General features: G+C 55.8%; 4 protein-coding genes and 1 long non-coding RNA gene across 22 annotated transcripts in view; 2 read left to right on the top strand and 3 right to left on the bottom strand.

Annotated features, from left to right (window-relative positions):
• Positions 1-32,518: 32,518 nt before the first annotated feature.
• On the bottom strand, positions 32,519-64,265 carry ANKRD10 (ankyrin repeat domain 10). 8 transcript variants are annotated; one of them, XM_045081304.1, is made up of 8 exons: positions 63,884-64,265; positions 61,230-61,382; positions 57,106-57,197; positions 54,753-54,866; positions 45,666-45,901; positions 37,267-37,362; positions 35,222-35,278; positions 34,069-34,841 (listed from the first exon to the last, which is right to left on the bottom strand). In XM_045081304.1, exons 1-8 carry the CDS (start codon positions 64,091-64,093, stop codon positions 34,825-34,827), a joined length of 975 nt encoding a protein of 324 aa, XP_044937239.1. In that variant the 5' UTR covers positions 64,094-64,265; the 3' UTR covers positions 34,069-34,824. The 8 variants fall into 8 exon arrangements, with proteins under 8 accessions (XP_044937233.1, XP_044937235.1, XP_044937234.1 ...); XM_045081298.1 differs by lacking the exons at positions 34,069-34,841; positions 35,222-35,278 and adding an exon at positions 32,519-34,064 and having other exon boundaries at positions 37,120-37,362; positions 63,884-64,262; XM_045081300.1 differs by lacking the exons at positions 34,069-34,841; positions 35,222-35,278 and adding an exon at positions 32,519-34,064 and having other exon boundaries at positions 63,884-64,262.
• A 14,978-nt stretch (positions 64,266-79,243) lies between these two features.
• On the bottom strand, positions 79,244-96,488 carry SPACA7 (sperm acrosome associated 7). The gene is made up of 6 exons (XM_045081297.1): positions 96,401-96,488; positions 93,095-93,157; positions 92,180-92,278; positions 91,242-91,334; positions 81,803-81,883; positions 79,244-79,453 (listed from the first exon to the last, which is right to left on the bottom strand). Exons 1-6 carry the CDS (start codon positions 96,486-96,488, stop codon positions 79,380-79,382), a joined length of 498 nt encoding a protein of 165 aa, XP_044937232.1. The 3' UTR covers positions 79,244-79,379.
• A 27,700-nt stretch (positions 96,489-124,188) lies between these two features.
• On the bottom strand, positions 124,189-133,166 carry LOC101676468. Of its 2 annotated transcripts, none has more exons than XR_001178447.2 (3): positions 131,905-133,166; positions 126,968-127,136; positions 124,189-124,853 (listed from the first exon to the last, which is right to left on the bottom strand). It is a non-coding gene; the product is annotated as an uncharacterized LOC101676468 (long non-coding RNA). The 2 variants fall into 2 exon arrangements; XR_001178446.2 differs by lacking the exon at positions 131,905-133,166 and adding an exon at positions 128,048-128,727.
• Positions 133,167-133,352: 186 nt separating this feature from the next.
• ARHGEF7 (Rho guanine nucleotide exchange factor 7) lies at positions 133,353-255,768 on the top strand. Of its 10 annotated transcripts, none has more exons than XM_045081288.1 (22): positions 133,527-133,763; positions 160,205-160,291; positions 185,853-185,937; positions 189,602-189,732; positions 196,577-196,778; positions 207,219-207,307; positions 218,252-218,346; positions 218,552-218,647; positions 221,020-221,142; positions 226,615-226,753; positions 227,484-227,543; positions 228,211-228,357; positions 230,234-230,320; positions 232,554-232,632; positions 232,836-232,975; positions 235,580-235,804; positions 237,817-237,910; positions 242,227-242,316; positions 245,115-245,291; positions 252,924-253,023; positions 253,251-253,305; positions 254,585-255,768. In XM_045081288.1, the coding sequence occupies exons 1-22, from the start codon at positions 133,599-133,601 to the stop codon at positions 254,705-254,707; spliced, it is 2,589 nt and encodes an 862-aa protein (XP_044937223.1). In that variant the 5' UTR covers positions 133,527-133,598; the 3' UTR covers positions 254,708-255,768. The 10 variants fall into 10 exon arrangements, with proteins under 10 accessions (XP_044937226.1, XP_044937223.1, XP_044937225.1 ...); XM_045081294.1 differs by lacking the exon at positions 133,527-133,763 and adding an exon at positions 159,982-160,048; XM_045081290.1 differs by lacking the exon at positions 245,115-245,291 and having other exon boundaries at positions 133,529-133,763.
• Positions 255,769-260,998: 5,230 nt separating this feature from the next.
• The window catches only part of TEX29 (testis expressed 29), a 20,837-nt gene continuing 2,580 nt past the window's right edge, over positions 260,999-279,255 (top strand). Inside the window, exons 1-6 of the mRNA XM_004833891.3 lie at positions 260,999-261,163; positions 261,278-261,372; positions 264,852-264,962; positions 275,545-275,614; positions 276,286-276,449; positions 277,196-279,255. The exon at positions 277,196-279,255 is cut by the window's right edge and continues 2,580 nt beyond it. Coding sequence (XP_004833948.1) covers positions 261,315-261,372; positions 264,852-264,962; positions 275,545-275,614; positions 276,286-276,449; positions 277,196-277,230 — 438 coding nt within the window. The 5' untranslated portion in view covers positions 260,999-261,163; positions 261,278-261,314 and the 3' untranslated portion in view covers positions 277,231-279,255. The remainder of the gene's footprint in view (positions 261,164-261,277; positions 261,373-264,851; positions 264,963-275,544; positions 275,615-276,285; positions 276,450-277,195) is intronic.

The raw sequence follows: 279,255 nt of genomic DNA, 5'->3' as shown, positions 1-279,255 counted from the left end.
ACATACATTCTTAATAGTAAATGGCTTTTTATTAAATAAATTCCACTGGCAAAACTGTCCCCTCCAGGAGAGGACGCGGGAGGAGGTCAAAGTCTCTGCAGCCGCGGGCTTGTCCTTGTAGCATGAGTGACTAACAGCAGCGAACTCCCAGGGCCACACGTCCCGTGGGCCCCGGATGTTGCCAACACATCTACGCTGACTTAGAAATAAAAACGTAAGGGAATGTTTATACGGGCGCCTGGGTGGCTCAGCTGGTTAAGCGACTGCCTTCGGCTCAGCTCATGATCTTGGAGTCCCGGGATCAAGTCCCAAATCGGGCTCCCTGCTGGGCGGGCGTCTGCTTCTCCCTTTCCCACTCCCCCTGCTCATGCTCTCTCATGCTCTCTCACAAAGAAAAGAAAAGAATGTTTATGATTTGTGATGAGGTGGGAATGACCACGAAAACTTGTACTACACAGGATTATTGTGGTTAAATTGCAGTCAGGTAACTTAAAGGCTGTTGGATTTAAAGACGGATAATATGGTTTTCTTTTACGAAACAAACAACAACAACACAGCTGTTCAAGACTTCTGACCCATCGCTGGGAAAACCAGACTGTCAGAAGGATGCTTCCTAGCAGGTTTTTTTTTTTTTTTTTTTAGATTTTATTTATTTATTTGACAGAGAGAGGTCACAAGTAGGCAGAGAGAGAGGGAGAAGCAGGCTCCCCACTGAGCAGAGAGCCCGATGCGGGGCTCGATCCCAGGACCCTGGGATCATGACCTGAGCTGAAGGCAGAGGCCCAACTCACTGAGCCATCCGGGCACCCCTCTAGTAGATATTTTTAAAAGAACAATAAACACTCTTGATTTGTACCTTCATATAAAGGTGATTTTTAAAAAAGGAGTAAGAAAGTAACAGCTTTTGAAAGGAATGTGAGAGAACATTTGGAAAACAGATGGACTAAATTTTTTATTGTTGCCCAAAGTCATGCGTGTCATCTATTAAAACGCTCCTGTCTTCATACTTAAAAAAAAATAGAGACATCTTTATCTTATTTAACAATCTTCCCAACAATGGTGGGTTGTAATTCCATTTGCTAAACAATGTTAGCCTGTAGTGCCTGATGGTTAATTTGCATGAACAACTAGTTGACATCAGGGAAGATGGAAATTTACTAGCCGAGTTTCAACCAAAAAATGTTCACATAATTGGTAGATAAGATTGGAAAATGAATAAAATGATTGGGTAAGGTAATTATTCATTAATTTTTTGATTTGTGCTTCTTACAGAGTATTTTTTACAAGTTTGAGAGCCAGTGAAATCAAGTATCAAAATAAACAACTTAGAATCAGACCCACAGATGTTGTGTCAGAAAATGTTAGACTAAGAGTCTCAGAAATAGTCAAGTGCATTCAATTACATTGCTTCCACTAAGAGTCTTATTACGGAGAGTAGGGCCACTTTAGTGAGCAAGGAAAGGTTTTCTGGGGGCGCCTGGGTGGCTCATTTGGTGAAGCGTCTGCCTTCGGCTCAGGTCGTGATCTCGGGGTCCTGGGATCGAGCCCTGCATCAGGCTCTCTGCTCAGCGGGGAGCCGGTTTCTCCCTCTTCTCCCTCTGTCCCTCCGCCCCCCTCTCCAGTGCTCTATCTCTCTCAATAAATAAATAAAATCTTTAAAAAAAAGGTTTTTAGTAGGATAAATAAAAAACATAAAATTATTTTCGTGCATTTGTGTTTCTTTATTTTATTTCTTCAGTGTTCCAAGAGTCATTGTTATGCCCCACACCCAGTGCTCCTGCAGTCCGTGACCGCCAGGCTCGCCCAACCCGCCCCCCTCCCCTCCAAAACCCTCAGATTCTTTCCTAGAGTCCACAGTCTCTCATGGTTCTTTGTGTTTGATTCTCAGCTCACCCTTTCGGCATTTTAACTGTGTCTGTTCTACAGCCGAGTCACATGTTAGCGCGGTCGTGTCCAACGCAAGTTTATGTCTTGACGCGGGGAGGGCTTGTGACAAGTCTCGGTTACGCGCATGTGGGAGCGACAATGTTCGCAGGCGAGGGACGTGCTCCGAGGGAAAGTCCTCCAGGCTTCCTCTCCTCCCGCTCCCTCGCCGTGAAGTGACGTCGCCCCTGGTTTTAGCTCAGGAGACCGGGTGCTGAGAGGAGGCACGACGCACATGTGGGTCTTTTCTTTTTTTTTAAAGATTTTCTTATTTATTTGACAGACAGAGATCAGAAGCAGGCAGAGAGGCAGGTGGCGGGGGGCGGGGGGAAGCAGGCTCCCCGCTGAGCGGAGCCCAATGTGGGGCTCGATCCCAGGACCCCGAGACCACGACCTGAGCCGAAGGCAGACGCTTCACCCACTGAGCCACCCAGGAGCCCCTTTTGTGTTTGTTACATATGTGGGTCTTAAAAGCCATCGGGGACTTGCCGGAATCAGAAGCCGATCATGTGCCTGCCCGGCCACGGGACTCTGACTCCACTGGAATCTGTCCTCAGGGCTTCATGGACTGTTCTAGATCGGGCTCCCCCAGCGCGGAGGCTGGCGTCAGAAAGCCAGCGCTCACCCTCCGGGGGCGTCCGTGCTGCCTTCTCGTGCCGGGCGTGGACCGAGGTCTGCAGGGAGCACTTGGACGCAGGCGCCAGTAAGCACACGCGTGCAGGCGGCATCGGTGCCCGCCTTTCCCTGGAGGAGCGAAACCGCTCTCACGCGTGTAGGAGCGACACGGGTACGGCTTGCTCCCCGTGTGGGCTAACGTTACTCTTTATCGCTTGGAGCTGTAGAGGACCTTCCCGCGGGTCACACATCCCGCTGCCACAAGGCACACAGGGATCTGCCCTCCGTGTTAAGGAAGAAGCGATCCAGGCACGGACGGGCTGCTCTGCACAGGGTCACAGGAGTGGGAAGCCGCCCAGGCGGCACCCCCAGATCTCAGCCTCGGGACCTCCGCTCCATCTGTCGGAGCTCGCACCTCTCCCCATCCCTGCCGCACCAGAGCCCGCGGCCTCTACCAGGTGCCCGGCCATGGTCCAGACTCTCCCTTTGCGAGTCAAGTTTGTCTCCGGGAGCACTGTCTTAAGAGGCTGGTGTACTCGGAGGAGGAGGGTCTGCTACCCCTTGACTATGCCTAAGTATTATCCGTCCTATTAGATCGCTTCCCAGATGGCCGCACAAGAGAGATTTTGTGCCAGGGGGATGGGACACGAGCGCACGGTGCATGTTTCCATCTGCGCGGGCGGGGAGGGGTGCGGCCTGCAGGTGGGGGCTGCGTGGGGCACTGCAGCCTTCTGTAGGCTCGGGGGCTTCAAAAGCCATTGGGTAACAGGGGTCACATTTGGTGTTTACACCAGCCGAGTGAGGAAGGGGAACAGGTGATTCTGACCCCCCCTTCGCAGATGGATTGACTCAGGCTCAGAAGGGGGGATTCCAGCACTTTCTTAAAGTCACACGGTTGGACCCGGTTGGACACAGCTGGAGGTCTTGCATCCCAAACCCGGTCTGCTCTGACTTCCTCTGTTTACTGAAGCTTCATTCCAGTGGTTCTTAGCAGGGGCAGCTCTGGCCCCGAGGGGCTGCTTCAGATACCCGAGGGGACATTTTTGCTTGTGTCAGTGGATGCAGGCACCTCGGGTGTCCAGGCGCCGTGGACCAGGGATGGTCAGGGTCCCGTGAAGGGCAGGTATCCCACACAGGGGTAGCGCCTAGCTTTACGGTGGCCCACTGGGAGCTTTAAAAAATGCTTCTGTTACGTGTTCGTCATTATCTGAGCCTAGAGCGTACTGGTACCGTACAGGAGCCGACCGTAGCGAGGGGCAGTCCCAGACCCGTGCAGCCCTGGCCCGTGGCTCGCGGTCGGGTACCAGAACCTCCCTGGGACATGACGCCGGGCCCAAAGCGCCGGCGAAGCGGCCGGACGGCGGGTGTCCATTCCTCCCACATTCTACATTCTAGGTGGTTCCTGGAACCGCCTCTGCTCTGGAGCGGCTGCTTCTTTGCCTCCGGCCACACCCGAATGCACTGTTCAGAAAGCTTCCGTGGCGTCCTGGGAAGTTTTGAAATCAGATGTCCGTGGGCTTCCTTCCCAGGTCTTCCCCTTTCTGGGGCAAGTTCCTAAGTGCCTGGGCCTTGGTGTCTTTGTGTGTAAAGAGGAAGAGGAGGCCTGCCTCACCTGGTCGTCCAGAAGCGCGATGAGATCTCGCACGTGCGTGAAGCACACAGACGGACGCCGTTCTGTCCCCTCTGTTCCCTCTGCCCCTTCCTTCAGCGGAAGGAGTCCAGTCTGCTCACTGTAACGCCTCCTCGTTTAAACGGAGGAGCGCACTAGTAGCAAACATCTCTCGTTCCGCAGCTGTCCTTACTGAAACAAACAAACGGAAATACACGCGGGTCTACCGTTCTGAGCGTCGCAGGCGGTGTGGGCTGCTTCGAGATTCTGACATAAGCCTCTGTCCAGGCGCACACGCACCTGCCCGTGTGCTGTTCCAGGTAAGCCTGGAAGACAGGAAGACAGGGTGGCCGTGGCTCCGGAGGCCGGGGAAGCCCCATCCTGGGAAGGCTGCCCAGTGCTGCCGGGCTGTGGCTGTCCCAGGACGAGGCGGGGGGCTGAGGAGCCCTGGCACGGGGCCGGGGGACGGCCATAGGGCTGACCAGCCGAGGGCACGCGGCGAGGAGAGGCAGGCTGCTCTCATGCAGACGCGAGCATGCCTGCTGCCACTTTGATTGCCAGCATCGATCCTACTGACCTCTGCCACCGAGGTCTCTCCTGAGGCTCCTTCCAGGACAAACAGGTGCCCTGAGAGAGAGGACGCTGTGTGGTCAGGGTACACGGGCAGCTGTCACCTCCACGGGCAGTTCCGCCACTAAGGGCCCTCATTAAGTTAGGCACTGCAGGGTGACCAGATAGCACGATTTCCTTTGGGGATTTCCAGTTGTGTCTGCATCAGCCCACGACAAAAGAAAGTCACGCCAATGACAAGCCACACACTTGAGTTTTCCCATTTAAAGAATGACTTCCAGGCAGAGGTCGTGATGCTCTTTCCAAGGAATGGGTTGTACGATACGGTCCAAACCGCAGTAATTTTCCAAGCTAACATGGGATAGCAGCCGTGCCTCGTGGGCTGGGCTTGGCTCTGACAGGGAAACAAAAGAAAACATACCATAGAAATACAGCCGAGGCATAGCTCAGAAGGAGTACCAGATTCTCCTGCGGGAAGGAACCCCAAAGCATGGTTGAGAATCTATTGACTTTTTGAGTTCTTCCCAGGGAAGGAAACTGAGGATTGAGGTAAGCCTCCCCCCCAACACCCACAACGAGTCCGAGTTCTGTTTCTCTTTCACGTCAGTGTCCGCTATGGTCACCATGAGCCTTCCTGGTAGTTTGTAGCACAGACGGCGCAATGTCTCGGCAGGACACGGAGCTAAAGGAGTCCGCGGCGGGACCCACCAGGGACTGTGGCCACCATCCCTCTGGTGACACTCCCGTGCACAGTGTGTCTGAGAAAACAGCTGGGCAAGAGGCTCAGTCTCTCTGGTCCATGGCCATCTCTGGTCAGCCGCGCGGAGCGCCCTCTCCCAGCGCGTCCTGGAGGCTGAGAGAAGCCCTTGGGGGAGCCGAGGTCCGCCTGCGAGGCCGTGATGCAAACCCGTGACTTTGAGTCACAGCGACGGAATTGGGGGCGGCCAGCCCCCGCCGGCTCTGCCCTTCCCGAAGCTTCCACAGAGGTAGCAGGTCACGACGCTGTGGCCCCAGGAGGCGGATGTGGGACCGTGGAGAGGCCTGAAGCGTGCCGCGTGCGGGTGTCTCTGACACGTCAGCGCTCCTCTGCACTCTGTCACCCCTGCTCTCTGGCTGCAGCCTGGTGTGGACCACTGGCTGATGGCCACGGCCGGGGCCGCCGCCGAGCACTGACTTCCTCCCCACTCTTCGTCCTGGACGGCCGCCCTGCGACTGTTCCGTGAGAAAGTGACGCATGTGTCTGGTCTCTCGGTCTTTCTGTCGTAATGGCTTAGCGCTACCCTTACCAAGACAGGTCCTGGCGTTCCGTCTACTCCTTTACTGCTCGGCACGGTACCCTAGATGTCACGAGAGAGGACTGAGTACTCAGGGTGTGCAGAATCACCCTAAGAAGCAGGCTTCTCCGAGCGGGGAGCCCGACGTGGGGCTCGATCCCCGGATCAGACCTGAGCCAAAGGCAGCCACTTAATGACTGAGTCCCCCAGGTGCCCCTGGATCCCATTTTGAATACTAGCAGTGTTGAGGAGTTTTTAAAACACAAGGCAAGTAGATGATAAAGCCTGTAAGAAACACACATGTGAAAGTGATGTGAATTGTTTCTGGGAAGATGCACAAGAAACTGAAGGCTGGCCCTGGGAGGAAGGGGTGCCCGGATGCTGGAGTCTTTCCAGTCTCGTCCTTAAAGTCCAGAAAATGAATACAATATTATTACATAATTAAGTGGCATTTCGAACCGTGGGAAAGTGTGTAACTACCTGAAACACGGAGTTCCAGCCACCGACCCAGAGTCCCCGAATAAACACCGTACGAGCGCAAAATGTGAACACGAGTAACGGAGCCTTAGAAGGAACAGAAGACAGAAGGGAGGGTCACCAAATCTTCGGATTCGGAAAGACTGCTTTCCCTCCGACAAAATCTGGAGGCCAGAAAAGGAAAGTCGGACACACCGGACCAACCCCACTCCCCCGCCGACTGGTCGGCAACCACCATCACAAACAAAATCAAATGATACTCAGCAAATGAGGAAAGATGCTGGTAGCTCCCATAATAGAAAAATGGCTAATACACTTCGTCACATGAATTCCTAAAAATCAGTGTTTGAAAAGGCCAGGCATTTCATAGGAAGGTGGGGAAGTATACGAAGAGGGTGTAGGAAAAAACGTAGCTGGTTCTCCGGGGCTCAGACCCACCGCGAGAAGGTGCGAACCGGCACGACTGAGAGGCGAGTCCTTTATTTCTCAGGGCGGCGAGGATTACTACGAGGAAGGTTTTGCACTCGCGCTGTATTTGTAAAGGTGAGGAGGAGACCGGCGGTTTGTACGCCGCTGCAGGGAGCTCAAGTTGGAACCTCTGGGAGCAAACGTTCGCTGAGATTTAAAACGTATCCAGGGTCCAGCGAGATTTGAAATGCGTGAAGCCTTCCTCCCGCAGCAACGGCCCCCCGTGTGCGAAACCCTCCGGCCCAGCGTGCCGGGCACAGCCCTGCCCGTGAGAGCGCGATCACGGAACTAACTTCGTGTCTGCGGGGCGGGAAATACACGTGCGCGCCAGCGTCGGTGAGAGGAAATCGGGTTCCACGTGGGCCGAACGAAGCTGTCCCAGTATATACAGAAGGAACAGAAACGACCCGAGAAGTGCATCAGCGCCCTCCTTTGCAGACAGTGTCCTGCACACGTGGATGTGGGCACTGGGTGCTCGGGCCCTGTCCTTTTCATGGATCAGGCGCCACGTAGACCCTTGTGTTGTCAGGAAACTGTGCTTGTCTCTGGAAAGAAGAAAGGAGAGCCCGAGGGACGCAGGGGGTGTCAGGCTCACGTCACACAGTCAGAGGACGGGGCGCCTGGGAGGCTCCGTCGGTGAGCGTCTGCCTTCCGCTCAGGTCGGGATCCCAGCGTCCCGGGATCGAGTCCTTGCCCGGCGGGGAACCTGCTTCTCTCTCTCCCACTGCTTCTCTGTCTCGCAAATAAATAAATAAATAAATAAATAAGTAAACAAACAAAATCTTAAGAAAACAAAGAGTGACACAAACACAGAAGAGCAAAACAAAAGACTTGTGAAACCTTCATTTATTCTTTTCGCAGTGTTTACGAAGCTCCCCCGCGGCTTACCTCGAGCTGAGTGATCGTGTGGAGAGAAGACACACGAAGCTCGAAGCCAAACTAACTTTTCCCTGCGTGGAGACGTTTTCCTGCAAAGCCTGGAGCCCGGACCGGCCTGTGGCTCTGGGATGAGGTTCTGGAGCAGGGAAACGGGCGGCCCCCCGAGAAGCCAGACACGACGCCGGGCTCTGTCGCATGTTGGGAAGCTGATGTGTCTGAGATGGGGCGTATCTGTGCCCCTGCTGGGGGCCACAGGGCTGACACGCGTGGGTTTCCCACCTGGCGCCGGTCCACACGGCAGTCCGCGGGCCGGGCGCCCAGTGACCTTCTGTTGCCCAGTGTCTGCTTGGGCTCCGGCGTCGGCGAAAGAGAAGCTGCTCCTCCCAGCCTGGGAGGGACTGAAGGCTGGACATGGCGGTGGTTTGTTGGCCTCGGGTTTGTCTGGTACAAATGCAGGACGGCTGGGGGCGGGGGTCGTGCTGACGAACGGAATATTCTAGTTCAGAGAAAGGCTTTTGTGGCGTGCGTTAATTGCTAACTTGCAAAGAATGTAACAAAGCACACGATTCGGAAGTCACCTCGGGTCATCAGCAGGAACATGTGGGGTTTATGGGTTTGAGAGACGAAACACTGGCCCGGAGATGGGTCTCCTCCTCAGTCATACGCAGCTCGGAGGGGCCCTTTGCCTCTCTGGGCTCCCCCTGACGAGGGCCAGACCTCCTCGGCGGGAGGTGCGCGCCCCAGTGCCCAGCGCACCCCCTGGTGGGCCGCCGCCCCTCCAGCAGCCTCACAGCCCGGCGTGCGGCTCCCCGACCTGGACGTGGGCGGCCGGGCCGGGCTTTCCGAGCCGGCGGGGACAGGGAAGAGGTGTCCGCCCCTGCCCTGCCCCGGCGCCGGCCTGCTCCCCGGGAAGCTCGACATCCCATTTTTCAGTCGACAGTGTGCAATCCCGTCACTTTGTCTCACGGGAATTAACGCAGTGAAGTAAGGGCTGAGGAAGTGCCGGAGCCCGGAGCCCGCGGGTACCGAACACAGGACCTGCCGGGGGCTCTCTGCCCTCTCGCCGGGCACCCGCGCGCCGTGGGAACGGCAGGGGTGTTTCCTCAGCGCTTTGCCAAACCCTTCCCTTGATCCTCCGCGGAGGGCTGGTCTCCTCCCCGTCCCAGAGGAAAGGGATGCTCGACGTCGGATGTCGGGAAGCCCGGGCCCTGTCTGCGGCCCCGGGGAGTGTCCCGCCCCCTGTACCCGCCGAGGGGCTGCGTGCCTGGGAAGGCGTCCGGAAACGGGTCTTGCTCTTACAGGTCCGCTCTGACCTTGACACCGGCGGTCAAGGTCAAGCCTTTTCCGCCATGGCCTCTCACACTGGCTCCAGGGCTGGGGCCTTCAGCAAAACTCTGCAAAGCCCGGCTCTCTGACCAAAGCAGCCGTCGCCCCGGAGCACGGGCCCCGCATCCTGGGGCCTCCGGCTCATCCGGCTGCCCCGTCCAGAGTCAGCCCAGCGCCACCATGCACACGTGGGCCTGAGCACAGCCAGTCCCCAGCCTGTGGGTCCCCTCATGGGTGCTGGGTCTGCGGGTTCGAGCCCGGCTGGCTTATGGAGGCCAGAGTCCCCTCCCGTCAGCGTCTCTGTCGTAGGACATTGTGGTCCTGTCTGGCCCCTCTGGTCCATTCCTCCTCCTGCCGTCCTCCTCGCTCTGTTCTGGGAAGGACCGAGGTGCCCAACCAGCCAGGGCCATTTCCTTCCTCTGGTAGGGAGCCCCTCGGCTCTGAGCTCTGTTCTTTCCTCTGACTCCTGGAGGGCCGGACTCCCTTCGACAGTGCTCCTGCGGCCTGTCCTGCGGGCAAAGGGCAGCTAGAGGGAGCCGGCCAAGGGGAGTGTCCAGAATCTGAAACAAAATGGGGCCAGGGCCAAAGGGGAGGGCCCTTCCAGGTGGGGAGTAGGAGGGAGCAGACGGGGGGCCTGGGTGGGGGCGCGTCAGGCTGGGGGGCCGAGTCAGCTGGGAGCAGGGGCTCAGAGGCAGGAGGGGGGCTGAGACACACGGAGCCCCGAGGGAGAGCGGCGCCCACCTCCCAGTGAGCCCGACCCGGCTACTCCGCAGCGTTTCGTAGTGGCTGTTGCTTTACTTACACACGTTCTTGTCTCTACAACAAAGTATTTCCAGACGTTGGAAGGCCTTAGGGATCGACTGTCCATCAGTGTGAACCTGAGACTCGGAGACCTCGGGTGACTGCCCGGGGTCACCAGCTTGGCATCTCTGGGACTTGACAGCGGATCCCCCAGCTCCTGAGACCCGGGGGGCTCAGTCCCAATGCCCAGCTGCGCCCCCCACCCCTGCAGGAGGAATGACTTCGACGGGGCGGGACTCATCTCCTTCCGCTGCGTGCAAAGGGCCACAGCTCACGGCTCAAAAGAGCACACACTTCCCACAGATCCTGCGGGGGGGGGGGGGGAGCCTGGGCCTGGCTTTGTGGGGCGCTGGCCCCTCTGCCACTGGGTTCTCTTAGTTTCTCTCTCCCTCGTCCAGCCTCTGACCTCTGGGCATCAGAGACCTTCTGTTCTCCAGTCCCGTGGGAGCTTGCTGCCTCGACGTACTGGGCTCCCGTGTGGGGACGGCCTTGGTGTCCGAGGAGGGCCGGTGCTCACGGGGCAGCCTGCTATATGCGCACCAATTTTTACGTTACTCGACACCCCACCTCCTGCACCGGACTTCCGTCGGTTCTTCTTGGGAAGTCTTTAGGGTACACTGTAATTAAGCGGCCTTCCGAGAAAGTCAAAGGATGGACGGGCTGGTGGATGCATTGCCTTGGGGACCTTCTGTGCCCTTGTCGGTCAAAGGAGGGGGGGGGCTTTATTTCGGAGGGTCAGGTGTCCATTCCTGTGGCCACCAGAGCGTGAATGTGTCTGTTCTGATTTACCTAAGGGAGAGGGTTGCTCTAGGAAATGGCAAAAACAGTCCAGGCCCCTTTCTCAATCTGTCTACGCTCGCACTTGAAATGAGATTCTCAAGGGGGGGGGCATGACAGGAAAACAAGAAAAACGACCTGTGCGGGAGCGTTTCCACAGACAAGTTACACTGAAGAGCGTGACAGGCTCGCTCCCCGAGGGCAAAGCTTTGCGCAGGGACAGCCCAGACACAGCCACAAGGGCCCGCCCACCTCCTGTGCCCTGTTTCCCTGCGTACGTATCCAAAGATGGGATATGGGTCTGCAACAGAAGAACTGAGTCCGAACAAGCCAAAGACGGCTGTTCTGGCGAGTATAAAACAGGAACGCTAAGCATTAAGAGAACAATCTTGTTTTTTCTTTCATGTAATTATAAACAGTTTTGTTTTCTCTTAGCTGGGTCCAGAACAGGGACATGTCCCCGGTTCTCCGGAGGGCCACAGAGATGTGTGCGGGCGGGCTGGTCCCGTCCTCAAACACAGGGCCGTGCTGACTAGCACCAGGGCCGGCTCCCGCTGGGGCGGGGCTGCAGGGGGAGGTGATCCCCTCTGCTGGGTCTCCCGGCTCCCACCCTGGGGACAGCCTGGAAACCCCTCACTCTCCCAGGTTACTGGAGTTGGCTGCGGTTTTGTTTGGATTCTCACCTGGGATTATCAGTGGCCAGATTAATGAGGATTTCTGTGGTTTTAAGGACCGTACGTATTATTTCCTCGAAAACATGCCCTAGGAGCCCTCTGCCTCCAATTCCCGGCCGGGTGCGGAGGTTAGCAGGTGGCCAGGAAGGGGACGTGGATGGCACTGCTGCCCCCTCCTGGTGGATGCGCGCAGGGTGACAGCCGTGAAGGGCGCCTGGTTCCGGAGCACTGTTCCCCACCTACCAGGCAGCGCCTCAGACGTGGACTATGGGGCTTTTCGGGAGCACCTGACTCCTGCAGCGACTCCCTCCTGGACACACGAGTTCACAGCAGTGGCGGCACTGGTACCAGAGTCAGGCTGGTTCTGGGGTCTCTCTTCCCCTACTGCATCCCAGGTTTGAAATACTGAGGGAAAATGTGGCTTTACCCGACCTCATCGTCAGCTCAGGCGCAGTGCTCTGTCCCACATCGCGCACCCACTTTCATTAGAGCGTGTTCATTGATCCGCTGTAAGCCACGACCCCAAGTCCAGAGGCTGGTTTAGGATGACCTCCTACCACGATTGTGATTCAGGGGGTGCCAGCTAGCACGGGTTGAACAGTCGAACCCACCAACGGTCGTGGTCGGTGGTAGTATTTCCTCCAAGTCAAGACGGGGAAGCTGAGCCCGGTGCCAAGACACTCACCCACGGTCACCACGCTGAGGGACGCCCTCAGACCGAGCTGCCGGTCCAGGACCCCAGCCACACACGCTCCTTTGCAACAGCGTGTGACACAAGAGGGCGTCCAGGCTCCTCAAACCTCAGCCCCGAGAGGGAGCTCCGGTCCTCCGGGGGGCACCTCTCTCCCGCGTGCCCAGGCTGAGGTGGGTCACACTCAGAGGGAGGTCGGCTTTCCAAGTGGTCGGGTTTCCTAAAGGAGTTTTCGTGCCAACTGGGACGTGGCTCTGGTGGCTGATCCCTGTGACGGTCCCCCCAGCAGGTGGAGGCTCCGTCCTCCGGGGCAGAGGCCGGCGGGCCGGCTCAGCACCCACCAGAGGGTAACGGCTCCCGTAGCTGGCTTCCTGCCAGGTATCAGCGGACTGCCTCTTCCACTGTGTCCCTGGGGGAAAATGGGGGTCCCAAGGCCGGGGGTGAATGATGTGGGGTTTTGCGACTCATCGATTCAGAAGGGGTGACTCCCACTGCCAGGCCCGCTGGGCGCACGGCGGGGCCGGGCTGCTGGGCCTGCCCTCGTGCACACCTCACTGCCCTCGCGCACACCTCACTCTTCCAAGGGAGCGAAGCAAAGGCGTAACGTCTACGATCGTGCCCCCAAATTAAATCGTATTACACGGACCCTCTCGTCCTTCCTTTCTTTAGATTAAACCATGCTCCGCAAAGTCCTGGGACCCAATCTAGAGGGGCAAACGCACACCTGGGGAAACCATCTACAGGCCTGACGGGTTGGGGGTGAGGCTGGGGCGAGGGGCGGCCGCCGTCCCGGGACACATTTCCCTGGCTCCCCCCTTCCGTGCAGGGCATCAGCGGGGCGGGCGGCTCCGGGGATACAGTTAGCCTGCCAGGAGCAAGGCGAGGGCTCCTCGAGCTCCTCCCCGACGGTCAGCAGGTGCGCTGGGCAGAGCAGCAGGTGATGTGCCCCCGGGGTCCCTAGTGAGTTCCTGAAGCCTCAAGCGTGGCCTCACCAACTCTCCTCTCCCAGACCGAGGGGTCTGAGGACAGAGGACCCGCCAGTGCGGAGGCACACGGGTCCAGCGCGGTCCCCTCCCTGTAGGACACCTGGTCTGTGGGAGGACACGCGACGGCAGCTACCGAGGCAAGCCTCGTCCTCTGCGGCTCTGTCCCACGGCCCCCTCCTGCCGGAGAGCCTCCGGCTGTCGCTCCTCTCCGCTGGTGGATGGCGCGGACTGCTGACCCACTCCACGACAGGGAGCCAGGCTCAGGGGACGACACAGCAGCCCCTTCACGCAAGGGCTTGAGGTCAGAAGATGGTTTCTGTGCGCCGAGGGGCGTTCTTTGGGACCACAGGCTCCACGGGCCCAGGCGGCCTGCTGCCTCACACGTCCTGGTGCCCCCGCATGGGGACAGTGCGGACACACAGCAGGTGCTGGATGAGTAGCCGAGGGTCGGCATGCCCTGCGCTCCCCCTTCCCTACCGCAGCTTCCAAACCTCCTGCACGACAAGGGCTCCCGAGGGTGCCCCAGAGGGACTTCAGGGCCCCAGACCCTTGGATTCTCTTCTGGCAGTTTCCCGAGGAGAATTTCTCAGGTTGAGAGGGAGAAGGATCGGGTTTGATGGCCTGTGACTGATTGCGTCAGTGTCCTCATGCTTCCAGCCCATTCACCGATCCAACAGGGTCTCACTCAGCGCTTCCCTGACCTAAATCCAGTAGGAAACGCAGCCCGGCCGAGGACGAGAGCTTCGGACCGGAGAGCTGTCCGAGCTGCCGTCTCCTCCTGCCGGCCGCCGCACAGAGCCATCGCTGCTGGGCACGAGTTCCCCCGGCAGGATTTCTGTCCCGCCTGCCGTCCGCCGCACAGAGCCATCGCTGCTGGGCACGAGTTCCCCCGGCAGGATTTCTGTCCCGCCTGCCGTCCGCCGCACAGAGCCATCGCTGCTGGGCACGAGTTCCCCCGGCAGGATTTCTGTCCCGCCTGCCGGCCGCCCTTCACGTCCCGGAGTCCAGGGGCTGGTCTGCTGCTGAGATGCTGCGGGAACCTGTGCCCTGATTCCACAGAGACCTGACGGACAGGTGCCGGCCCAGCGTCTGCGGAGGAGGGACGGAGCCACATGTAGTGACAGCGCAGCACCCGTCCCGGGTCTGTGAGGAGCTGTGGGAACCCCGGCAGGTGGGGCGGAGTCCCTCCGAGCTCTAGTTTTCAAGTCCCTTCCATGGACCCAGCACCCCCCACCCCGGCGGAGGGGAGTCCCCTGACTGCGGGTGTCGGTCTCTGGCAGACGACGGGGCTGCCGAGCGGCTGGGCCCATTGCAGTCCGCAGATTCCGCACCTCCTGGGCCTCCTGCACTGGTGAATCTTCACGGCATTTAGACCAGGAACTGGCTGGATGGCTTCGACACAGAATCAGGTTGTTTTCGGGTACGACCATTTTTCTGGAATGTCCTCACAGAGGTCACAGACACACGAATCAGAGGGAGGGTTTTTCTTTTCACTTCTTCCGCATCTCCGTCTCCCAAGCCTGATGACCTCACCACCATAGTGGGTTGAATAGTGTCCCCCTCAAGGTCACGTGTGCCCAGAACTCGGGCCCGAGACCGAGGGACGGCTGTCCCCAGAAGAGAAGAGGACGCAGAGAGGAGACGGCCCTGGGACGGTGGAGGCAGAGATGGGGTGACTGTGTCTGCCAGCCAAGGACACCAAGGAGCCCCAGGACCACCAGGCGCTAGTGGGGCAGGAAGGAACCTGGAGGCGTCAGACAGAGCAGGACACTGCGACCCCGTGGTCTCGGCTTCTGGCTGTGGCGCCGAGAGCATGGATCCCGGTCGTCCGAGCCACCCGCTGGCTTTGCTATGTGCGGGGCACAGGGACACCCACAAGTACCTGTCAGCGGGTCGTAAAGGACCCGCTGCACCTGCTGCGCGCTCTGCTGCCCCGCGTCCCCTCCTCGGGCCGCCCCGCGGCTGGGTTAGCAGGATGGAGACCACCGGCTTCCACGCGTCCCTCGCCCGCTGGGACCATGTGGCAGTCGCCATGGCAGCCCTGCCGTCTGTACGCTGGACAGTCGTCTCTCTTTCAAAGACAGAGTGAATGAACCAAGGCTTTGAGGCCACAGACAACTTCCGGGCAGGGGCGCCCCGCCTGGGCGATTTGTCTCACTGTCGGCGAACCAGCCCATCCCGAGAGCTCACTCCGCATCTCCTGCTGGGAGCGGGGGCGGGAGGCACACGGGAACAGGCGGCTCAGAGCCCTGCTGGGCCCCCGCCATCCAGGGCTGCTGCAGGACGGGGGCTCCCAGACAGAGAGCCTTGCCGGCCCGTAGGCTGGACGCTGCTCTCTCCGTGACCCAGCAGCGCCTCTTAGCCCGAACGAGTCACCAGGTAGCTCACTGCCTGCTGAGCGGGACAGAGAGCTTCGGGGGTCCCAAAGGGCACCCTGCACACGCGTGGGGGGAGCACGCCGCGTCCCTCACTTCCAGTGGGACCCCGGCACCCCCACCTCACAGCCCCGCTAAGGCCCCTTTCCCAGCCTTCCTCACTGCGCAGCCCAGCCCGGCACGCAGCCGGACTCTGTCACCTGCCCGTGCCATCCCCACCCTCCCGGCCCCTGCCGTGGGAGCTCTGGGTCCCCTGCACCCGGAGACAAGGTGCTCCCGCTGTCCCGCTCTTACACAACCTCAGGTGCTGCCTCCAGGCTCCACGTGGTGCCTCCTGCGACCCTGTCCTCCTGCTCTGCAGCAGTGGCCGCTGTGCGCACCCAGCTTCTCTCTGGCTCACGGACCCGGGGAGAGCCTGGTGTCCCGGCCCTGCGCAGCGGGACCGCCGGAGCACCGGCCTCCCGGGCACCTGAGCCGCAGATGGGCCGCAGACGTCCAGGTGGTGGGGCTGAGCCACGGGGGACACAGCGAGGGGAGAGAGGCCGTGATCCAGAGGCCGTGAGGGCTGGCCTCCCCGAGGGGCTGTCCCCACCAGCGTGTGTGTGTTTGCTGTAGAAACCCACTGGAATTGGGCTCTGGGGCCCTCAGGGAGGAGTCCCCTGAGCACAAGGGACATCTCTTCCCGCCCCGGGGTCCGGGTGCGACAGAGGGCCGGGCCGGGGGAGCGGAGCAAGGAGCAGCGCGCCCCCATGAACCAGCAGGACGGCCCTGAGACCAGGAGGGGGAGGGCGGCTGGGGGAGGGAGGAAAGGCAGGCATGGCAAAGATGCTGGGTCTGGGGGACAGAAGAGAGGTTTCTGTCCGAGTGGGGGTCTGGACGCGGACGGTGTCCACTCTGATGGAGAAAGGGCCCCCCTCTGGCACTCTGGAGGGGGGCCCTGCAAGGTGCTGCTGCCGAGGGGACCTGAGACGGGTCTTGGCAGACGCGGCAGGTAAAGATGGGATCAGCAGGAAGGGCCCTAAGACTGGTCCTTGGGAGAGGGACAGGCCGTACGAGGACAGGGCCGCGGGACAACGCCCTGGTGAGACGTCGGACGACGTCGGTGAGATGCACCGACAAGACGAGGAACCCTAGGAGCACTGGTGGCCCCCAGAAGCCGGAGGAGGTGAGTGAGCCCTGGGCTGCATCTTGGTATACACGCGCCCCGGGAAGCCAGAGCAGCCCCTGCTGGGCACTGAGCCAAAGCGCAGGAACTGAGGCCTCCAGCGGGCAGGGGCGAGGCCCCCCAGGTCCTGTAGCCCCTGAGCCGGAGGGCACCGTTCCTCTGGCATCAACTTAGCGGCGGCCAACCATGAGCAACAGCTTCCCCGCCGTGCTGCCAGCTCGGCTCGGGGCCGCTGGGGGCTGGGGCAGGCCGGGCTCCTGGTAGGACGCTCGGACCCGATTCTTCCGGTGACTCCCACCCTGGGCCTGCGGCAGGCGCTGGCTTCGGTACGACGCTCTAACACCGGGATTTGGCCCCATGTTTCTCTGGCTTCAGTGTGATGGGAGCCCTGGTATGGGGGGTGGAGTCCCGTCCTCGGGGCGTCCATGTGGGAGGGGCACTGTGGAGCGCCCCATGAGCAGGGCCAGAGCACGGGGGTAGGGGGGTGGCTGCCTCCTCCTGTGCCTTGCGGGAGGGGAGTCAGCCGATAGCTGTGTGCCCGGCACCGAGGGCAGGCCCTCAGGCCAGCAAGGGAGTCTCACGCTGCCCAGGATGCCGTCAGGGGCCAGTGTTGGGGGGCAGGCGACAGCTCAACCTGGCAACATTCCCTCATGTGTCGTCCGTCCCCACGGACACCACCACGGCCCCTGGGGAGGAGCACAGACACATGCGTCTCCCACGGGCCCCACCAGGGGACACTTCAGTAGCTCTGATCTCAAACGCTCAGTGCTATTTCGCAAGGATGTGTTACCCACGAAAGAACTGTGGGCGGCGACTGGAAGCCGTCGGGCACCGGGTGCGTCACTTGGCCACACCGAGCTAGAGCAGACGCAGAGTGCTGTGCCGCCGGCCGTGCTGTCGCGCCTCCACAAGGTTCCTGAGCTGCTTCCCGAAGGATCCGAGAACCCAGATGAAGGGGAAAAGGCGAGACATCTATTTAAACCAGATCTGCAGCTCAGGTCCCAGAGCAGATGAATAGCTCCGGCGACTCGGGGTTTCGGGCCCGAGCACCCCACCCCCACCCCCCCACCACACTTTCACGAGCGGCGTCTCTGACGCACGTGTGGGGCATTTTGCCAGAAACATCGATAGCCTGAGATCCAACAGCAGCGGCTCAATCCCGTCAGTAGCCTCACGGTGAACAGGAACCTTGATGCGGAGAAACGGTTCCGAATTCCAGGTTCTCCGTGCCGCATCAAAAGCTCATTCGACGGTTTATAAAAAATAAAAAATTAAAAAAAAAAAATAAAAAATAAATATTGATACAGTGAAAAAAAAAAAAAAAAAAGACGAGGTAATTCCAGATACTGGGGGAGCTGCCTGGGCCGTTCTCGCTGTGGATCTCAGAGGCCTCCGGGCTGCGCGAGCGGGGGCCAGCCCGAGGACGCCGCTTCTCAGCCGTGTGCGTGCTACGGGTCTGTGCGCGTCTTCTGTGTTGCATGCGTAGGTCTTGTGTCTCATGTGTATGTCCTGTGTCTAAGGGTGGGTTGTGTGTCTGCGCGTGTGCTGTGTGTCTCCTGTAGGCCTCACATACTGTGTTGTGTATCCAGTATGTTGTGTTCTGTGTGTCTTGTGCACGCATGCTGTGTGTAGGTCTTGTGTGTTGTGTCTTCTGTGTGTATTTGTGAGTGCCGCGTGTCTGCATGTGGTGCACCTAGTGTGTCGTATGTCTGTGTGTGTCTTACATGTTGTGTTTATGTGTGCCGTGGGTGTGTGTGTGTTGTGTGTGTGCACACGCATCTCAGTCCGGCTGGGTTATAGGCACAGAGGCTGCCAGGGTAGGAAGGGCAGAAACATTTTTTTTTTTTAAGATTTATTTATTTATGTATTTGACAGGCAGAGATCACAAGTAGGCAGAGAGGCAGACAGAGAGAGAGGGAAGCAGGCTCCGCTGAGCAGGGAGCCCAAAGTAGGGCTCGATCCCAGGATCTTGGGATCATGACCTGAGCCAAAGGCAGAGGCTTTAACCCACTGAGCCACCCAGGTGCCCATAAACTTGGGTTTTAATCATCGTAAGAGCAGTGCTCCTTGTGGGCAACGGGGCCGCCCGTGGGTCGGATGGCAGAATGTTGCAGCAGTGCCCATGCGAGCACAAACACAGGCCATGCTAGAGCCCACGCCCGCCGTCCCCAGCCTCCCGCCACGGCCTCTTCCTGGTGGAGGAGTCTAGGGGGACAAGGAGGCTGAGCAGAGACCATGGACACCTATTTCCCACCACCAAGGGTCAACCTTCAGTGGCAAGTCACACGGGATAAACAGCTGCAGGGACTTGGTGTTCCAGGGAGTTCGAGTCCCACGACTCGACTTCCAGTGACAACTTTGGTTCCCACAAATGACAACAGGCTCTGTGTTAGCCCCTCATACTTCTGTCCACTCACCCATCCATCCGTCCTGCTTCACGGCAGAAGGGGACCTCTAGAGCCAGACGGGTTACCAAGTCGACAGCGAGTTCCACCTGGGGTCCCGTGTGTCACAGGGTCCTGCTGCTTGGCTACCGGGGCAGGTGCCTCTGAAGGACCAGCAGGGAGCCCGGCCCCTGTTCTCCAGGTGCCAGCCTGACTGCAAGCCTCTGGCTCCTCTGGGGGACCTGCCTTGAACTGGCCACGAGCAGAAAGAGGAGGTAAGCCGGCCTGCAGTCTGCCACGGGTGCCCGAGGGGACACGGCCCACGAGCACCTCCCCAGCCGCGCGGCCCGAGGTCTCTCAGCTCTTTCTTTACACCCAGTGTCAGCTCCTGCGCTGACGGCCGTAGGCAGTGCGCTTACAGGTATGTCTGATTGCCCTTGCTTTGTCTTGTTTCAAGATTTTATTTTTAAGGAATCTCTACACACCTTGTGGGGCTTGAACTCATAGACCTGAGACCAAGAGTCGTACGCTCCTGACTGAGCCCACCAGGTGCCCGGAGTTCCTTGTTTTTAAGGCCTTTGACGTGTGGGGTGACCCTTCTGTCCCCTTCCCCCTGCTAACCTCTCTCCCCTTGAGATGTCAGTGTGCCCTGCGCCCCGAACCCCCCGGACACGCAGCCGTACACACACACACGTGCACAGTATGTCACCACTCTGGCCACCGCCCAGCCGCTCCGGAGAGCGGGAGGTGACGGCAGCAGCCTCCTCTCACACCTCCCTCGCCCCCCACCTCTCGTCGCCGCACGCCTGCGTCGGTCCCCGGTGCGCTAACCCACTGCCGGGACGGCCCTGCGCTCCCAGGCCTTCCCCTCCCCCCTCTCCCCACAGTCTGGGCTCTGGGGAGCAGCCCGCCTTCCCCAAACCCCGGCCGTGGTGTCCCACCTGCTCCCCCTCCCAGGACCCCCCAGCACGTCTGCTCGTGTCGTCCCACCGGAGCCCCCGCCCGGCTGCTCTGCCTCTGCTGTCCTTCAAGTGACACTCGTCCCTCCTGTGCCCACACGCCGTCTCCCAGGGTGAGCGTGCCCGCGCCCATCACCCGCCAGCACTCGCAACTCGGCCCTGTCCCTGCCCGAGACCTCCCGGAGTCCCGGCGGAAACATGCGTGTCCTCCGCTGCCGCCCGGACATCGGCGCTGGCGACAGCACGCGAGCCCGCCGCGCAGCGAGGAAGGGCCGCCGACGGAGCCGCAGACGGAGCCGCAGACGGAGCCGCAGACGGAGCCCCTGCGAAGCCGCCGCCCTGGGCAGGAAACGGCACCACCCGAAGCACCCTGCCTTCCTCCCGTCCCTCAGCTCAGATCAAACAAAACGAAACGAAACGAAACACGATTATTGTCATGAGACAAAGACACACGAAAGAAAGAAAAGACGGGGCGGACGCAAACAGCCGGAAACCAGGCAAGCGGGTGTGAGGCTCCGGGGGGCTCACGGGACGCCGAGGGCGCCCTCCGTCCGTGCCGGTGGTTTGGGGACGTAGTGGCGGGACTGTCCCCAGGCCGGCCGGGGTTTCGGGGACGGTGGGCCACGGGGCTGCTCTTCCGCCAGCTTTGAACGCGCGGGGAGCGGGGGTTCCTGGACCCAGAGGAGAGGGTGCGTGGAAGGAGTGAAGGTGCGGCCTCCGGCCTCTGCCAGCCTCTGGCCCTCCGCTGGCTGGGACTGACCCCAGGCGCCCGTGGCTCTGCCTTCCAGAGACCGAGGTGCGGGGTCGCAGGTGGCTGCCCAGGCCTCGGCTGTGCAAAGGGGCGTGTTGTACAATGAAACAGAACAGTCGCTCACAGACATAAGCGGTCGAGGCACCAAACCCCACACCAGGCAAACCCGTCGGAGACACGAGGAGAGTGTGTTCGTTCGACCCCGTCCCGCTCCACCGCCGCGGAACCGACCAGTCAGGAAGGGAACGAACAGACGTTCAGAATTCAAGTAAGACTCAAGTGTGTGCGGGCGCGCGGGCGGGCCACGGGCTTTCCCTGTGACGACGGAAACCTCCCCCAAGTGTTTCATGTTCTTGACTCTCCCGGGTGCCAGGAGTTTTTCACAAGTTGTAAGAAGCAGAGGTTTTACAAATCACACTACCTGATCTAGAAAGTAATAGTAAGAGGGCAAAAACATTTCCTCACTTGGAAATTTGAAAAAAACTTTGAAAAATGATTCTCAGGGGCGCCTGGCGGGCTCAGACCGTTAAGTGTCTGCCTTCGGCTCAGGTCATGAATTCCAGGTCAAGGGATGGAGCCCGCGGTCGGGCTCGTGGAGCGACTGCTTGTGCTTCTTTTGCTGCTCCTCCCTGTGCTTCTGCTCTGTCTCTGTTTCTCTCTCTCTCAAATGAATAAATCGAATCTTAAAATTTTTTAAATGAAAAATGATTCTCAGATCAAAACACATGTAACTTGTGACTGGTGACGTAGAAGTCAAAAAAGTAAGCACGTTTTACCCTAAAACTTCTAAGAGGGAGTTAGAGTCATGGCCAGAGGAAAACTGACAGTTTTACCCATGATGACGTTCATCGTTGAGCAAGAAAGTCGACGCACAGGAGAGTGGCCCGAAGAGCCCGAAAGCCTCGGAGTTGTGTGACGAGGACGGCATCCCACCCCCGAGAGATGCAGCTGCCAAAGCCAGATGTGCTGCAAGTGATTGTAGGGAATTACCAGAGAACACGTGATCCCTCTCGCACAAACAGAGAAACAGAGGCAAACTGCCCGTCATTTCCTAAAGCCTCCCTACGACCCAGCACAGACCCCCACGTGCGGCGGGTCACAGACACTCCTCCTGGCTGAGGTGGACGCGGACACCGGCGAGAAGACGGACCCAGCAGCACAGCGGAAACATCCGCTTCAGCCAAGCGGCGTGGGCCGCGCTGCGATCGTCCTCCCTGGCAGATAAATGCCCATTTCTAGCCAAAAGGACAATAAGAAATTTTCAGTGAAATGTGAAAAAAGACACTAGAACAAAATTTAAAAACAAGGGACAGAAAGACAAAATGACGGGGTATGCATGCGGAAGAACTGGCCGTGTACAGAACCTTATAAAAATCAATAGGCCAATCCAGAGAACACTGGACAGAGCAAAGAAGTCACAGAAAAGTAACTTAAATGGCCAGTAAGCATATGAGAGATTGTAATCGAAATTTCTCTGCACTGAAACAGGCTTAAAGTTATGGTCACACCCTTGTTTAAATCAGGTTGAAAATATTTTGTCCTATAAAAAAAAATTGCAACTTTAGGAAACCGATCCTCAAAGCCCTGTACCTGGAGAGAGGTCGTGCCGCGGCCACCTGCCTCCGATCCTCGATACCTGACCTTTTCCGTACCGCTGCATCCGACAGGCACTGGCGACCTCCTTCAGTTCTACAACTTGTGCATCTTTATTCAGTGTGCACCCTGGGCAGCTGCACTGTCCCAGCTCCGTAAGGGTACACTCCCGACTTCGGCAGAGGCACCTTCTATCACCTCCCACGGATAAGTTTCAGAGGAAATGTTCCCTTCTCCCCGTACAGAAAGTCAAAGCAGGGCAGGAATGGGGCTGGAGACGTCCCACATGAGGGGATATGTGCCTGCAGCGAAGTATTTTTTCAAAGATTTTGTTTATTTATTTGAGAGAGAATGAGAGGGTCAGAGGGAGAAGCAGGCTCCCCACTGAGCAGGCAGCCCGATGCGGGACTCGATCCCAGGACTCCAGGATCGTGACCTGAGCTGAAGGCAGCTGCTTAACCCACTGAGCCACCCAGGCGCCCCGCCTTCAGCAAATTTGATGGTGTAGCTTCAACCGCATTTTGAATTCTTTTCCAGGTGTTTCTGCTCGTCCACAGGCTGCCTCTCTCAAGGTGAAACAAACGCCTCCCTTTCCGGTTCCAAGAACAGCCGCGAATATGTAATTAGGACTGTTCTGCTCTAAAACTCCGCGCACGGTCAGGGAGCCCACTTGGTCAAGGCTGGTTTCCAGGCCTGGTGTCCGAAGTGCTTCAGCAGAATGGCGAAGTGAGTGGCAGGCAGGGCGGCCACGGGCATCTGCGGTTGTCAGGGACCCACAGTGGCCCCACGGCTTTCTGGGCGGCCCCTTCTTCCTGACGGCGAGGACACCCCCACTGCTGGGTCAAGACCCAAGTCCTTGACTCTGTCCCTGGAAGCAAATTCTCTTGCTCCATCTGGCCGCAGATTTCCCATGAAACGCTACTTCTCCTGCCATCTTGTTCCCGTCCCCGCCGTCAGTTTTTGGCATCTCTTTAAAAGAGATTTCTTTTAAGACTCGGCTCTATACACGTTTCTCGTTAGACTGAGGAGCCTGTCACGTTTGGGGAGGAATGACAAACTCTCAGCTTGTCTTTAAACCTTCAACACTTGTGATCTGCCATCACCCGAGTCGCCTGATTCCAACGACAGACAGCACAGGTGCATGGTGGGCGGCTCTGGGTTCCTGGCACCTGAGAAAGGAAGACTCAGCTATCGGCCTCTTGAGGACCCGCAACCACAAAACTAGCCTTTGTTTAAAACGGCCTTTTGCAGGTGACTAAGGTCACCTCCGTGCCCTGTCCCCAGGCCCTCCCCCGCACAAACCGTAAGCCGGGGGGCGTGCCAGAGCGTACACGCTGTCTCCCTTGCGGAGAAGAGGCTGGTTGTGAGCGTCAAGAACCTGCAGACACAAGGTACGATCTGATGACTTTACTTGCAGGATTCTATCTTCAGGAGGCAGCACGGAATCTGGAGGAAACCACACATTCCAAGATAGAAATGTTTCATTATTTATGCAGAAAGATGGGGCTGTCCAGCCTCCTTCCCGGTCGCAGCGGTGGCCACGCCTACCCTCCTACTAGGGACCCGCGTCACACACCAAGGCAGTAAGACGGCCTCCCGACGCGCGGCAGTTCTACTGTGCGATGGTGCGAGCGCGATCCACATCCATGAGAGGCCGGTCTGGCTCTGAACGCAGCTCTTGGCCTGGGCTGGCAGGTTGTGGTCCGAGCCTCTCTGGTGATGCTGGGCGGGGGCTTGCACCCACACAGCCTGTGGTCACGACGACCAACAGCTCTGTTCTCCGCATACGAGTTTCCCGCACAGAGGTGTCCCACGCCTTACCTTCAGATCCGCTTGGTGCCGACTGCCGGCTGACGTGGGCTCTGAGCACACACGGTGTGGGGCCGGTTAGGTGTGTGGAAGGCATTTGTGGCTTTCGGATCTTCCCCATCAGGATGAGATGTCCACAAACCATTAAATCATCGCCCCTGCACTGCTGTGTTCACAAGCCTGTCAGTCCATTTACCCCTCGGATTGTCCTTGGCTTACGATGCAGTTACAGCCAATTTTTTTTTTTTTTTTTAGATTTTATTTATTTATTTGACAGACAGAGATCACAAGCAGGCAGAGAGGCAGACAGAGGGAGAGGGAGAAGCAGGCTCCCCGCTGAGCAGAGAGCCCGATGCGGGGCTCGATCCCAGGACCCTGGGATCATGACCTGAGCCGAAGGCAGAGGCTTTAACCCCGAGCCACCCAGGCACCCCCGAGCCAATGTTTTGTAACAACAAAAGTGCGGCGACCACTGTCGTTCGTGCATCTTGTATGCGCCTGTGAATGTTTCCGCAGAAATCTCCCCGACGGGCCGAGGTTCAAGGTTCTGAACGTGTCAGTTGGTAATGAAGGACACTCTGTCGTCAAAGCAATGACCGTGCAGCCCCGCGCCCCCCGGAGCGAGCCCTTCCCGCACCTATGAATACCGCGCAGTCGGACGTCTACACGGATCCAACGATCTTTCATATTGAACAAGCTCACGTGTGCGGCCGGGGGCAGGTAAAGAACACGGGCCCCCCACCCTCCCTACGTCCCAGGCACCCCATCACCGTCCCCGCTTCTTACTGCCACAGAAGAGTGGGTCTTTGATGGTCTTTATCTCTGTATCTTGATTTGTCAACGTCAGACGTGAGCTCCTGACGCGCGGGGACCAAGACCAGGACTTGCCTGTTCCCAGCGGTCTGCAGCCCCCCCACCCCCCCGCAGACGGCGTCTTCCCGTCTCCCAGCCACTGGCGGACACGCTGGTGCTCTCTTAGCCACCCTCCCCCGGACCCCGCTCAGCAGAGGGACTCCGGGCACCCTGCGTCGGGGATGGCAGGCAGGTGCCTGCGAGGGGAGGTGACGGAGGCCTGGACCCCATGACACTGAGGAGCAGTGGTGCCCGTCCTGGGCCACCGTCTCTCAGACCTGTTTTACAGGAGAGAGAAACAAACCTCTGTTTCAAGATTGATTTATTTGGGGAGCGGTGGGGCAGAGGGAGAGAGAGTCTGGCGCAGACGCCCCGCTGAGCACGGAGCACAGAGCCCGACACGGGGCTCGATCTCATGACCCTGGGATCACAACCCAGAGTCGGACACTGAGCTGACCGCGCCCCCCACCCCCGCGTCCCGGGCACCCTTGGATCTATTTTACATCGCTCTCATTTGGCGGGTTTGGGTACACCCAAATGCGACCCTACCTGACCTGGTGCCAACGTCACTCCAAGAGGCAGACTTGGTTTCTACACTGTTCTATGCTCTGTCTCTCCTTCCCAAGAGGGCACTGTCCCTCCACGTCCCGACAAGCACCCGCAGCCTCTCCCCATCTTGCCAACGGGCCACTCTCCTTACGACTCCGGCCCGTCGTCCGCGCTCCGATCACAAGCGGGGTCCGAAGACTCAAGCGCCACGTGCATCGCGACCACCTTCTGTTTCTAGCGATGTCCGGAGAGCGGGCACCCAGCACCGCCCCGCGGTGTCCTCTCCCACGGTGCCCCAGTCCCAGGCCCTGTCGTAAGACGGTCGGAGACTTGGGTCGCACAGCCGCACACCCATGTGTCGTACTGATGCAAACAACCATATGGCCCGCGGGAAGCGCTCCCCCGTCTCGCACACTGTTGCTGTGTTACGCATTTTTGGGGGCTGACGTGTCTGGCTGAAACGAGTGACCAACTCACCCCGCTCAATGGGGGCGCTCCCTGTTCTAGTCTTGCTGGCTTGGTTGGTAACAGGATTCTGGGTGAAACACGACTTCCCTTTCAAGCCTGTGGAGTAATTCATTCCTGGGAGCGTCTGTTATCTGCGGGAAGGTGTTCCCGGCTGCCGCACGCCTCACACTCCCCATCCTGAGGGTCAGCTCCAGGCCCACGGGGCCCACATCCTGCAAATGTTGGCAAGTTTTGCAGAACACGCTTAATTTTTTAGAAAAGTCTTGCATTTACAGTAAACTAACAACAGTACAGAGTTCCCATATAACACTTCTTTTTTAAGAAAAAGATTTTAGTATTTGACGGGGAGAGAGAGAGAGAGCACAAGCAGGGGGAGCAGCAGAGGCAGAGGGGGAAGCAGGCTCCCCGCTGAGCAGAGAGCCCGATGCGGGGCTCGATCCCAGGACCCCGAGATCATGACCTGAGCCAAAGTCAGTGGCTTAACAACTGAGTCCCCCAGTCAGCCCTCAATATGACACTTTTATTATTAACTTCTCTCATGGTCTGTTATGACTAAGCAAGCAGTGTATGAGCACAGCATAATGAAGGTCTGTACTTTATTCTGATTTCCCTAATTTTTAGCAAAATTCTTTTCCTGTCCCATGTTACGTTACTCGTGTCACCTCATGCTTCCCGCTGGGAGTTTCTCCGACTTTGGACCACGTTGACAGCCCCGTGTCCACCGACAGCCCAGGGAGGTCTCGATGCTTCTGTGTCACCCAAACCACAAAACTAATCTCTTAGCAAGCTTGACGCATGGAGGCAAATCTGGGTAAAACAGTGCTTGCTCCGGATGAGGACAGGCTCAAACCCGCCCGTGCTCGTCCGTCCCTACCACACGCTGCTCTGTCGGTCGCGCTGAGTGTGGCCGAGCACCGGCTGCTGGTGCCGAGCCCCCACCGCATAACCACCGTCTGCAGCCGCTGACACGGCCTGTCTTCCTCTTCCTGCGGCTCCCTCGTCCGCAGCCTCAGGAGTGACGGGTGCCCTCCCTGTCCCCGGCGGAGGCCCCGAGCAGCAGCCAGGACTTCGGGTTCAGGGCCCCCTGGCCTGGGCCCTCGTGGTGTGGATGGCCCTCAGCAGGTGTCACCTCAGCAAATCCGAGTCTTGGTTCAAAGCTGCCATTCCATGAGGAACCGAACGCGGCTTGTCGTAGCCTGACAGGATGGGAGGCCCGGGGAGCGTCATGTTTCTGGAAGGCCGGCCTCCGACGCTGATGAGAGCAACCTGGCCGGCTCCAGGGGTCAGGACTCGGCAGGAGACAGCGACAGCCCCAGTGACCTTAACGGAAGAAATTACCGCAAAGAACGCTGGCCAGGTGGGAACTGTCTAGAAGAGTGGGCAGCACCCGCGGTGGGGGCTCTGGCTGGGCCTCCCTCCGACTGTCACCAGCCTGGTGTGCCTTCCTTTAAGTTCCTGCTGCAGGCACCTGCTGCTGCCCCCCCGGCTCAGACGGCGAGCCTCACGGAAGTGCGTCTGAGCTGCGTCCACTCTGCCAGCCTGACCCTTGGCCTGTCTTCCCTCCCCATGCTGGTGCCACCGCAGTCCCCCTGGCTACAGGATCTCGCCATCACTGTCCCCTCCAGGCTGCCCGCGGAGGTAGAGAAGGCAGTGGGCATGGTCAGCGGCTCGCTACCCCAACTCTCGAGAGCAGGTCTGTCGTCTGCGCCCTGCTCCCCTGCCTCCCAGCAGAGAGCCTGCGGTTCCCGCCAGGGGAGCTGTCTCGTTCTGCTGGATGCTGCTGCCACCTCCTGCCTCCCCTTCTGGAGAGCTTCAAAATGACTCAAAGAAAGCAAGTGTCACTGTTCTGTATGGAAACCTCATGTGCTGTTGGACGCAGTGTCCACGCTGTTCAGCTCACAGAACCGGCTTAGAGGAGCTTGTCGGAAAAGCTGCAGCAGCAAAAGACGGGCATGAAACCACATCCTCTCTTTACTTACGTACTTTTAAAAGATTTTATTTATTTATGGGGAGCCTGGGTGGCTCAGTGGGTAAAGCCACTGCCTTCGGCTCAGGTCATGATCTCAGGGTCCTGGGATCGAGTCCCGCATCGGGCTCTCTGCTCAGCAGGGAGCCTGCTTCCTCCCCTCTCTCTGCCTGCCTCTCTGCCTGCTTGTGATCTCTGTCTGTCAAATAAATAAATAAATAAATAATCTTTAAAAAAAAATATTTTATTTATTTATTAGAGAGTGCACGAGAAAGAGCAGGGGCAGCGGAGAGGGGGAAGCACACGTCCTGCTCAGCAGGCAGCCCGATGTGGGGCTCGATCCCAGGACCCTGAGATCATGACCTGAGCCGAAGGCAGACACTTCACCGACGGAGCGCCCCCAGGCGCCCCAACCCTTGAACTTTCAAGCAAGAATGACAATTTCCAAACTCGTATCCAGCACCACGCACCATGCACTTGACACTTTCCCGCTTGAACTTTTATGACATTGTTCATGACGTTAGGATGATTTTTTTATAAGAAAACGTTTCAACACTTGAAGATGTGCAGAACTCAAATGATGTTCTCCAAACAGTCAATGCAGGATGTGATACAGTGACGCGTGGATAAGAGGCCCATGTCGCGGGCAAGATAATGCCCAGTCACCGGGTGTAAGAAATCCAGCGCCATGGCCTGATTGAACACGGCAGCTAACTCGAAAGGATTTACCAGTGTACAGGTCTGGTGTCAAATCCCCGCAGCGGACTGCAAAGGCTGTTAAAATGAAAATATCCCCCCCTTCCTCAAGTACTTACCTGTACGAGGCCAGACTTTGTTTACACACGTCAACCGGAACATTCATTTAAACCTTCTTTCTCTTTGGAACGTTCTGTAGTTTTCTACAAAACTACAGAGGTCTTGAACATTTTCCTTTTTCAATTTGAATATACTTAACCTCCAGTACTACGTTAGTTCTGGGTGTACAACAATGGTCCAACAGTTCTGGGCACTTCTCAGTGCTCCTCGTTAGCGGGCTCTTAACCCCCTTCCTCTGGCGTTCCGCCGACCGACGTCCTTCAGTTCGCATTGTACCCTCTGGATCCACCCGCGCTGCCGTGAACGGCACGTTCCACCCTCGGTGGCTGAGCTACATTTCACCGTGTGGACATCACATCTTCCTCATCCACGCATCAGTCAGCGGACACTCAGCTTGTTTCCACGGTTTGGCCACTGTGAATAATGCTGCAATAAACACGGGGGGAATGTATCCTTTTGAGTTAGCGTTTTCATTTCCTTTGGGTAAATAATTACTAGATCATACGGCGGCTCTATTTTTAATTGAGGAGCTTGCGTAATGTTTTCACAGCGGCTGCACCAGTTTGCATGATACCAACACGCGAGGGCTCCTCGCTCTCTACATCCTCACCAACACCTGTTCTTCCTTGTGTGTGTGTGTGTGTGTGTGTGTGTGTGTGTGTGTATTTTAGCCCTTCTGACAACTGTGAGGGGACACCGCACTGTAGGTCTGCTTTGCATTGCCCTGAGCGATGAGCATCTTTCCATGTGTCCGTTGCCCAGCTGTACGGTTTCTTTGGAAAAATGTCTATTTGGGTCCTCGGTCATTTTCACTGGATTACTTTCTTTTGTTTTGGGTGCTGAGTTGATAAGTTTTTTATGTATTTTGGATACTAATCCTTTATCAGTGGCAAATATCTCCTCCCATTCAGCACGCTGTCTTTGGCTTTGTGGTGGCTTCCTTCACTTTTTATTTTGATATAGTCCTAATAGTCTAATTTTGCTTTTGTTTCCCTTGCCTGAGATCTACCAAGAAAAAGGTCTCTGGCCATTGTCAAAGAAAGGACTGCCTTTGTTTTCTTCTAGGAGTTCTATGTTTTCAGGTCTCATCTATAGGACTTTAATCCATTTCGAGCTTATTTTTGTGTATGCTCTGAGAAAGGGGTCCGGTTTTCCCAACACCTTTTTTTTTTTTTTTTAAAGATTTTTATTTATTTATTTGCCAGAGACAGAGGGAGAGCGAGCGAGAGAGCACAGGCAGACAAAGAGGCAGGCAGAGGCAGAGGGAGAAGCAGGCTCCCCTGCCGAGCAAGGAGCCCGATGTGGGACTCAATCCCAGGACCCTGGGATCATGACCTGAGCCGAAGCCAGCTGCTCAACCAACTCAGCCACCCAGGTGTCCCTCCCAACACCTTTTAAACAAAAAAAAGATTTTATTATTTTAGAGAGAGAGAGAGAGAGAGAGAGAGATATGGAGCATGAGTGTGGGCAGGGACGGAAGGAGAAGCAGATTTCCTGCTAAGCATGGAGCCTAATGCGGGGTTCGATCCCCCAGTTAAGGCAGGTGCTTAACCAACTGCGGCACTCAGGTCAGGTGTCCCCCCAACAACAGCATTGTTTGAAGAGACGTTTTCCCACTATATATTGTCGCCTCTTCTGTTGTAGATCATAAGCGTGGGCTCCTGTGCTGGGTTCCCTATACTGTTCCATTGATCTGTGTCCATTTTTGCACCAGAACCATATCGTTTTGAAGACTGCGGCTTTGTCGCACACCTTCAAATTTGGGATTGTGATACCTTCAGCTTCGTTCTTCTTCTTCAAGATTGCTTTGGCGATTTGAAGTCTTCTCTGGTTCCATACAAATTTTATTACTAGTTGTTCTAGTTCTGTAAAAAACGTTAGTATTTTGATAGGGACTGCATTAAACCTGCAGGTTGCTTTGGGTGGTGTGGGCACATTTGTCCTTCTGATGCACACGCGTGGAATGTCTTTCCTTTCGCTTGTGTTCTCCTCGGTCTCTTTCATCACTGCTTTATGGCTTTCAGAGCGCGGAGCTTTCTTTTCCTTGATTAAGTTTGCTCCTAGGTACTTTATTATTCTCAGTGCAACTGTAAATGGGATTATTTTCTTAATTTCTTTTTACTACTTCAATAGTGTATGGAAAGCAATGGATTTCTGCATTTAATTTTGTAACCTGCAACTTTACTGAATTCATTCATCAGTTCTAACAGTTATTGGTGGCGTGTTTAGGGTTTTCTCTATGCAGTAGCACGTCATCTGCAAACAGATTTTCTCAACCAAAACGTTTAAACCTTCTGTCTCTCTGAAATGTTTTAGTTTTCAGTGTGGAGGTTTTGAACACCGTTTAAGGTATATTCCTAAGTGTTTTATGGTTTTGATGTTACTGTCAATGGAGTTTTTAAAGTTTAATTTTCCATTTGTTTGTGATTACTGTTTAAGCTATGAGCTCCTAAAAGGGTCTTCAGGCCGAAAAAGTTAAGAACCAGTAAACTCTTTTAATTTAGAATGCACTTAATTTTGGTGAGACAGGCAGAGTAAAATTTTGGCTTATTCTTGGGTCAGTGTTAAAATGATATCCACACGTTTTTAAAGGACTAGAACTTTTTCTGTCAGGTCTTAAGTATGAGAAACTTCCCCAAATATATACAAAGTAGGACAAAACAGCTTCATGTGCCCAGTGTCAACATCGGCTCCTCCCGTCTCGTGTGAGCTTTGTTCCGTCCGTACTCTACCACTCCCGTGTCGTTCTGGAGCCAATTCCAGGCATGAGGGGATTTTCCTGTAACGACGTTGCTACGATCTCTGAACGTCAATGCCTCTGAGCGACAAGACAAGGAAACTGCACCCGTCACACTGTGTACAGCTGGTGACCCTGTAGGTTCTACACAGTAGGTGGTCCCCGAGAAGCAGTCAGATTCTGTCCAACAACTCCCAAGACTTAATGAAAGGTTGATCCTTGAGCATTTTAAGAGATTCACTTAATGTTTTCCAGCAAATATTAACACAGTCTCGGAAATACATTAAGGACTAGTCCAAGCACAGGATTGCGTGGTTTCACCTCTCCTGCAGACTCAGAGCAACCTGGGTGGCTTCTCAGAGCAGTCATTTAGAAGGGTGGTGGCCGCCATCTGGCCTCATGGGTCCATTACTGATGCCTGCCGTGGGCACGGGATTGGATGGCATCAGTGCTCGATTACTGATGCCTGCTGTGGGCAGGGGGTTGGGGGGCAGTGACACAGCAAGTGTATTCATGCTTCTGTTCTCAGCCTCCAGTAATTTTTGTGACACTTCCAAAGGCTAATGCCCCCTCACTCTGGTATGTTAAATTTACAGTAATATGCATAAAGCAACCAGTGCTCTAAATCACATACAGGGCATGCCAGAAAGATTATTTTGTTGGCATTTACTAACTGTAATTTATAGTTTTAAAAGGCTTATGTTCATAAATGTCTGCTGGCCCAATGTTCAGTAAATTATGGTCATTGTCTTTTATGAAAATACGCAGGCAGGACAGTACTGCTGGCTGAGAGCGACTGACACGCCCCCAAGAGGCTCTGGGAGGAAAGGGTCCTAAGACTAGAGCATCTACACCCAGAAACCGAAAGTGGCCAGAAATTCCATGGGCAGGGCCAGGGGAGTAAAGTAAAATCTTACAAGCAAAATAAAAGGGGACGCTCCACTCGTCCCTCCCTTCCTGTCCCCTGCGCGGACACCCCCACCCCCTCCTCCACCCTAGAAAGAAAGCACACCCCAGGCACGGCTCAAGTGAGAGTTTTTTATTCAATCTGTAAAGCACAGTTTAAAAACAAGATGTTAGTAACACTCTTAGGACATTGGCTTGTTCAATGGACATTTTCTCTAACTTCACCAATTTTCATTACAAAAATCAGAAAAGTAAAAATTCATTACAATATTTGCACAGTGTGACCACTAGCTGCTTAAACAAAAGCTAATTTCTATAAAACCATAAACGTAGTGCACTTTTATTAAGAGAGAGCCAAAATTCTCTCAGTAGATGGGATATACATAGTGGTATACATTTTAAAGCAGAAACCACTCCCCTCCCCCCCAAAAAAACCAAGAAAAAAGAAAATATAAGTCAAAATAGTCAGTTATAAATATCCTGACCTGACATTTCCTACAAATAGTAATTTCTACTACATATAAAGGAAACCGTTATCTGTGGTACAAACCGTAGAGACAAAGCAAGAAATGTGGGATAAAACCACGACAGGGCCGCAGCCAGTCCCGGACTGCAGGTGTTTCCAGTGAAACGCGGGGCAGGGAGCTACGTTGTTGACAAAGGGGCCGCTTCCGCCCCCAAACCAGCACGCGTGCCTGGAAGAAGACCCACCACACGGCAAGCTGCAAAGTTTCAATGAAAAGACTTTGAAAAAGACAAATGTTCTTTTTTCCAAGACATCTTTGTAAGGCTGTACTTTGCATAGGGAACGAGCCGTCTTCTGTCATAGAGTCTACAAGGTTAGAGCAGAAGCAAGCTTTCCAAGAGGCCTGTGGACCAGGAGTCTGGAAGGACGGCATTCTACGGCGACGCACTCAAAGGACAACACCGAGGCTGGCGGCCGAGAGATTACACTTGGAGAGAGGCCCGCCAACCCGCTAGGAAACACCTGGGCGCTAAGTCAGCCGTCCTCATGCGTACAACAGGACTCACGAGGAACTTCTCAAACACAAGCGGACTTTGTCAGGAAGCCGAAAGTATACAAAAATAGTACAAGTCGTGACATTCCCTCAAGTGGGCGCCACGTGAGTATTCACGGTCGGCTACTAGGGAGGCATGGGCGCGTCCACACGGTCAGGCTGCCGGTCTCTACGAGCCGTGGTACAGGTGCATGGCCCCCAGGTCGGCACCGCCGGGCCTCTCTGCCCCCTTCACGGAGCTGGGGTGCTCTGCCAGGCTACTGAGCTCGGGGATGCTTTCAGCGGTGTCCCCGAACCCGTGGTAGTGCCCGTAGTGCAGGTTCTCCTCAACGTCCCCCACCCAGGAAGGTCTGTTAGCCACGCAGCTGCTCGGGCTCCCGTTCAGGTGCAGAGAGCCGCACATCTCGGCGTTAGCGCTCACGGTCTTTTCTGGCTCCTCGGTCCCATGGACACAAAGCGGACCCTGGCTACTCGGAAAAGGCCGTCCTTGAACTATGCCACTGCTAACACCGTTAGCTCCTGATAAGCTCTGGTCACTCCCGCTCTCCATCCCATTGAGCTGTGTCGTGGAGGGGAAGTCCAAATGTCCACTGATGACACATCCATGTGTCAGTGTATCCGGCGCGGGGCTACTGGTTTTCATATCTGCATTGAGAGATACACCTGTCACCAGAATTCTGAACCAGAGGGGGAGGAGGAACTAGAACAGTTGCATTGCTGCCACAACTCTAAAGGATTTACTTAGCTTCTTTTTTTTTTTTTTTTTTTCTTTAGAACAAACCAGTTCCTTTTCCGGAGGTAAAAAACTGCATAGGCAGATTTAAAAATAGAACCAACAGCAGCATGTTCCTGGTAAGACAAGACACATCTCTGGCTTTTGGCTGCACCGAGTGACTGGATGCGGACGCCTGAGGCGACAGCTCTGCGGCATGAAAACGACCAGCAGCCCCGCAGCGCCGCCGGCAACACCAGAATCGGAAAAGTGCTCTCGTGTCAAGACTACTTTCAGGAAGACATTTTAAAAATCACCTGCGAGACCGGCCAGCAGAACGAAGGGGAGGTCTCCCACGGGCTAAATAAGCCCCCACCCCTCCAGCTCTGAAGGAAAGGAGGAAAGGAAGGAAGGCGGCCGCCGACATGGGGGCCGGGGGCGCCTGGGACCGGGCGAGGCAGCGCCACGCGAGCTCCGGGGACGCGCCCACGGCTCAGGCCTGGCGCTCTGACACGGGAGCTCAGATCTTAGCGACCCTCGCGTCCGCGTGGCACCGGTGTGGCGGCAAGCGGCCGGCGAGGACGGGACACTAAGCGCTCTCACGCGTGCGGTCTGGGACGGGCGGCGCAGCAGCGCGAGCCCTGGCGGGGCCTTCCGAGTTCGCCAGGTGAGTGGACTCCGACGTCCAAGCCTTCATTCATCTAATGAGGCTACGGTAAAAAAAAACGCTTAGGTTGGGAAAATGTTGCTTAACCTGCATAGGGAGACATCCATCTCAGGGGGAATGACAGAGTCGACCCCAACACACCCGAGCCCAAGGGGACAGCGATTACAAGGTCCTTTTCTGTACAAGGAAACCCGGGATTCAATAGTCACGTTCATAGGAGTTCACAGAACAGTACAAAGAATGAGAATTCGGTCTTGCTTGGTAATAGGAAATTTTATCTCAATGTTCTGAGCTGTTAAAGCAAGGTATGGGATTAAACACACGAGTGGAGTCCCACGACCATTGGAACGAGGACATGTTTCCACACACAGGCCCCCGACACACAGTGTGGCCCTCCCCAGAAGGGCTGACTTTCCGCCTCACCAGCCAGGTGTCTGATTTGCACTTGGACATAGGTTTCTGCGTGTCCCGCAAATCTTCCTGCCAATAAAAAATCATGGCTTGTTCAATGAACAAAAACACCTTCTACACATTCCATTAATCATTTTCCTGGCAGTTTAAGTGATAATCATGCTTCATAACTGCTATAAATTCTTCAGAGGATAAGGGACTTTTTTTCCCCCCTAAATTAAAGGACAGCTCTTTTATTTAGTTAAAACTCAAGGCTAGAGAAGTAGTATTTCAAGAACTGAACATGAAGTAGAATAAAAAGAAATAAAATGAGCTAATCCCAGAGAACTTTAATCAGTGTTCCTGGGTGATGAAATTCATGAGTATGATGGCGACCCTGAGGGTCACTAAGACAAATAACTGTGTCCCAGTAACAGACACGGACATGAGGTTTCCGGGGGATCAGCCCTGAAAAGGTCCAGGAGCACCGGGTCAGAGGTCGGAGCCGCCTTGACTCAGTTCTCCGTCTGAGCTCCGTGCGACGCGTCTCCTCTAGTCCCCGGGGGGTGCGAGGGCGAGCGCTGGACGCAATGTCAACACCAAGGCTACTTGACGACCTCATGTCCTTGTGGAAAATCTAATCCAGCTGAGCACGAGAACGGCGGACATCCTAGAGACTGGCTATTCGGGACCCCGCCTGGCTGCCTCCAACACCGTCCTAGCTCCTTGCCCCTCCCGCCTCTGCGGGCCCGTGCTCCCGCACACCACCTGCCTGCCCACGGCACGGCCCCCAGGAGCTCAGCCCGTTTTGTGCACGTGGGCAGACGGTGCTGTGCGCGAGGTGACCGGAAGTTTGGCGCCCGTCACACAGGACAAGCTGGGCTTGAAGTAAAAGTGTGGCCTTTTCAACGCGACACCCGCGCTGGCTATTAAATTTGGCCTGAAAATGCGGGATATGAACGCCTGAAGTTTAGAGGTTACTTCTGCCTTTTAAAGCATGTAGCTATGTCATTTGTTTTGAAAAGCTTTGAGTTTTGTTACTTGTCTTTAGCCAAGGTCTTTAAATTACTAACGTATTAGAATTTTCCATAGAAAATCTACCCATTTAATGATGTGGCAAAAAGGTGATTCCACCTGTAACCCTGTAGCTTCTAGAAAGATGTACACATTTTCCTTCCATTTTTAGTCACAGAAATAGTTTTTCGTGTATGTCTGGGAAGCATAATGCATAATCTCTTACCCCAGTGAAGAATTTAGCCTAGAGACATAATAAAACCTTAAACAAACCAGTATCTATTTCTACATATATTAACACAGTAAGAAAACTGCTAAGATGTTTTCATGGTCATCTAAAGAGAAAATTGGCAGAGAAAAGTATTAACTCCAAGGAAAAGTCTTGAGAGATTCTGAATGCTAAAGAAACAGCCTGAACCATCGACCGTGCGGAGACATGAGCACCCGCAGCGCGTACGTGTCTGCGGGCCACGGCGCCCAGCGCTTGGCTGGACCGAGCTGCCCTCCCAGAAACCACAGCAGCCAGCAGAGGCGAGTGGGAGGCCCCACGCTGGCGAGCCCAGTTGCGGGTCAAAACCATCTACCCGTCCTCCACGTCCACAGCAAATCATCCTTGCCGTGTACCCGGCGGAACCACTAGCTACAGATGTCTGATGTGTTCACCCAAAGGTCACATGTCAGGAAAGTAAGCGTGCGAAACCTCTTTGAAATTAAACAAGGCACGTTAAGCGGAAGCGTCAAACCAAAATAGGAAGATTGCACTCAAACACCTCATGTCTACAGAATGCACCCGACACACTCATCCTCGTATCTACAAACTCGCCCAAGATGCGCAAACTGTAGTGTAACATTCTTTAAAACGTCGGACAACAAAGTGCAGCGCTGGGGAGGACACTCAGGTCAGAAATAGTACGCACACTGGCTCCTGCAGCGGCAAGGCGTCTGCATCGCTGAGACCGTGTATACTTCTATTTCTCTGGGTCCGACAGAACCACCCTCCTGCTGTCTGCTGTCTTCGACCATGGGGCTGCTGCCGCAGCTAACAGGGAACTGTCCACTCCCACCTGTGACAGCCGTGAGCTCTCTGTCGACCAGCATTTTGTCAGCTTCATCGTCCGCGTCGCTGTTCCCCAGCGGCGTGCAGGGACCCAAGTTCCGAGCTGCACAGAACACAAAGGCAATTTTAGATCCCTGCACCCGCAAGCTTTTAAGACAATGGTTTCTCCCTCCTTTTTCCCTCTAAGAGCCCTGAATGCTCCCAATCTGTGAAAACAATGGAATCTAGGGATCAGCAAGGAGCCTAGAGCATGGCCGGGAAACTTCCCAAAATGTGCAGCTCCAAGGAAAAGTCACGGGATTTCAGACACTTACTCTACCTGTACCCAGGGGCACAAATTCTCCTTCATGGCTGGTCCCTGGAGGAAATAAAGCAGTTCTACGACCCACAGAGATTTCTAAATATGTTTCTAAGTTCAGCATACTCTGTATTATGGCCCGAAATGTTCCTTCAGTTATTTTCGTAAAAAAATATGAAGACAGGGGCGCCTGGATGGCTCAGTGGGTTAAGCCACTGCCTATGGCTCAGGTCATGATCTCAGGGTCCTGGGATCGAGTCCCGCATCGGGCTCTCTGCTCAGCAGGGAGCCTGCTTTCTCCTCTCTCTCTGCCTGTCTCTCCTATTTGTGATCTCTGTCAAATAAATTAAAATCTTAAAAAAAAAAAAAAGAAATACAAAGACAATTCTTGAATAACATAAAAACCATTAAAATTATCCTAAATTAAAAAAAAAAAAAAATTCAGGGGCGCCTGGGTGGCTCAGTTGGTTGGACGGCTGCCTTCGGCTCAGGTCATGATCCCGGAGTCCCGGGAGCGAGTCTGGCATCAGGCTCCCAGCTCCATGGGGAGTCTGCTTCTCCCTCTGACCTTCTCCTCGCTCATGCTCTCTCTCACTGTCTCTCTCTCTCAAATAAATAAAATCTTAAAAAAAAAAATTCACTAATCTCAGTAGTAGAAAGGAAAGTAAAAGCCAAGGTTAAATACTGTTCTGGGGGCGTGACCCTGTGCACCAAGATACAGTAACACCGGAAACGAACATTACAATCCTAGTTCCAGATCTTTGAGGCTGAAGTTACACACATTCCTCTAAAAAGGATCATTCTCTGGATCTTGGAGGAAAACAAACATGCACATTTAATCACGTTTCCTGCAAGAATCACACTCATTGTGTGGAAACACTCCCCTGGGCGCCTTCCCTGGGCGCCCCCACCCTACCCCCAGCGGCCACGTTCCCGTGATCATGTGGCTTTCTGGTCTCAGCACACACATGCTATTACAGAATCGGACCCCCAGATCGTTTTCATCTACCATGGCATGAATGCAGCTCGTGAGCAAAGTCCAAAAGAACCTTTTAAAGTCATGTAAGAATCCGCTGTAGGGTCGCATTCTAACCCCTGCAACTCCCCGGCTGTCCTGTCGTGAACACCACAGTCGAAGCCTCACTCGGCACCTTCTGTGTACTTCTGGGTCTTTAATCAGATAAATTTCTGGGTCAAAGTATATATACAATAAACAACTTTTGTGCTAAATCTTCCCAATAAACATTTAAAAACAGACATGAACTCTGCGGCTTCTGTTACTTCTGATTTGCAGGCAGGAGTCGGATTTTACAGATGTAAAAGGAGCAAGCACACCGGCTCCAGACTGCCGCTAACCCGAAGCCAAACCGCCGAGACCGGAGAACAACGTATGGTCTTCACGAAGAGGAACGCAAGTCCCAGACGACCGACATGTGGGAGAAACAGAGCAGTGTGACCTGTGTAGCTGGTCTGCACAGGCAGGAGGCCAAGGTCACTCACAACACAGGTGCTTTTAGGCCCGAGGCATTAAGCCCTGGATTTCCGGCTTTCCCACTCAAGGCTCTCCGCCTTCCTCCACGGGCCCCCATCAGCGCCAGGCAAGCTGCCACCCACCCTGGGAAGCAGGTACTTTCCACATGTCCGTGGCAAACTGGCCGCCCTCACGAGGGGGCGGGGGTGGTGGTGTTCAGGACCTTCGGGGAGACCTCAGCCTGTCATTTCAGAGACTGCTGAGTCTGAGGAGCCTGCGGTCTGCGTGGGCTCGGGTCCTGCTCCTTCCTCTCCTGCGCCTGGTAAGCCGTCCTGGGAGTCCAGTGGTCCACGGAGAACGGGCACACGCCAGCCCAGCAAAGCCACGGATGGACGCCCCTGCGAACGGGGAGCTGCACGGGGCTCCAGCACGGCGCTCAGTGCCTGTCCTCGTAAGGTCTGCTCTTCAGGATTCAGGGGCCAGGGTTCCTGGGGACGGTGAGCCCTGAGCTAAGTGTGCCGTTTCACAGATCTGAAAAGGAAAGCAGTTTACAGAAACCCCGACAGAGGACAAATGTGAAAGCGCTTCCTGAGAGCGGAGCTACTTATCTTCTCGTCTCTTAAGCCCAGTGCTCAGAAGGGGGACCGCATCCATGAATGCAGCCCACTCTGCAGCCTGAAAACGCACAGACACAGGAAGCAAACAAACATGACTCGTCCTGGCGCGACCCGTAACAGAATCAGGAGCCCGGCCCCCTGGAAAGGCCGGCTGTTAAGAGCAGCAGCTCGGGTGGGCCTGCCACCAGGGGGCCGCAGGGGCCGCAGGCAGAGGAGTCTGGGGACATTCAAGGTCACACGAAGAGGAGGAGCCAGGGGACAAGGCCAGTTTGCCCTGGAAATGACTCCGGGAAGGAGAGACCCATGCAGAGCACAGGCCCGACTCTGAAACCCTGCCACCTCGCAGGTGCGCCGTCAGTGCCGGCGGGGACAAATACGACACCGACGGAAGGCTCTCCTACGCGTAGTCAAGACACTCTTTAACAGGGGAGCATATGCCAACGCACTCAGGCCGGTTCTCCACAGACAGGCTGTCTTTGTGGAGCATCGCTGCCATGAAGCACCTGCAAGGCTTTTAAACACTCGGCGGCAGACAGTCCGGCTGCGCCCGGGCCGGGTCACTCCAGCGTCCAGGAATCGGCGGCACAGGCGCAATTTACTTTTTAAACCCATGTTTTATGAACCGACATTGACGCCGGCCTCTCAGAACTGTCGGAACATTGGCGCCGAGCAGACTCCTCTCTCCCACACTCATTCGCCTCGGCCGAAGGAGCCACGGAGACGTGCCACGCTGCGTCTGAGCAAGGCAGCCTCGCACACAGAGCGCGAGGCGTCTCTCCCCACGTGGTCGGATTGGGCGCTCTCCGGGGCTCGGAGCGGCACCTTCTCTTCCCGTCTCTCTACCCACCTCCACAGGAAAAAGCAAAGACCACGACACGTTTCGCTAAAAAAAGTCCTTACCTCCTACTCGGCCACAAGATTGCAGCACACGTTCGCCGCGGACCATCTGCGGCAGGACACTGTCTAGCAGCGGCTCAAGAAAGACCCTCCCAGCCTCCTTCCTGCAGAGGCGACTTTGCAAGCATGACCGACCATGGTCCAGATGCAGAACCGGGCACCGGTACGGCCGTCTGAGGCCGCGGCCAGCTCTCAGCAAGATGCTACAGCCACGTGTTTGCTTTACGCGCGCAGTCTGAAAGCCCGGGGGGTGGTGTCCCTGGGCTTTTGGAAGGCGGGGAGTCCTGGAGGGTGCTGTCGGGAAGCGGATTCCTGAGCTGGCTCCGTACGGCCGGGAAGGGGCACGTGCAGAACAAAAATGAGTTACTATCACTCTTTAATAGTGAACTCTATGCCCAGCGTGGGGCTTGAACTCATGGCCACAAGCTCCTACTGAGCCAGCCCGGCACCCCCCAAACACGAGATTCCAACTGCCAAGGACACCTGCAAGCTTACCTAGGGCTCCTGAAGAAAGCCCACTCAGACTTATTTTAACGTTCAAGGCAGAAACGTCTCTGAAAAAGAACAATTCAATCTCTATGGTCACATCGTTGTGAGGTGCTGGTGCTCTGGCTGGCTAGCAGGGTGCGAACCCCTAGGCCCAGCACGAGGGAGCTGTCGGGCACCCAAACACTGCCAAGTAGGTTTGCACGACAGACCTCGGCGAGGCTGGGCTCGTGGCACAGACTAGTGACCTCCTGTTGTGTATCTTCAGGGTGCTGGTGTGGGGGTCCCAGGTGTGGGTCAGCCCTCAAGGGGAGTTGGCCAGGAGCCCCAGGACGCTTCACACACATGTGGTCTCCCCGCGGAACGGGGAGTCCCAACCATTGGCAAGTACTCGGGAAGGAAAGTCTCCCCCGGGGGCTTCCCACCGGCCATAATCAATCAGTATGATTTCTTATCCACTTACCACAATTTACCTGGATAACAACTTTTTAAAGAAAGATTCTGTTTAAATCAAAGCAGGACCTGAGGCCGGAATGAAGATGGTTCTACCATGGGGGAACATTTCATGGACTCTAAGCTCCCGCCACGGCCCCACAAGCAGCAGTGAGAGTTCTGGAAACACCACGGGAGGCCTTGGGGTTCTGTGAAAGGGCACAGGAGAGAAGGTGCATGGGGTGGCGGACTCCGGCCACGGCAGCTACACTGCTCTGCGAACAGAGGAGCCTCCGGAGGCTGGAATTTGAGACGGAAACGGTGCAAATCACAGAGTGCTTGGGTTTCCGGTGTCATTCAGATCACCATTCCTGGACGCGAAGCCTTCAGGGATCCAGACAAAACAATCCTGTTATTCCAACCGCACTGTTCTCTTACTCTGGTCAAACACTTAAACTCTGCCCTTGAAGTCAGTCGTGTGCGTCTCTAATGTACGGGATCAAACCGGCGGGAGCCACATTTTTCACTGGGGAGGCAGAGGATCTCCTGAGACTCAGGCTCTAAGCAGGCAGACGCGCCACTCCTCTGCTCCCCCCACACGGCCACCGCCCGTCTCCGCTGTGGTCCGGACGGATACTGAAGACCAGAGTGCACATTGTTTAATGTGAAGCTTATCCAGGGGAAGGTGTGCCGAGAAACTTCTCATTGCTGATTTTAAACAGGACCATAATGCTGTAGTTTTCCTAAAAGGTGTTTAAGTTAAATACCTATACATTATGTATGAAATTCTAAGATCAGTACTATATCCTTCTGAATTAAAAACTGATTTAACGAGATCTAGTATCAACACAGGCTCCTTCCTATGGCAACTGTTCCCAGTCACAAAACCCTGGTCGCTGGCTCAGTCTACAGATCACGCTGCCCCTCCTTGCTCCCGACACGGGAGCTGCAGCCAAAGCAACTCCTGATTAAAAGAAGAGGATAGGACGGGCATTCTTCCCAACCAGTCTCCCTGGTATCTGGGCGGGTTTCCAAGGACCACACACACGGGTAACGGGACTGTTACTCCTGAAGGTTAACAGAAACACTAACAGAACGTTACCGAGCAGCTGTCACTGAAGGACACCTGTCATCTGACCTCGAGCCAATGGTTGATAAATGGGGGGAAAACACACCGAAACTCACGTACATACTCGTGCTTCCTTGTGCCACCCCAAATGAACAAAACCCGATCTTATGCCAAAATACTTTTAGTTAGGATCAACCGCTGAAGTGACTTTGGACTTGACTTTATGCTCGAGTTCACAGCCCCAGGGACTAGGTCCACGCTCTGACCAGGGTGGAGGGGTTGCTGGTGTGAATGCTGGGGCGGGGGCATGTCACATAGGACCCGCCCGAGGCTCAGCCCACCCCCCAGCGCAGCAGACGGTCAGGCAGCAGTGTCATTAATCCTTCAAGTTCTTTTCCATCCGTAGTTTCCAAGGGAAATCACACCAATGACATTAAAACATCTGAAAACAGTTTAGTGGAAGCAGGGACAGAGGCCACTTTCTGTGGAGAAGAGTGGGGAACTTTGTCTCAGGATTCCAAAGTAAAAAAAAAAAAGTTAAAAAAAAAATAAATTCACAAGGCACACTTAAAAAGTTGGCTTAGCCAGAAAAACTTCTGGAAATAAGTTTTATGAACATAAAATGCACATTAAAAACAGGAGTGTGTGTGATTCTTTAGTTGCAGAAAGACTGGCCTGAATCTCACTGATAAGGTCTAAGCTAGGCCTTCACGGAGCCCAGAACTCCTGGCCCTGAAAAGCCTAACTTGTACCTGGGGAAGAATGAAGGGAGACAGAAAATTTTAAATTCTTTTAAATATGTTGACATGAGAAGTTATTCAAAAGTATTTTATATGCATGTGTTGGGTAAGGAAAAAATGCTTATTTTTACTCTGGTGTGAGAGCCAAAAACTTGTTTGCAAAATGAGTAATTCAGAATGAGCAAAACCTGAAGCTTAGACATTTAAATAGCAAATCAAAACAAGATGCCAGATATTAAGTGGAAATGAACTACAACAACGTATCGTGAATCGTCTACTGGAACCCGAGCCCGGGGCAGAAGTCCTCACACAGGCAGACACAACTTCCTTCCGAAGACCCAGGCAGCTGGGGCCAAGTCATGAGACCCACGCCCCAGCCCCCACTCACGGCGAGCATGTCATGAAGTGAAAGTGGTCATCGCCACTCACAGCCCCCGCCCCCCGAGGAAAGAGGCGCAGGCTGCAGGCCCGTCCGTGCTCCCACAGCCATGACCAGAGACGCACGCACACGCTCAGGGTTGTGGGAGACGCTGCCCGGGACCAGCACTGCCTGCAGGACGGGAGCGAGGATGGCCCGGCTCAGAGGTCTCCCGCGATGGCGGACGGATGGGACCTCCGCCGGGGCGGGCAGCCCAGCCCAGCCTCGGGGCCACATGCCTCAAAGCCCAGGCCCCGGCCGAGGAGCGGGAAGCGGGAACGGGCTGCCCGGGGAGTCTCAGGGGCAAAACGTGCATCTCTCACGCTGTCGGCCAAAACAAACCCGCCTGGAGGAGGGAGATAACCCCCCTCCCCCCACATCTACCCACCCGCCCGATTCTTCGGATCCGTCTGCGTGGTGACGCGGTCTAGGAAATGTACATTCCGGTCTCTTCAGGGCAGATCCGACGGACCTGAGTGCGGCAAAGCCTGGTTGGAAAAACTCTTTGGCCCATGTTTGAGTCTTGTTAGAACGTCCAGGGACATCCATCTTAGCCGACTAGCAGAATCCAAGATTTCTGCTGTGAACCAGCATACGTGCACATGGACACATACCGGTCTGCTGCCCAAGGGCCCATGAGGCCAACACTTTGCGTCATTCCAAAATACGAAACCAGGCATGAAGCGGACAAGAAAGGCTATTTTAAAAAAGTGGACGCTCTTAGAGGGCTTTTAAACTACATTAGGAAAGACTCGGCCGGAACACGTACACATCAGTGACCGTGCTGGACGACAGCTCACGGTTCAGGCCCCGCGAGGGCGGACACCCGCCCGTGTCGTTCGTGCTTACGCCCTTCTGGCATTCTTGGAGAGTTCTGGGACTCACAGAAGCCAGGAGTTTCTTAAACCACCACCTCAAGTTCATACATTCATTTCCACACAAAAAAAGTCCGAAGTTCCCCTAGTCACTAAGTATTTAAAAGCAGTAAAACAATTTTATCAACTTTATAGTAAAAGAAATCCATTTTCATCCAAACACTGTCCGGACAGACTGAAAACGTGCAGCACTGGAAAGAGGACCACGCTGACCCCGTGGGGTGCAGGCAACGGAGGCCTCCAGCCGTCCAGGTCTTCCTCCTCTCCTGGCATGGCTTTTTATTCTTTTAATCAAAGGGCACAGCTTTGTCCTTATCCTCAGCTCTCTTACCCGAGCTCCTAATTTCAACGTGGTTACTTTTCACTGCCACCTCTGTGTGTCCCTGTCTGTGTCGCTTTGTTGAATACTCTTGCCCGGCCAGCGGTCTGTCCTGTAAGATCTCTTACAGACAGCTGCGCACACACACATTTTTCTCTGGGTGAAGGGGAGCTGTTTTCATCGGAGCCTGACCAGTGACTCTGCTTCACCGTGAACTCCGAAGTAACGTGGAGATAAAACGGTGGACAACACAGATAACTCACTCACAACTCACTCACCTTCCAGGCGTATCCTCGGGTCTCGCCACGACACACACCCCGTCCTGCGGGTGCGGAGACCAGCCGAGGCAAACCTCTCCCTGCCCAGATGTGAAACCGTGTTTTGCTACCAGACCAGCAATGTTATTCATAGGCTCAGGGACATTCAGAGGAAGCAAACAAAAAAATCAGGCATGGTGGCAGATTTTTTTAATAGTTATATTTCAAACAGGTACAGGAAAGAGCGGCAGAAGACCCTGGGTGTGCACAAAGGCACGCACGCACGCACACACACACACACACACTTCCATCTGAGCTGTCAACACCGCCCTCTCACCGCTCCCCTTTGGTTAAAGGGCCAATCTTCCAAGGGCCACAGGGGGAGAAAAGCACAACTGCACCAGGCTCCTCCAGGCACAGGACCCTCGAGCAAAGGTCTCCTCTCGAAGGCGCTTCCAGCCATAAAAAAGAGCACAAGTTACAGGAAAGAGGAGCGTGCCCCCCTCCCATCCACCAAGGGGACTCACCTTCAGTTCGAGCCTTCTTCACTCCAAAGGGCTCTGGATCTTCCAAGCATCTCTTGCGATTGGCTCCCGCACTAGTATGATTAGGGAATCGGTTCTGATGGCCCCCGTTTATGGGGCCGTTATCATAGAAACGGCTCAGGTGACAGTTCTGCAGGTTCAAGAGAAACTGGGTGCACTCTTGGAAACCCTGGGTTTGAGCAATGTCTGCTGCTGTCAGGCCACTGGCGTTCCTCAGGCTGCGTGACACAAAAACACCGAATTACACCCCGCCGAGCGCTCACCTGTCTCTGCTCCTGCTGACCTGACTGACTAGCTCAAGGGGCGGCAAGAGGACACGGAGGTACCGCGAGCCTCCCTTACGGGGGAGCTCTGGTCCTGCTGCCATGCTAACGGGGCTCTTGCGCACATGTGATCGCTAAGCGAGGTCGGGAGATAGGCATTTAAAAATCAACACGCTCAACTTTAAAAAAGGCATCTTCCTATTCAACTTCTCAAAATCATTTCTTAGGTCAGTCTGAAGAACCTAAATTTATGCTGACTTCAGACTTAACCTGGAACTGAATTCTACGTTATCTGCATAACTGTAATAATCCATTCCTTTAGCTCGAGTAAAATCATAACAAACAAACATGTACTGGAATTGTCCATGGCATTCGTAACGATCGGCTTCCTTAAAACAGCACACCGACAAGCCAGATTTGATACTAGCCGTGACACTGTAAGTGGAGGTCTGGAAGGAGGTCCTGACGACAGAGAACTTACCACTGGGGGAGACGCGAGAGGCCAAGTGTGTGGGTCTGATGCGGCTCTCTGGCCCGCTCCGGAAAGCCTGCGGTGGGAAGATGCCGGCATCGGAGCATTTGAGCGGGGGATTCCTGGGGTCCCGTCCCGGGGCGGGGAAGTCCTATCACTGTTCAGAGTGCACACCGCGGCAGCTCGTGTGGCCGGCCATGCCAACAGATGAAGGCTGGCGTCCCCTACAGCAGCCAAGACACAAACTAAAGTAGGAGGTGCCGGCAGAAGGCGAAGGGAACCACCTCAATCCCACAAATACGTAAACCTCCACCAGGAAATACTAAATACTAACGGCAAGACGAGAAAAACACCCTGCCCCATGAGGTCAAGTGCGAGCCAGGGAGATAGGCCGATGGAGTGAGAGTGCGCACCAGAGGGGGGCCGGCTCCCGCGTCTGCTCGGCTGAGCGAGGCCACCGGCCTGCGGTCTCACCGAGTGATCGACGCAGCACGGCAAGGCCTGCTCCCGGCACGGACGTGAACGTGGAGTAAGACTGCCCGGCAGGGACAGACCGGGATTCTCACCGTGAAGAGAACGAGCCTTTCCAGCCCTCATGCGCCTAATGCTGCAACTGAGAAATGAGAAACCTGTACAGTTTCAGATCACCGCGAACACGTCTCTGCTCTTTAAAGCCCAAGATAAAGAAATGTATCCTACGAGTCCCAGACAGGCCGAAGCCCAAACTCGGTTTGATCAGATATAAAAAAGACAAGATCTGAGAATCACAGAAACCCAGCAAGTTTCCTACTCGAGTGCAGAACCACTGGGGCCCAGACCTGCCACTCTGATTTCGTGTCTAGGAACCCTAACGAGTATTCCACAGCGGGGTATTATTTTGATGGTGATGGAGGAGCTAAACGGAAAGGCAACGCCGACATGAGGACACTGTGAACTACGTCACTTCCTCGTATATAAAGTGACCACACAGTTAGCTTCCGAAGCTGCCACGCTCCTGACACGACAACAGTAAGCCAGGTGTTTAGCTGAGTGAGTTTTTTAATTTTCAGGGGCCGCCCCCAGTGCCATCATCCAGAAAGGTCTACTCCGTCAAGAATGTGGGGGCGTCTGGGCAGCTCAGTGGGTTAAAGCCTCTGCCTTCGGCTCAGGTCCTCATCCAAGGGTCCTGGGATCGAGCCCCGCATCGGGCTCTCTGCTCAGCGGGGAGCCTGCTTCCTCCTCTCTCTCTGCCTGCCTCTCTGCCTGCTTGTGACCTCTGCCTGTCAAATAAATAAATAAATAAAATCTTAAAAAAAAGAAGAAAGAAAAAAAGAAAGAATGTGGACAAGGTAACAGGTAGGCATATGAAAAAAAAAGTCTAATTCTTCCAAATTTTGAAAAATGAAGACCTGGAACATACGCCAAGTTTATAAAATGATCTCTTCTACACAGAGATAGGGACTTGCTCCCCAGCATCCGAGAACACGGAGCCAGGCTGACGGAAGGGAGGACTCTCGGGCAGCCCAGAGGACGACGGGGAGCAGCTCACACGGTCCGAAGCGGCATCCGCCGCCACGACCTCACGGAGGAAAACACGACAGCAGCTGTGGAGAATTTCCAAAACACACTCAAAGCCTTCACTTTCCACTCAGAAACAACACCAGACTGGACTCAGGTCAGAATAGCAAGTGGACTGTTTTCCCAAGGAAATACAGCCTTAAAGACAAGCACCGACTGGCGCCCACCTCCAGGGACTCTGGGGACGGCCCACGTTTGGGTGGGGGCGTGTGCCGGGACCCGCGACAGGAAGGCAAGGTCCCCCCCGACCGTCAAACACTCGCACACGTGAGTTACAGATTCAAAACTCAACAGAAGGACCGGGGCCAGCCCACACCATGTGCGCCCGCGTGCGGACGGGGCAGACAAGAAGGCAGAGTCGCGGCTCAGACTGGACAGACTCTGGGCCGCACACACCTCGGCGGGACGAGAACTCAGAGGGATCCAAAAGGGAGATCAAGCCATTCTAGGAGACGAAGGAGCAGAATCTGGGACGTAAGGGGGCTGTGGAACAATTAATCAGGAGCTAATAATTTTGGCACTGTCCCTACAGGATTCTTAGAAACAGGGACACATGCTATCTTCTCTCTGCTCCCAGTAAGCTACAGACTTCCAGCTACATGAGCAGACCCTTGAACAAGGAGGGGCTGGGGGGTACCGACCCCTGTGCAGCCGCAAACCCACCTGGAGCTGCTGACTCCCCAAAACTTTACCACTGAGAGCCTACTGTCGTCCAGAACATCTACTGATAAGATAGTGTTCATGAATACGTATTTTATACTATATACTTACAATGAAGTAAGCCAAGAAAAGAAACTGTTAGTAAGGAAATCACAAGGAAAATATATTTACAGTATGTACCATATTTATAAAAACAAATCCACATATGACAGGACGTGCACAGTTCAGGCCCCCGTTGTTCAAGGGTCAACGGTGTGTTCCTTCCCTTATCACTGAGCACTGACTGCGCACGACATAGGGCTCACGCTCTTCTCCAGCCAAAGGATCTCCAAACACCAGACCCGGTCACATACCAACAGGCCTCCCCACTTCCGGACTGTCACCCCCCCCATCGTCTACCTGACAAACGTCCGACCCCCGAATTCTGTTCTGCTTACGCCGTAGCGCACACGCTAAGACACTGCCTGCACAGGAGCACTGGGGCACGCTGATCCCGAGGCAGGTGCTCCCCCTTCAGAGTGCGACACGCTGCCAGCGCCTGCTCCCGGGACACGCCCGCTCACAACCACTCAGGTCTGTCCTTTCGGCCCCAAAGCGGCCACGGACCAGACGGAGCAACAGAGCAAGGCCAGGTCATTCGTGGACATTGACACAAGAATTTCATGTAATTTTAACTTGTCACAAAATAATTATTCTTTTGATTTTTGTTCAACCACTGAGAAGGGTACAGATCATTCTCAGTTTACGGGCCACACACACCAACAGCAGACGGGATCTGCTGAGTAACACGTGACCGGAAGACGCTCCTGCTAACTCGTCCACTTTTTATGAAACGTGTCTGTCCATGGATTCCTCAAAGCTCTCTTTCTAGAAACTTTATGTACTACTCAATTCAAACAAACAACTTTTAAAAAGCTGCCAAATCGGTTAAATCACAGAATGTTAAGTACCAAGAAAAATATCCAGAGGGAAAGTACAAGCCGCCGAGAGCATGGTTGTCCCTGCTCCACTTGTGTGTTTTCTGTTAAAAGTTCTGGTGTCGGGGTGCGTGGGTGGCTCAGTGGGTTGAGTCTCTGCCTTCGGCTCAGGTCATGATCTCAGGGTCCTGGGATCCAGCCCCGCATAGGGCTCTCTGCTCAGTGGGGAGCCTGCTTCCTCCTCTCTCTCTCTCTGCCTGCCTCTCTGCCTACTTGTGATCTTTCTCTGTCAAATAAATGGAAAAAAAAAAAAAAAAAAAAAAAAGTCCTGGTGTCTTAGGATCAGGCCACGTGATGCTCACGATGAGGGACGTGGAAATGGCTTTCACCAGCCGGACTCCCTCAAGCCACCTTTTCACAGCTCAGTAAGCAGAGGGGACTTTCAAACACGAGGACTTTTCCACATTTTCCACTTTTCCACATCGAGGACTAGAATAAGGAATCATTAAATGGAATCGTTCTCAAAACCTGGACTTTTTAACTAGAGAGGCTCACAGCTCTTTCAATCTGGTTTCCACATATGCTTTTCCACCTCGTTCCAGAGTGCTTCCATTCTGTTGTTGCAAGAGCTGCAACAGTGACCCTGGTGACAACGCACCATCCATTTATCAAACCAAACTTTGGTGTTCCGAGTTGAAACAGAAATGAAAACTGCGCTCCCTCCCTTACCTTCCTGCCAGTCAGGGGCTGTGGCTGCGACCTGGAAGCAGGCAGGACGGCTCTCCATCCCCGTGACGTGCTAGGTCTGGACGGTACTTTTTACTTCATTCATTTTAGAGAGAGGAAGACAGAGTGTGCGCAAGCAGGGGAGGGACAGGACAGAGAGAGAACCCCAAGCAGACCATCCCCTCCACCGCAGGCTGAGTGAGAAGCCTGTGTGGGGCCCAGGGTTCGATCTCACAACCTGAGCCGAAACCAAACCTGGCCACTCGCCCGACGGTGCCGCCCTGCCCAGCACGTTTCACCCTGCGGTGTGCACGGGCACGTGGGGCACGGCTGCGCCGCACTCCTCTCAAGGTCAGGTGCGGGGATGGGCTCAGTCTCAACTAGTCTACACACGCTATCCAAAGGGAACATTCTAAAGTACCTGGAAGAAATTATTCACAAACACTCTCAAAACCTACACTTGACATGGAGACTGGGGGAGTGATGGCAACACACACATTATTTTTAGCCGAATCTTTTAAAAAAAGCATCTGGTTTTGAATTTCGCATCTTCGGTGTGATGCACTTGGGTGAACGCAGACTACGTGTGATCCGAAATTCACCTCTGTCCATTTCGGAAGACGAGGCCCCCGTGGACGCGCCGTGAGGTCGTTTCTAAAAGCTCTCCATTAACCCGCTCTGATATCCAGCTGAAAAATCTTTGAAACTGGGCAGAGATTTTAAAAATTAGACATCGATCACCTTGATGTTCAAAGTGGGTCTAGTGTGTTGAATTTCCAAAGTCAATGGTCTTAAAGAAAAAAAAAAAAGAGTTGACAGGATCAAAATTTGGGGGGGGGGGGTGTTGGGGGAAGGGTCACTCTGCCACAGCGCCGGCACCTGTGGGTTGAAGCTCCTGGGATACTCAAAGACTATGAAAGTGATCTCAGAGCAAGCCACTCATGTCCTCCCGGGGCACCTAGCACTGTCCCCAAAGCGCAGTGTGGAAACACGGAAGACACGGAAAAATCGTCACTGTGAGTCCGATCTTCCGGCCTCCGCTGCGTAACTGACAAAGAAACTATTACTTTTTTAAGCTTTACTGACTAACACGCAAATGCTGAGATACGGTGCTTTCTGCGATGACGTTCTGAACAGACAACTCAAGTGTCCTGTACTGAGGGGCCCTCCCTAGAGCACCTGGAGAAAATGTCCCCCGGTGGCCAGTTAGTCCTTCGTTCTCCACTTACAGTGTCACGCCCCTGGAAGAGACGAGAAGCCGTTCCAGTAGGAACAGTTTTTTCTTTAATTTGAGAAACCACGGATCAAGCAATCACCAAAATATCACGTTTGGCATCTGAGCCGTCACATCTCCTTCAGGATGCTTTCTTTTTGTTAATGCCATGGGACAATGAAAAGATAGCCACAATTTTTCTATAAATAGTATTTCTGTTAAAATTCTGATCTCAACTTAACTATTGTTAGTTACAAATAAAAGGTAGGTATCATAAATTAGGGTAAGCAAAGCATGCAAATCTAGACTCTATATCTGAATTCCTAGATTAGCATTAAAACCAATCACCGCAACAAATACCTCAACCGTGTGGAGAGAGGAAGCCATACTGAGCACTCAATGCCACAACCGTAAGGTTTTCGGAGAAGCACCTGTGGCAGTTCTCAGCGGTTTCTATATGGAGTGCTCCCCCTTTCTAGGGTTACTTGAAAAAATCAAGTCAATTCGAATTACGTAGCTGTAAGACATTGACACGTGTAGGTTTTACAGATTCAGAATCTTCTCTGTGATTTAAAACGGGCAATGGTTCATGACACAGGACACTGAAATAATAAGGGATCACATATTCGCAGGCAACATTTGGATTAAAAGTACATAGACACACACGGGGTGCAGAGGCGCGGTCGGTGCGCGGGGCCGCCGTGGCTCCGCGCCGCTGCCTTTCCTCCTGCAGCCACTTCCGGCAGGAAGCCCATTTAAATATGTCAATATTTCAACACAAGTTTCACAGTATGGACTAAAAACCATTCACTCACGATTCTGGTACTTTAAAATTTGGTATGCTGAATCTCAAATACATTAGTAACTATTCCTAGATGGAAATAAGCAAATACATGGAATCGTTAAAAAAAAAAAAAGATAAAAAAAAAAAATCACTAAATGTCCATTTGTACAGACAACATTAGCAAACATCTAAAATTTCTTCAGTAAAAGAAAAACATGTATTTTTAACCCTTTGGTATCCAAACTCTTAAATTACGAAGACTTTAAGTACAGTCTTCAGATAACAAGAGGAAGAAACTATTTTTTAAACTATTTACCTGAATACATTTGGTGCCAAGTTTTCATTTCAAGGTCAACATCGCTGAGGGCAGTTTTGCTCTGCAAGTGAACCCCAATCATGTTTGCATACGTTAAACAGAAGAAGAGGGTCATTTCAGGGAGGCTGGTCAAAGCTCCATGGGCTCCCGCAGTAATTTAGCGGAGGAAAAAGAGATTTGGAAATCACCGGCTACTTGAAAGCACTGTTTGGGAAAGCAGGGATTAAACAATGATCTGAGTCCATGTTACTCAAGATGTTATGAGACGAATCAAGACTCCACACGCGTCCACAGCTCCCGGGGCGCTGGGTGGGCGGAAAGCACTTCAGAGCTGTCTGGGGAAGCCCCTCCTGCCCCGGGCCGGCAGCTTCTCTGGCATGAGGGAAAGAGCCAGGAACCAGCAAGACGGGACAGGTCTGCCGGAGTGACACCGAGGTAAGGGAGGCAAGACTCGGGGAGGAGGGTGCGAATGCAGAGCCCCAAGTCAGAAACGAGTTCAGATTTACAGTTCCAATAAAATCCACAGACTGCTATTCTGAGGGGCAAACACGTGAACCCACGAAAAGAAACTACAAATTCCAAACACGAGTGAAGAAACGGCTGCCACAGGGAGCGTGCGCTACATCTGGCCTCGGGCAGGAGCTACGAACAAACTCCCCAGGGGACATGACATGTGCTCGAGGCAGGCAGTGCCCTAAAGGGCGTTTTGCCTCCAGAGGGCTCTCTGGGTAAGCGCACAGGGCTGGATCATAAACGTGACCACCAATCATAAGCTGATCTAAACCTACTCAATTTCCATTGAGAATGGCTCAAAGTTCAGTAGTGTAGATGTTTTTGTGACATTAAAACAAAATCCATTAAAATCACATTGTAGATGTCTGTGACCCCAGCCAACTGTGCCTGTTTTCTGAATTAGGCAAGAAGGATGCTTCCAGGGCGAGTCACTGAACCGGCTCACGTCAGGCTACCAAGGCTTCTCCGTTATCTGATGACCGGCGGAGCTGTCCGCGGGGTCAGACCAGTTCAGCTGGAATGCAGTAGCTGCCCATCTGAAGAGCCGGTCGCCATGGAACCGGTGGCTTCCACAGAAACGCTCTCCTATCGGCTGCTCTGAGACTCTGCCACGACCTCATTCAACAGCAGCACCCGTGTGGCGGGGCACGAAATGGGCCAGCAAATCTGCCCCAAACCCCAGCCAACGGTGGTTTCAGTCTAAATCCCACTGGTCCCTGTATTTCTACTCAGAGGCATAAAAAAGGCAATTTCAATACCTGGTTCACATGGAAACATTCACTTTACTGTCAAGAAAACGGAGTAACCGAAATTAACTGATGCCCAGGTACTGAGAATAATGATAATCTGAGTCTTGGAATCTGTAGTTTACCATGTCAGTACTCGGACGGTCTTAGCCATCAGCAGACAAACAGCAAGTCTTCTTGCTTTCTCCAAAATCTTACAGGCAGACTCTTACACTGCTACTCATTTAATCACCAGAAAGAAAGAAGAGGCAATGGTGGTTGACAGGTTAGCCCGTGCCTCTCCTCTGATGCAGACCCCTGAGAGGGGGCAGCCCTTGGCAGTGGCTGCAGGAGCAGACGGACCGTCACAAGAGCCAAACGTAGGACGGGGACAACCTCACTTTCAAGAACTCGAAAGGTGCCGGCCGTGCTGGAGAAGCCCGAGAATGACAAGCGTCTGCAGAGGTTCCAGTAGTTTAACGTATGCAGACACTGGACCCGGCCACAGAAGCCCCGCCCCATCCCACGGAGCTGCACCGTGGTAGGCCAACAACGACAAACGGCAATGACCGTCGTAGAAGCCAGAAACAAAACCTCACGAGAAAAAGAAAACTTGGCACCAAAACTCGAGATGTAAAATAAGAGAAGGAAAAAAAAAAACTCCATCAACATACTCACGTGTGGTGCTAGAAAATGTTACACATGGTGCCCAGCGCTGACACGCCCCACCATGCAGATGCGGCCTCTATCGACAAGTGAGTCACACAACAAACCACTCTAGCCACAGACGTGGGGCGCGCTTGCACTCATCATTATCTACCCAGTGACCAAAAAAAGCAGCAACTTAAGATTTTGGCCACTTTATGAAGCTGATACGTTAAAAAACAAAAAAAGTAGGAATTAATAACAAAATTAATAATCACCACCAAGTGTGACAAAATACTGGTAGGAGACAGCTTTCGATCTCTTCACAGGAAAAGGAAAGGTTCACATTATAGCATGTAATATGAAGAATTAATAATCTGGCCCATTGTGAACTGGAAAAAACATAAATCACTTTAGGTAAGTAAATTAACACTGTGCCCCTCGATCCTCTTAAGACACAAACCAGAACAAAACAAAAAGGCATTGTATTAGCTAGGACTACTCTTTACCATGCGAGCACTACAAGTGGGACAGGTCTAAGTACCATAATTTGAGGGGCTCAAACTATCCCCTGTAGGTAGGCTAGAAGTGTTACACTATAAAAATGTACAGAACAGACATCAAAAAGCAATTTACAAATTAGCTTCCCAGCAAAACTGGCAATTTCTCCAGATGTTAAAACTAAGTAATCACTAAGTAAGCACATATACAATTGATTCTTTGTGCTCTGTCTCCAGGCCAAAGACTTAGAATTTTAAGAATCGCTTTTGGCTAGGCGGCTCAAGCTAAATACTTCTTCTAAAAAACATCTGAAGGTTCAGGCAAGGGAAGTCACCACAGTGCAGGGTCTCGAGGGAGTGGCTCTCATAGTGAGAAGGAAAACCAGCCCGGCACTCGAGGCCAGGCTCAGTCACACTTGGTGGGAAAGAGACACTCGAGGGTCCTGTAACCAAGGACAGAACTGTAAATAAAAGGTTCTTATTTTAGAAAGACACCTATTAAAAAAAGGATATAGAGATAAATATTTATTGGCTCAAAGGATTAAGCTAGTCATTGAAATGAAGAGAGCTAATATGTACTAGTAAAATGTTCAGGATCAATTAGACTATTGTTTAGAAAAATAAGTCATTAAAAAGGTCAATTTCTAATTATTATTTCAACAAATGACAAGCGATTTAACTACTGATCTTATATGACTCTATTTCATAATCAAAGCTTCTGTTATTAAAATTAAAGATTTGAGTTTTTAATTTAAACGCAGCTAAAAAAAATGCACATATAACTTCACTTTGAAGCAATCCATTGAGAATCGTCTCATATTGCATAATACATATTCGTATTATCCAGCGTTTTTACGTTACCTGAAGTCAGAGCTATACGAAATCACGAGGTGCCCTGCAATGTAACAGTTAACACAGGGCGTACTTACAGGACCAGATTTCTACGGAAATAAAAGATCCAAGCCCAAACTAATGACTGAACAACATAATACTTAACTGAAACAGAAGCTAAGATCCTAGGGGCCGAAGACAGCCCCTGGCATTATGCGTGGCATTAGTTAAGCTGCATGGTTTGCTACCCAGGATCCGTTTTCAATGAATCTGTTATAACAGAGTCAAAACCATGAAGTGGAAACCAAAGGGTTAAACTAGGGTAGTTCTGGGGGTTTACTTCTCCCAAAGTCTAGATTTTCACATTTCCAATTAGAATAGCGTGGGGTCTGTAATTAATCTTTAAGAAATATTCAAGACACTCCAGACAGAGAAGCTGACATCATAGTTACTCAGGTTATCCAGCTCTAGAGCTTACATCAACACTTAAGGGTAAAAACCGCATCCATTGTGTTAATGCCGTGAACTGCGGGAGAAAAATGTTTACAATATCAATCTTTCAGATCAAGTTAATACAAATGAATTTAATACCTAAAATAAACGTTTAATGCCATGGCTGGCTAAGGACTTCTGCACCTAAGCCCACATCTTTAAACTAATGCACTGAAACATTAACACTTTCCGTCAAACCATGCGTAACTAGCTCACGTAAACTGGATAAAACAAGACTATAATCATGTCACCGGCCTCAAGGGCTCAGAGGGAGTCTGAAGGCTCTAATGTACATGGCTCTGTTTTACAAGTAGTGATAAATCATTTAGAGTCAAAATAGGCTCTAAAACATAAGGTTCTCACATCTGCTAAGAGATGAGAAAATTGCAACTAAGCGAAGCTAACTCTCTGCCAGGGCTGGGCCAGAGAGGCCTGACGAGACGTTCTAGCCCAATGCAAGGGCCTCACTGCGAAACGAACACTGGCAAGAGTAAGGCTGACGACTTGCCCGTGGTGACACGATGCGCTAGCGGCCGAGTCAGCAATGCCAGGTCCTGACGTACTTAGCTCACTGCTTTCTCCCTCGTCGCACGCTGTGGCGGCAACAGGCCTGGGGTGCCGAGAAGCAGCTTCCCCCGCCAGCCGTCAGCCCGCACCAGAGCCTGCACCCGCGCCAGCGGACCTACCACGCGGGGCTGTCCCGCTACCGGAGACGCCGGGGGAGGGCCGCCGCCTGCTCAGGACGAGCCGCCTGTGAGCACCGCGCCCCGACCGCGTCTCTGCGGGACAGATACGCGAAGGCACTTACTCGATGTGGGCCCCGTTGGCCACCAGGGCACTGATGCAGTCCAGGCTCCCGGAGCGAGCCGCCTTGTGAATGGGGGTCTCGCCCTCACAGTCCTGCAACAACAGAAGGACACACGGCATCAGATCCAACAGGAATCGGACGTTTTCAAGTAAGATAACGGACACAGACAGAGCACCTCATCCGTCCTGGAGACCAAACACCACGCAAGTCAGATCTGACGTGGCCAGAGACACGGCGGAAAATCAAAGTCGGCCACGGAAGAGGCGCGTTCTCCTGAATCCCTGCATCAAGACCAGAGAGTCGTGGGGCCTCTCCAGCGGGGACAGCACGGACACGCCACAGCGACGGCGGGAAATCATCTTACGGCGGAGCTCAGCACAAATGAGTTGTATACAAAACCCAGAACAATGATCCTCTAACAGGTTAACAAAGGGAACGGAGGCCACGGCCCGGCACCCGCTCTCCGTGTCCGGTCTGCCCATGGGGGCCCTCGTACCTCCAGTCCTAATTACGCCCACACTCTAGACAAGGAGGGTTGAGGTCAAAGGACCACAGATGAGCAGAAGAGGACTTGGGGCCACACGCAGCCAACTTCACCCACAGACCGCAGGAAGGCCGCAGCAGCGCGGGAGCCGCGCTTCGGAGCTCGGCCGGAGAAGGCAGGGGAGCCGAGCGGCGCTGGGAAGGGCAGTGGGGTTAGTTAGTCGGCGCTGTCTGAGCGGGACGACGTCCGAAACGCGCTGCCATTCACAGGCGCTCGGGTTTGTAAGCGGGAGAGGGATGCAGCCATCAAGGAGAAGCCGTTTCTGTGGGGAACACGGGGGCAGGACCTCCCGCCTGGCGCCGCAGCACCGCGCCCGAGTCATCATACCTCCCAGTGCCTGGACGGCGAGCCTGGCAGCAGAGCAGCACCCCCGCCGCCCCGTAGCAAAGTGTGTGTGTGTGTGTGGGGGGGGTTGCAGCGCGCATGGCCCCGAGGACAGCTCACTCAGAAACCAGCACACAGCCGAGCCCCTTCCCCTGCACAGCCGAGCCCCTTCCCCCGCGCACCCGAGCTCACGGGCAGGTCCCAGGGAGCCAGCCCAGGAGACGCGTGCCAGCTGCTTCTCCGGCAGCACGTAACCTCAGACACTCCAGCGGGCCTGGACAGGAAGGTGTGAGCCCGACTGGATGTGCCCTCAGAGTAAGAATGAACCCATTTCTGAAGAAAGAAACAGAATTCCACGTGGCTACCTGGGGAGCCATCCAGTGAATGAACTCAGATTCTTTTTTAAAGGCTTATTTATTTATTAGAGGGGGCGGTGAAAGCGAGAGAGCGTGAGCAGGGAGAGAGGCAGAGGGAGAAAGAGCTGCCCCGTGGAGCAGGAAGCCGATGCGGGACCCGATCCCCGGACTCTGGGATCATGATCTGAGCTGAAGGCAGACGCTCAACCGACTGAGCCCCCAGGCGCCCCTCAGCTTCTTAACAAAGCAAAAACGTACCCCATCCTCCCAAACAGGTGCGGAGGGGACAGGAGGAATAGAATCAGGACAAGTGACACTTGTACCTGAGAACTGCCAGGAGGAGTGGTGAGGGCACTGACGGGAGGTGGCAGAGCCTCTGCCGTTTCCCACCCCCCAGAAACAGAAAAGGGTTTTAAAGCTACCGTTGGGGCAAGAAAGGCACGTCCACGTCTCTCTATCACTTCAAGAAGACGGTGGGACAGTAACAGAGGACAGAGGAGGAAACCAAACCCACTCTCGTGGGCCCCCCAAGAACACCCTCAGGCCGGGAGAGGAGGGACAAGCATTGAGGAACACGTGGCCCAGACGGCAAGACCAGGAGCCATTTCAATTACTCACGTCTCCAGCCCAGGCAAGTCACATTCCAAAACTACCAACGACTTTGGAGTGCGATTCCAGAAGTCCTGTGGGCAAACTGAGTGACAGGGGGAAGTGGGAGCTGCGCCACGAGTCTGAAGACGGGCAGGTCACCTTGAACGGTGGTTACAGAAACTAGCTGACTTCTAATCTGGCTGGCTACAAGAAGCTAGAGAAGGGACCTGTGTCCCCAAACCCTAGAACTCTAGAACGGGAGTAAAGAGACGGTGGCCTGTAATCCTTGCAGGACTGTGGCCCGGGGGGCGTGGCCAGACCCACCGAGAACAAATCTCCTGGAGACGGACTTCCTTTCTCTGTGTCCAGACGGCACAGGCTGAGTCTCAGCGACCCCTCGCGCCAAGTCTGGAGGCCGTAAACGTCTCTGTCAGCCCCGGGAACGATGAACTGACAGTAACCACTGGGCCAGAAGACGGACTGGAAGGTGGATAGAACTAAAGCAGGAGAAGAAATGCCAGGGCAGGTCCAGAAACACAGCACGCATGGAGTTGGGTTTAGGAAATCCTGGATCTGGTTCTGGAACAGCCTGTGTGGGAGACGAGGAACCGTCCACCTCAGGCTGGGTCAACACTGGGGGGCGGGGAGCTAACACAAGGGCTGCTGTGACTTCCGAGGTCAGCGGGGGCCTGTCCCAGCAGGCCCGCTGCCACGCCCCACACAAGGGGACAGCCGACGTGCACACCGCAGCCGAGACCCTGTCGGCAGCCGTGCCCGGACACCCAGTGACCCCGGGTGACAGCCTCGGATGCCAGAGGGCTTGGGGCTGCTGGGAGGGGTGGGGTCTGGGGACTCCTGTGCTGGGAGCAGAGCGCAGAGGGCCCCACACGGGACTACCGAGAGCGGCAGCCCCTAGTCCAGAGCAGAGACTGGGCTGCTGTCCCAGGGCACATGAGAAAAAGCTTCTAGATTTAGATGCTCTGAAAGGCAGAACCACCAGAGGGGAACCTGGGGGGCTCATGAGGTGAAGCGTCTGCCTCGGGCTCAGGTCCTAATCTCAGGGTCCTGGGATGGAGCCCCGCGCGCCCTGGGCTCAGTGGGGAATCGCTTCGCCCTCTGCTCCCCACCACTCACCGCACCTGCTCATACTCTCACAAACACACAAATAAATAAATAAAATCTTAAAAAAAAGAAAAAGAAAAAGAAAGCCAACAGAATATTCTAAAGGTCCATATCATCTATCCCTATCATTCGTGGACTATCCCTACTTCATTAACAAGGACACGGAGCTCGAGGACTTGCCCCAGGCCAGGGAGCAGAGCCCCGTGAGACGGCAGCCCCGGGGGCCCCGGTGCTCTGCTAGGAGGACTGGGCAGGGAGCAGGCAGCACCAGGAAGGGGCAGGGGTGACAGGCATGCCTGGTGCAGGAATGATGTGGGGCCGAGAGCCCACAGCCCCTGAACACACCAATCACGGTGACGAGCGCTTAGCTCTGCCCTGTAGGTGGCCACTGAGTGACCCGTGGGGGAGGGGCTGGTCACCAGCAAGGGGTGAATCTTGGGAAAGACGGCGAAGCAGAGAGGAAACGTGCTGTTCCGCACAGGGCAGGCCCGTGAGGATTACTGACGGGAAAGGCAGACGCAGGCGGCTGGGAGGGAAAGAAGCCTGAAGGCGGCCCTGCAGAGCCACAGGCACAAGCCCCCTGCACACGTCCACCCTCGGGGCGGGATCTCCGCGGGGACCTCCGCACCCCCGAGTCCTCTACACCCACCCACGTGTCCACACAAGAGCCCCCGGAAGCCAAACTCTCTCCTTGAGGTTTTCTCGAGGAGGTGAAGGCAACAGTGACACGCCCCGCGAGAAGCTGGCGCACGTGGGGGCGCGTACACTTCCACGCCAGGAGCCGCCGTGCTAACCGAGGCAGGCAGACGGCGGCCCGACCCTTCTGCCGGCATCCGGGCGTCTCACGGCGGCATGTGCACGGGAAGCCGAGCCGCTGCGTGGGCAGGGGAGCCAGGAAATCTGGGCTCCGGGCCAGACGCCTTCAGTCACCAGCAGGGATGTGGACCAACCACTTCGGGTCGCCGCGGGTCTCACGAAGTCACGGAAGGGGCCAAAGGGCTCTCGGAGCAGAGAGCACGACTGCGGGAAGGGCCTCCTGGCCACGAGTGACTGTACACACAAATCCCAGCTAGCCCGGAGGTTAACATATCAAACTCTAATTAGGGCCCCCGTTTAAAACTCAACACCATGTAATTATAACTGGAAACAGACAATAAAGACCACATTAGTCCTCGGCACGCCCTTACCGGTTTGTTAACGCTGGCCCCGGCTTGGATCAGCCAGAGGAGGCACCCGGGGTGTCCCCCGAAAGCAGCGATGTGGGCAGGGGTCTGTGCATAGCGCGTCGTGGAAACGTCCAGCGTGGCCCCGGCTCTCACCAACTGGATCAGGCACTCCAGCTGTGAAAACGGCAGGAGGGGACGACACATGTCAACGTCGTGCACCTGCACATGCTACCCCGACAGTTTCAAGTCTGTGATGAGGACAAGTGGCATTTCTTGTTACCCAGCATTTTCTCTGCTTAAGGAACAACAGAAGTCATTCCTTCCCAATACAAATTTTAAAAAAGCATTAAGAAAAAGTATTCTTCCTTATGCTGGTTAAAAATAAAGTTGGTTCACAGGAATAGGGAGTCACAAACACTGATGCCACAGATGTTTAAATATTCTGCTCTTCCTACAACCGAAAAATTCAAAGACTGAAATTCCAAGACTTCCATCAAAGCCGGGTCTTGGAGCACCTGGGTGGCTCAGTGGGTTAAAGCCTCTGCTTTCGGCTCAGGTCATGATCTCAGGGTCCTGGGATCGAGCCCCGCATCGGGCTCTCTGCTCAGCGGGGAGCCTACTTCCCTCCTCTGTCTTTGCCTACTTGTGATCTCTGTCAAATAAATAAACAAAACGTTAAAAAAAAAACACCAAAAACTGGGTCTTGCCACTTTCACGCGCCCTGCCACAGGACAAAACCAGTGACTGGTCATTAAAAGGAACACAGCTGCAGTGAACACCGCAGTGAAAGCCCATTCTCGCCCGTACACGAGGGCGCTCTGCACACCTTTACACACGCCAGATCCAAGGAGAGCTCTGCCAAAGCCCATCCTCCAGTCCCCATGTGCAGAGCGAGGGTGCACGGCCCCCCACCCCCGGCCCCAAACACCCCCTGGCTGGGGAGGAAAAGGCCTACAGCACATCCCAGCTGGCGCTGCCCACAGGCCTGAAGGGGACCGTGCGTGTGGTGAGATGCCAGTTTGGAGCCAGGCACGACGATAAGCCGGCCTCCGGCTGAGGAGCTCTGCACACTCCACAAGTGCCCACGGCAACCAGAGCTGTCCCATGAGGCCGGCTGTCCGCACACTGACTCTGCTCCTCCCACATGTCCTCAGAGGGCAGCAGCCCATTTCCCCTGGGTGGGGGGAAACACAGAGCAGTAAGAAAGCCCTCGAGCTTGGAGGAAGGAGAGACGGCCACACCCTGATGTCCCCCTGCCTGTCTGATCCTTTCCGCAATTCCAGCCTTTCCTTGCGAGGGACAGGTCACCGCCACCCACGTTTGTGGGAGACGGACTCTGCTGCCAGGGGCACGCAGGTTCAACACCATCTGCGGCTTCAGGAACTAGGATCTGGGAGGGACGGCTGGTAAGGAGACACACCTTCCGTGGGCTTTTGCAGGTCGCCGTTCCTCCTGTACTGGGGGGCGGTAAAAGTGCCCCCGGTAGTGACAAGGACAAGGTTTCAAGTCCAAAATCAACCAAACGGCATCAGAATCAAGAGCTCCCCAGACCTCGATCTGGTGCCCGTGGGCTTTAGGAAACTGGGGGAGACACTGCTCCGCACGACAGCTCGGACAGCCAGGGTGCTCGGGGACTCTACTGCCTCGTTCCCGTGAAGGGTCAGGGAAGCCGGCCTGGAAGATGGGGGTTCGCGAAGGGCTCCGAGCCAGCTGGGCTCCGGCCCAGGCCCCAGCACAGGGCGGGCCTCGCGCAGGTACACAGGGGGCCGGGCCCGGCTGGGAGGGGCCGCCCGCGACCTTGGGGCCCCACTGCGGGCCCGACCCCGCACAGCCTCTGGGGGCATCTGGTGCCACGGCTGACCCACTCCGGGGACCCCCACAAGTACACCCGCCACCCCGAGCTCGGGGGGCTCGCCTGCCTGTTGCACCGCCCCCGGCAAGCGCGGTCGGGCCGGGTCCGGCTCCCACCCGGCGGGACCCGCGGGCACCCCGGGCCGGTAACACGGCGAGGAGACACTGCGGCCAGGCTGCGAGCGCCGGACCGCACCGTCCTCCGCGCCGGGTCGCGCCCCAGGCGAGGACCGAGGGCAACGCGCGGGCCGGCCCGTCGGAGGCCGTCGGCGCGCAGCACGCGGACCGCAGACGCTGAGTCGCCCCGACCTCGGGGGGGGGGGAGGGGTGCGGGTCTCGCGGCCCCGGCCCCCTCCCGCGGCCTCCCCGACTGTGCGGACGGCAGCGGCGGCCCCTTCCCGCCGGCGCCGCGGCCGCACGGTCGCCCAGGCCGGGCACTGCTCTGGGAGCCGCGGGGGCCGCTGGGAACGGCCGCCCAAGCCCGCACTCCCGCACTCCCGCAGTGCTCAGCCGCGGCCGCCGGCTCGAGGGCCGCCCGACTCCGGCCGCGGCCGCTCCCCCGCCCGCCCCGAGGGGCCGCGCCTCCGCCCCGCGAGCCAGGCCGCCGCAGGCGCCAACCGCCTCCGCCAGGGGTGACGCGCCCGCGGGGCGGCGGTTTGAAACTTGCGCCGCCGCACAGGCGCCCGGGCCCTCGGGGCATCGTGGCCGCGGCGCCCGCTTCCGCCCCGCGCTCCCGGCAGGCCCCGCGGCCCCGCGCCCCCCGCGCTCCGCGGCCCGCCACGGGAAAGCCGCGGAAAATGGCGCCTTAAAGCGCCCGCGCCCACCTTGCCGAAGTGCGCGGCCCAGTGCACGGGCGTCCAGCCGTAGAAGGAGTCCTCGGCGGCCAGCTGCGCGCGCGGCGTCCGCTGCAACAGCGAGCAGAGCGCGCCCAGGTCCCCGTCGCGGCAGGCGCGGTGCAGCGGGAAGCGGAGCGACAGCAGCTCCTCGCTGGAGAAGCCCGCCTCCACGCCCGCGCCCGTTCCTGCCGTCGACATGGTCCGGCACCGCAGAGCTCGGGCTGCCCGACCGAGAGGCCGAGGACGCGCAGCGAGCACCCGAGAGGCCGCCGCCGGAGCACAAAGGACCGCGAGTGCCGCCGCCGCCGCGTCCCGCCGGCTGCAGAGCGGAGCCGAGCGCAGCGCGCGCAAGGGGCGGGGCGGGGGCGGGGCCTGCCGGGCGCCGGTCTGAGGCCGGCGCCCGGGGACGCCGGGACTGTGGGCGGGGCCTAGGGCGTCGGGGGCGGGGCGTGGCGAGGCGGGGCGGGGGGGGGGGGGCGCCGGCGCCGGCGCCTGGCGTAGGAGGCGGGGTCTGGGCCCCGGCTCGGGCCTAGCGGGGCGGGGATGCGGCAGTCGCCTGGAGCGGGCGGCGGGGCCGGGGCAGGAGGCGGGGCCCGGACTAGGAGGCGGGGCCGGGGCAGGGAGGCGGGGCCCGGACTAGGAGGCGGGGCCGGAGCAGGAGGCGGGGCCCGGACTAGGAGGCGGGCCGCAGCCCGTGGAGCCCGGGGGAGTTCGGGGAGCTCCGGGATCCCGGGGATCCTGGAGCCGCGGCGCCCAATCCCGGGCCCGGCCGGTGGGGTCGGCTCTTGGCCGCGTGCGCCGTCCGGACCCCCGCCGCGCACTGTCCCGACCGGCCCGCGGGGACCCTGCCGGGAGGCCCGAGTCCCACCCGGCTCCGCCCTGGCGAGGCGCCTGCCTGTAGGGCGAGCCACGGGAGCAGCCGGCGGAACGGGGCGCATCCTCCGTTGTGGCCGAAAATCAGTTTTCCAACAGATTTTGTAATGGTTATGAGTCATCCGTGAAAGTCAGTCCTGCGCTGTCGAGGAATAACCGCCGTCAAAGTCGTGGGTGTTTCCTTACCGTGTGGGGTCCCTTGGGCCCGAGCTTTTCCTCCTGCAACGCTTCCCTCCCGTCTTCCTCGGAATTCGGGATCCCGGTCATTTGTGGGCAGCCGGAGGTCTGGCGCGGTGGAGGCCACCGGCCAGCGCTCGCTAATAAGGCAGAAGTGGACGGCCTGATGCCGAACGCAGGAGTCAGCCGGTTGACCGTGGTCCTCTAGGCGCACAACAAACGCGCCGACGACCGTGTGAATGCGGCACCTGGACAGGTGCTCCTGGCCCCTAAGTGAGCAGAAGCAGGAAGCAGCGCAGTGCAGGGAGCGGGCGTGATGTCTCAGGGGGTTACAGGCTATTAGAGGAGCAAGAAAGAAAAATACTTCAAAGAAAGAATATTTCGAGAGTTGAAGCAATGCCTTCTTCCTTTGGACCAGAAAAGTGGAACTCTGGTGTCCACGCATGGCGAGCTGGGTCCACTCCAGAAGCCGGCTGTTTTTCTTGCAGAGACCATGCTGATTTTCATCTGCTTACCCCGGTAGGGTGTATATCCTGATGATGACTTCCGTCCTTCCTGGGAAAGAGGCCCCCCATTTTGAAAAGGACGCCAGCAAGCCTTGTCATCTGTCAGATGGACGGGGAGGGACCGCCCCTCTTTACTGTGCCAGCGGAGGTGTAAAAACAAAAACTTAGGCACAGAGAAGCTGAGCGCTTGCACAAGGACAAACCTTGTGCCTGGGGCAGAGCTGAGAACAATAGCCAGACCTAGTTTCCAAACCAGTTAGAATTTTTTTACCCTTGGAATTTAGTTTGCATCAAGAGCCTTAAGGCTTAGCAAAATAAAGTAGGTTAGAGTGGCGCCATATGTAGAATGCCGTGACTTTCTGATTTTCTGAGTACTAGGACCAAGTAAGTATTTATGTAGCAGAACTAGATCAACACAGATACCATGATGGGTCCCTGCATGGTAACTTTGGATATGAGGACTATGAGGGCTTCCAAATGCCAGTGTTGTACTTGGTTGGCCCCAAGTTCTGCCCAATTATTACTACCAATTACAGATTTTCTTTGGGATTCTTGTTCCTAAAAAACTCTGGGGAAAGGGTGGGGGGAGCCAGATTCATTACTTACGTGCTTCGATTTATTTGACAAAACAACCATAATTATGGACAGAACATTCTCTCTTTCACCAGACTCTACTCCAGTTTCCTTGAATTTCAGCTAGGCTTAGACTTTAGGCCTTGGGCGTTTGTCTCTGCATTGTCCAATTTTAGTAAGATTCCTGCTAACATGGTTTAGCTACAGTTGCTATCCCCAGTACCCCACAGTCCTTGGTATCTGATCAAGTCCCTCACCCCTCCCAGGCTGCCCCAGGTGGGGTCAGCTCCCCGCCACCTGCCTTTGCAAGACCCCTGCCTCATGGGCTTAGCCAGATCTAGCTGGTTTGCGGGCCCTGGTGTTTTGTCTTAGTAACATTCCACCCTGGGTCACCGCCACCCCCCTCCCCCGGCCCAGCCCAGGGTAAAGAAGTTGTCCGTGCTGCACTTAGAGCCAAGTCCCATCTCTCTGCCCACTGCAAGGACAAGTGGGTTTTCCGCTCCCACTGCCATAGTCTGAGTAGAGTCCACTCTACCTCTCACAGAGTGATGTTTAGTTTGTGTCTAAAGGATTTATTTATTTGGTGTGAGAAGGAGAGCACACAAGCAAGCAGAGTGGCAGGCAGGGGAGGCAGGCCCCGGGCTGAGCAGGGCGCCTGACGCAGGACTTGATCCCAGGATCCTGGGATCATGACCCAAGCTGAAGGCAGGCGCTCAGTGGACTGAACCGCCCAGGTATCCTTGAAAGAGGTTTTTTTTTTTTTGAACGAGGTTTTTTTTTTTTGAATGAGGTCTTTTTATTTAACATAAGCAGACTTTGGTATTTGAAGATATGATTCAGAGACATGGAAACGGGAAGACTCAAAACCCAATGTATCAAAATCCGTGGAACCCTCGGCATTGGGGGTGGCGTCTTGTGAGGAGCGGCTCGAATGCGGCAGCACAGGCGCAGGCATGTCCCAGGCCAAGACACACAGAGGGGCCCACACATTGTATGGACATCAGAAGGACTGTTGTCACACGTGGAGCAGGACACAGTCAACGTTGTGACACCAGAGCTGAGCTCTGGAGAAGAAGGAAGGACCCAGGCTATGTGCCACGCTGGGAGCTGCACCGGACTCGAGAGGAGCTTTGCCAGGACACCAGGCGGCGGGTGCGGGGCTCTGAGGGAGACCCCCGCCCCGCCTGCAGCTGGCTCTGCATGGGCAGCCCACTCCGATGGGGTCCTCAGGCTGGACGACACGCAGCTTTCTCCCCTGCCCCCCCCAACCCCTTCGTCCACGTGGCCAGACCCATCTTTTGAGAAGGCCAGTCTACTTAAAACTGGACACAGAGCAGGGGCTTGGTCTGTTCTGGCCTCGGTCACCACTAGCACCGACTGGCGGGTTTAAGCAACAAAAATGAGTTTCTCACAGTTCTGAAGACCGCAAGTCTGCCATCAGGGAGCCACCACAGCCGGTTCTGGGGGGGTGGTGGGGGGCTCCTCCCGGCTCACACAAGGCATCTTCTTGCTGTGACCTCACCTGGTGCAGAGGGAGCCACGTCTCTGGGGTTTCTCCTGCCATCACTAATTCCATCACCGGGGCTTCACCCCCATGACCTCATCGATCCTGACCACCTCCCAAAGGCCCCGCCTCCAGACAGCATCCTGTCGGCATGAATTTCGGGGAGACACAGACGTTCGGTCCATAGCAGCTTCCCGGACGACCATGATTCGGATGCCACCCCACGGGGATTCTCACCGCATCTAGGTAGATTTTTGGATCCCACAGGATCTGTGCTATTAATTTTCTTAAAATAGGTCCACTTTTTATTTTTTTTTTTATTTTTTATTTTTTTTAAAGATTTTATTTATTTATTTGACAGAGAGAAATCACAAGTAGATGAAGAGGCAGGCAGAGAGAGAGGGAGGGAAGCAGGCTCCCTGCCGAGCAGAGAGCCCGATGCGGGACTCGATCCCAGGACCCTGAGATCATGACCTGAGCCGAAGGCAGCGGCTTAACCCACTGAGCCACCCAGGCGCCCCAAAATAGGTCCACTTTTTAAAATCGCCAACTTTATTCATGTTCTCTTCATAAAGAAAACATCAACGAGTTTATGGTGCCAATTACCTCTCCCTACGCCTGGGAACAAACGCAGCACAAAATAACACGAGTTCATGCGCTTCCCTCGTCAGTTGCCGTGACGGGGGTGCCACACTGCGCTTTGGAAACTCTCCCCGGGAGCCAAGTCCCGAATCTGCCCCTCGGCCCGTTGATGCCCTTCCTGCGAGGGCCGGCCCACGGCTGTCCACTCAGTCCTTGAAACCAAGGATGTCTCTGCGCCAGGCTTCTCTCACCGCGGCCGCAGCACTTACTTCCCCTTTTGCGGCTGAATCACACCCGCCCCCCATCATGTGTTACAGGCCTCACTCCCTAGGGCTTCGGAATGTGACCTTATTTGGAAAGGGGGTCATTGTCCATGTAACTAGCTAAGATGCAGTCACAGTGATTGGGCAGCACAGGCCCTAACCCAGTGGGACTGCTGTCCTTCTAAAGAAGGGATGTCTGGACGCAGGTGCACTTGTGTGGAGAACACCACGGGAGGGGGGTGGCAGAGACCCGGCGGGTGCAGTTTAGAACCCAGACAACACTGAGGATGGCCAGCCGCAGCAGAGGCTGGGGAGCCTGAAGCCGGCCCCCCCCTCCCAGGCCTGCCCCCACCGGCCTCCAGCGCCAGAGAGCAAAGACGCCAGCGGCCTCCGCCCCGTTTGCTGGGCTTGGTCAGGGCGGCCCTGGGACACTGGACTGGCTGGGCTGGGGAGGCTCCCCCTCGGGCCCAGCCCACGCTGCCAGGAAAGCCCTGGACTCTAGAACTTCTCCTTCCCAAAGCCTCCCCAGGAGCTTCCTTCTGCTCTGCTCTGCGGCAGCTCCCGGGTTTCTAGCATTTTCCTTTCCTCTCACCCTTACACGAAAGACAAAGCCTGGCAAGTGAACTCACTTTGTTTTTAATCATGAAACCTTGATTGTGAAGCAGGTGCCCTGAGGTGGCCTCTGCACGTCCAGCAGACCTCCTGACAAGCAGGAACACGCCCAGACATGCTTCTGGAGGCTCCAGGAGGGAGCTGGACCTTTGTCGGCAGAGGTGGCCTCTGTCTGATCTGGAAGAGAGCCCCCGGCAGGGCCAAGAGCTTGCTCGCAAACGGGTGCTCTCTTGAATGAAGTACACCGGGTGCCTCCCCACCCCCACCTCGGTCTCTGCCTCTGTATCTCCGTCTCTGTCCTGGTCTCTCACGTCCCTTGTCACCGTGCCTCGGGCAGGAGGACAGTGCCCGACCCGCGCCGAGCCTGCCACACAAACTCGTTGATGAGCACCAGCCTAGAGGCTGAAAGAGAGCGGCTGGCACCCCTTCTCAGGAAAGGGGACCTGCTGCGGACCGAGCACTTTTGTCCTAAAGAGCATACAGGGCGCCTGGGGGCCTCAGCCGTTGAGTGTCTGCCTCTGCTCGGGTCATGATCCCCGGGTCCCGGGATCCAGCGCGATCCAGCGCCACATTGGACTCCCTGCTCAGCGGGGGGCTGCTTCGCTTCTCCCTCTGCCCCTCCCCTGCTCGTGCCCCCCTCAAATACATAAATAAAATATTTTTTTAAAAATAAAGAGGATCAAGATTCTGGAATCTTACTGATTATCCTGTATCTAACTTGTGTCTTGTGAAAAAAGTTAAAAACTCAGATTTTTCATAGAAAAAAACCCAATTCTTTCCCACTGTGTTTCCTCCCTGTGTATCTCCTTTGCCTTCACAGAGAACATTTCATTTCTGACACTTGGGGTCACCAGATGTGTGGCAGTGTCTCTCAGGCAATTCTCTGTGACACCAGCTGGGGTCCCACCAATTAGCTGGAACCTGACACCATCTACCTGCAGACCTCATGCGTCATGGGCTCGGTCCCATAAGCCGCCCACTCTGTCACTTCAGACACCAGGTGCCAGCCCCGCTGTCTCCTGTGCGTCTGACTGACCCCCGAGACTTGGAGGCTCCCACCAGCTCCTCCTGGGGTTAATTTGCTAGAGGAGCTCACAGAACCCAAGGAAACTCTTCCCAGTTTATTAAAGGAACTTTGTCTTCAGAGGCAGCCTCTGTCTGATCTGGAAGTTTGACAGGGTAACATAATCTTTGTTGTCGAGGGGCGCCTGGGTGGCCCCATGAGTTAAGCCTCTGCCTTCGGCTCAGGTCAGGATCTCAGGGTCCAGGGATCGCGCCCCACATTGGGCTCCCTGCCCCTTGGGGAGCCTGTATCTCCCTCACGCTCTCCTCTGTCTTCTCCCTCTCTCTGTCTCAAATAAGTAAATAAATAAATAAATAAAATCTTTAAAAAAAATAAAACTACTGTCGCTCATCACTAACAGACAAGACAGACCCCACGTCAGGGAATCCTGTGGCACTGAGGTCTTCTGGAAGGGCCAGCTTGGGGGCAAAGAACGCACAGGCTTACCAGGAGGTGATCCGGGAGTGAAAAGATTCCCATCCCTTGGGTCCCAGTATGGTCTTTGCCTGGGAGACAGATGGGTGCCTTTTCTGACTGCTCTTGCTGGAACCCTGTGCCCTGATCCCAGCCCCTTCTAACGTGGGGTGCATGTCTCTGGGGACCTCCTTTCCCCCTTGCTCTATCTCTAGGGACTGGACAGGCATCAGGGTCTCCCTAGCTGGGGGGGAGGTGGCATTTCCCCGTCTCCGGCTTCAGCTCCTCATTCATTAAAGGAAGACATTCCCCGGGCTTGGCAAGAGGGTCATTGTCATGGTCAGAGGAGAGTGGGGTGTTAGATATAGCTTACTAATTGTTCCCCAAAGCACCTTTTTATTTACCACACCCCTGCCCCCCAACCAGCAATTTGTAAACATTTCAGTCACCAGTTCTTCCTGGGGGAGGTGCTGCTGTTAGATGTTTTGTTTCTCTTGAAAGTTAAAGCCTCCAGGGGTGTTGTCAGAAACCAGCCACTCAGAGTGCATGCCGGCTGCTGTACGCATCCCCAGGAACTGGTCCTGCCCTGCGGTTCATGGCCCCTCAGAGGATCACCCCTCCCACGTGCTGCAGGCCACAGGGCAGCTGGTGTGATGGAACGCTGACCTGTGGCCCGGAGACACTGACGTCCATTGGTCCCTTCATCCCAAATGTAGGGTGGCCCTTTCCTGTTAACTCAGAGCACAGCAGAGAGCAGGCTGTCCCTTTATCAAAGGTTTGGGTAGACCGGCAAGGACTTGCCACCCTACAGGGAATAATGGGGAACGAGCACAGGGAGCAGCGACCAAGGGCTGTCCTCATCATTCACCTGTTGGGCCCTGCTCCACCCGCCGCCTGTCTCCGTGGAGCAGGGCAAGAGGACGAGGATAAATCAGCAATCTGGCTCCTACCATACTGACAGATCTGCTCTGCGTGGATTAGACATAAATGTGAAAACAAGACTGAAACAGATTTGGAAGGAAACATAGACCAACTTGATGACCTCAGAGCAGTGAAGGGTTCTGAAGGAGACACATGAAGGCCACCACAGAAGAAAAAAAAAAACAACAGACAGATTGGATATTACAATTATAACTTCATTTGGACAAAAAGCTCCAGAAGTAAAGTGAAAGATCAACCACAGACCAAAGGACATAGTCTGTAAGTCAATTGGCAAATAAAAGATTCATACTCAGCATATACGAAGATGTGTAGAAACACATCAACAAGATAGAGATAAACAGCAATAAGAAATGGGCGAACATATGAACAGGCAATTCACTGGAAGGAGATATGAATATCCAATAGGCAGGACCCTCAGTAACCAGTGATTTCTCCTTTCCTACTGGATGGACTAATCCTGCTCATGGGGAAAAAAGTTTGAGAAACTCTCTTTTCTTTACGTATCTTTCCAGCTACCGTGCATCTTTGTTTCCTTCATGGCCTAACATCAAAGAATTTGTATACAATTGACCCTTGAACAACGCAGGGGTCTGGGACGCCGACACTGCAATCGAAAATTCACATGTCATGTTGACTCCCCCCAAACGTAACTACCAACAGCCTGCTGTTGATCAGAAGCTTAACCAGTGACACGAACAGAGGATTAGCAGGGATTTTGTAGGCCATATGTGCCATAGGCTTTATTCTTACAATAAAGCAAGCCGCAGAAAAGAAAATGTGACTAAGAAAATCCTAAGGAAGAGGAAATATATTTACAGGGTGTGCTGTACGAGACCCTGCGTGTCGGCGCAGCTGGTTGTTCCAGGTTCAAGTGGCAGCTGTGCTTGTCGCCTCGCACTCCAGCTGGGCGTCAGTCACCGGCACTCCCGTGGAGCAGCTCCTTCCCGACTCTCCGCAGCCTCTGTGTTTGCCAACCCACAGTCTCTGCTAGTCGTGCATGCTGGGGTGTGCCACAGCCGGCTGCTGGCTCCTCCTGGGAACACAGTGTTCTGGCTTCTGCGGCTCTGCCCTCTCCTGTGCGACCTCCGAATGCTTGAGGGCCCCAGGCCTGGGTCCTAGACCCTCTGCTCTCTTGTGCTTTCTTCCCAGGCAACCACGACAGCTGCCATGCCTCCAAATACTATTTATGTGCCGATGATTCCTAAATTCATGTCTCTGGCCCTGACCTCTCCTGCAGCTCAGACTCCTAAACCCAGACGCTTAGTCCCCACCTCTGTTAGGATCTCTACTAGGCATCTTCATTTACCCCAAATAAAATTCCCAAGTCACCCCCACACCTGCTCACTTGCTGCCCCTGCCTGCTCCCCATCTCTGTGAAGGACCCAGAAGTATCTACCCGGGGCTCAAGTCCAGCACCCAGGGGCAGCTCGCTCCCACAGGCAGATCCCAGTGGCGCTACCATAAATATGTCTTTGGTGCACACACAGCTTTCCGTCCCTGCCACCCAGGCCACACTCTCCTGCTTAAACCAGTGTGACCGCCTCTTGGCTTGCCCCGCCTGAGGCCAGAGGACGCTCCAAAGACATCAGTGCACCGACACCCCGGCTCAGAACCTGCCAGTACCTCTCCAGCAGCGGTTAAAGAAAACCCAGCTGGCACGGGTGGGAATGTGCTTGGCAAAACTGTGGAACTGAATTCCACACTTTATTTAATTTTAACTTATTTAGGTTTGGATTTAAAAACTTACACTTGACTCAATTATTGTCAAAAATTTAAGCGTGTCTAAGCAACTCAAAAACCACGTGGGTATGGGTAGCTGCTCTTTGGGCTGTAACTGTTGTGAAATATAAATGCCGGTCAAATACTCCCAAGGGAAATTCAGTGCTCCGATCGAGACATGCTGTCCTGAACTGCCAAGGCTTAGTGACAGTAAAATAATGTGGAATATCTCAAGAATGATTTTAAATATGGAGTGCATATTCAATTTGTAATATTTTAGATACATTAGGTTAAATAAAATCTACTATTCAAATTAATCTCACTTTTTTAAACTTTTTTTTCATGTGGCTGGTGGAAAAATGTTTTTTTTTTTAAGATTTTATTTATTTATTTGACAGAGAGAGATCACAAGTAGGCAGAGAGGCAGGCAGAGAGAGAGGAGGAAGCAGGCTCCCCGCTGAGGAGAGAGCCTGATGCGGGGCTCGATCCCAGGACCCTGAGATCATGACCTGAGCCGAAGGCAGAGGCTTTAACCCACTGAGCCACCCAGGCACCCAAGTACTGCATTTTTTAAATGAGCATTTTTTTTTTTTTTTGGCAGGTGGGGGTTAAAAGTAATGCATCTTATAATGAAGTCGGGACCCCACAGAAATCCGCAGTGTGGAAAGCAAGACAGAAGTCGCAGGGACGGTCACATAAGTTGTAGGTTCACACACACACAGATCTCAGGATTCTTACATGCTCATCTCCTCCTGATGTTTCAGGTAAAGTGGAAACACGTTGCCTACAGGACACACGAGGACACACGGGAGCCCCTGGCAAGTTTGGTGCAGCTTCCGTGCAGGCAGTGGGCGTCTCCACTGCCCTTTCGGTGAGCTGCGTGGTGTGTGAGTGTGCGCCTGAGGCATGACCAATCTTCTCATCCTTTATAGAAAACTGTGTCTTTTTCTTGAAGTCAGAAGCAATATTGCAGTGAGCATATTTATATACAGTTTTGGGCATGCTTGCCCAGTTCCCTGAGATGGACTCTGTGGGTCAGTTTTTGGCACAGTTTAATGGCTTTATGCACATTTGCAAGTGACCAGCCAGAGACTTTGGGCTGATTCTCACTCCCAGCAGTGATGCTTGGACTCTACCCCCTTCCTCCTACTGTGGCCGACACCAGGTGTCCATCAGTTACATGAACTTGGGAAACCTGGTGCGCAGAAACGACTCATTCAGGGAGTCTGTGCCAGGCACTGCTGGGCGACCTCGTCACCCTGCAGTTCTGGGATCACTGGAGAGACCGGCCCCGAGAGCCTGTGTGTTTCAGGCCCCGGACACCGCGCTTTCCTGCCGACCTCTCCGGTTGGTGCGCCCGGAGCATCTGGGCAGGCGTCGCTGACTGGCCGCGCTGGCTCCGTCCCCTTGCAGGCCGTCCTCGGTGTGTCCGTGCCTCCCTGTGCTTTGCCACACTTGTCTGTTTTACGGACGCGAGTGTGACGTCGTGTTTCTCTGAACAGTGCCCGTCCTTGGAGCCACGCCGGGAGAAGTCCGCTGAGGTTATAAAATTACTTCTGTGCTCGCGATCGGTTTACTGCGTCTGGGCTTCTGCTCTGGCACGCGCTGCCATGAGGGACGGGGCCTTCTGACGATTCTTGTCACTGTGGACAGGCCTGGAGCTTCAGTGCTGGGGACGCTGGAGGGGGTGGCGGGAGGACACTCGGCTCCGGGTCTGGGAGTGCCGTCACTGCTTCTTCTCCCTCCCTCCTTGGGGTCTGTGGTGGGGGTGGGGCGTGCTGGGGACAGGCAGGGCGGCTTCGTGGCTTTGTGGCCCCTCACAGCCCCAGTCGGGACCATCTTTCCAGGGGCTGTTCCCTGCTGCCTTGCATCTGGGCATCTCTGGCTGGGCGTCTCCCCCGCCGAGCCTGGACCCTGGTCTCAGGGAGTTTGTTCCTGGGCGCGTCCCTCGGCTCTGCAGCCCCTGCCCTCTTCCCTCTCCGCCCTCACCCCCACTGCCCTGACCACACCTCGCTCCCCATGTTCGAGTCCCTCTGTTTGCATTACTGACTGGACCCGGGTTGGCCCAAATTCCCTTCTGTTTTCTTTTGGGCACCGTGATGCTGGGGTCCTGGATGTTTAAATCTTTAACTCACCTCTGCCGGTTCTCCTGTGTGGTGTGCGTGGAGGCACTGATTCGCACTTTCCCGGTAGGTTCATGCGCTGCCCCGCTCCTGCCGTGCACCGTGGCGAGGGCCGTGTGTCCTGCACCCAACACCACACTCGGAGCGTCCGGCCGCCTGGCTCCGTCCCTCCAAGGCTCTGACTGGGGCCGCGTCATGCGCTCTTGTTGGCATCCCAGTGGCTTCGAAACATGCTTGCCTGACGCCCTTCATGTTCGCATCGCAGGAGGAAATCTTGGTGACCAGCACTCAGTCCCTGTGCCCTGATACTAGATGGCCTATGTCCGCGCTAACGTTTCCAAGGAGCCCTCGGACAGACGGCCACCGGGGAACTGCAAGTCCTCGCGTTTCCGGGGAGCAGAAAGGAGGCAGCGAAGTCTTGCCGTAGTTCGGGGTTACGGCCAGGAGCTCCCTGCAACCCGGCAGCTGTCCCGCATCTCCCCAAACCACGACGCTCATCCCCGGGACCCTCATGACCATGACATGTTTCAGTTTGCGCAACTGCAGGAGTGCGTGGTTTTAAGCCTAAGACCCAGGATGGCTGCTTTCAATTCCGGAGCAGTGTTCCATCTTTCAACAATGACGATGACATCAGCTGTGGGGTTTTGTTTTAAGAAACCACGTAGCTGAGATCCGTCAGGCAGCACGGACTCACCAGCTTCCGGGTACAATGCAGCATATTCACAGCGTGCGGCAAATGTCACCTGTGCCCACAAACGATTTGAGGACACTTCAGTGACCCTCCCCCAAAGAAATGCCACCTGGCTTAGCAGCCGCCTGTCCGTACCCCGGACTCCCCGTTCTGGCCCCAGGCAACCACGGACTCACTGTGCAAGGACTGGCCTGGTGAACACGCCGTGTGCCAGCGCGATCGTGGACGCTGCGGCCTCCTTTGTCCCTTGTGGCTCACAATGTTTGTCCACACCGCTGTGCGCCGGGGCCTCCCTCCCTTCCTGGCCAGGTGACATTCGCCGCACGCTTGCAGGACGCCCGTTTACCTGCTTCGCAGCTGTAGACGTGGGGGTTGTTTCTACTTTTTGGTTGTTAAGCGTAATGCCGCTGTGAACAGAAGCGAAGAGGTGTTTGTGCGGACGGAAGCCTGCCGCGGGGCTGCTGGCTCCCACTGCAAGGCCCCCTGTGCTGCTGGAGGGCCCGCCGGGCTCGTTCCCAGCAGAGGTGCTTTCGCTGCACCTGCCACGTCCGAGGGCTCTAGGCTCTCCACGTGCTCACCAGTGCTGGTCACCACCCGGCACGTCTCCGTGACAGCCGTCCTCGCCGGTGGGAAGCAGCATCTTGTGACTTTAATGTGCATTTCTCTGAGGGTTCGTGGCGTTCAGCGTCTCTCTACGTGCTCATCCGCTGTCCATGCGTCTTCCTTGGAGATCACTCTGTTCCGATCCTCTGCCTCTTTTTATTGGGTCGTCTTTCGATTTTTGAATTGTAATAGATCTTTTTATAAGCCGGACACAAGTTCCTTATCAGGTAGAGGAGTGCAAGGAATTTCTCTTCTCTTCTGGATTCTCTTCACATTTTCACGATGTCGCTGTAGACCTATGTTTAAAGGAATTCTGTTATCTTTATTCTGGTTAAAAAATGGTGACACAGAATTTGCCATCTTACCCAGCTGTAACACATTGTTGGGCGGGGTCGAGCCTATCTCTGTTGCTGTACAGCACGTCTCTGGGAACAGAAACGCCGCTGTCAGCCAGGGACCCTGCACGTCGAGTCTGCGGCACTGGATGCTTGAAACATTTTTGTGGGGTCACAGCATTAAATCAGCACACTTCCAGCTTTTGAAAATGGCTGTAAGCAGAGATGTTATGAAGTTTAAAGGTGAATTTCAAGACTATCTATTCGACCTCCGGCAAAGTGAAGAAAGGAATTTTTCAACCTGTTGTCGTGTCCGGGGGCACGTCGTGTCCTGTCGTGTCCTGCTGGGTAAGCTGGGCCCACCGGTCTTGCAATCGGTGGAGGTTGTGTGGGGCGGAAGGCCTTCCGGAGGACTGAGCCCACCCCACCGGGGGCCACGTGACCATGTGAGGAGGAAGCCCCCGACACCTCTGAGTGGAGACCCGGGGAGGGGACGTCCCCCTCCCAGGCACTGCGCCGAGGGCTTGCACCGGCATTACGTGCGTGGGAACAACGTACACGTCACAGAAAGCTCTGAGAACACTTGGGAGGCATGTTGGTCCGAACTGTCTCCCCTCAAAGTCCAGGTGTTGAGGCACTGACCCAGTCCCTCCAAACGTGACTATTTGTAGAGTCTGAAGGGCGTGATTAAGTTAAAATGAGGTTGTTGGGTGACACCCGACAGGTGTCTTTTCAGGAGAGGAGACGGGGACGCAGACGCAGACGCAGAGGAAAGGTCAGGTGAGGACAAGGGAGGCGGCAGCCGCCACACAGGGAACAGGCCTCCGCAGAGACCGCCCTGCCCTTGAGCCTGGACTTCCAGACTCCGGAGCAGTGAGACACCACATTTCTGCTGCTTGAGCCGCCCCGAGGGGCCGGTAGCTACGGCTGCCCGAGCCGATGAGTCAGGCGGGAATCGAGCCCGACAGCGGCCGCCCTGGGAGAGCCTCGTGCTCTTCCGCGGCGGGGGACAGTGTGGGAGCGGGAAGGGCGTGGCAGTCAGGGGCAGCAGCGTCCTGCTCTGCCGCCGGCTGGGCGACCCGGGGGTCACGTCTCCTGCCTGCCTCAGGTCCCCAGGCTCGCGGGGTAGGACGGAAGCTCTCGGAGAGCCTGCCCGGCACGCGCCCCGATTCCCACCCTCTGGCCTCCGCACTACGGCTGTCCTGGCGTCAGGGACAGAACAGATCCGAGTTCTGTCTCTCATCTGAGGAGCGGACGGCCAGCAGCTAACAAAATGGTCTCGTTTCGTCCCAGCCACGCTGCCTTTAAGAAACGGCGTTTTAGGAAGAATCCAGTCCACGGTTAAGACCAGACGAAGCAAGCAGAGCTGTCTCGAAGACAAGATTCACGCCCGTCCGCCAACCCGCCCTTCTGGAGCAACGGGGCACCTGACCTGTAACCTGGCCAGTGCTTTCCAGCCGCGGCCCGCAGGCTGCCAGACAGGGTAGGCCTGGGCCGAGCCAGAGCCCGTTTGGACAGAGACCGCTTGGAGGAGACGGACGGCTGCTGACAGGTCCGGTCCGCTCCCACCACACGCTGGGAGCTCCAGTCCCTTGTGTGCAGGCTGGGCCGCCTCCTGAAGCGCTCCTTTCCCTCCGAGCTGTACCTCCTCCGTTCAGAGAAGGCGCAGTTTCAGCGCTTTGAAACGACTTTGGGTCATTTCCTGCCGCTTGGAAAGCTTTTTTCTCTGTAGAGATCTTGGTTTCCGTCAGGGGTGGTATTCTAAATATTTATCACCGTCGAGGCAGGACGCTGGCTGTGAACAGCCTGGCTTGCCAGGTTGGGATGTCGGCCCTGGCTTTCTGTGCGTTAGCCAGAAACACAAAGTGTGTACCTCACTGTACAAACATCTCTAGGGAAGGGAGGCTCGGCCGTCTGCCAGGGACCCAGCATGTTGACTCACTGTCACTTAGATCAAAAACATACCTGTTTGGTCACACAATTTGTGTGGTCAAACATGTGAGGTGCCTAGAGACTCAGTCAAATGTTATTCTGGGTGTTTCTTATTTTTGGACAAGATTAACGCTTAAATGAGTAGACTGAATAAAGCAGATTGCCCTCCCTGGTGTGGGTGGGCCATGTCTGATGCGTCAAAGGCCAGCCTAGACCAAAGAGCTGATCCTCCCAACTGAAAGGGATTCCTCATGCTGGATGACCTTCCAACTGGGACCTTGGTCTTTCCCAGAAATCCCGATGGTATGCAGGTTCTGAGGTCACGTTTCTTCAAAGTTCATTCTGTTGGACAATCTCTTATTTTTCAAGCTCAAATAGATTTTTATTTTTGTTGCTAAGGGAAAAAACCACATTGCCTCTAATTTAGTATCTAAATATGTTCATTTTATTTGGCACTCCTTGAATAAATTGATTCTTCTTTATACAAAATAGTGACTACATTTTACTTTTCTTCCTACTGGTGGGGATGAGTGGCTGTCCCCTGAGGCAGTCGTGGCTTCTCAGTTCAGGACCTACTTCCGCTTGAGCTGTTTGGTTTTTCCGAACAAATATTTGTGCTTCTTTATTTTTTGCTTGAGAGTTTTGCCTGTTTGGAAAGAGCAGATCTTCTTGAGAAATCCTAGGTGTTCCTAGGAAGCTGGTTTCACACCCACCTGTCTTTGTTCCCATCAGTGTGTACTGGGCCAAGCCCTGGGCTTCAAGACTGAGAGGGGCAGGTGGACACCGCACTAGAATCCCCACCTTGTGGTCCCTGGCCCACGACAAACATCCCTCCCGGGGCATCCTCGGTGTGGCCCTCCCACAGGTCCAGGTGGGTGGGTTTGTGTGGGAACCTCATCCAGCCCCTGGCAGCCCTGGAGGCAGGTGCTCTCAGGATCCTACTTTAAGGATGAGGCCCCGAGGCTTGGGATGTGCTCTCTCCTGCCCAAGGTTACCCCAGGCTGACACAGCTCGCTGGGAGTCCGGCGGGGGTCTGAACGCAGGTCAGGCTGCTGCCCACCCCCCTGGAGTGAGCCTGGGCCTCTGGGGCTGTGCCTGGATGAGAGCTCACCAAGTGGCAGCCCTTCAGTTTCCCAAAGGAGCCACGAGTAGAGAGAGTCCGGGTGGGGGGTGGGGAGGATGAGCTTGCGGGACGGCCAGCACCCTACAGACACGCAGAAGATGGTAGGGGACAAGACGGAGCTGGAGGGGTCAGGGCTGACGCGGCCAGAGGGAGCAGGAAGGTGTGGGTTCGGGTGAGGCTGGCCGTGAGCCAGGTGGGGGAGAGAATCGGCAGGATCTTGGGGAGCATGAGGCCGTGACCCCGACGGGGGAGCAGCGCAGAGAGAGGACAAGGTGGGGGGCCAGACTGCCCCCTTTAATGCCTCACTGCCACTGCCTTCTGCCCCCAAAGCCAGCGGGGGCTCCTCCGAGCTCTGCTGCTGGGCAGGGCGGGGCCGGGCCCTCCTCCCCTCGGGGGCAGCCCGCTGTGGACCCACGCCTGTGACATCAGGTCCCAGAGGCCAAGGACCTTGGTCCCTCCTGTCCGCGCACTGCTGGGAGGAGCCCCGGCCCTCGAGGAGCGTCCGCTGCCCATCCCCCGGACGTCCAGGCACGGGGCCGACCTGCAGGGGCTTCGTCAGGTGGAAGGGCCCTGCCGGAGCCATCTGAGGCCTCGGAGACTTCGTGTTCTCACGGCAGAACTCTCCAGTCCCCAGGAACTGCGAGTTCGGCAAAGTCTCTCGCGAAATCTGTCCCCGCGGCAGAAACTGGCCGGGCGTCAGGCCCAGTGGGTGACTCTGCCGGGAGTGGAGCAACCGCTAACCTCCCTTTCTGCCTCTGATTGCACTGGGGGACCTGCCGCGGGGAGGTGCAGACTGGGGGCCTGGGGTCTCGAGGCCCCAGGGCTGGCTCTGGCCCCGCAGCGTCAGGGTGGCTCCTGCGGTGCCTAGTGACCACTCGCACAACCAGGAGGTCTCTAGGGATGCGTCTGGGACCCCGTCCTGGCCGGCATCTACACGGAGGGCGAGAGGGCAGGCTGGCCACAGCGACCATGATCGGGGGCTTGGAGGAGGAGCCGACGAAGCGGGGAGACCCCGCAGTGTCCCGACGGGCTGGAGCGGAGAGGCCATCTAACCGTCCCTGATGTGGGCCCCGCGAGGGCGGGGCTGCGCGTGTCTGCGTTGTGCAGTCCGGAGCCCCCCAGCAGTGCCCGGCCCCGGGCGGCTGCTCAGCAAACACTAGGGGAAGGTGCACGAAGCTGGCCAGGCTTAAACGTTTGGTCCTGTGCTTGGATCTACGAGGAGCCGATGCGTGTGGCTTAGCAGCCACATTTACGAACCACACTAGCTCGAAATTAGGGTGTGGTGCGTCCCTACCAGCCAGTCTTGGGGTACATCACGGGTGTGCAGTGGTTAGAAGGCTGGAGGAGTTGATTCGAACCATCTGTGTGACTACAGAGTCTACCTGCGAGAGGCTGGGAAGAGAGGAGGGGACTGGCCTGGAGAAGAGGCGCAGAGGTGTTCTGGAAAGTTCCAGGGAGAAGCATGGGGCCTGGGCAGAAGCCACCAGGGGAAATTCGTGGACCAACCCCAGCAGCTAGAAAGTTGTCTGAAAGGGAAGGGGTCGGGGATACCCAGACGGACGCCGCCTGCAGTGAGATTTGGGGACCTTCCCAGGCCTGGCCGTGGGGAATAGGTCGGCAGCCCAACACGTCCAGGATGTGGCCCTTGACTCCTCGGATTTGGACTCGGGGGGCCAGGAGCCCTGCAGTGACAACACAGGAAACCCATCGGGAGCTCCCTGCCGGTCTGCCCAGGGACCAAGTCACCTGCCCCTCCAGAGAGCGGTTCCCTGGAGCAGACGGTTTACTTCTCTTCACAGCGGGGGACGTCCCAGCAGGAGAAGGAGTCCTCCACACTTATCTGTCACCAAGACGGTCCCACGTTCCGTTTACCTAAAGTTCTTCGAAGGTTGTCAATGATTTTTTCCAGAGCTGCTAGGCTTTTAATCTGAAATATTGTTTCTTTCTCCTCTTCTGTGGGAAAAATTAAGCACAATGATCAAGATCTGACACACAAGATGTGGTCTAATTCCAAACTCGGGTTTGTCCCTTCAACCAGGCTGTCTGGTGTTCCGCCAAGGCTCTTGGCCTCTCCCCTGCACTGTCTCCCCGGTCCCCGCGGCCCTGTGGCCCACCACGAAGCTTCCTTCCTCCCCGTCCGTTCAGAAAGGTGCCGGGCGCGTCAGTGGGGTTTCCTTTGTCCACACACACTTGGCTGGTCAACAAGGGTACAACAGGGCTGCACGCACTCCTCCCTCCCTCTCCCTTCTGCCTCCTCGCCAGGCAGCACCGTCACAGTGGGACAGCTGGCGTTAAGAAGCCAAATGTAAGACTGTGCTAGAGAAGGTCAGCCATGGGGGGATGGAGAAGCGTCGCGGTCAGTTCCATCCTGCCGCTCAGCAGCCCGAGAGAACCCTTCCGGCCCAGGAAGGAGAGCCAGTGAGTTTCCGAGAGGTGCCTGCTCTGGCGGCCAGAGTTTCACGTTAGAGATTCACTCCTCGGAGCCTACTCTAAACCCTCTTTGTCTCACAATCCCGAGGCACGGCTCGGAGGACGATGTAACGTTGACTATCCGTTTACGTCTTTGGGGAGGTCAGTGGTGGAGCTCAGTGTACCCCACGGACAAGGACTCCAAAACGCGTGGGTCGCTCGGCGTGTGGAACAAAGGCACTAAGACCAGCCCTCTGCGAGCCTGTCCGTGTGTCTGTCTGGGGCCGAGGCTGGAGCTCAGGGAGCCCCTCCGAGGGGGAAGCCCCCACCTGTGGCAACAGGAGTGGGAAGCGCCCTTGCTCCCAGCGGCGGAGCCTGGGTTGAGGGCCGAGCACGGAGAGGAGGGAAGCCTGAGGGGCGCCCCAGCTGCGCTGAGCCCCAGGGGCCCCCAAAAGTGCCCCAGGGACCGGCGTCCGACCATTTTTGACCTGCACCGTCCTAATGGCCCAGCCTAATCCATGAGTCCTCAGGGAGGTGTTCTGATAGGATGCTATAGCCGGTGCTCCTGGATGGCCCAGCCCTATGGGGCAGGGCCTAGGTCTAAGCCCAATGGAGGCCACCTGCCACGTGTCCCACTGTGGGGTTTATAAGGCACACCCCGACCTTTTTGGACAGGACCTTCAACCTGCTCCCCGGGCAGAACCCGGGCTGCTCCAGGCCCCACCTCCCCACCGCATGGTAGGTGCCCCTTTCCTGGCCCCTTTCCAACTTCGTGCGTCCCAGTGACACCCCCGGGCAGAGCGAGCACAGCAGTCTTCTGGAGGTGGTCTATCCCGGTGCTGCTGCTGTGATTAGGGGGCAGCTTTCAGAGGAGCCCTTTCTCCTGGCTTCCAAGGAGGGGGTGTTGGGGCTTCCCTCACCCACCATCACGCTGCCCTTCAGCCTTCCCTGCCCAGGGTCCTGGTGCCACTGTGCCTCCCTGTCCTTCATTGCCTCTGTCCCACTGGCTGCCCAAATCTTAAGGAACTTTCCTACAAGATGGGAGAGAATATTGACTGAATTGTGATGTCTGTACTGTGTGGGTTCTCTACAGCGGGGACCCAGAGCAGGAACCCTGCGTGGCCTGAGGGCACTGTTGATCCCTAGCTGGTCGACGGCCTTTGCTCTGCTCCTGGGCCATAGGATGGACTCTGAATGTGTGGGAAGTCACACTGGAAGAGCGTCCGAGTTTGGTTCCTTTCCTGGGAGGTGGGGTGTCTGCGATTGGCAAGTGACCTACCAATTGTGGCCGGAGGACCAGAGACAGCAGCCCCTACCCAAGCCCAAGCCTGTCCCAGCCGTATGCCCAAATGGCTCGAGTTCCACCATTAGAGATGCATTTCTTTGAGAGATTTTCCTTGTTAAGCTTTCTCTGCTCAAACACTAATAACCACCAGCAGAATGGCCCTCTGGAAATTTAGGGGGCCGATGGCAGTCATCCGTGGCCCAGGAAGTGGGACACACCACTGACCGGATGACCAGACTCAAAACTGCTCTGTGTGTTCCTTAATCCCGGGGCTGGAAGTATCTAGCCCTACAAATGATGTCATTACTTGGAACAATGATAAAGGTGGGTCTTAAGGCACAGACGGCACACGCACATGGAAATGGACGTTAAGGCCATTGTTGATGGTAGCCCAGAGCTGATGATGGATTTGGGGAGGTGGGCACACCCCTGAGTCTAGCCAGAGCCTGAACAGGCCACCCCCAGGAGACCGGCTGCCTCCACCCGTTCCACCTCTGCTCTCCCGACCAGGATGGGGGCTGACCCACACCCCCAGGTGGCTTTCCCGAATCAAGCCGATGGCTCGGGCATGAGGACGGAGGAGGAGGAGAGCAACAGCCACTGCCAGGTGGAAGGTCATCGAGGGAGGAGAAATCACTTTGTCTTAGTTCAGTCCGCATTCTTGTTAGCATTCTCCTGCGGGTAGAAGGTTGGCATTTCACGGAACTTTTTGAAGAATGCTAAGTGGGAATTGTGGGGTCCTCTTCAGAGCTGAGTCTGCACTGCCACCCGTCCCGACTCAAACCTCTACTCAGAAGGCAGGAAGGAAGCAGCTAAAACTGCTGGAAAGAGAGCAACATGAGCAGGTGTGGAGCTGTCGGCCGTGCGGGGAAGGAGTTCATGCGTCATTTGTTTCCTTCCTGGCTTTGCTCCAATGGTCAGCCTGATTGTGCTGTGAGGCTATGACATGGGCCCCAAGACTCAAATAGAAACTCCATCTTTCTGGCCCCGGGAAAAGGAGCCCCTGAAAGCCCGTGTGTACACCAGGGAACTCTGGAAGGGAGAACCCTGGAGAAATGGACTTCCTAGTTCCGTGTGTGGAACCGCACCAGCCTCAGTCCAACCCTGGAGCTGCTGCATACACAGGACATTCTAACTACAAAAGCAGACTCTCCGAGAAGCAACAGGTTCAAACCACTCACAACTGGCGAGGTCAAGGATGCCGGATAAAGGCAACGAGACAGCATGGCGTGCTGCAACCAGAACACCGACATTCTCCGGAGGGTTCGGTCAAAACGACGTAACACTCACCATGCCCAGGATTCAACACACAATTCCTCAACTTAGAGAGAACCAGGGTGTTCGCACTGAATTTTGGCGGGGGGGATGTGTTTGGCACTACCAGCCTTAAGATGACACAGACGCAGAATGATCCAGCAAAGACTTTAGAGCAGCTGTTACACACACGCCCCATGAGGTGAAGAAGAACATGAAGGGGTTCTCTGAGCGCGGTGGGGGAATGGCTGTGCTACAGAACTGAAAGGGAATCACGGAGCTAAGAAACAGATGTCAGAGACAAAAATTTTACTGACAGGTCCACAGCAGACGGAGGCTCCAGGAACTCAGGACCGAGCAGCAGAAATCATGGGAATGAACCTGGAGAGGAAAATACGGAGCACGCGAGCGGAGTCTCAGAGACCCGTGGGACAATATCAAAAGGTATAATGTATGTGTAATTGGCATCCTGGAAAAATAAGAGAAAGACTGTGGCAGAAGAAATACCTAAAGGAAAACATGCTAGTGGTAATAATATATAGGTATTGAAAAAATTGTAATTGATCAGAAACTTTTCCAATCTATGAAGCTTCAGGTCTAGGTGGTTTTGGTGGTGAATTCTGTTGAGGAAGAAATAATACTGACCTTACTCAAACTTTTAGAGGAGACAAAGAGATGTCACAGGCCAACTCATTGTGTGGGGCTAGACGGTCACCAAAACCGGACCGCGATATCATGTGAAAAATGACAGGCCGATACTTCTTAGGAATACAGGTGCTAGATCCTTAGCAATACTGGAACTGGTGGAAAATGTGGAGCAAATCTTTGCAGGTAGAACAAAATAAAAACTATAAAACAAACAAAACTAAGGGAGTTAATGCATCATGACTCAATGGGCCTTATCCCAGGAATGCAAGGTTGGTTCAGCAGTCAAAAACCATTGTAATCCATCATTTTCACATAATAAAGAAAAGGAACTGTCCATACAGAAAAAGCCTTTGACAGAATTCACAATAAAAACCCTCAGTAGAATAAGAACAGTGAAGAACTTTCCAGACTGACAGAGCCCATCTACGAGAAACGGGTGGCCAAACCTCAGGCCACATGATAAAGGACCAAGCTGCGTCCTGTGGAGGCCTGGAAGAAGCTGCAGACACGCTCTTCTGTTTAAGACCTCACGTCTACAGTATCGTGTGCAGTCCGGGGCCCCGGATGGGCTCTAGTTCATTTCTGGGAGGCAGAGAGTTTTAATTCTCCGGCCCCTCCAACAGTAATGGCTTTTTCCTTGAGTCCCGAGGGTGTGAGTCTGAGACGGGGTTCAGAGCCTTGCAACCTTCCCCCAGCGGCTAGGGTAGAAGAATCTGGGAGGTGGACGGCCTTCTGGCACAGCCTCCGTGCTACCCAGTCATCTTATTCTCGGGTCTCCTGCCCTGCCCCTGCTCCCAGGAGAGGCTTGTGGAAAGGAGCTGGGGGACGGGGTAAGATCCTACCCACGCTGATGTGCAGTCCACGCTTTAAGGATCAGCAAAACCTTAACTGGTTTCTTCCTACCCCCTTGCACGGTACCCCCGAGCTCTGTCAAAGCTGTCCTTCCATAGGCAGCACCCCCGTGGCCTTGGGACTTCAGCTCTGTGTGGGGCTCCAGAGAAGCCGTGGCTTTGTTCTTTGTCTTTCTTTCATTGTTAGAGCGGGAACGATGCTCTTGGCAGCTTTCTTCCCAACTAGAAGTGGATGTCTGGAAGCACACGTATTATCCCTTCTGGGTCCTTCTGTTGCTGGCTGCTTTTACTCTCAGCCATGGTACGTGTTCTGCGTGGGAACGGTGGGCTCACCTCCGGCAGGGCCTGTGGCTGGGAGCACCACGCGTGGCCTGCGGGCACCTCCCGGCACTTCTGTATTTGCTTCTCCCAAGGGTCTCAGCCGTGTCGATGCCAGAACCCGGGCGCCGCGCTGTCAGCCTCGCCTGCGGGAAGGATGGAGCCCCCACGGGCCTGCGTTCCTAAATTTTCAGGCAACATCAGTAGACACTTGACTAACTGGAAGAAAATATTAGCAGCATATATCACAGACATAAGATTAACATCCGTAATGTATAAAGAATTCCTAGAAATTCAGGTATAGAAAAATGAGAAAAAGAGGTCGACAGATAATTCACAAAAATGTGCCAAAGCGACCCGTCGCCATGAGAACATGCCCCAGCTCATGTGTTCCTACAGAAACGTGAGCGAGAACAACTCTGAGATACGGTTTCTCACCGACCGGGTTGTCAAGAGCTGAATGAGGAGGATGCTCGCTCTGTCGTCGGGGCTGCGGGAGCGAGGCCCTCGCACACGCCGCTGGTGGGAGCCCAAGGGGCCCAACCTCCTGCGGGCTATCAGGGCGTTCAAAAGTGACGACATACTCACTCCTCTTCCCCTCAGCAAGCCACCGGTGGATTTCCACCCTGAAGACACACATCCTGCATATGGAGACACGTATGCGAGAGTCGCGGCTGACAGCGCCGTTTGCCGAGTGTGGGGGGAGAGCCGAAGACCCACGTGCGAGACGGCGGTGGAGGAACCACGGTGTGGCCGCAAGGCATGGCGTGTGCCGAACTAAGCAGCCGTACACACTCCTCCGAGGAAGACTTCTGTAAGCCCACGCAGGTGACTTACGATCCACGGCGTTAGGTCGAGAAAGAGAAGCACACACGGACACAAGGTTAGAGGAAAATACACGCCATCAACCTCCGCAAAGTGGCTCAAAAGCATCTAAGACACACGACACAAAACGGTAAACAGAGTGATCTGCAAAGAAAGGCGCACGCACGTGGACCGGCTTGTTTATGCTCAAGGAAGCGTGGGAAGGATACACCAGGAAAGGATGAGCTGGTCACTAGAGGAGGTGAGGCGGCAGGTGGACAAAGGGGGCCGGGCACGTGGTCCAGGAACCGGGGGAGACGGTGCTCTGGGGTACATGATTTTTTGTATGAGAATCACGGCCGTGTTTCGTATTCTCTGAAATACGGAAGTAAGATCAACCTTGATGAAAAGGGACCCAAAAGGGAGTAGAGCAGGTAAATAACACCCACAGCAGAGGTGGGAAAAAAGAACCGAAAATGAACTTTGGAAACAAGCATCTGACCGTGTGTTGTAGGGCTGAAAATGGAAGTCTGTACACACGCCTGGCCTGCGAGTTACTGCCTGTGTTCTCACGGGGTGGTCATTGCCGAGAATTCCTCGGTTGCTTCCGTGTGTCCTCGATGAGCCGATGGGTGGCACGCTGTGTGAGCGCGAGCTTTCTCGCAGGTCAGAGGGAGGAGCTACAGGTCTGTGGATCGGCCCGAGTTCATGGTACCCAACCCCTGAGCAGGGAGCTGTCGAAACACAGATCTGGGCCCACACACGCCTTTGCCGGCTCTGTGCCCCCAGAAGGCCGGAAACAACACCCCAGCAGCAAACACATGCAGCCCCGACCCTGGCCTCTCACCGCCGCTCCCGGGATGGGCTCTGAGCCGACCTGGCTGCCCCCAAGCCCGGGGCCGGGAGAGTGTACGGGGCGGGCGGGGGGGTCTGGAACCTCTCCCCATGTGGAAAGTGACGCATTCTCAAAAGCTGTGGCAATGGGCTGCCCTTCAAACAACAAAATCGGGCAAACGGAAGACCTCATCACAGTGGTTTGTAACCCACGGAGTAACCCGCAGCAGCCGATAAACCGCCGGACGTTTACCTGATCCAGAAGAAACAAGTGAACAGAGACCTAAGGAGGAAGCACTCTTCCTTACAAACGCAGGAGAAATGGGGGGAAAAGAAAAAAAAATCACCTTTTGGCAAACACTACACACATAATTTTTTGCAGGTGAGAAGCAAAGGGTGTGACATTCGTGGTGAAAATACAGCGAAACATAGACTATTTGGGCTGCCTGCGAGTCTTTCCCCGAAGAATGGGAACTGTTCACAAGGGGAGAAAGTCAGCCTGATCATGGAGGAAGCTGGCACGCAGGGCCTTGAGTGCGCTCGGACTAAACGCTCCGAGGACGAGGACAGAGCGACGCCTGCGTCACGCATGTCCTCGGGGGACCCGCGGAGGGAGGCTTCGCAGCGAGGCTCGAACGCTCTTGCCCCACAGGCGTAACCTGGATCCGGCCATGGGCAGAATTCAGACAGTCCCCAACGGAGAGAGACGCTATGAAGTAGCGGGCCAGGGCGCTCCAAGGTCAGGAAGGACGGAAGCCGAGCCGCGGCAGGAACCACGGAGGCGGCGGGTAACCGGCGTGCGGCATCTGGATGGACCCCACTACCCCCCGGCCCCCCGGAAAGGCATTGGTGAGGTGATTGGCAGAATTTGGATCAGGTCTGCAGGTTACCGGGCACGTCTGCCTCAGGGTGGATGTCCCGGTTTTAGTAACTGCTCTCGAGTTACCCAAGACATGACCGCTGGGAAAAGCTCGGCAGAAGGAACACGGAAAACCTTCTGTACCACTTCCCCAGATTTTCTGAGTCTAAAATGATTTCGCAACGGAACTCTTAAATGTCGCATCATCTGTGTTTTCCCCGTCCTGTTGCTCTGTTGGCTGACGTGCAGAGCCTCGCTCTGGTGCCCTCAGGGCTCTCCGTGCGTGCGTACACAGTCAGCAGTGACCCGCCCTCCATGTGCAAGTGGCCGGAGGCCACCTGCCTGTCTGCACCAGTTTGCACACTGATTTCTTTATTGCAGTGGACCGTCCTCAAGTCTGCTGAGGACACGGCCCTCCAGCTGCACAGCGATTTGCTCCCTGTCCCCACTGTAGCCAGGAGGCCTTAGGGCAGGGAGAGGGGGAGAAAGCTGTGCCCACCCCCCAGGGGAGGACAGTGCTGTTTCAGGGCCCGCCAGCTTGGAGACCTCATCGGCACCCAGCGATGCCATCCCTTCTGGGCTGCCGGGAGGTCAGGGCTCCTTGGGGCCACCCCACCCCACCAGGGGTTCTCACTCAAGCTTCTGTGTTGACCAGGCAGGAATGTCTCTCTCCCAGTACCTCTTCCTGCCCCTGGGTCACACCTGCCTGGGTGCAGATTCCCAATCCACCTCTGGCCCTTCACCGAGCCACGCCTCAGTTTCTCTATTAGAATAGCGCTATCTGGGAAGCTGTTGCCAACGTAGGGAGGAGGCCATTATGTTAGATCGAGGCCTTCACCCCGGGGCCCAGAGGAGGTCAGTGTGTGCGCCAGCAGCTTGGGGCTGCGCGGGGAGGGGGCTCCGCAGAACCCTCGGTGGGCCACAGAGGTCTCGGGGTGCACACTGTTGGTCTACAGTGCCGTCTGCCGCCGTCCACACACGCACCACAGGTGTGGGAATTTCAGGTCGCTCTAGGGGTGGGGCTGGGCACCAGGACCCCGTGAGCCAGTGGTTTCTCCAACCCCCGCACCCCAGACACCATCTCTCCCCTCCCCAGCTCTCGGTCAGCTCAGGTTTCCTGTCCTTGCTTATTTCCTCCTGCTCCTCCAGTGAGTGCCACGGGTGCGATGTGTGCCCCTGAGGCCGGTCCAGCTCATGGGCTGTCCCGGGTACAGACCCGCGCTTACCATCCCCTGACGCAGACTCACTGCTCAAAGGCTGCCTGGCTAGGCAGTTGATCTCCACGGGGCCCTTTACCGGAGTCCGTGGCTGGGACGAATCCAGGGGACCAGAAATCTTTCTTGCAATGAGCCTTCTACGCTTACGCCACCCTCCAAACACCAGCGGCTGGGGCCTGAGGCTGGACTGAAATGCAGATTCCAGGGTCCCCCTGCAGAGATGCTCAGTGGGGGCTGGGAAATAAGTTTTCAAGTCAAATCTTCCCTCTCCTGGGCCTGGTACCAGGACTTGGTCCTGCCTCGGGGCTCAGCACCACGTCCCGCAGAGCCGGCGTCCTGTGACCTACGCCGGGGACCTTTCCTCTGCGCCATCTTTAGGGTAAAGGAAAGATCTGTCGTCCCGTGGCGCCCGTCGGAGCCTCGGTAGACTGGAAGTCATGTCAGCCACCTCGGCTGTCGGAGGGACGCTCTCCCCCACTCCCGGGGGACTCTGGCTGGGGGGAGGCACTGGCTCTCTCCACCCACCGCGCCCAGGAGGGACACTGACCTCGCTGACATGGGAGGGGTGGGAAGTGTGGCAGCCCTTCCTCCGGGCGGCCACCTGCCTGCGGGGACATTCCTGTCTTCCTCCCCAGGCCCTGCTTTGCCAGGGTCAGGGGCACGGGCAGGGGTGGGGGCTGGACAGAGAAGGGAGTTCTGCCCGCCGCGGGGAGAGCAGCCTCCCTCTCCGGCCACACTGTCACCCTCCACGACGGGCCTGTCCCCATCGGCCTCTGCCTGGCTCCGCCCACTGGGTTCTCGACGCCAGCAGGGGCTCCGGGGTTGCATTTACCATTGAAGAAAAGCCTGTCTTCATTCCCAGAAGAGACTTCCTTTCCATGGTCCTTACGAACATCCGTCTTAACACTCTTTTTAGTGGCAACACCTTTGAGGAAGAACACGAAGAAAGAAGGAGACGAGTTGTGCTTGCGCGTCTACGGGCCTTCCGGTCCACACTGAGGCGCAGGGACTGCCCGAGGCCTGGTCAGGTTCTACTGAAAACGTGCGGGGGCAAGTTCGCGCGTGAGGGAGTCTGGCCTCGTCTGACCGCCTTGCCCTCAGCCGCGGGGCCTCGGCGGTGTCGGGCGACGCCGTGCTGGGAACTGGGGTTTACATCGAGGCACGACTTCAAGGCAGGGCGGACCTCTCCGGCTGCTGAATGTCGTTTGTGCACAGCGCGTGGGTTCGGATACCGGCTCCGCCCCGGCCGGTGTCGCCCCGACACTCGCCTTGGTTCTCAGCGAGCGGGTTCTCGGGTCCAGGGCCTTCCGGACACCGTGAAGCTGCCCTATCTTGGCTCACTACCCGCTGGGTGGCCCTGGGCTTGTGCTTCTGACCCTAGATTCATCCCCCGTGGAACGGGGTCAGGCTCGCCGCCCACCCTCTCAGCAGGCTTAGGTCCGCGTCCGTGCGCCGGCAGGTGGGGCTCCTGTTCCGTGCGCCCCGGGTGCCCGCGGTGGCTAGACCCCATTCGCAGCCCGAGCACAAGACCTTCTTGTGTGTGCAGCCCAGAGCCCACCCCAACCGAGGGGACCCGTCTCTGCCGGACCAGGCCTCCCAGTCTCAGGAAGGTTCTAGAAATGGTTTGGGACAACTGTGTCTTTCTCGTTTTCATTTGTTTTTGCCCCAGAAGTAGCTGGCCTTCAAGAACGCGGAATGTTGGGATTGTGCCTTCACCCCCACGAGCCCAGGAATATACGCAGTTCTAGGTTCAAAAAAATGTATACTTGCTTTCTTTCCTCATAATCGCTGTTGGTTTTGGTGGTGGTCTTTGTGTTATAAGCAACGATGAATTACTTGGATCCAAAATCTCTTGGACTAGAATTTCATCTTGGGAAAAGCACACAAAGTCATATTAAAGCCAGAGGTACAGGACAATACACTTTTGCTCTACGTGGACCTAAGGCCGCCTGTGAAGCCGGGACTGGAAACAGGGACTCGAGGAGCGCCGTGCACAGGGGTCGGGGACCTCAGTGGAGGCCTCCCTCACCCATCCCCGTGGAAGTGCGTCCCTCAGGGCACCTGTGAACTGCCCCCTGGTCGGCCCCTCCCCCAGAGCACCCCGGATCTTCCCCCAACCCCCCAGTCTCTGCCCCACGCACAGGCCGAGGGCCTGCCCGACGCGCTGCAGCGGGGAGCTCTGAAGCCACAGGCTCCGCGGCTCTCACCGGTGGACCACACGAGCCTCAGGAGACACGGATGTCCGCCTCTCACGGTTTCCCGCTCTCCCCCGGGAGAGGTGCGGGGTAGAGGCGGGGGCAGGAGCCTCGCTTCCCCTTCCAGGCTTCCGTGGATGAGCCCCACAGCGTCCTCAGAAATCCCAGTGACTCTGTCCTGTCTTTTCCCCGGGTGGTTGGGACCTCGGGTGGCCAGCCCCGGGATGGAGTGGGCGCTGGCCACTCTGGTCCTGTGGGGACCGAGACGGTCAGACCCGCCGGGAAACTCAGGAGTGCTGGCCAGCCCCCCTCCTGGTCCTGGGGGTGCTTCGCTCCTGCCGGGCTGGTTCGCGGGACTCGGGGTTACCTCCCAGCTCCGGCCTGGCCGTAGGACTGTGATTCTAACTTTAAACCGAATCCTAGCCTCCACCCCGTGCGTCCACTCACCCTCCCCCCAACACCAGATATCTGACGCCAGGAAGCTCCTTACCAAATACTCCAGCCACGTTTTCGTCCAGAATTTTTAAATTTGATGGTGTTAAAGTGGTGCGACCTGGGGGGGAAACAGATACCCTGATAGTTTCACAATTCATTGAATCTGCACGGACTTCTCTCTCCGTAGTCTCAGTCTTGGGGTCCCTGCCAGCCTGCTGCTGGGGGAGAGCCCTGCCCGGGGTTCCCAGGACCGAGCTCTCCTCTGGAAAGCGGTGAACGAAGCGGCTGTGTTTGGAGGGACGAGCCCTGAGCTGGGACTCCTGCCCCCTCGGGCAGTGCTCACAGGCACCGTCGCTCAGAAGGGAACCGTCGTCCTGGCTCTAAGGATGTCGCCCTTGCCGGGGCTCCGAGGACAGCCGACCAGGAGGGACTCGCGTGTCCTTTTGTGAAAAGCACACCGTTGCCTGCTCTCTGGCTCCAGCAGCAGGTGCTTGGGGAGACCCGGGGATAGGAATCTGGGGCACTGGGAGTGCGGACTGCTGTTCCCTCTGGGGTTCCCTGGTGGGGAGGGGTCCCAGACACACCGGCCACCTGCGCTCTCCCTTCGTCAGCAGAGCGAGTTGGAGGGTCTGCCTACAGGGAAGACGCGGGGTCTCGTGGGGGAGCGGCCGGGCCAGCTGCGGCGTCCGTGGGATCCCTGGACCCCGACCTGCCGCCTTCCTGGGGACCCGGCGGTGTGCGGTGACTGATGCTCGTCTCCCCGCTGTGGCGGCACCAGCCAGGGGCTCCCTCCCATTCTTCTGGCTCAGAGCAGGGCTGCCTGGGTCCTTGTCCTCCACTCGAGGTCAAGGCCAGCCTCCCATCAGGCCTCGAGGTCGCGGCGCCTCCAGAGAGGAGAGGGCAGCCCGGGGACCGCCGCAGGCCCGGCTGCACGGACGGAGCGTGCACGCAGCGTCTGGAGACGCTCGGGTTCCAACAGCAAACTAGTGACGACGCTGATTTTCAAATGGGTTTAATGATGGACAATCTGCATACCAATGGACTCATCTGCGCGCGGAGGGCTCGGAACAATGCAGGAAATGTCTGTGAGAAGGTCTGCGCGGAGATGACAATCGCTTCGCAGTGTGCTGACCTTCCGCAACGCGGCAAAGCAGTGCGGTTCTCTTTGGATGAGGCATTAATGAGTCATTAAGAATGGGTCCAGCTGCGCCGGCAAGCACTTTGTTAAAAATACTCTTTTCATTTTGTGTCTGTCCCGTAATTATAAGGGAGGCTTTGTGCGCGTCAGCCAGTGAGCGTGTGCAGAAAAATATTTATGTTTTGTAATATCCGCACGGTTTCTGAAGTGCGCTGTCAACGGTGGCGGCTGGGCTGTGGCTCGCCTGTCGTCACCCGACCGGCGGTGTCTGGGCTTCGAACCCCCGGCGCCGGAGCTACCAGGATCCGCTGACCGCTCCTCCTCCCCGTTTGCACAGTGTCCATGCCGGCCAACGGGGAAGGGCTCCCCGTGGACCTCCGCGGTCGTGCTCGGTTAATTCTTTGGGGGCAAACAGGCAAACCCGGCCCGCGGCTGCCGCCCCCGTCTCTCCCCGGGGTCAGGCCGAGCCACGTGGCCCACGGCAGCGGAGTCTGCGGACATGATAACCCCCAGAAGCACGAGCGGCTACAACTACCTCCGTTTTGGCCTCAAACCGTCTAACTGATGAAGAGCTTCTTTCCGGCTCATCTCCTCTCTCAGGCAAGCGTGGTGGAGAGCAGAGCCACCGACACCGGTCCCTCAAGGGTGAGGCCTGCCCGGAGCCGGCCGGACCCCGCCCAGGACGGACCCCGCGACAGGGACCCGCCTGACCTTTCCGCCCACATGCCCACACCGGCCTCTGGTCCCGTTTCCTCCTAGAAACTGCGAGCGCTTTCGGCCGGTCGGAGCCGGTCTCTGAGAGGCTGGTCCGCCGCCCCCCAGGGTCGTCCCCACCACTGTCCCTGCCTGCGGACTTGGGCAGCGCGAGGGCCACCGCTGGTCTGCGTGGGGCCGCTGCGCCCCGAGCTGCGAGCCAGGAGGAGGCCCAGGGCTGGCCGTCATAGACGACGGAGAGACCATGGCCCTCACTGCTCTCCCGAGCGGGGGAAGGCGACGGGGGTCACCTGGGGGCTCCCCGGCCCGACGGGGAGGGGGCAGGTCTGGGAGGGGACAGGCCGGCTGCGGCTGCCGTGGGCGCTCCGTCCATCTGCACTGGGGCCCGCTCCTGGGGACGCGGGCTCGGGACCGTTGTGGGACGCTCGGCCCCACCCCCGTCACAGACCGTTCCGCACCCACGGCCGCACGAAGGACACTGTCCTTTGTAGACGCCTCGAGACTCCGTTTCCGTAAGGAATGGCAGCTGGGAGCGATCGCCTCTTCCCGGACCGCCTGCCTTCTCACCCCGGCCCGGCCTGCTGGCCCGACCCCTCGGGTCACTGTGGACGGGGCGAGGGCGGGAGGGGGAGTGCTCTGCGGGGCTCGGGGCCAGCACCCCTGCTCCTGCTCCCAGGAGAGCAGCACCGACCCCCGCAGGACGCTCCGGGGCCCGGGTGTCCACCTCTGGGAGCTGGGGCTGGGGACCGTCCCGTCCCCTTTCCTTCCGTCTTTGGGGACCTCCGAAGAAGGTGGGCGAAGAGGCAGGTGGCCCGAGCACGGAGCTTCCTGGTGGGAAGTGGGGGGTCACAGGGCACCCCCTTCCTGCAGTCCTTTGTCCTCACGTCCTGCGAGTCGCAGTGGCCCCACGGTCCTGGCCTACTGGGCCGCAGTCACCCTCCACGCAGAAGGGGCCAGGATGGAAGGACCGGAGCCAGAGGTGCGTGGGGACCTGCCCGGGTGGGGGGACTGGAACCGTCCCCAGCAAGGGCCTCTGGGGTGGCGGGGACTGAATCCGGCCAGGGCAGCGGCTGCGAAGGTGGCTGCTGTTTCGTCCGCGTGTGAAGGACGCTGGAAAGTGCAGGAAAACCGCCTTCATCGCGCCAGCAATGGTGTGCGTGGCCCGCGGCGGCCTCCACCCTCCCGGGAGCAGCAGGCATGTGCGCGGCAGGTGCGGGACGCCCCCCCGCGTGTCACGGGGCCCGGGCTGGGCTTCTCTCGGCTCCTCCTGCGCTTTGGGTAAGTGAGACATTTTCCGTAATGAAAACGGTCACGCACGCCCCCTCCTACGGAGTTCTGGATCGACAAGGCTTCCAGGACGGAAACCTGTTCCACACGCTCCGTCCTCCCCCAGAACAGATGAGGAGGTCGACCAGGAATCCCAAGGACCCGAGGGACGAGCCGTGGTGGCCGGATCCTGCCCCCAGAAGCCAGCGTTTCTACCGCCGCGACAATACACTTGTGACCAACCTGAAAATATTTTTACTGGTTGGAGCCTGGCTTCTCGCCAGCAGGACAGCAGCAGGACAAACAGGGTCACTCCTCTGCTCCCTGCCATGTTCCCTCCAGCCAAGGAGGACGAGCTTCCCCTAAGGCCCTCCGCTTGGTCTCCGGGAGACCGTGGAATGTCCGGGGACCTGTGACATCACATCGGGAAGTGAGCCGGGTCCTGTGCCATGCGTGGGGAAGGAAGGGTCATGCTTAAGGTCTGTGACTGGGAAGGAGTGGGAGGCTGGCTGGGTCTCGGAGATCCGGTCTGCTCGCTCCTGTTCTGGGTCTGGTTCCTTGCTCAGGCCTGCGGATCTTCTGTCTCTGTCCACAGCATCTTGGAAGCTTATTGGGAATCCAATCTTGGGGCTCAAGTCAGATCTCTTGACTTAGAACCTGCATTTGCACCAAGTCTCCCGGAGATGCCCGCGCACACCGAATTTGGGCAGCCCCGGCCTGCAGCGGTCATTACTCTGGCTTTGCAAGGGGAGAAAAGGTTTTCCTGGACTCTCTCACGGTTCCTCAATGGGTCTAAAAATTAAACCAACAGACACAGATTAACAGGAGAAAAGCATTAAAATTCATTCAAGACACATTTTATGTGACACAGAAGACAGCATAAGGGCATGAAGTCAAGGAGACAGTCTGCTGAGTGCTTTGCGCTGGGCTGGAACAGCAGCTGTGGTAGTGAACGGGGTGGGCGCAGGCAGCGGTGGGCGGGGAGAGACGTGAGCCATGGGGGACAGTGCGGTCGGCTGGTTAGGGTTCTCTGTGTCCCTTTGTCTTCAGAGATATGGACACTCCTTCCTTCGGGGTATACGGTCTACCTCTCACATGAGGGTTTTATGACCCATTTCAGGGGACAAGGGTGAGGCGTGAGGAGGTCGGAGTGACCTTGCCGTGGCCATGTTCTCAAACTCCTTCAGCTTAAGGTAGTCGATATGCTGCTGTGACATGTTGGAGTAACTTCTCCTGAGCCCCATCATTCGCCCGTCTGGAACTTCCCCAGGGAAATCTCATGTTCAGAGCTGACCAACGCCCACCCACTGGCCCGGTCTCAAGGTCTTTGGCGTTTGACGGAAACAAACAGAATGTAAGGTTAATGGTTGGAGCACACTATAGAGTCCGTTTCTGAGGCCCGTGGGCAGTCGTTGGAGATTTCTGGATGTGGGGCTCCAAGCATCTCCAGACGGAGAGAGGGCAGGGGTGGCAATCTGACCCATTCTCCTGCTTCGCAGTTCTTCAGCATCTCGCTGATGTCATCCGGAGCTCCAGGAGCCTTCCCGGGGGCCCACCCCACCGCCGCTGGAAAGGTTGTCTGAACGTGAGCTGTGGCACTGATTTCCCAGAAGGTCATATCAACTTGTCCAGTGTCCACCTGCCGGGCTTTGGGGAAAGGGCAGTTTTAAATTTTAGCAGTTCTAAGGCAGAAAAGTGGGAGAAAAATTGGAAACATCGGTGTGGGGAGAGGTGAGGAGACACTGGGAGAAGTTAGAATTCAGGACCAGTCCAGCTTTATCAACTATAACCTTCATAAAGTTTGTCATCCTGAATAAAGAGGTAAACTGAGACCCCGAGCTCATTTGGGAACAGCAGAGGGACTGCCGCTGGGGAGACGGGCGCTGTAGCGAGCGGCCGGGAGCCCGTGGAAGGCGCGGGCGGGCGTGCGAAGAGGGGCGTCCAGCCGGCGTCCCCGAGTCCTGGCAGCGAGTTCCCTGGCTGGGGCGCGGTGGTCAGAAGGTAAACCCGGTTTTTCTAAGTCCGGCATGTTCAGGAAATTGGCCTGTAGGGTCTCCAACCTTGTTTTCCTGAGGATGCAGGTGTGAAATTCTCCGTTCTGTACACGCCGGTTGTGCTGTACACGGAAACCCTTTTCCCGTTCCACGGGAGGAAGGACCAGAGCGGAAGAGGGGCTCAGTCTCACCTCGTTAAATTCAAGAGGACAGTGTAAAATTCGCCAATGTGCATAGTTCAGACCCGGAAAGCGTTGTGGGCCGTGCCGGAGATTTGTCAGTCCCTGCTTTCCGCGGCCCCGTGATGCTGTCCACTCTTCCCCGCTAGTCAGAGTTCTGGGATCGCAGGGAACACATTTTAGACAATACCTAAGATGTTGATTGGCCATTATCTTTGATTTGAATCTAGCATCTTCCAAGCCGGCGGTTTTCAACAGGGGATGCGCATCAGACTTACCAGTGGAGTTATTTTCCGCACTGATGGCTGGGATCATATGATTTTTCTTTTTTGGACTGTTTATGTGACAGACCATATTGGTAGATTTTTGAATGTGGAACCAGCCTTGCACACTGGAAATAAATCCCACTTGCCCATGGTATACAGTTATTTTTATACATTGTGAGACTTTTTTGCCAGTAATTTTTGGGGGCTATGTGCATCTATGTTTAAGAAAAAATATTGGTCTATAGTTTTCCTCTCTTGTAATGTCTTTGTCTGGCTTTGGTGTTACGGTGATGCTAATCTTTACAGAATGGATTCTCTTCTCTGGAAGGGATTGTGCAGAAATGCTATCATTTCTTTCTTATCCTTTGATAGAATTCATCAGTGAAATCATTTAGGCCTGGTGACTTCTTCCATAGAAGAAGGCCTGTCGACAAAGTAAAATAACACTCTTGCCACAACTATGTAGACAATCCGTTCAAACCTAACGAGATCAACCCTATTTTGTGATTAGAAGTCATCTTCTAGACCAGGGCAGAGCAGGCATTCGGTATGGACAGGACAGCTTTCTTCACAGGGCCGGGGTTGGGCGGTGAGATCCACGGCCATGTGGGAGGTCAGAGCACATGCGCTTGTTACGAGTCTCGGTGAAGGTCAGGCGGGAGGGGGGCTCCGGCGGAGTCTTGTCAACAGCGCACTACTCCCCGCTTCTGGATGGTCTCAACTCCGGTTTCCCAGTTACTCAGAGGTGGGGAAACGGGGTCATTCTACCGGCACGATGTCAGGAAGAGATTTTTGAGTTAAAGACTGAACAAAATCCAACGAAAACCTCAAAAAAACACCGACCAAATTATCTTCAAGAATCTTGATTTTCAGTGTAGCCTCAGGATATAAGGGAACAATAATAAGTAACACTGTGTGTCAAGCAGTGCCTTGGAAAGGAACCCGGTTGGAAAATCAGATGATATCATTCTGGTGTTGGCCCTGACCTTGGGCAGCTTCAGGCGGGTCCCGTGGAGTTTCTTGTGTTTACGGAGGTGGAGGGATGCCTGCCCCACCCTTCTTGTGGGTTATGTGATGATCAAGTGGGATAATGTGTGTATTTAAATACCTTAAATATTGTGGAGATAAACTTTACCCAAATGAGAATAGCAAAGGCGGAGTATTCAGAGAGCACTCTGTCGCTGGGCGTCGCCAACATCACTGGCATTTGGGGTAGACTGAAGGCAGGCAGGAGAAGGGAGAGTTTACAGTGGACACGGGGACAGCTCTAGCGTGTCCTGATGGGGGCAGATGCTGGCCTGGGTCCACTGGAAGTAGTAACCAGGAGTGCTAACCCCCCGTAATTGGTTAGGGGGTCATACTCGGCTTTCTCTGGTGGGTCCTGAGTTGGAATCAGGGACACGAGTGAAGGACGCTGTCAGTTATGGTGCAAGCCCTGGACACTGGCTGCCGGTTGCTCCAGAACTTACTGTTCACCCTCCTGGATGGTCGCTGGAGATGGCCATCTGGCGACAGCAGGTCTGACTCACCGTAGCCTGGCTTCCTGGGTTGTTTATTGTAGATGGGGGTGGTTTCCTGGGCAGGCTGCTGCAGGTTGTGGGGTAAAGTTCTATTTTTATATATGTTCTGGTTGTCATCCATTTGTATATTCTGTTTCTCTATGTGTTTGAAAGACATTAGATTCTGAATGTGACTGAACTGATTCATGAGACTGACATTCGGTATTTCTTAACAGAATATTACTAAAGAAAATCCCAAAATATTGCTTGAACTACGTGGCCATGTTCCCAGAAACTGCCTGGAGAAGGCAACAGCTGGAAGTATTTAAAGCCTTCCGTCTAATCCACTGCCCGGAAAGCTGAGTTGGGTCACCCGTGAAGTTCTCTGCCCCGCCCCTTGCTTGGAGCAGGTGGACAGGGGAGGGGAAGCAGCTGACAGGAATTGATATCCCCAAGGCGTTCATTCCCTAAGTTTTATATCCAGAATCACAAAATTGGAAGGGCCTCAAAAAGTCACTTGTCCAGGGCACCTGGATGTTCAGTGGGTTAAAGCCTCTGCCTTCGGCTCAGATCATGATCTCAGGGTCCTGGGATTGAGCCCCACATCGGGCTCTCTGCTCGGCAGGGAGTCTGCTTCCTCCTCTCTCTCTGCCTGCTTCTCTGCCTACTTGTGATTTCCATCTGTCAAATAAATAAATAAAATCTTAAAAAAAAAAAGTCACTTGTCCAGCCCCTGCCCTGCAGGAGACTTAGTAAGTTGGTTCAGAAGAAGTTCAGCTGAGCCCAAGACACAAAAGTCTTCCATGGCAACTGATTTTGGGATTCAAGCTTCCAGAAAAGATGAGTGGAATGCAGCCGTGAAAGAAGATAAGAAGCCATGCCTGGTGGAGCTAACGGCTTCCGCTGACATGACGGCACTGAGAGCACACAGGGCTGTCTGGAGACATCACTACCTCTCCAACAGGCTGGTGTCATCGGTGCTGAGGCAGTGAGCGGCCTCTTGCCAGAAGACATGTCCACTTTTCTGACTTGGCCAGCATCACAGTTGCATGTGTTCAAAAACCTCTTGGCTAAAAGATCTCCTGGCTATCTTCTGAGTCTCCACTGAAGTGGGCATTTCCAAATGCTTCCTAAATTTAAAAAAAAAAAAATCTTAAACTTAAACATAAAATTGCAAGTAACGGTACATACAGCAAAGTATGTTTCCTGAACTGTTTAGAATAAGTCAAGGGCATGATACTGATCATCCCCAAATATTTCAGTATGTATTTTTGCAAACAATGGCGTCCTCCTAACCAACAATAAAATACCTACCAAAATCAAGAAAACAATGTGGGTGCATTATACATTAACTATACATTAATGCAATTAAGATGTAATGTAAGACTACCATCATCTAATCTTTAGATCCCTATAGCATTAACCCTTATCCCCAAATTTAGCAAGATGATGGATAAAAATTAATGGAATCAAATATAGCTTTTCTGTAATAACCAATTGTGGGATGTGATAAAAAAATATTCTTCACGTTATAGCAAAAATTGTCCTGTAAGAAGGAAATAACCATAACACACCAAACAGAAACTATGCAAAAGATGTATTGTTTCAGGAAAATGCAGCGAAGTTAGTATTTCCTCTTAGCCCCCTAGAAATGGCTCTAAATGAATGCAAAACTGGAAGGAGAACAAGAAACAGAAACGCAGAGTCTGTCGCATGAACAGGAAGACGCTTGCCACCCTGAGCCTTCAAGCAGGAGGGAGAGCTGCTGGAAGCAGGGCACGTCCCAGGGAGCGTAGGGAGTTCGAGCAAGAGGGTAAAAAATAAAGGCGGATATTGCAGAACCACGTTGATGGGGTCATTAAGTTGACATGTTAAGAAAAACCACGCAGAACGACACGACAATTTAACCACAATGTAAGTGTTTTCTGTGGGAACACAGGCGTGTGAATTAAGAGAAGGATCTGAAGAGACCACGTCAAGTTGATGCTCAGGGGAACGCTCGCTTTGTCTAGGATGCTACACAGTGTGCTTTAGAATTGCTTTAAAATGCACTTGTATTGCTTATATGATTAAATTTGATGAAAAGGTAAACAATATGTTACTGGATTCTTCCTTCTGATGTCACACCAAAGAGACCAGACCAGGCCAAATAAATTCCTTTCCTCTCCTGCGTCTCCCGCTGACTTCGACTTGCAGAAATGTCAATGAAGGTGGCTGAAACTATAAAATAACTCGGAGAGAGACGGAAAATAACCCTCTTGTTATTGGGGATGTGATGTCTCTAGCCACATCCACGTGCAAAACAGTCCACAGCTCAGGTAAAGATGAGACGCAGGTTGGATGCAAAGGAACACGGATAAAAGTGCGCGAACGCGGTGGACTGGCATGGGCTTCCTCGCGGCATGGCGGCCGGGTTCCCAGAGACCCAGGTTGGAACGCAGGACGCTCTTACCGTGTCATCGTATCTCAGGGGCCCCACAGCATCCGCTCAGCTGCTCTGTTGGTGGAGACGGTCACAAACTCTGCCCAGAACGTAGGCGTGGAACCTGCTGTCTTGATTAAAGAGGGGTCAAGGTCACATAGCTTAAGGGGAAAAAAATGGGTGTGCTATGAGAGACATTGTTGTGGTCATCTTTGGAAATTGTAGCCAGGGACCCAGGACATGCAAAAAGCATTTGAAACACTTGCAGACACCCATGCTTCATAGGGGACAGGAGACACTGGACCATCTACTGGGAAATGACTCACCAAACATGGGCATTTCAACAGACATTCAGCAGTTTGCTAGCTCAGTAGGCAGGATCGTCTAGGACGGTGTGTGTCTGTTCCATTAGAGGTTATTTATTTATTAATTTTTTTGAGAGAGCACAGGTGGTGGTGGGGGGGAACAGAGGGAGAGGGAGAGAGAGAACTCCAAGCAGGCTCCACACCCAGTGCAGAGCCCAGCACGGGGCTCGACCCCAGGACCCTGAGATCATGACCTGAGCCGGAGCCAAGAGCCGGGCACCTGACCAACCGAGCCAGCTGCTCCTGGAGACCGTCCATGCTAGTGGTCAGGGCCTCGCAGCTGCTGTTACTGTTTTAATATTAAATTAATTTTATAATTAATATTAATTTAATATTTTAATATCATACATTGATTGACTATAAATGGAACTGAAGTGTAACTAGAACTTTCTTTTTCTTTTTCTTTCTTTTTTTTTTTTACTTTGGGCTGGAATGTGAGCTGACTCACCTCAGAACTGCTTCTCAGGCCCTGAAACCGGCCCGGAAAGGAAGGACAATTGCTGTCACTATTTCTGGAGTTCGGCTGCCGGCTGTGTGTGAAGGAAGGTGCGGCGCTGTTTCTGTTTCTTAAAGAAATTTGGTGCCATTCACTGAAATGGGAAATCATGTCAAAGAGCCGTTTGGCAGCTGTTAGATACCCCCTTGTGACCCAGCCTCATTCCCGGTAACCCCTTTCTCCCCTGCTTCGCAGTGACAGGAGGTCCGAGCCACACCCCAGATGGGTCGACATCTTTCTGGATTCTCCCTGCCGGGGAGGAGCCGGAAGGCCGGAGGAGGGGAGAGGGGCTTCTGGTATCTGTTGGGGCTGCCTCAGGGAACAGGTGCGGCTCCAGCGTCCTGCCCCTGTCCCAGCCCCAACACCCCTTGGTGCTCCCGGGCTGCTGGGGCACCGCCTCCCTCTCCTGGGTCCCCTGGTGCTAGGGGCGGCGATGGCTTCTTGCAACTCATCGTCTCCTCCTTCTCGCTTCCGTCCTCCGTCACCTGTGAAACCAGTTCCCAGAACTGAAACTTGGTGCGGGTTCGGCTTGCCGGACGAGACCCACTGACTTGGCTAACAGGCCGTCCGTTAGAATGTAAGTTCCGCGGGATCCAAGACGTCCCGTTCTGCTCCCCTCTGTGCTGGAGAGCTGCGGATCCAAGGGCGTCTGCACAGCGAGGACAGTCGTGAGCTTCCGCCCAGGATGGAAAGCGGAGGGGGGCTCTTTGGGAGGAGTCCGACATGGACCACCATGAAACTCGGAATGGAACAAAACCAAATAAAAGAAGTCATCAATTAGAGTTCTGTAAATTCTCCCCCTGGAGTTTACAAAGCGTGGAGGAACGTTGTGAGGTGGCTAAGGACAATGTGGTTGCATTTCTGCAGTTGAGACCGTGGGCGACTGGGCTTCGCAGCCCGGACCGCCCTGAGCCGTCCATCTGTCCATCTCTGCCGAGAGGGCAGAGCCACCTAGAGAAGGTGCAGGAAGTACCAGGCTGTGTCGTTTAGAATCTGGGTTGGTTCCCGAGGAGCCAGGGAAACACCACTTTCTAAACTGCACATCAGTTGCGGTTGTTGGTCTGTTGCCGAATTCTACAGCTCGTGATGACGGCGGAGACGCGCTCGGAGCGCACCGAGGCCTCCGGGCCAGACGCTCTCAGGGGTCGGCTGCTCTGTTCGACTGAGGCTGTGTCACTGGTTCCCAGTGCTCTCCTCTCGGGGTTCAGGGTCGCAGGGTCGCTTCCCCGCCCCAGTGCCCTTGGTCGCGCCGCTGCTTCTCTCCGTGGCGCCTCCTTGCCGTGGGCGAGGCCTCTGCGGCCCACTCCGCCGGCTCCGTCCTTGTGCCGTGCTCCCGGCAGCGCCTTCCCGCTCCGGGCCGGCGTGGGGTTTCTCTAAGTGAGAGTCGGCCAGAGGCCCGTGTGTTTGGAGCCCTCCTGCGTCCTGAGGTGCTGAGCCTGCACACGGCTGCGCTGGGTGTGCCCTTGTCCTGCATTTCCCTGACGGCACCATCGGTTCTTGCTGCCGCCTGTTGCTGCCGTCTCCTGGCACGCAAGCCCACGCAGCTGCTGGCCCAGGCCTGGCTGGGATCAGCTGTTGATATGGTCCCTCTGGGAGCCCCCACACGTCCCCTACTGTTTCTAGGACAAGCCGCCCTGTGTTCTTGGTCAAGGGCTCCGTGGATATGTCCCTTTATGAAGCCGGACTGTGCTGGTGTGACTGGGAATGGTCTGCTGGCCCCATGTGCAGAGAAGCCGTGGTTCCAGCCAGACAGGTGGAGGCCTACTTCCTCGTCTGGCCCCCAGGCCGCAGGGTTGACCGAGATTTCCCTCGCTCGGCCGACGCCGGGCGGACAGTGGCGGCCTGGGGCACGTGGGGCGGGCCAGCATCCCCGGGCAGCGCCGCTGGAGCGGGATGTACGCTCTTCTTCCTGTGGTCGCAGGACAGACAAACAAGCTGATCTAACCCCGCGGACGGCTGCCAGACCTCAACCCTAGCTTCAGAGGGAGCGGGATTGCTAAAGCCCCCCCCCCCCCGTCAATACCGCCGCGAACTTTTGGGGTCTTCTTGGAGATGCAGCTTCTGGATCCATTGCTCCTGGTCTCTCCCCCCTCCCCGCCCAATGGCAACTACGGTCAAAAGGCAAAGTCCTATGCATGAAAAAGCAGCCAGTTTTGGCATCTGAAAACTCGCAGAAATCAGAACTCCACAACGAATCACTGAATAGACCAACGGATCTCAATCAATCATCTTGACCCTGGCTTAATTTTCAAAGAGGGTTTGATACAACTTTGGATCGCTCTGGTTTTGAATTCTGCGTGTCAGTTTTAGCCCCCGCGTGAGCGCAGAGTGTTTGCATGAGCCCCATGTGCCTGGGGAACCGCCGGCCGGGGAATCCGCCGAGCCTCGGGCTGTGCGCCCTCAGACTCCCAAGCGCCGCCGGCCCGGGGTGCGTCTGAGCGCCCATGTGTCCTCACTGGGTCCCTGCACGGGGCGGGGCTGGCCCAGAAGTGGCCACCCTGTGACCAAGTGGTGACTTTCTGGCCACGAAGCCTCACTTCTCAAATGCCCGCTCTGTGAAGAGAAGCAGCAGTCAGGTCGCTAATCCCCGTGTAACTGCTGTCGCCATCCTGATTCACCGTCGCACGCTTGAAATAGGCTCGTTCGCCACAAACAGTTGCTGCTCTGGAGCGTGCCTGCTTGCCGAGTGACCAGTCCCTCAGTCACGGCACTCTGCCCGGGATGCCAGGTGCTGGCCCCGTTGGAAAGGGTGGAGGGCTCCTCCCTCGAGGCCGTCCCAGCTGTGACTGGCGACGCGCGAAGGGGCCACCTGCCCGGCACAAAGCAGCAGAAATCCCAGCACGCTGACGCGCCGAAGGCCCAGCTATCCCTGGTCCCGGTCTGAACCAGTGACCTCAAAACCCACCCGGCTGAGACACCCTGTCACATGGCAGGTTTATTTTGGAACTCCGGCTCCCCTTACAGAGCCCTGCCCCGTCAGACGCCCTCGCTGGGGTCAGAGGGGCAGAAGCGCACCCATAGCCCAAGGACCCAGACTGTCTTCCTGGTCACCAAAGCCCTTGTGGGAGCGAGTGCTTCCCTGAGAGGATTAGCCCCAGCGGGCCCACCTGGCTCCCACGGCGGATGTCAGCCTGAGCGGCAGCTGAGTGGGGACATGGGAGCGTCAAGGGGACTGTCTTTTGCCCCCAGCTGCGCCCCAGCGGGGGATCCGCACTCAGCCCGGCTCCCCCATCCCCTAAGGGACTTGGGAGGGGCCTCCCGGCTGGTCCTCTGCCGCGCTCTCCTTGCTGGGATCAGCCTGTGGCCGCAAACCGAGGACATCGGGGGCTGCCAGAAGCCAGATGAGGCAGGGACGGTCCTTCTCCAGAGTCTTCGGGGGGAGGGAGGCCCTGTCAACACTTTGATTTCAGACTCCCGGCCCCAGAACCACAAGGGGATACGTTTCTTCTGTGTTCAGCCCCCAGCATGGCAGACAGAGCGAGAGCCAGAGACACCGACCTCCGGAGCCTACGGCCTCGCCGACCCCGCCCAGCCGATGGGGACGCCCGCGCACATCACGGGGCCCTCAGACCGCACCCGCTCCTCTCAGGGTGGCTCTGCGGAGGGTTCCGGGCTGGCGGGACACTCAGCTCCCGCGCCAGGGTCCTCATTTGCCTGTCTGCCAGGCTTCTGCTCGCAGGACGAGGTCCAGCTTCGGGGGCATGAAACTGCCTTCCCTGTGAGGAGTGGGTCCGACTAGAGACCCGGGTTCTGTGGAAGTTACGTGACATCCGAGTCCAAACTATGTAACAGTTTGTAAATGCGCTCCTGGAGTGGGTTCAGGGTTTTTTCCACCGTAAGAATCTAGATCCAGCACGATGTCATTGGTGACCTAGAGGTGGTTTATTCTGGTAGGAAAGAGAAAAAAGAAAGACTCGGGCAGAACCTTTTTTTTTTCCAGGTAGTGTTTCCTGGTTCCCATCAAATCCCCCCTTGCCCTGAGCAGGTGGGAAGCGTGACGGACCCCGAAGAGGCAGGAAGGGAAGGGGTTCTGCCCTAAGGGAGGTGCCGGCGCAGAGAGACGGGCCGATCGGCAGGAGACTCTCCACGGTCCAGAAATGAGCTTCGTGACGTTTGAAAGATATAAGCCCTAAATTTTGTTAAGGTCGGGGCATTTTTATTTGATTGAAATGTTAACGGAAGATTCCACACGTGCTTACATTCGATCGCAAAACCACTTGTGTGGGTGTTTGCTCCGGTCATTACTAAGCGCGTCTTTGCTTAGCCCCTGTTCCTCCCACTCCCTCTCGAGAACCGAACCTGGAGTAGCCTCCCTCCTGGACGGTCCCTCTCTCCCGGAGTAGCTCTCTCTCCTGGACGGTCCCTCTCTCTGGAGTATCCTCTCGGGGGGATTAGCCCTCTCCTGGACCATTCTGCTGTACCTCCAGCTCCTAGCACAGTGCTGGCAGAATAGGAAGTGTACAGAAAACACCTGTTAAATTGAACCGAATAAACAAATCTAAATATAACTCATGTTTTTTTAAAAAAACTATAATCAAATAGTGAGGAACTGATTAAGGGTTGTGAAAGGGTCAGGAAAGATGCTACGTTGTTCTATGGGGACATGAAAAATTAGACTCCATGAAGAACGAGATAGATTTAAGAGAGAATTTACTGCATAAATTATATCTAAAAGCAAACAACGGACTAGAGGGACAATGACCGATTAAAAAATGAGCGAAGGACACGGGCAGATTATATGCAAAAAATATACAGAAAATAAACACCCAGTGAGCCCACTGAAAAAAAAGTTTCTTACAAATAATCAAATTCATGAAATGAAAACATTTTGTCTCCCCCAGTGAACTTGGTAGGATCAGGTACTTACCCACACTTCCTTTTTGCCAGGGCGGGGTTTACTCGCCAGTGGGCGTATGCGTGAACAGACTCTGTTTGGAGAACAGCCTGGCAACACTCTAATGAAGACTTTGATCATAATTTCTATTTCTAAGAACTTATTCTAAGGCGTTTTCTTTGGTGTTTACATAGATTTATCTAGTATTATTTTAATATGATTCTTAAATTCGTAAAAAATTAAAAATAACCTATATCTTCAACCATAAAACCTTCTTAAACTAAATGATGGTGCATCCAGGAAATGGAACCCTGTGTAGCAATTTTAGAAAATCTGTATTTTAATCACTCCACGAATATATTTATTGATACCGGAACATAGTCATAATATATCATAAATAATAAAAGGCAGACCACACATCTGTGTATATAGCAGAATCCTATTTTTATATTTAAAAATTCTGTGCATCTAAGCTAAGACAAAGACTCACAGCCTGTATCTTAAATATTAAAAGTGGTTCATGTTCGAGTAGATGGGGTTATGGGCTTTTCTGTATTTTTTTAACTTATAAACAGATCACAGCTATAATTAGAAACGCAAGCTGTGACAGTTGAATGGTGAAAGAACTGCGCGTTAATGACGGCCAGCAAGCTCTCCTGCCGAGGAGCCCGTGCGCCCTCCCCAGCCGCGCGGGAAGTGTGGCGGTCCGACGCCACCGCGACTTATTCCACGCGGACAGCAGCGTGGCCCCCCGACACCTTCCCCGTGTTCCTGGAACTCTGCGGAAGGCAGGCAGCTAGCAGGTGATTTGGAGCTTTGCCGTTTTGAATAGTTCTTAACAAGGACGCTTTTCTTCGATCCAATAACTTTGTTAGATGAGCGGGTTAGGCCTGACTAGCCTAACTAGTCAGTTCTAGCTGCACCGTTTCCAGACCAGCTCACGTTCCGAGGTCGTGGGGATGGGGACTTCAGTTTCTGGGTTGGGGGGACACAATTCAGTCGCGACAAACAGTGCGGCTGTGAGCCGTCCCTGAGAGAAACCCCGTCTGCCCTGCGGGTCGGTGCCTCCGAGCTGTCCTTGCACGGGCGACACTTGGTCACTAGGGGGTTGATTTCCGCACAACATTTCACAAAGCACTCGAACAGGCCGTTCCACCTTTTGACAAAACAGACCAGGCCTCTGAACGGGAAGGTACGGGGGAGCCTGACTCCCCAGATGCACTTACCCGAAGAGGGGCCTGAGCAGGCAGGTCTCATCCCTGCTTGGGACCTGTGTGCACTTACGCCTTCCTGTGACCCTTTAATTCAAGGTCACCAGCAAAGCGCCTTCTCTACTCATTTCTCCTCACCAGTCTGTTAACCCCTGACAATTGGCCCAGAGTGATTTCTTCTGTAGGTTAAACCCTCCCTATGTTCCTGGGAAGCACTGTTCACCTACTCCGTCATCGGGCACCTCCTGAGGTCTTGTTTGTGCAAGACAGCATGTAGACACTGGGTGGGACAGAGCTGATTGAATCGCAGACCCTGCTTTTAATTAATGTATAATTTCCCAACGGAAGTTACTTGAAAGACTGAATACAAAGGAGAATTATAGTAAATTGCATGGATGAGGTAGGAACCCTGTGTAACAAAAGCTTAGTCTTCGGATATCTACACATTAACCAGATTTCTAGTGTAATTCCATTGTAGTCATGGAACATACTCTTGGAAGAGCCGAATCTTTGGAGACTCATTTAGAATTGCTTTATGTCCTGGCATGTGGTCTATCTTGGAGGACATTCCGTATGTACTTTAAGTAAATGTGTGTTTTGCAGTAATTAGGTGTAAGGTTCTGGACCGATTAGATCGAGGTGGCGGAGAGTGCCGCTCAGCTCTTCCGTGTCCTCGTGGATCAGCTGTCTAATTGGTCCCCCAGTTACCGAGAGAGGGATGGTAAAATCTACAAAACTGAATTCGTCTACTTGTCTTAATTCTGTCAATGTGTGTTTCCTGTATTTGGGACTAATACTCACACATTTTGCACCTTTGGTCAGGGACATATTGGGACCAGGATGGGAGAGGCAGGAATGTCAGAGAATGAGCGTAGCAGGTGCAGATCTGCTTGTCAAATTATATACTTCGCTGTGGTGTATGTGCATGAATTATACCCCAGTGAAACGGACCACGTATGTGCATGTCTGAGTGAGTACAAGCCTGGCTTTGGGAACTAAAACAGACAGACAGCTCTAACACTCTCAGCTACTGTCATGAACGAAGTGAAAAGATGTTTAATATGACTGAGTTATTCAAATAAGTACATAGAGACGGAAAAGGAAATCTTCCATTAAATACATGAGATGCCCCCACTCCCAGCCCAGAGTACGCTGTCCACTCTCCATCCCAGCTTTTCTGTTTCCTGGGCACCCCGTTCAAACCTCATCTCCTTTCCTACTTCTCCACATCCGGCCAACAGCTCAGGTTCTGGAAATGTTGTTCCCTGAAAGGCCACGCGGGGCGCTGCGGGGCGCTGCGGACTCTCTGCCACCCTCCTTGGGTTCCAGATCTGAACTTCCCGCAAGTTCCCCTGGGATCTGAGGAGACCACGGGACCAAGAGGAGCATGCCAGTTGCCGCTCTTGGGAGGAACGGTGTGGTTCCCCCATCGATACGGAGAGAAATCCGGGAATACGTGTGGGGATGGCTGTGACGGGTGTGGGACAATGGTGGGAGGAATATAACACAGGATTGGGTTCAGTTTATGGATACAGACCCACTAAGTGGAGATTGCGTGTGTTTTAGTTTGAGAGGTCAGCAAGGGCTTGTGAGATGGGTTGGCTAAGATGGGGACCAAACAGTGGCCCACACCTAATGAAATCAAAATGCCAGAACAGGCTTGCTGTGCTCCAGAACGTATCTAATAACTTAGGGACACGGGAGTGTTAGGGTGGATTTACTGTGTAAGATCTGCTCACCTTGCAGGGGTCCAGCAGGCTCCCCTTTCACCAGGACAGGCAGAAACCGATCTGTGGAGGAGCCCAGTCAGCGGGAGAGCCCTGCGGTCGTTCTTCCCTGATGGCAGGACCTCACGGTGGGAAATAAAATGCAGTGGGAGTAATTGATTCTGGGAGGCAAGGGACACGTGGGGCCCCTCAACCACCGAAGGCAGGGCGGGTGTGCTCACCAGAACGCATAGCAGAGTCACTCAAAGCAGAAATCAGAGTAGTCTGACAGGCAGAGACCCATGGTGGGGGGTTGATCACAGCTTTCCCAGAGGTGAAACAGATGGGAAGCTGACTAAACCCCTCCTTGATGTGTATAAGCAGAAAGTTCTAGATAGAGTGAACAGTTCTAGATTGAGTGAACAGTTCTAGATTGAGCACTTAGATCATGTGAACAGTTCTAGATTAAGTGAACAGATGGGAAGCCAACAAACCCTCCTTAATCTGCATGAGCAAAACAGTTCTAGATTGCACGAATAGTTCTAGATGGAGTGAACAGTTCTAGATCACGTGAACAAAAACCTATCCTGAATCATAAAAACAGAGTCATGGTCCCTCAATCACTTCCCAGAGTTGAGCCAGTCCACAAAACCCCTCGAAGAAAGGGATACTGGGTCCCTTCCTGGTGCATGCTGAGAATGATACTGTTACGCTTTCTCCTGCCCTTCCCCTAGGGCCACTGTGCACGGGGGAAAAGACAGAGATGTATTGGGGATTCCTGGCTGTGGACTGACCCTGGTTCCAGGAGATCCCAGACCTCACTGCAGCCACCCACCAGAGAAAGGCTCATGCAGGTCGGTGGTCAATGGAGTTTCAGCTCAGCTCCCTCCTGTAATGGGTCCAGGGTGTCCCCAGCCCTGTCCTGTGGCTCTGTCCCTGGTCCCAGAGGCATAACTGCCACAAAGTCAGCCATTGTAGAGCCTGCTGCTGGGTGCGCCCTGCACACCACCAGGCACACGCCGGGGCTAGGAGGTAGTTCTGGTAGCTGTGACAGTTGTGACTAGGGTGAGCGTAGGGACCCGCTGCTGCTGAGTTTGGCTCGCAGCCGGACGTTCAGCTCTGAGCATCCGTTCTGCCTTCGGTTCCACGTTGTCTTGCTAATCTTGGTGCCTGCCAATGAGACACATGCAATGGGCACCCTTTGTGCCTCCATGGCCCAGGCGGTGGCGAGGCCACTTTGTCCTCAGGGCCCTGGCTGTAACAGCTGCCACCCCGGCTGCCACAGCTTTGGCTTACTTAATACCCTTTGTTCTTGTGCTAAGGATTTGTCACCAAGTTCCAGTCTGCCCCTGGTTAAGTCCGGTCACTGCAGAACATTTGGTGCTCTTCCTGCGCTATTACTGAGAAAGATTCTAAGGCTGTGACCTCACTTGGACTCCACGTTCCCTGCTTACGCCCGCCCCCACCATCTTCGCGTGGGGTGTGACCTCGTATTCTCGGTCCCGTCTCTGTGACAGTGACTCACCCTGTCCTGAACTCCTCCTGTGCTGGTTCAGGACTGAGACCGGGTCATGTTCTCAAGCACCATCTCCTCGCCTTGAAAGGAATAAACTAGTTCTAAACTGAAAGTTTACTAGTTTATTTAATATTTCATGTTCCATAAAATGGAAGCCATCACATTTTATCTCCTGCTTTATCATAGGCTCGCTTTCCAAATCCTCTGTGAATAGTAACGTAACTTTGTCAGAAGTCCAACACGAAGTTAATGTTTGGGGGTAAGATCTCCAAGATGCTCTCGAGCTTGCGTCAAAGCCAGAGAGCGTAGGAAGGGCCAACTCTTGCTTTAGGGTAAACTGAGAACTGGAGAAGTAGTAACTTGTCTAAGATTACGTAAGACGTGATGTAAGACCATTAATTGTTGAGGTATTCAGCTGACATAGGAAATAAAGGTAGATACAATGTGAGCGAAGCAAGTTCTGCGTGGCCTCAGGACACTCCGGCTCTTGGCTCAGTGCCTGGTGCATAGTAGGTGCTTAAGAAAGATTTGTTAGGGTTCCTGGGTGGCTCAGTGGGTTAAACCTCTGCCTTCGGCTTGGGTCATGGTTTTGGGGTCCTGGGAGTCCCCGATTGGGCTCCTCGCTCAGCGGGGACCCTGCTTCTCCCTCTGCCTCTCCCCTGGCTTGTGTTGTCTCTCTCTCAATCTCTCAAATAAATAAAAAAAATTTGTTAGATTGCTACCCAATACATAGACAGAGGTAACTGCCTTGGCCACTTTCGCTCATGGAAGTGTTGACTCCATAAAAGAGAAGACCGTATGTCGTCCACAAGAAAATGCCGATTCATTGTCATAACTTGGTCATATAAGTAGAAACACGAACCGAGAAAATGCAAAGTACAGCAGGATGGATCTGGGGGTCTCCGCGCGCATCTTCCCTGCTCTGCTATTCATGATGTGGGCTTTTAAAAAGTCTTTAGCTTTATCTCTCTGCTGGGAATAGAATTTAAGTCTCAAAATACAGATGAGGGAGGGGGACTCTGAACTCATTTTCCATACAAGATCCTCTAGAGATCGGAGGGGAGGACAGGGCTCAGGGCCGTGAGTGTGCACGTGTGCACGTGTGCAGTGAGGGTGCTGGGGTGTGTGCGTGATACGTGAGTGTGCACGTGTGCACGTGTGCAGTGAGGGTGCTGGGGTGTGTGCGTGATACGTGTGTGCGCACGTGTGTGGAGTGGGGTGCCGGGCTACACTGAAGCATGTGTGTGCGCATGTGAGCCTTCATGATGAGCGACGTGTGCACATGCATCTGTAGTGGGGCTGTGGGCACATGCGAGTATGTGCTGGGGTGGGGCGGTGGGTGTGTGAGCACACGTGTGTGTACGTGTGTGTAGAGAGGCGGAGCTCCTGGGAAACATGACAGGATGCCGGGGGGAGGGCCCAGAGCTGGGCAGGGAGGGGGCGGGACGGGCGCCCCAGCTCTCCGGTTCTAAGCCCGCGGCTGGCCCACCTGTGCGAGGCGGGCTCCGGCACCGGCTTCCAGAGCTGGGTGAGACTTTCCGTGCGCCCGGGCGCCCTCTGGTGTTTCGCTTTCCTTCCACGCCTGGAGCTCACCCCCTTAGAAAAGGCCGGCGCTCCGGAGGGGCCGCCTGGAGGGGCCTCTCTCCCACCGCTGCCTCCTGCGGACGGAAGTCACACGGGCAGCGGGAGCTGTTTCCACCTCCCGACCTGGGGTCGCCACAGGCCATTCACTAGCCGGTCCTGCTCCGCCACACGGGTCACGTGTCAGGCCCCAGTTTTTGTCCTCTGAAGTGAGGGTGGCCTGAGCCCCCACCGCTCAGTTCTAGAAACGTCTGACTTTCCTCCTCAGGGTTTCCACTCCTGTGCTGAGCCCCAAGCCAGCCTCCTCAAGAGAACCACACACGGTCAGCAGCTGCCGGAAAGCCTGGTCCCCCATGGCCCTGGGCCTTGTCCTGTCCACTCTGGCCACGGACAAGGTCAGTGGAGCTGGGCCCTGGGTCAGAGAGGTGGGAGAGAGGGCTCTCTCCCCACGGCACCTTGGTTTCTGAGGCCCAGGCTCCCGGGGCCCAGGGTCTCCTCACAGGTCTGTGTGGTTCCTGTGCACACACACACCACACGCAGTCACACACATGCACGCACGTCCTTGCACACGAGCGCACACACAGGCACGCACTCACATAGGCACGCACACACACAGACACACTCTCACACACACATGCACACCTGCACATCTAAGGTACACACAGGCACGTGCTCTCACACACACACACACACACATGCACACGTGCACACACACAGGCACCAGCATTTCCCCCGGCTCGTGCCCATGATGGCAGGATGAAGGAAAAGCCAGAACCCAGGTGCCAGGAGAACATCAGACCTGCCTCAGGGCCTTCTGAGAAGCCACGGAGCAGGAGAGCCTGTCTCCGTTCCCGAGCTGGTCCCAAGGGGCCCGTGGGGTCAGAGCTGCGCAGCCCCCGGCCAACTTGCTTTGTGCTGAGCATTATGGACGCGGTGGCAGATCCAGATAAAGGGGCCTGCGGTCTTGGGCTCTGCTCGCGCTGTCCCCTCCCGGGGGGTCCCGTCATGCTCCCCAGGGGTCACAGCAGAGTTTGCTCCTGGAGCTCCTGGAGGGTAACCAAGAGCAAGGGGCAGAGATGCCCGGACACAGAGCTGGGGAGCAGCGGCTCTGCCCACGCACCCGATGCGGTCCTGACAGCTCCGTGGTCTTTCTACCCCACTTGACAGCCGTTCACAGGGCCGGGAGCAAGCGAGGGCAGAGGGCCTGGCCTCCACCCTGCACTTACAGCGGTTGGCGACAGGGGGCGCCCCCGACACCCGCAGAACCGGACCGCGGAGGGCACCTGCTCTCTGAGCTCCTGGGCTCTCACCAGATTTAGACACTTCATTAATTTCACTTTTCTTTAGCCTCAAAATGAATTTCCCTGAATGTCTACAGATAGAACTTAAAGGATATATACATATATTTAAAGATTTAATTTTTTATTTATTCGAGAGAGCGCACACGAGGGAGGAGGAGGGAGAATCCTCAAGCAGGCTCCCCGTGGGGCGCAGCAGCCGCCCGGGCGCCGGGCTCCGTCCCACCGCCCGGATCGTGACCTGAGCCCAGTCCAGGAGCTGGACGACTGACGGACGGAGCCCCCGGCGCCCCGACGACGGTGCATTTGTAAGTCAACTTTCACCCTGAAGCGTAGCCCGAGTTCACGTCTTACATGTGCAGCTGGAAGACGTCACAGGGAGGCACATCTGTGGGCACCGTCCGGGGCCAGATCTAGAATGTTCCCGGGAGACGCCCTCGCCCCCTTCCAGAGTCAGTGGCCCTTAGCCTGTTTGGTCATCGAAAACATCGTAACTGTCTGTCACTCAGTTACACGCTGGGTCTGGGTTGTCGGCTGGCGGGACGCTCCTGAGGCCTCCGTGCTCTGCGGTGCAGCGTTGCACGGGCGTGTGTCACTGCCCTCAAGGGTGAAGGCGCAGCGCGCTCGCTCGGTCACCCAGGCAGGCAGGGCGGGGCGTCACGGGCAGGGCAGTTCTGCGTGTCCTCACGCGAGCTCCGGGCGCTTCTGACGTGTTCAGAACCAGGAGGCTGGGCCGCAGGATGCACAGTGTCAGACGTCAGAAACACGGCCGAACAGGGTTCTGGAAAGTCGTAGCAATTTACACTCGGCTGATCGAAGAGCGGCGTTTCCACTGCTCTACACCCTCCCTTTATGGGATCTAATGTCATAAACTTATTCCTCCTCATGGGAAATTATTGTGCGACTTGGGATACAGGTTTTCAAGGGTTCTGCCCAGCAGCATGACGTTAGCCGGACGGCCGGGAAGAGGCATGAAGGTCGACAGCCGTGAGCATTAGCAGCGCTCAGATACGAGGTAGCTCGCAGGCTGATGGGAATCTCCAGCTGTTTCTCGGGCGAGCGAGTCTCCTTGTGATGGATGGAGAGCACCAGGGATGGAGCTCTTGATTCTTGCACATATCAAGGCTACAGGAGTTCAGACTGCCGCAGTGACCCATCTCCAAGCCCTAACTGAGCGTCCATGTGGGGAGCACAGAGGCAGTCGGACTTCCCACGGCAGAAGCAGCTCCTCCTAGAATGTTCCAGCCACGCCTGACCGGCCCGAGGCGACCTGCCGTGACCCACTGCATCACCTTTTCCGTGCTGCTTGGGGACAAAGACAGACATGATGAAGGCGGGGAAGGGGAGAGCCCAGAGACTCACAGCGTGGAAGCAGGACTGGCTTTGCCTCTTCTTCAGACCTTGGTGCTGTGGGTGTGGACATGGAACACTGTGTGTCGTGCTCGAGCCCCATGTACGCCATGAGCCCTGATGAGTTAGAGATCCTTCCAGAGTGATCAGAACACAAAATTCACTCTTCTCTAACGCTCGTTAATTCATGCTCCTTCTCTGGACCTCAGGAGACTGTTTCTTCCACAGAGCACCTTTCTTTGGGAATTCTGGGTGTTCTCGGGCAATACACCTGCCCAGGCCTCTGAATGGACACGGCTGCACCCGCCCTACCCTTCCGGAACTTGGAATGGGGTGGGTCAACCCAGCCGTACTTGTGACTCCCCGGGGGCCTGAGGCTGGTTTCTAGGAGAAGCCGTGCTCTCAGAGGCCCTCTCCCCACCACCGCCCCGTCTTGTGGCCACAGCCACGTTTGCAGAATTCCCAGCTCGGATGTGAAGGGGTGAACCATGGCCATGGCACTGAGCTGCCGGCTCCACAGAGACCCAATCTGTTAAGGGCACATTCTACCCAATGAGCTGACTGGTCACCCAGAAGTGACCGTCTTACCTTCCTGTGCTAAGAATTCTCGTGCAGGGGTGCCTGGGGGGCTCGGTCAGCTAAGCGTCTGCCGTCGGCTCGGGTTGTGATTCCAGAATCCTGGGATCAAGTCCCGGGTTGGGAATCTCTTCAGCAGGGAGTCTGCTTCTCCCTCTGCCTCTACCTCTCTCCCCAGCTTGGATTCTTGTCTCTCAAATAAATAAGTAAAATCTTTACAAAAGAAAAAAAAAAAAGGATGAATTTGAAATCCTATTCTGGGTTTTAGACAGTTGGGTTACTAATGAAATACTTAGTAAGCATCTCTATCAAACATCTCAACTCTGGTGTAGCCTGTCCCCAGCTCCACAGCGTCCCCCGCCCCATTCGCTCGTTCAGAACTTGGGGCCATTGTGAGGCATAAACTGGAAGCGTGTTGCCCGCCGCCCCCTCCTCCCCCGGCGGGCTGCCATCCCCAGGGCCTCCTCCCCAAGATCCAGGCCGCTGTCGGAAGCACAGCCCGCGGGGGGCAGGTGAAGGGAAGTGGTGGCCCGGGAGGGCGCACAGTCCCCGTGTCCCTGGCTGCGGAACCCCACCAGCCCTCGTGGCTGCCAGCCCATGCGAGCTAAGGCAGAGCGAGGCAGCGGTCCTGGGGTTCGCGGCCAGCCCTGTGTGGCGGGGTCTGCAGGGGAAGGTGGCTCAGGGTGGCCGTCTACCCTGTGGCCCCGCTGGCCCTGCCACTGGGTGGGCAGGGGTCTGTGCACCCACTCCATCCCTGACCCAGGGGCCACTTCTCGCCCCTGGGCTTCACACTCTGGCCATCGACTCCCCGTGTGCGAGAGCATTCTTGTCGCAGAAAGGTGTCTCCCGTGTATTAATAAGCCGCTCTAGAAAGGCTCTGTCTTCTGTCTCTCCACGGGCTGCTCAGACAGACCTGTCCACGCCTGCTTTGCGGGCATCAGGAAGTGCATCGGAGGAGATCTAGGGCAGAAGGTGAAGCTTTTCTCGTCGTTTCCAGGTATTAACAGGAACCCCCCCTCGGGGTATGGAAGGGTCCCAGGGCCTTCTCGTCCGCAGCCGGTTTCCACGCCTCCCGTGCCCAGCCCAGGCGCCGCCTCACCCAGGACTCGGGAGGCCGTTGGGTGCCTTGTTGGTTCCCACCTGGATCTTCTCGTGACCCCAGTTCCCGCCGCAGAGAGACGGGAGGCACCGGGGGGGGGGGGCAGGGTCGGCGTCTTGGCCGTGGGCAGCGCTCAGGGCATCCTTCCCAGTCACCCCAGGGGCTGCCCGCCACAGCACCCTGCAGCGCATCGAGCCTCCCTCCCAAGGCCTGAGCATCGGGATTGGCTGTCATAACCCCATCCACAGGCCCGCTGCCCAGGTGGGCCTGGTGAGTGTGTCTGAGTCTGGATCCCGGGTCCTCGCCGGGCTCTGGGGAGCCACGGACGCTCCCGGTCCCGCCACACGCCAGGTGCCAGCTGTTCCCACGGCCGCCGGAGGCCGCTCAGGAGCCCCTCTGTGTACCTCAGTAGCTCTGGAGGCCGCGGGAGGCCTGAGGGCGTCCCCCTGAGCTCCCTCTTGCTTGGGGGAACTGAGGCCCACGCAGTCCCTCTGTGTGTTGTGGGAAGAGAAAGCCCCTCACCACCCCTCCAGACAAGCCCCACCCCCGCAGATTCTTGGACTGGAGGTGGGTGATGGGGAGGCCCTGGCGGATCCTTTGTTTTGGGGTGTCCCTAGTGCTCTCGTTTGCAGTGTGGGCTCCCCGAGCTCTAGCGGCACAGCCGGAGGCAGGCAGAGTGTCTGCGGCCGCCCCTCTGGGGCAGACAGGGCGGGGGCTGCTCCCCGGGCTGTTCACTGAAGGCAGCGCTCGGCCTCCCCAGTGCTGAGGTTCCACTCGACTCCCACAGACGCTCTCTCAGGCTCGTCCCGCACCTGTGTGTTCTACCAGCCCCTGCCCCCAGATCTCTGGGGGACACGGACACCCGGAGAGGCGAGCACACCCCAAACATTGCCGCTTGCAGCCCGTTTCGGAAGGGCGCGCTTATGAAGATGGTTTTCCTCAACTCGGGGCCTGGGCCAGGCGTCCACTTGTTCCTGGTGTGTCCCCCGGAGGCACAGGGTGCCCCACAGGGACCCTAAAGAAAGGCCCGAGTGTCATGCGCTCCCAGGCGTGAAGGGTGGGGCTGACGGCCCTCCTCCTCCCCAGGGCTTCTTGCTCCGCCCTTGCCCCAGACACGATGGAAACGCCCCGTCTGGGGTCCCTCAGCGAGCCCCTTGCCGACCAAAGCGTGGGGTGCGGGGCAGGCAGACACCCCGTGAGCAGAAGTCTGTGTCAGGTTGGAGTGGCGTGCCAGCAGTGCTGGTCCCCAGGGAGCCAAGGGCCCTGCACACTCCAATATCACACCTGGGGCGGGGGCTCGAGGGGGGGGCCCTCTGCTCCTGAGGTGCCAGGATTCCCCGAGGGCTGCACCGAGCGTTTCTCCGACGAGGGCGCTCTCCCCTGGCCAGCCCTGATGCAGGCTCTGATTCCTCTTTCTCATCAGTCCCCGAGCTAGGGCTCGGCCCTTGGCCTGTTTCGTCCAGTTTTAAGAAGCATCCTGTGGGTTCCGCTTAGGGAAAGTCCCCAGCCTTGATATGGGATTGAATCCCTTGTCCCTCACTCCCGTATCATGTCTTGGGGGGGGGGTCCACCTGCAGAAGAGCCCCCCGTGGCCCTCACGCCTCCTTCTAGGGTCTCTGAGCCCACCGACCGCACCTGCTTGGTATGACTCCGCACCCACCCTTGCCGCACTTGGAGTTGGCTGTGATCTCTGGCCGCTCTGCAACCTTCCCAGTGGTTCCCTGAATGCTGTCTCCCCTCTCTAACAAGCGTGTGAGTAACTTTGCTGTTTAACACCGTTTCTGCTCGCCTGGTTCTTCCTTGGCTTAATGACTTTCTAGCGGGCTGATTGCCCACGGGCTGATTCCCGCCTCGGGCTGATTCCCACGCCCCGTGCTCGCCTCCTAACGTGGCGCGGGCTTTCCTCTGCTCCTCCGGCCGCTCTCGCCGGCTCCGAGGGGCGGATCCTCTCCAGGCTCCCGTGCCAGTCACGGTCCCAACAGGAGAACAGGAGTCGCACTAGCTGTTGGAACTGGTGCAGTTTAGTCCATTGAACCGTTGCTGAAAATGAGATATCCGGGGCCCATCGAGGCAAAGGGTGCTGAGGTTTCAGGGCAATCCTGTGGGGGGCTCTGCTGCCAGGTTTGGGAGAAATGAGGGAGAGGTTGGGCTCTGAGAATAGAAGTGCGGGAAAGCCTTGCTCAACGTGACCCTTACTGCCACAGGGAGGGGGCACCAAGCCACTGGCCTCTCAGGGGCTCTGACGACACTGCCTCGAACCCAGAGCTCAGCCCTCTGGACCCTGCGGATGGCTGCGGAGGGCTTGCTTTGGGAGTGTGGGGGCAGGCAGAAGGCAGAGCCAGCAGCCTGTGCCGGGTGGGGGGGTGTCGGGGACAGCGGCCGCCCCCCTCCCGCCTCCGGGGCTCCGCGTGTGCATGCCCGCCGCGGGAGGCAGCGGGGGGCAGCAGGCGCGGGAGAGCTGAGGTGCACAGGGCCCGTGGCCCCGCAGGCCGAGGGGGCAGGAGCAGAAGCAGGGGCGCCGGCGACAGGACAGGTGGGCTCCGTTGCAGGATCAGTGCGGCTCAGCCCTGCGGGTCCAGGCGGTCCTCTCCCAGCCTGGGAAGCAACCGTGCGGTCTTCCCGCCTCGGAAGCGTGCAGATCCGGGAGCAGACTCCTCGCCGTTCTCGGCGCTGTCTCTGCCGCCCCCCCGCCCTTCTGCAGGTGCGTGGGGACGGCCGTCGTCTACGCGGCTCTGGCTTTCTGTTATCTCTGCGTGTTTTGTACACGTGTGCCCGCTCGCTGAGGCCACGGTCATCTACAAAGTTGCCGCTCTCGCTCACCGAACAGGGAGTGAGCCCCCCATTTCCCACAGTAATAAATGCGGTTGCTGCGGCAGCACGTGTGCACGTTACTTTTTTTCTTTCGATGCCCCTCCTTACCCGCACCCCTTGCATCTAGATCACCTCTGGTCTGCACGTGCTCGGTTCCCGCGAGCTGGTTTCACGGGCACCCCCCGAGCCGACCCTCGGTCTCTTCCCGCCTTGGTCACCCTCGCCACGGGCTGCTTTCCTACGGGCTCCTTAGTCCAGCCCTTATTTCCTTAAGTCTTTTTTTCTAAAGGTTTTATCTGTTCCTTTGACAGAGAGAGACACAGCGAGAGAGGGAACACAGCAGGGGGAGGGGGACAGGGAGAAGCAGGCTTCCCGCTGAGCAGGGAGCCCGAGGTGGGGCTGGATCCCAGGACCCTGATATCATAACCTGAGCCGAAGGCAGATGCTTAGTGACTGAGCCCCCCAGGCGCCCCATCCTTAACTCTCCTCTGAACCCACATTTTACTTTATTGTCTACGTGTCGAATCCTTCTCCTTGAGACCAGAGAACCCCTCGGCCGGAAATTGTTCTGCGGGGAGTGAGGCTTCTTGTCCCTCACAAATGGGCTCACGGTCCAGGCAGGATCGTGATGAAATTTAGTGCTTGGACAAGCCCACATGGCCTTGTTGCCAAAGACATCTCTGTTTTCGGTAATCTGCGGCTTCTAAAGATTGGGTTCCACAATTCATCCGATGGTCCGGTTTTCTGGAGTAAATCAAAAGAACAGGAAATGAGGCAATGAAAAAGGTATCCTTTTACATCCAAATGGATGAAGCTGTTTATAAAACAAACACAATAAAATCATTTAAGACGGATCTTGCTGCCCCAGTGTAAGATACGCAGCAACTAATTACAGCAGCGACTTACTTGCTGGTGTCCCTGTTCTTTTTCAAGAAGTACTTCTCCAACAGAAAACATTTTTATGTTTTGCAGAGAGTATAGGTAAAAAAATACAGCGCGCATTTTTTTAAAAAGATTTTATTTATTTGACAAGAGAGCGAGAGAGCACGAGCGGGGGAGGGGCAGGGAGAGGGAGAAGCCGGCTCCTCACTGAGCAGAGAGCCGGATGCGGGGCTTGAGCCCAGGACCCTGAGACCATGACCTGAGCTGAAGGCAGACACCTCACCGACTGAGCCCCCAGGTGCCCCTAAACACAGATTTGTAAAACATTTTGTTTCCCAGAATCCCTATTATGCCTTATTATGACTTCCACAACCCCAAATCACTGAAAACAGTTTATTCTCCAAATGCTGATGGCTTTTTTTATAGCAGCTCTACTTGGCCGCAGGACACGTCGGGTGGTGTCTTCTGCTCACACTTGCCCTTGAGCCGGCAGGTCTCACTCCGCCGCCGCTGGGGACGTGCTCTGGGGAGTCCGAGAGCCCTCTGGACCCCCGGCCTCCCGGGAGAGCTCGCGCAGCTTCTCCGGGTTCTCAAAGGGCTTCTTAACCCCACGCTGGTGCGGCTGGTGTGAAAGCCTGTGTGGAGCCTCGGGGTCAGGCACGCGCTGGAAGTCAGAAGGGTGCAGGAGTCCTTGCCCGGCAGCCCCCGTGAGGCCAGGCGGGCCGGCGGGGCCCGGCAGCTGTCGCCGAGCTCCGTAGCAAGCATGCTTGCCTCCTGGTTCGGAGGTGTGTTTCCGGAGGGCTGCGTGCAGGGGCGGCCGGGGTGAGGACCCAGCTGATGGGGACCCCAAGAGAAGACAGGCTGGGGGCTGGGGCTGGGGGTGAGCAGGGATTGGAGGAGGCTGAGAATTTGCTGGGGGGGGGGGGGGTGCCGTGGAGAGGACGAGCAGACAGGGCAGGCGGCGGGAGGCCGTCGGAGGCCCGGGGCAGGACTGCGCTGCGATGGGCAGGCTGAGCTCGCGCGTCCCAGAAAGAAGGGGCTGTGGGGCGAAGGCTCTGAGCCGCTGGGACGGGAGACAGGAGGGTGCCGAGGCCCGGGTCTCTGTGGGTCCCCATCCACCTCTCCCAGAGCTGTAAATCGTGGAACGGCCATTGTCACCACCACAACGCCACTTCCTGTCAAGGAGGGTACTTTTCCTCTCGAAGTGCACTTTCCTCCCTAACATCATAAGCACAAAACAAAAACACACTCACGTTTAAATTGCGACAGGAGAGAAGACGTCCTGCAGTGGAAAGAAAGCGGTGACGGCCGCACTGGCCCCGAGCAGAGGCGGGGAGACCTGCGGCCGAGCGCAGGGTCGGAGTCCGGAGAACACCACGGGAAGGAAGCAGCAGGAAGAACTGGCAGGAGACGAGCAGGGGCTCCAGGACGGTAAGAAGAGACGGACAAGAATTAAACCCAAGACGTCGAAGACTCCCTCCACCGGAGAGACGGGAGCCCGGAGTCTGAGGAGGCTCACGGAGTCCCAGGCAGGGATGAGGATACAGCTGTGAGCAGGCACACGCACGTGCACACACACGCGTGCACACACAGCCAGCGCGCACGTGCACACACACGCGTGCACACACAGCCAGCGCGCACGTGCACACACACGCGCACAATGCATTTATGCACACACGGTCACAGATGCATGCTTGCACACGCATTCACACATATGTACATGGTCACACACATGCGCCCACACAGTCACACGGTCACAGACGCACGCTTGCATACACGCCCACACACACGTCCACAGTCACACACATGCACCACGCACACACACGGTCACAGACGCACGCTTGCACACACGCTCACACACACGTCCACGGTCACACACATGCACCCACGTGCACACACGGTCACAGACACATGCTTGCACACACGCTCACACATGTGTACACGGTCACACAATGCACCCATTAGCACACATAGTCACACTTGCACACACAGGGCACACACGTGCACATGTGTGCACACGCAAGCATGTCCTGATCATATCCTGATGCAGGTGGTGATCTCTCACACTAAGAAAATCCTGCAGGTTTCTTGACTAAAAGAACAGGTTATCTACAAAGAACACCAGCGCCAAAGTCGTCTAGGACCTCCACCTGCACCTAAGGCTGGGAGACAGCGCGGGTCACTGAGCCCAGGGCACTGCCGCCCTCGAAGTCTGCCCCACCAACACGCCTGCACCAGTCGGGGTGCTGAACACGTGTTTACAAATACGGCTCCCCCAGAGCCACAGACCAGAGACCCGACACCAAGACCACACAAAGCCAAGGCTGAGTGTAATATCAGTGCTAAGTAAAAACTCGCAGGAGTTGTAGCAGGAGTCTATTCTACAAATAAAATGCTAATAACGGTTTAAAACTAAACTAACTGATTGCAGAGCATAGGAGTTTGGGGTGATAAAGGGGCCTCGGGCAGGGGGGTCCTGAGGGTTGATGAGGAGAGACGAGAACATTCCAGAAGCCGCCCTTAGAGTGCAGATGGCCGGCAGGAGGAACGGAGAGCCCGTGGTGTCGTGGACTCTGACTTTTCAATGTGGAAGTCTGTGACTGACCGCCAGCTAAGGAAGGAAGGATAGCCCTATGTTAGATGGAAGATTATGATTCAATTTTTAAATTTTAAAAAGAGGTAAAAAATGGAACAAAGAGTGATTTGAACAAATCTTTTTTTCCTGCAAACCAGAGCAATTTAAAACCACAGAGAAGAAAAATAGAAAATACCAATGTAAATTACTTAAAGCAAAATGACTACTTTTTAAGTAAAGTAGGTTTTTTAATATTTTTGTTTTCTTTTTTTTTTTTTAAGATTTTATTTATTTATTTGGCAGACAGAGATTATGAGTAGGCAGAGAGGCAGGCAGAGAGAGAGGGGAAAGCAGGCTCCCCCGAGCAGAGAGCCCGATGCAGGGCTCGATCCCAGGACCCTGGGATCATGACCTGAGCCGAAGGCAGAGGCTTTAACCCACTGAGCTACCCGGGCACCCTGTAAAGTATGTTTTTAAAAAACCAACCAACTGGGCGCCTGGGTGGCTCAGTGGGTTAAAGCCTCTGCCTTCGGCTCAGGTCATGATCCCAGGGTCCTGGGATTGAGCCCTGTGTCGGGCTCCCTGCTCAGCGGGGAGCCTGCTTCTCCCTGTCCCTCTGCTGTTCCCCCTGCTCGTGCTCACTCTCTGTCTCTCAAATAAATAAAATCTTAAAAAAAAAAACCACAAACAAAAGAACCCAACCAACCCACCAGACACAGGCAAAGAACCCTAGAAAGGAAGGCCAGTTTATGTTCTTTACACGTTGTAACTCCAGGTGATGACGTGAGGTTGGAAATGAGGATCCGGGCGCGAGGAAGAGGAAAACTGGAGTGGAAATGGGTGTTTTCCAACCAGACAAGCTGAAGTTCAGGATAAAAGAAGTCATCAGAGAAAGAGGAACCGTATGAATTAACTTAAGGCTTCACTTGTGACAAAGATAAAAGTTTTCAACTAACCTGTCCATTGAATGTCATCGATAACATGTTACAAGGTTTTACATTTTGGGGAAACGTCATTACCACCTGCGTCTCAGAGCCTCGGCTGTGTCTAGCTGACGCAGAGCACACACGTGTGACGGAACGTGCGCAAGTATATGAAAGTGTTGCTAAGCTCCGAGTGGCGTCCGTGGTTTGCTGAACAGCACCCCAGCCGTGCTGGGGACAGGAGACACAATCTGGGGCCCTGTCCCTGGAGGGAGCTGGCAGAGGTCTGCACGGGAGCTCCCCATATGAGTTACGAAACCCGCTGTGCTTCTAAAATGATTTTGGAAAAAAAAGTTCTTTTAAAAAAGCACAAAACCCACACACAGTAAATACAAGTATATGACCTCTGGAGCAGAGCGTGTGTATTTTTTCATATGTATGATCATGGTTCAGTCAACAGTCTTTAGCCAACTTCAGGAAACAGAGATTTCTAATCACATTCAATGGCTAACAAAGTCTCGATTACTCGGTAATTAAGAAACATATTCTTAGATAAATATTTGATTGGAGAGGAAATCAAAAGGGAGATAACAAGTCTCCTTGGAGGCAATGAAGAAGGAGCTCTTCCTACTAAAACTCAGGGAACCCCTGAAAGCCATGTTCAGGAAGAAGAAAGTCATCGATCATTCATCCTGGGAAGTGAGGACTGGTGTTATGAAGGACCACCGTGGGTCTGGGAGTTTAGCCTGCTCGGAAGCTAATAGAGTTCGTGGTTGGACACCAGGGACTGTGTGACCACCGCTGAACAGGCAGCATGGGCCCCAGTTCTGCACCCAAGCTCAAGGCAATGCAAGGGTGGGCCCCGGGGGGTGGGGGGCTGCGCACATGGCAGGTTTGTGATACCACCGCACAACCCAAACTTAGCAAACCCCAACCTTTACATGGATGGCCAGTAACCTGGCCCAAACTGTCCCCCAAGAGACGTTATTTTCAATCTGTAGGTCAGCAAGCAAATGTGCCCTCCGCCTCTGCCTGTGGTGGGGGAGGGATGATGTCTCTGTCATTGAAGCCTGTTTGCTCCAAAACACTCTAGAAAGGGCAGTCAGAGCAAAAGCTGTCATCACCTCTGCCCAGCTCCTAGAAAGGTGAGTGACTCATGCAGAAATGTCTCCCAACAAACACGAAACGGAGACGTTAGGAAGCTTCTGAGCTCATGATGGCACTTACCGACCTTGCTGGTCTCCTCGGAAGGATGCTGGGGCACCGACTTGTGCTGCCGGGCACCTACCCTGGGGGGGCTCTGTTCTGGGTGCCTGTGTGCGGAAGCCAGCTGTCAGGACCAGAGGGACTGACTATCAGGTTACAGCAATGCCATGTGAGATGTCCTGTCTGATGGCTGTGGAAACACATGGACGGTGACAGGTGAGCTCCTGGTCGACGGGTGAGGATGGCACCACCAGAGCCACAGTGGGTCTCGAGCACCACGAACAGGGAGAACCCGAGATTCCACATTCGTTCTCGTGGCCTGTGGGAGGCAGTGGGCACCTGTCCTCTGCTGGGGCGTCTCTGAGGCAGGTCTTGGTGGTTTACTCACGAGTCCCTGCTGTGGGTTCAATCATGTCCCCCAGAAAGATATTTTAAGTCCTAACTTCCTGTACTTTGTGGATGTGACCTTATTTGGTAATAAGGTTATTGCAGATGTCATCAAATGAAGGTGAGGTCATTCTGGGTTAAGGTGGCCCCTGGTCCAGGGACTGGCGTTCTCACAAAAAGAGGGAAGTGTGGGAGCTGACAGAAAGGGAGAGGAGACCGCGTAAGGGCAGACACAGAGGTCCACGCAATGTCCCTGTACGCCATGGAAAGAGTGCTAAGCGTTGTCAGCCACCCCCAGGGAGCTGGGAGCAGGGCTTGGAATGGATCCCCTACAGCCTCAGGGGCCAACCTCTCCCCTCCGCTCCCCTCCCCCCTCCAACGTGGGACTTCTGGCCTCCAGACTGCCAGAGATCAGTTTCTGCGGCGTCTAAGTCTCCCGGGTCATGGCGTCTTGTTGGATCAGCCCAGGAGACCGCTGCTGGGCCCTAGAGGGTTCCTGCTGGGGCTCCCACTCCCAAGTGCACCCTTTGTTGCAGACTGTCTCCCTCCCTGCCTCACCTCCCCTGCTTCCTCCTTTGTGCTTTTTGGGCTCAACCCCCAAATACGCCTCCGGGACAGAAGTCCTGTCCCAGGGTCTGTGTTTGCGAAGCCCACACCAAGGCAGGTGACTTCAGAAGGACGCACAGTCAGGGAATCCGCACTCGCATCACTCACCAGCCAGATGGCCCAGCTGCAGGACGCCGTAACAGGGTTCTCCAGAGAAACACAACCAGTAAGACACGTGTAAGAGGACTGACCCTAAGCAAAGGGCCCATGTGGTTATGGAGGCTGGTAAGTCCACTCTGTAGGTGGGCCTGCAGCCTGGAGCCTCGGGTGGAGCCGATGTGCAGTCGGAAGGCACCAGCTGGAGGAGTTTCCCTTACTCAGGGGAGACGGTTGGTATTTGTGGTCTGTTCGGGCCTGTGACTGATTAGGTGAGGCCCACCCACGTTGGGGGAGGGCTCCGGCTTTGCTCAGTCTACTGATTCAAATGTTAATCTCAGCCAAAACGACCCTCACAGACATGCCCAGAATAATGTTCAACCAACTATTTGGACGCTCTGTGGCCCAGTTGAGTTGGCATGTGGAATGAACGGTCACAGACGCGGTTGCTCGTGCTACGTGAAGGGGCTAACCCCTCCCCCCTTCCGAGCCTCACGACAACGACGACTGTCCCGTCTGTGCTGAATGGGAGTGCAGAGCAGGGGCAAGGGCAGCATTAGCGCGTGGAACCACCCCAGTGCCTGAAGGATATGGAGCCGTGACGGTTGTGAGGGCCGTGAAGTCTGCTGTGCTCGCGGCGGAGGAGTCTCAGGAGAAAGACAGCGACAGCTCAGGGAGCTCACCCGCGGAACCCCCCCTCGCAGTGTGAGAAATCACCCACCCCTGCCATGAGAGGGCTCAGCCCTTGTCGCACATGTGGCCGATCGACAAAGCTGGGGAGACCCCACCTGGGCAGACCTCTGGGGCTGAGTCCAGAGCTGGGTTGGGGTGAAAGTCCCTGGGACCTGGAAGGGGGGCCCTGCGTGGAGGTTTTGAGAAACTTGGGCTCCCGATTTCCTGATCTCTCCAAGCCAAGAAAAATGGTCCCTCTCCTTTGCTAGGGAAGTGCAGCCTTCCTGGGGTGTGCAAAGGCCCTGTGGTGCGGCACGGGGGTTGTCTTCACTCAGGGTCTCTAGACCAGCAACTGGGCAAGCCTCGGCAGGCCTGGAGGGCACACCACAGCAGCTGTTGGAGGAAGGCTCGTTCATCAGAGGGGCTGTGGGCCTGTGCTGCTCCCCCTGCCTAGGACGGTGGGTAGCCGGGTGGCGTGGGAGAAGCAAGTAAGCCTGGGGACGGGGCTCTGATGGGGCCTCTGTCTCAGGACTAGCACGCTGGCGCCCAGAGCTGGCCCTTAGTCCAGGCAGGGGTGACTCCTCCTGCTGGGTGGCAGTGAGGGAGCAGGCGGGGCAGTGTGGAGGGTCTCGGGGAGTGTGGGTGCAGCACGGCCCCCGTGGGGAGAACCAGAGCGCACCTCCCTGAGGCTGCTAGAGCCCCCTAGCAAGGTGTCCGAGGAGACGTTCTGGGGTGGTCTGGAAGACAGCGTCCAGGCAGCCCGCACGGCTGCCAGTCATCCCGCAGGGTGGGGGGGCTGGGCTGGGGTGGGAGCAGGTCTGGAGGTCACCAGTAAGCTGTTGACACAAATGGCCCAGACCTCCGAGTCATCTGCCTCCATCGGCCAGGTTCCCAAAGCCGCTCAGCTTGCACCTGTGACATTGCTAACTTGGTGTGAACCACAAAAGGCCGTATGGACTGTTGCCGCGCTCCCATCCAGCTCCAGGGCGGGTGACAGGACAAGGGGAGAAGCCCTCGGGCGAGTGAAGCTTTGAGCTGGCCCCCCTCCTCTTGAGCAGGTGCACACGGTGGACAGGAGGGGCGGCAGGGCTCCACCTGAGGGAGGAGGGCCCTGGGGAAGGGCTGAGTGGGCCTTACAAGGAGGTAGAGGGGTGCTGTGGGTCTAGACTCCTGCCTCGGTCTCCAGAGAGCATCAGGGAGGAAGGGGCACCCAGAAGCAGGCGCACCAACGGCATCTGTCACCAGGGAAGCAGCCCGGGCCTCGCCCGCCAGCCCTGCTGCCACAGTGGCAGGGACAGAGGTGGGCAAGAGGTCTACAGCAGGGACTCCCTCTCACCCACACTGACCCGGCTGCCCACGGTGCGGGCAGATTCGAACCCGCTGCTCAGTAACGCCAGCTGCTTGGTGGTGAGCTGGTGACATCTCCCCAGATCTGAGGGGAGAAGTAGTTCTTCTCACTGGATGGGGCCCTGCAGGGATCCCGCTTGGTGATGACTTCCTCAGGCTAGAGACCTGTCCTCCAAGACGCAGCGCACGTGCTGGGCCAATGGCTTTTACTGGGTGTCGTGTCTCAGGATCTAGAAGCAGCGTTGGGCACCAAGCCGGAGAAGCAGCGTTGGCTCTGCTCACTGCCACTCGCCACCACTGCTCACTGTGGCCAGTGGTCCATGTGGGACCCGCGTGCTTCCTGCTCTCACGACATAAGGCTCTGTGGAGTTGGAGGCCACCCCCAGCGGAGACCCACGGTCCGGGGAGATGGGGGTGGAGGGATGAAGCTTAGCTTGCCGCCCGTGGCCAGGGGGATCGGGCCCCTCTGCCCCCGCTGCTTCTCAGAGGCCCCAGGGGAGCTTTGATTCACCTGTGTCCGTTCCCTGTTTCACTTTGTCCCTTTCTTCATCTGTGCTTTCCGGGCTTGCGTTCCAGATACATTCCTCGGTCCCCACGGCGGCCTCAGGATCTGCTTCTGGGGAGCCCAGACTGGGGTAAGTTCCTGGTTGACGTTACACTGCAGTGGTAAGATGTCTTCCAATCCTGCGCAATTTTCAGCGTGTGTGTTTCTAAACGACTTTTTCCTGCCTCGCATCTCTCACGTTTAGCACTGGACCGTCCTTATGCCCAATAAATAGGGCGCCGCCTAACGAAAGAACGCCGTCGGTAACGAACGCCATCGGTAACGAACCCACAGTGGCTCCAGTGACCTTCACGGAACTACTTAATGTGGGCTTCCATCCAGACGACGGTCCACTTCAGCCACAGCACCTCCGAGGCGGTGACGGCGACACACGGCTAGGCCGGTCGCCATCTGCCCGCCTGGCGCTGGTTGGGGGAGAGACCGTCCTCCAGGTACCAGTGAGCCAACCAACGCAATCAGCATCCCTCGGCTGAGCTCAGGTGCGGTTCAAGGGCACCTGGGGGCAGCTGACTGCGGGTCTACCCCAGTGCTGACCGGGGACGAGGCTCTGAGGCTTTAACAGGAGCCTCGTGGGCTATGAGGTTAAAGCCTTTCATGAGAGAGGAGGGAACCGGAGGACACAGGCCTGTGCTGAGAGCCGCTCCACACTCTTCTGGGGTGACGCGAAAGGCATCCACAGACAGGACCAAAATTCTTGGTTGACAGCAGTCTTAATTGGCTCCCACCCAACAGAACAATGGATTCTTCTCCGCCTGAGCCTTCTGTGATCGGAATTTGGAAAAATGCTAAGTTTAACAAAATGCCCACCTTGGATACTAAAATAGCTTCGTTAAACTCCGAAAAAACACTTGGCTTCGAACAATGTTACTTTCTAGAACGAATCCCTTCTAAATAAACTTTTTTGAAACAAACGTCCATCCAAAATAAAAGAATGCGACCAGGAGCCAGAAAGCATTGAAAGGCTTGGGGACTTCTAAGAGCCATTAGAGCACGTCTGCCTTCTGACAATAATTGGCCGCCCGGTTACTGGTCACCTAAGGCCACTCCCTAGAGCTGCCTTCTTTAGGATTATTTGATTGAGTCAAGTTGAATCTCACTCTTGTTTACCAGATTATAAGCACCAGACCTAATTTAATGTAATTTGAATTGTCATGGCTGTATGTTAAACTATTTCTTCAGTTCAGCAGTAATGAGAGTGAACAGGAGTCTCAGGGGACAACTAGCTTTAGGGCAATACCCTCGTGTTGATACCGTCTTTGGGCAAAGACCTTAATGGAACACTTACCTGCTCTGTTTGCTGGAACACGTGTAGAGACGCTGTCTAGAAACTGGTGATGTGTTGCGTCCTGTCTCTCCTCCGCTTGGGTGTGGGACAACGGGGACAAGGAGACAAACCTTGTATGTCTGTAGTGATGGTGGTGTGACGTGATGCCAGGAGGGAGCTCTGGCAGAGACCCGGTGAGCTCAGTGGTGCCTATGGCCACCGAGGATGGGGCCGCCCTTTCAGTGTGTTTGCGTTTGGAAGCAGATGTAACTGCGGAGCTCAAAGCTGGACATCCACGCAGTCCATGATCGCCATGGAAGTCCTCTGGACGAACGAAGGCAGAGAAAGAGGGAGTTAAGCCTCCATTTCTTAAAAGTTTTATATGGCTTCTAGCCTTTGCCGTTAACTGGACTAAACGCGCCTGGGATATAGTAAGCTCTGCTAATGCTGTTTTAAACTGCAGAACGCCCTCGGGGACTAGAGCAGGAGCAAAGGGCCACGCAGGTACAGGGCAGTGCTTTATGCTGTCCTTCCTGTAAGAAGCGGCCCCCTTTGGTTATATGCACATGTCCTTGTCACTGCGTGCGTGGAGAAGCGTGTTCACTGTGGGACAGCTGGACGTCCGAGTTCCTCCAGTCCGCCCGTGGCTCGCGGCCCCATGGCCAGCCGAGGATCTCCCAGCCAAGTGAGGTGGGGCCCAGGGGCCTGTTTGGACGCAGGTGTCCCCCGTCCTTCCTTTGGGTCGCCGCATGGACCCAGGTCGGGCTCCGCCGCTTTCCTGACCTTTCTTCCCGGTGCTAGAAGCGCCACCGGCAGGTTCCAGCAGGGTCGCTGCGAGCTTTCTGGCCGCGCGGAGAACGGCTCAGCGGGCGCGGAGGTCACGCGCGGGAGCCGGCCTCCCCGCAGGGGCCACGCGTGACCTCCGCGCGCTGCGGGGGCGTCCGTCCTTGTCCCCAAGGACGGCAGCAGCGCCCGGGAAGAGACCTGCTCAGGACCTAACGGTCGTTTGTTCTGTGATCGCCGCCCGCGGAGTGGCGCGGAGCAGCAGACGCCTCGTGGTCAGCACCGCCCGCCCCCGCCCCCCGCCCCCGCGCCCGAAATAAAACCGGCGAAAATCAGAAAGAGCATCTGGGAGGCACTTAATGCTTGAAACCCCGGCGAATCCCAAAACACCAGCGAGGGGCTCGGCGCGGCCGGAGGAGGGGCGGCGCGAGGGCGTCCGCAGGGGAGCGCGCGGCCCGCGGGGCGCAAACGGTTCCGGCGGCCGGCGCCTGCGGAGGTCACGGCGGCGCAGGTGGGCGCGCACGGCCGGGCCGGGGCGGGGGCGCGCGGCGGGGCGCACGGCGGGCCCGAGCGCGGGGTGCGTGTGCGGCCGGCCGGCGCGGGGCCGCTCCGGCGCCGCGTCTTTTCTTCTGCTCGCGGTGATGTCATCGGCGGCCGCGGCGGGGAGCCGGGAGGCGGCGGCGGGGGCGGCGCCGGGCGGCCGCCGCAGGTTCATGTGCATCTAATGAAAAGGCACTTGACAGTCGGCCAGGACGCACGCGAGGGAGCGCCCGCCGGCCGGACCGCGGCGCCGCCCGAGCCAATCGCGGGGCCGGCCTGCCCATGGGCGAGCCGGGGGGGGCGGGGGGCGCAGCCGGCCGGGCCGCGGCCGCTCCGAGGTGAACGGCGCCCAGGCGGGCTCGCGGCGCGGCGAGGCCGGGCGCGCCGCCGCTATGAATTCCGCCGAGCAGACCGTTACGTGGCTCATCACCCTGGGGGTGCTGGAGTCGCCCAAGAAAACCATCGCGGACCCCGAGGGCTTCCTGCAGGCGTCTCTGAAGGACGGGGTGGTCCTGTGCCGGCTGCTGGAGCGCCTGCTGCCCGGGACCATCGAGAAAGTAAGTGGCGCCGCGCTCGCGCCCCCGCGGCGCCCAGGCCCCGGTTGGGGGGCGCCCCGCCTCGTTCCCGCCGCGGCCGGGGGTGACGGAGACGCGCGGGCGCGGGGTCGCGGGGCGCCGGCACCTGGCGGCCGCGCGGGGCGCGGACGAGCCCACGCGCCTCCTTTGTGCGCGGACCCGGGAACGCGGCCCGCGCGGGGGGCGCGCAGGCGGCGCGAGGCCCGGGCGGCGGGAGCTCGGGGCGCCATTGTGTGCGGGGCGGCGGGCGGCGGGGCGGGGGGCGAGGGGCGGGGGGCGGGGGCCCGGCCGCGTCGGGGGGAGCGGCCCTGCGGAGGCCGCGGGGAAGGGGCGCGGCGGCTGCGCCGCGCGCGGAGGTGGAGGCGCGCCTCTCCGTGACCCGAGCAGAGAACCGCGCCCCGGCGCGCGCGCAGCTCCCTCCCGGGCTTTGTTCCCGCAGTTTTGCGGGCGCCGTCTCGCCGCGGAGTCGCGGCTCCGCTTCAGCCGCCGGGCGCCGTGCGGTCGGCGAGGACGCGGCGGTGCCGAGCGGGGCCGCCCGAGACGACACGGCCTGCGGCCTCCGCGGCCAGCTCCCGGCCCCGAGCCCCGCGCACGGCGGACCCACGGAGCCCCGGCGCGCTGCGAGGCCGCCTTCACGTTCTCCATTTGGTTTTCGGGTCCATTCCTGCTTTTGAGCCGAATCCCGGGTTCCCCCGACCCCGCTTCTGGCTCGGTGGCCGGTGGTTTCCCCGGGGCTGCGGTGTGAACCTTGACCCCGGTGTCTGGGAGTGATTAAAGTTTGCTTTCCTCTCACACAGGCTGACAGCAGGGGCCTCCGCGAAGGGCTTTTCAGAACGAGGTCTCCCTGCATTACAGAGAAGCTGCAGTTTCATCCCCCACCCCTGCTTTTGGCCGGCACAGAATGTTAAGATCAACAGTTACTTACAAGGGGTTAAACGTAGAAGCTGAAGCACAGCATAATTAGGGGGGAAAACCCTAATTTTTAAAATGGGGTTGTATTGGCTCTAACGGTGCAGGGACACTTTGCTAATCCAGTGTTCATTAGGTGACTTGAGAAAGTAAAACGTTTCCTCTTAGAAGTTTGCGCGTGTTTTGGCGCTGCATTTTCAAGGGTCGGAAGAGGTTTTATTCAATACGAATTTTGCATGCACGCTAGTTTCAGGCATTTTTCTTTCTTGGACCATACACCGGGAAACAGAATCTCCATTAGAGTGCGGAGCCGCCTGCCTGTCCAGGACATAAAAATGTTGCTTGTAAACGGAGCTGATGTCACAATAAAATCATGATTTAAGACAGGACTGAGGAGCCCAATCCAACGCGCAGGGCGCTCAGAACACTTGGTTGTCATCTGGATATCAGGAGCTCTGGTAATAAAAGACAGATGTTGCCAAGCCCTGACAGTCCACACTCAGTCCACCAAAACAGGCTCCTATAAAATGCGGTTCCGTGACGGAGAGGGAAGCTTTAGGAAACGTCGCGCGTGGTCTGGAGGAAAGCACGTTCCTATCACACCATCAGTGTGCGTTACTTGGCATATTGACGGCATCGATGGCATCGGCAGACTTCAGTGATCATTTCCTTGTACGGTCTAGGAAGATCTGCCTTCAACACGGTAGCCCTGCTTCCATCCTACAAGGAGGGGGAATGAGGAAATACAGTGTTTAGCTTGCAGGAGCCCAACTGCCACTGTCCCCTACCCTCCCCAGTTCCTGCCCCACGGCCCCCGCGGGTTCGTTTCTGTCTCCGCCACAGTGCAAATTTCACACCGAGGGCACAAGTTATGGCCAGAGCTCCTGACTCTCTGCGGTTCAAAGGTAGGTTTTTGGAGTAAAATATTAGCCAATCTCTGCCGCTAAAAAACTGGGGTTTCTGAGGTTTCACGAGCTTTTGCATTTCTTAAGCGGAAGTATCTCTTTGGGCTTGTACACCGAGTACCGTGAGCCCCAAAGCTGACAGGCGGGACAGCTTTCCTCGGGAGCGTTTGGAAACCTCACTGAATATTCATGGGGAGTTGAAAGGGCCTTAACTTCACCCCAGTTTGCCACATGGACACCCTGACGACTGGTTCAAGTGGTGGGAGCAGCCCGCAGCCTCACGTTGGCAGAGCCGGGGTTGACGACAGACCCCTGGGCTGGGGAAGACACAGCACGAAGGCAAGTTTGGAGGCGGCTCAGGTTTCCCATGTGCCTTTCATTAAGAAAACATGTGCTAATGTGCTCCTTGCGATCTGTTCATTTGTTCTACTTTGGAGCCAGTCAAAGGGGCCGAGAACCAGGAGGATGTTCATTTTGGTTCAGATTGTCAAAGTTTTCTGTCGGGGTTCCCCTTGGTCGTGTCTGTTTTTCTTGAGGTGGGAGGCCAGGGGCACCGGGGGGCAGTGCATAGACTCTGTAGACAAACAGTTCAGAAAAGAGACCCTTTCCATCGTGGCCGCTGCCCCGTTTTCTGCTGTAGGGGAGACAGAGTGGGATCACACGGTTTCCCGGATCTCTGCGTATAGGGCTCTTGTGCTTCGATTTTCCGCAGGGACGGCTGGGACGTTTTGCTGAGCTGCCCCCGCTGCTGGCTTCCGTCATCCCTCCGGGGGATGGGAGCCCACGAAGGCGGCAGAATCCAGGGGGTCCAGCTCCCGCAGGTCATGAATTACTGCTTCAGACCTTTCTTAGACTATTTGTCAGAGGCTGAAGCCGAGATGTACAAGTTTTAGAGGGGACCGTCGCCGATGAGCGCACCGATGCATGGGAATGATGACGCGTTGCTTGAGTTTTGCTCCTGGACGTGGCGTGTGGAGTCGCTTGGTTCAGCGCGAGCATCTCAGGGCGCCTGGTTCTTTCTCCCTGGGCCCCAGAGCCTGCAGAACACGCCAGGACAGTGAAGTGTTCCTGGGAGACATTCCCTCCATCCACGTCTGTGCTCACAGTCGACAGTCCTGCGACCCCCTTGTCTTGCTAGATTTCCTGGGTGTGTATGTGAGCATTTAGATTGGGTTCAGCTGTCGGGCCGGATATCTGTGTTCTGGGCCGTAACAGAACTCTTGCCCAGGAGGGCTGCTCCACACACCTGCTGTCCCCCAGTCCTGGAGGCGCAGGCCTGGGATCGGGGCAGGCAGGCCTACTCTCCTCGGAAGGCACCAGGGAAGGGGGTCCAGCACACGCCCTGTGTCCCCACGGCGTTCCCTGTGGTCTCTGCTGTGTCCTCACCTCCCCTTTTGTAAGGACGCCGTCCTTGGATAAGGACCACCGGCCCCCAGTTGACCTCAACTCAACCAGCTCCATCTGCACGACCTTGTTTCCGAATAAGGTCACGGCCTGCACCTTGGCGAGTGAGGCTTGAACATTGGAATTTTGGGGGACACAATCCAACCCATAATAGGTCGCATAATAAATTTGAACCCAGTCAACTTATTAAGTATGTGCTTGCTCGTAGGGTGCCAGACGCCATGGGAGATAAGAGAACTAACATGTTCTTTGGGGATTTGGTGCGCAAGGAGACCGCGATAGTAGTAGCGTCACGAGGCGGAAGGAACCGAAGGCAGAAAGTCAGCAAGTCAGCTCTACGTGCAGGAGTTTCAGCCTGCGTTTGGGCGGCCCAGCCCCTGAGGGTTTTTCTGACGCGTGGATTAGAATATGGTCTGTATTTCCTCAGACGGTCCCCTGGCAGCCCCTGGTGGTCTTCTCCGGCTGCAGAAAAGCAGCAGAGTCGGATAGGATGTAGAAGAAAAACGGCTTTTTCCTGATTGATTTGCGGCCTGCGTTCCGATCAGTGCTGGGACCTCTGGTGCTGACGGGGGCAGGGCGTGAGGTCAGCGGCCCTGGACGGCAGTTCTGAGTGCCCGCTGTGGGGAGCCTGTCTTCTCCTGGGCCCTTCGCCCCAAGGATGAGGTCAGCAATGGCAGGAGTGTGCTGGTGGGGGTCTTGGTCTGGACTCGAGATTCCAAAGCCCACACCCTGTAACTGTTTGTAAACCCTGGTTGGTCGCCTGGGAAAAGCGCTCGGAGAGAAAACTTACAGAATGCGGTCTGTCCTGACTGTGTTTCTAAGAAGCCTTCTTTAAACTTTGCAAACAGAATTATTGGTTATATTAGATTCCTCCTAATGATACAAAGCTTCCAGAATAGTCAGTGTAATAGTGAACATCTGCTTTCGCAACACGTGATTTTAAAGTCTTGCCTCTGCCCTGCACCAGGGCGATTCTTGGTTCGGGCCTTAGGCCCAGAGCAGAAGGAAAGTCACTGCATTTGCTGGCTCATTCCCAGCGAACAGACAAACCTGCCTTCAGTGTAGACTGGGACGTGGAGACTGATTTGCCGAGAGCCACTTGAGGGCCATCGCAGGGCCTCTGCTGGCCTGGCCCACGGGCGCTCACTCAGGGTCGTCTGACTTGGGTTTGGGGAGCACGGGGGTGGGGTGGGGGGGCAAGATGGCCTGCTGTTCCCGGCAGTGACCTCTCAGTCCTCCGGGAGAGTCCAGCATTGGTGCTGTCCTAGGACCTCATTCTATTTATAGAAATAATGCCCGCAGTGGCTTCCTTTCCTGCTTCCCTGGAGCGCTGCCTGCCTCACCTCTGTGTACATCTCTCTTAAAGAGACAGGATGTGCCCCACGATGCTGGCCGTGTGCTGAGCTGCTTCTCTGGAATGCCTCATGTCGCCCCCGTCTCCCAGGCTGGCCCCAGACGACCCAGGTGTGCCTGCTGCCTGGGGCCGGGGACCTTCCAGGCAGGGACAGAGTGCTGGTCGGTCACTGGCTGGGGATCCTCAGGGGCGTTAGGTCTGGAGAAGTAGGCAGGAGTCACAAACCAGGTCAGGACACCAGACACATGGCGTGAGGGACCACAGGGACAGGACACAGTCCAGGGTGACACTGTGGACACAGAAGGCCATTCAGCAGGGGTCCCAAGCGGGAAAGGGGCACGGAGGCTGTCGGAATGGGATCCACGCTCCTACCTAGTTCGCAGGGAGCCCAGCCACACTTGAGAAGAGGACACAGAGCTCTGGAGAGCCCTGCCCTCATGGTGCCCCTGGTCGGACGCTCCTTTGCTGGTTCTCTCTCGTCCTCATGGGAGGACGCCCCCGAGGGGTCTGGTACTCTCTTGCGCTGGCATCACAGAGTCCTCAGTGGGCCCCTGGGCTTTCCCAACCTTGAGTTCCGTGGTGACCATCTCTGCTGAGATACGAAACAGTGTGCAGACGGACATGGGCACACGTCTAACGCTGTCCCTGGAGGGCTGTCTCTGCTCTTTCGGATTGGAGTCGTCGGTAGAAGGTGGCAAAGACAAAGTGTCCCTCCAGGCACTCACCTCTGCCAGGGGACCCCAAGACCCACTGGGCCCTCCCAGAGCCACGGCTAAGAGGGGGTGGTCCTTGTATGTGTCCCCGAGTCACCCATTTGCTGTGTGACCTGGGGCAACTTCTCTTATTTCTCTGAGTCTCAATTTCCACCTGAACACAGAGATCAGATACCTGCCCGGAGGGAATGGGCTCCTGGGGCGATAGGGCCGTCAGGCGGCTGAGTGAGTGGACTTGAGGGTTTCTGGGCGGCACTAAGCACCGGGGAGGTCCTCAGTACGTGGCAGGTGTGATTATTTTACGAACTGATGCTGAAAATCGACCTTGCCGTGTCCAAGAAAACTCGTAAGCCAGGGTCCGAGCATCAGAGCCGCTCCAATCCAGGAATTTCTTCTTATTCTCACAACTGGGCAGATTCCTGCAACTTGAGGGGGCTGGCGGCCCCTCCCTTCCCCCCGACAGACCGCCATTGTCTGGGCTGCCGGGACCCCTGGATTTGGCTTCCAGACCCTCTGTTTAGCGCCAGGTCCCGCGCAGCTGCTGAGCTCACACAGCTGCCGGCTCAGAGGGGCCAGAGGGGCTGGATGGAGGCTCGGGTTTCACATTTATAGAGTTTCTTGCATGGGAAGGGCCTGGAACGCCGCCACGCACAGAGGGAGGCTGTTGGGGCCGGTGCTGGGCCCCGCGTCCCCTGTGTGTGACTTCTGACCTTTTCCTCCATCACTTCTCCCCAGTTAGGTGAGGAACGCTCATTTCCTGATGTGTTTATATTTCTAACTTTAGCTCTGAATTTTTGAAAGTCTTATGAACCGGACGGGTCATTCTCAGCCTTGGTTTTGCAGGATGTACTGGGTCTGCCGGACTCTGAAGGCCAAGGGCGGTGTATAAGTGGGATGTGTGGAAATAGGTACCTACTGGCCTCCGGCCAGGTGCATGCGTGTACACAGCATACACACACGCACAGACGCACACACGTGTATGTGTGCTGTGTCACTTTTCCAGGGGGTCGTAAGAGAAGCCATGGGTCTCAAGCGTAAAGCATTCATGAGTTCTCTGTGTGAAGGAATTCTCGGGACGTTATTCAACCCAAACTCCTCGCTTCACAGATGAGTTAACTGAAGTCCGTTGCATTCGGTCGTGTAAGTTGTGTACTGCCAGGCGTAGGGAGGGTTGCTCAAACTGTAGTGCACGCGAGTGAGGTCTTAGGACCGTGCTGGGGGACAGCTTTGGGGCAATGATGCACAGACGTCCACCTCCATGGAGGTCAGCCTCCTCTGGCACAAAGCAAATTTGAGAAGCGTCATGGTAGCCTACAGAAGTGGCCCTGGTTCTTCACTCTTGTCTGCTGCCAGGTCTCGTGGAGAAGGACGGAATGCCGTGTGTGCTGCTCCCATCCGAGGATGGGGGTCGTTTTCTTACTTCTTGAGTCCCAAGCTGCCCTGGGCCCATTTTAGCCAAAGGGATGTGGCAGATGGGACAGGTACTAGTACCTAACTGGCCACTGAGGTTTTGTGGCTGTTATACAGCATCCCTGGGGCAGCAGGTAGCGGGAATAGGCTGGAGAATGAAGTTCTTGTTTTGTACAGAACTTGAAGGTATACTACACTTGGAGCAGCTTTTTTTTTTTTTTTAAAGATATTTTGTATTTATTTGACAGAGAGAGATCACAAGTAGGCAGAGAGGCAGGCAGAGAGAGAGAGGGGGAAGCAGGCTCCCTGCTGAGCAGAGAGCCCGATGCGGGGCTCGATCCCAGGACCCTGAGATCATGACCTGAGCCGAAGGCAGCGGCTTAACCCACTGAGCCATCCAGGGACCCCTGGAGCAGCGTTTTAAAAAGGGGTCAAAAATACTCTTCATATCGTCTCCAAACAAGGTGCGTGTCATCCAGAACCCGAGTGCGACCTGCGGAGCTGCTTGTAGCTCGTAAGAAGTTGCGTCAGCCTGAAGCAGGGATCCACAGCTCCAGGTCTGCTTTGGATGCGGTCTCCTGCCACGGAGCCTGGCTGCGGCGGGGCGGTTTTTGTTAGCAGCACCCTCTTTCAAAGCTCCAGTTCTTGGTTATTTGTAAATACTCTGGCCCGTGGTGGCCTTTCTCCCTCACTTCTGTGTGACTCACTGCTGAGTTCCCATGCCAAGAAGATGCATTCCCATCTCTTTCCTGTCCGTAAAATACTTTGTTTACAAGAGACTTTCCAGTACCCGTCTGCGGCTAGCAAACATTCACAAGTCCTTTGTCAGAAACGCGGAGTATCTGACAAAGCCCGCTGCATGCTGAGAGACTATGACTTGGTTGTCATTTGAGGAAGAGTGTTATCGAGGTTCTTCCTGAGAATCAGGAGTTTTGGGGGAGCATTCCTGGGGAGAATGGCCTCTTCTGGTGGTGCTCCGGGAGACCATCAGGACACAGAAAACCCGGTCCCAGGTCTTAAGTGTCTGTTCATGAATCGTTACAGTAATATTCTGGGAGTGAGCTACTCCCCGCACACCTAATGCTTCTGTTGTCTGTAATGGAATTGTCTACTTTAAGAAGCTAGAAAAATAGGGATAAGTTAAACTCTAAGTAAGTAGTAGAAAAAAGAGAATAATAAAGAACAGAACGGGAATCAGTGAAATAGAAAACAAATTTGCTAGAGAAAATCAACAAAACCAAAATTGGATTCTTTGAGAAAATCCATAAAACGGATAAACCTCGGAGACTGATGAGGACAAAGGCTAGAGGACACAGATGGCTCATGTGAAGAGTCACTGCGAGTTCTCCAGATGCTAGGAAGATAACGGGGATAGGATAACTATTTCTATGCCAGTCAGTCCTACAGCCTAGAGGAAATGTGCACTTTCCATGGAGGACCCGTCCAGGAGGAGATGGATGACCTGACCAGCCCGACACCTAGGAAAGAACTTGAATTAGTTAAACAGTGTCTCACAAAGCGAATGCCAGGCTGCATGGCTCACTGGTGAATGTTACGAAGCAACCAAGGACTTCCATTCGGGACACGTAAGGATTCTCCACACACAGTCCTAAGGAGACCAAGAACCCAACTTAAAGAATGGACAAAATGGCTTGAGCAGACACTGCTTCACCAGAGAAGGGGTGCAAGTGACAGGCCCAGGAAAGACGCCCGATGGCGCTAGATGTGAGGGAAACGCAAACTGAAGCCAGGTCAGACGGCCTGCGCTCCTGCTGGAAAGTTCAAGGGTAAGACTCGTCACACCAGGTGCTGATGAGGACGCGGAGGCCCTGGAGCCCCATCCACCGCGGTGGGAACGGGGAACCCTGTAACCGCTCTGGAAAGCAGCTTGTCAGTTTCTTGAACTATTACAGATCTACCAAGCGGTTTAGCCATTCCATTTCTTTTTTTTTTTTCTCTCTTTTTAAGATATTATTTATTTGAAAGAGGAAGAGAGCGCACAAGTGGAGGGGGGCAGAGGCAGAAGAGGAGAGAATTTCAGGCAGATTCCTCGCTGAGCACAGAGCCCTGCACGGGGCCCCATCTTGCGACGCTGAGATCATGACCTGAGCTGAAATCAAGACTTGTATTATTTAACAGACTGAGCCAGCCAGGTGCCCCTTAGACACCCCATTTCTAAGGATTGACTCAAAGAAATGGAAGTATGCTCGTACCAAGTCTTGTGCACAAATGTTCTTAAACCTATTTTTTGCAACTTTATTTTTAATAGCCATGAACCAGACACAGTCCAAATAGTTTTTCAACCAGTGAATGGATAAAGTGTGGTATATCCATACTTTCTAATACTCAGCAATTAAAGTGAGTGCTCAAAAAGGGATGAAAATCACACCGGGAAAAGAAGCTGGGCAAAAAAAGTACACCCTGTGTGATTCTGTGTACATAGGATTCTAGAAAATGCAGTGGGCCCTACAGTCATGGAAGGTACGTCAGTGTCTGCTTAGGGACACTTCCGGGGGCACAAGGAGACCTTGGGGATGAGGGGGCATGCATCTTGGTTCTGGGGAGGGTTTCACAGTGTGCACATAAAAACTTGTCCAACTGTACACTTCGGATATGAGCACGGTAGGTCTGTTACGGCTCACCAAGGGTGCACAGCAGTAGTCACTCTGGGTGTATTTAAGTTTTTGTTGCGTGTAATGGAGCTTCAGTTCATTTTCTTGGCAGTCCCCTGCTTTTGAACCTGACTGTAAATCCAGAAGGCATGTACAGAATTTCACTGTATAAAGGTAAATAGTGTACTTGCATTTTTTTAATGCAAGTACATTTTTTATGCAAGTACATTTTTTATGGGGAGGGACTTCTGCCGGAGAGCTCATCTCTCCCTGTAGTTGTCTGTTTTCTCATCAGTCCTTATGGGGTAGCTACTACATGGCTTATGCTGGCCTCTGGAGATCCAGTGATTAGCCAACAGAGACTTGCAGACTGTCTAGTGGGGAGAATAACATCAAAGACGTCGTATGCACTTGTTTTACAATCTGAGATTCCTGCTCTGGGGGTCAGGAACAGGTGTTGGCTGAGGAACCTGGTGTATACTTGGCGGGGGGACAGGTGATGTCATGGGGAAGGCTCTTCTCCGAGAGCGGGCCCTGAGTTGAGTGCTGATGGACGAGTGGGCTGTAAGAGAGGAGACAGGAAAGAACCTGGGCAGCCACAGCACTGGGCAGGGCGGAGATGGGCATGGGCCAGGCAGCACAGGGTCTTAAAGGTTCTGACGTTTTGCAGGGTCTTAAAGGGAAGTATGACACAGTTGGTTATGGATTTTGAAAACAATACGCTAGGCACAGCATGGAAGCAGCACGGATGCAGCCCGTTGAGGAGGGGGAGGTGGTCATGAACCTGTTGGGAGCTGGGTTTCAGACAGGGTTCAGGGGGCCCAGGGCGGACACGGCAGCTCCGAGCCTCACCGCCCCTGGGGTGCTGGTTACACACAGGATAGATGGGGTGTCTCCGGTGTGAGAGGCAGCCTGGGGTGAGGTGCCTTAGGCTCAGGACTAGGTCCAGAATGGGTGCAATCACGACTGTGAGGGTTGGAGCTCAGAGAGGACAGGGGGCTGGAATGTAAATCTGGGAGTCACACGAGAGAGCGAGGTGTGAACCTGAGTGAGCAGTGGTGAGCTTCCTAGCACCAGCCTTGGGGAGTTGGACCTGGACGCCCTGGACAGTGCCGCTAAGGAGGAGCCTGGTTGCAGGGGGTCAGGTCGGTAGGGAGCCTGGTGACTGGAAGCCAGGGCACGAGCGTGGCGGGTATGCTGCAGGGGCCGGGAGAAGCAGAGGGCTCTGGCGACATGCTGGGAGGGTGGGGCACAGTGGTGACTTGTCCCCGGCAGCAGGCACGCGCAGTGTCCCAGGCCAGCCAGCCAAGTGCACACCTGCTCGTGGGCCACTGAGCGGCGGTGCCCGTATTGTGAGGGCAGGGCCGGCTCTGGCCGGGGAGGGCGGCAGGGGGTGTTGGGGGCGGGGCTGGGCCAGTGAGGGCAGAGACAGCGAGGGCGGGCGGACTGGGTGCGTGGATTCCCGGCCACTGTCCCAGGGGCGGAGCAGGACCTGGCAGTGCTCTCTCAGCTCCCTTCGAGCCTGGGAAACAAGCTGACCTTGAGCTGTTTTTGCCAGAAAAGGGATTCTAGAACACTGTGTTCCTTTTCATGGCTTTAGGGAAAGACGACAGTCACTTCCTCTGCGCTTTAGCAGGTACTGGTTCAAGTCCGTGAGTGAGCTGAGGCGAAGCCATTGTCTCTGAGCAGCGCGGAGGTTTCCCTCTGACCTGATGCGTGTCACTGTCCAGTCTTTAGTGCTCCCCCACCCGTATGACAAGGGACTGCCGGAAACCACCTGCTCTCTGCCGCATCTGTTGTGCAGCTGACCTTTGAGAGTCCGGATCGACGCAGTGAAGGCAGTTTAGGGATTTTTAGAATGCTCATGTTCAAGTTGAGGACGGTCTGCATTAGAAGGTTAGACGGTTTTGAAGATACATGTGTCCCCTGGGATTTGCTTTCTCGTTCTCATTTGGAAACCATGCTCAGTTTGTTACATGTCATGGTAATGCACGAAGAGAGATCAAAGTAATTAAGTGCTATATAGTAGGAATATTTCTTAAACAACCAAGATAAGTGTAAGCAACATCTAGATTCGGTACTGTTTTTCCAATTCAAAGCAATAAAACATGCACTTTTCAGGTCTGTCTCCATGTGTGGGAGAAGCAAGGCCAGCGCTGTTTTTTTCTCCATGACCCTTGACCTTTGAGAGGCTGTTGGGAGAGTGTTCCGGGGAGTGGAGGGTTGGGGAGGCGGTGGGAGGGGTGTTGAGGGAAGGGATGTGGCTCCCCTGCACACAGGTACCGTCAAGGAGGAGCTTCTGGGCCAACAGCTCCTGGGTCAGGCTGCTTTCCTTCTCTTCCAGCTGGGGGTTGGGCACCCGGCACTGGTTCTTGCCCGTCACGGACTAAATGCTAGCATGTGCACTCCAGGCTGTCCCAGGTCGCGAGGGGCGCCCGTGGTTCGTGCCTTTGGTTTTGGTGGCTATGTGGGTCTTACATTTGAGGGTCCGCGGAACCACCAGATGGCTGGTGAAAACAGCTTGCTGGGCTCCACCTCGGAGTTCCTGATGTCCTGGGTCTGGCTGGGTTTGAGAATTTGCGTTTGACAGGTTCTCAGGTCATGCTGCTGCTGCTGGTCCAGGGGACCACGTGGGAGAAACACCGACAGCCCCCTGAGCTCATCAGCCCAGCCACACTGTAACTCAGACCAGCCCGATTATCTGCAGGGCCCTCTAAGAAGACAGGAGACCGAGGTGTGACCACTGAGGGGCTCTTCTTCAGGTGGACACTGGTGGCCTGCCCATCCTGGCCACCCCCTCGTGCCTGGAAAGTTCCCTAACTGGTGCCTTTCACTTCGAGACAGAACAGACCTCATGCTGCTTCCCTATGGGCTTTTGAAATGTGGGGGTAGAGAGGTTGGAAGAAATCTCGCCTTGCGTTGGAAGAGGCAGTTGGAATTCATCTCAAAAATGGGATTCCCCACCTGTTTTTGTGCATCTAGAAAATTCTTGGATAAACCGAGAGACACAGCAGAGCGCAAGCTCACAGGTGTGTGTGAGTGCTGACGGGTGCGCTTCTTGAATGGGGCACTGAGGGGGAATCCTTGAAACACCTGAATTAGGGTCAGGAGGAGCCTTGGCTAAACAGAATGCAAGTCACTAAAAGCTACAAAGAGATGCAGAGACCCAGGCAGGGCTCCCCGGTGACACTGGCTGTTAAGGGAAGAGGAAGTCACCGTGTTGCGGGGCTGTGGTGTTAGGGAATGGCCGCTGGCAGGAGTCCGGGAAGCCTGATCCAAACCTAGCAGCCTAGTGCCGTTCCGTGAGGGGCTCAGCTGACCGTGACTCCTGACACTGCTTCTAAGGGGTGGCGGGTCTGTGGTCCTTAAACGGGGACCCCTCGCTCTCAGAAGGTCGGAAGGAGACTGCGGCTGCTGCTGGCCTTCAGCTGGCACTGAGAATGCGCGCTTTGATCTAATTCCAGTTTATGCTTTTCAGTTAAGGAGCCAACCGATCATTTTGTTGGTGCAGATGGAGAAAACGGTGACCGTTGCGGACACCTGCCCCCAGCCCAAGTCTGGGCGCGGGCTCCTTCCCTACATTCCAATCTCTGGTGTGCACCTGAGCGGCCGTCTGGCCTTCGGCAAAGGACGTCGGAATCGCGGAGCAGCGGCTTTCAGCAGCCATCCTAAAAAGGCTTCAGACGGCAAGGAGAGGTTCTCTGGAAGCAAATGAAAAAATGGGAAATCTCAGTAAAGACACAGGACTCGAAGGAAAGAAAGAAATGGAAAGTACAGAAGTGAAGACTCAGATAAAAAGACTCGCTGGGCGGGCTCCCCGGTGGAGGGGACAGGACGGAGGACAGAAGCAGGGAGCAGGAAGCCTCATCCGTGGGTCTGCGGCGCCCGGGCTGGGGAAACCGCGGGCAGGAGCGTGGAGGGAGCTGCTGTCTTGCGGCGTCACAGACCCCGGGCAGAAGACAGTCCCAGCTGTGGTTGGGCGGCTGCCCGCCTCCACCCTGTCCCTCCCCTCCACCTCCTCCTGCCTGCGCCGCTGTCCCCACCTCCCTGAAATGTCAGACTCCCATGAGGTCTTCATCGGCTTGTTTTGGCTCCTTTGTGACACTTAGGAAATGAATATAAGACAGCCCTACTGCACGCACGGCTTACGGACGGCTGCCCGGAGCACCGGGCGGTGGGAGCCTGGAGAGGCCCGAGGGAGCAGGCCAGCTGGGAGAGGCGAACCCAGTGCGGGGCCAGCGATTTTCCTTCATGATAGAGAGGAAAGCTGAAACCAGAGAGGGGCTCCGGGCAGCTCCCGGCTAACTGCTGCCCCCACATACACGGGAGAAGACGGAGCCTGGGATGCTGAATGTGGGCAGCCCTGGAGAGAGGGGGCCGGTGGCTGGCCCCAGGCTCAGCTGGCGGCAGGGTGCCCCGTCCGTCACAGCAGAAGGGGTTAAGGTTAAGACTCCCAGGAAAACCCAAGGCTGTCTTTCATTTCTCTGTATCATGCTGCCTGCGGTGATTACACTTCCAAGTGTTTTTAAGAATAGTTCCTGTCTGAGGTATTTGATTCTCACATTTGACCGAAGATCCTTCTCTTGTGTCCTAGACACTCTGTCAGCTCTGCTCACCTTCACTTCTACTGAACAAAGAGCGCGCTGAGTGCTTGGCTCTGCCACGTGTTGACATTTTATCCCGGCAGACCGAATACCCTGCGTACGGCGCATCTCCTCTGAGTGCAGGAAGCCTTCCGTGGATGTGCTTGGTACACAAGTAGATTACATAGCATGTTGGACCATGTCAGAGCGTGTTGGACCATGTTAGACCATGAAAAGTGCTTTGCAGAGAAGCAGCAGGATGGGAGGGGGTTGGGGAGTACCAGCAGTTAGGGCAGATGTTCCTGAGAAGTGGCATTTAAACAAAGGCTCCAGGAATATGAGAAAAGGAGTGATATGAATGTCTGTGAGATGGGATTTCAGGCAAGGGGAATAGCCTGTGCAAAGGTCCTAAGGTAAGAGCCTTCCTCGCAAGTTCTGGGAATAGCAGAGGCCGGTGTGAGCCAGGGGAGAGAAGCTGGCTGATGAGTTCAAGGAGGGAACAAGGGAGCAGACTGTGGAGGGCTCACTCAACCATCATAAGGACTTTGACTTAAAAAACAATTAAGAGGCTTTATTTTCTAGAGCAATTGAGGTTTACAGAAAACTGAGCAGAAAGTACAGAGATTTCCCACACACCACCAAGTTCCCCTTTTACCATTTTGCCCTCCTGCAGTATGCTTATCACTAGGGATGAGCGAGTGCTGACACATTAATAAGTAAAGTCCACAATGTACATTAGGGTCACTTCGTTGTGCACTCTGTGGGTTTGGACAAACGTCCACCATCACAGTGTCATACAGAGTCGTTTCACTACCCTGAAAATTCTCCATGCTCTGTTCATTTTGCCAACCCCCGGCAACCACTGATCCTACTGTCTCCATAGTTTTGACTTTTCCAGAATGCCATAGAATTGGAATCATATAGGATGTAGCCTCTTCAGATTGGCTTCTCTGTCTTAGAAATAGGCATTTGAGTTTCCTCTGAGTCTTTCATGGCTTAGCAGATCATTTCTTTTTATCACTGAATGGTTTCCCACTCTCCAAGGCACCACAGTCCATTTACACATTTGCTACTGAAGGTCATGTTGTTGATGTCCAGGTGTTGGCAGATAAGCTGGTGTAGATATCTGTGCTCAGGTTCCCAGGGATGTGTTTTCAGCTTTTGAGTGAAGCGGATTCACCCAAGAAGCAAGATTGCTGCATATGGTGAGATGATGGTAAGTTTGGTAAGAAACCACCAAACTGTCTTCCCAAGTGGCTGCACCATTTTACGTTCCCACCAGGTGTGAAGAAGAGGTTCCTCTTGCTCCACATCCGCACCAGCAAATGGTGTTGCCAGCGTAGAATTCTGGCCATTCTAACAGGTGTGCAGTGGTTTCTCCTTGCTTTAATTTGCAGTTCCCTGATGACATAGGGCGTGGAGCATCTTTTCATATGCCTACCTGCTGTCCGTGTCTCTCTTCTTCAGTGAGGTGTCTGTTCAGGCCTTTTGCCCATTTTTAAGTTGGGTCATCTGTTTTCTTATTGCTGGGTTTTAGGAATGCTTTGTGTACTTTGGGTACAAGTCCTTGATTGTGTATGTCTTATGTAAATACTTCCTTTTGGTCTGTGGCATATCTTCCATTCTCCTATAGGAGGATACTGGGAGATTCGGGGGGTTCTGAGTAGAGGAGTCATGTGACACACAGATTATAAATATGCAGGGAGATATTCCAGTTATAGTAATATGGAAGAATGGAGTTCTTGATTATACATTGGAAGCCTTATCTTTAATTAATGGTCAGTTTTTCTAAGTGAGTTTTTGAAAATGAATTTCCCACCTACAGACACAACTCATCTTGTTCACAGCTGCTGCCCATATACTCTGATACTTAAGAGTTTCAGGAGAAAACTAATGATCTGTTTATCACCTTTTTATTAGTCACAGTTAACAGGAAACTCTCAACTGGCTGTCGGGTTCTGAGAGCATCCCGGGCTGCAGTCTTCTCCTTTGCCTGGCCTTTCCCTCTAGGGAGGGTCTCAGCTGCTATTTATAGAGAAGCACTCGCCAGCACAGGTCCTTAGCCGTTTTCTATCCCTGTAGTTGGGTTTCTTCCTCTGATGAAGCCTCCCTTTAGCTTCCTAGTTTCCAAAATCATCCAGCTCTCTCTGCATGCCTCAAGCCTCCCACACGCTATCAAGTGGATTAAAATAGTGTGTGTTCTCAGGTGGTCAGTGTCCAGACTTCTGTCTCTGAGGCTTTCATTTGCCTCAAAGGCAGCTTCTCAAGCAGTTTAAAAATGGAAGACAGACTCCTTAGCTGGGAGGGAAGGGCACAAGGCAGTGCACTGCTCTGTAGCTCCCACCATGGCCCTTCCATTTGGCTGTGTGCGGGTAGGGGCATCCAGAAGGCTACCTCAGAAGCAAGTATGAGTAGCTAAGGCAAAACGAACAGGGAACAGCAGGGCAAACATAAAAACTCTCCGAGACGTCTGAGAATACAGATTTAAACAGTGGGATGCCACTGCTGGCTGCAGGGATGGGAGAGTACATTCTAGCCTGAGGTGTCTTTGGTCCAAGGCAGGGCTGAGGCTGAGGCAATGAGCAGAACTGGCCGACTGAGCTGCCACTAGTGGCCCCATTCAGAGAGCAGAATGTGTGGGCTCTCAGAGCAGGGGTGGGAGGTAGTGGGATTCCTTCTGTCCTAGTGGGTTTTCAGACCTACTTACTGCACTGATATTACAAGGATATACAGCAGGTACCCAATTTGGATTTATTTAGCACGTTTGTATCAGAGGCCCCCAACTTCTCCACAGGCTTTTCCACTAACAGAGAACAGAAGGTATCACCAACCATTCTGAAACGTGTTTGGCAAGAGAGGAAATGGATGCCAAAGGGTCGGAAACAACACAGGAACGAAGCTGAAGAATAAAGCCAAGCCGTTTGCAAGGTTTGCAAGATGCTGCACCGTAATTCGTGGGTTGTTCTCAGCAGGCCACAAGCAGGAGGATGAGAGAAAAGAAAGAATCTTCCGTATGAACCACTGAAAACTTGAGATGCGAAAAATCTCTGATTATGAGGCCCAAGTCATTATTTTATGAATTTGTCCTTTTCTGCTTTCCCGCATCAAGATTCTTCAAAGGCCTAAAAACATGGCATCTGCTTATAGAATGTAATGAGACATGAACTCACAACGGCTCGTCCCCGGCACCTCTGCTCCCCCGGGGTCCGAATCGCAGCCAGACAGAGCACACACGGTTTCCCAGGCTGCTCTCGCGCCACACCCCTGCCTGGACTGATCTAACGTCACGGAGGGAGAAAACGCCACTTCCGTGGAGAGACTTAGTCTAGGTTATCTGATGAATGTTTTATGTTCATATTCCTTCGAATCCATTTCTGGCATTGGCAGGAATCTTGGACGGTTGCCACCATCTCTGAGGTCTAAAAATGTGCTTCTGGAGTTGGTGGGAAGCAAGCCTCAGGGGACTCACGAGTTAATTTAAGCTGTGCAGTCTTGCTGGTCTTCTTGAGAGGCCACGTGTCTGGGATATATGAATGTCGTTGGGGAACTGGGGATTTGGTACATTCATATTTGTTTTTGCCTTTTATTTTGGCTGGTTTCACACTAATGGAGCACATTTAATTTTTTCCCAGATGACCGTAGCCCCTGCACAACAATTGGGCTGTTGGAGATATTGAAGAAGGAGAGCAAAAGAAAAATATACTTTATTAAAGGCTTAATTTTTTTCCTTCAGTAAGCCACATCTAATCCTAGGCTACACATTTCTGGGAGATGGTTTACTTACTGGGTATTTGGTGATCAAGTTCTTAATTTCAATGGGATGCTTCTTTGTTTTCCAGTGGGTTTGGAGGAAGAGATGCCCAGTAGGCTGGCAGGCGAGCCCTGTCCACTGTACTTTCACTTCACTGAGCATCACTGGCAATAGAAGGAGCACAGAATGCTCTAGAAGAGCAGTCTAATGAGAATGGAGGCTACTGGGTATTTAGAATTGGAGGACCCGTGAAGTGCTAATCAAGGAGACCCGAGGCCTTTAACCATGGCATTGCACCTCCACGAGGGTTGTGTGTGTGTGTGGGGAGGTTCTACAAGGATTCCAACCCATTGGCAGCTGGGCTCTCCAGGGACTCTTTTGTAATGGGGAAGGCATCTTGGCCTGAGGAGAACACTAGTTTGGAGTGTTTTCCTTCCTCTTAAAAAAAAATGTATTAACAATACTTATGTGCTATAAAATTCACAGGGCACAAAAAAGTATAAAGTAAAAAGGAAGTTTCCCTTCCCCTGACCTCCAGGCCCCCCGTTCCTTTTGTTGAGGCAACCCTTGTTCAAGGTGTCTGGTGTGTGCTTCCAGAGAAATGTCATGCTTCTCTAAGCACCCATGTATGTTTTTTTCTTGCCTCCCCTTTTTTTTCATTAAAGGTGGGACGTGATGCATACATTCCTCATGTTCCTTTTCCCCTCTTAGTGCAACTAGGAGGTCATGATAGATCAGTGATTAAAGCTGCTGCCTTTTGAAAGGGTCTGGGGGGCGGTGCTCTGCTTGCGGAAGTACAGTATGCTGTAGTCGACTCAGGCCCTTCTCTGGATTGTTTCCCATCTGCTGCTGTCACAGGCTGTTCTATTTTTAGTTCACTGGGTTAGGGTCCCAGCAGCAAATGGTGGGCACACTAGGCAGAGGTGGCTGAAGAGTTTACTGCAGAGGGTGTTAACAAAATGTGGGCAGGGGTGAGGACAGCCACGAAGAGAAGTGGAGGCACCCCAGAAAGCCATGAGCTCCCCTCGGCCTGTAGGAGAAGGCGGGGGAGGTGGGTTATAGGAGCTGCTGGGAGCTCCCACCAGGAGCGGTGGTCTATGGTCAAGGAGCACAGCCAGTCTGTGTAAAGGCTCAACAGTGGCCCCCTGTATTGCGGAGCCCTGAGTTGTAGCGTCTGCCCGTTTCTGTGGTGTAAATTCTTGTACCGTGGCCGGTTCCAGTGACCCATGTGGTGTTTCTGAATGCAGAGCTCGGCTGGGGAGCATGGGGTCAGCTCCTGGGAGTAGCTCCAGCACGTCACAGTGGCACCTAGTCCCTGCTTGGGCTTCTGACCAGCTGAGCACCCAAGGAGGGAGAGCAGGGGAGCCTGGTGGCTGCAGTGCCCAGAGGCCTGCCTCCTGGAGCGGGCTGGTGCAGTGGGCAGGCTGCAAGCCCTGGGGCAGATTATGTCTCTGCAGTCCGCATTTCCTTGTCGGTGAAGAACAGAACTGCCTCCAGTGTTCTCTGAGCCTTTCTGTGCTAGGGTCCTCTGCCAGCTCCGTGAGCTGGGTGACCCGAGTGGGCAGTATGCTGATTGGGCAATGGAAGATGCCTGGGGCCCCTGCACTTGGGAGACTCATGCCTAAAATAGGAGAGAGGGTGTGCACAAGCACGTCTGGCTACGGGGTGGAAGCGTAGCTCTTTGTAGCCATGGTGATGAGACTGTTGATGGCAGAGACCCTAAGACCTCTGTTCTGGGGTTTGGAGTTTGATATCTCAGTGGGGGGAATACAAATATTTCTTGATTAATGGTTCAGCTGGCATCTGCCACTAGTTCTCGGAGTATGGTCCTGGTACCTTCAGCATCTCCTGGGATGCCAGAAGTCCACAGCCTTGGGTTCCACCGCACACCGAGGGATTCAACTCTGGCAGGGTGTAGTGACGGTACTCTGGGTGTTCTGACACTCGCATTGTGTTTGAGAATCACTGAGTTATAGGATATCTGTGTTCCAGACTTGGCTGAAAGCCAGTTGGATGGGGCATCCCAGAGACCCCTTGCCCCCAACTTCTGGACTTCACTTCAAACGTCCTCAGTCAGAATCTCTGGGAACTACGATCCTGGGTAGTTAGCGCGTTAACCAGATAGCACGCCCCTGATCGTATTCTCTGCTCTTGATCTCATTTGTTGCCATGCATGGACCTGTCTGAATTAGCTGCCTTGCTACAAGTGCCTGTTCTTTCCCATGAAGTTTTGTAAACTCAGACCTGCTAAACGCTTCCAGGGAAGTCAGCTGGCTGCCCAAGCTGACACTTTTTTTGGACCGAGGGTGGCCAGCCGGTTGTTCCCAGCATGGAGAGGGAGAAGAGAAGGAGGAAACTGGACAGCTCTGGAAGTCTCTGAAGTACGACCGTATCATGGCTGTGATGTAGTTTATTGCAAATTCTCAGGACTCCTGACACATCCTTTATCAAACATAGAGTACAAAGGGTGTATTTCCAAGGAAAGTCACAACAGTTTGGGGACTGTCCGTGCCTTTGACCGATTAGAGTTCTTGATGGAAAGACCTGAAGTTAATTGCTGTGGGAAATTTGGGACAGGATTTTTGGGGGGTGGATTGGGATTTTGTTGGTCATTGAAAAGTAGCCACTAGAGAGAGCAGAGGACTGCTTGACTTTGGGTTGTGGAGATGTTGGTGATTATATGTAAAGCTGCTGTGTGAATTCCTTTTTGTGGGGAAGGCAGAGGGAGAGAGAGAGAGAATTTTTTTTTTAAGATTTTGTTTATTTATTTGACAGACAGAGATCACAAGTAGGCAGAGAGAGAGAGAGAGAGGAGGAAGCAGGCTCCCTGCTAAGCAGAGAGCCTGATGTGGAGCTCGATCCCATGACCTTGGGATCATGACCCCAGCTGAAGGCAGAGGCTTTAACCCACTGAGCCAACCAGGGGCCCCGAGAGAGAGAATCTTAAGTGGGCTCTATGCCCTAACCTGACACAGGGCTTGATCTCAGAACCTGAGATCATGGCTTGAGTCAAGAACAAGAACCGGGTGCCTAACAGACTGGGCCACCCAGGTGCCCTGTGCACATTCTTACACACAGCTTTTTGTGGGCGTGTTTTCATCTTTCTTGGGTAAATGCCTAGGGGAAGACTCGCTGGCGGCGGCGGGGGGGGGGGCGCTTATGTAAGTTTAACTTCTAGAAAGACTGATGGTTTCCTGTGTGTATGCTTTCCCACTCCCACTAGTCAGGTATTGGCTGCCAATGGCTTTCCATCCTTGTGGACACTTGACAGTGTCTGCCTTTCCCATGTTATCCATTCTGGTGGGTGCAGAGTGTTACCTGCGGTTTTAACTTGCGTTTACCTGATGACTTGTTCACGTGCTGTCGCTCATAGAGCTTCTCCAGTGAGGCATGCAGGGGCGCGGTGGGGAGGGTGTCTTCTTTTGCATCTCTGGTTTAGTTCTCCCCCTGCAGCCTCACCCATGACCTCGACGGCCAATCACTCACCACCCCAGAAAACACCGGCGGCTTCTCAAACGTCACACCTTTGAAAATGCAGTCCATCTGCCTCCACCTTTCCGCTCCAACTCCGATGTCCATCTTGTTGCTTAGGCCTCTGGCCCTCCCCTGCGTCCACAGTATTTATGCTCTATTCTGTGCTTCCATTGTCCACTGTCCATGTTGTGTGGGATTCTTCCTAGGCCCATGCAGGGCAGGGTCCTGTCTCTCTTTGCAGTCGTGGTACTTGTGACAAGGTCTGGCATAGAAACTCGACTTGTTGCTGTTTTTGTTGCTCAAAAGCTAGACTTGTTGAATCAGCTTATCTTCCCAACAGCTCTGTGACAAAGACCGAGCCTTAAACTGAGGATAAAGGTGTAGACCCAGAGGGCTCAATTGACTTGTCCAAGGTCAGCATGTGTGTTATAGGGTGAGGCAGTACTTACTAGAGAGTTTTGACTCTCTTACATTATAGTTTTCCAAACAGGTATGTTGTTTGAGGTACAGTATCCATGGAACAGGCTTGCGTCATGCCCCCATGTGCACACACGTGGAGACTTTTAAAACAGGTCACGTCCAGTTGCTCAACTTGCACATACAGTCACTTCTCTGAGAAGGTGCCTGAGATCAGGGAAGGCCACAAGCTCACGGAGCCATCCCAACACCCCCTTCTCCCACTTCATGTAAAAAGGCAGACCATTCACTCACTTGTCTCTCTGAGGCACATTGCTGCAAGATGGAAAACCTTCCAGCTGTGTAACCAACAGAGAAATACCCCTGGTGTTGAGAAGCAGAGGGTTTAAAGTCTGGAATTTTGCAGCTCAGAGGTTTCTACCTGATCACTTTCAGAGAGACTGCAAGGAGACCCTAATCATGCTGTTAACGGATGCTTTCAAAATTTTACTGATGATTGATTATATCTGGACTTTGGCGATGTAATTCAGAAGGCATCAAAGAATGAAGTTACAAAATAACAAAACTCCTTTCATTTTTTATTTACTTATTTTTAGGAATGGTTTCTCAGCGTTTGCAAAAACAACCCCCAAGACAGGAACAGAATTAATGCTGGACTCTCTTTCTTTCTAGCAGTAAGGGATAGCTGTCCATGAGTAAATGGACTAAAGAAACCCTCTACATCTCATTAAGATACACATTTCCAGGTAAAGTTTTACATTTTACATTTGATAAATTTCCTCAAAAATCGTTAACATATTGTTCCTATTGTTGGCGGACTCATACTAGTTGTGTTTCTTTGGAAGAAAAATTGTGACCATTGGATCTTGACGGCTTAGTAATCTTAAAGGCAGAGCTGACTTGTGTGTTAGGTGAACGTGATAACCACTACACAACGGAAACAGATTAGAGCTGACTTTTGTGGCTGGAAGCTGTCCTGCAGTCAGGTGAGCACTGAGCTAGCAACTGCTGAGCCACTGTTCCTGGGGAAGTGCAGGGTTGGTTTCCTCGGAGTTCAGATGACAACACTTTGTCTCCCAGTCGACACGTGATCTTGTTTTAGTGGCATTTGTATGTGAAGACCGCTTATTTAATATGTGTTCCTTACAAATAACTGTTTCTTCATAAGGAAACACTATCTCAGGTACGGCACCATGCAGTGACGGCCTCTCCTGTTCAGTTGCACATGGCGTGCACACAGCACACACATACACACTCTATGCCGCACAGGACAGTCACGAAGGAAAGCATTCCACCAAGACAGAACACTTGGAATCCTGTGAAAACATTAATGAAGACCTGACTTGTGGTGGAGCTTACTCTGTGATGGGGCACAGGGCAGTGTGGTTAAACCTCGTGACCTTGACTTGCCCCTTGGAAAACCAAAGGAGAGTGTGTGACTTACTTGGCGGAAGAGGAATGTGTCAGTGAGGCTGGCATGGGGGATCTGGTGGCTCAAAGTCCACCCCAGGACTTTGGCTTTCACTTTGTGATGGTGTCAGCAACGTTCCCTCCCAGACTGGCTTGAGAAATTCCTTCAGCCTTGTCTGCTTGGCATTTCACCTCAAACCTTTAAGTGTTTCAGCATAAGGGACGAATGCAGCGAAGGTCAGGCGCCAAAATGTGAGGCTGCGTTCCAGCACAGGGTCACACTCTTCCAGATCAGTAAAACCTTTTCCCAGGGCAGAATTCCATGCTGATATTTTGGCTGCCGTGAGAGGGACAATTCTTGGAGTCTTGGGCTGACTTTCGTTGCCATCGTCATCATCGCTGACACCAGTGCCAGGCTTTGCCATCTCGTCCAGAGATGGGTGGGTTCTTGGTGGGTTCTACTGCCATTTCTGCCAAGATTTCCTCCACGTCTCCCTCCCTCATGTCTCTGAAGCCCTCTCCACTTATCTGCTGTGCAATATGCATTATGTGTTCGACACTGTTCTTTATATTTTCTGTAACACCTTCAAAATTTTTCACGCAGTCGGGCCAAACATTGCCCCAACAGGTATGAATAGTAGCCTGCTTGCTGCTGTCCTAGGCGGTGCTGACGTGATCTACGACGCTGCGTGTGCTGACGGATTTCCAGTAGTCCATCATGGTGGTTTCCTCACGGGCGTCGAGAGCCTCAAAAGCCTTGCTGTAAAGCTCCCTGGTGTCGTGAGCCTTGAAAGCTTTTATTATGCCCTGATTGAGGGGTTGGATGAGAGAGGCAGTGTTTGGGGGCATGAAGAGAACTTCTATGTTGGGGCGGGCATTTTCAAGTTCCTCGTGGCAATGAACTAGGGCATTATCCAAAATTAATAAAATCCTGAATGCAAGGTTTTTGCTGTGGAGATAGCGTTCAGCTTCTGGGGTGAAGCAGTTGTGGAACCAGTCCCAGAATATTTCGGATGCCATTCACACTTTTTTGTTCCACCTCCAGTGGACCGGCATACAGTTTAGCTTCTTCCCTCTACGTGCCCGTGGGTTTTGGGCTCTGTGTACCATTAGGGGTTTGCACTTAAAGTCACCCTTGGCATTGGCACACAGGAGCAAGGTTGCATGGTCTTTGAATGATTTAAAGCCAGGAACCTTGGAGGCCATTTCCATTATATAGGTTTGTTTGCCGATGTTCTTGTAAAACAAGCCTGTCTCGTCAGCATTGAAAACCTCCTCTTCCATATAACCCTTCTCACGTATAATGCTTAGCAGATGCCTTTTAAATTCTTCTGCAGCTTCCTGATCTGCAGGACCTGCCTTGCCTGGAAGTTTAATGTTTTTCATGTGGTATCGCCTTTTGAAACATGCAACCCAGCCTGCGCTGGCCGAGAAGGGTTTAACCTTTGTCCGACCTTGGGTAACAGGACTATAAATTTCCTTGGCTTTCAGCCTCACGACAACACTGTCTACTATGCTGTTTTTATTGGTTGTCATCTCCCGAATCCACAAATTTAGCTGCTTTTCCGTCTTTTCCATAGCTGCATCACACATAATCGATGTTACTTTAGCACTTTCTGGAGCGGCCTCGCGCACAGATCCACGGATGTCCTCTTCTTTTTTCTGGTTGTACCGTATTGTTGATTCGTTCACATTGAATTCACGGCCAACAGCACTGTAACTCAGGCCTGAATGGAGCTTATCTAACACACATATTTTCTCTGTAAGGCACATTACAGGCTTCTTGAGCTTCGGAGCACTAGACAGCGCCTTAGCAGTACACCCAGGGGCCATTTAAAACAATAAAATCCACAAATAGCATAAAAAATGTGAGAAACGTGTTTTCAGTAGACTGTGAAAAGGGTATCTGCTTACATGGCCGGCTGAAGGAAGGTGGCAGAGCAAGGCCTTCAGTTCAGCGAGGAATGTGTGCGTCAAGGCTGTTCAGATCTTTCACTGCTCTGCACGTGTCTGCGAATGAGAAAGAGCCACAAGTACTGATCTGAGTTACAAATTTTATCGTGTGGGTGGATTTGCACAGAATCCGTGAACAAGGATGGACTGTATTTATATGGGTGTCTTGCAAAAAAAAAGTCAAATTTTTTAGTATAAAAATATATTAGTTTAGGATGCTGTTTTGTTGGACGTGGAATGGAAGGGAGTTGAAGGAGAAAAGAATGTAAAATTTCTGACTTTTAAATAAGAGCTGGTGGGTAATTCTTGAAGACTGGATGGATTTTGTGTTTCTATTGTGTTTGGAGTCTCCTGGACATTTTTAAAAGGAAGCTTAGCAGTTTCAGAAGTCATTGGGACCTCGGAGTGGCGGCTGGCCCGCGTCTGACAGCAGGAGGGTCTTCGGCCCACGCCCGCGCTTCCCCAGGCCTGTGCCGCAGAGCGAGCAGGGTCCGCTGTGCACGGGACGGACAAGACGACTTCGGTCTGGAGGAAACGCCGCAGTTTCTTGCCGGACTTCTTAGATGCAGGGTCCGGTGTTCGGCTTCGCGGCTCTCAACTCGCCGTCTGGGCGGTTCAAGCGTTGCGAAGGCCGGAGCTGCTGGAGCGAAGCGGACCGCGCCGCGGGCTCCCCGGCAGGACGGAGGCGCGGGGACGTCCCCGCCGGGGCCCGCACGCCGCCCGGGGCCTCCCGCACCGAGGCTTCCGCTGGGCGGCGGCGGCTGGCGGGGTCCCGGCGCGGCCCGCCCGACCCCTGCCGCCCGGAGGTCAGCGGCGGGTCCCCCGTGTGGCCGCGGCCCCGGGGCCGCCCGTGAGCGAAGCCGCGCTCGCAGCTCCCGGGCCGTGCGGCGGCCGCCGTCCCGCCGTCGGGCCAAGCCTTACCGGGGCCCCGGGGCACGCGGGCGTGCGGGAGCGAACGCGGCGCGTCCTCGCCGACACGCGCCGTCCGCGCCGGGCACTTCGCACGGCCCCGGCAGGAGGCTCGCTCGGCGGCCGCAGCCCGGGGCGGGTCCGCCTGCGCCTCCCGGGCGCGCTCGCCGCGGGGGCCGGGCTCTCCCCGGCCGCTGGAGGTGGCGGGCGGCGTCCACGCCACGGGCCCGAGGGCCGGCTGCCGGGAGGAGCCCGCGCGCCGGGCCGGCCGACCGCGTCCGAGGGCGAGGACCGGGAGCCGCGCGCAGGCGCAGGGGGCGGCGGCGGCGGGGAGGGCGGGGCCGGAAGGGCGGCCGGGGCGCGGTCTGAGGACGTCACTGCCGGCGGCGGCGCACTTCCGGGGGGCGGGGCCGGAGGTGGGGGCGGGGCCGGAGGTGGGTGCAGCCCGGAGGAAGGAAAGACGGTGAGGAGAGGCGGCGGCCGAGCGGGCGGGCGTCTGGGGCGGCCGGGGTCGCTCCGGGTCCGCCGGGGCCGCCCGTCCGCGCCGTCTCGCGCGGGGCCCGCGGCCGGGGCTGCGGCGGCGGCGTCGGCGGCTCAGCGCCCGCGCTGTGTGTTGCAGGTGTACCCGGAGCCGCGCGGCGAGAGCGAGTGCCTCAGCAACATCCGCGAGTTCCTGCGCGCCTGCGGGGCCGCCCTGCGCCTGGAGGTGAGCGGCCCGGCGGGGGGGGGCGCGGGGGGGGGGGGGCGGTCCGGGGGGGCGGTCCGGGGCGGGCGGGCGGGCGGGGGGGGGGGGGGGTGGGGGGGGGCGGGGGGGGGGGGCGGGGGGGGGCGGTCCGGGCGGGCGGGCGGGCGGGGTGTGGGGGGCGGGGGGCCCCGGGGCGCGGAGGAGCCGGTGCGAGCGAAGCCCGGAGGCTCGGGCGGGCCGCGTCGGCGCCGCCGTGGCCGTCCGAGTCCCCGGTCCCCGCCGCCGCTCGGGTCTGCCTTCGGTCTGCCTACGGGCGGCCCCCGGGACCCGCGTCCGGTGTGCGCCGGGCCCTCGCGGTTCCCAGCGGGCAGGACGAGCGGGCGGGCGCCCCCAGCCTCGCTCCGTTTCCAGCCGGAGAGGCGGCGGCTTTCCGCGGACGCGGCGCTGCGGGCAGAGGGGCCAGCTGTCGCGAGCGGACGGCGCGCTGCCCTCTCGGCGCCGGCCGGACCCTCCCGGGCCCCCGCGCCGCATGCGGTCCCCGCGGCCGCTCCCGGGAATCCCAGCTTCCCCGGTCCGGCTGGCGTCTCCCGACCGCGGCGCGCTACTGGGTCCCGGAAGCCCGGCTCCTCCGCGGGAACTGCGGGTCACGGGCCGTGGGCTCCGCTCCGGGCCTGCGGCGTCCCCGCGCCCAGCCTCGGGCGCCTCCGCCCTTGCCCGCCTGCGGCCGGCTGCTGGAGAAGAGCCGGCAGCCGCCAGCGCACCCTGTCCTGCGGCCGAGTCCGCGGAGGTGTCCGTCCGGCGAGGACAGGCTCCTGCAGGCCTCCTGGAGGAGAAGCCAGAAGCCCCCGAGCCGGCGACGGATCGTTGCTCCGAGCGCGGACCGCGAACGCCAGCCCGGCAGCAGGTCGGAGATCGGGACACGGTCCTTGTGCGCGAGCAAAGCGCCGTTCGGGAGGGGGACGCGGCGGCTCAGAAGGGCCTGTTTGTCTCGGTGACGAAGCCCCGGAACCGAAGTCAGGTTCGGAGCCGGCGACTAAACAAAGAATTCTCAAGACGGCGTTGGTGCAAAATGGTGGTTGATTACAGCCCGGGGACAGGCCCGCGGGCAGGCAGAGCTGCTGCCCCGGCGGTGAGGTCGGCTCGTCACATTCCCTTCTGCCCCAGCGTCCTCCAGCTTACGGTGGGAGGGAGACACAGGGCTTCCGGGACCGAGAGCCACCTGCCTCTGGAACTTTGTGCTGTTGATCAGGTCACCTCCCTGTGGAGGTCTCAGGACATCGGCAGGGCAAGGGACACTGCTGTCCCGCAGGACTGCCGTCCCGGCAGGTCAACCAGCTATCGCTTTCCGGCGGTCGGGGCGCCCGAGGAAGGCCGCACCCACGGAGGGAGCGGGTGGAGAGGGGTGCAAGGCGCCAGCTTCTGCTCTGTCCTCAGCCGGCCTCCTGCGCCTCATCATGCGGCCGCACCACCCCGATGGCGCCCATCTCGTCCGATCTCGGAAGCTAAGCAGGGGCGGGCCTGGTTAGTACTTGCACGGGAGAAGGGCCTGGTTTTACCCTTGGCTGCTTCCTGGGCTGTGAGCACACGCGCTGCTGGCGGCTCCCTGACTTCTGCTGTGAGACGGATTTTTTCCAACCAAGCTTTGCTTGGTGTTAGGCTAAGTTTGAATTCAGCTTGCAGATTAGATGATAATCCTACAGGTTGGTGTGGCACTCTTCAAGGACGCGCTAACGGTGAGACTTAAAAACCGCTCCTCCTCCACGTTCAAGAGTTGCTGTTGGAACTTCATATTCCAACTCTTCCCTAGACTGGTTCCCTTAAAGACGCCCTGGAAGAGGTCACTAGCCTGTCCTGAGCCCCGAGAACGGTTCTAGGCATACCAAGGCCTTCAATAAATTTGTAGTTGATAGTAATTTTTTTTTAAAAGATTTTATTTGTTTATTTGACAGAGACAGCGAGAGAGAGAGCACAGCAGGGAGAGTGGGAGAGGGAGGATCAGGCTTCCCTTCCATACGGGGCTTGATCCGAGGACCCTGGGACCCCCAACGACTGAGCCATCCACGCACCCCTAGTCATTGTTTGTTTACAAGGAAATTGGGATGACTCGTTTTTAAAGAGTCCGTTATCTCTTCTGGTAAATGGGCACCTTCTTCATATGCTTCCAAGCTCAGTTGAAAGTCACACTTCAAACTCTTAATTACCTGAGATAATTAAAGTGAGAAAACAGCACATCAAAACCCTCCAGTTGTTGTCGCTTTGATTGTCCCCTCCCCCCTTAGGAAATCACCCAGAGAAAGGAGTCTGCTGTGGTGTGAGCCCAGCTGGGGCTCCAGACCTGATCTCCGTGGTGGGAAGGGGCCGGCCTGTTCCCAAGCCCCTTGACCTGGCCTTGCGCACCGACCGGCTGCAGCAGTTCCCCAGGGGCTTTAAAGAAAACGACGTAGAAAGGGAACTTGCATTTTTGATATGTGTTCTAGGCTTTCCAGGCTTTATTTTTATGCATTCTAAAAGATGAGAGGAACTGTTTGAAAGGATAGATCCAATCCTTAAAACTGAGCTCGAATTCCAGGTTAGCTTTTGTTCTAGGATGTGTCAAGGTGCTTTTCTGAGAGTTCAGAGTGAAATACGTTTGTAATGGATTGTTTTTCGTAATTTCTTTTACCACTTTTTTACTATACTAAGTTTTAAAGATTGCTGTTTTTTGCTATGTTAAACCATGCTATGACTTCTTAAAGGAAAAGAGGAATTGAACTATCAGTTCTCTTAATTAACTGTAGAAAACCAGGCATGTCCACCAGCAGGTGGTTCCGGAGCTTTGATTTTAAAGGAACGCTATGCAGTTTGCATTTATTAACCCTTGGGAAACAATTTAGGTTTTTAGTTGGAAAACATTTTTAAACTAGGGGAAAAAACAACTGTGGGAAAGCCACACCTGTGGCCTGGGCGACCTTTTGTTTTTCTCTTTGCTACTGATCTTGCATCTCATTTGAATCCTTCATTTCCTTGAAATAGTTTGGGATTTGATAAGAATTCAGGGCCCCCCCCTCCCCCCCCCCCGCCACGTTCCTCAGGGCAGACTAAGGTAAGATCCGAGAGATGCCCCTGTTCGGGTAATTAAAGTTGATGCTTAAATTTACTGACAGAGGAGCTGGTGCTGTGGTTGTCCAATTACTTGTGGGAATATTGTGTTGAGAATCCCTAGTTTGCCTGGTATATGCAGCTGGGACAGCATTGTCCTAGACCTGCGTGCGACGTAGGCCAGAGAGCGAGTCTTGCTAATGGGGACGAGGTGCGCTGTCGTATAGTTTCCCAGAGTCTCCATTGTGTTTCTTGTTTCAGTTCTCAGTTGTGTCTTTATTTGTGAACGATTTTTTTTAATGATTTTATTTATTTGACGGAGAGACAGGGAGAGAGGGAGCACGAGCAGGGGGAGTGGGAGAGGGAGAAGCAGGCTTCCTGCTGAGCAGGGAGCCCGATGCGGGGCTCGATCCCAATGCGGGGACTCCATGCAGGGATCATGACCTGACCTGAGCTGAAGCAGACAATGGCTGAACCACCCAGGCGCCCCTTTTCTAAGGGACTCCACATGTCGCATGTTCTGCTCCTCTGTCTTGACCATGGTCTGGCAGTGAGGAAGCCTAGCCCCGTGCGTCTGCGTTTTCAGCACTTACCCTCGAGCCACTGTTGGGGCCTTGCATCGGTATTAATCCTTGGATGGGGCACTATGAGCTTCAGGGTGTAGGGGCTTTTAAACACTTTGAACCCTGGCCCAACTCTCCCCCGAGTTTTCCTCCTGCACCTTACCAGCAGCAGTGGGCAGACACTCTTTGTACCTGCCGTGTGTTTTCTTGACCTCTGGGGCATAAAGAAGCCTGTTGGGATAAACATTTGGGTTTCTTTTCCTCAGTATCCTCCATGGTGCTCCCATTTCTGGGTAGGTGGTCTTGGAGCTGGGGGACATTCCAGATGTCCTGCACTGCACGCTGGCACTGGAGGACAGAGGTTGCAGACTCAGACGGGTCTCGTGTTGCCTCCCGGCCTTTCCACGCTCCGCTCCTGCAGCTCTGCATGCGGTGCGGGCGGCGCTGTGCCGCCCAGTGCTCCGGCTCCAGGAGCGTCTCCCTCTGCGCGCAAGGAAGGCGCTTTCTCTGAGGTCCGGGGAAGGAAAAGGAGCCCAGGTGGGCGCTCCGGCATTGGAATCAGCTGGGCTGACGTAGTTAGTGGGGAAGTCTTGGAAAACGTGGTCTTCCACGTGTTTCCGAAAACTCTTCAAAAATGCAGGGAAGGACAGACTGTTTTATGATAGTATGTATAATGCTTGGTGCTCTTTGAGATTTTTAGCCCAGGTTGTGATTGAAATTTTGTCCAAAAGAATATTTAAAAATAGGGTCATAATTAAAACATGTTTACATGAAACTTCAGTTTATTGACAGAGGTTTTAGAATTAATTGAAACGAAATCCCAAGTGCATTCGTAGCCCTTTTCCTACGGATGGAATGCCCCAAAGTGACCAGTCCCCCAGCAGGTGTGACTTTTGTCTTGGATTGAGGCAGATGCATCGTCGAGCTGCTTGCTACAACCTGGCGTGAAGGTGTGTCGAGGCCGCGTGGCGGTATCTTCCTTTTCCTTAGCTGGTCCCCTTCGCTGTTGGCGCAGTGGTAAGCGGAAATGGTTGGTCATGCCGCAGGGTTTGGCTTGCATCGATAAAGCTCTTGAGGTTTACTCACCATGCCTTTGTCAGAACTTGCCTCTTGTGTGAGGGGTGGAGTTCAGTTCGGAAGGTACGTATTCTCTGGGCATTCTGTAGGTGCTCAAAAGTGAAGAAAGCTGAATTCTCTTTAGATATTCTGGTTCTATTTAGTTTACTGGCAAAAAGTGTCCCAGTTTGACCCTCTGTCTTACATCTTTGTGTCTTGCCAAATTATTTCATGGGGTAAGCTCTTCGTCACCTCCGGATCTAGGCTGGTTTTGCAGAGTAAATAACTAGGCTTTCCCTCCACTTCCGGTCTGTGCTGTGGCTCGTCGTCTCGGTGGTGCTGTCCAGCGAGTGTAACGTGAACCGCGCTCATCGTTCTAATGCTTTCGGTACCTACGTAAAATGAAAAACATGAAGCTCATCTTAATAACTTTCTTTGTAACGTGAAGTATCCTTAATGCTCCAACATGTACTTGATATAAAAGCTTTGAGATACTGTTTTCATGTTAAGTCTTTGAAATTCGGTTTGTTTCTGTCACTCACAGCTCCTCGCATTCTGGGATCAGCCGCATTTTGAGTGCTCAGCAGCCTGTGTGCGGGGCGGTCTCTGTGTTGGATGGCCTGAGTCTAAAGATGGGTTGAGAGGCTGTCATCCTTGAAATTCAGTGGACTGACATTAATTGAACACAAGCAACAATCCCGTGCATTTCATATGTACTGTTTGGTTTACTCACAGGTGTTCTGCAGATAAGGACCTAGATCTGGGGTGGTTTGTGGGTCTCGGGGCACAGCCCGGCAGGCAAGCGTGCACGGGATTGGAGGAGCCAGACGAGCGACGGCTGGCGGGTCTCAGGGTGTAGCCTGGCAGGCCAGCGTGCACAGGATTGAAGGAGCTAGATGAGCGGTGGCTGGTGGGTCTCGGGGCGCAGCCCGGCAGGCGAGTGTGCAGAGTCTGTCCTCTGGTCTGGTGGTTCCACTGGGCAGGCTCTTGCATGCGTGCTGCTGCCTGGAGAGCCGGAAGCTGAGCTGTGCGGTGATGGTGAAGCCACACTGTTGGACTGTTTCTGGCAGGGGCCATAGGTAAGTTCTGAGTTTAGCTGGTGGCAGGGGAGGCCTTGTGGGTGGCCCCCGTGCAGTCATGTAGGGCTCTGTACTTGGCTTAGTGTTCTGCTCGCACCATGTGAAATTCTAAGGCGTTTTGAATCAGGAGGTCTGCATTTCATGTGTGCTGGCCCATACTTATTGGGGGGTTGGTCTACGCTGCTGGTATGGTTCTTAGAGGCGTATGAGAGATAACAGGAGTAAGGTGTTCGCTGAGTGCCCGTTATGTTTGGGACCCTGTTGTGTTTCCTGACCCACTCGATCTTAGGACACCCCTACGAGGTTGTATCTGTAGTGTCACCATGTTGGGGTTAGAAACCCAAGGCGCTGGGAGAGAGGCACCTGCCCGAGGTCCAGGGCTAGTGATGGTGGGCCCCCCTCTGGCCCAGCTTGCCAGAGGCCTCCTGAACAGTGACAGTCCGTGTGCCCCTCCCCGAGGAGAGGCGAGTGCAGGGACCTGGAGCCGAGTGTACAAAGGGAGAGGTGCAAAGGGGCACAGAGGGGTCACAGGCGTGACTTCCTGTCCTGCGTGCTGTTGGCCTGAGGCCAGGTAGTCTCTAGCACAGGCCGGAGCGCTGCATCCCTGACCCACTGAGGGGAGGTGGCGTAGTGAGACCGACCCAGTTCCCGACCTCGGCCCCTGTCCGCCACGCTGTGAGCGAACTGCCGTGAGGTGCTGCTTCTCCGGCAAAGTCAGGATCGTGTCCTCTCTGGGGCACTCGGATCTGTCGCGCCGTCCAAGGTGCCACCTTCCCTGTCCGTGGTCACAGCAGGACCCAAGATAGACCCAGGGCTCTGTTTTTCTGCGGGATCCTGTGGAGAAGGCGGTCCTGCAGTCTTGGGTGGATGAGGGGGTGGGGGCGGGCTTGCGTGTCCCCTTGGGAAGAGGAGTCTCGGCTGTGTGTGTCCGTTTTCGCTGCCTCCACCAAGGGGACTGGGCCAGACGCAGGTGTTGGGCCGGATATTTGGGAGGTTCCTGCCAGGTCAGGATGGTCGTTTCCAGGGCAGTAGTCTGCCGCCCCAGCCAACCGCCAGTGCAGCACTAGGACTGAGCCCAGGATTCTCCTCTCCCTTTTTGGGCTTTTGCCTGGGGGGACAGTTGCCTGAGGTCTGCCTGGGGTGCCTCCTGGGACAGCTGCTGACCGTCGTTTCAGGGGGCTTACCCGAGTTAGAACTGCGTCCTGACTCGTCGGCAGGCACTGGCGGGGCTTCCCGTGTGCGGCGGGACGACGAGAAGGCGGCTCTGCTTCCCTGCACGTCTGCTGCCCCTGCTGCGGCTGCGGCCGCCATCCGCTTCCCCTTGGCGGGGTGGGGGTGGGGGTGTGTGGCATTCAGCCTTCATGGGCTGGGGGCTGTGGTCCTTGCTGTAGCCCCGGTGGGGGCAGAAGGCCGGGTCTTGAGCCCCGCAGGGGTGGGGGCGGGAGGCACGTGCGGAGCTCACTGTGGCCTCGTCTCCTGTTCTAGAGCACACGGAGACCCAGAGGTGTGTGTGGGACACCTGTGTTCCCAGGAGATGCTGCCGGAAGGTGGTCGTCTGTGCCTCCCTTAGGTTGGCCTGGCGGGCTGCTGGGTGGAGGGGAGGGCCCAGGGCTGAGATGGGGGTGGCGGGCAGGCCCCAGAGCCTCCGCAGTGAGCGGCTCCCGCCTTCTCTCCCTACCCCGCTCTCACCGAATGCCGCCGTATTCTTGTCGGCCTCTTGGCCCACGCCAGCTGTCTGGCCTGGCCACCAGCACCCACAGCGGCCCCGTGGTAGTCTAGCCCCTCTCTTGTCCTTCTCCAGGCTGGTCTCCCTCAAATGCGAATCTGACTTCTGGCGTCTTTCTCCTGACTCCGCGTCTGCTCCGGGTCTTAGGCTGAAATCCAGACTCCCTGGAAGTGAGGGGGAGCGGGGCAGGAGACTAGGGCGGTGCTGGGCCAGAGGATGGAGCGGTCCTTGCCGTCAACCGCGCACGCGGGCCTGTGCTCCGTGATGTGGGGGCTGCCGGGGCAGACCGGCGAGGTGGTCTGACCAGCGTCTCCGAATCATCTTGGCTGTCATTTGGGGTGCAGACTGTACAGGGAGTCAAGGGCAAAAGCAAGAGGACCCGAAGAGGTGATGGCAGTGAAGGGGTGATGGCCCTTGACCCCCAGCGAGGACAGCATCCGTGGTTGGAAGTGTGTGTTCCCGTTCCACGCAGAAGGTGGGGGTGACCTCCACGTGGGCTGCGTGGGGTGTGGAAGCAGAGTCGTGGAGGACCAGGCTCCGGCCTGAGCAGGAGAGGCCGTTTGTCTTTGAGTCCGGGAGTCTGCTGGGTCCTGTGTGCTGCTGGCGTCAGACCTGCGGCGGTGGAGGTCGGCGAGGCCCGACTCCGACGCGGCCTGCGCCGGGGTGTGCGCCTGCCTCTCGTGCGTGCACACGCTTCCCGCGGGAAGCCCCTGCTCTCGCACCGTTTTCTGGGGGCCACTGATGGGGCCAGGGAGGGGTCTGTGGCGGCGGGCAGCACAGTGTGCGGTGGGTGCCCGCGTGTGTACCCGGTGAGTGTGAGGGCGGTCCCCGCACACGGGTGGTTGTCTTGTACTTCTGTCCCCAGTGCTGGCTCTGGCTTCGTGCCGAGCACGTGAGACCAGGAGGAGTGGCGGGTGGTGATTCAGCTTCAGTCACCGGCGTGCCGCTTTGTGCACCCACATGGCTGCGGCCTCCATCTCTGCGGCTCCTGTCGTGGTGGCCGCGGGGCCGCGCGGCTGTGCTTCCTCGGGGTGGCCTGTGCTTCCGGGGCCCGCGCGCTTGGCCATGGTGAGCTGGAGCAGGTCCGTGTGCAGGACCGTGACCACGTGCGGGACTGATGACTTTGTTGTGCGCAGTTGTGCTTTGAGGGTGGACGTCTCTCACCCCAGGCCAGACCTCAGCGTGCGTGCCAGGGAATTGGGTGTGAATGACGGTGGCCGCCTGATGGGGTGTGGGAGGGTCCACGGCAATGGGAGACACTCAGGCCCTTTGGGATTTGTTTTCTTTGGCAAAATACAGGGTTGGGCGATACCCTGCGTTTTGGAATCTGTGGTCACAGAGGCACAAGGTGGGATATTGCGGTATTTTTACATTTGATTTTGTTGATAATCTTAGCTTCTCGCTCTCAAAAGGCGCTTATTTTCTAAATTGTAGTTGTTTGATCTGTTTGTAGGTGTTGGGTTTTGTCAGAGCTCCCTCTTGGAGCTTCCTCATGAAAGGTGCTTCTGTAAGAAGGGGAGGCTAGCGACTGTCCAGGGAGGTGGCCCGGTCATTTCGGACATGGGGCTGTTTCGTGAGGACGTGCTTTGTTGAGTGGGAGCCGTGGGGTAGAGGCATAGCAGAAGACCCTGTTACCTTTCATTTGCTGACTTCAGTTGCGTGTGCAGACGGGTTCTGGTCCATAATGTTTGTCCTGCATCGTTTGGAAATGTGTCTCCCCCACTGTGCTGTGTACCCCAGGGAGCACTGCTGTGGCCAGCCCCATCCTAGGGTATCAGAGCTCACTGCTGACCTTCCTAAGCTCAGCCGGGAGAACTGAGCCCTGAAGTATTGCTTCCAGAATAGCAAAAGGCTGCTCATACGAGCTTTTTAAGAACAAGTCGTATTTTCTCACGATCAATAAAATTAATTTCTATTCATTAGAGTCTCCTGTGTTACCCCAGATCTATCAGCTGAAGTGAGAAATCCCTGTTTCTGCCACAGGGAGAAGTAGCTTGAGTGTATAGATGTCTTAGAGAATTTTTGGTCTCAGCGGGTGTATAGCTGTTCGGGAAGGTTGATCTTTGTCCTTGTGTTGTCCTTGGAAGACAGCCCGCGCAACCAGTCAGCACAGATGGGGCAGCTCAGCGGTGCCACGGCAGGGCCTAGGGTCTGGGGAGCTTGCCTGGCCGCTGTGTGCAGGGTCTCATGCACAGGTGGCCGGCTGGGCGCTCCGAGGTGGCTGGGGGAACTCACTTCTAGGGCTTGGGACGGGGGGCCCTGTTTCCTGGTGCTGTTGGCGGGGTGTCGCCCTTCACCCTGGGAGCTGCTCCGGTCTGAGTCACAGGCCCTTCATCTTCCTCCCAGCAGCAGTGCCCCTGTGTCCGGTCCTGCTGCACACGTCTGGCTCTACTCTCTGCTCCCAGCGGCAGGAGGCTGTTCAGAAGGGCTCATAAGTAGACGGGTCTGGGGCCTCCCTGGCCCATCTCCGCTCGAACTCGCTCAGGGTCAGCGGCTGCCTGTCCCGAGGTACACCTGCAGAGTCCCATTTGCTGCGGTGGGTACCCGCGCTCCCTCGGTGGTGTCCTCACACGTTCCGAGCCCGGGCTTTGGGGTGGATCTGGAAGACCTGTTGGAATTCTGCCGGGGAGTATTGGGAGTGAGGCCGCGGTGTCCAGTGACCAGGTTCGTCCTGGCTCCGCACTGACAGATGGGTGGCCCCTGCCTCCTTTCCACCTGTAACCAAGCCACGTGAAACCAAGTGGGGAGAACCGACGAGTACCTCCTGCGCCAGCTGCGCTAAGGGAGTAATTGACACAGGGTGCCTGAGATAACTGGGGTCCTTCCACTGTTCTGGGGTGTCTTCGTGCTGCGTGAGCATGACGGGGGCGGCGCCAGCTCTGTGGGGATGTGAGGACGGGTGGAAGCGGCAGGGAGATGGTCATGTCTGTGAGACAGAAGAGGTGGTCTTGGTGTGGCAGGAGAGTGGGGGGTGTTGTCCCGAGCATGCCCAGTGGTGTCCCCCATTTCTGACCGAGCCGGTGTGGCTGCCTTCCGTGAGGTCGGCTCATCGTCCGGCCAGGTAGACCCACGGCACTCGACACAGAGCACCACGGGTCGGTCCTTCTCCTCGGAATGCCCCAGCCAGGCATGCTGCGGTCAGGGCTGTGGTCCTGCGGGGAGGCGAGTGGGCAGAAATGCTTCTCTCGTCTACGGGCAGGAGCGTGGCGGTGGCCAGGGCTGTGCTGTTGTGCTGTGGTTGGCTGCTCGCATGCACGGAAGACCTGGACTCCGCCTGGAGTTTGCGTGAGTCCTTGTTCTCGCGCTGTGCTGCCATGTGGGGACGGCCCAGGTGGCCTCCAGCCCAGTGGTCCGCCAGCCTGTCCTTGTCACCGTTCGTGCCACCATCCTGCTGAAAGGTAGCTCTGGTCGGGCCCCCGTTACCCAGCGGCTTGCGTCCAGAAGGTCGTGGGCGGCCCCTCCCAGGACTTGAGCCGTGTCCGCTCCGCCTGTCGCTCCCCCTGCGCTTGGACGTCCTGCCCCAGGGGTGCTGAAGCGCTCGCGGTGTCCCGAGTAGTGGTTGCTGATCGGCTCATGGAACGGAGCGGCGTGTGTCCCGTCACGAGTGCTGTGTGCTGAGAGCCGGGGCTAGAAAGGCTAGAGAGGCTTGGGAACGCGGCCGGGAGGTTTCCTCCCGCCTCCTCCGCAGCTGTGGGGACCCTGGGACGATCCAGGCAGGGGTGGGCATGTGTGTATGGAAGAAGCTCTCTTGTTCCCTAATCTAGAAGGGGTCCAGATGCTTGTTGCAAGCTGGCCCTAGTCCGTTGGTGTTTTCGGAAACAGGTCGGGTGGAGGCATCTGGTGGAGATGAGACGGCTCGGACGCGCCTTCTGCGCGCATGCGGGGTGCCGGCAGGGCTGTGCTCCGTGAGCACGAGGCCGGGCGTGTGCCGTGCTTGTCGTTGTTCCTCTTGGGGCTGCTGCTCTGGGGGTTTGGGGCTTGCCTGGGCTGGCTCGGCTGACCTGCACCTGTCCGCAGTGTCGCTGGGAAGGCTTCTCAGCTAGCCTCATGCATCCTCGCTGGCCTAGACCCCTCAGAAAGGGGTTTCTGTGTACGAAACACGCGTTCTCCTGAACACTACCACGTTATATGAGTAGTTTTTGCTTTGCAATTGACTGTGATGGCCAGTGTTGGCCAACCGGTGGGAAAATGGTTTATTGAGGCTCTGTTTCTTATTTTCCCCTACGGCCCTGTGAGAAAACCATCAGTCGGGACTGATGAGTGGGAGCAGCTGAGTCGGGAGCTGAGGCGTGTATGGTCGGAGAGACGTCTCTGCCCAGGGAAGATGCTAGTCGCTTAGTGTGGTGCCTTCTGACCGCTTCTCCTTTCTCGCCCCTTGCTTGAGGCTGCTCTGAATGTCTTAGTCCTCACCGCGCTCCTACGGTCTTAAAAACAGACAAAATCCCTGCTGACCTTCTGGGAAGGGGAGCCCCCCTTCCTGGCAGGTAGTTGCCCTGAAGCGGATTGCGTCCCTGAGGAGCTCCCTTAGGTCCTGGGAACCGGCGAGATGACCAGTTCCCAGGGAGTGATGACAAAGCAAAACCAGACCCAAGCCTCTCAGACCACATTTGGATAGGAAAGTTGCCCTTAGTATGTTTTTTTTCAAAAGGGATTTTCTAGCCAGAACATGTATTTCCAGCCTGCTTTGTATCCGCGTGTGCTGAGTGTTTTCTCGAGTAGTTTAGAGAAACTCCCGGGTCTGTCCTTGAGGCGCAGACAGAACTTGCCTGGACATTAGTGTTCCCACTTTCTCGCGGCTGAGAGCGTGGCCCCTGCCCTTCAGGGGGGATTGGCAGGTAGTGTCCACTGAGGTTGCAGAGTGTGGAGCTTGTAAAACACGGATTCCAGGGTCCTCCTGGAGAAGTTTTGACTCCTGTAGTGGGGTTTTTAAAGGTCACGCAGTTGGGTCCGTCAGATCTGGGTTTGGTGAGGTCAGGAGAGCTCTCTCTGGCTGGGAGAGGGGACTGTGGTGATTTTGCCCATGCTTGCTGGGAGCCAAGGGTCCTGCCCAGCTCGGACGGGCAGGGTGGGAAGGGCACCTTCCTGCAGCCTTCTCCTTGCTGGGTGCGGCCAGCGCAGTGCGCGGGGGTGGGAGGAGGTGGGTGGGGCAGCCGCGGGGACCCTAAAGTGACACGTGGCCTGTTGGGATCGTTCCTTCTGAGGCCTTGTGTGGGTGGCAAGGGAATGCTTTTATTTTTTTAAAAGATTCTAACCTGCCCTCCTAATCTAACCTGCCCTCCTAATCTGCCTTCTGCCCTTGTCTTGGGACGGCTGAAGCTGACCGTGCAGAGGACGAGTGGGAGGCCCCGTGCCTTCACGCCGCTTCCCGTCTGGACACTTGGTCCCATTAAGTACTTAGGTGCTTCTGTTTTGCTGGGCATTAAACTGTAGTAGACCTCTGGATACTGGCCTCTGAGTACCTGGCATGTCCGTCTTTAAAATGACAACTTTCTTCTTTACTTTCCAGAACCTTCTTCCACCTTTGTCATTGATTAGGACTTCGGTGTTTTTGAGGAGGTGGGGGTGGTTTCCCGTAGCGCGCCCTGGGGTCTGGGTGGGATCGGGATCAAGTTAAACGGCGGAGGTAAGGATTGCACACCCGTGGTGATCCGTACTTCCACGGGGCCTGTCGGGAAGTGCTTATGTGACCCGTCATACTGCTGGGGCTCCGTTCTGACCCTTGGCTTAAGCGGACGCCTGCAGGTCTCTGCACCGCGAGGGTGCCCTTCGTCTTTGTGCCTGCCGTGGAAGCTGCAGGCTGGGGCCCAGAGCCTTCCACCTGATGCTCTTAGCATCCCGTGACGATCCTTCCTGAGCTAATTGCTGTCGTGGTGGCAGCAGGTGGTCGTGGGGCCTTTTGGCGTGCACTGCACTGGGGACGTCTGGTTCTGAGGGTGGTGTCTGGCATCTAGGACAGTGGTGTGTATTTCGGTCTGCGGAAGAGATCACCTCTGCTTTCACGCATCTGAAGATGACCCGGGGCCCTTTGTGGGCTGAGCCATCAGTTCTGGGCTCGCCGTTACCTCTGTGCTGCTTTCCGTGCAGCCGGCCCGAGTCCGCCCCCGGCTCCTGTGGACGCCACGAGCTACGCTCTGTCTGGGTGGACTTCGGGAGTGAACAGGAAGGTTGATTCAAACGGAGAAGGCAGTGGTGTGTATGAGGAGGAGTGACAGACGTGCAGAGAGGTAGAGCTAAGTGTTCAGAGCTGTGCACCTGCGGCTGCGCGGTAACGGCGGGTTTGTATCTCGTGGCATGTGGAGGATGGCAAAGCGTTTCCCCCATGGTAACTAGTCCACAGACAGTTGATGAGGATGTCCCTGAACTCTGCTTTGCCAGGAGGGACGAACACGTGCACAGCATGCCTCTAGGGCGGCCTCAGGAGCCTGGCGTGGCAGGAAAAGCAGATACGTGTCCCTGAGATCCGGGAGAGGCTGTAAGTCCTGCAGGAGGGGCAGCCGCAGGGGGCTGGGCTGGAGCGAGAGGCCCTTCAGGTGGCCAGGCTTGGGAAGGTGCGCGGGCGGAGACTGGGGTGGGAGAGCCGGCCTCAGCTTCCTAGCTGGCCCCGGCTCAGTTGAGCCAACGAGACCGCCTGGATCTGATGAACTGTCCTGAACAGGAATACGGCAGGATCTGAGTTGCGGCTTTCTGGGTCTTCCTTTCTTGGGATCTGTGATAACCTTGAACTTGGGAAGTTTTAGTGTTGGGGATTATAATAGGCAGGGAAGGGTGCTTGGTCGACGGGTGCCCAAGCATTCTAGAGCACATTTAGAATGGCGGCCAGTAAAGGATGGAGCACTCTGGCGGGGAGTGTGCCGGCAGGGTCACAGCCCTGTTCTGTCATCGTGCTCACGCGGGCCGCTCTGGCAAATGGTACTTCCCGTGAGATCCTCCTCATCTGACGTCTGTCTGGATGTTGTGGTGGCGTCTATTCAAGTCTCATGTTAACCACCAACCGCTCTTTTCTGACCACTTAAAATTTCTCCTACCTGGTGGGGAGTTCTGCCTGGCACTGAGCAGTTTAGAGAGACTCTTTGGTTTGTCGTTGTAATAGCTGATTGTCGTGAAGCCCTTTGGATTCTCACCACACGGTGGGCTTCTGCCCCACTTCCTCCGCTGGCCCGCTGGGGCCGCCTTCCTTCCGATCCTCACAGGAAGGAGAGGCCGAGTGCGCGCGCCCTGCCTCCCGGCCCCTTGCAGCAGCTCTGTGCCCCGGTTTTCGCTGGTCGTGCTGGCTGGTGATTTTTAATTTTTCAGTACTTTAAAAAATGTAAATGACACGCCAGAAGCCTGTATTTCTCCGTTTGTCATCTTAGAGCCTGCTCCTGTGTGGAAGAGGAAGAATGCGTGTGACTCCATGGGGGTTGGGGACAGGATGGAGAGGGGGCACTTTGTTCTGGCCGTGTTCCCCGTTGGTGTTCAGTGGGCAGGGTTCGTGTCTGCTGTAGTGGCCCTTTCCTGGCCCTCTGGCCGGAGAAGGCCAGCTTTTCTTGGGGCTGTTTTTTGTCCTCTTTGGTGCATCTGGGCTGTGGGTTTCACTCACTCTGGGGCTTTTGAAGTAAAACAAAAACCTCACAAAACCCAGACAGCCCGCTGCCATGTTTCTTGGGCCCTGAATAAAGCGTCTGCTTCCCTCCAGCTGTGGGTCATCTTAGCATCGCTTTTGTGCGGCACGCCCGGGGCTTCCAGCTGCACTTTGCTGGAGGAATAGGGCAGTGTCTTTCAACTCCTTGCTGTTGGCTGTCTGTGGGCTCCTATTTCTGACCATGGATTAAAGACCCGGTAGCTTACCTGCATGCACAGCTGTGGAGCCCGGGGGGGGGGGGGATGGCTTCACTGCAGGGCTGAGGCTGGGAGCAGGTGGGCGAGATCTGGGGGGAGGGTCTGGATGCCCTCTGTGGGCAGATAGAGGGATGCCTCTGTGTATCCCAGTTCTCTTGTCTCCAGTGAGGGGTGATCTGGGTTTGAAATCGGTGCTGGAACTCTTAGGCTGTTTCATTTTGGGTAGAACCACCTCCTTTCTCCTTTTCTGTGTCTGTTTCGTGGGTCTAGTAGCACCTGGAACTAGTCACTTGTTAGGGCCCAGTGCAGACAGCTGGCTTTCCTTACTGGGGTCTTTCCTTCTAGTAGCTTCTGGGGAAGGGGCTGCTGTGGCGCAGCAGGTGCTCTGGTCCTGATGCTGCCGTGTCCTGGGGCAGGGCTGAGGCGCCCTGGGGCAGGGCTGGGGATGCTGTCCCACCTTGGTTAGAATGCCGGGCCTTTAGGAGCCCATCTGCTTCCTGGTCTCAGGAATTCCTGAAGCTGCCTCCAGATCGCTTAGGGCCTTAGCCATAGGGCCTGTAGCACCGGGATAGATTGCTTTATTATTAAAGCTTCTTCTGTCATTTTGGTGGAACCTCGAGAGGGATGAGAGTAACGTGTGTTTACTCTGCCACTTCCGAGCCCTTTATCCAGGTTTGCGTTTTGTAACTATTGGCTCTAAGTTTGGTTTTTTTTTTTTTTTTTTAAAGATTTTATTTATTTATTTGATAGAGGTCAGAAGTAGGCAGAGAGGGAGGGAGAAGCAGGCTCCCCTCTGAGCAAAGAGCCCGATGCGGGGCTCGATCCCAGGACCCTGAGATCATGACCTGAGCCGAAGGCAGAGGCTTTAACCCACTGAGCCACCCAGGCGCCCCGGCTCTAAGTTTTTAATGCAGTGTACTCAGTACCTTTTGGGCTCTAAAGGTTCACCACTACCTTAATGTAAGCTCTAGCAGGTCGTGCATCTGCCCAGACCCCTGTGCGTCAACTGGCGGATGCCTTTTCTTTGCAGGCTGCCTCCTTGGCGCTGGCAGGCAGACTAAGGGCCTGGTGCAGGCCGGTGGTGCTGCATCTGGGTGAGCGCGTCTGAGGTCACGGCCCCTTCCCACGGGCCTGCTTGCTGCGGACCTGTGCACAGGCGCGCACGCGGCCGAGGAAAAATGCAGTGACTGAGCTGCTTCCCGTCTTTGTTCTCCTGGGACCTTCGTCACACGGTCTTCTGGAGCCTGGGACCCCGGTTCTCCTTTGTAAAACAAAGCTGTCACGAAGTCTTCACAGCACCCAGGGGCCTCCCTGCCTGGTGGTGCTTCAGCCTTTCCAGTGGTTGCTGCTTGTGACCGTTGCTCCTCTGTGGAGGGTGACGGATGCTTCCATTGTGCTGCTTATCTTCCCGCCCTCTGCAGGGTTTTGTACCCCCCCATTCCTGGAAGCTCCCTTAAAGATGTGTCTGGGGTTCTTTTTACATGGGTGGTCCCTGTCCTTTTTCGTGTTTGGGCGTTGGTACAGTGGAAACCACAAACTCAGGAGCTCTCATTCTCATTTTACAGCGCGGAATCGCTTGGGGCCATGTTGGGTGACCGCGTATGTGTTGATAGAATCCGTCGTTGGACTAATTTTATCCCTGGAGCGTAGGAGTAGGCAGAATGAAGAAACCCTACAGAAGCCAAGGAGGCGAAATCCCTGCTGGGCCCTGTTCTGCACGCACCCGGTCGGTCCGGACCGCTTGCATTACACTTAAATAGCCCGACTTCAAGATTCCTCTCCAGTCGTCTTGTCACAAAATCAGCTTCCTTTTGACAATGTGATAGGACAGAACTGTATTTTTAAACTTTGCGAACCACACTCCAGAACTGTGCCAAAAGTAAGTTTCTTGCCTCAAAAATAGCTTTCTCAGAAACTCCCTGGAGGCGCTGACTCGTGCCCGGTGAGGCAGACGGGCCCAGCCAGCCGCACCTGGGGGCTCTCGGCGCTGGCCCTGACAGTGTCCACGTGTTTCCTTCCACTCCCCGCTGTTCTCTTCTTGCGTCTGGCCTGGGGTGTCCTCTGCCCGTGGCCTCTTTCCTTCCTCGGGAGGGCCCCGGCGGCCAGAGGCGGTTGTGGGGGGCGGTCTGGGGTCGGCTGAGTAGCCGTGGAGGTTGAGCCTCCGGGGAGCGTGCGGACAGCGGCCCAGGGATCCTGAAGACCGCCACTGCCGCGTCTTCCGGGCCGTGTCTGCAGCCGGGGTGCTGGCGGGGTCCTCGCGGGTTTGCCCTCGGCTCTCCGTGCTGCTCTGCCTCGGCGGCTGTGGCCTTGTGAGGTGTGACTCCACGCCGGCCACGCGCTGCTCAGATGGCAGGCTTGTCGGCTGTGGCCCCGGCTGTGCTGCCTCGCCGGGAAGAACGTTCCCGAAACTGCAGCCCTCACTGAGGGAGGGTGATGCCAGGAGGGCCCCGAGGTTCGGGCGTCCGTGCTGCGGCTCCTGCTGTCTGGACTTGTTAGTCACACCGGCCGGCGCTGTTAGGAGCGGAAGGTCTGACGGACGACCTCTTCATTGTGTGACGGGTAACACCATCTGCTTTGTGCTCTAATGCTCGCTTTTGTATTCTTGGAGGGTCCTTCCGATACCCAGGACTGTCCGTGAACTCGGAGCCAGCTGAGCTGGTGTGCGCGGGGGGACTCCCCATGGCGGGAGGACGTGCGGGGGTGCTCGAGCCCTGTCCTCCCTCCTCAAGGTGGTGCGCCACCGGGGCCACCTCGCGATCAGCACGGCCCTGCGGGGCCACAGCCATTCCTGAGCCGCAGGCGTCGCAGTGTCCTTCCTGTCGCGTGCCGGCACCCTTCCTTTTAAAGTTGGCCTCGCTGCTGTGGGGACTCGAGCGGCCTCCCTCCACAGCTCTGGGTCGGACTCAGCCCCGGGGACGCCTTCAGGCCCCTTGTCTGAGGGCCTGGGGCTGTGCTCCCCCAGTGGGGCTGCTTGGAACTCCCGAAAGCCGCCACCTGTAAGGGAGCTGGTTTAAGCCGCGGGGTGTGACTTACGTGTATAGACACGACAACTAGGGCGTTCAGAGGTTAGGGTGGTAATGCCCTCTGGTGGCTCGTAGGGCCCCGGGCACAGGCCGAGGCTCCGTCCCGGCGACGGGCGTGAGCAGGAACGAAGTCAGGCTGTCGGGCAGACCCCTTGCCCGAGGCTGCTGCCGAGCCTCTTCCTTCAGCCCTGGCGTGATGATGTGGCCGGAGCTTGCGAAGGGAAGGGACACTGTGTGTTCTGGAGTGAGCAGGACTCCGCAGGCACAGCTGTCCCTGTTTGCAGTAACAGCCACGTCCGTGTCTCAGCCAGAGAGGTTTCCGCTCATCCTTCATGTCAGCGTGGCTGGAGTGGCCCGGCCGCTTCGCTTACTGTCTGTATTTTGAAGACCGACTCTCTCCCTGCCAGGAATCCCTTCTGCTGGGGAAGTGCAGCCCGTTCTCGCCAGATGTATTCAGCAGCAGCCCCAGAGGTCCAGCCTTCTGGCTCCGTGTTAGCTGCACAGAGGGTGTTGCTGTGCCCTAGGCTCTGCTTTATCCATCCAGGCTGATGCGAGGCCCCAGCGGGAGCTGCTGCTGCTGTCCGCAGAGGGAGAGGCGGGGGAGGCGGGTTGGAACAGCCTGAGGGCCCCAGCGTCTACTTGGGGCTGGCTGGCCTGCATTGTCCTGCTCAGAGCGGGCGCACGTCCCTGGCCTCCCAGCTCGTTGGCCGGAGCCCATGGGAAGGTGTGGTGGTGGGTGGGCGGGCCTCGGGAGTGCATGGACACATAGCTGCACTGACCTTGAGTTAGAGAAGTCCAGAAGTAGTGTGATGGGTGTGACCGTTCTAGATCGGGTCAGTGTCTGCTCTTAGAACTTGTGCCTTTGAAACCCGTTTACTTCGCAACAATATTCTCTTGGCTAAGGCTTTCCTGAAAGCTTTTCCTCCTCTCCTCGGATGGCCCTCTGGTATTGGGGGAGGTTTACGTGTTGGGCGCTCCTGTAGGTCCACACAGGTCACCCCCCTGCCACTGCCCTGCCACGTGGACGCTGGGATGCTTGGCTGACCTGCGCGACACAACCCCACTGTCCCCTACAGCCTTCCTGGTTCTTGGTTTTCGTTCAGGAGCTGAACTTGGTGGTGAGTGTGACCGAAGAGAGGGGGACTGTGGCAGTGCAGAGAGAGCTCGGGGACTCACACGAGTTAAGGCTGGGAGCGTGAATCTGGGCCAGGTACTCAGGTCTTTGGTGGCCTGTGGTGCCTGTTCTGGGGATGTCACTGACAGTATTTCTGGGGGGGGGGAGTGGTCAGGGTGGCAGGTGCTCTGAGGAGGTGGTTCCCCTGGGCCTCTGCCAGGCAGATCAGGAAGGGACGCTGGGCAGGTGGCCTGACAGGCCAGATGGTGTCCTCCTGGCACAGATGACGCACCTTCTCCCCGCTGCCTCCCATCTGCTGCTGAGCGCCGCCACGTCTGACTCCACACGTGCTGTCCCTTCTTCCCGAGGTCCTTTCTGCTGTCCTGCGGCGGGTGCTCCTGAACCGAGCCTGCGCCTCTGGCCTCCTCCGAGGGCAGGCTGCAGCTCACGTGTGCGCGTCTCTTGCCCGAGGGTGGGAAGGGGGTCCTGCCAGGCCTGTGGCCCTTTGCTGTGGCCCGGCTCCTGTCGTCCAGAGCCTGGGGCCTCCTTCCCTGGAACCTTGGCTACAGAGGGGTGTCTTCCTCCTCCTTCCAGGTGTCGGGAAGCGCCCCCCACCCTGACTTCCCCTTCAGCCTTTACAGAGGCTCAGACCGGCTTCTGAACCTGCCCCCATCACCCTGCTCCCGCACATTTTCTCCTCTGCTAACTCTCTCCACCTGGTCGGCCTGTCCTCCAGGTGGCACCGGTACGCGGTGTCGTGTGTCAGAGGTGCCCTTGCAGGTGGGCTAGTGGAGTCGCCCCCCTCCGGCGAGGCGGGTGGTGCCGGCCCGTGTGCTGAGCTTCCAGAGGCCGGCAGGCCCGTGCTCGCCTGCCGGCCTGCCTTGCTCTCCATCTTGTTGGGATCTGGGGGCGCCTCGAGTTGGGGGGCCATCGAGCCTGGTTTTGTCTGGGGCGGTGCTGGTCTACATCTGCCCTCGCAGACTGACTTTCCTGTTCTCTCCGAGCGGCGCCGTGTGGCCAGTGGCTGTGTGTGTGGCAGCCACGGTCGGGCCCGCCGGGCTTGCGTTCTGTCTGGTCTGCACTTCGTGTCTTGCCTGTGCTGCTTTGTTCAGAGCCCTCTGCATCCGTCTCCCCTTTCTTTTAAGATTCTGTCCAAATTGTACCTTGAACGGGGACATCCAGGACTAGCCAGTGCTGGGAGAGAAACAGCCCGGAGCCTTCGCTGGTAGCATTTGGTGTCAGCTGCCTTCGTGACATTCTCTTTTGTCGGTGACGCTGAGCGTCACCCCCGCAGGCTCCCCCCACGGAGGTCGGGGCTTGGTCTGCGAGCGTGGCTGGAGGACATGGCCGCGTCACGCCGAGAGCCCCAGTCTCTGCCCTGACCTCACTGCTTGGCCAGGGAGCAGGGAGGTGTCCCTGGAGGTGTGTGCTGTCTGTGACGTCCTGTGCTGCCTCCCCCACTCGCCTGGGGGCATTTGGCCAAGCCTAGGAGGAACAGTATTCTGCTTTTAGAAAGATGACGGCAGTGCCCTGCTTTGATTGGCTCGAGGGTATGTTCTTGGCCAGAATCTGTTTGGTATTTGGCATCTTTCCCCAATAAAGGAAGTTGTTAGTTTTGGGGTGATTCTCTCATATCTGTATGGGCATGCTTCCTTTTAGACCTTTCTGCCTGCAGTTGTACTTGTGGAATACACTGTCATCAACTTGAATTTCAGAACATCTTAATTTTGTCTTACTCCTCTGCTATTTTTGGTGGAGGGATTGGTGGAGGGAGCCACAGCCGTCCTTCCTTGATGGGCAGTTGGTAGATTTGCGGTCGTATCAGAGCTCATTCCAGAGGCTGCAGCTGTAAGGGAGCCCCATGTTCCTTGGGGCATCTAGCTGATCCCGAGTTGGGGGTCACGACGTAGGGGAGTGCTGTGTGCAGCAGGCCTGCGGCTGCCGCTGCTGCTCTGCCGGAGTCCGGGGCGGGCCAGGCTGGCCCTCCTTGGGCTGCAGACTGTGTCGGCAGGTTCCTAGCAGCCCCTTCCGGGTGGGGGAGACAGGACCCCCAGACTGAGAACCTCAGAAGGACTATCCTTTCCCTCCTGTTGCAAGGAGGTCTGTCTCCACAGTCAGGCCTGGTGGCAGGGGTGCCGCGGCAGCTGTGGGGAGCAGCACGCCCTCCGCTGCTGGCCGCGTCCTCTGCCCTGCGTCTGCTTCACTCACAGCAGCCGCCCCGAGGCTCACGCTGCCCCCCCCCCCACCTCCTGTGCTGCTTGGATTTTGTGTGTGAAAAAACGGGCTCGGGGTGAGGTCGACTGCGTGTCCCACCCTGAGAGTCATTGCATGAAAAGGCTTCGAATAGTTGAGCGCAGGGAGGGACCGTCCTGGGGAAGCATTTGCACACAGGGTGGCTGCTGGGTGGCGGTGCGGAGCCTGGGCAGCAGGTGCGGCTCGCCCCAGCCGTGAGCAGCCCCAGCGCAGCTGGGGGGCCGCCCTGCCCGCTCTGTGCTGCTGTGTTTCCCTCCAGGAGCCGTGGCGTGCTGCAGCGTCCGCGCCGTCGGGGTGGGAAGGTGAGCGCGAGAGGGCTAGTCTGTCGGCGGCCGCAGCCGGAAGGCTGGGAGTTCTCGACGGGAACCCAAGCCCTCGGATGGGGTGGGGTCACCTTGCATGGGGGCGCGCGGGAGCCGGCCGGTGCGGGGACACGCGGGGCGTGGGCGGGCGGGCAGCACCCGGCCGGATAACCGCGCCGCCTGCTCCACCTGCTGTGTGCGGCCTCTGCCCCGGGCAGCCCCGTCATCGAGGGCGCTTTCTGCTTGGTAACTGCGTTTTAGAAAACGATTTCCTTAGGTAAAACGTAGTTACCGGTTAGTCCGTCTCGCAGGAAACCACAGGCTTGGCGTGCAGGAGTCTGAGTTCTTGAATCGCGTTCCTTCTCCAGCAGGGGAGGCGCGAGCACGTTGCCGTTTCCTGCCCCCTCATCGCCGGTGCGTGTTCTTCCCGGGCCGAGGATGAGGAGCCGGAGGGGCCGCGGGTGTCTGTGCCTCCGGGAGTTGGAGGCTGTAAGGGGCGGGCGCAGCCTTCCAGCCGAGGAGGCGGGCGGCTCCCTTGGTGAGCGCAGGGAGGCCCCCCATGCCTCACCCGCAGCCCCGCTCCCTTCTCGCCGCCTTGCCCTGTGCTTTGTGTGTGCCATGTGTCACTCTTGTGTTTCCCTTGACATCACACTTACTGACTTTTTACAAATGTTTTACCGTTCTGGGGGGGAACTGGTAGAATAACTTTACTTGGAGAATATTGGATTCTGCTGTACATTTAATCCACGACTGTTAACATTTTGATGGGGGGGAGGTGCTATTCAGAGATGCTGATTTAATTATCTAGGATTTGGCTTGAGTGTCTTGGTTTTCTAAATTCCTGGAGATTCTGGCACGCGGCCTTCCCTGAGAACCGCTGCTCCCGGGGCCACCGGAGGAAAGGCGGGCCTTGGTGTTCCTTTCCTTCCGTCCTGCTGGCTCGGGACCCCCGCCCTCGTGGACGTGTGCTGGGCTTGGGGCAACAGGCTTAGGGTGCCCTCGGGAGCTGAGTGGCCCTGGATAGTGCCGTGTGCTGAGTGTCCCGGGGCTGCTCACGGGCACCGACGTTCGCCGAGGTCCTTCTGTGAAAGTCCTCCTGAGGCTTTGCCCTTGTTCCCATGCGGCAAACTGAACTCAACGATTTGTCTGGTTTTGGTTTTTGTGGGATGGATTCCTGATTCAGGAAAGAGTCGGCTATCTCTCTCTGGAGAAAGGTTTTAGTCGGAACATTTCATCGGTCCGGAATGTGTGCTCTTCCTCCGCGGCCAGTGCTTGTCGCCTCGCATTGTGTCGTTTCCCGCAAGACGTGCGGCGCAGATGGGAGTTCGCTCGAGTTCTGATGTCACGGGGAAGCCCATTGGCCGGCGGCGGCAGCCAACCAAGTGCTTCCCGGTGTCCAAGTGAGATATATAGTTCTGGAATAACAGGAAACTTCGGTCTCAACATCCTGTTTTTCTGGGTTTTGTGTCTTGCCGCTGTCTCACCACAATGAAGGTTAGTAGACTCTTTATGTAGAATTCTTCTCGTAGAATGCCACACATTTCGTTTTTCTATCTCTAAAATGAGAGCTTGAGAGCTGAAGGACCTGATTAGCTCTCCTGCATTTCACAGGCTAAGGGGATGTTCGTGTTCTGCACATAAGGAAGCCGAGACCTGTTGAGGTTCTTACTCTTAATTCCCTTAAAAAGCAAAACAAAACAACTAACACACTAAAAATTGTAGATGGACGTGTCAGCCTACATCATGCTCTCATTTGACTTGCAATTTCTTGAATATACAATGAATATTCAATTCAATTCAATTTCTTGAATATACAATGAATATTCAATTCGATTCGATTTCTTGAATATACAATGAATATTCAATTCAGTTCAATTTCTTGAATATACAATGAATGAATTATATTGTGTCGTAGAAGCTGATTCTAAAGATGCTGTGTTCTGAGGGGGCTTTGACAGGAAGGATCTGGTGTGAGATCTGCCTGACTGGGTCTGTCCGCGGTGGGAGAAGCGGCATCGGGAGCTGCACGGGAGGCGACGATCCAGCCACACTTCTGCGCTTGGGGCCCCGGTCAGCCTCTTGCAGCGTTTAGACAGGCTAAGCCGCGCGTCCGGCTCTGCACTTGGCTCCGTGACGTGAGGGCCTCGTTTCTTGCAGTTCTCCAGTTTTGGTTTCCCGTGTTTGAGTAAACCGGACCTCCTGATTTTTACCCTTCCTGGAGCTACGTGCACAAGACTGTTAACTGGAGGTTCTTTGAGGGAGGCGGTGCTTAGCTTTGGAATGGCTCATCTTAGCGGCCTTGCCGTGCCTGCCCCTCGTGGGGACGCGTGGCACCACTGGGCCGGTGGGTGCGTTGACTGGTGCATTTTCCCTTCAGCAAACAGTGGAGTTTATACTGCGTGCTGGCCATTTCGCTCCCCGTTAGGTGTTGTGAAATCTGGGCTCTGGAGTTTCCAGTGTAGGGCAGTGTCCGCTCGTGTCACGGGTGTACTGGGGAGGCTGCTTAGGGCCCTCACCAAGCGTGGTTGGGCAGTGTGGCCAGGAGGGGCCTGTGAGAAAGGGTCAAGGGACCGGTGCCGGGAGCAGGAGTGCAGGGTTCCTGGCAGGACGTGCGAGGCGGAGGAAGTGGGGGGAGAGGCAGGCAGCCTGGAGAGGAAGCTGGGGCCCTCTTCCTCCTGCTCCTCCTTCCTGGCACGACTGATGCTTGTGCATTCTCGTCCTAGTGTGAGTAACTGGGAAGGCTGTTGACACGGTTTACGTTTGGGTCTCTAGGTACATTTTTGTTACCGACATCTCAGAAAGAAAGCTTTTCATAAATGTCCTGGCGCATTTGTGGGTGACTTGACTACAGTTTTTCTGTGGAGGTTCCTTCCTGATCAGAAGCTGTGTGTAGTGTTCAGGCAGTATTTGGGAGTGAGGTCTGTGTGCACTGGCGTGTGCACACCCATCGTGCGGCGGCTGGCAGGTATCTGGACAGGCCATCCGTGTGTACGTGTGTGAGAGTGCCAGGCCGACCCTCCCGCGTGCCTGGTCTGCAGGCGGCCGGGGTCGCAGGAGATGCAGACTACAGAGTCCTGGTCTGGCCTCAGGGCCGTGCCTGGACGGTGGGGGTGTCCTGTTCCCCTTCCCTGAGCTTTCCCTTTTCTGGAACCGGCTTCTCTTTTCCCTTCCTCGTGCTGCCAGTTCCATGTTTCTCTTGCCGTGCTTCACTGTGGAACAGGCTGTGGCTGGGGTGGGTTTGTGGAGGCAGCTCAGCCCCACTGAGGGCCCCCAGCCCCCCAGCCGCAGCTCCCTGGCTGGGAGGGCTCCTCCCCAGCTCGCAGAGGGTTGGGGCCATGTGGGGAGTTGGCCGTCACGAAGCTGGTGCGTGCCTGGGTGAGGGAACCCGGTTGGACCCCTTGCCCCTCTGCTGGCAGCCGCGTCCCCTGGTCTGCCCCTTCCGGCTGGCCTGCATCTCGGGACTTGTTCGGCGGCTCCCTCCTGCCACGGTGGTCTCGTTGCTGTGAGAACTTCATTTATCCTGCTCCCAACCTATAAGACCCTACTAACTTGTTTAATTTTTCCTTTCAGACATTTGATGCAAATGATTTGTATCAGGGGCAGAATTTTAACAAGGTCCTCAGTTCCTTAGTGACTCTAAACAAAGTAACAGCAGGTAAGACTTTTTTATTGAACTTGAGGGGGTGGGAAGAGGAAGGGGCAGAAACATTTGCTTTGTGGTTGATGAGGCAACGGTGGGCGTTATTGACCTGTAAAAATAAGCTGTCATATTACATATTCAGTCGTAAGTTTTGCTGTGGTATTTTTTCCTTATTCGATCAAAGTCTTCCTCTTGGGGTCTCTGGTGGGTAGCGGGTGTTCTCCTTTCCGTGGGCAGAAGCATGTCTAGCGGAAACGGTAGCGGAGGAGGAATGTTTCTGGTGCGGGCATGCTCCTGGGCTGGCTTGGAGCTAGAAGCGCTTCTGTGGGTCTTGATGACGTTCGTGCTGGTCGGAGCTCCTGTCTAGAGTGCGCCTGCGGTGGTGTTTCTGAGGTGTGACCATGACCAGGGGAGTGGCCGTTGGCTTGGCTCGTGAAGGGAAGCTGTGCCTGGGCCAGGCCTCCTGAGGGCGAAGAGGATGCCGGGGCTCTGAGTGGAGCTGGGCCCCCGACACTGTGAGGACAGGAGAGCTTCCGTGCGGATTTCATGGAGCGAGCCCCGCCGGCCCCCTGAGCACCGAGCAGCTGTCTAGAGAGCTGTGTGCATTGAAAAGGACTTAGCGGCTGTTGTGCTTTAAAGTCCTTTTTTCTTTTTCCATTTACTTTTATTTTTTTTAATTTATTTATTTGACAGAGACAGAGATCACAAGCAGGCAGAGAGAGAGAGGGAAACAGGCTCCCCGCTGAGCAGAGAGCCCGATGCGGGACTTGATCCCAGGACCCTGAGATCGTGACCTGAGCCGCAGTCAGAGGCTTTAACCCACTGAGCCACCCAGGCGCCCCTCCATTTACTTTTATACATTTTTAGGTTCGGATTTACTGGAGCAAGTAGAGCTTGAGGTCTCTTGATAAGAAACCTCTCGTGTATTTTGCGAGGGGCTCTTGTCCTTTTCTTCCTGGCCGTTCAGGTGGGATGTGGGGGGAGTAGTCAGAACACTGGGCTGCAGTCCAGCTTGGGGTGCACGGTGCTCAGGGACTCAGGTGCCCCTTCCTAGAACGTGTTTGCTGGGATGGCTGTCCAGGTGCCACCCCCTCCCTGCGCAGAGGTGTGGCTGCCACACCCAGAGCCCCTGCCGCTGCTTGCCATCCCCGGGCAGGGCTGTTGATGTGGCTCTGTTTTCCCAGCTTGACTGTGCAGTTTAAAGTTGAAAGCCTAGGGCCGTTGAGGCGGAAGTATCTGGGAGATTGGCTCCACTGATGATTTAGGACCTGATGTGAGCCAATGTGGGAAGGTCGGTGAGCATCTGAGCCAGGAGGACGGAGAGACCCGGATGGAGGAGGGAAAGGACTCAAAGACGCACACACAGCACTATTCAGCCACTTGATGGTTAGCACACAGGACCTCAGGGCGTTCTTTAAAGGTTATTAGGCACTGAAGCTGCCGCCTTTGTCACACACTGTAACAGAGGCAGCTTTAATGTGAACAGCCAGATTACGAAGAGTTGTGGCCCAGGCATCACGCAGTGACGGAAGTCCTAGAGCACTGGACTCGGACGGAGGAAGCCGACGCAGGGCAGGCACGGCTGCGTGTCTTTGCTGTGCGGGTCCTGCTTGTCAGCTGCTGCAGTAACCACCCGAGCCTCAGTTTTGTGTCCGGGGACCGATAGGGGTCTCCTGTAGACGGGACAAGAGCAGCAGACACAGAGGCAATCCCCATGTCATTTTTTGGAGACCCTTCTGGCCCTGGGGCCTCTGCCTCTGGTGGCTGCTCAGGAGGGCGGAGGGCCGCTTGGCCTTGCTGCTGCTTGCTGGGTCTCCCTGCAGTTGAAGACCAGGTGCCAGCTTAGGAAAGGGGGGGTGCCCTGGGGCAGCTTTGATCCATGCCCTCGGATCGGGGCTCCTCGTCCCAAACGTGGCCTGGATCTGATGTCTCCTGGGCACAGAACCGTTGTTTGTACCCCCCTTGTGCACAAGTGTCTCACGTACCCTTTAGAGCACTGGACACTTAGAAGATATAAGGTGTTCTTGGGACGCCTGAGTGGCTCAGTTGGTTAAGCAGCTGCCTTCGGCTCAGGTCATGATCTCAGGGTCCTGGGATTGAGTCCCGCATCGGGCTCCTTGCTCGGCGGGGAGCCTGCTTCTCCCTCTGCCTCTGCCTGCCTCTTTGTCTGTCTGTGCTCGCTCGCTCTCTTTCCCTCTGTCTCTGAAAAATAAATAAATAAAATCTTAAAAAAAAAAAAAGAAAAAGAAGATATAAGGTGTTCTTGACAAAGACCTGTTTGGAATGTTGCAAAATAAACCTGATAAACTTGGTATTCCTCCTTTCAGTGTTGACACTGGAAGCCTCTCAGTTGGGAAGCCCCCCCCCTTGTTTTTAGAGTGAGAGCGTGCCTGTGTGCAAGAGGCGAGGGGGCGGGGGGGGGGAGAATCGCAAGCAGACTCTGTGCTGAGTGTGGAGCCTGACGCAGGGCTCGATCCCATGACCCTGCGATCATGACCTGAACAGAAATCAAGAGTTGGACACCTAACCGACTGAGCCGCCCAGGCGCCCCAAGAACTTCTCACTTTTGTTTCGGGCTGTGTGCTCAAATTTTGTCACTCAAGTCAGCATGATGAAAGTGACCGTCCTTTTCGATCTCTATTTTAAAGACTGAATAACAGCACAGTTGCCGCTCTTGGTTCCTGGCCTGTAGGGCTTGTCGAGAGAGGCATGTTCTGCTTGTGTTCTTTGGGAACATCGATGAGCACTTGCCTTTGGACTGGGCAGAAAGTGGGAAAGAAGGGGATGTCCTGAGACCCTTCATTGCACTAATGGTCCCTTGAAAGGTGGAGTCCGGTGAGAACGGAACCGTACGTCGCCACTGTGGGCAGAATCCCCATGAAATGCTTTTGAGGAGCTGGTTTTGTGCTCGAGGTTGCCGAGGCCTATGCCCTGCTGTAGTAGAAAGGTCCTGAAGTAGGACCTGACGATGGCAGCGGCCTGTTGGAGATGCTTGGGGCTGGCAAGGCTGCTTGAGGACCCCACTAGACCCCAGTGTCTGTCGAGCCACGTGGGCAGCAGGAAGGGCAGACAGAAGCCCAGGGAAGTGGGCCCCTCTTGATACACGCCGCCCTGCTCGGCTCCCGGGAACGCAGCCCCAGTCATGCCCCACACAGGCAGACGCAGGCTTCCCTGGGCTTCCTCAGATCCCAGACCCTTCCTGGGGAGTCCTCAGAAGGGTCTCTAGCTAAAAGCTCTAAGGGGATTTCTCTCTCTCTCTCTCTCTCTTTTTTTTTTTTAAAGTAAGAGTCTTCTTTGTTGCACACAGTTCCTGCTGGTTACTGCGGGAGGCTCTGTCTGGAGTCGTGGGAGGGCGGGGCTGGTGTGTTGGGAGTGTTGGGGGGACGCTCTGAGTTCCAGAGGCTTGTGTTTTCCATGTGAACCGGAAGATATTAAAAAGTGACAAAACCTTAAAGACATTTGAAAATTACACTGAAGAACTGATGAGTAGTTGGGTCCGGTCAGTTTCCAGAGCGCGCGCAGGCCGTCTCGGGCGGGCCGTCTGCGCTGCTGCATCCGTGGGTGCTCTGTTGCCTGTGCCGTGTGTCCCCTGGGGGTCGCCGCTGTTGAGAGCCTGGTGTGCTGCGGGGGCCATGCTCGCCAGCGTCTCAGCTCACTCCTCTCTGCGCCACCATTTCAGACATCGGCCTGGGAAGTGACTCCGTGTGTGCCCGGCCGTCATCTCATCGGATCAAGTCTTTTGACTCCCTGGGAACTCAGCCTTCGCACAGCCGGACTTCAAAATTGTTCCAGGGCCAGTATCGAAGCTTGGTAAGTTTGAGTTGGTGATCGGAGGACATTGGGGAGATGAGTGCGTGCAGGCGTGTCCAGAAAGGTTGCGCGTGCCCCCGTACGGGTACTGCCCAGCCGGAGGGTGCATTTGCTGGGGTGGTGTTTGCGTCTCCCACAGGATCCACGTTACCCTTGACTGCTTCTGAGAAACTTTTGCAGTTTGGGTTATATTTTAAGATTCCTTAGATGTGCTAGTGTAGGGAGATGGCTGCTTCAAAGTGTTACCCGGATCCTTGTGTTTTATTTGCTTTGTGCAAACGTACAGAAGTATGGGAGTCAGAACTTTAGATGTGCAAGGAAGAAATGGCCAACAGCTGAAGAATCAAAATGTGGTGTTTCTAAGCATGACCTAGGGTGCTTTCCTGAGTCCGCATGCAGTTGGCGAAGGAGAGACTCCCTTCAGATGGCGGGTGGTGATGTGGAAAAGGAACTGAAGTGAACGCTTATCCTGGGAAGTGAAGAAAGATCCACGTCTAAGTTGTTAGGATACAGGCCGTTAGCAGAGAACATCTGGCAGAGCCGTGAAGCTGCCCTGAGACGCCGTGCACGGTGGGACGGGGACCGGGTGTGGAGAGGCTGTCCCCGCTGTCCTGGTGCAAACACTCACAGCCCTCTTTGGAGCTCGTGGGGGCACTTGGTCATGTGACTTCATTTTCTGGACCACCTCAGTAAACCTGTGTTAGAGACACATGGTCTTGCACACGAGTCTGAGGAGAACCTGGCTCTTGAGTGACTGGGGACCACAGCTACAAGGTCAGCTTCAACACGAATGGAAGATTACGTATGTTAATGGTGACCCTAAAGAAAGAAAGTGGCTAGAGTTGTACCTTGTGGAGGGAATTTGACTTTAATTCATGGAAGAGGGTTGAAAAGGAGCTACGGAAGGCAGTGGGATAGTTACGTGTTCCTGAACTCTGTGAGCCCAGGCTGACTCCGCGTCGGCTCTCCTTAGAGTGGCGCCGACACCGTCTCTGCTCTTGCATGTGCTACGCCGTGTGTCACTGCTCTGTGCGCACTGTTCCAGGTGCTGTTCCCTGTACTCCCTCAGGCGGCCCCGCAGTGAGCCCACGAGGCACCAGGTGTAACACTAGGTGAATGTTGCAGAGCGCGATTGGGAGTATTTTCATTCTAAATTAAGGAAGAATACACAAGCTATTTGAAAAACATTTTAAATTGAGGTTTTATAAAATTGTGCCAAAAAGAATAAAAAAGGAATAAACGTGATCCAGGGGGTGAACATCTCGTACTCTGAACATTAGAAAACAGTGCAGGAGCTCAAAGTCGATGCCGGCCGATGGGGACATGCTCCTGGGTTAGAGAGTCCGTGCCACTCACAGGCCTACACTCCCCCAAGCAGTCTGCACACATGATGCGTGCCTGTCGGGGTCCCAGTAGTTGGTCCCAGAACTAGAACAAGTCCTGGTATAATTTTTGTGGAGCCGCAAAAGACTCAGAGTAGACAAGGCACTTTTGAGGAAGAGCAGTGCCGGCGGTATCGCAGTCCCCAGTTTCAGGGTGCGGCGCAGTGCCAGCGCCTGAGTGGACACAGGTCAGCGGGCCAGAGCCGGGAGCCAGAAGTGAGCCTCCAGCTGTGTGTCTGATACCAGTAAACATCGTCTCGGTCAGTGGCAGAGGAGGTGAGAATATACAGCGGGGAAAGACACTCTCTCCGAACAGTCGTGTGGGGAAAACAGACCGCTTTCGTACGGCACACACACAAATAAACTCAGAATGGACGAAAGATCCGAATGTGAGACCTGAAATCATAAAACTCCTAGAAGAAAACAAAGGCAGTCCTTTTTTTGACAACGGCTGCAGAAACCTTTTTCTTGGTAGGTCTCCGCCGGCAAGGGAAACAGACAGCTATGAGGAGTGCACCAGGATGAAACGTCTTATTGTCAAAGAAGCCATCAGCAGATGAACCTGCTGAACGGGAGAAGTTTCTTGGAAGGGACCTATTCGATAAGGAGCTTGTATCTAAAATACATGAAGAATTTACAGAAATGAACATCAAAAAATCTGGTTAAAAATGGACAGAGGACCTGAATAGACGTTTTCCCAAAAACCTGCAGGTGGCCCGAAGACCCACGGAGAGATGCCGAGGGTCACTAACCATCACAGACTTGTGTCAGAACCACGGCGTGAGAGAGCCCCTCCCTCCGCCGGAATGGCTAGCCTCAGGCAGACCACTGCCAGGCGCCAGCGTAAATTCCTGCAGCCGCTGCGGGAAACAGTATCGTGGTCTTCAGACTGGACGTAGAGATGCCCTGTGATCTGTGACTGCTCTGAGCATGTGCCCGAAGAAAACAAACGCTGATTTGAGAAGATCCATGCACGTCTGTGTTTACTGCAGCATTATTTGTAGAAGCAGCCCGAGTCCCCGTGGACAGCTGCGTGCGGCGTGCAGTATACTCGAAAGGGCCTATTACTCGGCCATGAAGAGCAGGGCCGCGCCATTTGCGTAGCACGGATGGGCTTAGAGGGGGTGCCACGGAACGGCACAGGTCAGAGAAAGGCAGGTACTACCTGGTCCACTTGCAGGTGGTTTCTGAGAAATGAAATAAAAAGCAAAAACAAACCCATAGAGAACAAACTGATGGTTGCCAGAGGGGGCTGGGGGATGGGCGAGGTGGCCGAGAGGAAGGGGGAGAAGGACGACTTGGTGACACGTGGATTCCCAGCTGCCCATCACTTTCTGTTCATTTGAAAGGTTCCATGGGAAGCTGAAAACAGTCCGAGGTTTCCTGGACATGAATTTTGCGATCTCCCGATCGTGTACGGCACTGCCGTTCCCAAGGCAAGGGTCGGTGCTCTCCGTGCTCTCTCAGGGCCCCCTGGGTGCACGTCCTGACTCGGCACTTGCCGCTCCGGTTGGCCAGGTCTTGCCCAACCGCCGCCTCGGAGCTTGCTGTCCGCGCAGTCTCGCTTCTGGGTCTCTGAATCCGTCTGCTCCTGGTCGGTCTCCTGTGTGGGAGGTGGGCGCTCGAGCAGTCGCAGGGCGTTGTCCTCACGGACCTGGAAGCTCGGATTTCTTCCCTTGGCCCTTCCCTGTCGCTCCCTCCTTATTCTTTTCTGGGTTGCCCTCCTGTCCCTCTGTGCCCTGAGTTTTCATCCCGACTCCCGGTAAGTGTGACGTGGGCTCCCGAGTTTCCCTTCCACAGATGCGGAGAAGAGTCCGATGCGGGGATGTGGTTGCTCCCGTCACCCCGGACTCCCCTGGCAGGAGCCCTTACAGCCCTTCCTGGTCCCTGCGGTCCCTGCTACCTCCTGGGACTGGTCCCTGAGCTCCCAGAACGGTCTCTAAGGCACGGAGGACCATATATCCGTGTGTTTTTCACGGTTTTAACCTTCCCACTTCCTCTGCCCAGCAAGCATGAGTCCTGGGCTGACTCGGTGCACCAGATGTCCTCGATTCGGAATGCTCTCGACAACCTTCCCACGCAGCTGAAAGCAGCGAGTGTCTCACGGCTGATGGTGTGGGCTGGCAGGTTTGGAACACAAAGGGGACATCGTCTAGTTGCTGCGTCTGCTTGACCGCGTGCGTTTCAAGGAAACGGCCGCAGAGAAGTCACATTTACATACGCTCACGAGTCCGGGAAGTACTAGCTGTTGGAGTAGAGACTGGGTGTTCCCTGACAGCCTCTTCTTCTATCAGTGGAGTCTGAGCGCTTGCAGGGAGCGGGGGGAGCTTCACGTGACGGCACGCGCCGGAACATCCTGGTTTTGGGTTACTGGGCTAACCTCAGAACGCGGGGTCAGAGCACTTGCTTGACGCATACCTGGGTGTGCATGGTATGATTGATAGGCAGGCCTCCGTAGGCCTCAGGAGGTGGCCGGTGATGGGGAACGTTCCTGCTCCCAGCGGAGGTGCTGTACCCCTAGCCCGCAGTGTCCTCCCCTCCCTGACCTGAAACCTGCATCCAGGAGAACAGCCTCATGAATGTCTACAAGTCGCACATCCCGTGTAAGATCGAGAAGCAGAACTTGATCAGACCAGCGTCACCTTTGTTAGGTCTTCCTTTCCCAGAGCCATCTGCTGGCCTGAGCTCTGACGGCAAAGCCAAGCTTTCCTGTTTTGTAGTTGGCATAAATGGAACTGGTGTGCGTACACGCTCTGTGAGCGGCTGCCCTCGCTCAGCCTGTTACCTCGTGGGCCGCCGTGGGCTGTCCCCTTGAACCCGGAGACGGGGCGAGCTTTAGTTGCAGGAGCACTTTGAAAATGGGAAGAAGAGAAATCCAAAATAAGGTAGTGGTTAAATACCTCCTGCGGCTCTGTGGCCCTGGTGGCAGTGACCGGAGCTCTCCTCGTCCGCGTGGGTGAGGGCCCTTTGCGGCATCGTGGGTGGGCACGCCTTGCATCGCGTCTGGGGCGTCCTGCTCGCTTAGCACTCCTTAGGACAGCATCTTCCACTGAGGTCTCTAGTAGGTTCTGAACTGGTGGACGTCTATGGAATCAGAAATTTAGGTGGATCTAGGCTGGCTGCCTGCCTGTCCACGGGCCCCTGTCCTTGCCCTGTGGAGTGGCCGCTTCTGAAGCGGAAGAGGCTTCTGTGGTGTTTCTCTAGTGTGTGCCTGACTGCAGAGAATTTGCACCTTGGTGGGAGAGTGTTGTTGACCTCACTTGTCATGTTCCGGTCTCCTTGGTGCCTGGAGAGGGCCTCAGCACCGGCTGCTGAGCTGAGGTGGACGGGCTGACTGCAGGGTCGTTTCTGGGCAGTGGCTCAGCCTCCAAGGGGCCCGCTCTGTGCGTGTGCCTGGGTACGTGTTGCATCCACTGTGGAAGGTGGTCACCAGGATTGGCGCTGTGCAGGTTTTGCAGCGAGCCAGCTTGCCCCGGGTGGTCGCCGAGAGGAGGGCGTGGCGGTCAGCCTGTGCGGGACGGCCGTGGTTTGCGGATGAGCCGACCCAGAGTGGCTGCTCTGCCTGCTTCCCTCCTCAGAGCGGGGACATGCATGCTCTTTCCGGGTGGGGGGCTTCAGCTGCCCCTCACCGCTGGCGTGCGCCAGCAAGCCTCCCATTTGAGGTGATCGGTAGGCCGGAGCTTTGTCTTTCAGTGTTGCCAGATGCGGAAGACATGTCCGAAGCATTAAATATGCGTACGTGTGACATGTTTAATTTACTAGATGAAACATTTAATGGATGTGTTTAAACACATCAATTTCTATAACATATTGATGTGAGATACGCAAGTATTAAACATTTGGGGAGCTGTCTGCCCTTCCTTAAGCCCTGTCCCTGTGTCTATGCTGCTTTTTCTCTGTTTGGTGACTCTTGCACCTAGTTTGGAATCAGGTCCTTCAGGACTTTGGGCACGAGGAGCCAGGCGGCCCCATCTCTCCCACTGTCTCAGTGAACGCCTGTGTGAAGCTTGGCTGCTTAAACCTGCCGTGGAGTAGGGGTGTGGGGGTCTCACACTGCACCCCCTGGCCTGTACCTTCCCCCTGGATTTCCCCTGTGGTTTCCGTTGGGTCCGGTCCACATAGCATCACCACGCCCCAGACCCACAGCGTGGCCGGGGCCTGTGCGGTGACTGTTCGTCCTTTCCTGACCACGTTTTGTTGTCTAGAACTAGGAATTGTTGCCATTGGAGCTTTCTCGGCACCGTTCCTGACTGCAGCCCTGGTCTCCTGCCTGTTTCCAAGAGTCTCCTGTGCTTCCGGACTGGGGAGCGTTTCTCACTCCTCCCCCGGGAGCACCCCTGCAGTCTCGTGCCGCCGGCCGTGGGAGCTGTCCTGTGCCCACCGTCCCCTCCCTCTGAGCTCCGCTCATCCCTCCCTGCACCGTGCAGAAGGTGGAGTCATCTGCTCTTCCCTGGCTGACTCCCCTGTTGAAGGGCACGGCTTTCCGGAGCTTCATGAGGAGTGAGCTCCGTGGGCTACGGGATGTCCTTCCCCATTCCCTGGGACCCCTGGATGCAGGCTGACAGGGTGCGCCCCGTCAGGGGGTGAGTGGGCCTGCCTGCTGCCCCTCCTTGGCTCCTTCCTCCCGGAGATCAGGCTTTCCTTGGGGGCAGTATTTGGTTTACTCCTGTTGGTAGTTCCCAGTGGCGAGCCTCTGCAGAACCGAGTCTGGGATGGACGGAAATAGAAACTCTCTCCCGTCTGCCTCCCTCTTCCCACCTTTCAGAGATGGCACATGTGCTGGATCTCCGAGGACAAAATGCAGATGGAAAGGAGATACCATTTCTTGCCAGCAGTTGGGCACGAGTAAGAACACCACATGGTGTCTTGCGCCGGCCCTTCGGTGCCGCTGGCGGGAGTGCCGCGGCTGTGAGAGGGACCTCCGGAGGGCAGTTTAGAGATCGGTGCTGAAATTTAGAGTGTGTCACACATGTTTTCTGACCCGAATTTAATGTGTAGGCTTATTCAGAGGTGTGTGAGGAGACGTGCAGGGAGTTTCAACGGAGCCTTGTTTCGCGGGAGAAAAACAGGAGAAGCAGCCTTCAGCCCAGTAATGGAGAGTGAGTTGGTGGCACAGCCGTACGGTTAGTTACGTGGTTTGTTAAGACTGAAGTGATTCTAGTGCTAGAAGTGACCACACTCTCAACTCCGGGGGGTTGTACAGATGCTCCGTATGCTTCGGCGTCCGTGTACGTGTGAAAGTGCGTAGTGTGGACACAGGCCTACCCGTGGCAGAATAAAGCCTTTCAGGCATGAAGAGGGTTTCCTCCGGGACGGGAGCCGGGTGCTGGAGGTCAGGACACTGGAGTAGGTCCCCAACCCGTTTGTGTGCTTGGACAGGTTTTCTGCTCCTGGCACGGGGCATTCCAGTCGAACGTCTTCTACTTTGATGTGAAGTTTTCTCCCCCTTCTTCCCTTTCCAGGACATGACCGACAACAGCAACAGCCAGTTGGTTGTGAGAGCCAAGTTCAACTTCCAGCAGACCAATGAAGACGAGCTCTCCTTCGCCAAGGGAGACGTCATCCACGTCACGCGGGTGGAGGAAGGCGGCTGGTGGGAAGGCATGCACAACGGCAGGACGGGCTGGTTTCCTAGCAACTACGTGCGGGAGGTCAAGCCCAGCGGTGAGTGCGCGCTGGCGGAGGCCGGCGGAGGCGCTGCTGCCCGGCCTCCGGGCGGAAGCAGGCAGAGGGGCGGGCGCTGCGCCGGGGGCGCTCCTCTCCGGGGGCGCTCCTCTCCGGGGGAACTTGGGGAGACAGCCCTGGGCAGAGGAGTCACGCTCTTGCCCACTGCTTCTTCCAGCCGCCTTGGGGTGCTGGCACCAAGGGTCCATCCATAAAAGTAGCATTTCATTCCGTCATTATAATCCGTTTAAAATAAGGACTTGGGGTTTGCCGTGTCACACAGGCTCTTAATTTGTATCACTACGGGTGCTTTCGGCCAAGAGGTATGATTTTTCTTTGTAGGGTATTTTAAAATGCATCACTTTGTTTATGTTTCCTGTAATCAGTTTCATTGACTTCTAAAAACTTATTCAGAGGCTGATGCTGTTTGAAAGGGTGTAGTAGTAGTTGCACTTCCTTTGTTTCTATTGTGGGATTCTTGAGGAGTTGGAAGTTCTGCCGCCTCCGGACGAGCCTTCTGTCAGAGGGGTGTGGCCGTGACAGTCTGTGCGCCCAGCGCGTGTCCTCTGCACATGCGGTCCTGCTTGGGGCTGTGCTGGGACAGTGGCTGTCCTTCTGAGCGTGTCTCTTCGTGGCACAGCTCGGGGGTCCGTGTGCGCCGTGTACAGGACTGCTGGCTTTGTGGCTGTGGCTGCGGAGGTCTCGAGCACACGGGTGACCCTTGAGCACTATGGGCTTGGGGGAGCCGACCCCGTGGCGCAGCCCCAAATCTCTGTAACTCTGATACCCCAGAAACTTAACTGCAGTAGCCTGCTGTTGAGCAGAAGCCTTACTGGGGAGACAAACAGTGGACGAGCATGTATTTGGTGGGTCCTCCGGTGCTGTCTGTCTCCTTACAATAAAGTCAGAGGAGGCCTTGCTGAAAGAGCAGAAGACCCCGCGCACTTGTAGTCCTGCCGCATGTGGGAAAGCGTCCGCGCCGAAGCGGGCCTCTGCCCTTCCAGCCTGTGCTGTCCCAGGGCTGCTGTGTGAAGCCCTCGGGCCGCTGTGAATGTGGCGCTGAGTGCCCCTCCCCAGCCCTTCTGACACCAGCTGGGTGGTGTCCGAGCAGCTCCGTGACCTCACTAGTAATTTGCTGGTGGTAAGAGCACTGGGGGCATCTTTTATTCTCATACTTGGCCTTTGAGCATATTTCCTGATCCAGAGCTCTCAGAGCCCTGCTAATTTCCTGAGTCCCGAACCAGGGGGCAGATCAGTGTTTTTCTCTATTTCAAGACCACGTTTCGCTTGTCCACTCATTGGTTGCGGGACATTTGTTTATTTCCCACCTTTTGCTATCGTCAGTAGTGCTGTTGTGAACCTGGGTGAGATCTGCTTGAGTCCTGTCGTCCTTCCGGCCGTGTGCCTTGGGGTGCACTTGGCTCCGGGGGTGCCCGTGAGACCCTGGCGAGCCGCCTTGCTGCTCCCCCCAGCAGTGCACGGTGGTTCCAGTTTCTCCATGTCCTTGACCACACTTTGTGCTTGGATCGTGTTACCGGGTGTGGGACGGTACTTCACCGGTGCTGTTTTCCCCTAGTTGATAACAAAGATAGTATCTTCACCACACTAGAGGTCACAGTAAATGGTGTCTTTGTGGCTTTTGTTCTGGTTATCGTGTGAAGTGCTGTAATTGTGGCCTCATTCCATCCCCACCGTGATCCCCGAAGCCGTTGGGACACCTCGGTTCTGGGCCCAGAACCTCCTCCTCCACGCAGGTGTGTGGCCAGCTGTGCCCGCAGCACTGCTGTCAGGCTGACTGAGCTGGAAATGTCGCCTTAACCTCACAGACTCAGCTGCTGGGCTGGGTCTGTCAGTAGTCCCCGGTCGGGCCTGGGGAAGGACTGTGTCCGGGCTCGGAGCCCAGCTCCTGGCCAGTCCTGCAGTCTGATGGCCATCCTGGGGCCAAGAGTGCTGACCTGGGCCATTCCCAGGAAGATGCTGGAGTTGGGGAAGGGAGAGGGGAGGGTAAGGTCATCTTTGCCTTTACCAGTGAGGGCCAGGGGGCTGCAGAGCTGGTGCTGGGGCAGCCATCACTGTGGAGCCCGGCTCTGGCCATCTCTGTTGAACGTGGGCCTTGAATTCTGCTGAGTGACTCATTTATGATTCTATTTATCTGAGAGAGCGAGCGAGCAGGGGCAGGTGGCAGAGGGAGAGGGAGAAGCAGACTCCCTGCCGAGTGTGGAGTCTGATGTGCGACTCGATCCCAGGACCCTGAGATCATGACCTGAGCCAAAGGAAGGCGGCTGCTTCGCCAACTGAGCCACTTGGGTGTTCCACGAATGACTCATTTCATTCATTCATTTATTTATTTATTTATAAAGATTTGTTTATTTATTTGACAGAGATCACAAGTAGGCAGAGAGAGAGGGGGAAGCAGGCCCCCTGCTGAGCAGAGAGCCCGATGCGGGGCTCGATCCCAGGACCCTGAGATCATGACCTGAGCCGAAGGCAGAGGCTTTAACCCCCTGAGCTCCCCAGGCGCCCCATGAATGACTCATTTTAATGGGAATCTTGGGCTGACCTTGAGTTGCCACAGGCAGAGTGCAGGTGAAATGTTCCTTGTCAGCTCTTTCTCTCCTCGTGGAGTTTTGAGTCACCCTTTGACAGTTACGTGGAAAAGATAGTCTGTGAGTCTCAAAGGCCTCTTCCGGGGGCGTTTGGGAGTTGTGTCCTAAAGGACGTGGGCACGCGTGGTGTTGCTCCTGGGGGTCTGGGGTTTCTCGGTGTGTCGTCACCCTCGTGAAGTCTGGTGGTGCCGCACCAGGCCTTGTTTTGGGGGTGCGGGGCCAGATGGCTGGTGGGGACGAATGCCGCGCCCGCTGAACAACTAGCGGTTACGGGGGGGGGGCGCGGGGGGAGTTGACTTAAGGAAAAAAAAGTATTTAGAAGGGGCAGCTGGCTAGCTGAGTCAGTGCAGCATGCGGCTCTTGGTCTCGGGGTCGTGCATCTGAGCCCCCACATTGGGTGCAGAGATTATTTTAAAATCTTTAAAAAAGAAAGCCGTTACGTGTCTTGGTTGACTTCCGTCAGGGTGACTGCATGCTGCTCCCCAGTTTTTACATCTCACCCCGTGTTTCTCTGTGCACGCCCACGAGAGACCCTTTAAACATGTCACCACAGTGGGTCACACGGAGTCCCAGGTTTTTGTACCGGACGGAGACAAGTAACTTGGGAAAGTTTGCTCTCTTTCTGTTTATTTAAAGTGTAAAGAGCATGTTCGCTCCTACTGGGGACCCGTCATGCTGAGTGTTCTTTAGCTGAACAGTTGGGCTGAGGGATTACCTCCCGCGCCCCGTTCACAGGTACCTGAGTACATTCTAGTGAAACTTCCCCCTGTCTGACTTTAGATGTGGGCATTTAGGACAGACCGGAAATTCTGTTTTTACTCTGTCGCTTCACAACAGCAGAGAACTCGAGAGCCACGATGGCTTGCTGGTATTGTCATTTCTTAGTGATTGCTGTGACTTTCTGATTTTGGACAGGTATTCCTTTTTGGAAAGATGTGTTTCAGATAAGCATTGTAATTCACGGTGTAATTCTTCATTTTCTGTAAACAAAACGTGCCAGACCTGTCAATCCCGTAGGATCATTTCCTTGTAAAACAAAAACGTGGACATCCTTTAAATTGTGAGTTTCTCCTCGATACAGTTCTGATTCATGAATCGTGTTCTTGAATCAACACACCCACAGTCAGCCTCTCAGTGACCCTTTCTGGGCTGCCTCTAGGTAAGTGTCGAGGATGTCTACGTGATCCATCGTGCTTCGTGGCAGTGTAAGTGGCTGTGAGCGTTTGGTCTCGTAGCTGCAGGCTGCAGCCGTCCTGGGGGGCCGCACCTGTGTAGGCGGCTGCCCTTGACCTGTGTGTGCCCTCTTGTTTCAAATAACCTTCCCTGAAGACTGCTGTCCCCCAGGAGTCTGCAGAAGGACGTTTCCAAAACTTAACGGCACGTACCCGTTATGAACATTGACTGCCCATGCGTATTGTTTTGATCTGTAAAAACAGGGAATTCTGCCTTTCCTACACACAAGGGGTATGTTTTCTGCACGTTCAGTGAAGAATTTCTTAAACTGGAGACCGAAGGAGAGAAGCAACAAGGCGGGCGGTCCTGGGGGAGGGGGCACTGCTGGCTGCTGCTCTCGAGCCTGTCCGCCCATAGGGGACCTCCGTGCAGGTCATGCACCCCTGGGCTGGGGGGTCATGCTTCCTTTTGACATCAAAAAGTGGCCCAAAACGCAAGCTGGGTTTAATTTTGTTGTGGGAGAATCGTGTCATGGATATAATCTGCAGGGAGAGGACCCGAGGTGACAAGCGTACTTCTGTATTGCTGGAAGTAAGTGTGTGCGTGTGCGACGTTAGGGCTCCGCAGGCCCGCAGGGAAGGCTGCTCTGCCGGGGAGGCCTGGCTGCCGTTTCTTCCAGATGGAGAGGTGATAGCAGGCGGAGAGTGACCCCATGTAAGACTTTACCTCTGCCGCACGTGTGGGGAAGCGGGCCGGACACACGGAGGGTCTGGGACACGAGGGTGTGGCGCCTTCTCGGGATGTGGGAGTGAGCGTTGCTGCAGGTGAGCGAGCGTGTGCTGCCCCAGACAGCTGTGTCGGCAGGTGCCGTAGCGCGTGTTCCGTGCAAGGCTGTGGCTGTGTCCCGCGCCTGGTTGAACGTGCTGTTCCAAGGACACGTCCCCTAGGCTGCTGACGTACAGTTGTTTGGGGGTCCGGGCTGACAGTCCTCCGGTCTTAAGGATGTTCGTCTAAAGCTCTGTGTGTGCTGATGAAACGGTTGTGCGGCAGGGCCTGTAAAGAGCAAGCAAGGAAGACAGAGCCCCGGGGGTGGGGGCAGTGGGGTTCCGGCTCCGCCTGCCTCCGCATCCGGCCCACGGCCCCTCTGCAGCCCCCGTGCGCACATGGGGCTTCTGTGCGCCGACGTGCGTCCGGGAGACGCGCTTCCTGGGCGCCTCGCCTTCCTTCCCTCCCCGCGAAAGCCTGGACATTCCATTTTCGTCTCTCGTTGCTTCCCTACATCGGTAATGCTTGACAGTAAACCCGGGGCGGGTGGCTTGGCTGTGGCCCACTTTGTAGCGCAAGCCCCCACCTGGGCCTTTCCCAGCCGTCCGCTCTGCCTCGGGTCGCCTGCGCTCTGCGCGCTCCGTCAGCAGGACTGTTCGGTGCGCGCGATTCGCGGCCACAGGCCCTGCCCAGGCGGCACAGGCTCTGCTGTGGGAACTAGGAGAGGAGCAGTGAGAAAACCCAGTGTCCTTCCAGAGATCGTGAAGCCTGCCTGTGGCTCTCTGAATAGAAGATGAGGTGGAGTGGACAGGTGACAGGTGACTGTCCCTTGGGCATTCTGCGGCCATTCAAGACAAGGCTGAGAGGTGGAACGGGGCGTGCTGCGTAGACCTGCTGCGTAGACCTTACCAGGTTCCCTGGGCTCAGGAAGCCGGCGGGCCGGAGTGTAGCGAACTCCGACAGCAACTGGCTTGAGAGGGTAGGAGCCCGTTTTGTCCACTGTGACAGTGGCCTGATGGTTGGGTTTCAAAGTCCGAGTCTGACGGACACCGTGAAGTATTGATGGTACGTTGCTAGTATCTGGATCCCCTGCATGATGCTTCTAGAAAAGGAGGAGTGATCTCAGGGTTAACTGCTGGAGCCGGAAGAGCGTGTGTGTGTCCTGCTGTCTTCTGTGGGAGTTGCTGAGATTCAGCTGCAGAGGAGCAGGGGCAGGTCGTCCTGACGCTGAGGTGCCCGAGCGTCTACACTGGTGTGAGGTCGTGCAGAGAGCGGGGAGGCTGTGGGGCAAGGTACCACCCAGGCCGAGGGTGCTGTGGCAGCGAGGAAGCTGCTGACGGTGAAATGAACCTGCACAGAGCGGGTGATGTGACCCGGTGTGGGGACTCGCAGACGAGGTGACCGCTGTCGTGCGGAAGGTAGGACGAGGAAGTGGGAGCCACCGTGCTCAGGGCTGACTGCGGCTGCTGGGTCCCTTTGTCACGGAGGAGGGGCAGCCGTGCGTGCGCTCTCGGACCAGTTACTCGTAATTGTCCTCGTCCATGAGCGTTCTTCAGAAATCGTCACAGAAAGAAGCCTGTGATGGTTGAGTTACGGGCAGTGGCTGTATCTGACCGCCTTTGCCCGTAGCCAGGGCCGAGGGCCGTGGTGCACGGGGGCGCCCCTCATTCGCGGTCACGCTTTTGTGGTCTGTTCCCTGCGGTCTGTCGAGGTCCACAAGCAACGACGTGGGGCGGGAGGTGAGCCGTAGCCTCACTTCCTCAGTGGGCATCCATCCCCTCAAGCCCTCGCCACACCGGGAGAGTATAGCACAGGGTGACTTTTTTTTTTTTAATTTTTTTTTTAAGATTTTATTTATTTATCCGACAGAGCTCACAAGCAGGCAGAGAGAGAGGGGGAAGCAGGCTCACCGCCAAGCAGAGAGCCCGATGCGGGGCCTGATCCCAGGACTCCGGGACCATGACCTGAGCCGAATACAGAGGCCTTAACCCACTGAGCCACCCAGGCCCCCCAGGGTGACTTTTTTTAGAGTCTTTTATTAGGGTTTTCGTTCATCTCTTAACTGGGCCTGCCAGTTAAGCTCTATCATGGGTCCGCACGTAGAGGAAGAACCGCGGCTCGCCAAGGCTCGGGGCTCTCAGGGGCAGGCGTTTTCCGGGCTCTTGGAACGGAGGTCTCAGCGATGTGGGGGCCTCTCCTTCAGTGCTGCCTAGGGGTGCTGCGGTTCCCCCCGGGCCCCCGTTCGGGCTGGTTTCTGCTTCTGGAGAGCACCTCCAGGAATGCTGCCTGCTCGCTGCTTCTGCTTTCTCCTGAAATCCCGTTCAGCTGCGTACTGTGTCCTCTGCAGCTTTTCCTCGGTCTTCCTGGGCTCCGCTTTCCGGGGCTTCCTTCCTCGGGCGTGCGCGCCTCGGACACTTGCGTTCCGCAGTCCCCCTCCCCTGCGAGGGTAGCCGTCCGTTGAGGTCATTGCGGTGACCACAGTGTTCACTTCCGGGAATTGTGTACTGGTTTGCAGGCGTCGTACCGGTCTCTTTCTCCCGTCCTCTTTATCCTTCAGTCTGCTGCTTCCGCTCCAGGCGCTGCCAGCCTCCTTCCTGCACAGTCGCCCCGTCGCCCGGCCGCAGCGTCCGTTCTGATTTCCCTCGCGCGTCGCAGTCGCCCCGTCGCCCGGCCGCAGTGTCCGTTCTGATTTCCCTCGCGGTCGCATCCGCTGACACTCTGGGCCCGGTTCTTCGTGAGCTCGTGCTTCCTGGTTACAGATCTGGCTTTGGGGTTCGTGGGGGTGTACCCTGGCTTGTGGAAGTGTCCCTACAGAGGGAGCAACATTGGCCTCCTGAGGGGCTCCCGGAGTTTCTGTGGCCCCAGGCAGATCCTGGTGGGCCTCTGGGGCCTGCTGTGGATTCAGGCCTCCTCCCATGGCTAGGGCTAGGCTCCGGGTTTTGATCTCTCCCGTGGCCGAGTAGCCAGCCCGTGGCCTTGCTGGTTCCCGGGGTCGGTGGGCAGGGGCTTTAGGCTTCTCTTGGGTCAGCCTAAAGGATTACCAAGAGGTCCCCCAGCCTCAGTCCCCAGGGGCCCTCCCTGTCAGCGCCACGAGGATTCCCCACCCCCTTTTCTGGTTTAGCACATTTATGTTTCAGTTTTCTTGTTTTTGGCATTTTTAGTCTGTTTCAAGAAGGGGAAGATCTGCATCCTCTGGCCCCTGGCAGGGCGGCCTGAAATCGTGTCCTCGTGGGTTCCCTGCTGCTCAGTCACAGTGGACCGTGCTTAGCTCTCAGGTGCGCCCCAGATGGGATGTTGGTGTTTTTTGTTTTTGTTTTGTTTTGTTTTGGTTTTTAGGATACTGGGAAGGCTGAGTATTTTCTACAGTTTCCTGTGTACATTTTTTGTTACGATTGGCCGTGACTTCTTGTCCGGTACCTCACATTTCAGTGTGTGTAGGTTTTGTTGTCCTTATGTTTTAGGGATCTGGGGGTAGGGAGAGAGCTCCAGGAGGCTCCCTCAGGCTGCACAGGAGTTTCCTGGTAAACCTGGCAACCTAGGCCCCCGCCGCTCTGCTGTGAGGAAGTGTCCCTTCTGGGCATGGCTCTCCTGACAGTCTAGGCACTGGGATGCGTGTGGGGCAGGCCCTCATGTGGCTGTTGGCGGGGACCCTGCCGAGCCCTTGGTCTCAGCCTCGTGGCGCTGGCGGATCGGGGCAGCCGCGTCCTGCCAGCTGGGGGCGTGGGGTGTCGGCGGCAGGGCGCCTTGCTTACACGGGCACCTTGCGCTTGGCGGCACCGCAAGCCCTTCCTTGCCTCAGGGTCCCCAGTGGGAATGGCACAGGGTTGTTTTGTTTTGTTTTGTTTTGTTTTTAATATTTTATTTATTTATTTGACAGACAGAGATCACAAGTAGGCAGAGAGGCAGGCCGAGAGAGAGAGGGGAGGAAGCAGGCTCCCTGCTGAGCAGAGAGCCCGATGTGGGGCTCGATCCCAGAACCCTGGGACCATGACCCGAGTCGAAGGCAGAGGCTTTAACCCACTGAGCCACCCAGGCGCCCCTGGCACAGGGTTTTGCGGGAGATGTTCGCAAGTGCTCCCGTCCAGGTAGGTGCCGTGCAGCACCCGGCAAAGCTGTGGGCTCCGTGTTGTGAGAGGGAGAGACCCGGTGTTGCCGCTCTGCCTGCATGGTCTGGCTCTCCGCTGTTCTCTGTATTTTTACATAATGTTGGGGCCTGAAACTTTTGTTTTTTAATTTTTTAAAAAATTTTATTTATTTATTTGACAGACACATCACAAGTAGGTAGAGAGGCAGGCAGAGAGAGGGGGGGGAAGCAGGCTCCCTGCTGAGCAGAGAGCCCGATGAGGGGCTCGATCCCAGGACCCTGAGATCATGACCTGAGCCGAAGGCAGAGGCCTTAACCCACTGAGCCACCCACGCACCCATGAAACTTCTTTTAAAGAAACTTCCTTGTAGTTGTCCGAGTGCGTACATGGAATACTGTTGCCTGGGGGGTCGCCAGGTGTGTCTGAAGTGAAGTGAGGCAGTTGGCAAGTGATTAGCTTTCACCGTGGAAGGCGGCTTCAAGGTAGCAGCACGTGTGCTGGGAACTGCGGTCTCTGTGGCTGCCGTTCGGGCACCAGTGCTCTCCGCTCACGTCTGTGGGTGATTGTCCCCTAGATTACGGGTTTGAAAGATGAGGAGGCATCGTCAGGGTGAGCCAAGCCGGTTGCGTCTGTAGTTCCACACCCGGCTGCAGATGGGCGACGGGCGAGGCAAGTGCAGTCGTCGAACGGATGCGCCGTCCCTAGGGGTTCGGAAGGAATTCTTCTCTCACGGAGTCTGTGTTCCGTCCCGTGGGCACGTCACCGTTTGGTTTTTCATTTTCAACCATTTGGGAGACCTTACAGCGCCGCGCTGAAGGAAGGCTTCGGTGGACGGTTGTGCAGGAAGGGAGGGCCCACAGTGTGTGTGCGTGTTGGGCTTTTGGGGTTTCTTTCGCTAGGAGGACAATGGCAGTACTGGACAGGCGGGTGGGATCTGGGGCGCGAGGCTTGGGGCGTGTTTGCGGAAGTGCAGGGGAGATTGCGCACAGGCAGGGGGAAGGGCGCTGGGCACAGCCCCCCACCGGGCCAGGACGGGGGTTTATGCGGGGGAGGTGGGTGGGCACCGTACGGACGGCCTCTCTCAGGACACGCTTCTCGAGATTTCTCCTCGCCCTTGCTCCCTGCCAGGCCCCAGATCCTGGACAGGGACCGGTGGGCACCGCGCACGATCCCACCGAGAGCCGTGTCCTCCGTTAGTAGACGCTGCGCCGATAGCTGTCACGCCGCATTAAAGCTGGGCCATGCACCGATGCTCGCCTCCTGCCGTCCTTGGGAGTGCGTCCACCGTCCTCTCTGGGGCAGACGTTCTTCATGAAGGCTTCCCGGTGTCTTGTTTTCTGTCCCTGCTGGGCGGGGCTCTCCTTCTTTGCTCGTCACTTGGCGGCAGATCCTACTTGTTCAGGGACACTCGCGTTCGGAGCCCTCTGGATTCTGGAGGGACAGTCCAGACGGGGGGTCGCCGACTTCGTCTCTGGTTCTGTGCCCCCAGTATTTTGTCTTCACTGCGCTCCTGAGTTGTGGGTGTAGCTCTGCTGGTGTTGTTTGACCTGCTGTCAGTTGTGAGCCCGGTCTGTCAGATGTCAAGTCTGGATGGGGGGTGTATGGGGTGAGCGATGTGTGGGGCGGAGACGCTGGCTCCTGACCTCAGGGAGCTGAGCACGAGGGGGAGAGACATGGGTCCTGTTTAGCTTCCCTTTTCCATGGGTTGTTTCAGCAGCGGCCCCGGACCCGTCGCTCTGGGCTGTGTAGGGCTGGCGTGTTTGGGGGTCTTGAGTGCTGGGCAGTAAAATTGTGCTACGTTTTCATTTCAGAAAAGCCTGTATCGCCCAAGTCAGGAGCATTGAAGAGCCCTCCCAAAGGATTTGACACGACTGCCATTAACAAAAGCTATTACAATGTGGTGAGTAATTGCAAAACTTGTTTTAAGAATAACTTATTATTTTTGAGTGTGTCCACCGGTCTGTGACGTGGCACACCGGAGAACTACGGGAGGCACGGCGTAAAGATGGCCCGTGACTGGCCGCACAGTCACAACCACCTAATGTTCTCTGCTCATCTCTCTTTAGTAATCTTCTGTTTTTGTCTCCGTATTTATGTAGAATTTATAATATCTCAATATTTATGTAGAATACTGTAGTATTCCGTCTTCCCACTTACAGTCTTCCAAGAGGAGACTGTGGAAAGGCTCACCGTGTGGTTTAAAGCCATTACAGGCATCAGGTGGCCTATTACTTGTGTTAGAGGGGAGTGTGAGCGCTGGAGGTCCGTTACCGTGGGCGCTGGCGCGTCCCCTTGCGGAGTGGGGTTCCTGTGCACATCCGTCAGCCGGCGCAGAGTCACAGGAGTGTCTCCACGTACATAGGGTGAGTGTTTCAGAGTCTAAAGCCGCATTTGGAGCTTAGCAGTTTGTGAAGTCTAGTCGAGTCCTCCCGGTCCCTCAGCCGTGCCGTGGGCCGCCGAGTAGGAAGCGCTCCTGCTTACTTGACAGCCCTTGGACTGCGGCCTAGATCCGCGTGCCAGGCCGGCCAAGCGAACTGCGGGTCAGTCTTACTCCGTGGAAAGTCTGCAACTGGGGTTTCTTCCCTGCGCCGAGTCTTCCCGAGAAAGTGTCCCGTCCGGGGCTGTCCCTCCGAGGGCGCGGCGTGGCATGGCTTTGCCGGGAGCAGCTCTGGGCTGGTGCTGCTGCGAGCGGTCCTGAGGGGCTCGGTGTCAGTGAGGCTGGCGGGGAGGCCGAGGACGCGGGAGGCTTGGCCGTGAGTCCGCATCCCGGGTGCGCTGAGTGCGCTGTCCGTGGGCCGCAGACCTCGCGGGGTGCCGTGAGCTTGGGACAGTTGGTTGTTGGAATGTGCGTTGCTTCGTAGCTGCTCCGCACGGGCCTGGCGGGGGCAGCGGCTTGCAGCCGTGGGCAGAGATGCGGGCCCCCCCGCCCCCCGTTCTCATGCGTGGGTGCAGTTCGTGGCTTCCTCTCCCTGCCCCCACCCTCGTGTCTGCGCTGCCTCTGCCTGGTTTCCCTTCCATGCTTCTTGGTCCGCAGCCTCCGTGCGATGCCCTGGCCGTCTCAGGTTGGTTTCTTCCATTTTGTTGACCGATGCCAGGCTCCTCTACTGAGCAGCCCTTCCCTTGAGTCTCAGCCTCTGCTTCTCACACTTCCGTTCTTCTCCCAGTGTCCCCTGCTCCCCCGAGCACGGGCTGCCATGCTGCCTCTGCGCCAACGGAGCGCCAGTCCTCCCTGGCACGGCCCGTACCCCGACGCAGGGGGCGCCCACCTTTCCCGGTCACGCTCTGCTCTCCACCGTCCTCTTTGGTTCTTGGTTGGATGTTTGTTCCAGGAGCGGGGCTCTGCGGAGAGCGCTGGTTTTCCGCGTGTGTTGTGCTCCGTGCGTGGCTCTGTGCACAAGGCCACAGTAGGAGTCATCTTGTGGCTCTTCAGGGATTCACAGGACGAGGACTGTGGTGCTGCCTTTTCCTCTTGTGTTTGTATGTGGGACGTTGGTTTCTTTCCAGGGAAGGCTTCCTGCGGCGAGTACCGCCAGTCTGACTGCGCCGTGGTGCTCTAAAGGTTGGCTCTGTGACCGCTGCTCCTGTGTGATGGTCGAGATAAGCCCAAAACCTGGGGGTACAGAGTGATTCTGGGGGACGTTAGACTGTCACGGGACATTCGTCCTGTTTCCTCTTCATGGGATTCCCGCTGCGCACGCGGTCAGTGCTCTGGTGTCACCAGCTCTCTGAGGCGCTATTAATGTTCTCTCTGTTCTTCAGACCGAATAATCTCTACCGTCCTTTTTGTTGGCCGTTCTTCCGCATTTCAGATCTCCTGTTGAGCTCCTCTAGTGAATTTTTCGCTTTATCACACCTTTTAGTTCATCATTTTCCATTTTCGTTTGTTCAAATTTTCCATTTTTTGAAAAAGACTTATTTATAGTGAGCGCGCAAGTCCGTGGAGGGGAGGGGCAGAGGGAGAGTGCGAGCCGGAAGCAGACCCTGCTGAGTGTGGAGCTGGACACGGGGGGCTCGATCTCATGACCCCGAGATCACGACCTGAGCTGAAACCAAAAGTTGGACTCTTAACTGGCTGTGCCCCCCCAAGTGCCCCAACTTGGTTATTTTTATCGTCGGCTACAGACTGAGTTCTCGTTTGACTTGACTCTTTGAGAGCAGGGCGAGGCTTGCAGTCAAGTCGGGAGGATGATGGTGGTCCCGGGGGCCTCCTGCCTCCAGATGTGCACGGCTTCCCTCGTGCTCAGCATCTCTGGCAGCCTGATGGTGCTCCTTCTAGTGTAGGACAGTAACCCACTGTCTGGATGGACCGGTGCATCCGTCACCTGCTGGAGGACACGGCACCTGCTTCCACGTGCCGGGAGCTGTGAGTAAAGATGCTGCAAACCTGCGCGTGCAGGTTTTTGTGTGCACGTGTTTTCTGCTCCTTTGGGTAAAAACCAAGGAAGGCTGTTGTTGGGTCGTGTGGTGAGAGCATGCTCCGTTCTGGAAGACGCTATCACACTGTCCTCCAGTGGAGGACTCCTGTGGGCTGTCTTCACTGTGTCCGGTGCCATCCGTGGTTGGGGTTTTGTTGAGGTACTAGGTGGGCGTGCTGTCCCCTTGTTGGTGACAAAGGACAGGGAGCACCTTTTCATATGCTGATTTGCCATTTGTGTGTTTTCTCTTGTAGGGTTTCTGTTCAGTTTTCTGTCCGTCGTACAGTTGGGCTCGCTCGCTGAGTTGTACGAGTTCTTTGCGTTTCGGAGAACAGTCTTTTACCAGACGTGTCACTTTCCCCCAGAGCCTCTCTGACTGCAGTTTGAGGACAGCGTGCACCGGTGTCGCTTTTGTGGCATTTATCCTGCTTGGTGTGTTCTGTGTTTCCTGAGATCTGTGGCTTTGGTGTGTGACACTGATTACGGGGAATTCTCAGTCACCACTGTTCAGTCTTTCTGTTCCTTCTCCTCCCGCAGTCCCGTTATGTGTGTGTCACACCCGCTGCTGTCCCACAGTCCTTGCATGTTCTCTTGTGTTTTCCTGTGTTTTTTTGGTCTTAAGGATTCCATTAGGATCTGGAGCGCCTGGTTCTTCGGCGCGTCTTGTCTGCTCACAAGACGGTCACACGTGCCCTTCTTTCCCGTTGGTGTTTATCTGTGTGTGGTCCTTACTTTCCGTCTCTTCGCCGGCTTCTCTTGCACGTGGCCAGCTTTATCCACTAGTGTCCTTAGCATATTAATCGTGATTTTCAGTCCCTGGTGGGGCAGTTCCCGCATCTCCATTGGAAGCCCAGGGGCATTTTCCTTGGATATTTTGGGAACGTGGCAAAACTCCTGGACGTAAATTCCCCAGCATTGTGGGGCCGCTATAGCTGGGCCTGCCTCGGAGTTGTTACCGCTCAGCTTGTCCGCCCTGAGCCTCCAGCCATCCGTCACTTCTGGTTCCTGTTTTCCAACCCAGCTGTCGCTCCTAGGCTGGTTTCTGCTGAGGCCCTGGGCCCTAGTGAGTAGGACTCTCAGTGTTTGCCTGTCGGCCTCGCCAGTCTTAGGGTTGGGGCTTTGCCTTGTGTCCTGTCCTCTCTCCCCTGTGGATCCGAGACATGGTGATGTTTTCAGTCTGTTCATCTTTTTTACCTGGTAGGATGGAGTGGTGATTTGCACCCAGAAATGGGCAGACTGGGAAGTCCCTGTGTGAAGGTGAGAGCAGCTGTTAGGAAGCCCTTATGGGCTGTGCCCAGCGTTGGGGCCCCTCAGCCTGTTTCCTTGCAATGCCTAGTTTTTGTGCATGGGTCACGTTCTTGGTTCTTTGTGTATCTTGTACATTTTCACTAAAAATTGGGCACTTTAGATTTTAGGAATCCTGGATTCTGAGCTCTCCTACTCCCGGGATTTGTTGTTACTTTTGTTTGCTGACTTTGACTAAGTCTGCAATGTATCTCCCCCATGGGTACTGAAGGTTCTTTCTGTTAATGCGTGGCTTCTTAGTGTTCATCCTCAGAGCTGCAGAGCTTACTGTGTGGCCCAGGGTGTTAGAGGTTGTGCTGGACAGCCTTGCGCTCTCTGCCAGCGGGTCTGGATGTGGTCGACGAGCACGCTGGGCGGACAGGAGGCTTTTTAGAACCTAAAAGCAATGAATGAAAACAGAAAATACCGAAATTGATTAGGCTTCATAAAAGTTCAGTAAATTCTTTGCCTTCGAACAGTGGAAGCCAAATTAGAGTTAACCGGAACATTTGTAGCAGTTACAGCAACACAAGGTTCTCCTTGAGGACCGAGGGGCTCACTACTGCATGTGCATTAGGGTTAGTGAGCGGGCACGAGAGAATGAGAGCAGGTAACACTGGAAACGGTGCTGGTGGTGGTGGACTTGTTTGGGCTGCTGTGACAGCGCCGCAGGCTGGCAGACTCCTCCAGTACGGAGGCTGGGGGTCCGAGATGAGAGTGCCAGTCTGCTTGGGGTTTGGGTGGCTCCCCTCTTCCTGGCTGACAGAGCGCTGCCTTTGGTCAGATCTTCACGTGGCTGAGAGACAGAGCCGGCCTCTTCGTCCCCTGGGTCTCCTTCGTCCCCTATGTATACTGCCCAGAGGCCCCATCTCCAGGGGCCACCACACTGGGGATTTCAGGATGCCCCAAACATACACATTTTGGGAGGACACAAACGTTATCGACAGCACTCTGACGGTGTGGTTAAGCTTTTCTAAAAATTTTGGTAGCAGCCGTTTACGTATCTGATGAGCAAAGGTTTAAGAGAATTCCTGCTCTAACAGCGGTGGACATGTCAGTCCACAGTGCTGCTCGGAAGCGCTGGGTGTAGAATTCTGAGAACCTTCAAGCCCTGTGATGCAGTATGCTAGAGGAATTAGCTTAAATGTGTTTAATGATGTTTGTGCAAAGGTGGTTTTGCTTTAGTGGTTTTTTTTTTTTTTTTTAAAGATTTTATTCATTTGCAAATAAATAAATAAAATCTTTAAAAAAAAAAAAAAAAAGGGCGCCTGGGTGGCTCAGTGGGTTAAGCCACTGCCTTCGGCTCAGGTCATGATCCCAGGGTCCTGGGATCGAGTCCCGCATCGGGCTCTCTGCTCAGCAGGGAGCCTGCTTCCTTCTCTCTCTCTGCCTACTTGTAATCTCTCTCTGTCAAATAAATAAATAAAATCTTTAAAAAAAAAAAAAGATTTTATTCATTTGACAGAGATCACAAGTAGGCAGAGAAACAGGCAGGGAGAGAGGAGGAAGCAGGCTCCCCGCTGAGCAGAGAGCCCGATGCGGGGCTCGATCCCAAGACCCTGAGATCATGACCTGAGCCGAAGGCAGAGGCTTTAACCCACTGAGCCACTCAGGCGCCCCAAGTTTAGTTTGTTTTTTAAGGATTTATTTATTTTAGAGAATGAGAGCAGGGGAGGGGGAGGGGCTGGGGGGCGGTGAGAGAGGGTTCTAAGCAGATTCGCCCCCAGCCCACCCTGAGTGCGGAGCCCAGTGTGGGCCCGGATCCCATGACCCCGAGGTCACGACCTGAGCTGAAATCGGGAAGCAGACATCTGACTGATGGAGCCACCGGTGCCCGCGCAGACGTTTCCCGTGTGATTGTGGTCTCGGCCCGCTGGAGTGAGCTGAGTGTGCCGCAGCTGTAGCACGACCAAGAGCCAGTGGCACGTATGTCCGTAATTACTGAAAATGCACATGAAACTTTAAAAAATACATAAAATACGTGTTTGTGTGCAGTAAGCAGAATATGAAATTCTGTGGGTCCTAGGATTTAGCAATGGAGAACTGTTGACACAGGAGGTAGAAGCGTGCGCGGGGGCGTGGCTTCTTGGGAGTGGCAGACTTTGCCATTTGCCCGTGCAAGCCGCAGTGGCTTTGGAGGGTGACTTTAGCGCCAGAGGCCAGACTGTTGGAGTCAGAAGCGGGCATCAGACTTGAGAGCCGCTGTGGAAGAAGTCCCAGATAATGGAGACACGGAGTTGGCCGTTTTCCGTGACCAATCCGGCCCTCACTGTTGTCTGTGTTCCCGCGGGGAAAGGGCAGTCGTCTGCGTCTTAGATCAGCACAGGGTCGGGAGAACCCTTGCTTGGGCTGGCGGAGCTCGGGGGCGCCGGCCCGCGAGTCGTGTCTGTGCCCTTCGGGACCGTGGGCAGGCCTGGGGGAGGCCCCCTCGCTGCCTGCACGGGCACTTCATTGACAGAGGAACTTGGTAATGCTGGCCTTGGCCTTGTGTTGGCTTTAGGGAGCCTGGTGAGGCACTCAGCCTTGAGGAGGTTTTTAGGGCTGTTAGGGAGAGCGTGGAGAAAAGCACTTGGGCCTTTGGCATCATGGAGGTCCCTGTGCTGTTGGGTTTGCAAACAGGTGTCCCTGGGAGGGCTGCAGTCCGGGTGACAGGAAGTGTCTTTGCCACTTGCCTGAGCGAGGTGGCTTTTAGCAGGGGGGAGCATGTGAGCTGCACGTGTAGGACGTGGAGCCCCCTTTCCAGCAGAGCCGAGAGGAGCCCCCAGAGAGGGAGTGCTCTGGAGATGGGTCCTCTAGGGCCTGAGGTGTTTCCTCAGTCATCGTTGGAGAGGCAGGTGTCTTAAGTATGTCCATCTGGGGAGACGGGGCCTCAGGGCCTTACGCGGTCCGAGGCGCTGGCTCACTTTTCCGGTTCTCTTGAACGCTTTTATCGCGGGCTTCGTGCCGGTTTCTTCACGTACAGGAGCAGCAGGTAGGGAACGACTTGCCTGCCGGGGCTGGTGGAAAGGCGCAGGGTAGCTTTTGCCTCTGAAACGTTGCAGTCACGACAGGTAGCGGTGACTGGTTCTAATAAACGTGCAGTCTCGGGGCGCGTGTTTCTTAAGACGCTCTAGCAACTTCCTGGACCTTCACTGTATTCCAGAGAAGCCGCTTCTCTCTTTCCTCCTGGCTCCCTGCGTTGTCTGGGGTCTCTGCATCCTGGGCCCAGGGGAGACGGAGACGGAGTCCGCCAGCCCAGCATCTTGTGCTCCCACTGGCCGGCACTGACCCCGAGCCCTCGTTCTGCTTCTCCTTTTCCCGTCGCTTCCTAAGATCAGCGTGTACCTCTGTGGCTTTTCAGTCCTTAACCTCATGATGAGGGAGTATTAGGGCGAGCGGCCACAGTTGGGGGGGTGGGGGGTCCGGGTTTGGGTGTGAAGGCTGCAGTGGGTGGTTTGTAAGATCTCTTCTCTCTTCTACGTCAGGTCAGGGAGCTGACACTCTGGAGTGTCACAACCCTGTAAACTACCCCCCCCCCCCACGCCACAGCCTTTTCCAGACAGACACACAGACACACAGACCTGTGCAGCCCCAGGCAGGGTGTGGCAGAGCCAGCAGGAGGGCCCAGCCCTGCGTGCTGAGGCTGGCTCCTCCGGTGACCTGCGTCGTGGGCCACCCGGAGCTTTGGGTGGAGCTGCTGCACTGTACGCCTTTCGCACTTGGAGGAAATCTTTCCTAAGACCTTATGAATCCCCACGTTTGGAAATAGAGTAATGTGATGTCTTTCAAGAGGCACGATAACGTTCAACTTTTACCCGGCCCCTCCCCTGTGTTTTGAGAGTTGGTTGCTAAGGGTCCGCAGACAGGAGCAAGCCCCCTCAGTCCCGCATTTGCAGTGGGGGGGGGACGGGGAGGGGGGTGCTGGCCTTAGGGCGGAGGGTGTGGAGCCAAGCCCGGCCTGGCGGCTCCTTCCTCTCCTTTCCCCAGGGGCTCACGTCCTGTCTTACAATCTGGTTTTTGAAAATGTGAGGACAGTTTAATAGCCTGGGTTGGGAGGAAATGGGCAGCGGTGGTTTTTTCCTTGCGTGGCAGGGCCCGATGAGGTGGGGGGTCCCTGCCGTCTGATTTGTTACCATCTCAGGGACATGCCTAAGAAGAAACCAGGGTTAGGTTGCTATAAATTGGTTTTAGTTTATGATCTTTCATGTTGATCAAATCTCTAAGAAAACGTTATGCTTGTTAGGTAGGTTAGTTACTTATTTTTAAAGGACCAGTGACCTGAAACCTGAAACCCACCAGAATTTGCCTTGCGAGTTGCAGCCCATTTGTAAGATCGGTGACACCAGGGGCTCCCTGAATGGTGGTGATAGAGTGAGGTTCTGTGCCTGCGAGGTAATGGAGTCACTGCTCCTTTGTTTGGCCCTGCCGGAGCGGCTGACAGTTCAGGGAGTGTCTGTGTGGCTGGCCCCATGTCCTCCTCCTGTGTGGCTCCATTGTCTGACTGGCCCAGGCTCTCCACGCCTCATGCCTGAGGGCGAGCTAGACTGGCGGGGGCCCCGCCGTGCCATCCGTCAGACTGCGGAGCCGGGCTGCTCTGTCCGCGGCCGGCCTGCGGGTGCTGGAGCTCTGGAGCCGGGCTGCGGAGTCCCATGGGGTCCTGCAGCAGCCAGAGCGTGCAGAAGTCCAGGAGGGGGAGACAGGTGCCCATGCGCTGGGGGGAGGGGCGGCGGCGTGGGCGGGGCGAGGGCGGCCTGGACAGCCGCGTGTAACCCGTGTAACCCGGGGTGTTGGGGTGGGAGGGCTGCCGGCCGTGTCTCCCGCACTTACTTGGGGCGCGTCTGTGAACCAGCTGCGGTGCCTCCATGCCGCGTTCTGGTGGAGGCTTTTTGGCACTGTTTCTGGTGCGTTCTTAGGAAGGCTCTTATGTCTGCACGCTGTGCTTTACTGCTTTGATGGAGGAAGGGCCTTCTTATCGGACTCACACTCATCCTAGTGAGGTCGTCTTGTGCTTCCTTCCTCTCGTTTTACAGACGGCGCGGCGCGTGGCTTCAGGCACTCTGGAAGCAGCGCTGCTAACGGTTTGTAGTATTTGTATCCAGTGCACGAAGTCACAGTTTGGTTTCTGTTGGAACGTTGAAGACTTTACATCTTCTGCATTAGTGGCAGATTTAATTTTTTTTTTCGGTTCAAGGACCAGTCTCCTTGGCTTCATGTTACTTTTAAAGGATAATGTCTGCTTAAATAATTTTCTGACGCACTGGCTGGTGTCACATTATGTTCTCTGTCCACCATTCCTTTGACATTTTTGTCCGGTGACCATTTCTTCGAAGGGAGACATTGTGATCCTGGGACCAGCACCCAGATTTTCCCACAGAGGAATGAGCTCTCTGAGCAACCCTCCGCCCTCCGGCTCACTCCCCCACTCTCGCATGAATAGACCCATTCAGGGGAGAAACCAGAGCCCAGTGTCACAGTAAAAGCAACTGATTCTCTTCATCTTAGCTAGCATGTAAGTTATTTAATCAGGTTTGCACTTAGGAAGGACCGTGCTCTCCCTAGAGGACACACAGAACTGAGCGGATGAAGAGCCCATGTTGAATGCATGTTACTAATGTGGAAATCTGAACTTAGATGAGCGATTACTTTATTTTAACGTTTAGCATATGTACTTTAATTATCAGGTCGGGGAGAAGACTGCATTTGTGTTTATTCTGTGCGTGATTGAGGATGTTGGTTCTGAAAGAGAAGTAGCACTTTGTAGTGCATTTTGTGGAGGCTCAGAAAATACGCGGGATATGATTTTCTCATTGAAGAAGGCGCTGGGCCTCTGACAGAGCAGGACGGAAGAGGGGGTCCAGGAAGGGGTTTGCGTTCCTTCCGTACATCCGTCCATCAGGTCCCCTGGGAGCTCGGGTTCCTGTACTCAGCCTGGCGGGCAGAGAGTGGGCATCAGGCATGGGCTGTGTCCAGCTCACGTGCAGACGCTACCACGGGCTCTGCTTCTCACTAGTAGTTTGGTTTGAAGGATCCTTCCAGAGGACAGGGCCGCGCAGAGAGGGTTAGAGGGATAGCTTCCCGGAGGAAGAGAGCTGCCGCAGGCCTTCGCATCTGGGCCCGCCCGCTCACCCGCAGGCCTTGGTGCCACCCCTCCCTACTCTGGTGGGGCCTCTGCTCTTGGCCATTGCGGATGGAAAGGGGTTTTTTTTACCTCAGCTGTTTTGCACTTGAAAAAAAGAAGATTTTATTTACCCATTTGAGAGAGACAGAGATCACAGCAGAGAGGGAGAAGCAGATTCCCTGCCAAGCAGAGAGCCCGATGGGGGGACTGGATCCCAGGGCCTTGAGATCATGAAGTGAGCCTAAGGCTGAGGCTTCACCAACTGAGGCCCCCGGGCGCCCCAGGTTTTGCACTTTTTATCTAACGTAGGTATCAGGAAGCATTTTAAGGTTGGTTTATCATTCTTTCTTTATAGTAGTGGCTACTTAAGTGCTTTATACTGGTGGACTTTTAGTTTTCAGTAAACCTGTGGGGCATGATTTGAGACCATCATTCTCTGATGAAATTGATTTACATTTGCTAGGCTCAGTCTAAAGAGCAAACTTGATTTTGTCCGTTGAAATACACTTTGCATATGTCAAAATGCATGGATTTTAAAGGTCTAGTTCAGTGAATTTTGGCAAGTGTATGTATTTGCAGTGACTGCTCAAGTTACGGTGTGGAACGTGTCTGTCACCTAGAAATGTCGGCCCTTTCCCGTTGTCACTCCTTCCCCACTTCTGCCTTCTGCCCTCAGCAGGTTAGTTCTGCCGGTTCTTGGACTTGACTGTGAGCGGGACTGGTGTGACACTCTTGTGAACGGCTGGCTGCTTCTGCAGGGCCCCGTGTTGGAGACCGGTCCCTGTGTGTGTGCTTCTGTGAGTTGAGCACCTCTGATGATGGGATTTAGCGCAGGCTCGTTCTGCGTGTCCTTGTCCCACGTGCCTGGCAGTGAGAGGACGTCAGTCGCGCAGCTGCGGGAAGACTCTGTGCCGTGGGTTTTCGTCATTAGTGGTCACGGCGAGGGGCAGTAATAAGCACATCGGTATTCCGTCAAAGCAACGTGTGAGTCCGGACAGGGACGCACTGAATCTTACCGGCCGGTAATGGTTTTGTTTGTTTGTCGTAGGTGCTACAGAACATTTTGGAAACAGAAAATGAATATTCTAAAGAGCTTCAGACTGTGCTTTCAGCCTATCTACGGCCTCTGCAGACCAGTGAGAAGTAAGTTGGACGGTCTGTTGCACTAACCAACATAGTCGACACCGAGGCTCACCTCGGAGAACAGAGGACGGAATGCTGGTGTAAGCGGGTGAACCGGCTTGTTTGAGATGCAGGGATGTTTAGTCGGTGGGGCCTCACCTGGGCATTGGGAAGGGAGAGGAGAGTGAAAGGGCACGTACTTTTACTGTTATTTTCTTGGTTTTAGGTTAAGTTCAGCAAACACTTCGCATTTAATGGGAAATCTGGAAGAAATATGTTCTTTCCAGCAAATGCTTGTTCAGTCTTTAGAAGAATGCACCAAGTAAGTAAGATGCTAAACATTTACAAAATTCAGGTTATTTATTACAACTGGTATTTAAAGATTCGGGTTTCATGTAATTTTAGAAATTGCATTTCTAATGATGGAAACTGTTACTTTGACTCTTTTTGGTATATCAACTTTTATAGTATGAATTGTTTTTGACTGTCTAGAGTTTATAGGAGGGCTCTCTGCTGACTGTGGAGAAAGGAGAGAGACGGGCCAGCAGCAGGAAGTTTTGAGGTGTTGGGCGGGCCGGGGACGTCGGGAGGAGGAGCTGCGGAGGTGGGCTGCTCCTGCTCACGTTCCTGGCCCTCGGGAGGCGGAGGGGGCGGAAGCACTCCCTCTGTAACGTGCTGTGGCGATCACCGTGCTCGGTTTTGCCTTTTCCATGATATTTTTTGTGGGAAGGGGGGAGGCATGTTCTGAGTGACTGGCTGTCAGATTGACTTTTTTCCCATGTGACTGTTTTGTTCTTGGTCAACATCAGACACGTGGACTAAGTGCCCGCTGGGTGTCGGACAGCTTGCAGTTAAATGCACATGAACACACTTTCTAGGCTCTAGGTCTCCAGGGGATACTTGGTGTTGATTTCCTGTGACTTGAGAGAGGAAAGGGTCCTTCTTACTTTTAAATTCTATTTCTGTGTCCACAGGATCAGGAAACTTTTTCTCCCAGAATCTGGCTTGTGTCTGGTTTCTCCTTCCTAGTGTTTTGTCTTTCTCCATCTTAAGTGGTGAGGGGTGTTCTGCCTCCGTGTCCCAGGCTGACCATTGGCCATGCTCCAAGTAGGTTCCAGGTTTCCTCCAGGCCCTCGATCCTGGAAGGTGTGGCAGGAAAGCTGAAAGACATGGGAAGTGCTGGCTTTCAAGCAGAAACTCCCATCACGTTTCCTTTGGTAGCATTTTTGGTTTGTATAAAGTGGCATTAATTACTGGCATGAAAAGAGTAGTTTGAGAATAGGTTTGCCTTCCTTTTGATGTACGGAGGTCATTTGCCAGCAATGTGGGGCCTTTGTGAGAGGCCAGCCTCTGTGTGTTTGCCCTTGCTTTTCCCAGTGGCTGTGGACAAGGTGGACTAAATACCTTAACATTTGTGTAGAGTGTTTGCAGCACCTCTTTTGGGCCTTCCTCTGTACTGCAGGTGTGTGGATCTGAACCCTAAAACTCAGGGAGGTCACATAGTGGCCGAGAGTCCAATGTCTTGTCAGCCTTCAGGCCTTGCATCCTCCTGGACTTCTGTGTGACCAAGGTAGTGTTTCGGTCACGTTCCTCAAGGGCCTGGTGCATTGGTGTTAGCCGTTGGATTTTCCATGGTGGAACAGAGGGTTTGAGATTGGCTTTCCTCATCAAACAGGCTTTGATCATGAATATTCTGAAAGTTTGCAGAGATTGGTGCAGAACTCAGGTGCATAGTCCTAGAATTCTGCCCCCCTCCACGTCCCAGCAGCTTGGGTTGAACCAAACTGTGTCATTTGCTCTTGGAGCTTAGCTGCCCTCCGTGGCATAGCCCTGGCCCCCCCTGGCCCAGAGCAGAGAGAATTGCGTCCTTCCCCTCCAAGTGCCAGGCATCTCCGGAGTCTTCCCCTCTGGTCCTCTGCTGCCTTCAGACCGTTGGTTTTATCTTTTGTCCAGAGTTTGTGGACCTGCAGGGGGTCCGTTTGATAGGAATAAGGTGGCTGTGACCTGAAGGGGGGCCTCCGCCGTGTCGGAAGCCAGCTGCGGGCCCGGTCTCCCAGTCGGCACCGTGCGGCGTCGTGCTGTTCTGCTTCCACGGTTGCTGCCAGTCCTCTCCCTTTCTGTTTTGCTCTTGTGAGTTTTTGCCTGTTTGAGGCTCAGCAGCTGCCATAGCCTAGATTTGAGAGGGGGGGAGGGCGTCTCTGGGTGGGCTCGGTCTCCAGCTTTCCCCTAAAGGGAAGAAGGGCTGTGGTGTTTCTGTGGTGTGTGTGTGTGTGTGTGTGTGTGTGTGTGTGTGTGTGTGCCTGTCCCCGGGCTACCTTAGTAGCAAACCTCGCCGGCCAAGGGATTCTCTGATTCCCCTTTTATACAAAACTGAAGGGTTCATAACCTCTCGTCCTCCCCTGCCCAAAGCCTTGATTTGGAGGGTCTGTAGCTGTGCATAGGTGGCCACGGCAGCTGGGTGCAGGTGGAGAGAGGGGTCAGTTTGTCTCTCGGTAGCAGAGGAGCTTTCTGGGATGGGCTGCTGTCTGCTTGGTGGCTGGGGTGTGCCCACGTCCTGGGATTTTGTGTATTTTGTTTTCATAGAGGTGGCACACAAGGAGGTCTTCCTCACTCTGGTTTTCTGTATTCATTACTTGGCAGTTTCCCTTCTGTCCATGAAATTTAGGATGTCTCCCTTGTGTCGCACGTCCGCAGGCTACCGGAAGCTCAGCAGCGGGTCGGAGGGTGCTTTTTAAATCTGATGCCGCAAATGAAAACCTTGTACCTTGCATATTGTGCCAACCATCCATCTGCAGTGAACGTCCTCACGGAGCACAGGTACGTGCCCTCAGACCCCCTCCCCTGAGGGCAAAGGCTCTCGGGGTGCTCCCCGTGTCCGCTCATTTTGGCCATGTGTTACATGACACTGTGCCGATACCCACTTGTTTGTTCAACAGTCACGCTGTTTTTAGTTTCCTCTTGAGCTGAGGGCCTGGGAAGTGCTGGTAGGTGGTCTCTGAGGTGCTGAGTAGCATTTTTGGAGCAGAAAAAGGGTGCTTTTTGAAGTCTTCCTTTAGCTTGGAGCCCTTGGGACAGTGGGTTGGAGGAGCCGTTAGGATTCTGGAATGTAGCTGTGAGCTAACCCCAGGCTACCGCATCCTGTCTTTCAGCTCCGAGAACTGCGGCAAGCACGGGGTTTGGAATTAGATTTGCCCTAAGAGAATAAGGTCCTGTTAAAACCAGGGCTGGGTGTTACAGGTAAAAGTTAAGTCGTAGATAATTAGCTTTTCAACCTGAAACAGAACTAAAAGAAGTGAAACAGCACGCTTCTGCTCGTTGGCTCCGTGAGACCCCGCGAGGCTGAAGGAGGCGGAGCAGGAGGCGGCAGAGCGGCTGGTGGGGGGCCCGGGGCTGCTGGGGGGAGTGCGGGCGCCCGGCTTCCACTTCGGAGAGAGGCACCGAGTTTTCCTGGTGCGCTAGAGAGATTTTCATGGTTACTCTTGAAAAGAGCTATTTAAAAATTTTTTAAACTGTAAATGAAAAGTTGTTTCAGTAGCATTATGGATAAGTTAGAGTTAGATATTTAAATATTTCAACTTAAAAACGCTTGCCGACAAGCATGCTTGGGCTGTTTGTAAATGGGGCCAGGCCTCAGGAGTAGCATCCCTAGGAGCGCGGGGGGCGGGGGCTGTGGAGCCAGGGCCTCGGCTCACCTTGACCTAGTTGGAGCCCCAGCTGTGCCCTCCGCTGGTGAGCCTTGGGCAAGTCCTCTTGCTTCTCCGGCTGTTTTCCCTTCTCTGGAAGTGCCGCTGGTGGGGTTACTGTAAAGCATCAAGCAAAAGGCGCGGGAGAGCGAAACTGAGTGGGCAGGTGCTGCGGCGTCCCTGCTCCTTGCGGTCCTCTCTGCGCCCGTCCTGAAATGAGGCAGCGGCCTGTGGCGGGTGACAGAAGGAAAGGGAGGTCAGGGTATATGGAGCCCAAAGGACCCCGCCCCGCTCCCAAAGGACCCCGCCCCGCTCCCAAAGGACCCCGCCCCGCTCCTGTAAAGTCTTCCTTCCCTGCCTGTGGGAGGGCGGCCGTGTTCCCACATGCCCTCCTTTTGTGCTCTGCCATGGCCTCTGGGGCATTAGAATTTCCACAGAAGCCGAATGCAAGGATTACATTTGCGTTTCTGAGAATTCGCAGGCATTACTGGCATGGCAACAGGGGAGACAAGCAGGAAGCAATAGGATGACTGTCCTTGAACACTTTTGTTCTTCCTTTTTAGGGGGTGGGGTTTGATCCTCTAGGGTCTGGCTGGAAGTCTAGAGAGGGTGGGGTGGGCTCTTTTGGGGCCTGGTTCTAGCGAGGTATTTTTTCCCCGTGGAAGTGACATCTGTCCTGACGGTGGCATTTAAAGGGATTTAGATTGTTTACGAAGGCGTTCAGACTCCGAAGGGAAACGCTTGGGAGTACGTGATGTTTATCCCTTCTTCTCTGCTATTACGGCAATGACTGTTTGTGTCCTAGCTGGAACCTCGGTGCAGCATTTCCCCAAAATAACAGGGAAGGCATACGGACAGTTGTGAGTGGGGAACCTGGGCCGCCTCCCCGTGGCGTGTCTGTGGGACGGGAGGGTCCCGGTCCCGCTCTGGCTGGGGGAACTGGAGAGTGGCCGCTGCTCGGGCTGACAGCATGCGCTGCCTGTGGGGCCTCCTGAGGTCTCTGGGCGGCGGGAGGCCCTGCCCGGCCTCTGGGGAGACCCTGCCTCCCAGGCATGAGTTGGTGAATTGAGAAAGGGTTGTGTTTGGCTGGGACCTTTTCTCTGTTTCACGACGCTTTATTCCGGCCTCTTCACCTGTCTTCTCTTCCCTGCTTCCCCGCATTTGTTGGGGTTTTTAGAGCTGCCGCGCTTATGGATCGGCGAACCTATTTTTATGCTTGAATATGCTTTCTAAGGATTGATTCAGGTGTACTGATTAGAAGTTGTAAAGGCTTTATTTGCAATTGTGTGATTGCTCATGCGGTTGAAATTCTGGGTGTGAATCTTGGGACCGCATAGACAGGGCTGTGGGTTGTGTAGAATCAGAGCGGAGAGGTTCCTTTTGCATTTTCATGACAGGAGACCTAGGTTTGTGGCTGCCTGTTTTGAATAAGTGATGTGTTTCATAACTTAGTCTGTGAAACGAGGGTTTTTCCCTAGCACTGTAACTGCTGCTTTCTGCTTGGCACACACGGGGGTGTTCTCTAGGACCGTCCTGTTGTTGGAGCCTCCAGGGTCCCTTCAGTAACTGCTGCGGGGGTCTGCCGCACAAGGTTGCTAGCATCCGGAGGAAGGAAGCTGAAAGAGCCATTGTTCTGTCAAATTAGCCGTAACCAGTTGTTTTGTCTTGCGCTAAATTTAAAAAACTAAAATGAAAAATGATCTATAAAAACTTAACTGTGTACATGTTCTGGCGTCCTGGGATCATGGATGTTAAAAGAAGTTAAGTCTTCTGTTTGCAGAAATGTCATCTTAAATTCTTAGTTCAAGGGTATTTCTGGAGGAGGTGAGAAGTAGAACTTGTGTAGTTCTGTTACTTTTTCTCTGCCGTAATGACAGGAAATTTCATGTGCAGAAACATTAAAAAACAAACAAACAAAAACCGTTCTGAATGGACTTCCTGTGATTTTCTTGGGCTAGGAAAGCCTCCTCGTGGATTGTATCTGAAGGAGGTGTGCTTTCAGTCCCGCAGAGCTCTGCTTTTATGGGACTGTGCTTGACTGGTTCAGACACTGCGAGAAATGCTGCTAACAAACCCGTTTCTTCGTCGTCAGTCCGTCCTTCCGCTCTGCTGCTTTAGGGATGGATGCGGTAGTTGGCAGAGGCGGGCACTTGAGGATGGAGGGGTGAGGGGCAGGCACCGCGTGTGTGAGCCACACAGGAGGACAGTACGGTCACCGGGGCCACACCGGCTGCCGGAGTCTGCCGTAGGCTCTGGGGCTCTCCTCGGGGCCAGCCACCCCGCTAGCAGAGAGGAGGGGGCCTCCGTCCTCACGGGGTGCCTTGTTCTGTGAACGCACAGAAGAGGACACTGTGTGGCAGGCTCGCTGACGGGCCCGGGGGTTAGGTACAGAAGTGTCTCAGGAGCCCAGCAGAGCGCTTGTCTGAAAGCGGGTCAGCCCTTTCCGGCCATCCCTCCCGATGCGTTCTCCTGGCCGCAGCCCTCACTGCCACCCGAGCTGAGAGAAGGCGGTGGCTGGGCGCCAGCCTGGGCTCCGCAGTTTCCCGCCCGTCCCAGTGGGCAGAAGTTGATGTGGAAGGAGCGGGGAGACAAAGCGCTGACAAAGCGGGGAGCTCTGCAGCAGGTGCTGCTCCGGGCCCTTAGGTCCCACAGCCTCGGGCAGACGCCGCACCCACGCGCAGCAAGGTGGTGGTGACACCCGCTGTGCCCGGCTTCGGTAACCGCGGTCGCGGGCTGTCCGGAGGAAACCAGTCTCTGAGGGCGCGTTACACACACACACAGGCTGCCCCGGGTCTTACACCCACGCACTTCTGGAGGAAGCTCGGCGGCTTCTTTGATGACTTAAGTTCTGTCACCGTGAAAGGCTGCCTTGCAGGTGAAAAACCCTGACGCCTTATTCTTACAGAAATGAGAAACTGTCCGTGTGTAAGTTTCTAGAGCTAGGGTTGTGTGAAACCTTCCCCTTTTAAGGATTTGCTTTGGCTTTGCTAACACCGCCAGAGTGTGAATATAGAAATTAATTTGGAAGGTTAACTTCAAGAAGCGGAGGTGTCGGTACAGGAGGGGAGCTGGGCAGGCGGCCCGGGCCCCTCACCACGTCAGTCCCGTGCTGCTGACACAGCCCGGGCACGCGCCCTGGCTTCAGGGAGTGCCGCTGGCCCCGCCGGGCCACCTCGTTTTCATAAGCCCGGCTTCGGGTAGAGAGAGCTGAGGAGGTCTTGTGTGCTTAAGAAGCGTCAAACCAGTTTCACGATGATCGATTCCTTTGCTTTCAACCTGGAATGTGCAGTCTTTTATGTCCAAGTGGGTTTAGCTCTGTGAACAGCTTTCCCCGTGGATGTGCAGGATCCATCGCGGCTGGGTTAGAGGCGGCTTGTGCCAACCCCGATTCTTGTCCTCCTGTTTCCACGGGGAGTCCTGTTAGTTGAACTGGAGGAAGTGGCCGTGCCCAGTACTTTTGAACTAGCCGCCTCAAAGCGCGTCCGTTTTCACCAGGAGCCCTAGCGTGGCTGATGCTCCCAAGCAGCTCGGGCAGTGGGCAGGTGTCGTTGGGTTGGGGGTGGGGGGTCAGAGGAGGTGAGGCACTGGCTGGGGACCCCGAGGTCGGAGCAGGTCACCTGCACTGACGACCGGTGTGCCCAGTGGTTCTTCAGGGTTTCCATGCTTTTTGGCTTCACTTGGTGTTCCTCCCGGTAGGGGACATGGGGGCTCAGAGGTCAGGGTGGTGACCTGAGCTGCTTTGTCCTCCCCCCAGCCCGTCTGCCCCTCACGTTGCCGTGCCTGGAGTGATGCAGGGGCGACAGTGGGGAGCATAGGGGTGCGGTTGGGGCGTGAGGGCAGAGCCCGGTCCCCAGCGTGAGTCCTGAAGGGTCTGTCGCCGACCTAGCTCGATGCGCACGGCTGCACTCACTGGCCTGCTCGGGTCTTCCCAGACGCTCCGCTGCGGGACTGAGACTCGGGGCGGACGTGGTGTGGTGGTCGTGGAGTCCCATGAGACACAGGACCGCGGGAAATGCGCAGGTGTGGCTTCCGCGTCTTTAATTTCTGACTGCGCGCTCCGTGTCCTCGTCGGCGGACGCGGGTGACGGTCTTCGTCGACCCAGAGACTCTGAGACGTGACGGTGGGACGGTGCTGTTGACGCCGTGAAGCCTCAGTCGTGCTGTCTCAGCCGCGTTCCTCACAGAGCGCTCCCACGGCTGTGGGGCCGGGGGAGCCCTGCTGCAGGTCACGGCAGCGGGGAAGCAGCCTTTACCTTGTGTGTGTGTGTGTGTGTGTGTGTGTGTGTGTTAAGCCACCTCGAGGTGCCCGGAGAGTCGCCGTCTGTTCTAGCTTGGAGGGCGCTTGCTGCGAGCCGGCCGCTCCTTTGGGAACTAGGCGCGCCCCGCGGCAGGGGGCGGCGGTCGGGGTCGCGCGGCTGCTCCTGCGCCTCCCCGAGCGGGCGCGCCCCCGAGATGGGCCAGCGCGGCCCGCACCTGTGGGGCTCGCCATGTCCAGTGTTCCAGGGACCCTGTTCCGTGTCATGACCCAGGGCTGCTGGCGGGGAGGGCGGCCCCCGCTCCGGCGCGCTCACCACCGTCTGCTCTCTCCCTGCGGCGCGGCGGCCAGCGAGCAGCTGGGCGAGTTCATGGAGAGCAGAGGCGCCAGCAGCCCCGGGATCCTGGTGCTCACCACCGGCCTCAGCAGACCCTTCCTGCGCCTGGACAAGTACCCCACGCTGCTCAAGGAGCTGGAGAGACACATGGAGGTACGGCGCGCCTGCCGCTCGGAAGCCGAGCCCGTCGGGGACACTCTCCGTCCACTTCAGAGGCTGCAGCCGGCCAGAGTGCTTGGCGGGGTTTTGACCAATGGGTTTTCAAAAACGATTTTGTGAAATACTAAGTTTTCTCCTTTCCCCAGCTCCACATAAAACATGTCCTTCCTGTCCTCTGTCACCCACGCTGCTGTTAGGAAAACCCCCCAAAACTAGAGAACGCCATCTCTAGTCTGCGAGGCATTGAGGTGCCGCGTTAGGGACGCTTAGCCATAGGTCGTCGGGGCGGCGTTTGCCCAGGAGTGACAGGAGAGAGCCCAGCACCTCCTGGCGCAGGCTTGTCTGTGTCGGAGTGCTGGGCTGAGGCCTGGCGGGGCCTTGTGTGCAGGTCGCTGTCCGTAGGAGGGCTGCGAGCTTTCCCTGCGAAGGCCGGGCCCTGTGGCCTCTGCCCCGCCGCCCACCTCTGCTCTCGGGCGCCCGAGCAGAGGCTCCGTGGGAGGCTGGTTGCGGGGGCGGGTGCAGACTCCTGCCGTGGGCTTTTCTGAACGGGCGTTTCCCCAGAGCCTGGCGGCTCCCTGAGAACAAGAATGGCGCTTTAATGAGAAAAATCAGATCTGTTGTCGGTTGAAAAGCATTGGGAACGTTTCAAGCTAGTCTGTAGAGTGCCTTCTGAAGAAAACAGACTGTACATTATGGAAGCTAATAATATTTCTTCTATTCAAAGGATTATCATCCAGACAGACAGGACATTCAGAAATCCATGACTGCCTTCAAAACTCTCTCGGTGAGTGATTTAGCGAAATATTAGGGCTTTTCCTCCCAAGCATTATTACAACAAGGGAATGTAGAAAAATGTTTGTTACCTCAAAAAGTGTGATGATAGAAGAAACTGAGAGTTAGAATTTGGATGTATCGAAATAGAAATGAACGTGCTAGTTTGTTTACGTGGTGGTGATTCCGCATGCTTTAGTGGGGAAGGACACCAAGAAAATTACAAGTAGTTGAACCTTTAAAAAGCTACCACATGTTTGATGCTGTGGTTGCTTGTAAAGGTCCTTTTCTATGGACTGTGTCTTCAGGAGGACGAGTGGAGGCCTGCCCTGTCCCTGGGCTTCACGTACCCGGTGTTTCTGCAATGTGTCTGACTTACAGTACTTGCTTTTGGTCCCTTGCTCAGTCTTTGTGCCAGCAGAGACCAGTAAAACCAGAAAATACGTCCTTGTCCAGTCTGCGTTTTTTTCCCTAAGAGTAGCGAGATCTGCTGTATCATTCTCAAATAACGCTTGAGTCCAGAGCTGCCGCGGGTGTTGCTGCTCTCACTTCCGCGCTCGTGAGTAACACGGATCCTCGCTCAGTGGATTATCTGTCTGAAGGAGGGACAAAGCAGTATGGCCGACACTGCAGGTTCTGGAGGCTTCTGTGTCTTCTAACACTGGTGTTCTGTGTCTCAGGCCCAGTGTCAGGAAGTACGGAAAAGGAAGGAACTGGAGCTGCAGATTCTGACGGAGGCCATCCGGAGCTGGGAGGGAGACGACATTACGACCCTGGGCAGCGTTGTGTACATGTCCCAGGTCATGGTTCAGTGCGCCGGGAGTGAGGTACGCAGGGCCTGAGCCCCTCTGCAGAGCGTGTGGGAGCAGAATGGAGTGGAGGGACAGATGGCTGCTGCACTGGCAGTGGTCCTGTCCTGTCCCCTCTCCGGACTGTCTTTCCTGAAACAGCTTAAGATGTTTTTGGAAGAAACGGAGTTGAGAGCTGAACATAATTTGTGTTCAGTATAATGTGTTTTGTAAACGCTTTCTCCGATTCCTCAGTGCGTCAAGAACGTGTTACGCTTTGGTCGTCACGGGATTAGAGCTGATGAAGGAATGTCATTTTAGTAGAGTTCCTGGGTCCTCATTTGTTGTCCGCCTTCTGTCCTTACGTGACGTGGAAGTGGCTTCGGCTCGGCCAGTGGGGCTCAGCTCCTGGCGGGCCACTTGAGCAGCGTAGGTCATCCAGGATGAGGGGTGGCCGGCCTCTGTCCCCTGAAGGGTGGCCTCCACGTAGGACTGGTGTTGCCGCAGAGCAGGGTGTGTGTCCCCGCCTGCCCCGGCCTTCCTGCCACCGCGATGGTTCTAGGAAGCCTGACTCTGAGGGTGTCCATCGTTCAGCCTGTTATGTCCTCTCTCCTGCCTGGCCGTTGTGGAAGTCCGTTAGCCGGTGGGTTTGGTTTAAGTGAGAGATGAGCATAGCCTCTTGTCTGATCCCCGAGGGAACCCGTGGATTGTGTCCCTGTGCCTGAGTTCCTTTCACCCCCTCACCAAGCGAGCGTCTCTTCCTGAGGAGTGGAGGAGTTTTGTCCTGCCTTTGTGTGTGTCAGAAGGAAACAAACCAAGAACAGTAATTAACAGGATCCAGATATGCTAATGACCCATTTGCAAACTTGAAACTCTTAGGATAGTAAGAAAACCCCAACTCTTGTCAGTTTGGGGACTGTGGGAAATTGTGATTTCCTAATTGACATGGACTTAAAAGACCCCACATCTTCCTAGAAACAGTCTTTTAATCATACACTTTGAAACGTTGGGAAATGTTACGTTAGTTTGTAAGCAGTGTTTTCTCTACCACGTGAGATCTCCGACGCGTGAATAGGTGTGCCCAGACAGCGGGTGCGGGTCATGACTGGGAAGTTGACAGCAGGTCGGACGGGTTTCTTGATGGCCGGGCCTCGCAGGGCCCAAGCTCTGAAGGGTCCTGCCACGTCGCCCACCTCTGCGCATGGCGTGCAGTAGTGCTGTCACATGAGTCTGAGATGCGCAGCCTGGGTTCAAGGCCTGTGGCTGTGGCTGGCTCAGAGGACTGCGGAGGACCCTGATTCCGGACCGGTCAGCATTTGCTGTGGAAATGCCGGGAAGGGCAGTCTGCGCGCTTTACGTTCCCAAGAACCTGTCCTGTCCTCGTCGTCTCTCTGGGGTGGTTTTTTTTTTAAACCTTTTGAAGCAAGTGGTTTTTAATAGAAATGCTCTTAAGTCTTTCATGTAAAGTAGGTACGGTTTGTAGCACGGATGAAAACAACACTGAATTGTTTATCGGCTTTAAGGGAAGTGCCAGGAATTATTAATAGAACAGAGTCCGTTCCAGCATTTTATCCTGCCCCCCTTTGGCTCTAAAGGTCTCATGTTCCCCACCACGACCCCCAACTTTGAGTTCTTTGTTTTTTCTCAGACCTAACAAACACTTTTAGACTAACTTAAAAGAGTTATTGGCAGAGCTGAATTCCTTAACCAATTTTTTTTTTTAAAAGATGCTGCGGTGGCTATTTGCAAGTCTAAGACTTTGTCGTAATTCTGTTTCCATTTATTTTCGCTGATAGAATTGGTAGAAACGAGGAAACACGCACCTGTTTCATAGGATGTAATGTAGACAACTTGTTCTCACATTTGTAGGTTTTGAAAACAAAATAATTTGCATTTCTTTGTTCTTTTACATTAGGAAAAGAATGAGAGATACCTTCTGCTCTTCCCAAATATTTTGCTAATGTTGTCTGCCAGTCCTAGGATGAGTGGTTTTATCTATCAGGTAAAATACATTTTAAGTTTATATTCTGTTGTTCACTGTGGATCTGAGAGTCTGTTCTGGGCGCGTTTGGGATTTTCGGGTGAAGCAGTGTGCGTGCGTGCCTGCGTTGTGTCTGTGCTGCTGTAGGTACAGTGTTCCTCGTACACGTGGCTCCTGGCTGTATGTCTGTGCGACTGTGCGGACGGAGTCCCGTGTTACTCTAAGCACAACAGGAGGAGACCACCCAGCATTTGAGGGCTGCCCACCAGCTGTGTCACCGTCTGGAGCCCTGTCTCGCAGGTGCCACCTTCCTGGCCACCGTGGTGCCGCGGACGGTGGCGGTGGACCGGACTCGTGGGAGGGTGCGGGAGGGTGCTGGCGGGTGCGGGCCGGGAGGTCCCAGAAGCTGCAAGTGCTGCAGGAGCCTGGCCGAGGGGCGCTGGTGTGAGGAGTAGCGCGTGATCCCAGGCTGCTCGTGTGTAGTCGTCCTGCTGACTCTCGAGAAGGCTGAGCCTGGAAGAAGAAGATGCAGGGTGCAGGGGAGAGGTTTTGTTTGTCTACAGAAATTTAAGTGGGGTATTCCTTAGCTAGTTTCTGTCCCGTAGCTGCTTCTGGCTTCACGGCCTTTGTCCCGTGTGGTTATGGAAGGGCAGGTCCTCCCGTCGGGCATTCCCAGGTCCTGCTCTGCAGCCGCAGTTCCGAGTTGGTTCAGACAGAGTATACTCTCTGTCCGGGACACGAACGTGGGGGAGCCCAGGGCCAGAGGCTCCCGTGGCATGTCCCCACAGAAAGCTTAACCACCCATAGAAGAGTGGTTGCCCCACACTTACTCCAGAAGAAGCACTTTGAAGTTGATGAAGCTGGTGCCGCCTCGTTTGTCGGCACGCTGCCGAGCAGGTGTCTGTGGCTCAGGCGGCGCCTGCCCAGGATCCCCAGACTGGCGCTCCACCTTGTTAGGCATCCCCAGTAAACATGAGGCCGAGTCCTTCCTGCCGGCGTGCTCTGGCTTCTGTCTTGTACCCCAAGAGGCTGAGGACGGGCCCGGCTCAGACCCGAGGGAGCAGAGGTTGCTGTTTGGGGCGGGCTCAGGCCCCTGGCGATGAGGCCGGTGTCCACGCCACGTTTGCCCTGGCTGTTGGCATTGATGTGCCCCTGGAGGCTTCCTGGCCCTGGTGGGGCCCCACTTTCCTGTTCTGTGCAGGGGGTCTCGGGAGGGGGTCCGAGTGCTGTGGCGCATGCCATGTGTCCCAGTGGAACCCATTTCTTGCTCTGAGGGACGGAGAACGTGCCGTCACGGGGTCGGTGCAGCCTTCCATGTGGGACCGCTGCTGTGGTCTTCTGCAGCACTTCTCAGAGCTGTCTTCGTGCTTCTCTGGGCCTCGCACGGCGGTGCTCATGTCACTCCGACCGTGGTGACGCCAAGCCCGGTCCAGTGTGCCGCCCGGTGAGCTTCCGGACAGGCTCTGTGCCTGCGTGGGAGGGCAGGCAGGTCGGGAGCGCCCCACGGGCCATGGCACTGCCTCTGGCCCCTCTGGGGCCCCCTGCCTTGCTGAGAGCAGCTGCTTGGGGAGCCGCAGAGTGTCATCCCCCCACCCCCCGCAGCCCCCCGAGAAAGCACCAACGCGCTTCTCCTTAAGCCTCGGCCACCGGGTGCCGTGGGAGTACGTTGTGTATTCGGCCTGTGCCGTTACCGACGCTTCGTGTGCAGCCCTGTGCCTGTGAGGTCTGTCCCCTGGCCTCTCCCGTCTGGTTCCCGCCGTCGTCCGCACTGTGTGGTACCCAGTGCCACTACCAGCTGCTTCTCTTCTCTGGGGACAGCGCAGTGTGACTCCTGTACGATTCCTTTTGCTGCAGCTCCCCTGCTCTGCCTGCCAAGGAGGGGCTTCCTCCAAATGTCTTTGTGAGGCAGACCAGCTCCTTTGCACGTGGCGTCTGAAGTAACTGTGGTGGGCGCCAGTTTTCTGTCCTGATAGGCCTGTGTTCTGTCCTCGTGTTCGTGTTTGCAGGAGCGCGTCCGATGCGGTTGGGTTTTGTTCTCGTCGGCTGGCTCCGTTTTTTTTTCTTTTTTGATTACAGTGTTATGATTTCTTATTTGCCCTAGAGATTTTGTAATATGCATATGGCACAAAGAGCTTTTTTGGTTTACACTGTTCTTTGCCATTTCTAAACTCATTTAATACTTATTTTGATAATGGAACCTTCTTTACTAGAAAAGCACTAATTGTGTTTTTTTTGTGGGGGGGGTCTTTTTTAGGGAAAGCTACCAACGACAGGAATGACAATCACAAAGCTTGAGGACAGTGAAAATCATAGAAATGCATTTGAAATATCAGGTGATAGGCACAGACTTTGCGGACGCTCTGTCGTGGTGCTGAAGGCAGCTCACCGTTTGTGTGCAGATTCTTGCTAGACTGCCCGGGGGCCGATGGCTAAGCGCTGTTCATTTCTGCTGGTGGGGGGGGCTTGTGTGCCCGTGTGTGCCCGTGTGTGCTTTCTGCCGGTTCGCCCCCTTCAGCCTGTTTCTCCTCGCTTCCAGGGAGCATGATCGAGCGCATCTTAGTGTCCTGCAGCAACCAGCAGGATCTGCACGAGTGGGTGGACCACCTGCAGAAGCAGACGAAGGTCACGTCTGTCGGCAACCCCACCATCAAGCCGCATTCCGTGCCGTCTCACACCGTAAGGGTCCCCTTGCTTCTGCATCCACCCTGGGTCAGCCTGCGGTTGGGCCGGCAGTGAGTGAGCACATGCCCCGAGGCGTGACCACCTTCTGGACCATGAGGGCAGATACAGCCTGAATCGCCCTGAGGGTTCCTGGCATGTCCCTGCGGAGCGGCGCATGGCCGCACACCGCTTGCTCCTAGGCTGTGCCTCCGTGCATGGCTTGCCACATCGACTTGGGGGGTGGGGCCCAGGAGACCAGCTTACGGGGTTTTTTACCTGGAGCCTCAAGAGCCAGCGGTGCACTGCTTTTTTCTGAGAATCTCAACTTCATCATTGTTCTGATTTTAGGAAATCCGCTTATTTCCATGTAGAGCTCACCAGCTCTTCGATTTTTTAAGTACTTAAACATTTTGCAGTGTCTCAGCACAAAGTATCCCATGTATGAAACCCCTCTTCCCTGGTGTGGTGCGCTTAAGACCCTGGTTTCAAGTCCTCGCTGCACCTTCCACATCCTTCTCCCACAGGACTGAAGTATGCACACCTTTTCACAGGTGACCTGGGGTGGGGGGCACAGTGTTTCCAGGTGGAGGGTATTCCTCACATTCCTATGAGGTGGTGTGATCTTTTTAAGACTCTAGTTATTCATGTGATACAGAGAGATACAGGGAGAGGAGAGGGAGAAGCAGATTCCCTGCTGAGCCAGAAGCCTGACGCAGGGCTCGGTCTCAGGACCCGGAGATCATGGCCTGAGCGGAAGGCAGATGCCCAAACATCTGAGCCACCCAGGCTCAGACCCGAGAGGGTCGTGATCTTTATCTGGACTCGCTACCATGTGGTTCACTTCTGCATTCCTTATCCTTAGCAGTCAAGGCTTTGCTTAGCAAGAGTGGCTGTAGGGTAACTTTTTTTTTTAAATGAAGGTTGATTTATTTAAGAGGGAAGCGCACTTGTGCAGGCAGGGGTGTGGGCAGAGGGAGAGCGTGAAAATCCTCAAGCAGGTTCCCCACTGAGCAAGGAGCCCGATGCAGGGCTTGGTCCCAGGACCCTGAGTTCATGACTTGAACTGAAATCAAGAGTCAGACGCGCAACCACCTGAGCTACCAGGTACCCTGTAGTGTAACGTTCAGAACAGTTTTCTCTTACGTGGTTTCTCTCCACAGTTTGGAGGTCGAGACAACTTATTTGCTTAAGCTAACGTTTCATTTTGAATGGCTCTGCCATTTATAACTTTTCCATACTTAAAAAAAAAAATTACTACAGATGCTTAGCCTACATGGAACTGAATTTGTTCCAAAGATGTGTGTGCGTGTGTGTGTTTATAGAGGAAAATGGAACTGCTACCTCATATTGTCAGGAAAGCCTTGAAACCAAACAGTGGGATTTCACACCAGGTAAAACTTGGTTCTCTGAATCCTGGTGGTCTTCGTCACAAACAGGCATTGGAAATGTTACGTCCTCTCCCTCGGGAGTTTCCTCTCTGAGGTGCTGCGCATTCTCCCTGCGATCTGGCTGCGTCCAGCTGGAATATTCTCGTTTTAGCACACACCGTTCCCTCTTTGGACTTGAGGAACAAATCCCAGTGTTACTTACTGTGACGTCACTGCTACAAGAGACGTTCTACATAATTTTCTCCCTTGTGAACTAGGTGTGGGTGTTTCACCTGCCACAAGACACACACACACGCCTGGACCTGTGTGCGCCAGGAGAGGCCTGTGGTTACTGCAGAAAGTAACCCTGGGGCGTCGTGGCATCCGCTGCCAGGCTTCCCATTCAGCATGTGTTTCAAATAGGCAGTTCTTTTGAAGGATGACCTCACTCTGATTTCCAGCTCAGAGAACATTTTGCTCTTCTATTAAGCATGCCTTATTGTTTTGGGTAATTGAGGTCACAGGCTAATTTGGAGTATTTTATTGAACATTTTTGCATTTTTTTGTCACTGTAATGGAATATTTTGGCATTTTCGAGGAGTACGGACCTTCGTTATCTTTCTGGAAAACTAGATTTTATGTATAACTTCATTTTGATTAACGCTGGTTTTTCTGAGAAGATAACTCGTTTTACCCTAGTGATTGGCAACTAGTGGTTGGCAAAATGTTTGTGCCAAGAGATTGCAAAATGTTATCAGCTTTATGGGCAATGACAGTATTTGTGGCAAGTGTCCTTTGGTTTTACAGTCATTAGCAGGAACGGGCCTGGCTGTGTCTTAGGAAAACTTTTTAAAGGAAAACAGGCATTTAGCCCACCCCTAAATCACCAGGAGTAGATATGTGGCTGGGAGAATTACCCTCCCCCATAACCACATTCCCAGTATAGAAATGCCTTTTGGTTTGCAAAATTCTGATCTCTGCTGAACGGAACACCTTGTCGCAGATGCTACTCTGTGGCGAATAAAGGTGGTGGTGGGATGCTGGGTCAGGGCCTCCACATTCTGCCGCCTACCCCTCGCCCAAAGCTGGCTTGACACACGGTAGGCAGGTGCCCTGGGAGCTGACTGCTGGGGTTGGAGGTTAAAGAAATGATGACAGCCTGGCAGGGTTTTAGAAACGGGCAGCACCTCGTGGGGCCGGGGGCGGGACCCCTGATTGCGGCTGTTGTGTTCTGTGCCCTCTTCCCCGGCAGCTCCCCTCACATCCGATGGCCCCGTCGAGCAAACACGCGGACAGCAAGCCGGTGCCCCTGACGCCTGCCTACCACACGCTGCCCCACCCCTCCCACCACGGCACCCCGCACACCACCATCAACTGGGGGCCCCTGGAGCCTCCGAAGACCCCCAAGCCGTGGAGCCTGAGCTGCCTGCGACCTGCACCTCCCCTGCGGCCCTCGGCTGCTCTCTGCTACAAGGAGGTGAGGTCAGAGCGCGGGCGAGTGCAGACCGGACATCTGGGTGTGCTGGGTGGGCTGTTCTGTGCTTCAGTCCTATTTGTGGCTGGGATTCTGTGACGTAATTAAAACACAGAACCGTGACGGTCCGCCTCGGTTCTTCTGTCTTCCCTTCTGCTTCCGCTAGCATCAGACCCTCTGTGCCCTTCACGGATGGGTCTCGCTTCCTGCCGCCGGGAGCCTGGAGCAGAGGGCTTCCCTGTGCCCGGCGTCTGGTGAGCCCAAGTTACTTCGCACACCTAAATCAGGGTGGGTCTTGTCTAGGCTTTCTGGCCCTTTTCCAGGCCCGAATGAGGGCCGCCCTGGAAGCCCGCGTTGGTCACCGGGAGCTGTTCGGGAGGAAGAGGACACGCACAGATGGAAGTGGGAGGACGTGGCTCTGCGTGTCCGAGAGCTGGGTCTGTGGCAGCGTCTGTCCGGCATGGTCACGCCAGGTGCTGACATGCAGGACAGAAAGGGCCTTATGTACCTGGGAAGCTCGTATGCTTGGGGAGCTCTTGACTGCAGTGGTGCGTGTGGCCGTGTGTGTGAGTGCGTGTGCACAGCCCGAGTGTGAGCCTGAGTATAGGGCGTGAGGCGGGGCGTCCTGGTGTGCCTCTCCAGGCCCGGCTGAGGTCCCGTTTGCCCACGGCCCTGGAACGCCTGTCCTTGCCCGCAGCCCTTGAATGTCTTATGACCCACGAATACTACGCAGGTGGAAATCTGTCCTTGACGTGTTTTGTTAACGAATTCTGCTGTTAGGATCTCTGTCTTGCTAGTAATAACGCACCCAGGTCCAAGGGTGCTTTGCCGTGGGTGGCTACGGGACGGATGTGAGGGTCTGTTACTTGTTTAGCCTTGCAGAAGGTGCCGGTCGTGTGGTGGGGGGGTCTCCCTGCTGTTGAGGAAGGGCAGGCGGAGAGTGTCGGGTCATGGAGCACAAGCATGAGGGGAGAGGTGTGCCCGTGAACCTGAGCAGCCCCTGCTGTCTGGGCTGCCCCTACTGTGCTGGACCTAGTGTTGGGGTCTGTGTCGCAGAGCCCTCCGAACCGAACCCTTCTTGGAAATGCTTTCACAGTGTGTGCGTGTGGGGCGCCGTGCCGCTGGCTGTGGCTGGGCCCGCAGGTGGGGACGCGCCTGTGTGTGCCTGGTGTCCTGCCCGGGGCTGTACAGTACGTGCTGTATTTAGTTCTTCGGACACTGATCCTCCCATGTTTTAGAGAGCTTGTACCGTGTAGCAGAAGATTTTGAAGAGCTTCCTTTCAAAACCAGGCTGTGTTCTTTCCGCGCTTTCGGTCTGATTCCTCCCGTAGGCCAGGTCACGCTGGTCTCACGTCGTAAGACTCTCATAAGACTCACTAGCGGTTGGTGTGACTTCCGTGATGCGGTAGTGAGACTGTACCAGCATCTCATGGGTGCTTGGCCGCTGGAGCCTGGCCCGTCCCCCGGGGCCTTCTGTGTCTTCTTAAGTCACTGTGTTTCCGAGGGAAAGGGCAGACCATCACATTGGGACTCAGTTGGGAGCGCGTGTGGCCGTGCCGGGGTGTGGTGTGCTCTGTCATCGCATGCGGCTGCGCTCACCGTGGACGGGCACATCTTCTTCCCTTTCCTCCTTTCTTGAAGCTGCTGCCTTTCCTCTGAAAACAACCTTCATTTGCCGGGTCTCTCTCTGGTTCGCTGCAGCAGATGGGTCTGCTCCCGAATTAGTAGCACGCGTGTGTCCCTGCCCGGGTCGGCCTGCCTGCCCGCGAGCCCACGACGCCTCCACGCTGTGCTCTCCAGGGGCACGAGGGTTCTCAGCAGAGCCTGTGCCCTGTTGACTTCACGTTCGTGCTCAGCAGCTGGCCGAGAAAGCCCGGTGTGAGGGAACGAAGTGCCTCGCCTTGGGCAGCAGTGGAAGCTTCCAGTTTCCTGCTGTCGCGACTCTCACCGAGATGCTAGGAAAAATTGCTGCCTTCGGAATATGTCAGCACCTTTTTCCTTTTTATTTCCCCTAGGATCTTAGTAAGAGTCCCAAGACCATGAAAAAGTTGTTACCTAAGCGCAAGCCTGAGCGGAAGCCTTCAGATGAAGAGTTTGCGTTGCGCAAAAGTGAGTACGCGCCGCGTGTGGCTGAGGACATGGGCCCGTCTCGGGCACAGCACTCACGGCACGGCGGGCAGGGATGGGGGGCGCTGGTGGCTTTCCAGAGGCTTCAGCTGTTGGGGTCTGAGCCTTAATGTCTTGTCTAAGGGAGAGTAAGGGGCAAGAGTGCAAGCCCTTGCCGTGGGGACGCCTGCGGGCCGGGGAGCAGCCGGTGGGGAAGCGCACGCCTGGTTCCCCCGATGGACCTGCTCATGGTCTCTCGGCCTCTGTGATCACTTGTTCTGGGAACCCAGGCCCGGGGTGCAGGGTTCCTGGGACTGCCGGCTCTGTCTGGCCCCCGCCTTGGCCCGCAGTCTCCACGTGTCTGCGGCCCGAGGTCGCGTTTCTCCCTGTGTGCATGCACGACCCTCGCCGCCCGGCCGTGAACTCAGGAAATGCTGGAAATGGCACTGGGTTCGGTGCCTCATCTCCTAGGCAGCCTCTCCCACAGGAGATGCTCCCTTGACCGTGTGTAAGCAAGCAGAGCTCTTTGGAGAAGCGCCTGGAGAGCTTGTGCGCGCGCCCACCCTCCACTTCCCGCTGCTGGGCTGCTTTCCCGGAGCCGTGGGCCAGAGAGCTTCTGTGGCCGCAGACGGCTGTGGGACCGGTAGGACTGTCTGTGCTGCAGGAGGACCTCAGAGGGGAGATGGCCCGGGCAGTGGCCCTTCAGGGAAGTGGTGGGCTCTGTTCCTTGCCCCTGTGCGCCGGGACCTGTCACGTGTCTTCCGGACCCCGTGGAGTGTCGTGTTGCTCTTTGGTGTGCTGACTTGGGACCTTTCTGGGATTCCTTTATAAAGAAGCTTGTGGGAGAGTAGCTCGAGGTCCTCCCGGGGTGGGGGCCGCTTGGTTTGGGGGTTCTGCAGGTTCCCTGGAGTCCAGGTGGCCTGCACGTGGGCCTGCTCCCCCGCTCGTCCTGGTGTGAGGTGTAGACGCGGGGAGGGGCCTAGAGGCCGCCTTGCGGAAACGCGTGCTCTCGGCCCCCTGCCGCCTGCCGGCGCTACAGCAGGCATCGTGTGGCTCGCCGTCGTGGTGGTCCTCCTCCTCGAGATCCTGAGTGTGCGAGGAGGGCCACACTCCCAGGACGCCAATGACATGGGTGAGAAGAGCGTCCTGCTTCGGGGGCTCTGGAGCCAGTGCTCGGGCTGCTTCCTCCGCCCAGTGCCCTCTCCCTGTGCTGCCCAGCCGTCCTCCCTAAAATGGCCCTAGATCTTCTCCATCCCCTACCCTTAGTGCCAGCACACTGTCCACCTGGTTCGTTTCCTATTTCTACTGAAGGGGAGATCCCTGGGGACAGCATGGAGCCCCTGGGGCTCAGGTGGGAGGCGGTGGGGTTGGAGGGGAGAGCTGATTCTCAGAGGTGCCTCACAGATGGGCCACCGTGGTGCCGCTGGGGCCAGGGGACGTGATGGGCCTTGGTTTGAATGGGATCGCTGATGGTTCAGTTGAGTTCAGACGAGCAGAGGTGGGAGCAGGGAGGCTGGGTAGGAGGTGAACTGATCCGGGTGAGCGAGATAGGATGGGGCCTGGACCAGGTGAGGACGGGGGAGCGGGCCAGCGTGGACAGAGTTCAGATCTCTTCCAAGAGGGAGGCTGCAGCTGTGGCCTTTGAGCCAGGGGTGACTTTGTCCCGCTTGGAGATACTTCGGGAGGCCCTTTCAGTCGTCCCAGTCGGGTGTGGGGGCACTGCTGCCTTACCGGGGGTGGAGGCCAGCGGTGCTGCTAAGTGTCCTAGAGCCCATAGGATAGCACCCCGTGCAGTTGTGCTGGGAAGTGTTCCTGCTGGATGAATCCCTGGCCCATGGAAAGGCCCCGGCGGACGGTGAGGATTCAGAGCTGCTCAGGTCGGGGGAGGCCGTGCGAGGAGAAGAGAGAGACAGAGTCGGGTCTGGGGAGCTGAGGAGCCGGCGGAGGGAGCATGGAGGGACCCGCAGGCGAAAGGGGCACCAGAGGTTCCGTGTGGCCGGGAGGAGAGATGTCCGCCGCGTGGCCTCTGTAAGGGGGGCCTGGACGTCTCAGGGGCTTCCTAAGTCCCCTGCTGCTATCCTAGGTTAGTCTAGGATAGGAAGTCAGGAAGTTTCCGTTTGTGGCCTGGCCTGTGCCACGTAGGGAATGTGAGGAAGCAGGCTCTGCGATAGCCGTGAACTAACAAGCCGTGAACTAACTAACCAAGAAGGTCAGCGGGCGTCCTTCCTGGTGTCTGCACTTTCTCTGGGCGTGCGGTGGTGTGTGTGTGCGCCCCACCTCTGGGGGTCGATCCTGTCGTCTGGGCAGGCAGTCCCAGGCACAGATGGCTGTCCTCCGGGCAGAGGTGGAGCGACACGCCTGTGAGGTTGCCGTACTCAGCCGGTGCTGGAATGAAATGAGGGAGACCCTCTCTTGCTCCCGAGGGAGGGGCTGGTCGTGCTCATGGTGGGCTCCAGACAGAGACGCTACGTCCATTCTCCATAGCTCTTCAGCTCTGCGTGCTGGAATCTGTGTTTTCTTTTTCAGTTTTATTTGAGTGTAGTTGACCCACGATGTTAACATTGGGTACGGGCGTTCTGCATGGGACGTTCCGTTGGTTTCGGGCATAGGGCGTGGTGGTTTGACGTCTGTGCTCCGCACTCAGGCCTTAATGGAAGCCTCTACCTCCGGCTCCCCCTCATCTGTTCTGTTTACTAACCGCAGTCCATCAGTTCTCTGTGTTTAGTGGTCCTACGGCTGTTTGTTCACTGGCTTTTAATTTAGATACCACATGTGGGTGAAATCGTGGTGTCTTGTCTGTCTTAATCTGACTTATTTTACTTAGTGTAATCCAGTCTGTGTCCTTTGTGTGGTCATAAATGGCACAATCTCATCCCTTTTATGGATGCATTATATTCCTCTGTGTGCAAGTGTGTGTGTGTGCACGCGTGTGTGCGTGTGCGTGTTTGCGCGTGCACCACCTTCCTTACCCTTTCAGCTTTTGCTGGACGCTTGGGTTGGTGGTTTCCGCAGCTTGGCTGTTGCGGGTAATGCTGCAGTAGACACAGGGCGTGTGTATCTTTTCAGATCGATGTTTTTGTTTTCTCGGGGCATATACCCAGTAGTGGAATTACTGGCTTGTGTGGTATGTTGAGGAAAACAGAGCTGGAGATACCGTAACTCCGCGTTGCAGCGCGTACTGCGGAGCTGTACCCATCAGAGTGGTGTGGCAGGCACAGAAACGAACACATCAGTGCAGCAGATTAAAGCCCCCAGCCCGTGCTTGGGTGGTCAGCGCCTGCCAGTAGACGCGAGATTGCACGACGGGAAGGAGAACAGCCTCTGAGACGCCGCGTTGGGAAAGCTGGAGCGCTTGCTCCGCGCATACGGGGAGACAAGTCCAACCTAACTGCGAGACGTGAAACACAGACCTCCGAGAGCACACCGAGGCTTAGTGCTCAGGGCGGTGGATTTGAGTTGTCTCGTGTACATCCTACTGCCATAAAATGTTGAGGCTTTACGTACTTCTCAGTATTTAAGCTTTCCATTCTTGCACATTTTATTAGAGTAGGTGAGCCTTTTAAAATGCATATCCAAGGGTAATATCTTAGAAAACACAAGGGGCCGTAGAAAAGTAGGTAAACAGAAAAGAGGAATAGTTCACCCCATAGGGTCACGGGAAGTCTACTGGGTGTGAGGCTCTGAGTCCGGGACTGATAGCGCGTGACGCTGTTGGTCTGGAAGCTTCTCTCCTCCTCCGTGCCTGTGGCCTGCGTACACGAAGCCAGTGTCTGAAGGGACCCAGAGGGGGACAGCACTGGAGGAACACCTTCAAGGTCTCGATGGTGCTTTGCGACCATCTGAGACGGCGTCTCTGGGGACCCATGGGAACCAGGGGATCAAAGGAAATGCTCTTTCTGGAGCTTTCCAGGGTCCGCTGTGGGCACCCCGCTGCCCCATCAGCACTAGGAATGGTCAGACTTCCTTATGTATGTCCGGCTAGTGTGTGAAAACCTGATGTTTTGCTCTGTTACTTCTTAGCGAGAATCAGCCTCTTTTCTTAGGGTGTTCTCTTGTGACTTGCTTGTTCCTGGCTCTTTTTTCAATTCCAGTATGGGAGGATACAGTTTTTCTTATGGACCAGTAAGACCACTTACGTATGTAAGGTACTAACGTTTTGCTAGATCTATTGTACATAAAAAAATATTTTAAAAACCTAGAACTTTTTGTAAATATTAGAAAACCGTTATCTGACAGGAGAATGGAGAAGTTCTGTTGTAGATGGTGACCTGTTCTACTTCCCACCTGTAGCTTGATTGTGGTGTGTCGTCTCTCGACAGGCACAGCTGCTTTGGAAGAAGACGCGCAGATTCTGAAAGTCATCGAAGCTTACTGCACCAGCGCCAAAACGCGGCAGACGCTCAACTCAAGTAAGTCTCCGCGTCGTGGACTGCGAACTGGAACGGCTCGCTGGGGTTAGAGGCCCCCTCTGAGGGCAGGTCCCCTGGCTGGCCCGCCTGGCATCCCTCAGTCACTGCAGAGGGGCTGAGCTGCCAGTAAGAGAGCGCATTTCTACAGAACGTCCTGCTGGGAGACCCCAAGTGGGAGGTGCTGCCGAAGTGTAGAGAGCTTGCTTATGCTTAGAGAAGAAGATGTGCTTAAAAGACACAAGATTGGTCCAGTTATTTTTAAGCTATGTAAACTTTGGTGTGAAAGTAGGACTTTTTCCCCTTAAGATTCTTAGAACTGTCAGAAATACAAACCTAGAGCAAGGCTCTTTTAGCAGCCTCCCACCCCGCCCCCCGCTCTTCTAAAGGATGCATTTACACATTTTTGGAAGGAGAACCCGACTAATTTAGCTGGTGGGTTTCAGCACCACTGAGCCTCTCCTGTACCTTGACGCACAGCTCTTGGTTGAGGAAATCGTCATCTCTTGGGGCAGGACAAGGGTGGGCTCTCTTTGTCTTCCATTTCGCAGCGTGGCGAGGTGGACGGCAGCCCGGGGGTGCAGGCGCAGTGGAGCATGGGGTCTGTCCAGAAGAAAGGGCTGCCTTTCCCTCTCCCGGGAGCCAGGGCCACGGGCACCACAGGGGGTCCTGCACTGTCCTTCCTAGGTGGGCTTCGTGGGGTTTCTGTCTTGGTGGAGAACTGGGTTGATGTACTCTGGCATAGAAGCTGGTCTCTGTTGGATCGTGTGTCTTGGATTCCCTTTCCACCCTGGCTGTGGGTGCCGCGGGCACTGTGGGCGCCGTGGGCGCCGTGGGCACGCTGTGGATCGCTGCCCCATTCCCACCTCCTCTGCCGTGGTGGTTCAGTTCTGCATCCCGGCTCGGTCAGACTCATTCTGAGAAAAAGGACGGGGGGGAAAGGGAATTTTCACCTGCTTTAGCTTTTGTTTTAGACGGCAACAGCTGGAAAGGTAGGGCTGGCAGGATGGAACCCCAGGGGCAGTCTGCAGGTCACCTAAAGACCTTCCCTGGGCCAGTGTCGCACGGGTCCCATTCCGCGGCATTGAGGCTGTGGTTCGTCCCTGCCTCGGGAGAGTGCTTGTCCGCAGTAGCCGGGCAGCAGAGTGGGGGGACGGGGGACGGCCTGTAGGTGGGCGTGCAGCGTGCCGGGCTGTCATTTGTAAACACAGTTGGTCTCTCGATCCTGGTTTTGTAGAGTTGGTGAGAAACTTCTAATGGGCTGTATAAAATGTGGCCATAGTGTTTGGGTTTTGAATCTGAAATTTTAAAGAATTCTCGCGACTGAAAAAATTCGAAGTAAAATTTGAAGCTGGTCGTCTCAGGTGAATAGAGCAGGTAACGGAGCTGTGTGTGTCCGTGTCCGGCAGCGCTTCATCTTTTTGTCTAGGAGACGGTGCCGTGGCCTCGCGGCTTCAGCTGCCTGGAAGGGGCGGCTTGTAGAGCGTGCGCACTGTTTGTCACCTGTGTCACGTGTCTCCATTTCTCCTGTGTCAGAAGAGCATTGCACGACATGTGGGTATTGTGGCTGAGCATCCTGAGGCCTCATGTGTCCCGTCCTGTGTGGCTGTAACCCTGACAGCCCCAGGACCAGGTGGGATAGGGGCGCTAGATCCTCGATGCCGGAAGGGCAGTGTGGGATAACAGTGGAGGCAGCTCTTTTCGTCTTAAGTGGCTTCGTAAAAACAGGGTAATGTACTTGACCTAAAATTCACCTCCTGTGTTTGGGTGCGAGAAGACCTTACTAGCCAGACGTGTGTGGTGTCGATTTCTGTCTCAGGGACATAGTGACCTTCATTTGACTGCAGGGATTTAGTAGAAGGGATCCAGACTGGCCCACTGCTTGTTCTCGTTAGGGTTTGGGAATGGCATGCCTTGGGACCAGAAGCAGGACTAGGACGCAGCCCGTGGCTGCTGCACTGGGCCCTGGTCTGTCGCGCTGCGCCCCTGCACGCCTCCCTGCCAGCTGCCTGGCTGGCCCCCTCGCTCCTGCTGACTGCTCTCGGGCTGCGCTCTGTCCCCCCTGTCCTGTGCCCACGGTCTTCTGTCGCCCTCCTCTTAACACGTGGCTCTCGGCGCATCGTGTCTCTTGTCCTTCCGGTAGAAGGGTCTGCATCAGGGCTTTGAACAGGCCTTCCACTTTTTCTGTCCCCCTGGCCGAGCTCAGGGCTGTGGCGGCATTGTGCGGGGGCCCGAGGGATGTGGACCCTGTGTACCCCGTTCTCCACTCTGAAATTTTTACCGTGGTATTAGTTTGATAAGGTAAGTTTAGATCCCACCGTGAAGATGACTTCTGGGGAGTTCCAGTCTGGCAGAGGGAGAGCCGAAGAACTCAGTCCCAAATCCCCTGGAATTCTCCTGCTTCACTGTATCACTTAAAAGAATAAGAAACCATTTTCTAATGAAACGCATAAATGGCTCCTTTTAAAAATGTCCTGAGACTCCTGGTTAGTAGACTGGAATAGAATCATTGACTTGGGAAAGGTCTGTAGAAGTGTCCGTGGCTCTGGGCTTATGCGAGGGACAGTTTGGGGACAGTATTGTGACGTAGGTTTATTTAAATGGTCCAGCTTTACTCCGAGGGCTGTGCTATTAGAACCCACCGTAAATAAGGACAATTGAACATTGTTGCCAGTTTTTAACAATATTTTCTCTCTTCCTTCTCTTCCCATCACCTTTTGCTTTTGTTTTCATGTTTTTGGTTGTGGCTCTTCCTGTCCGTCCCTCCCCTCTGCCTGTCACTCCATCCCTCCCCGTCGTAGCATGGCAAGGCACTGACCTGATGCATAATCACGTGTTGGCTGACGACGACCAGTCAAGTCTAGACTCCTTGGGTCGTCGCAGTAGCCTTTCCCGTCTGGAGCCTTCAGACCTCTCGGAAGACTCTGACTATGACAGTATATGGACAGCCCATAGTTACAGAATGGGTTCTACATCTCGTAAGAGCTGTTGCTCATATATCTCTCACCAGAACTAATGCACTTCTGAGCTTTTCTTAACAAATGCTTGTTGTATCGCAGCCTGCTTTTCTTAGATGTTTTCTTGCTGTTCCTTGTCTTTTATGTGATATTTTAACAACTTTTGAGAGCGTTGCTGATTTTTCCCATTGTACTGTGTGGAGGCCCACTTGCCAGTTCGACTGGCCGAGCTGCCGAGGTGGAAGGAGACGGTGCGCTCCCGGGGCCGCGCCCGAGGGTCCTTTCCTCCGCGGGTGGCAGCGGCTCTCCAGCTCTAAATGGTCTGGGTTCCTGTACTCAGTGTAGCCCCTGTCTCATTGCTTTTTGGATACACCTGTGTGAACACTTTTCTATTTTACATGAGACCATACAGGTTTGCGGTCTGAGTGGCAGCCCTGCAGAGGGGCCTCTGGCCTTACGTAGGCATCTCCCTATTTCGTGTGTGACGGACCCACCGATGAGCCGGTGGTGCAGAGAGGTGGAGGAGACCCGCACTGAGAGGGCGCAGCGCAGTTCCGACAGCTGTGCTCTGAGCGCTCCTCGGGGTGCTCGGCGGCCACGGCCACGCAGAACTGTGGGGCGGGGTATGGCCAGTATGGGCCCCGGGCCATGGCGGGAGCAGGGAAGAGCCGGCTCTGGCTCATCAGGGTGCCACAGAAGGCCGTCCCGCGCCCCCTTTCCCCCTCGGGAGGGGTTGGTTTTCCGAGGGCCAGGTTACTGTCAGAGCTCAGACCCTCCCCACACCGTCACGCCCAGCTCTCCTGATTTGGAGCCGCGGCTCTTAAGTGGCCCATAGCACGCCCGTGCCACTGCGCTGAAGAGCCAGTCCAAACACAGAACCGCTCAGCCTCTGAAGGTGTACGTGCAACCCCGTTCAGAGCCAGGTGAGTGCTTGGCTTCACTCCCAGCCTGGCTGTGCCCCGGCACCCCCGTCACGCTGCTGCGCGAGGGACCTGTGGTTTGTTTTCAGCAGCTAGCTGCCGTGAAACTCCATTTACAGCAACCTGTCCTCTGTGACCCTCGTTCCTGATTGTCACGGGGACACCTGAGTCCATTGAAGACTTCACTTGCCGTGTCACTCACTCACGAGAAAATGTCCGATTTGGGGGGGGGGGCTCCCCTCTTGCCTGGGATTTGTTGTAAGGAGATTTCACTGGCCTGTCTGATGAATCTCTGCTTCGGAAGGAACTGAATGTGACCGGTTGCATTCAGTTGTAGCACCCAGATCCGCGTCTGGCCATCACTCTCCCCCACGCATGCTGTACTTGGTGTTCGGACGGAACGTCAAGGCTGTGCTTTAAGTATTCATCGAGACCAGCTCCCGAAAACAAGATGCCATAGTAAATTGGGAATAACCTGTTTTCCTCTCCTCAGGGTGGCTGTAGTTCCAGGCGGCTGTGATTTTCGCCCCTCCCCGGCCCTCAGCGAACCCCCGTATTCAGGGCGTGGGCTTGTTTGCGTCACGCCGTGGTTGGCCGGGCGCCGGGGAACCCTGGCAGTGGCGGGTCGTCCGGAGAGTCGGCCGCCTTCAGTACTGCCCGCATGAGGTCAGGAGGAGAGCCAGGAGTTCCGCATGGGTCTCTGCTCTCAGACAGCTAGTGGGCTGCTCCTGCCGTCTGCAGATTCCATTTCTTACCTCCGTCAGCGTAGATAAGGAAGTCAAGCAGCAGCCTTACCAGTATTAGCCCGCAGTGGGGATGGGCTACGTGTGTTCAGCCAAATAGTAAGTGGAAGTTCGGGAGAAGGCGGACTGTGAAGTTGATACTGTGAACTCAGCAGCACTTGTTTTCTCTTGTACATGTACAGTAGCCACTGCCCCGGACTCCGTCAGTAGAACGTCTGTCTGTCTGCTTGAGGCTGTCGTTGGCGCCTTGGCGTAGCTGCCTTTGCCAGCCTACACGTGGGGGCCGTGTTGCGCGCTGTGTGTGCCCAGTGCCACAATACTGTGTCACCCAGTGTTGTTTGGTGGTGGTCTGGAGACCTCTCGTGTCCCGTCCACTGCAGTGTGACACCATCCTGCCAGTCCTTCAGGGCCGGCCACGGCCACGTGCGCGGTGATCGTGCTGATTCTGGGACGGCCGCACTGCAGCACGCCGGCTTCTGCTCAGTCGGGCTTGTTTCGAATATCCCTAGTCGCTGTGGTGACCTGGTTGGAAGTGTTAGTGCCACGCCTCAAGGTGGTCCCTGGGGGGCAGTGATGACGTGGCCCCAGAGGGTGGAGACCTTCCATCTCTGGAGCTCCGGTCACGTTGACATGGTGTCTGCTTGGGGCAGATCCGTGCTGGCCGCATGCACGGTTAGTGTCACAGTGTGCGGGTGCAGACCCTGAACCCCGAGGTGGGCGGCGGCCGGCCCAGGCCTTCCACGGGGCTACGTGATGTCGACCTTGAATTCACCCTTGCCACAGTATATAAGCTATATTGTGTTTTGCATAAAATTGCCAAAACACAGTAACATGTATATAGTGGTGTAAGACCTTGAAAAAGAATCTCTATATTGTGCTTTTTCTCTGTGAATGGGAAAGCCATTTCCAGTGGGTGACCGCCGTTGAAGACCCCGTCGGATGTACACCGGAACGTTGCATTGTATTGTACAGTATGCATATTGTTTGTGGTTGCACATGGCAATGAAGTGTTTGTTTTATAAAAAAAAAAAATCTGTTATGTACAGTTGAAATAAATTTTGCATTTGCTAGCCTGTGGCTTTTAATATCTGTTACCTGGGGGGTGGGGGAGTAGCCTAGCTTGGCGCTGCGTGGGGTTTGGCTCCTCTCCTGGGTGATGTCTTCCAGATGAAGGCGAGGCCATGGGACCGTCTCTCTGCTTTGATCCAGAAATGTGCACGTTCGCAGATGAAGTACATTGTAGACCGCACAGGGGGCTCCTGACGCGCTTTTATTTCCTCTTTTCCGCCCCTTTTGAAGTTTCGCTCACTGGGAAGCTTGTCTTCAGAAAGAGGCACTCTTGATTTTTTTGTGCATAAATGGAAAACAAAGCAAAAAAATGGTTTATTTTTTTTAAGACTAATGTCAGTTTTAATCTTTGTTTCATCAAGTGGGTGCCCAGCTGGCTGAGAAGTGAAAAGACCGGTCAGCGCCGGGCGGGGGCAGGTCAGACGGGGAACAGAGACAGGCTGTTTCCAAAGAGAATGCCTCCCATTTTCCTAAGGAAAAAGTTACTCCTGTGATAACCATAAGTAACAAATGACCTTTGGGAGAGCTTCTACTAGGTTTCTACAAGTTGTAATATCTTCCTTCATTCTGAGAGTTGTCACAGTTGAGTATAATTAGGTACAGATTTTAGAAAGATGATGAATTTAAGGATTTCGGGAGTCATGCCGTGAATGTTGACAGCCGACAAACACGTGTGGGCTTCCCACGCAGGCTGACTGCACTGCACGTACACACACGCGCATGCCGCCATGCGTGCGCCCCGGAGTTGACCGAGCTGTGTGTTCTGTCAGTGTGTCCAGTCGGGCGGCGGTCTCATCTGACCGTGGAGAGGTGCCCTGGGCTTAGTGCCCTGCTCTGTGCTGCCCAGGCAAGGCCTCCATGCCATACGGGCGCTCGCTAGGTCCCACGGTGCTCCAAGGGGTGCAGGCGTTGTAGGGGACAGGTCTCTGTGTGTCTCCAGCTTGTAGATCACAACCCTGCGTCCCCAGGCCACCCTCTCCTTCCCGTCTCCCACTGCGTGGTTCCGAGCGACCCCTGCGGGGCGGGGGGGGGCAGGGTGCAGCTGCCCTGATGTGTTTGTCCGTGGGCCTCCGTGGCCGGATCCCGGGCATCTGGGAGCCCTCCAGCTGGAGAAATAAATGCTGGGCTGCTGCGTCCGTTACCGTTGCGTGGCGTTCGCCCCCGTGCTGGCGAGCCGCGAGTCCAGCCAGCACTTGTGCGCTTGTCACACGAGGTGCAGACCGGCCTCCGCGCGCGTCCGGCACTCCTGTTAAACCGTGACACACACCACTGCGGAATGTTGCTGAGACGAGGCTTGGCACTCAGGTGACTTGAGGAGATGCCGAATTAAAGTAAGTGGGTATTTCTACTGCACACCTGGTGAAAACCTTCAGCGTGCCCCATGTGCACTGTGGGCTTCCCGAGGTGGCCGTAGCCTCAGCAGTTTCCAAAGCAGTGAGGCGCGCAGCCCACGTGTTCGGTGGTGGAGGGACAGCTAAATGTCCCCCCAGCCGCGGTGGCATCTGAGGCTGGAGGAGGACCGTGCCATCCGGTTGACACGACGTTAGTGCAGGGGAACCCCCCACCGATGGTGGCTCGGGTGGGTGGTGCGCCGGGTGCCGCACGGCTGCTTTCAAGAAGTCCAGACGGCAGTCCCCACACGGCACAGATGAGACGGCCGAGGCCGCCGGGGCACGGCGCCGTCTGCACGCCGGGGGGTGGGAGGGAAGACGCTCGTGTCCGCAGCTGTCCGAGCCGCCGCAGGGGCGGCCACGCGAGCCTCCCCGTGAGGGCCCACGCTCCCTCCAGGGGCCTGGAGCAGTGCCCCCCCCCCGCCGGAGGTCCTCGTACGGACGTATATTGTCAGCGCTTGGACCCCGTGATCTCCTGGAATCACAGGCCTTGAGTGTCTGGAGCCATCATGAACCCCTTCTCTGTGTCTCAGCCCCTCTTAGAGGATTTTAAATAAAGTGACAGAACATTGTTTGCGGGTTCTCTTGTTTTTCCCAGCTAAGTGCTTCAGGGAAGACGTGCTGTGACCCCTCAGAGTACCCACATGACCGTGAAGGTGACTTGTTCAGTCTGCTTTGTAACATTTGGCTCTTTCTGTAAGAACCAACTTACTTATAAACCTGGCTGGAGAACATTCCTTTCTTCACTTTTCTGAAAAAACTAAGTTTTCTGTCCTTTTAGGAAAATGTACCAGTGAAAGTAGGAACATCATTAGCATCATACGGATTCCTCTGCAGGCTGCTAAGTGACATTTACAAGCCGAGCCATTAAGTCCATACATGCTCCCTAAACATTCTCAAATTTCCGTTCATGTGATAAATTCTAGTGTGTCCTCAGTGTCTGTCCAAAAATAACCGTCACAGCGTGCGACCCTCTGACCACTTGTCACAGGCTGTTAGTCCTCTGATGTCACATTACGTAATAGAATTTAAGACTTCCGTCTTTGTGATTTTACCTGGTAAAAGATATTAAATGTGATTCTTAAGTTCTCAGAGCAGCTCTGCAGAGTTGGCTAGCTCCGCCCTGCTCTGAGCCCCGGGCTCCCCGTCTCGTGCGGGACGGGCAGCCCCGACCCGTGTTCTTACGATGCAGTTGTCCCTTCTCTTGCTGCTTGACGCTGGGGGCGCCTCCCGTCAGCAGGCTGAAGCTACAAGGTGTGGAAACAGCCGGAGAGATGTGCGGAAGCCGGCGAGCTTCTCGTCCTGTTGCGTCGTCACCTGGATGAGCTAATGAGACGTCGTGTTCCCAGCGGCGGTGGCAGACGGGGTGCCCGATCTGACCAGCCGGTGGTGGCAGACGTGGGGGTGCCCGATCTGACTGTCTGTCGCACGGAGCAGGTGGCGGGGCGGTTAGGAGTCGGCTAAAGTTGACCCATGACCTCTTTTCACGGTGAAAATTCACTGAATTCGTTTTTTTCCACACATCACATTCGAGTTTTTAGGAATCCCTTTCTGTTTTTCTGGGGAAAACAGCACATGAACTAACTCTCCTGATGAAAACAGAGGTGACCGTTGGGTGTCTTGGAAGCGACCTTCAGAATCCTTACCTCGGCTGGGACCGCTGAGCTTGCTTTCCCGTATCTGTCTCACATCCCAGTTTCCTTCCTGAACGTTATTTTCCCGGGTGGCCCAGAAGCCCCAGAAGGGCCCAGAAGAAGCCGTGCCTGCGGTCCCGTGCAGAGCCGTGGCCCCTGGAGCAGGCGATCCCCCAGGCGGCCGACTCTCAGCATAGTGAGGTCTTAGAAGACGTGTCCCTCTCAGGAGCCGTGTCTTGAAGGATGTTGCCCTCTGAACAGTGATTCTCCTGTACACCGGTGGGTGACTGTGACAGGGTTTGTGGGGGGGCCTGCCCCTTAGGGGCACAGCAGAGCGACACGTCCCACTCCCTGGTAGTGACGGGTGAGTGCCAGAACAGCCGTGCCCAGACGCACCCCCCACGCACTGGCCTGCTGTGGCCTGTGACGGGGCCCCATGTGCTCCGGCTCATCGTAGTACTGAAGCTGCTGGCGCGCCGAGGGGCCCTTCCTTCCTGGGGACGGAAATGTAGAGATGTGCCACGGGACACAGAACCGGACTCGCTGGCCCGGAGTTTCATCTTCTCTTGTTTGGATGACAGAGGAGGAGATGGTCCACATCCTGCCATCACGTTTCATGGTGCGCTTTGTGGCGGGGACGGACCAGGTCTTGGAGATGTGCAGATGGCAGCAGAGAGAGTCGAGGCCAAGGCCCCGTGGCCAGCAAACTCCGGCCCTCTTCCCTGTGGCGTGCTGCCATGGAAACGATGGAGCCCTGTGGCCATCAAGCTTTGATGGTCATTGTTAATCGTGCTCAGAGGAGAGTAAGCGGACACAAAAATGCTGGTGAAACTATTCTTTTAATCCCGTCTTTAAGGAAATCATTGTCTTGAATGCATGGTGTGAGGAGACACAGTCGTGTTAGAGTTTGGCAAACCAGAGGGAAACCAGGAGGCAGGCGAGTCGTACCAGCGTGTCTGTAACCCGCTAGCAGCTCACACCCCACGTGCGTGTGTTTAACGGGGAAATGTCTGTCAGAATACCACTGGTAGGCGTTCCTGTTCTGTGGCGGAGTTGCCCCTCAGATTCGCATCGGACACTCTTCCGAAGTACTAGCTGTGGGCCGGAGAGCTTTCGGAAGAGCACTACCTCAGGTTTTCTCTTCTGTGTCCTTAGAGAAAGATTGGAGTCTGCTTGCTTATCTGTGAGATGTGTGGGTTTCCCAGTTTCTCAGGTACCCCCCCCCCCCAGCGCTCGCTTCCTGGGACCGGGCCCCAGTGACATGGCGCACACGGCCCTGCGACGTCGTCCGCCGCTCACCGCCTTCTGGTGGGAGACGTGTGTGCGTTCCAGGGGGTGTCAGAGGAGGCTTTCAGGAAAGGAGTAATAAATCTGTCTTTCTAAACCACGTGTCTCTGTCTTCATTTTTCCCGGTCGCTCTAGAGTTGACCATTTCGCCTCCTGTTCGCACTGATGAGCACTCGGCGTGCGCGCCCCTGCCTGCCCCATCTTCCTAAACTGCCTCGACTTTTAATTGATTTGGATGTTCCCTCCCAATTTTTTTGGTATTTATTCCAAAACATCCAGGGCGCTGGGGTCAGGACCTTGCTACCTGTGGAAGATTTCAGGATTTAAAAGCTCCATGATCCTGACTCAGGAACCGAAGCTTAATAAATCACCAAAAGGCCAGTGCTTCCTTCTGTCTAGATGCTTTAGGCGTGAGGAGGACTGAGTTCGCTAGGCAGAAGTGGGGGAAAATGGGTAAAAAGCTGCCCTTCCGTGTTGTATCTAGCAAGTTCTGTATCACGCGCTCCCCGGGGTTTGATAGAACGTTTAAGTCGTGTTGTCGAGTCAGGTTTCCGGTTCTGCCACGGCGCTCACCTGTGCGTTTGTTTGTGTTTTTGTTCTACTGACATAGGTTCACGCAAAGAGTCTGCTCCCCAAGTGTTGCTTCCAGAGGAGGAGAAAATGATAGTTGAAGAAACCAAGAGTAACGGTCAGACGGTGATCGAGGAGAAGTAAGTGACCCCCAGCGTTTCAGGGCGGGCACGTGGGCGCCGGAGGTGCGGGCTGGGTGCTAGGCTTTCCCGGGCTACGGCCCGGCGTGCGGCGTGGCTCCGTTAGCGGGCAGGGAGCGGGTGTGCCTCCTGGGGGGCAGGGAGCGGGTGTGCCTCCTGGGGCGCCCTACCCTGCGCCGTCCTCACTCCTGTCCTGGTTCAGGTGTTCGTCCCATTCTCTGTTTCAGGAGCCTCGTTGACACGGTCTACGCGCTAAGGGATGAAGTCCAGGAGTTAAGACAGGTGAGTCCGAACCGGCTCCTTCCTCTGTCACGGGGCCCGAGGAAAGCGCCGCAGGAAAAGCAAGGCTGTCTGTCCCTGTGCTCGGGGACTCCAAGGGGTGTCCTTGGACATCCTCTATGCTCCCGGGCCAGTTTGGTCCCTGGTGAGCGGGACAGACTAGGAAATGAATTCTTAAAGGGACCTGTTCAGACTTTGTACTGTGCTGTTGGCATCCTCATGTAAAACCTCTAAAAATGGGGGCGCCTGGGTGGCTCAGTGGGTTAAGCCTCTGTTGTTGGCTCAGGTCATGATCTCAGGGTCCTGGGGTCGAGCCCTGCGTTGTGGGGAGATGCAGGGAGCTGCTTCCTTCTCTCTGCCTCTCTCTCCGCCTGCTTGTGCTCTCTCTCTCTGTCTCTCTGTCAAATAAATAAATAAACTCAATTTCTTTTTTTAAGATTATTTATTTATTTGACAGAGAGAGACACACACACACACACACCACAAGTAGGCAGAGAGGCAGGCAGGGGGAGGGAAGCAGGCTCCCTGCCGAGCGGAGAGCTGGATGCGGGGCCCTGAGATCATGACCCAAGCTGAAGGCAGAGGCTTAACCCACCGAGCCACCCAGGTGCCCCACATAAATAAATAAAATCTTTTTTTAAAAAAAAACAGCAACACCTGAAAATCCTGCTGGGATTCCCCAGCACCTGCTGGCGGAGCCCATGGCTCTTGTTCTTAAGTCGGGTGACCTTGGCTAAGTGACCGAGTATATTTTGCGTATTTTGGGTAAAGCACATCGCACACCGGTGTGTGTCTCTGAGGGGTGCGTCGTGAGCCCCTGCACGCGAGGCAGGGGGTGGGGGTGCGGCGCCGACTGGGTCTGACGCACACTCAGCTGATGCGACTCCGGCCCCACGGCTTCCGCACGCTTCTACGAGTTTGAAGGGACCGTCAACAGTGGGTACGTGTTTGCGCGCCTCGGGGTGGTGGGGCCGGTGTGCGTGAGGCAGGCTCTGCCCCTTCGCTCACGCACTTGCGGCCGCCGCTCCGTGTTTCTCTAGGAGGGCCGTCAGGTCTGCGCAGATGTGGGAAGATGCTCGCTGTCCCTCTTGTAACCGTCCGCCGTGCTTCCGTGTGTGACGCGGACACCCCTCGCCCTGGAGTGAAGGCTGCACTGCCCTCTGTGACGGGTTCTGCTCGTAGGAGCGTCTGTGAATGTGGCAGGTTCCAGCCTGGGACCACGCCTGGGAGACAGGTCCTCCTCTGTGCCCACTCAGTCCCCTGTGGTCTGCTTCGTTTGCAGGATAACAAAAAGATGAAGAAGTCTCTCGAAGAGGAGCAGAGAGCCCGCAAAGACCTGGAGAAGCTGGTGAGGAAAGTTCTCAAGAACATGAACGACCCCGCCTGGGACGAGACCAACCTCTGAGGAGCGTTGTTGATTCTTCCGCCAAGACCAGCCAGGAGCCCCAGCCGGGGGGCCCCACAGCCCTCGCCAGGGGGGACCTTCAGGGCTACGGGGCAGGGCTGGACAGAAGTCATCTTTCTGGGCATAGAAAAGACAGAGTTTATCCCGCAAATAGACATGGTCACACCGTCCTGAAGAATCCAGACACAAGGGTTAGACCCTGAGGGCTGGACTGCTTCAATTTTACTCTGTTAACATCTCAATTACCTCATTTTGCAATAAGTGCGGTGACTACAAATCCTGGTGTTTCAGGCTTTTATTGATCTATATGAATAATCGTACGTACACGTTTCTTATCAACCCTCCATTTGGAATGCACACCCATGGCTCTTGTGTCCGGGCTGATCACCTGTGCAAGAGCTCCCTCCCCCCGACCTTTCCTGGTCCCACCAACAGCAAGTCGCAGTCGTGTGCTCACGGCAGGCGGCGGGGCGAGGGTGCTTGGGACGCCTTGTTGGCTCTCCGGCGTGGCCCGTGTGCTCAGAAAGGACCTGCTCTGGCGCGCCCACGCGGTCTTGTTTGTACCCGCACCGACACCTAACACCCCTGAAAGCCCTCTGCTGAAGCAGTGTTGCTGCCGCCGGTGCGCCCAGTGAGGGAGACTGGCTTCCGCCACCGCCCCGACGAGGCCCCTGCGCACCACCGTGTCCAGCCGCCGGGTCCGCGCTGGCCTGCCGCAGGAGGCCGCGGCTCGTCAGCCTGCGTTCTCTGCGCTGGGGGCGAACAGGCTTGTCCGTGGAGGCCGGTTCAGGAAGGGGACAGAATGCACCGTTGGTCCCCCTGCCCCGCGAGCGCGAGCTCTGCCAGAACCTGTAAATAAACTTATTTATCGCGTGTCGCAGGGCCGAGGAAGGCATGCTAGGGACCCTGGGAGCTGACCTGGTGGATGCCGGTGCAAGTCCTTGTGAGGCCTCTGAGAGCCCTGACCCCTTCGCCGTGAGTGTGCCGCAAGCCTCCCGTGCCCACTGGGGAAAAGGTTTTCCTCCTCCAGTGAGAATAAAGCAATACGAATTCTGCCTAAAGTCGTCTGTGTAAGTGCGGGTTCATTCCGCCCACACCTAAACCACAGTGGGGACAGGGAGGAAGCCCGGCTGTGCCCAGTGCCGCTGACCTCTCTGGGCTGGGGACACGGGAACCTGAGAGCCCCTGGGCAGGAACTGCAACCGTGGTGCCAGCCCACTCTGCTTTGCGGGCAGGACACCGCGTCCTGGGAGCTGCGCTGTCTGCTTCCTTCTGCTGAAGAGGTCGGCTTCCAGCGCAGGGAACCTGTTCTCTAGAACGAGTGTTTGGTCTTTAAAAACAAACAGTAGCGCTACAGACTTCCAGACAGCCGTGTGGCACCCGGTGGGGGACCGTGTGACTGCGTCGGGGTCTCTGACGCCTTGGACCCGGGTGGCTCTGGGCCTCTGCCCTCGTGCTCGCCGGTGTTCTCGCGCAGGCCGGGGCTGCGCACGCGCCCGCCCCTCCGCTGCCGGCGGGCGGTTGCTGGACCGGCCCCCTGGCTGCCAGCCCAGCAGGTGCGCGCGTGCCCAGCACCGACCCGTCCTCGTGTGGCCTTTGTGGTAGAATTCGCAGCTTCTGCACTTGGCATGTGGGTTCCTAGTGCTAGGACTAGCAGAGAGCCTTGTGGGGGGAAGCCTTGTTTTACGGTGGTTTTGGTGATGGGGAAGACCTTGCCGTAGAAAACCGTGTGGAGGGTGCCGAGGTCTGCGGTCCTGAACTCAGGACGGCCTTCGCCCTGACCTCTCCACCTCTCGGATGGGCCCTGTTGCCGGCCACTCCCAAGACGGGTCTCCTAAACCTGCCTCAGCTTGACTGAAGCGCCGAGTGGGCACGTGCGTGCTTCTCCCTCGACCCGCCCGGACGGGATCGTAGGGGTGCTGGTGCAGCGGGCTCCCCTCTCCCCCCACAGATCTAGTAGTGCACTAGGCCTTTTGGGCGCAGAGCTGAGAGCTGTTCTTTCTATAAACCTGCCCCCTCGTAAACCACTTTCATCGCTGACCTTCCCGGGGTAGGGGCAGCGTATTGGTGGTGGTGGGTGGAGGGGCTCTGTTTGCCCCAAGGGCGAGGGGGCCACACGCTTGCATTTCTACACCACGATGAGATGAGGTGGTGGACTGTCCTTCGGGCCTCCGGCATATGCCTCTCATGTGCACCGGGCCCTGGGACGTGGGTGCCTCGGGGCTGGTCTGCATCCGCTGTTGCCGCACTCTGGGGCCCTGGGACGCACGGCATCCCTGTTGACAGTTGTGGCGCCCGGTCGCGTGAAGGCCCGACCGTCCAGGCCGGGACTGCTCGTGCTCCATGGCTGCGATCATTAACTGACTCTCCTTACGCGACGTCCTGTTCCGTCCTGTGACGTGGTGATTCGTGCACGTTTCCTCTGCACTTTATTCTGACTTAACTCTCGAAGAGGTTCGGTGTTAATTTTTGGGGTCCGAAAACACGTTTGGCTTTAAAATCTCGGGTTTGGGACTGTCTGAAGATACATCCGATTAGGAAAAGGAAGGTTGTAGGGGAGGAGGAGGAGGGACAGCCGTGCCATGAGGCGCGGCCCCTCGCCGTCTGTGGAACAAGGACTTTCATCCTAGAGGACACGCGGTAGCCCACCTGGCTGGTGGGCCGACCAAAGGCATCTTTCAGGACGTCTGGGGTGTGCTTCAGGGACACGCGTGACACCGGCAAGTTGCTCACGAGCTAGAGCGCAGGCCTTCCCCGTCCCGTCCGTCCTGGCACAGCTTCCCAGCGGCTGCCTGGTCCAGGCTGGAACCCGTGTGCACCTTCTCTCCCCGAGCTCCCGCCCTTCAGGGTGGAGCCGAGCAGTGCACCTCCCAGTCCCTATTGTCTAGGAAAACTGTCAGTTGACTTGGCAACTCCTCTTTCCCCGAGATCTTACGGGGACGGTGATGGCGCGCGGGTCCTGCGGAGCGCAGTCATGCTCCGTGCCGGTGCTCCGCCTGGTGGCTCGCTTCTGCCAGTGCCCCGGCCCTCCGGAGGGCGGGCCATCCCCTCGGCCATGCCCCTGGCTTGCCACGGCCCAGAGCGGTGGCTGAGAGCCTGGCCGTGAGCCGGGGACACAGGGTGGCAGGCTGTCCCTGGAACAGGGCCGCGGCCCAGAGTGCCCGTGTGCCCGGCTCTACACAGGGCCGTGCCCGACACCCGGCCGCCGGGAACCCCAGTGCAGCTGGTGGCCAGGGTTGGGAGGATTTCCGTTCCTTCCAGCTGGAATGAGTCGTGCGGAAGTCCCTTGTGGGGATCTGCATGTGATGGAGTGTGAGCCCCATCGGGCCTGTGTCGCTCAGTTGTTTACCTTGCGGGGGGACATTTGTATTTTTTGTGCTTGTCTCCACAGTAACACCTGCATGTGGGGGAGACGCACAGGGACCGAGGTGAGGAGGGGGCGTCCCTCTCCCGATAGCCTCTCCTGCTTCCACGAGGGCAACCACCAGGGTGACGGGGCTCATGTCTCCCTGCGTTCTGTCCAGTGAGTGCAGACATGGGTGGTTTTATTCCCCACAAAGGAGAGCACGTGGATTGTGTTTTTCTGCCGTTTTCTGCAAGCCTCGTGGGATGGAATGGCCGCCGCTCCCCAGCGTAGCAAGTCTGCGGTGGATCGGACACCTGGGTAGGAAGAAGGGGGCTTGAAAGGGGCAGACCACGGTCGTCGCTTACTTCAGTATGTCCCCCTCGCCAGAGGGCGGCGCGAACGCCCCAGCAACGGGCGGTGCCGGGGAAGGGCAGGCAGTGTCCTGCGTGCAAGCCGGCGAGTGCTACCGCCACAGCGTTCCTTTCTGGGAACATTGTGTCTTTTAATTTTGATAAAATTTGCCAGATTCCTAGAAGGCATTTTAGAAATGACTTGATGATCTTATGCTTATAGTTTTTCCAAAAAAATAAATAAAGGCAGTTGAGGGAAGCCCTGGTTTCCTTTTGTAAACGCGGCAGATCCCAGCGTCCGGCTTCTACGCGGTTTTACGAAGCTGCTACGGTCCTTCGGCTCCCCCTCCGGCCACCGACTGTTTCTTCCTCTGGGCAGACCGGCCTCTCGGGAGATGCGTCCGTGGCCTCCCCCGCTTCTGCCCTGGCTCCCTGCCCGTGCCCACAAGTGAGGCTCCTCGTGTCTGGGCCACTCTGCCCCCTCCATGGCCCTGGCTGCCCCCCACCCCCCTGGTCTTGGAGAGACTCGCAGCGCGCCCCAGGCCCACCCTGCCGGGCTGACGTGGCTCCTGCCCTGCCCTGCCCTGCCCACAGCGCTGCAGGTGAGGACGGTGGGGTGAGGGTCCCCCAGCCCAGGGCAGCGGAATCTGGTACGGCTTTACTAAAGGGTTAGGAGTTGGAGTTCTCAGCGGTTGTCATGGGTCCCGGTGTCACTCTTGCTGTTTAAGCGAAGCCGGGACAGTAGCCCCGCTTCCCCCCAGCAAGGCGTCACTGTTGACAGCAGCAGACGTGTCTCAGCTGAAACGCAGTGAGATCAGTGGGGTCGCTTGTCCTCAGGGGGGAACGGGGCTCAGCGCTGGCACACGGGCTCTGGCCGAGCTTCGTGCTGCCCGGCTGCTAGGCGGCCCCGGCCCCGCAGGGGAAGTGAGGCGAGGGTCCAGCCGCCAGAGGAGCCCAGCGCCGACACTGCTGCTCCGTGGAGGGCCGGACACGGAAAACCGCACTGCCTGTGCTCGCAGCGGTCCGCCGGCTGAGGGCGGGGGACCTCGCCGGCAGGGGGCCGAGTGCAGGTGACGGGTGGCAGGGGCGGGTCACTGCGCGGCTGTGGGGTTTCTCCCTGGGCTGTGGCAGACGTTCTGCGGTGGGTCGTGATGGTCACAGACTCTGCGGGGGCCCTGAAGCCACCAACGGGGCACTTTGCGTGGTGAAGCGTCTGGCCCGAGTTGCAGGCCGTGGGCACCAGGCTCGCGTGTGGGGCTGTTAGAAGCCCTCCGCACATGGATGCTACCATGGAGCAGGCGCCAGCGACACATTGGGCGCTGGGTCATCACCCTCGTGCTACGGACGAGGAGATCGTGGCCCGAGGAGGCCAGGTCCTATGGCTGATGATGAGGGGACCAAAGCCTGCTTACTTGTGACGTGAGCCATGGGAGGGACGGGCACTGTCGGACCTGCAGGCTCCCCGCCAGACCCCAGGCTTTCCGGGCTGCTCTGGCTGGGGGCCCGGCTCCCAGCCCCGCCCCCCGTGGGCTGCCCTGGCTGTGTTTGTGCCCCTCTCCCCCGCAGCCTCTGCTCCACTCTGGCCTGGTTGTCCCGGTTTGCCGTCCCCCGCATCTTCCTGGGTCCCTGCTCTTGGGGTCCCAGGGACAGGTGTCAGCACAAGGCTACCCTGACTCCTGCCCCGCTCGCTGCCCTGGGCTGTCTCTGGCACCAAGGCAGCCCCTCACCCCTGGGGTCTGGCCGTTCGTGGCCTCCACAGCCTTCCTGCCGTGGCCTCTGGCCTCTTTCCCAGCTGCCAGTACCCAGCCCTCGCCCGTGGCCCCCGCTCCTTGCCCCAGAGGCTCAGGCATGGGAGACAGACAGTCACCTGGCACCTGCGTCTCCTTGCCCCTCCCACACCCTTCTCTAGACGGGGCACAGACCTCCCTCCCTCCTCTTCTGGAGCCCCCACCCCGCCGAGACTGCCTCATCCAGGTTCTGTGACCCCAGCAGGCTTCTTCTCCAAGACACACAGATGGCTTTCAAGCCCACTGGCTGCTTGTCACACCCCTGGGACCTCAGCCCCGGCCAGACTGGTCCCCTTGATCCTCCGGTCTCCCAAATGCACGGCTTCTTCTTTAATCACGCTGGGCAGGCCTGACTTACCCCAGGGCCTTTGCACTGGCTGCTGCTTCAGGCTTGTATGCCTTCCCTCACTTCCTTTGCACACTGCTCAGAGGCTGCCTTGGCCTGAGGATGCTGGCTTACCCTGCCTAAGCAGAGAATCAGCCCCTGCTCCGTGCTCTGCTTTCCTCCCGTAACACATGCCTGACTTGATGTGGTCAGTCTCCTTCTGGGGGGATATTCCCTTAGGGTTGGGGTTTGCCTATTTTGCTCACTGTGGCATCCCAGCAAAGGTGGACACCCTATGAAGGACGACCCAGGAGCGAAGTCAGGCCTGTGTGTCCTGCAGGAAAGGGTCTTGGGTGGGGGGTTCGCAGCCCCACACCTTGTACTTGGGGCCCTTTCACTCCCCCTCGGCCCTGTGAGAACCCCGTCTGTCCTCCAGCTGCCAGTGTCACCGCCCTGCCCCGTCTATGTGATGTCATGGGCTTGTGTGACATCACAGCGGATAGGGCAGGGCTGCCACTGGCTCCACGCTCCACTGGTGGGAGCAGTGGAAGGAGGAGGTACCGGTTTCTCGTTTGATCCAAGGTTGTCCTCTTGGAGTGTAACAGGACTGCTCGGCTGAGGGGGCTTGGCTGGGGACATGGTTGCCAGGTGAGACCCCAGTCCCATGCTGCCTGGCCCCTCTGTTCCCGCACCGACCACAGCCACCAGTCGTCCCCCACCCCCCGTGAGGTCCCACCGATGCTAACCCGTTCTCTCTCCCAGGTTCCCTTGACCCCTCGTCTGCCCTCCGACTGTTACAATGAGATACGCACCCGAATTCAAGAAATCGCCCTCGCACCTCCTGAAGAAATTTGCAGGTAACGGGGAAGGGCTGCGGGGCCTGTCTCACCCCACAGTGGTGGCGGTCGGTCCCCAGGCTGAGCCAGGGAATGGGGCAAAGGGACGCAGGAAATGCCGTGCGGCCTTCGCTTTCGCGCAAGTGTCCCCGTAGAGACCCCTGAGCCCGGGTGTTCGGGGCCAGAAACACGTGCAGCTGGCTCCCGGGGTCCGGGGTCAAAGATGTGCCGCTTGGACACGTCTGTCTCAAAATGTTTACTGTGAGAGCAAGTTCCTCTTACGGAGAACGTATTTCCAACAGGAAAGCCCACCTCCCCCATCCCGGGCGCCCGGGGTCTGCGGTCAGAAACTCCTATGGGGTGCCAGGGGGGACCAGGGCAGTGGCTCCGTGAGGCTGGGGGTCCGTGTGTGTGCACGTCCGTGTGTGGCCACGGAGGTCCACACGGGGGGTGCCCTGCATGGCCGAGGAGGGAAGGGCCGTTCCTACCATGCACATTTGCGTGCGACTAAATTTTTCTTCTCAAGGGGGCTTGTCTGCACACGTTATTTTTGTGATAAAAGATAAGAAAATAGAAGGAAAAATATTTTGGTTTCTTTGTTTGTTACTTTAAAAATTTTTTTCCTATATTTGGTTTGGAACCTGGGGTGACCGGGGAGGGTTCTGGGCTGGCCAAGCTTCAGCGAGACGCAGCTTTCCTGTTGCTCGGCAAGAATCCACTGGGGACTGGGCTCTCTTGCTCTGGACGCCCTTCCTGGGGCCAGTCTGGGGGGCTCCGTCATACACGGCAGCCGGGACACGGAGGTCAGTAGGTCTGGCTCGAGACCCCAGGCCTGGGTCCGAGCTCCAGTCCAGGCTGGGGGAGCTCACTGGAGAGGTGTGGCTTCTGATCCCTAAGGCCCAGGACACAGGAGGCAGGTGGCCTGCACCTGGGGGCACTTCGTGGGCTGCAGAGAGGGCTGGTCTGGAGTAGCCCCTTCGAGTCTCCTGGCAGAAGCACCTATGTAGGGGCCAGTGTGTTGTCCGGGCCTGGGAACGGACAGCCTGCCTCGCCTCTACGTCCAGGCTGTGAGACCGGTGGCCCCGGGGTGGGGGGGCTGGAGAGCAGGGCCCGCCCCCTTCTCCAGGAGTAGGGTGGCGCAGGTTGGTCACTCAGGTTTACCAAGGAAAGCTGGGGTGCCGCCTGCGCTAACCTGCTTGGGATGGGAGGTCGTCTTCCCGGTCCTCACTGACCTGCAGCAGGGCCCTGCTCCCCGGGCTCACCCCGACCCACCTGCATTTTGACCCTGAACTGCCGGCAGGGAGTGAAGGCCGGCAAGTGACGGTGCAGCCCTGTCACCCCTGCAGGTCTCCACGGGGCTCTTCCCGTTCTGCCCTGAGACTTGTTGCTCAGCCGTGAGACGACCGCTGGTTTTGTCCGGCACCTGCCGGCAGCCTTCCTCCGGCCAGGCGTGGTGCTCCTGCTGTTGCAGGCTCCTTCTGCTGGGCACTGGCCCCTGGGGCCTGGGCAGGTGGGGGGCAGGGGGGCAGGGGAAGGCGGTGTTAACTCTGTGGGGACCCTGGCGCACCCCCAGCAGCGCTGCCTGCCCGGCGTTCCTGTCCTCAGGGGTGGGCTTCAGTTCCCCCGTGTCTGGACGGTCCTCCTGCTGTCAGCCAGGGCAGGGGCGGTGACGCTGAAGGCTTGCCCGGGAGCGAACACACTGCCTGAAGGAGCAAGTGAGGGTCCAGAGGGGACAGACGGCCGCCTCAGACGGCCGCCTCAGATGGCCGCCTCAAGACGGGCTGGCCGGGGCAGGCAGCGGGGGCCTGGCCGTCTTCTCCTCTGCCCACCGTACCCCAGCTCGCTGTGCCCGGCAGCTGCTTGCTGTGCAGGTGTGGGGAGACCGAAGGGCTGCTGGGGGCACATCTCAAGTCCACCTAGCAAAGCAGGGTGCTGGCCCCGGGGCTCAGTTCCACGCCATTGAGACGGTGTCCTGTTGAGGGCAGAGAGCGAGCCAGTGGGTCCCCCTGACCCCCGACTGAGCAGCACCCCTGGGGATAATAGTCCTGGGCTAGGGTCTCGTGGTGGAAAGAAGGCCAGGTGCCTTCTGGCCAAGCTCCGAAGACTGACCTCCTGCCCTGGTGCTCTGGGGACCGACTGCTCTTCCACACTCTTCTGTAAGCAGCCAGAGCGGGAAGTCCCAGTCCCCTGTGTTCCCATGTGGGGAGTGACATGGAAGAAAATACACATTATGAAGAAACATAGGCCTCGCCAGCTTGTTTGCTGCCCGTGCTGTTGGCTGGAATGATCCTTGGTCGTGACGGAGCACCTTCGAGACCCCTCGGTCCCCTGGCTCTATGAAGACAGTGGGGCGATGGGAACCCCAGCTCTCCTGCTCAGCTGCATGGTCTTGGGTCTCCTGGAACTTTCTGGACAAGGTGGAAAGGGCTGAGTGCACTGGTGTTTGCTACCACGCTGGCTGCCATCTTGTGGGGTCCTTGCTCTCAATTGTGTGGGAGCTGCCGCAGGTACGGTGGTGGCTGTGCTCCCCATGTCGCCACCACGAGGGCCTGGGCGGGCTCCGTGCAGCCCGGACCCCACCTGAGGCAAAGCTGGGCACGGCTGGCATACCTTAAAAGGATGGCTTGCAGGGCGACTGAGCACTGGGTGACCCTGGGAAGCAGGGGAGGCCAACCCTACCTGGCCGGGGAGCCGGGCTCTGGGAGAGGCAGTGGTGCAGGAGGGTGACCGCGGGCGGCTTCGTCCCCTGACCCTGCCCGGCCCGGTGCTGCCGTGTCTGCAGTGGCTTTCGGAGGCAGGAGGGACGGTGGGTTTCTCCGGAGCTTTCGGAGGCAGGAGGGACAGTGGGTTTCTCCGGAGTCCCCGTGTCTGAAGGACGGTCAGTGCTGGAGAAAGGGCTGGGTGTCCTGGAGGCCGCCGCGTCCCTTTCCCCTCGCGCCAGGAACCCCCAGCTGGGTCGGGCCAGACGCTGCTGCTGCCCCGGGGACTCCCGTGTCCTCCAGCGGGAAGCGCGTCAGTAGCCGGAGCCGAGCGGCGCGGAGATGGGTCGCATGCGGTCCGGGTCCTCGCCTGCTTGCTTTTGCTCAAAGCTGACATTTTACGTTCAGTCCTTCTGAATCGACTTTTGAATTCTGGAATCCTCTTCAGCCTGAGCTGCTAATCCTCTCCCCGTGTGCGTCCCGGTGACCGGAGCTCGCGGTGCGCCCGGCGCCCCGACACCCACCACACCAGGTCTCCGTTCTGCGTTTCTGTCGCAGCGCGTGGAGCCCGGCGGGCCCTGCAGAGACGCGCGATGGCCTTAGCGGTCAGAGGGCCCCGCGTCCCTCTCTGGAGTTCGCGGGGTGTGATTCTGTTCAGAATCTCATTCAGACCTTCCAGTCGGATCCGATGATGCATGATTAAAAACACCACAGGCCCCCACGCCCACCCCCTCCCAGCCCTCGGGCCTGCAACTCCTGGGGGGCTCTTCTCGTGCTGATGGCTGTGTGTCTGCTTTCCAGTGTGCGACATTCCTCTCTACGACATCTGTGACTACAACGTCACCAGGGACCGCTGCAAGGAGCTAGGCTGCTGCTTTTACAAAGGCGTGTGCTACGAGAAGGCGGTGCCCAGTGAGTACTGTGCCGGCCCCCTGCAGAGCCGCTCCGGAGGCCCACGGGCCCTGGAGGCCCACGGGCTGTGTCCCTCCCCGGGCCCCCCTGCCGGGGCCGGCCTTGGTGGTTCCCTGGTTCCATCGCTCTGGTGTGTGAGCGGGAACAGCCAGCTTTGGGGTCACTGAATGGGACAGAAGCCCCCGAGGACGTTCGCTCCAGGGTAGAATGGACCTGGAAGGGTCTCGGGGAGACCCCGGGCATGTAGGGATGTAGAAGCAGCTCCGGGCGGGGCTGGCCGCCGGCTGTGTGCAAGGTCAGACCCCATGGGGCTTCTCCGCAGCCTTGTCAGGGACAGCAGAAAGCCCTCACCCCGTGTGTCCGGGGTGTGGTGGGGCCGGCGGGGCGTCCTGAGATGGCGAGGCCATGGGAGCAGGGAGAGGCCGCCGCCCTCGGAGCAGGGTCCCCCGGCGGCTGTGAGCGGGCCGTGCCGGGGACAGGACTCACAGCTGAGTGCGAGAGCGGCGTGCGGGCCGGGTGGCAAGCTGGAATGTCCTGCGCGAAGGGGTCTTCTCCTTAGGCTGTCTGGGGGTTTGCTCCTGCTTTAGAGCTTTCTGGGCCCCTAGAATTTTCCAAATTAGTATTTCCAAACCCTCATGAGATTCACTTGGTGACTGATGTGTTTTCTTGCCCTGTTTGCGGCCCTTTTTAGAAATGAGGGTGCTTGGCTCTGGGAGGGTTTGGAGAGGAATGAAGGAGCGTGTGGTGCGGGGTCGCCTGCGCAAGACCTTGCCAGAGAGGAGGAAGGTGCCCCCCACAGAGAAGCTGGCCATGGCCACGGGCGCTCAGCAGTGCCTATGCTGTGGGGGAACGGGACCCGGGCCCTCCCTGTCCCAGGCCACTCTCCTCTGCCCTCACCTCCCCAGTGGATAAAGGCACACTTGTGTGGGGAGCCTGGAAAGGTTTCTTGCTCTCTCCTCTGAGCCCCAGGTGGGCTGAGCCCTCGGAGGTGAGACCCAGAGTAAGCCCTTCTTCCCAGACGTGGGAAGGCCTAGGAAGTCAGAAATGCTTGTGACTCACGGGGTGACCTATGGGGTGACCCACAGGGCTGCCTGATCCCACAGACTGAAAGCCCTAAGCCAGCTCCTTGTGCGAGAAGAAGTGACATTCTGCACAAAAGGGTCGAAGAACGTAGAGCATGGGCAGGATCGTGGCTTGCTTTACGGTGAAGATTTGGCCCTTAGGGCGAAAGAGGAGGAAGTCTGGTTCTCGGAGGTGAGATCAGAGGCCACAAGAAACGCCACTAACAGCTAAGAAGATTATCTGGTGGTGATTTCTCCTCCAGATGTGGAGCTGGAAGACTTGGGACCAGACTCTCCCCGCTTCTCTCTGCCCCGGGAGCCCCGAGCAACCCTAGATTTCCCTATACCTGTACCTTTCTCAGTACCCGTAGATTAGAAACAACTGGAAATTACCTCTTTTTTGATCATTTTTATTGAGGTAGATTCTCGTACCATAAAATTTACCCCTTGAAAGTGTACAGTCTGGTGGGTTTCGGTTGTGCAGCCATCCCCGTCACTTCTAGAACATCCGGATTAGCCCTGAAACAAGTCCTGTGCTCACCCACCAGACAGCCCCAGTCCCCCGCCCTCGGCCCCTGGCGGCCACCAATCTGTCCCTGTGGGTCTACCTACTCTGGACATTTCACATTAATGGAATCGTATAACCTGTGACCTTGTGCATCCGGCTGCTTTCACATGTTTTCAGGATTCATCATGTGGAGGCAGGTGTCGCACTGCGTTCCTGTTATGGCTCAGTAATATCCCGTGGTACGCATAGACCACATTTTGTTTGCCCACAAGTTAGCTGATGGAGATTTGGGTTGTTCCCACTTGTTAGCTACTAGGGACGTGTGCGTGTCAGTTTTTGCATGAACACGTGGATTTGCATTCCGAGCATTTCCTTGGGTATTCACCGGCCGAGGAATTGCTGGGTCCTTTCTCAACCAGGCTTAAAATGTTTAAAGAACCGCCAAACTCTTTCCCACAGTGGCTGCATTGTTGGACAGTCTCAGCTTCAGGACCTGAATTCCAGTTTCTCCGGATCCTCAGCAATACGAGTTGTGTGTCTTTTCGACGATACCCGCCGGGTATGACGTGGCGTCTCTCTGTGGTTCGGATTGTCCTTCTCTGATGAGTGAGGATGTTGTGTATCTTTGCACGGGCATTTGGCCATTTGTGCGTCATCTCTGAAGAAGACCATTTACATTTCTTGCCTGGTGTTTAACTGGGTTAATTGTCTTTTTATTGTGGTGTTGTAAGAGCTCCATATATATTTCGGATAGTAGCCCTTTGTCAGATAAGTGATCTGCAACTACTTCCTCCCCGTCTGGCGGTCCTCTTTTCACTGTGTTGATAGTGTCTCTTCGAAGCACGGTGTTTTTTAGTTTTGATGGTGCCTCGTTTATCTATTTGTTCTGTGGTCGCTTGTGCTTTTGGTGTCATAGCTCAAAAACCATGGTCTACTCTGAGGCCACAAAGAATTACATCTGTTATTTTCTAAGCATTTTATGGTTTTACTTATATGTTCATGTCATTGGTCCATTTTGACTTAATTTTTTTTTCACAGTGTGAGGCAGGGATCCAGTTTCGTTCTTTTCCATCTAGACTTCCAGGTGTCGTAGCATCACTTGTTGGGAAGACTCTTCTCTCCCACTGAACCGCTTTCAGTCCTTGTCTAACGTCAATTGCCCGGACGTGTGAGGGTTTATTTCTCCACTTGATTCCACTAAGCATGTACCACACCGCTTTGATTGCTGTAGCTTTACAATAAATGTTGAAATTGAAAAGCAGGACTCCTCCAATTTTGTTCTACTTTTTCAGGATTGTTTTTAGTACTATGGGTTCTGTGCATTTCCATATCAGGATCAGCTTATCAATTTCTGAAAAAAAAATGCCATCTGATATTTTGATGGGGATTGTGTTAAATCTGTAGATGACTTGTGGGTGGGATATTGCCCTCTTCATATAATGTTAAGTATTCTAGCCCATGAACAAGGGGATGTCTTTCCATTTATTTAAGTCTTCTTTAATTTCTCTCAACAATATTGTGTTGTTTTCAGTGTACCAATCTTGCATTTCTTTTGTTCAATTTATTAGTATTTTATTCTCCTGGTGTTATTGTGAGTGGATATATCTCTTTAATTTGATTTTTAGACTGTATATAGAATTGTAGGTATATACACAAGAGAATTGAAAGGTTGCTAGAACTGGTTTTTATATTGTGGTCTTACAGGCTGCCAAATTCTTGGACTCATGTGTTAGTTCTACTCATTTTTAGTTGATTACTTAGGATTATCTCGATACCCGAGTGTATCATCTGCAAATAGAGATCACGTTACTTCTTTCTTTCCAGTGTAGTGAGTTTTATTTCATCTTCTTGCTTACTTGCCCTGGTTAGAAACTCTAGTGCATGAGGAACAGAGCTGGTGAGAATAGACCCCCTTATCTGCTTCCTGGGCTCAGCAGGAGCTTTTCAGTGTTTCGTGGGTAAGGAGGCTGGTAGCTATGGGTCGTACCAAAGGCCAGGTTGAGTAAGCTCCTTTCTCTTCCAGTTTCCTGGGTGTTTTTATTGTGCAGGGATGTTGGATTTTATCAAACGCTTCGTCTGCATCTGCTGGATACTCTGGTCTTTATTACTCGTGTGGGTTTGAGGTTCCGTCTAGTATCCTGCGCTTGCTCCCGTTTGATGCTTCCTGTACGACAGTTCTGCTCCTGATGAATTTCTCAGTTCCTGTTTGGGACTGTCTGAACTTGTCCATTTGGGGGAGGATAGCGCTGCAGTATATACAATTCCTGATTGGCAGGCTTTTCCTGTCAGCACTTTGACTGTGTTATCACCTTGCCTTCTGGCCTCCGTGATTTCTGGTGAGGGACCCACTGTCACTCTTTAGGTTTCTTCATATACATCATGTTGCTTCTCTTTTTCTGTTTTCAAGATTCTCTGTCATTTGACTATTATGTATCTAGGGGTGGAGCTCTTTGAGTTTATCCTGATCATCAAATTCAGGAAATTTTTGCTATTTCTTCAAATATTATTCTCTTTTCTCTCCACTCCCTCTGGGACTCCCATTGTGCATATTGGACCGCTCCATGGTGCCCCACACGTCTCTAAGGCTTCGTTAACTTTTCCTGATTCTATTTTCTGTTGCTCGAAGAGTCTCAACCGATCTATCTTCAGCTTTGCAGATTCTTTCTTTTGCCTGCTCAAATCTATTGAACTCCTCTAATGATATTTTCATTTCTGTTACACTCTCAACTCCAGAATTTCTATTTTTTTTCCTTAAAAAAAGTAGTTTCTGGGCCACCTGGGTGGGTCAGTGGGTTAAGCCTCTCTACCTTTGGCTCAGGTCATGGTCTCAGGGTCCTGGGATCAAGCCCTGCATCAGGCTCTCTGCTCAGCGGGGAGCCTGCTTCCCTCTCTCTCTGCCTGCCTCTCTGCCTACTTGTGATCTCTCTCTCTCTCTCTATCAAATAAATAAATAAAATCTTTTTTTAAAAAAGGTAATTTCTATGTCTGTATTGGTACTCTTTATCTGGTGAGATATTCTCCTACTTTACCTCTTCCAACATAGTTTCATTTGGGTTTTTTTTTGTTGTTGTTGTTTTGTTTTTATTTGAAGTAACTTATTTATTTATTTTAAAAATATTTTATTTATTTATTTGACAGAGAGAGAGATCACAAGTAGGCAGAGAAGCAGACAGAGAGAGAGGAGGAAGCAGGCTCCCCGCTGAGCAGAGAGCCTGATGTGGGGCCTGATCCCAGGACCCTGAGATCACAACCTGGGCCAAAGGCAGAGGCTTTAACCCCCTGAGCTACCCAGGCACCCCAAGACATAGCTAATTTAAAATCTTTGCCTAGTGAACCAACATCTGGTCATGCACAGGGACAGGTTTTTGTGTGTGTTTGTGTATGTGTGTGTGTATTCTTGCTTGTTTCTTTGCACATCTAACTTTTTAAATTGCAAACTAGACATTTAAAAATACGTGGCAACTCTAAAAATCATATTTTCCTGCCTCCCCAAAGTTGTTGTTAGCATTGTTCAATGACGTTTCTGCACTAGTTCCAAAAAGTCTGTATTGTGTGTAGTATGTGACCATTGAAGAGACTGCTTGGTCGGCCTACTGCTCAGCTAATGACTGGAAAATCTGCTTAGGTTCTTGGAAACCATAAGTGTCAGTCTTTGTATGGCGACTCTTTGTGTGTGTTGAGGTGCACCTTCAACAGTCAGCCAGATAGTTTCCAACTGTGCCTTTATCTTTTCGCGTGCTTACACAGAGCCTCACGATCCGCCAGAAGTGAAAGTTTAGGACCTTCTCAGCTGTTTTCAAAGTATGTGCATCGTACTTTGGGCTTGGGCATGCCCATTACCTTCTAGATCCCAAGAATATGTCACAGCTTTTCAGACCTCCCTGCAGACAGGTAATTCCCCAGATTTTCCTCTTAAACTTTCTGGTCGGCTTATTGTCTACCCCCAACTGCTATCAGCCATTTTAGCCATCATGATTTTTAACAGTTGCCTCTGATTGTTTTCGACAAATGCCTGAGAAGAAGTTGTTTCTACTAGATTAGCTCTAAGTCGTGCCAAATAAAGAAAGCCTTGCAAGTGAGATCTTCTGGTGAAGTACTGGATGGACCAAATAATGACAGTTCTTTGGGACTGGGCTGTGAAGAAGCTCCAGCCCTGGTCTGCCTCCTTCAGTGATGCCAGGCTACTAGTTGTCACCATGACTATGGGCTCTTGGTTCAAGACTAGCAGAGAATTGGAGGTGAACAAAAGTGGGAATAGGGCAAGTTAAAATTTCTCCATTTCCCTGTTATTGACATTCATGTGTTCATCTGCAAACTTTTGATTGGGTAATTTTCAGAGTTCTGAAAAGTTTATTATAAATTCTGATAAATCTGATAAAATTCTCATAAAAGCTAGTCTTCTCATTGGTTTTATGGAGGGGGGTTTTGGGAGGGGATGGCTCCTTTTCTACCCTTCTTTTTCTGATGCCACACTAAAAATTAATTCCAGACTTTTTTAAAAAAATATTTTATTTATTTATTTGATAGAGATTACAAGTAATCAGAGAGGCAGGCAGGGAGAGAGGGAGAGAGAGAGGAGGAAGCAGGCTCCCTACTGATTGGAGAGCCCAATGCGGGTTCGATCCCAGGACCCTGAGACCATGACCTGAGCTGAAGGCAGAGGCTTTAACCCACTGAGCCACCCAGATGCCCCTTAATTCCAGACTTTAATGAACCTCGGGTCTGGTTGCACACAATTGGGTGGTAAAAGCTGCAATGAGACATAGCACTTTGTCTTTAAAAGAGTTTATTGTCCTGCACGTCTCTCATTGTGAAATGCACAACCTATAGCCAGAATCCCATGTGAACCATCTTTTCGAGCCCCATGTCTTCCTGTGTGCAATGGCTTATTGATTCGTAGCTTGTTCTCTGGGATATATGACTGCTCTTCTTGAGTTGGGGTCACGGCTCTGGGTGGTGGTTTGGCCGTAAGTTGTTGCTTTTTGCATTTGTCATCTCTGTCACTTTGTGGCATCAGTGGTTTGACACACACATCTTGGCATTGGAGGGCCAGGTCAAGTACATCGTGGAGCTTTCCTTCTTGGCTCCAGTGTCAGAAGCACTTGTGTATCTTAGTTTTTCTGAGATGTTTACCATTTGGGACTTCTAAAAGCAGAAACATTCACATCCAAAGAACATTTGAATCTGTTCTTTCGGTCTTCCACATTTGAAGGGGCAGAAGACATTCAGTTTCTCAGTCAGGTCTCATGTGTGGCCATCGTCTTTGGTTGTCTCTCCGGTTTCCTCACATCCCAATGGAACAGCCCCAACGGCACAGGTGGTGAGATGGGTCCTTGAAGGCAGACTGTGGCTAGGGAGAGCACATAGGATCAAGCTGCTGCCACTTCTTTTCCCATCTGTCCCTCCCCCGAATGTCTTCTCATGAGAATTTTATGAACAAGTTAGCTCTTTTGTACATGTTTATGTATGATCCAAACATAACGTGTATTAGTAGTACTACCTTATGCCCATAGCTCTTTTGGAAGATGAGCCTTATTCCTTATAGCACCTTACCTATTAGTGTCTATAAGGAACCCCAAAAAGAACACCAACTCTTAAGAATATTTTGTCCAGGAAGAGTGTTCATTGCTCTATAAATAAGTACATCATTTTTGCATAACTCTCTTTCTATCCTTTCAGAGTTTTAATAAATGAATTGTGTGGGCTGGGCTTTTCCTTGGCTTCTGACTTCTTTCAGGCTCGAGAGGTTGAGCCATCTGTGGGAAGAGTCTGGGCCGTGAGCCCTACATTTAGGTTCTCACTGCTCCCTCAAATTATTTTTCATTTCCTTGACATCTTTCTCATTCAAGACGGCAAGTGAACCTTTGTGCCGTGTAAGTTGTAGCACTCAGTGACAGGGTATTATGAGTTCTTTGTGCACATAATTCCATGTTATGAAAACCTTTCACCAACTTCTTAAATTGGCTGGTTTGAAGTGCACATTGTATTACGGCATAATCTGTATGATTAAGAATATGAACTTGGGGAATTAGCATTAGATCTTTGAGAAAGAATTGGGAATTCTAGGAGAATGACTTGCCTTCATTCCTCAGTCTTGATTCAGGACACATTATTTAACATGTCACTTCTGAGCGTGTGGCTTCTGTTGCTTCATGGGACTCGCTGAGATGATTTGAAAACTTTTAACTGTATCTGGGGGTGAAATTACCAAGAGATTCCTTAAAGAAAATAATGCTTTCCTCCGTGGTTGCTAGTTGTCAGTGACCAATCATAATATTGAATTTATGGTAAATCGTACATGTTGTCAGTAGGAAACTGTGTGCGGGTGGATCCTGTGCTGAGAGGATCACAGAGACTCGGTCTCTGCCTCCAAGAACTTGACACCAAAGACTGAAGATGCTTCCATGTGTAAAGACGTGGAAGATATGCTGACAATCGGATGTTCCAGCACTGCCCACGTGTGTGTCTTTTTCATGGCTTCACCCACATAAATTTCGAATTTACTCCCAAGAACCAGGATACAAAATCACACTAAGGAACTGGGATTCAGGACTTTGAGGGCTCCCTTCTTGTCCCTTCAAAGCTCCTGGTTTGGTCATTTCCTTTCAGTTCATTCACCATCATTTAAGTGCACTTCTCTGTGCCAGGCCTTTGCCACACTGTTGGATTAATTACTTATGCTGTGTGACAAACTGCCCAGGACTTAGTGGCCGAAAGCAGTAGCTGAGAGCCTTAGCTGGGTGGAGTGGGCTTGGTGACTCACGAGGCAGCGGTCAGCTGAAGGCTGGACCAGGGCTGGAGGGCCTGCTCTGAGATGGCTCGCTTGGCTGGTGAGTGGTACTTGGGGTTAACAGGAAGCCCTTTTCTGTGACGTGAGACCTGCTTGCCTGTCCTTAAGACATGGTGATGGCCTCTTCCTAGAGCAGGTGGCCTGAGAAAGGCAGGTAGAAGCCACAGTGACTGTGACCTAGCCCCAGCAGTCACACCCTGCCCAGTGCCCTTGGTTCAGAGGTCAGCCCTCTGTAATGTGAAAGCATCTACACTCGGATGTGAATCCCAGGAAGTGAGCATCCTGCAGGCCGTCCTGGGAGCTGGTTCTCGCAGCCCTAGAGATGGCAAGAGGAACTGAGGTGAACACATTCCCATAGGCAATGCGTCACCGAAAGGAATAAGCCTGCTGATCAGAACAGAGCCTTCAGCAAGCATCTTGCCGCCTGGTTCGTTGCAGTGGTGTGCTGGCGACCCCACAGGCCGGGTCCCACTGCCCGCTCCATCCTCTCCCTGACGGACCCTTGACCATGCAGTGCCCGGCGTATGCCTGACCCTCACTTACTGAGCTCAGATCAATAGGGGAAAATGAAGCATTTGGGCTGCCATCATGGGGCTTTTTGGCTTCAACTCCCTTCAGCCTTCTGACCTCAGCCCCCATATAAAGGGTCTTGGAGGCCCGTCCATTCCCCGAGACCCTCTGGGTTGGTTCAGGGAAAGCAGCTGCCTTGGGAATCCCCCTCTTGTATCTTCGAGGCCGCTTTCTCTGCAGCTACTGCTTACCTTCTGTTGTGGGTCAGACTTTTCTCCCCCCGCCCTCCCAGCGAAGTGTTGATGGCCAAACCTCTGGTCCCTGTGAATGTGACCTTAGTTAGAAACACCGCCTTTGCAGCTGTGAGTAGTTAAGGTGAGGTCCCCCTGGAGTAGCGTGAGCTCCAAATCCAATGGGGCCAGCATCCTTATAGGAGACAGAGACGCCCAGAGCAGACAGGAAGGAGAGGGCCAGGTGAAGACAGCGTCACAGAGGGAAGCTGCCACGTGATAGCAAGACCCAGAGCCGGGGGATGTATGTACAAGCCAAGGGCTCCGGGGAGCTCAGGGCCAGCAGGAGCTGGAGAGGCAGGGAGGCACCCCTGAGCCCTCAGAGGGTCACCACTGTGGGCTTCTGCCTGCACAGCTGTGGCCACAGCTTTCTGTTGTTGGAAGCCACCCACTGGTGCTACTGTGTTACGTCAGCCTCAGCACGCGCACGGAGCTCCCAGGGACATGGCATCCCACGACGTCGCGGCTGGTGAAGCGTGGGTGCACATGGTTTTGGGGTGGTGGTGAGCAAACTGAAGCAAACCCTGTCCCTCGAGGTGGGGGTTTGCAAAGAAGCCAGTTTGTGCCCTTTGGAAGAGCAGAAAGCAGTGAGAGACGAGGCAGACAGTAGGAAAAGTGTAGGGACCCCCGTGCGCAGACTGCACGCCGGGCGCCATGGCCAGAGCGCTCCCTGCATCCCGTCTTCCGTGTCCATACCTCCGCCTGATGGAGAGGGTGTCGGTCACAGGGCTTCCACTGAGCGGGCTCCTGGGGGCTGCCTGGGCACGAGGCCCCCGGGACATGGCCCCCGGCTCTGCCTGAGCCCTGAGCCCAGGAGCCACGGACCCCAACCATCAGTCCCAATGGGAGAGGCTCCTGCAGTGGAGGGTCCCCTGGGTAGGCTGGGCCATGCCCTCTCCTGCTTCCCCCGGGGTTGGAAGGGGGCCCAGAACTTTCCCACAGATGGGAGCACGGGCCTAGGGGCCGCACCCCAAGAGTCACCGTGAAGGCCCAGGCTCTTCTGTTGGGGCAAGTCTAGAGAAGACAAGTCTAGGGGACGGCAGAAGGCCCTCATTAATAGAGATGCTCAGCCAGTGGAACGTGTCCATCAGCCAAGAAGGCTTCTGCTTTTGTTCAGTCTTGCGATAGCTCCGCCGAATGTTGAGGAACCGTTTCTGGGGAGTTGGGGCAGGGGTCCCAGCTCCTGGGCAGCAGAGGAGCTTTTCTGGAGAAGAGACGAGGGCGCGGTCTGTGCCATTGTCCTCACGGGCCACCTGCGACTGCTCTTTGCGTGGCCCACATGGAGTCTCGTGCAGCTGGGGAGCCTTCGAGCCCTCAGCTGTGTCCGCAGGGGAGGTGGTGTAGGAGAGGCTGCGGGCCGCAGGGGGCGGGCACCCCCGACTTGGGCGTGAGGTCCGACTTCATGAGGGAAACTGTTTTCCAGTCTACGTGCAGGTCTTCTCTGCCTTGATCGTGGTCATCGCTGGGGCCTTCGTCATCACTATCATCTACAGGTCAGTCGGTCCTCCACGAACACACCTGCGAACGTGCGGGATGTGCGGCGGCGAGGCGCGGGTGCGGGCGGTCGGCAGCCAGAGGGGCCCAGCAGCTCCCCCGGAGCTCCCAAGGACGCCCCCCAGCAGTTACGGAGCTCCGACCTGGTTCGCATCCTGCTCGCCCCCGTCTGCCCACGAGAGGGTGTGGGGATCCCTGCCTGGGGTGTCTGCAGGGTGCTCTGTGCTGTGAGTCATGGTGCAGACGTGCTCCAGACACGAGTCTCCCCTCTTGTTTTGGTGGTGGGGACACAAGCCCATGGCAGCTCGTGGTTACTCATGGTCAGAGCCTGGATACATCGTCGCCACTCAGGGCTGAGGGGCCCCAACACGAGCCCCCTTATAAACACAGAGAGAAGCCACGGAGACTGGTCACGTCGCTCTGTCCAGCAGCAAAGAAAACTACTCCCCGCTGTGAGCGGTGCCAGCTGACATCTTGAGGGACCTGCCTGCCCTGTTGTCGCCCTTGGGCGCCAGGATGCCATGTAGGACGGCGTGTGTAGAGCACGTGTCAGAAGCTGAAGTGGAACAGCTGAGGCGAAGCCCGAGTCCCCCTGCTGTAGGGACACGTCGTGGTGAGGGACCAGATGACCTGTTGAATGGTCCACCTTCAACTTCTCTCTTCCCGTCAGGGTTGTTCAAGAGAACAGGAGAGAAAAGGAAGTGCCCACAGACGTCCCTCCATCTCCCAAGTCCAGCATGAAAGAAGAGACGGCGCCGTCAGGCGAGGAGGAAGCCTCCAAGCCCCCGAGCTCAGAGCCGCAGACCAAGAGCGAGAGCGTCAGGGAGGGGGACAGTAAGTCAGCAGGCTGTCCCGGCACAGGGCACGGCGGTGCTCCCCCAGAGACCCCGGCTGGGCCAGGCATGCCCCGGGGCGGGCAGGGCAGAGAGGTGTGTGGGCAGCTGCGGTGCTGGGCAAGTCCGCACCCGCAGACCCAATCGGACACTTCCTGGCTGGGGCATGGGGACCCGGTTGCCACCGTGAGAGCCTGATGGTCTGGTGGTGGTGGCTCCAGCCCTGGCACCTTTGCTTTTGTGGATTTATCGATGGTCTCAGGACAGGAGGGCTCTGCCAGTTGCTGGTTGCTTTTCACAGGGGGACGTGTGGCCAGGTTAGGGAAGGAAGCGCCCCGTGCCCTCAGCTGTGCCTCGGGCGGTGTCTGTGTGGACGCGAGCTCTCTGGGCCGCTTGATTCCCAACAGTCGCAAAGACTCGGTTTCATCGGGGCCACTGGGGAGAAGGGGCAGGAAGAAGGGGCCTGCCTAGACGTCCCCTAGGGTTTGTGGCCTGCCCCTGCCGAGCTGTCTGAGCCCCACGGTGCTGCCCGCGGGCAGGACATGCGCCCCTCCTCAGGGGCTTTCTGCAGAGTGAGGCCATGAGAAGTGGAGACACTTCTTGGGTGACAGGGGACAGGGCCGACAGACCATTGGCCAGCCTTGTCTTGGATTAGATCATGGCCACGTAGATGTGTTGCAGACCTGAGGACATGGCCTCGGGATTGCTGAGCGTGCTCTGCAGAAACCCCCCTGACCTTCACTGCAGCCTCCTTGACCATAATGGAAGAGACCGACGACTGAGGGTGTGCCGGAGCCAAAGTGCAGGTCGGCAGAGGCGCCCACCGGGAGGGCCCAGCCGGCGAGCTGCCACGAAGTGTGCGATGGGAAGAGCACAATGACAAACAGTAAAGGTATTTTCAGTGCTTCCGCTTGCGTGTTGTCATGGTCACAGCGGCCTTTCTCTCTCCAGACAGACCTGGCCCGTGGGTGCCAGGACGCTGACTGGGAGCTGTCGGCAGCCGGCCGTGCTGCCCGCGACCGCTGCTGGAGCCCGGCCAAGCCACCGTGCCACTTCTCGGAATGCAGGCTGCGCCCGCACGGGGTGGGCTTGTCGCCCCAACTCATGCGGGGTCCGGACCTGCCCAGCAGCGAGCCGTGCAAGGAAAGGCACGGCGTCCGCCTCTGGGAGGCCCAGGCCACCTGCTGCAGCTTCCTCCCGGCCCTCTTCCAGGGCGGAATGCGCAAAGGTTCCCGAGGGACGGGCAAGCGCTAACCGGGCGGGGGGATGCGGCCCAGGGAGCCCCGTGGTCTTGGAGAATCTCTGCCTTTTACCTTGAAAACTTGTGTTCTCCAGAGTAGCTGCCGCTCATGTGTGCGTATGTTGTAGGCCTAGTGTGTATATCTGTGGGCGTGCATGAACACATGTGAGTGCACGTGTGCAAGTATATATGGGTGTGTGTGCATGTACACACACGTGCACAGGTGCACACATGTACGTAGGTGCACAGGTGCACACGTGTGTAAGCACGTGCGTGTTCACAATGCAGGCATGGGCCTATGTGCGAGTGTGCACAGGGGTATGAATGCACACATGGGTGTGTGTACTTGTATGAGCGTGCACACACATGTCTGCATGTGTGCACGATTGCAGCTCACACATGCACGAGTGTGGACACACACGTGCGCACACACGTGTCCATGCATGCACGTGTGTGTTTGTGTGCACATATATGGGTGTGCCCACGTGTGCCCACGTGGGGACTGCACGCAGGTGTGTGCATATAACCACAGTGTGCACATGCACGGGTGTGCGCGTGTGCACACGTGTGGACGTGCATGGGTATACGCAGTACATCCGCATGTGTGCACAGATGTGGGTGTGCACACGTGTGTATACATGTTAACAATCCAGTTGAGCAGACACACAAAGGTGTGACTGCTCTGCACCGATCCAGGCAGCAGGTGAAGCCCAGGGGGCCAGTGGGTGGGGCTGGACAGGCAAATGACCACGGTTAGTACTTGATCACACACGCACTCAAGTCTTCCCTCACCCCACAATGTGGTGAGGCCAGTCTGTCCCTCAGGGCAAGGGGAGACACTGGTCTCTAGTCCCGTGATGTCAACCTGACTGGGGCGCAGGATGCTCAGGTATTTACTCGAGCGTAATTCTGGGTGTGTCTGGGAAGATGTTTCTGGATGAGATTAACACGGGAATCAAGCGGACAGCTCGCCCCAGGGTCGGCGGGCCTCATCCAATCAGTTGAAGGTCTGCTAGAACAGCAGGGCTGATTGTCCAGTGAGGAGGAGGGAACTCTTCCTGCCTGATTGCCTTTGAACTGAGACATTGGCTTTTTTTTTTGCCTTTGATCCAAACTGAAAGGTGGGTTCTCCTGGCCTTGAGCCTGCTGGACTCCAGACTGACACACATGGCCTCTGCTCCTCCAGCTCACTGGCATATCTGGGGATCTGTCCGCCTCCATCAGTCAATCTCCTGTTGGCTTGGAGAACCCTGACCAGTACCGCTCCCCGTCCCAACCCAGTGTAAGGGGGAAGTTGGCCTTAGCCCGAGGAAAGGTCTGGTCTTTGTTGCTGGTGCCTGGGAGGTGACCTCTGTCCTTTGGTGCTTCTCAAGGGCTGGACATGTGTCTGTGAGTCAGGGCAGGAGGCAGATGGTCGATGCTAACAAGATGACTCGGGATGGAGTCAGCGCAGCAGAGACCCCGACCGCAGGACCTCGTGGGGGACGAGGGCTGGAAACGGAGTTCAACCACACAGGCAACAATGCCATCAGTCGTGTCCACAGAAAGAAGCCCCGCTCCATGCAGG

This window comes from Mustela putorius, unplaced genomic scaffold, assembly GCF_011764305.1.
Source record: "Mustela putorius furo isolate JIRA1106 unplaced genomic scaffold, ASM1176430v1.1 tig00000551_pilon_pilon_pilon, whole genome shotgun sequence".
Taxonomy (NCBI): Eukaryota; Metazoa; Chordata; class Mammalia; order Carnivora; family Mustelidae; genus Mustela; species Mustela putorius.
The sequence above is the reverse complement of the archived record's forward strand: the minus strand, read 5'-3'. Positions and strand labels throughout refer to the sequence as shown.

What these genes read in the sequence shown, in the direction of transcription:
- ANKRD10 (XM_045081298.1), bottom strand. Translation starts at nt 64,093, where the DNA reads ATGTCGACGGCAGGAACGGGCGCGGGCGTGGAGGCGGGCTTCTCCAGC. An exon ending in GGGCCAGCGTTAACAAACCG is followed by an intron (nt 57,198 to 61,229) that starts GTAAGGGCGTGC and finishes CTGTTGTTGCAG; the next exon opens with GACTGTGAGGGCGAGACCCC. An exon ending in GTATTTTGTCACACTTGGTG is followed by an intron (nt 45,902 to 54,752) that starts GTGATTATTAAT and finishes TGTGTCACGCAG; the next exon opens with CCTGAGGAACGCCAGTGGCC.
- SPACA7 (XM_045081297.1), bottom strand. Translation starts at nt 96,488, where the DNA reads ATGGCAGGGAGCAGAGGAGTGACCCTGTTTGTCCTGCTGCTGTCCTGC. An exon ending in AAACGTGGCTGGAGTATTTG is followed by an intron (nt 92,279 to 93,094) that starts GTAAGGAGCTTC and finishes GCTTTTCCCAAG; the next exon opens with ATGAAATTCTAGTCCAAGAG. An exon ending in AGCGATTATGAGGAAAGAAA is followed by an intron (nt 91,335 to 92,179) that starts GCAAGTATACAT and finishes TCTTCCTCAAAG; the next exon opens with GTGTTGCCACTAAAAAGAGT.
- ARHGEF7 (XM_045081287.1), top strand. Translation starts at nt 160,800, where the DNA reads ATGCGGTCCCCGCGGCCGCTCCCGGGAATCCCAGCTTCCCCGGTCCGG. An exon ending in TCTAAACAAAGTAACAGCAG is followed by an intron (nt 185,938 to 189,601) that starts GTAAGACTTTTT and finishes CCACCATTTCAG; the next exon opens with ACATCGGCCTGGGAAGTGAC. An exon ending in CTGCTCTCTGCTACAAGGAG is followed by an intron (nt 235,805 to 237,816) that starts GTGAGGTCAGAG and finishes TATTTCCCCTAG; the next exon opens with GATCTTAGTAAGAGTCCCAA.